The following is a 288358-nucleotide window of genomic DNA, read 5'->3' on the forward strand; positions in this document are numbered from 1 at the left end:
TAAAATACTCATTAACACCTTTCATTTGATACCCATATCGTGCAAACGCGTTCTAGAGTCACCCCTGGTCCACCTTTATGGCGATATCTCGAAAAGGCGACCACCTATAAAACAACCACCACTCCCTTTTAAAACCCTCATTAATACCTTTAATTTGATACCCATATCATACAAACATATTCTAGAGTCACCCTTGGTCCACCTTTATGGCGATATTTCGAAACGGCGTCCACCTATAGAACTAAGGCCCACTCCCTTTTAAAATACTCATTAACACCTTTCGTTTGATGCCCATATTGTACAAACAAATTCTAGGTCACCCCTGGTCCACCTTTGTGGCGATATCTCGAAACGGCGTCCACCTATGGAACTAGGGATTACTCCCTTTTAAAATACTCATTAGCACCTTTCATTTGATACCCATATCGTACAAACGCATTCTAGAGTCAACCCTGATCCACCTTTATTGCTATATCCCTAAATGGCGTCCACCTATAGAACTATGGCCCACTCCCTCATAAAATACTCTTTAATGCCTTTCATTTGATACACATTCCAGGGTTTCCCTCGGTTCATTTTCCTACATGGTTATTTTCCCTTATGTTGTCACCATAGCTCTCAACTGAGCATGTAATGTTCGGTTACACCCGAACTTAACCTTCCTTACTTGTTTGTTATATAGCAGTGCCTAAATGAAGAAAAAAATGTTGTTTCTAAGTATTACTCACCTGCACTTCCAAAACTCGTTCACACATTCTCTTTTTAAGTATAACATGTTTGCATTTGAAATTTTATTTGTTTCAAGAAAATTTCAGTATTTTTCGTACAACTTGTTACTGATATTAATTACATCTAAATATTTTTACATAAACTAGGCTTACAACTAATAAAATTTATTTAATTTGTTCTTATAATTAAAGTTAGATTTTATACTTATTTCTTGTTCACTTTTATAAGACAAATTTATTTATGTTTTTTTTGGTATGTTGTTAGTTTTATATTATATACATATTTTGGGAGTTTTAGCAAATATTTACATATCTACAATGCATACATTTATGTACAGTGACCATATTTGGCAAAAATGTGTATGCCTATTAATAAATACTTTGTGTTAATTTCTAAGTCAACGCTACCATTCTAGAGTACGCGAAATATGCTGCATTTATGCCATTACATTTTAGAATCATTCGCAAGTGTTCTGTTTTTTTTTTTTTTTTTAATCCTGGTTCCGCCGTCCTCATTCTTTGTTCACCAAGCTATTGGCGATAGTTCAAAAAACTGATTAAATAATTTTAGAATATAGTTAAGAGAAATGGGAAATTCAGTTTCAATGTGTTCACTCTGATAAATTAAGCATAAGAGACGAGCGAAGTAAAGACATCTGTGCACAAATTTACCTAGCGGAAGTAACTTGCTTTTGTTCGTTCTTCTCTTTGTCGAACTATAAAAACAGGAAAGAGTGATTCAACTGAGCGCTGATAGACTAGTTTAACAAAAAAAAGTGTGAACCCTTATATGTTTTATGCCAATTCTTTCAATATTGTTAAGTATTAGTTCCAGAAAAAAGGGCCTTTTTCTAAATGATCGACCCTTGGCAATTGTTTTTAAACAATTTTAGTCTAAGGAAAATTTATTTGTCTACACTCAGAAAAAACACTTACCTAAAATGACAAAACATTTCCTAAAAAAATCTTTGTTAAATTGTGGAAAACTTGAATGTAATGAGAATGAATATCTTATTGTTGTTTACAAATCGATTTGAGTGAAAAATTTTTATTCAATTTTTTCCATCACACTCAGAAAAAAACCTATCTCTCTAACAAAGAATAATTTCTTTATTTTGAAAACCATCAAAATCACAAAATATCTTTCGATTGAGTAAAATCTAACTTGAAAAAAGTAATTATGATGTTCATTTTGATACCAGCAATTTATTTCTTACTCTAGGTTTGAAGCCACTGCTCCAACTTATATTCGCAACGTTTTTTTGTACAGATATACAACTTTTTCTATTTACCTACATAACACAAAAATATTAAGCTTTGCTCACATGGAACGTTCTGTTTTGTTATCTACATATAGAGTCTCTAATCCTTAGCTCATGCTCTGTTTTCCAAATTAAGCCTCGATATAGTCCCGTAGTGTAATAATAAAAGGCGACAGATATAAGCTTTTTCTCGCCTTAACATCGCCATATTGAACGCCCTTCATTAAGAATTAAGAATACTGTCACTTTACAAAAGAAATGTTTTATTCAGAGTAAAAACTGTACGCTAAACTATCCAAATTATTATTGTTAAAATTTAAAATACACTGATAATAATTGTTTAAAAATATGGTTTTTTCAGCTATTTTGTACGTCTTGCAGCGATCGGGGAATGGATATATGGAGAGTTTTTATATTTAACTTGTTGCAGGATGGGGTCATATTTCAGGCACCGGGCAATCTTATTAAACCTTATGCATTTAATAAACTGTCGTAGTGAATGCGCATCTCGTTTTTCATCGGGAGGGGAGCAGAAGGATAAGAAATTATTGCTTTCTCGAGGTCATGGCCAGAGAGACAGTGTTTGGTAGTGAAATCTCCAACCACAAATCTGAAATCAAACAAATTTTGACATAGGCACTCCGATAAATATTGCTTGCTACGTCCATCGCATCTCTTAAATGGCAATGGTTTCAGCATTTGCCATCACGAAGACATTTATCCGCTTGTCAGAGTTACCATTTCCGTTTTTTGGCCTTATATTTCAGGTACACCACCTCTAATAATAGGCTTTAAAACTCACGACGTGACGACCGTGGTTTATTTAGTTTCGTTTAAATGTATTTTGTGTGAGGGGCCTAAAGCGCAGTGCAGGGAATAGCGTTACACTTTTGTATGATGAGTCGCCTGACCTACGACAGCCCACCGCACGAATTTCATTGTCGATGATAATTCTTTCCCTCTTTCATAAATATTCCAAACTCGTGTAATTTTTGGCCGGCATAACATTATCCGACTACAGAAAAATTACTTAGGATAAAAACCTAAGATGTGCTAAAAGAAGAGCACTATACGTATATGCTCGGTAAAACAACGCTGGGAAATCGTAGCAGCTGACTTGATATTTTCATTTGTGCTTACAGGTGACCGATGGTTTTGTTATCCGCAAAAGGAGTCTGGTATCTAATAAATTTCTGCGGTTGGCTTAATTCAGGCACGAAAGCAGAAAATTTGTTTTTTTTTTCTGTCAAAATAGGGATCTAAACAAAGTATCGTCATACCCTTTTGCGGACTTTGAGCGTATAAACGAAACGTGGATATTTAGATGGGTGAGTCACCAGTAGATCTTCCCAAAGACGAAGCAATTCCGATTTACAGGACAGCGGCATTGATTCCGTAAAATAAACAGCCCAATACCATTCTAAGTACCACATAAAACTACATCTGACTGCTAGGTTCATGTCATAATAAAAAATTTTGAATCAATTCCGATAACGAACATTGAAGATGACACAACGCCGGAACCGGTTTGTCTTCAAACCAAATTTGACAATAGATAACGGAAACTTGTTCAAATATACATTGGAATCAAGACAAGGCTTAGGTCCAATAAACGAATGGTGCCATAGGATGGTAGATATACATAAATATACTCATTCCACCTACAGAGAAAGTTTACATAGTACTTAGACTAGGTGACCTGATAGTTCGATGAGTCTTAGTATATGAGATTTACTTCTGAATAAATGCCGATTTCTCATTCACGATACATCACGGATACAACAAATTCATGTCGTTATTTTTCTCATAAAATTGCACTTAAATCATGTAACTGGCCCTGCTTTCTATATTTTATCACGTTGAAAAAGTATGCAAATAAACACTATTTTACTTAGGGACCTTTTTTGTGCCTCAATTCCAGTGTACTTCCAAAATACAACCTGGAAAAAAGGGTATTTAATTTGACAGCTGTCAAGGCATCATCTTTCTCCTATTTAAATGTTATGATAAATACAAAGAAATCAAATTGAGGAAAAAATTAAAAGATGTGTACAAAAAAGTGCAAGAAAAATTAAAACATGGGTTAGTTAGCAATAATATTGTAATTCTAAAGAAAAATTTTCTGATCTGTTGCTATCACACAAAAGACGAATAAATTAAGTTCGCGAACAAAGCGGTGAATTTTGTAGTTGTTTATGTGCATGATTTTATTGTGAGTTATCTTTTATTCATAAGTTTCGCTCTAAAATGGAATGAATAGAATTTAGCATATTTCGTCACTTAACTGCAGGCTGAGTGATGAATGGTGGCGTGAATTGCGAACACGTCATTTCTGGAGCGTTCTTACTTAATTTTTTTTGCATTTCATATAATCTAGTATTGTACATTGCCGGCAGGGCTTCAAATATAAATGTCAATTTTATGTAGTAGTATGTGTTTACATGGATAACACTTGAGCTTAAATCAGCACAAAAAACTACGTCAAATGAAAGCCACAGTTCCGTAACAAAAAAAAAAAAAAAATACATACAAATATCTTGTATATTATTTCTAATTGTTATTTTTATATGCAGGTCCATTTTTCGCTCTTATTTGGAGTCCAAATTTATAAATAAAGTTTTGATTGTAATGATGGATATTCCTGCTACATATTAGCAAGCTTTGGGCATTATTGGTCGTAGTGCTTTTGTTTAGCTATATTTAATTAATATAATTTGTTACAAATAAACGATTGTGAGCACACAAAGAAATCTATTTTTACTATGGCACTATTGTGAATATTTGATTAGAACTAACACTGCTTTACCGGCAGTTGCTAACATTCGCCAGATGGCAGCGCAAGCGCATGTAAGTTTTTATTGATAGATGATTGATTGATAGAACAACTGATTTCTGTTGATATTTGATATGACACTTTTATATTTGTTGCGCAAGATGCGCACGGGTCCGGCTAGTAAAACTTAATTCTAAATATTTAGATCTAGTTTTTTTCAGGCCTTGATCACAGGATTTTCGGCGTGGTAAGCGTAGCTCGCTGCCATCACATAACGTAGGCTGACTAGCGCTGGTGTGTTAATTTACAATTATTAATGTCACCCTTAAAATTCCATTGGAAACTAGTTGCTTCTTTGCAATCGAGCTAGAAAAAAATCTTCAACTCAGTAATCATTTTATCTACAGGGAACCATACAGATGGTGGAAGGAGACCAGCTAATTGGTATGTTTTGGCTGCTTTGACATTTTTACTTCTGGCGCAGTACCTTTTGGATACAAATCCAAAGAATTTCAAAAGAATTCGTGTGTTTGTCTGCATGTATGTCACCCTGCCGTCACGCTGTTACTTTGTTTTGTTTTTTTTTTTCGTTTATCTACACATTCGTATGTACATTTCATTTGCTCGTTCACAATAGGGCTCTTTTTTCTTCGATTGTTCCTTAAGCGATTTCATCTCAAACCGGGTAGCCAACCCAATGATCTTATGGTTCTGTTGGGCGATCTACTGAAGAGATCCCTTGATTGCTATTCATTCAGCTCCGAATTGACACTAAACTGTCGCCGATTTTTTTTTTTTCGTTTATCTACACATTCGTATGTACATTTCATTCGCTCGTTCACAATAGGGCTCTTTTTTCTTCGATTGTTCCTTAAGCGATTTCATCTCAAACCGGGTAGCCGGGGTCCCCAATACCAACACCCCCCCCCCCCCCCCCCCCCCCCCACGAAGAACCGCGCCTGATGTCAATGAGACAGTATAACCCAAAGCAGATGCCTTATATAAAATGTAACGAAAAGTATAAAATGGTTGGCTTAAGATTTCAATATTTTTCATTCCATTTGAAATGTCTTGATCATAAAAATTTCAAAATGAAAACAACTTCATTAAGTCAATTGAAACTATAGGCATTTGAAATCAATTGAATCTATGGCCATTTGAAATGGTTAGAAAGCCAAATTCCAAATAGCCACAATGTCAACGATACTAAAATGATTCCCATTCTGTTTTTCAACGTACATCAAAGTCGAGTGATATTTGCTCAAGTGGCCATAAGGGCAATTATTTTGTTTTGCATCTCCACGTACTAAAATGTTAACAACTGCTTACATTTTTATACTCAGCTGAGCAGAGCTCACAGAGCATATTAATTTTGTTCGCATAATGGTACCCCGTAACGGCATAAACTAATCGAGATAGATATAGACTTCTATATATCAAAATGATCTGGATCATTTAGACATGTCCGTCCGTCCGTCTGTCCGTAAACACGATAACTCAATTAAATTTTGAGAAATCCTAATGAAATTTGGTATGAAAGTCCCTGCGCACTCATCTCAGATCGCTATTTAAAATGAACGAAATCGGACTATAACCACGCCCAATTTTCGGTATCGGAAATTTCGAACAACAGAAAAAGTGCGATATTTAATTACCAAAGACGGATAAAGCGATGAAAGTTGGTAGGTGGGTTGATATTATGACGCAGAATGGAAAATAAGTAAAATTTTGGACAATGGTTGTGGCACCGCCCACTTTTAAAAGAAGGAAATTTAACCCGTCAATTCCCAGTGTCACCTGTAGGTGACAGATTTTTAAAAAATGTTTTCGACTAGCTGGCAATTCGGTTTGTGATCCTAATATCATTGAAATGTAGAAGGTGTTTTGTAGTTTCTAACAAAAATTTATGTCAACACTAGCTATGCATTATCTGTCAAAACCTTTAACTTGTTTCGCGCGAACTTGGAGTTTTCTTGCTTTTTGTGATTTGTTACGATATAAGTTGATATAAAAATACCCAAACCATAAGTATTGATTTGTTTCTAATTGCATGTGATAAATAAATTAATAAGGTATATTATACATGCATTATGGTATAAAAATAATGCATACTATGTTTATTACATAGCTCAAAATATGTGGTGTCACCTGGGGGTGACACTGGGCATTGTATGACCATTTTTATTGTTTATTGTACTTGTGAAAGTGAGATTTAAGTGCTTGTTTTCGTCTCGTAGATTGACCTTGGATGAAATTATCGAAGAGTTGAATGCCGAAGAAGACCCAGATGATATTATTATATTTCCCCTGATGATGTCAATTTGACAGATGAAGACAGTGGTGATGAAAACGATGCTGATATTCTCCATCTTCCTAGTAGCATACTTCGGTCTCAAGTAGAAATATAAAATATAAATCGTGTATCTGGAAAAAACTACCAGGAGGAAGAGGGAGAAGAAGACGACTTTCCGGCACCGAAAAAGAAGAAAAAAGAAATCAGGGTAAAAAACTGGCAGACCACCACTTCTTTTACTTCGTACGGCAAAGGAGACTGTCAAGAAGAATTTTTTATAAACTTTCAGCAAAATGCGACTGCTGTTGAGTGTTTCGAATTGCTGTATAGTGATGAAGTCATAAAACTCATTACAGATATGAGCAATATGTATGATTTACAGAGAAATCACACTCCCAATGTAAAATCCGAAGACGTAAGAGTATACATTGCAATATTGCTACTTACCGGATGCGACCAAAATATTTGAGAATGTTCTGGGAAGTGAGTAGTGACACCAACAATACGCTGGTATCTGCAAGCATGCAGCGAAATAGATTTTTCGAGATTCAGCAATATCTTCATCTTTGTAACAGTACGTCTTTACCGTCCAACAATAAATATGCGAAAGTTCGCGAGTATTTCACGGAAATTTCTGTAGGAATTTTGAAAAAGCGGGTACATCACATATTTTCATTGATGAAACTATAGTACGAGTGACGTAAAGTCTGCCGGTGAAGCCGAAGAACACAAAGAAATAGACTGTTCCCAGCGACGATGCGGACATTGTCATTAGCTATACAGCGGTGGCTATACAGCGGTGGCTAAATGGTTAGCGCAGCATGCCTAAAGCGTACTGATGATGAAGGCTTAGCACCCTTCGAAATGGATCTATCTGCGCAGCTATGGCAGGTTGTCTGAAAAATTTTCTACTTACTATTCCAAAAACAAAATACAATTTTTCAAATTTAGAAAAATTAAAAAATAACAATAATTATCATTAGACAAAAATTATTGTTCTGGCCTTGAGCTCGATTCGAACCTTGAATGATTTATCAATAGGCCGATAAAAACAAAAACAATTGTTAAAAAAGAACAATGTTTTCCTTCAATAGATATAAAAGAAATATATGTTCAAATATATTACACAATTCCCAGTGTCACCTGTAGGTGACCTCCCCTTTAAAAAAGGGGAGGTTAGCTATACAAATTTTATGTTTTTCTTTTGAGGTATACTATCTATAACTATTTCATTCAGTTATATAAATTGTTTTATTTTTCGCAAACATAGCTATGGGAATTGACGGGTTAAAAGTTTTGCAAGCTGTAATTTGGCAGCTGACTATGTAGGGTTCGGTTACACCCGAACGTAGCCTTCCTTACTTGTTTTTTGAATTTTGAAAATTTTTTGTTTGTTTTTTATCCAAAAATACGTCGAAATCCAAAAAACAAATTAAAAAATCCGACCTAACATGCATGCATGTGAGGAGAGCCCATCCAGCTTTACCTTTATTTTAGAAAAGTATCATCTCATATTTGAGTGCGGATATTTTTACATCCTCTCGGCCCTTAGCATTAGACGAAGAAAGAAACACGATACTTGGTGAACCTCGTTTGGTTTGGAATTATTTCGGTGCTGAGGTGGTTGTTGTATTAATGATAAAGACACTGCCCGAAGGTTTTGGGAAGTGTTATCGATGTTGATGGTCCTTTGCCGGATATAGATCCGGTACGTTCCGGTAACAAAGCACCATTAACGTACTAGCCCCATCATTTCGGGAACGATTAATATGATCACATTAAACCTTCTGGCCACACCCCCCCTCCCCCTCCCCACCCCCTAGTTGCAAGAGTAACTTGGTGTCGCCAGAGCCTCGCCTTCTAAATATGTGTATGATACATTCATATTTGTAACAGGATTCCCAGGTGAAGTTGACCATTGGGTTGCAGAAGCTTGGAAGCTAAAAAGCTTTGTACTGCATTTATCAACCCTTTGAATCCCCTTCGGTGCTGATAGTGTTGCTTAGCGTCATTCAGCAAAGCCTATATAAAGCCTTTTATAGGGATCCTCAAATTTAATGACCATATCCACCGTATTATCGAACTCCAGATCCGCAACTCCAAGCAATGCTGATATGCCCTGAATAACAGAAGTGTTTATAAAAAAATGTGTTTATTTGTACATATATATATCAATATTTTATATCTCTTATTACTTTTTTTAGTATCTATATAACAATATAACATAATCATATCAACTTTCAATTTACTTGTCATTAAAATTTTTTTACACAAGAAAATTTACACGTTTTGCTATTCAGTTCAAGTAGTAATAATTTTATGATAAATATGAAAAAAAGTAAAGAAAAGATAAATTGACTTAATCTACAACAATTTATACTAATCAATGACGACGGCTGAGTAATTTCTCTGTTATACACTAAGTTCATGATGCTGATGATTTTGGTGGTGCTGCTGCTACTGCTTTTTTAACTGCTGCAGCATCTTTCCATCATATCGTATTTATTTAATATGCCAAAGCTAATTGTCATCTACCATTAGTGTGAAAGTTATATGTCCACCGCCACCAGTAGTTGTTGTTGCTATAGTCATGACACGCCAACAAGCGAGAACCTCGCTCGGGTGGATTAATATTAAATTGGCAATATTGACATAGAAATGCTATTAGAAGTGGCAGCATAGCTGCAATGGCGGGAAACGTAAGCAGGATTAATGTGGGTGTGATATGTAGCAATATCGAATTTCGTGTAGCTAGTGGAATTGATGACGCCGCCGTTGATGTGGCTGCTGATGAAGTGCTTGCATCTTTAAGTTGATTATCTGTAATAATAAACCAACAATTAAAATTGTATTTAAAATGAAACTGCAATGAGATGAGAGTTCCTATGCATGTGTGTTTAAATGGAAATTGAAAAGAAAATTTTAAGACTACTTCATGTGAGGTATTGTAATTGGGAGACCCAAATTTTTGCTTTAATTTTTTATTAGAGAAAGCATTTAAAGATTAACCAGAAGTAGTTCGGTTTATCACAGATAACAACCTATATCCAATAACAAAAAAATAATTAAAAAAAATTTAATTTAAAAGGTTTTATTGAAAACAATATTTACATTAAGTAATAATAATACTAAAAGATAATTAGGTACGTCCGAGGTATAAGTTATCACACTCCTCACCAATCTATGGCGTTGATCACACAAATAAATAAAAGCGTTGGGTGCGAGAAATTTCTAAAAACGTGGTTAAGTTTCAGTTGGTCTTACTTATACATATAAGAAAATATGATTTTTAAAGATATGAGCGGTTGACTATCAATAGAAATTTGATGCAACCCAAGCTTTTATTTATTTGTCTGATCAACGCCCTAGATTGATGAGGAGTGTGATGACCAGTACCTAGGACCTTTCTTTTATATAATTATTATTGTATCACTAGCGGCCAGGTACGTGCTTCGCTACGTATAAAGTGAAATATTAAATAAAACTCATTTATTACAAAAAAAAAGATATTTTATTATTTGCTAGCTATTTTAAAACTTAATCCAAACATTTGGATAAACAATATTTTTGTTTTTCCATTTTGAGCATGAATAAACAAACGGCTGGGGGTACCGACTCTGGAAGGCAACATAAAGTTAAATAAATAAATGTAAGGCGCGATAACCTCCGAAGAGATCTAAGGCCGAGCTTCTCTTCCAATTTGCGTCGTGCTCCTCTTGATTTTCCCTACAAATTGGCCGGACGGGACCTACATGTTTTATGCCGACTCCGAACGGCATCTGCAAGGCAGATGAGTTTTCACTGAGAGCTTTTCATGGCAGAAATACACCCGGAGCGCTTGCCAAACACTGCCGAGGGGCGACCCCGCTTAGAAAAATTTTCTTCTAATTGAAAAACCTTATTTCTAAAATTTTGATGTTGCTTTGCCCGGGAGTTGAACCCAGGGCATACGGTGTGATAGGCGGAGCACGCTACCATCACACCACGGTGGCCGCCAACATAAAGTTGGCCATATTAAAAACATGATTCCTCCAAATTCACACCACAAGCGTTAAGTGTTTGCTCTTGGGCTTTGTTGATGGACATCGCAAATGATATATCAGGATATTGTAATCATTTGAATTCAAATGGCATATCAGTTGGAATCAAAGGGATACGCGGTATTAAACAAACTTCTCCTTTTGATTTACCAGTTAAGATCGTAGCTTCAATCAAATTTGGCAATAAATTTTTCACTGCCAATCTAGTGCCATTACACAGTTTTGGGTGGATTAATATTTTGCAATAATATAATCAAAGAACCCACTTTCAGATTCAAACAATGCGGTGGCATACCAACCGGTTCTAATGAATTTAAAAATTCAATTGGATAATTCATTGCTTCATCTTGATTCATAGCACTGTCAATTGGTTTATATGTCGTGACTATACCTGGGAGTTTTGCTTGAATTTGAAAATCAATGGCATTGATATGAATGCTCTTCGGTGCTAAAATGACGCATTCTCTCAAACAGTCATGATTTCTGTAATTCTGAAAAATATTTGGAATAACACATTCAATCAATTCATCTATGGATTTCGTAATTCTACAAAGATTGTTTGGTACTGTGATCAATCCATTGGTTCTGTCGATTTGTATTTTGCCATCACCAATTTCTTACAATTGTTTTGAAAACTCATGGGCAGCTGGATCATTTTGTAGGTGAATGCGCATATTAATGCTCAGTGTCAATTTTTGTACATATCTCCAAAGAACTGATGACTTCAAACAGGCATTTGTTTCATCAGCAGGAGTTGATCGAGGAATTACAGGCAATGTTTGTCGAAAATCCCCTGACAGTAATATCAAAGCACCACCAAAAAGCTGTTGATTGCCATGTAAATCTTGCACTGTTCGATTAAATGCTTCTAGTAATTTTTTCGCCATTGTACACTCATCCCATAAAATAATTGAAGTTAATCGCAGAACTTTTGCCATAGCAGAATTTCTTGAAATATTGCAAGTTGGAGTTTCAATCACCTGTACATTCAATGGCAATTTTAATGCAGAGTTTGCTGTCCGACCACCTTCTAATAATATAGCAGCAATTTCCGAAGATGCAAGTGCCAATGCAATTTTCTGTTCCGGTCGAACAGTCGCTAAAATCAGTGATATAACGAACGTTTTGCCTGTACTACCAGGTGCATCCAAGAAATATAATCCACCTGCATTATTGGAAATGGCTTGCATTATTGTGTCATATACAAGTTTTTGCTAAATATTCATTATGGTTATATTCGATTGTACAAATAAACGAAAATCATTAGAATTGAATTCCGGCTCACGTTGCAATTAACGATCAAAGAGATCATGCATCTCACGATTTTGTGCGCTCATACCCAATTATACTAATATTTTCTTTGCAATCCTTAGACACATATCTTCAATTATTATTAAAGCCTCGTTGTACATTTCCAAAGTAATCAACAAATCATGATTTCTTGCATGATGACGCATACGAATTAAATTATCTTCTGCAATATAATGTTTATATTTGTTCCATTGGATTTATTGGCATACATGTTGATAATATAATGGCAAATAGCATTCGTATTTGTTGATGATGAGCCGAAATAGATGCATCATGGAGTGTTGAATCCCAATGTTCATCATCCTCCAACAATTTCAAAAGCTGGCATGCTTCACGGTATGTTTGACACGAATGACCGTTGACTGTACTCAATTCTTGAAATGATTTTGGGACATTCACGTTAACTAATAACAATCTCAAATAAAAACACTCAACATTGTTTGGATGATAGGTATTGTTTTCAATAAAACCGTTTAACTTAAAAATTTTTTTTTAGTTATTTTATTTCATAGTTCGCTTTCTATTCATGTATGTATTATGTGTTCCCAATGTGAGCGAAATCGGACCACAAATATGATTTTTGTGAATATCTGGATCCTTGCGCGACTTAGCGGCGATTTTTTTTTCATATGTTGCTTTTTATTCTTTGTATTATGTGCTCCAACCATGAGCCAAATCGGACTACAAATACAACAATTTCTGTGAATATATCGATGCTTGCGCCACCTAGCGTCAATTTTTTCATATGTCGCTTTCTATTCTTATGTGTATTATGTGTTCCAAACACGAGCCAAATCGGACCACAAATACGATTTTTGTGAATATCTCGATCCTTGCTACACCTAGCGGCAATTTTTCCCATAGGTCGATTTCTGTTCATGTATTTATTATGTGTTCCAAATATGAGCCAAATCGGACCACAAATACGATTTTTGTGAATATCTCGATCCATGCGCCACTTAGCGGCGATTTTTTTTCACAGGTCGCTTTCTATTCTTGTGTGTATTATGTGTTCAAAATATGAGGGAAATCGGACCACGAATACGATTTTGTGAATATCTCGATCCTTGCGCCACCTACCGGCGATTTTTTTCATAGGTTGCTTTCTATTCTTGTATGTATTATGTGTTTCAAATATGAGCGAAATCGGACCACAAATACGATTTTTGTGAATATCTAGATCCTTGCGCCACCTAGCGGCGATTTTTGCGTAGGTAGATTTCTGTTCATGTATGTATTATGTGTTCACAATATGAGCGAAATCTCGAAGCGAATATCTCAATCCTTGCGCCACCTAGCGGCATTTTTTTTCTTATTATTGCATTGTCATCTGGTTCTGAACTATATTCCAAGTTTCTAGCATATCCCGAGGCAGTTCTTAGCGCGATATTTTGACAAGCCTGCAGTTTTATCTATAGTGTTTCTATGGGAAAGATTCTAATAGCTTCTGTTACATTCTGGTTCTCTGTAACTATGAAGTCCTCTTCCCATTATTTTTGACATTATAACAGAGCTTATGCGTGCTTGTAAACTTATACTGTCCGAAATTTTTGGGTGCATGCTCAGATGTGTTTGTCTTCTTAAGCTTTTGAATGCTCTCACTAAATTTAGGAAGCCAATTCGGGAGGATTGCTTGTATATGATCTTTCAACAGAACCAGAGAACTCATGGAAAGCCTTTCAATTAAGTATATTATTCCTAAGCAGGTTTTGGCTCTGGTATTTTTGTTTTGAAATCTCTCAAAAACCTTCGGTATACTTATGGCTTTCTTAAAACGCTTTGAATAGGAAAACTACTTTAGTTTTTCTCCATGTGCGTGATACGAGCGCTCTATACCCTTGCATCACCAGGCGCCACCAAGACGAGGTAATTTGTTTGGTGAAACCGATCCTTCTTTTTAAAGATAATGGTCGAGTAAGCTTTGATATACGACATTGTTGAAACGAGCTTGGCAGTAAGAATTAATGCGCTTATCTTTAATGATGAGATCGGTTGGGAATTTTGTATTCCCTTCAGATTTAAATCCTTTTCTGAGTTCTTATTGGGCCAGGAAAAAAACAAGTTCGACCCATAACATTGCAAACGGTAATAAATTTTTCTGAAATTGATTAAGATTGGGTAACACTAACCGTGCTGCAAAACTACTAGTGATTTAAGATATTAGCTTGTGAGAGTCCTGCTTCTATTCAGGTGAAAGTAACATTTTTAATGCTTTCGGTTTTTTTATTTAGTGCTTTTATATTGCATAAGCAAATTTTAGAAATCAGTTTTTATATGAGCTTATTTAACGCCTGTTCACAAAGCTTTCCAAGTTGAAACTTGACCACAGTCGCTTAAGTATGGTAGACAGTCCAATGTATATAATACATAACAACGTAATAAATTTCTTTACCTTCTAACCCCTTATCCCGCAGCCGTGATTTTTCCACAACCGTTTCACGTGATTCAAGTACAGGTATTTTTTGATGTTTTTCATTCTCTACACTTTCTTCATTGCTTTGCCAATAAACCGATGATATTTTGGCGACACACTGGAAAAGGAATAGAAAATATCGAAAGGATAAGTAATCAATCGTTGTAATAAAAGAGGATATTGGAAAAGTACTACAATTGAATTAAGTCTGCTCAAACCAAGAGGATAAATATAATAAGAGCCACCAATCTGCTACGAGTGGCGAGTAACTCGCTGGAAATCAAAAAATTGATGCCGAAAGCTTTCTAAGAGGGCCACTTTTGTATTGTCTCGCATTTATCCATGCGGTGTAAACACCTTGTACAACTGTGATTTTTAGAAAGAGAATTAAATAGTTAATTAAATACAGTCGGAAAAATAAACACAAATATCCCACGGCCATGTATAGAAGACATTTTATGCAAATCTCGCCCAAAAAAAAAACACCGACTACTTCTTAGAAAATATCGAGCAAATGGCTGCGAGTAACGAGTGACGTCTCTTATCATAATTTATCCACTTTGGCTCAATCACGCACAAATATAAGCACACAACATTCATTTTTATACTCAGTTGAGCAGAGCTCACAGAGTAGATACATTAACTTAGATTGGATAACGGTTGGTTGTAAAGGTATAAAGACATCGAGATAGATATAGACTTCCATATATCAAAATCATCAGTATCGAAAAAAAATTTTATTGAGCCATGTCCGTCCGTCCGTCAGTCCGTCCGCCTGTTAACACGATAACTTGAGTAAATTTTGAGGTATTTTGATTAAATTTGGTATGTAGGTTCCTGGGCACTCATCTCAGATCGCTATTTAAAATTAACGACATCGGACTATACCCACGCCCACTTTTCGATATCGAAAGTTCCGAAAAACTGAAAAAGTGCGATAATTTATTACCAAAGACGGATAAAGCGACGAACATTGCAGGTGAGTTGAATTTATAACGCAGAATAGAAAATTAGTAAAACTGTGGACAATGGGTGTGGCACCGCCTACTTTTAAAAGAAGTTAATTTAAAAGTTTTGCAAGCTGTAATTTGGCAGTCATTGAAGATATCATGACGAAATTTGGCAGGAACGTTACTCCTATTACATACGTATGCTTAATAAAAATAGAAAAATCGGAGAGCGACCACGCCTACTTAAAAAAAAATGTTTTAAAGTAAAATTTTAACAAAAAATTTAATATCTTTACAGTATATAAGTATATTATGTCAACATTCAACTCCAGTAATGATATGGTGCAACCAAATACAAGAATAAAGGAAAATTTCAAAAAGAGCGTGGCTCCGCCCTTTTTCATTTAATTTGTCTAGGGTACTTTTAATGCCATAATTCGAACAAAAATTTACCAATCCTTGTGAAGGGGCTTAGATTCTAGGACGAAAACTTTTTTATGTGAAAAAGGGCGAAATCGGTTGAAGACACGCCGTTAAAACGATAACTTGAGCAACAACCGATATATCTTTACTAAACTCAGTTCACGTACTTATGCGAACTCACTTTGTATTGGTATAAAAAATGGCCGAAATCCGGCTATGACCACGCCCACTTTTCCGATATCGAAAATTACGAAAAATGAAAAAAATGCCATAATTCTATACCAAATACGAAAAAAGGGATGAAACATGGTAAGGTAATTGGATTGTTTTATTGATTGACGCAAAATATAACTTTAGAAAAAAACTTGGTAAAATGGGTGTGACACCTACCATATTAAGTAGAAGAAAATGAAAAAGTTCTGCAGGGCGAAATCAAAAGCACTTGAAATCTTGGCAGGAACACTGTTGGTGGTATTACATATATAAATAAAGTAGCGGTACCTGACAGATGATGTTCTGGGTCAACCAGGTCCACATTTTGATCGATATCTCGAAAACGCCTTCACATATACAACTACCACCACTCCCTTTTAAAACCCTCATTAATACCTTTAATTTGATACCCATATCGTACAAACGCATTCTAGAGTCATCCCTGGTCCACCTTTATAACGATATCTCGAAAAGGCGTCCATCTATAAAACTAAGGCCCACTCCCTTTTTAATTACTCATTAACGCCTTTCGTTTGATACCCATATTGTACAAACAAATTCTAGAGTCACCCTGGTCCACCTTTATGGCGATGTCTCGAAAAGGCGTCCACCTATAGATCTAAGGCCCACGCCCTTTTAAAATACTCATTAACACCTTTCATTTGATACCCATATCGTACAAACAAATTCTAAAGTCACCCCTGGTCCACGTTAATGGCGATATCCCGAAAAGGCGTCCACCCATAGAACTAAGGCCCACTCCCATTTAAAACACTTATTAACACCTTTCATTTGATACCCATATTGTACAAACGAATTCTAGATTCATCCTGGTCCACTTTTATAACGATATTCCGAAAAGGCGTCCACCTATAGAACTAAGGCCCACTCCCTTTTAAAATACTCATTAACACCTTTCATCTGATACCCATATCGTACAAACAAATTCTACAGTCACCCCTGGTCCACCTTTATGGCGATATCTCGAGAAGGCGTCCACCTATAGAACCAAGTCCCACTCCCTTTTTAATTACTCATTAACATCTTTCGTTTGATACCCATATTGTACAAACGCATTCTGGAGTCACCCCTGGTCCACCTTTATGGCGATATCTCGAAAAGGCGTCCGCCCATAGAACTAAGCCCACGCCCTTTTAAAATACTCATTAGCACCTTTCATTTGATATCCATATCGTACAAGCAAATTCTAAAGTCACCCCTGGTCCACCTTTATGGCGATATCTCGAGAAGGCGTCCACCTATAGAACCAAGTCCCACTCCCTTTTTAATTACTCATTAACATCTTTCGTTTGATACCCATATTGTACAAACGCATTCTAGAGTCACCCCTGGTCCACCTTTATGGCGATATCTCGAAAAGGCTTCCGCCTATAGAACTAAGCCCGCGCCCTTTTAAAATACTCATTAGCACCTTTCATTTGATATCCATATCGTACAAGCAAATTCTAAAGTCACCCCTGGTCCACGTTTATGGCGATATCCCGAAAAGGCGTCCACCCATAGAACTAAGGCCCACTCAAATTTAAAACACTTATTAACACCTTTCGTTTGATACCCATATTGTACAAACGAGTTCTAGAGTCAACCCTGGTCCACTTTTATAACGATATTCCGAAAAGGCGTCCACCTATAGAACTAAGGCCCACTCCCCTTTTAATTACTCATTAACACCTTTCGTTTGATACCCATATCGTACATACAAATTCTACAGTCACCCCTGGTCCACCTTTATGGCGATATCTCGAGAAGGCGTCCACCTATAGAACCAAGTCCCACTCCCTTTTTAATTACTCATTAGCACCTTTCGTTTGATACCCATATCATACAAACAAATTCTACAGTCACCCCTGGTCCACCTTTATGGCGATATCTCGAGAAGGCGTCCACCTATAGAACCAAGTCCCACTCCCTTTTTAATTACTCATTAACATCTTTCGTTTGATACCCATATTGTACAAACGCATTCTAGAGTCACCCCTGGTCCACCTTTATGGCGATATCTCGAAAAGGCTTCCGCCTATAGAACTAAGCCCGCGCCCTTTTAAAATACTCATTAGCACCTTTCATTTGATATCCATATCGTACAAGCAAATTCTAAAGTCACCCCTGGTCCACGTTTATGGCGATATCCCGAAAAGGCGTCCACCCATAGAACTAAGGCCCACTCAAATTTAAAACACTTATTAACACCTTTCGTTTGATACCCATATTGTACAAACGAGTTCTAGAGTCAACCCTGGTCCACTTTTATAACGATATTCCGAAAAGGCGTCCACCTATAGAACTAAGGCCCACTCCCCTTTTAATTACTCATTAACACCTTTCGTTTGATACCCATATCGTACATACAAATTCTACAGTCACCCCTGGTCCACCTTTATGGCGATATCTCGAGAAGGCGTCCACCTATAGAACCAAGTCCCACTCCCTTTTTAATTACTCATTAGCACCTTTCGTTTGATACCCATATTGTACAAACAAATTCTACAGTCACCCCTGGTCCACCTTTATGGCGATATCTCGAGAAGGCGTCCACCTATAGAACCAAGTCCCACTCCCTTTTTAATTACTCATTAACATCTTTCGTTTGATACCCATATTGTACAAACGCATTCTAGAGTCACCCCTGGTCCACCTTTATGGCGATATCTCGAAAAGGCTTCCGCCTATAGAACTAAGCCCGCGCCCTTTTAAAATACTCATTAGCACCTTTCATTTGATATCCATATCGTACAAGCAAATTCTAAAGTCACCCCTGGTCCACGTTTATGGCGATATCCCGAAAAGGCGTCCACCCATAGAACTAAGGCCCACTCAAATTTAAAACACTTATTAACACCTTTCGTTTGATACCCATATTGTACAAACGAGTTCTAGAGTCAACCCTGGTCCACTTTTATAACGATATTCCGAAAAGGCGTCCACCTATAGAACTAAGGCCCACTCCCCTTTTAATTACTCATTAACACCTTTCGTTTGATACCCATATCGTACATACAAATTCTACAGTCACCCCTGGTCCACCTTTATGGCGATATCTCGAGAAGGCGTCCACCTATAGAACCAAGTCCCACTCCCTTTTTAATTACTCATTAGCACCTTTCGTTTGATACCCATATTGTACAAACAAATTCTACAGTCACCCCTGGTCCACCTTTATGGCGATATCTCGAGAAGGCGTCCACCTATAGAACCAAGTCCCACTCCCTTTTTAATTACTCATTAGCACCTTTCGTTTGATACCCATATTGTACAAACGCATTCTAGAGTCACCCCTGGTCCACCTTTATGGCGATATCTCGAAAAGGCGTCCGCCTATAGAACTAAGCCCGCGCCCTTTTAAAATACTCATTAGCACCTTTCATTTGATATCCATATCGTACAAGCAAATTCTAAAGTCACCCCTGGTCCACGTTTATTGCGATATCCCGAAAAGGCGTCCACCCATAGAACTAAGGCCCACTCAAATTTAAAACACTTATTAACACCTTTCGTTTGATACCCATATTGTACAAACGAGTTCTAGAGTCAACCCTGGTCCACTTTTATAACGATATTCCGAAAAGGCGTCCACCTATAGAACTAAGGCCCACTCCCTTTTAAAATACTCATTAACACCTTTCATTTGATACCCATATCGTACAAACAAATTCTACAGTCACCCCTGGTCCACCTTTATGGCGATATCTCGAGAAGGCGTCCACCTATAGAACCAAGTCCCACTCCCTTTTTAATTACTCATTAGCACCTTTCGTTTGATACCCATATTGTACAAACAAATTCTAGAGTCACCCTGCTCCACCTTTATGGCGATGTCTCAAAAAGGCGTCCACCTATAGATCTAAGGCCCACGCCCTTTTAAAATACTCATTAACACCTTTCATTTGAACCCATATAGTACAAACAAATTCTAAAGTCACCCCTGGTCCACGTTTATGGCGATATCCCGAAAAGGCGTCCACCTATAGAACTATGGCCCACTCCCTCATAAAATACTCTTTAATAGCTTTCATTTGATACACATGTCATACAAACACATTCCAGGGTTTCCCTCGGTTCATTTTCCTACATGGTGATTTTCCTTTATTTTGTCTCCATCGCTCTCAGCTGAATATGTAATGTTCGGTTAAACCCGAACTTAGCCTTCCTTATTTGTTTTGCTTACGCTTTACAATAGTGTCTACGAAAGTAATAGTAATCTTATGTTAGGTATATAAGAGTTTAAATGTAGACCCTTTGTGAGTCTAAGTTTGGTCTTCGTGGTGCACGTAAGTTGTGTCCACAGACAAAATGTTTTCCTGAACCAACAGCCGCTGGAACTCTACATATGCCTTACAGCTACTTCCTTTGCCATCAGAATCAGGAAGTATAGTTGCTGGAACGAGAAGGAGTATACCTGCAGAGATATCCGATATTGATTCGATAACAGATTATTTTTCGCCTTCATTGTGCTTTGAGAAGAACTTTAAGATAAAAATATCCTAGAAAACGGATTTTTCAGCCGCAATATATTTAAAGAAGATGTCAATACACTATTCACTGACGCATTCCAAAGGAACTATGGTACTAGTGCAGGGGTCTCTTTTGAAAAGCTATAGGTATCACTCTCAAACCGTCTTCCAAATTGAGATAGTATCTTTGCAGCATAAATACTATGAATAGAGACTAACTGTTAGTTCCTGGTGTAGAGCCCTGTAAACGTGTTACATGGAAACTAACACGAATAAAATGTGACATTCTTACCTATTTCAAGAAAACCGCTGTTCAAAATTGGAACTCTATTGACTCATTGAGGATTACCAAAAGAAAAACGTTTTTACTAAAATTGACTAAGAAGAAAATATTTATAATGGCAGGGCACTCCCCATTTGGCCACCCGCAAGAAAAATGGGAATTTCCATCAATGCCATGTGCAGGAGGTGCAGTCAACCAGGACCTTTGGAGATTTTAACAAAGTTGTGCTTAATACGATTCATATGAAAATTTTACAGTCCAAGCAACAAAAAAATATATTGTTTAGTATGGGCAATGATACGAACAATATAGAAACGTTTTCCCGACGTTTTGTCCCGCCGTTGGCAGTTAGCGACACCATTTCTATTTCCCTGCTCACGGTGTGTGGGAATCCAGCGTGTAAGAGTAAAAAAATTGTTAACGTAAGCGGAGCATTTGCATGTAGTACGCTATATGATGAAATGTAGATTGAACTTAAGTTAAGGCGTAGTGTAAGGTGTTGGTATGCTGTATGGGAGAACACAGAATGTAAGCATAAGTGTTGTCATTTCGCCTAACGTTCTCATGGACCGGCCAGCTCAACCTAACTTATCCTCTAACATCTTCTTTACTGCGCGTTCTCTACCTGTCCCCTTATTTTCGGGCTTTCTACAACTACATATTTCAATTTCGTTTTCGGAAAATATTCCAACCAGAAATATTTCTCTATTTGTTACTTAATAAGAACCATTAAATATATGGTGCTATAATAAGATAATCACACAAATTTGTTAGCACGGTCTGCTGTCGAACCGCAGTACACTATTTACATTTACGCATCTAATATTGCCACTAAAAAAAGAAACTAAAATAAATTTCTTCATTTAAACAGCTACCGAGTTACAGAAATACTCATGAGCTCCGGCAGCTTACACGATAGCTTTGCTGGTAGGCGCCGAACAATATAAACTCAAATGTGTACATACATATTCACCGTCACCATTCACGAATTTCCGTCTATGTACTGTACACATTTCGTTGTCCCACATTTATTACTTTAGCAAACAAGTGGAAAAGTAATAAAATAAAATCTTGTACAAATATTACTGGCTGCACACAAGTATCTACTAAATACGAACGGGAAAAATTATGTATGTGCGTATGCAGCTTGTACATGGTGTGCCTACCAGCAAGCCCACTGAATGAAGAAAATGTTGCGTATACGTCATGGCGTCCCGTTTATACAAATAGAACTACGAGGGCATTACCAACAGTTCGCTCACTTGGTGAAGAATTGAGCTGAGTGAGAGTTTTCCTACTCACATGAGTTGCGCTACTCACATTTAGGTAAATATCTGAAAGACCTATGCGAATTCCCTTGACAAACCGAAACCAAATAAATATTAAATGTCATATTTCAATATTTTGGTATATATATATTTTTCGTATCAAGGGAATCGCGTGGCCAGGTGAAGAACAGCATATTTAGTGGGACTTCCACCAACACCTGATAGAGGACATAGATCCAATTAACATAAAGCATATCACCATTAAAAAAATCTGGGCCATTAAGTCTGGTCAGCTGTAAGCGTATTATATCTCACATTACTTTTGCTTGGAGTCATATCCGCTTATGTCAGCATTAGAGCATGAGGGAACCGGAGACAAAGTCACACCATCGAATATACAGCCCTTAAGCCAGATACTTCATTAACCAAGATTTCGCCCATACATCTGCATTTTGTGTGTACAAGTGTGCAATTTATTTGCATTTGTTTAAATTACGAAAGATCGCGGGTTCGAATCGAGCTCAAGGCCTTAACAATAATTTATTTGATAAGTAAATAATTATTTTATCTTATTAGAAGAAGGGCGTTGATCTAATTCTCCAATTCAATTTTCACAACGAATCTGCAACAGATGTCGCAGCGCTGTGAGAATCAATTGACAAGAAACAGGATAGAAGTAGAAATTTGAAGACAAAAAAACAACCCCTGTGATAGCTGAATGGTTATAGCAGCGACGCCTAAACGTTGCTGATGAAGGAATATAGCAGTTTCCAAAATGGATTTATACAACGAGATTTGACAGTTGCATGGCTCAACTATATGGTTGGCTCATCTCCACATAGCTTTGCTCAAATTTTCAAAATCTGCGTGTTGGTGTTAGGCGAAAGGAATGGAATGAAAACATAAAACTTAGCAGTTTTTGTGTGTTGTTAGAAAATGTTGTCAATGTGTTGGTTTCATTTCATTTTCCTTTTGACAATCCCTTCTCCAGTGAAATGAAAAAAATAAAATCAGCTTATGAGATGAGTCAACCATATAGTTGAGCCATGAGCAGTTTTTTAAATTTTTTCTTTTTCCTAATCTAATTTAAATTTTTTTTTTTTCATTTAAGAAAAAATTTATCATAATGATAATAAGATAAAATAATTTTTGTTAAGACCTTGAGATCTAGTCGAACGTACGATTTTACAAATCAGTAGCCCGATATAACAAAAAAATTTAAATTGATTTTTGTTTTCATATTTCAATTTAGATTGAAGGATAGGTGGATGCAATCGAGGTTCCCCAAGTAGCTAAATAAAAGCCATTTTGATGCCTTAAAACTCGTTTGAACCTACATGTTATCTATGTACTACAACCAGCCCAAGCTTTTTATATACTTGGAATCCTTTGTTCTGGTAATCTAACCATATTTTCCAAAAAGCGGCTTCCAAAGTATCCTAAGCGTATTCTAGCTAGAGCTGGGCATATACATAGAAAATTATCAACACTCTCTTTCGCAGTTACGTCTTTACAACTTTTCCAATGTCATTATGAGGAGTACCCATCTTTTCCGCATGCATGCCTTAAGCCGAACGACAGGTGCACATCGCTACCCAATATTCTACTTATCCTCCTTTCTTTGTAGTCTGGCTTTGTAACTCCTGAAATTTCACACACCATAGTGCTATTCGACTTTTTCTGAGCTCTGTTCACTTAAAAATACCGAATTTCCCTCTTGGCTATCTCCAGGGGTATGCCTGCTTTGACGCTAGGCAACCTTCTCCTCCTTTCGCTGAGCCGCTATTTGTCAGGTCATCAGCAGAATCATTTTCTATTTCAAGGAACTCAAATAATCCATATGTCCAGAGTGTTGGTTAATGCAGCTTTAAGTTTGTATGCCCCTACTTGCTTTTAGCAAGAGTATGGTGCAGCTAGAGCCTTTTGCTAGAAAAGATAGATAGTTTGTCAGTTATGTTCCAGACATCGAGTGGTTTGCAAGCCCGAAAAATCGTGAGGACTTCTGCTTAAAATACCTAACAGTAAGACAGCAGTTTGAACGACGTGAAAATCACTTGGATATGAGAATACACCACACCTGAGTCTATTTTGGATCCATAGGCGTGGCTTAGTATGCCGCCATGTCCCTCTTGCAATCATTCTTACTTTGATTTATTGTGCAAAGCCGCTAGCAATCTGCAATTTGCGCGGAAATTTATATATTTTGAAATTAAAAGTTCCCGGCGAAATTAAATTAAAGATAATGCTATGCGTTTTCTGAGTATCCATCTAGTACCCAAATTCCCTGAGTCAGTTTAATCTGTGCCAACGTATATAATATGTGTATGTCTATCGAAAGCAGGTTTAATACGGTGTCTTGAGCAGCCATGGGGCAGGTGCACCAGGCTTCGGTGGCACCAACGCACTGAGTTTGAAATATAAAAACCAAAACTTTTTGACAAAATATCAATGACAATTTTTCGATCCATAATCAAATTATTTTCGATAACAAACCGATACCTTATCAAAAACTTGTAACTCTTGATAGCATATCGATGGTAAATCGACATTTCTTCAATAACACACCTATAACTACTTTCCCCTTTTCTTCTTTTCTTTTCTTTGCTTTCCATTAATTCTTCCTTTCCTTTCCTGCTCTTTCTTATCCTTTCCTCTCATTTCTTTCCCTTTCCTTTTCTTTCATTTCCTTTCCATTCTTTCCTTTCCTTTCCTTTAATTTTCTTTCCTTTTCTTTCCTTTCCTTTCCTTTCCTTTTCTTTCCTTTGCTTTCCTTTCTTTTCCAATCCTTTCCTTTCCTGTCCTTTCCTTTCCTTTCCTTTCCATTCTTTCATTTCCTTTCCTTTTCCTTTCGTTTGATTTCCTTTTCATTCCTTTCCTTTCTTTTCCTTTACCTTCCTTTCTTTTCCTTTCCTTTCCTTTCTTTACTTTCCTTTCCTTTCCTTTCCTTTTCTTTCATCTCCTTACCCTTCTTCTTCTCCCTTCCTCGCTTTGCTATCTTACTTTGTAATGTCAACTGTATCCCGCAGATAGTGACTTCGATACAATACCCCATACTACGCCTACGCTTACATTATACATATGTATATCCCCCATATAGCATACCATATATACCACACGCTTACACTTACATTCAGGAATCCCCCATACCATGAGCAAAAATGTTTACAAATCCATGAGTATGTTGAATTAATTATTTAACCGAACATGGCCTAGTCCCCCTCGTGTATACCCAAAACCCATCCGCAGATAGCTAAAAATTGGTGTGCTCACCACGCACTTTAATGTTATACAGATTCCTGTTAACAGAATTGCTACCAAGCGTGTGGACAACCGCAATACAAATACAACAAACTATACAAACAAGCCTATCGCAACCCACATTGACACATACATACATATTCACACACAAGCACATACATACATATGTACGTAACACTTTGGTCACATTCCTTGTCTACAAATAAACGAGTGCAAGTGTTTTATTACGTGATTTCAGCAGATACCATCCACGCCTGATATGGTTGGCGTTAAATTGTTTTGTTTTTTTTTTTTCTTTTATTACGTCTTTAAGTTAAAAGCACGCGTGCCGTTGCATACTTGTATGGTGATATTTATTTTTAATGTTTTTCTTTCACACTCAGCGTTGTTAGACTTTAGTGTTACTTTTTTATTTTCTGAACAAAGGTTTTATTTTGTAAATTTTTATTTATTTCCTTTATTTGTAAATTTTTTGTACATATTCTAAAATTGAGTACTTTGGTATTTTTATAATAGCTAATATAGAGTCTACATGTCACTAAGAAGTGAATATTGCTTCACTGCCTTACGACAGGCCACCTTTTTACTATTACTATTTTTATATTAAGTCCCTTTCATGTTTGTCCCCTCATTTCCATACGAATTTTTGGCCCGCGGAAAACTCTTTTTCGGTAACTTCCCGTTGAGCTAGACACTTGATACTTAGAACATAGTTCAGATCTGGGGGACATTACAATGCAAGTGAAAAAAAAAAATCCGCTAGGTGGGGCACGGATCGAGATATACAGAAAATTAATTATAAAATGGAATGCAATCGACTTTTAACTAACTTCTCGGTAATCCAGAGACTTAAAACTTAGCACATAGTTAGCGAGTCGATGGCAATAAAACTCGTGGAAAACAAAATGGTGCCAGGTGGCAGATGAATCGAGATAAACGAAAATCCCTGAAAAAATGCAGGGAATCTTGCGATCGATTTTTAAGTAACTGCCCGGTGAGCTAGAGATTTGAAGCTTAGGCCGTGAGTCAGAACCTGGTGACAATGCAACATTTGATCAAAAAAATTTTGCTAGGTGGAGCATGGATCGAGACATTAGGAAAATTAATTTTGATTTGGGAATTTTTCAATCCATTTTTAACTACCTTCCCGGTGACCTAGAGACTTGAAACTTGGCGCACAGTTCGAGGCTTGGTGACAATATAATTTATAGAAAACAAAGTTCCGCTAGGTGGCGTGTTAATTGAGATAACTACAAATCCTTGAAAAACGAGGGGAATCTTGCAATCGATTTTGAGTAACTTTCCGGTGAGCTGGAGATATTAAACTTGAGCCGTAAGTCAGAACCCGCTGACAATGAAATATTTTATCAAAAAAATTCCACCAGGTGGCGCATGGATCGAGATATTAGGAAAATTTATTTTAATTTGGGAATTTTTTAATCCATTTTTAACTAACTTCCCGGTTACCTAGAGACTCGGTGACAATACCATTTATAGAAAACAAAGTTCCGCCAGGTGGCGTGCTAATTGAGAAAATAAAAATCCCTGAAAAGCAAGGGGAATCTAGCGAACGATTTTTGAGTAACTTGCCGGTGAGCTAGAGACTTGAAACTTGGGCCGTGCGTCAGCACCCGGTGACAATTTAACATTTGATAAAAAATCGCTAGGTGGCACTCGGATCGAGATAGTAAGAAAACAAATTTTAAGATAAGAAGACAAATTTAGACTTGAATCTTGACACATAGTTCGAGGCTTGGTGACAATACAATATACAGAAAACAAAATTCCGCTAGGTGGCGCGCTAAGTGAGATAACTACAAATCCTTTAAAAACTGGGGGAATTTTGCGATCGATTTTCGAGTAACTTCTCGATGAGGTAGAGACATAAAATTCGGCCAGGTGATAAATTGATTGAGATATTAGGAAAATTAATTTGGGAATCTTTCAACCCATTTTTAACTAACTTCCCGGTTACCTAGAGACTTGTAACTTAGCACATAGTTCGAGACCCAGTCACAATATAATTTATAGAAAACAAAGTTCCGCTAGGTGGCGTGCTAATTGAGATAACTACAAATCCCTGAAAAACGAGGGGAATCTTGCGGTCTATTTTTGAGTAACTTGCCGGTGAGCTAGAGACTTGAAACTAGGGCCGCGGGTCAGAACCCGGTGACAATACAACATTTGATCAAAACAAATTCGCTAGGTGGCACGCGGATCGAGACAGTAAAAAAACAAATTTAATTTGGGAATATTTCAGTCCATTTTTAACTAACTTTCCGGTTACCTAGAGACTTGAAACTTGGCACTTTGTTAGAGGCCTGGTGACAATATAACTTATAGAAAACAAATTTCCGCTAGGTGGCGCTTTAGTCAAGAAAACTGCAAATCTTTTAAAAACGGGGGGAATCTTGCAATCGATTTTCGAGTAACTTCCCGATGAACTAGAGACATGAAACTTGGGCCGTAAATCAGAACCCGGCGACAATGCAATATTTTATCAAAAAAATTCCGCTAGGTGGGGCATGGAACGAGGTATTGAGAAAACTAGTTTTAAATCGGGAATCGTGCAATCGATTTTGAATGCAATCGAGACTTGAAACCTGAAATAAAGTTTAAAACTCGGTGAAATTGCATTGTTTGATCAAAAAATTTGAGCTACTTAACACACAAGTCGAACTATCTAGAAGATTAGGCCATACCTTCATGGCTAGCCTCATGAGTGTGGCATGCGTTATAGAATTCCACCTAGTTGAAGACCCAACTCAATGCACGTCCTTGCATACTTTTAGGCGTACGCGACTTTCACCACGATTCTTTTAGACTTTAAGGCGTATGCGAATTTCACCAAGATTTTCAGCTGTGAAAATTAAGTAGATGACAAACGAGGTGGAATCTCTTGTTGTGATGCATATTCACCACCAATGAAAATTCACCACATCATCAATGGTGCTGAACCAAAGACTCTCTAAATATACGATGGTACATTGTAGAGTTCTAAAGCTTTGTGGAAATTGTGGGCCGGCTGTACGAGGAATTCACCATACCTTTTGCTATGCTGTCCGCCTCAACATAGCTGACTTTTTAAGGCTGTATAACTCTGTAATTTATTTTGCCTTTGGAAAAATTACCTATTTGAAAATAAGCTGGCTGAAAAATATTGGCATAACAGCTTAAGTTAAATCAACAAATGAAAATCTCAGCCAAGCAATTTGTAAAAAAAAGCTAAGTTGTCTATTTGTTACTTTCTCGATATAGGGTGTGTTCGAGCTGCAGCCGTGTTACTTTTTATGACAGCGGATAACGTTCTTCAGCAACATTTGAGCAGATGTGGCAATTTCGCGCGTTCGTTGAACGAAGCTAAGCAGCACTTTAGCAATACTACTGTTATTGTTTGGCTGCTCAAACACACCCATATTAATTATGCATTAAATTTAAAATATAAAACTCAGAAATTACTCTGCTTGTTATGTCCGCAACATTTATTTAGTTCAAAGACACAGCCAATAATAGCCAAAGCCATAATAATTTACAAGGGTCATCTATTCTTTCTCTGATTCAAAATCTGAACTACCAGCGCTACCGTCATGATCTCATTGTCATCATTGTCAGTAGTACCAAACTCGTGCCTGACACACAAAAATCGTTTTATTCAATAGCGCAAGTGAAATGTACTACGCACTCAATACTAAGTAGCGTACAAAATTCGCTTGGAGTCATTGCGTCAATGAGCTATCATTGAGCTGACACCGCATTGGCGCTGGCGCCATGCATTTTACACCACTAAAATTGCGCGAATGCCCAGGCTCATGACTTTTTTAATCCAGATGGTGAAAACGAAGCAGGAGCAAAACGTATGGTGTATTCCTGGTGCAGCCGTCCCACTCTGTGGAGAATGAACGACTCTACAATGCTCCCTCTTATTAATTTACTCTCTTTGGCTGAACCAAAGAGCGTAGATTAATAAGAGGGAGCATTGTAGAGTCGTTCATTCTCCACAAAGTGGAACGGCTACACCAGGAATACACCATACGTTTTGCCCCTGTTTCGTTTTAACCATCGGGATTAAAAAAGTCATGAGCCTGGGTATTCGCGCAATTTTAGTGATGTAAATTGCATGGCGCCAGCGCCAATGCGGTGCCAGCTCAATGGTAACTCATTGACGCAATTACTCCAAGCGAATTTTTGACGCTACTTAGTAGTGAGTGCGTAGTACATTTCACTTGCGCTCTAGAGTGAAACGACTTTTGTGTGTCAGGCACGAGTTTGGTGTTATTGGCGCTACTGGCAATGATGACACTGAGCTGATGACGGTAGCGCTGGAAGTTCAGATTTTGAATCAGAGAAAGAATTGATGACCCGTGTAATTATTATGGCTTTGGTTATTATTGGTTGTGTATTTGAACCAAATAAATGTTGCGGACATAACAACCGGAGCCATTTTTGAGTTGTATATTTTATATTTAATGCACAATTAATATGGGTGTGTTTGAGCAGCCAAATAATAACAGTAGTATTGCCAAAGTGCTGCTTAGTTGATGGAATGTAGCTAATTTCCTAGTGATGATCAATAGATTGTCAACATTTCGTTCAACGAACGCGCGAAATTGCCACATCTGCACAAATTTTCCATTGTTGATTTAACTTAAGCTGTTATGCCAATATTTTTCAGCCAGCTTATTTCAAATAGGTCATTTTTCCAAAAGCAAAATAAATTACAGCAAAGATTACAGAGTTAAACAGTTTTAAGAAATCAGCTATGTTGAGGCGGACAGCATAGCAAAAAGTATGGTGAATTCCTCGCGCAGCCGTTCCACAAAGTTTTACAAGTCTACAATGTACCATCTTATAATTTTTAAAATCTTTGGCTGAACTTACTTCCTCAACAATTGTGATAATATTCACCAACAACGATTGCGATGGCTTTGCAATTATGAGAATAGTTCACCACATTCATCCTCTTTGTCCAACTCACCCGCTCCTACAATTTTAAGAAAATCGAACATGACACATTCTGTCCTATGCCAAATATACTTTTTCGGAAAGGGGAGACAACCCCAAACCCTTTTTCTGTGATCCAATCGAGCTGAATTTTTGCAGGCAGACTGGTGGAAATGTTTGTTTCGCGCCAAATTTTTTAAAGAATAGATTTTTATCACTTCTCAGATTTTCCGGATTTTTTTTTTTTTTTATTTTTTTTTTCACTTTTTTCGGCATAACTTGAAGGGACTCCAAATTTTTAAACTACTAAAGCGTTCAAAAAAAAAATTGTTTCATATATTTGTAGTTTATCAATAGTAACTTTCTAACACTAAACTGTTTATGACTTTTACAACACTTACAACTGGTATGACAGATGAAACATTGAATTGTAAAATCAATATTGCATCATCTAAATTCGTCTAATTAATTTTTTGATACAACACACTCTATGCCGTTTGTGTGTTTGTTCCGATCAGCTGACAGTTACGCTACTAGGAGACGTATACTTTGACAATTGGTTTAAGTTCTGTTGTGGCGAAAACGTATTTCTATCATGAGAAAAAATGCAGTGCCCGACTCAAAATAACTTTAGGCTTATTCGCACCAGGTAAAAAATTTTGAAAAGCGCTTTAAAAGAGAAGACATTACGCATATGCTTGGCGAATATTGTTGGTCTATTTGTCGCGATACTGACACAAATGCTTACAAACGCAAAATAAAAGGCCTAAGTTTCTTTAAAAGCATTGAAATTTTTAATGTAACAATTTTTAATTTTAATATAATAAAACTAATAAAAAAAATTCGGTTTTTTAAAGAGCTAAAACCGTTATAAAAAAACCGATAACCATTTAAAAGAAAAACAAGTAAGGAAGGTTAAGTTCGGGTGTAACCGAACATTACATACTCAGTTGAGAGCTAAGGTGACAACATAAGGGAAAATAACCATGTAGGAAAATGAACCGAGGGAAACCCTGGAATGTGTTTGTATGACATGTGTATCAAATGAAAGGCATTAAAGAGTATTTTATGAGGGAGTGGGCCATAGTTCTATAGGTGGACGCCATTTAGGGATATAGCCGTAAAGGTGGATCAGGGTTTACTCTAGAATGCGTTTGTACGATATGGGTATCAAATGAAAGGTGTTAATGAAAAGGGAGTAATCCTTAGTTCGATAGGTGGACGCCGTTTCGAGATATCGCCATAAAGGTAGCCCAGGGGTGACCCTAGAATTTGTTTGCACAATATGGGCATCAAACGAAAGGTGTTAATGAGTATTTTAAAAGGGAGTGAGCCTTAGTTCTATAGGTGGACGCCGTTTCGAGATATCGCCATAAAGGTGGGCCAGGGGTGACTCTAGAATTCGTTTGTGCAATATGGGTATCAAACGAAAGGAGTTAATGAGTATTTTAAGAGGGAGTGGGCCTTAGTTCTATAGGTGGACGCATTTTCGAGGTATCGCAATAAAGGTGGACCAGGGGTGACTCTAGACTTGTTTGTACGATATGGGTATCAAATGAAAGGTGTTAATGAGTATTTTTAAAAGGGAGTGGGCCTTCGTTTTATAGGTGTTCGCCTTTTCGAGATATCGCCTTAAAGGTGGACCAGGGGTGACTTTAGAATTTGTTTGTATGATATGGATATCAAATGAAAGGTGTTAATGAGTATTTTAAGAGGGAGTGGGCCTTTCTGGACCAGGGGTGACTCTAGACTTTGTTTGTACGATATGGGTATCAAATGAAAGGTGTTAATGAGTATTTTTAAAAGGGAGTGGGCCTTCGTTCTATAGGTGTTCGCCTTTTCGAAATATCGCCATAAAGGTGGACCAGGGGTGACTCTAGAATGAGTTTGTACGATATGATTATCAAATTAAAGGTATTAATGAGAGTTTTAAAAGGGAGTGGTGGTAGTTGTATATGTGAAGGCGTTTTGCAGATATCGACCAAAATGTGGACCAGGGTGACCCAGAACATCATCTGTTGGATACCGCTAATTTATTTATATATGTAATACCTGCCAAGATTTTAAGGGTTTTTTATTTCGCCCTGCAGAACTTTTTCATTTTCTTCTACTTAATATGGTAGGTGTCACAACCATTTTATAGAGTTTTTTCTAAAGTTATATTTCGCGTCAATAAAACAATCCTTACCTTACCATGTTTCATCCCTTTTTTTCGTATTTGGTATAGAATTATGGCATTTTTTTCATTTTTCGCAATTTTCGATATCGAAAAAGTTGGCGTGGTCATAGTCGGATTTCGTTCATTTTTGATACCAAGATAAAGTGAGTTCAGATAAGTACGTGAACTAAGCTCAGTAAAGATATGTCGAATTTTGCTCAAGTTATCGTGTTAACGGCCATGCGGAAGGACAGACGGAAGACTATGTATAAAAACTGGGCGTGGCATCAACCGATTTCGCCCATTTTCACAGAAAACAGTTAACGCCATAAAATCTATGCCCCTACCAAATTTCAAAAGGATTGGTTAATTTTTGTTCGACTTATGGCGTTAAAAGTATCCTAGACAAATTAAATGAAAAAGGGTGGAGCCACGCCCATTTTTAAATTTTATTTTATTTTTGTATTTTGTTGCACCATATCATTACTGGAGTTGAATCTTGATATAATTTACTTATATACTGTAAATATATTAAATTTTTTGTTAAAATTTCACTTTAAAAAAAATTTTTTTTTAAAAGTGGGCGTGGTCCTTCTCCGATTTTGCAATTTTTTTTTAAGCGTACATATAGTAATAAGAGTAACGTTCCTGCTAAATTTCATCATGATATCTTCAACGACTGCCAAATTACAGCTTGCAAAATTTTTAAATTACCTTCTTTTAAAAGTGGGCGGTGCCACGCCCATTGTCCAAAATTTTACTAATTTTCTATTTTGCGTCATAAGTTCAATTCATCTACCGCTTCGCTTTCGTCGCTTTATCGGTCTTTTGTAATGAATTATCGCACTTTTTCGGTTTTTCGAAATTTTCGATATCGAAAAAGTGGGCGTGGTTATAGTCCGATATCGTTCATTTTAAATAGCGGTCTGAGATGAGTGCTCAGGAACCTACATACCAAATTTCATCAAGATACCTCAAAATTTACTCAAGTTATCGTGTTAACGGACGGATATCAAGATTCAAATTTTTTTTCGATCCTGATTATTTTGATATATGGAAGTCTATATCTATCTCGATTCCTTTATATATGTAGAACCAACCGTTATCCAATCAAACTTAATATACTCTGTGAACTCTGCTCAACTGAGTATAAAAAAAATCAGGACAATCTGAGAATTGAAAAAAATATATTTTTTTTTTATATTTGACGTGCGTTAATGGGACAGAACTAAAGCTCGTTTTTGTAACGCAGTGTAAAAACTCACCGATTTAGATGTAGCACACATACATATTTCTACAGTCAACTAAGCTGAATATAGATATAGATGTAGTACGTCCGAGCAACGCCAAAGAGCGGGTCGATATTTTGGACAAATAAATAAAGATAAGAATTCTCACTTAGGAATTACTTAAATTACTAAAAGCGCCGACACATAAGCACTCTTTCATATTGATGCGTTTAACACAAGCTAATGCATTCCAATAATATCGCCGCAATCAACCAAGATGTTGCGTTTGTAAATATGAAGGAACTTCAGACTTGGCAATTGAAGTTTATTACGCCTTGCCCATTCACATACAAAATTTCGCGAAGCACTGTTGTAAACATTCTCCCTATACAACAAAAATACTTGTTAACATATTTTGTGTCGTAATCGATTGTTAAATTGCAGTTTTTAATTGCGAAAAATATTAGAAAATTTACCAGCCAGTGGGAAAAATAATTTCACTTGCAAAGTGTGCCAACACCCTTAGCCAAAACAACTGTAAAATTCTTCTTCTTATACTTTGCTTGGAATACAATTTGGGAGATGGCTTCTTTTCAATATCAGATGGCGCCAGTGTCGCTCATTCTACCGTTCTGCATAAAAATACGTGCAATCTACTCGCAATGCATAAGCTTGTGTTAAACTCATCTATATGAAAAACTGCTTATGTGTCGGAGCTATAATCAAAGTTGCAGTTGCCGTTTTGTAGGCAGTACTAAAAAATTTTAAATAAAAATATGATAAAAAAATTTTTAGGACTATCTTTATATAAATGGTCCAAAAAATAGAAGGCAATTTTCCCTTTAATACAGACATAGTCTTGTTGAATTTTTACTAAAAAACTTCAACAATAGCTCTTGTAAAAGAATTTTGGGATTCAAATTATAAAGGTAGAGCGCGTGCTTAAATTTTAAATAATCAATTAGTTAATCCCAAGTACATGGATTGCCTTAAATTGAAAGATTGCGCTCCGCCTTTATAGTTTGAGATCCCAAAATTCTTTTACAAGAGCTATTGTTAAAGTTTTTTAGTAAAAATTCAAAAAGACTTTGCCTGTATTAAAGGAAAAATTGCTTACTATTTTTGGTCCATTTATATAAAGGTAGTCCTTAACATTTTTTTATCATCTTTTTATTTGAAATTTTTGCAACTCTCTTACATTAACAAAATATTCCTTAAGGGAATAAAAGCCATGCATTTGTGCGGGCTTAACTCTTGTGAAATATTGTTTAATAATTTATAGCGTGGTGGGATGAAAATTTGCTTAGATGTGATTTCTATACAAAGATAACAGTAATGGATACAAGGTCTGTTGCATGGGATTTTATGCACGATTGTTTAATACTTTGTACCCTAATTTCAAATGTAATTTTTTTTTAGCAGCTCTTGTTTCCGAAATATGTAAAAATTATAATTATTTTTTTTTAATAAATAAAATTCATAATCATCAATAACAGTGAGTTTAATTTTTATCTACGAGATTTTCTTTTATGAGTTGATTCAGGGGCACTACTCTTTTTTTTTTTTTTTAGCATCCAACATATTTTGCTAATTGTATACATAGAATACATCTAACAAATTTGTGGTTTTTAAAAAGTAATTCATAATCAATGCTCTCAGTAGTGCATCTATTTTTAAGAATTCATCAGTGTTGAAAATCTGTGATTGACTTTCTTTTCAGGCGCGTGAAATTAGTTGGTCTTGCTGACAGGGCACTACTCTAGATGTTCCGTCAGTAATCAGCAAACATATGCGCGTTCCAGTGTACTTGATATCGCTCTTCCAAAGTGCGAAATTCCTAGTGAAAATGCTTACCCTGCTCTTCACTGAGATCGCTAACATATTCAGGAAGACCGTCAAGATGGCTAAGGAGATAGTATATTTTGATACTCGTGTACACACCCAGGTGTTGCAAGTGTAGTATCAGTTGGTCTATATGATCAGAGAAGTTAGGACTTGGCAGCTTCTGCACTCAGGTCCTAAAGCATGTTATTCTTAAGCGTGACCAAAGTAAGATAGAGAGAATAGCTACCAAACCTGTGATGTACGTTTTCTTCCTAATCCGCCATTAAAGACTGATGGAACTAAAGTATTTGTGTGGAGAATGGATGATTGTGATCAAAGTAAAAAAAAAACATTAAAGAGTGATGATTGGTCTGTATATAAGTGGAAGGAACTTCGAGAGAAATTTTCGGCATAGCACCATTTATTACAAAGGCGGGTCAACGAAAGCAAAAAAAGCAAAAATGATGCTTTATTTTAAACGCACTGATCAATATTGAACAACCCGTTTTCTAAGGCCTTTGGTGTATCAAGCTGATGAAAAGCAGCTATTCTTTTCGAGGAAACATAGGACCTCTGCTTTCGGGACTTTCTCAGTTAGCAGAGCACCAATAGTATTTTCGGGTTATAATATTCAGCTAATATGTTTTACAGCAAAGGTGGGTTGGTACTAGATAGTGTTGGATAGTGTACTGAGTTTAAGCGATGATAGTTAAGTCGATTATGATCTATGGGGTGCTGATCAGGTAGAACTGCGCTGGATATGGCGAGCTTCACCAAAATGTTATTTTCAGCACAGTCGCTGAATCCGATGCTTTAAGAATCACACCAACCAACTAATCACACATAGAATTAATGTCGAGTTAAACATAGTCCCGAGAGTATTTGAAAAAGAGGACTGCAGCTCTGTCGTTGGTCCTGCTTCGGATTAGCTGCCCGCTGTTAAAACCTCACCTTAGTCTTTCCCAGGAGAGATGACTGGGGGTTGTTAGCTGTTTCACAGGTTGAATCCGATCTAGTCATAATTTGTTCACCTACGTTAGAAGACAGACAAGCAGCAATATTACTACATGTTACTGTAGGAATAACGAAACAAACGAAAGTAAATAATGTTTATATGCCATGAGTCGAACGTGCTACCGAAGATTTACGAACCACGTCTAAAAGAGCTAATTTGGAAGCCAGTCTCGACAAATTATCAGTACTGGTCTTTACAACATTCATTACCTTCATATGCCTGCTGCAAGGAAACTCATCCTAGCAAAACTTAGTTTTTTAGGATCCAGACCAATGCAGTCATCCACTAGTTAGAGGTAATTGCGTTAGACTGAAATACTTTTGAGACTGCCAAGCTGCCTAATATTAGTAGGATCATCTTGAGGGATAAGCCCCTTCGTAGACACTCTCTACCGATATCTTCTTATTCTCATTTGTGTAGTAAAAATATCCAACTTACGGTTTATATTGCACTGCTATTTAAAAAATTACTGCATTTATCTACTGACTAAAGTAGATAATTTAAAATTTTTTGTTTACCTTCTAGTCGAAATATATGTAAGAACTTAAATACTGCGTGCAAAAAGTTAAATAACAAGAAAAATTTATTCACACACACACAACAAACTAAAACACAATAACCATTTAAGCAATGTGCAATTTACACTCACCTTTAGCTTCATGTCACCGTGTTTGAAATATCTTTTACGTACACGAAATTCCAATCCTAAACGCGCTACCTCTAAGCCCTCATGTCCGACAATAATCGGATCGTATGGTCGTAGGAATGTACGATTCGCATGTACACCATTAATTAACCAACTAAGATGACACACAGGCTTGGACGGCGCCGACGTGCAATTTACGCGCACAATGTCGTCGATTTGATAACGTGGTTGACCACCAGTTATTTGCGGTCCATGTTTTGGTGTAACTGTGAAGAGAAGAGATCAGAGCATAGATTTTAGTTCAATGGAAATGGCATTAATTGAAATGCAGAAACGCATGCAAAATTAGTAACGGGTACCAGTTGGGATTTATGATGTAGCAGAGAATATATGAATGCTTGAAAATCAGCTGCAGTTCTTTTGTAAATTAGCACGTATGTATGTACTAAAGAGCTGAAGTCCTTTGTAAATTAGAACGTATGTACTAGGGATGAAGACTTTCGGTATTTATTACCTACCGGTATTTGCGGGATCTGAATTTATAGAAATAGTATAGATTTCCAGCAGTAGAAATAGGCTTTTTGACCATTGTTTGCAAAGTTAAATAAAACTCCACTATTTCGGCTCGAAGTTTCGCTAAGCACCTTAGCTTCTTCAGGAGCGAGTCTGAATTTATTTAGTAATTTTTATCACAAACAACAACAATGTACATAAAAGAAAGTTGTTGAAAGAAATTTCGGTTAAAATTAAGCAAAAGGATTATTTTAGTAAAAGACTTACATATATAAATGTATATATCCCCGGATTATATCGAAGGCTTCACAAATTACACAATTTCACTATAAAATAACTAAGTTATGCATATGAATTATAAATATAACAAGTAAGGAAGTCTAAGGTGAAACCGAACTTTACATACCCAGCTGTACACTTGAAATGCTGTCGTTGTTTGTTAATAATGTTACAACGCTGCGCATACATATACATACATATTGTTCTATTCTGAACTAATTTTCGTTTAAAAGAAGCAAAAAGGATATAGAGGCTAACACCAATGACCTTGAGCGAGTAATAATGCAGTTTTCCTTCAGATATGGGGATTTCCCTATTGTTTATTTTAAAATAAATATATAACAGAACAATAAACATAAACACACAAGTGTCATTGTACTTTAAAGCGTTATTACAATAAAAATTCAGGGTAATTAACGAAATTTTACAACTTTTACTAGAAATAGCTTATTACCTGCATCTACGTACTTTTACAAAATCTTTTATATAAATTTAACCGATTTAATCCATTTTTACTTATAATATTTCCTGTTAAACACCAAATTTTTCGTCGAGTTATGGCTCCAGAAACGTTGGGAAATGCATTGTAAGTAAGGGGCAGTGCCACCCAAATTTTCCAAGATTTGTTTTTTTCCATTTCTTGTTATAATGGCACAAAATACGATCGGTACAAAACTATTTTTCGCTAAGATTTAACTTATTTTTTTCGTCTAGGACCCTTTTAAAAATCTTTTGTATAAAAGTGGGCGTGGTCTTTAACCGATCTCAAGAAATATTTCTTCCTCTAGGGAAAATTTGTGTACCCAATTTTATTACGATCCGTTAATTTTTCTTCGAGTTATTGCTCCCGAAATATAGAGAATTGCTTAGTCGTAAAAGGGAGAGTGCCACACTTATTTTAAAAAATTTGAAGTTTTTCCTACTTATTGTTATAAATCCACTTGGCAAATGAAATACCATTGATATAAAGCTCTTTTTTGCAAAGGTATGGCTTATTTTATTCGTCCATGACCCTTTTAAAAATATTTTATATAAAGGTGGACGTGGTCCTTTACCGATTTTGTTAATTTTTCTTCAAAGTATTCCTTATAGTAAAGGCAAACCCTCTGTTCAATTTTGTTATGATAGGTGTAACGATTTTTGATTTATGATTAATAATATTTTTAAAATGTATTTTATCACAAGTGGGCGGTGCCACGCCCATTTTAAAAAATGTTTCCAAATTTTTATCCAGAGTCTCAATATCAGTCCACTCTTCAAATTTCAACATTCTAGGTGTATTATTTACTAAAAATCAGGTTTTTTGTGTTTTCCAAAATATTATATATATAAAAAGTGGGCGCGTCATCCGATTTCGCTCATTTTCAATACCAATCTGGTTCCAGCTAAGCTCGTGTTACAAATTTTGTGAAGATATCTTAATATTTGCTCAAGTTATCGTGTTAACGGGCAGACGGAGAGTCGGACGAACGGACGGACTGATGACTTTGTTATATGGAAGTCTATATCTATCTCGATTCCTTTATACCTGGACAACCAACCTTTATCCAATCAAAGTTATAATACCCTTTGTACAAGTACAGCTGAGTGTAATAAAAATTATAGTAATTGGATACTATCGAACTCTAGAACATTTAGGCGAAGCTTTTGTTTTCTAAGTTTTATCCAATTAGTCATACGGGGATATTTTTTTTCTAAAGACTTATGGAGACCTATGTTTTCTATTCCGATTTCAAATGATAACTGCTTAAGGAGTGTTATTATAATACGGAAAGCTTTTAGTTGCAGAACACACTTAGAAGGTATGCCAGATCACTTTCGACAGGCGACACTGCTGAAAGAACTTTTTTGTAATGTTGATGTTAATTCTTCCATTGGCTGAACTAAGGACCTTCGGTATGATGGGCCGGCATCCTACGTATATACCACGTCCACCCTGTTGCAAAAATACTAATATATAATCAATTTAACCAATAAATCTTACAATTTGCATCAGAAATTATTAAAGTTTTACCGATAGGCATTACAAATAGCGACAAGAAATACGTATGTGAACCACAATATTAAACAATATTGTCTGGAAAATAACAATTTAGTATGTATAGTAGGGGCTCATATATCATAATGACTACATAGTATAAATAAATAATTAAAAAAAAGTTTGAATAATTATTTTCTATCTTTTAGTATTATTACTACTTAATGTAAGTATTGCTTTCAATAAAACCGTTTAACTTAAAAAATTTTTTTAATTTATTTTATTTCATAGGTCGCTTTCTATTCATGTATGTATATGTGTTCCAAATATGAGCGAAATTGGACCACAAATACGATTTTTGTGAATATCTCGATCGTTGCGCCACCTATCGGCGTTTATTTTCTTATTATTGCATTGTCATCGGGTTCTGAAATACCTTCCAAATTTCAAGCTTGTAGCTTATCGGGAAGTTACTTAAGTTTAAATTACAAAATTCGCGCTGGCAGTGGAGCCTGTCAAGTCAACCAAAATAAAACCGTTTAAAAAGGTAGCTTTTTCTGTCCCTATGTCCCTTTGAATGCTTAAACATTTAAAACTACGCAACGGATTTTAGTTCGGTTTTTTTAGTAGATAGAGTGATTGAAGAGGAGAGTTTACGTGCATAATTACATCCATTAAACAGTGGCGAAATACAGTTATTTTTGAAGTTTCTAATGTGATGTATATATATAAAAGAAAGTTGTGTTAGTTACACTATTTATAACTCCAGAACGGAAAAAGCGATTTGCCTGAAAATTGGTGAAGTGGTAGCTTAGGATCAGGAGACGGATATAGGGTACCTTTTATCCCGTTTGGCTAGGGTCTTTAGATCGAAACGTGGACCTGGTTAATCCTTGGATATGTTTGTACAGTACAGGTATCAAATGGAAGTTGTTTATGAGTACTTTGATACGGGATATTTTTCGTATCCCTGGGTGACTAGGGTATCGAGATATAGGCCAAAACGTGGATGCGAGTACCCCTAGAATCTGTTTATAGAATATGGATAACAGATGAAAGCTGTTGATGAGTGCTTTAGGAGGGGGTAATTTTCATACCCCTGGCTGAAGAAGGTCTCGAGATATAAGCCAAAACGTGGGCACGTGTACGCCTAGACGATGTTTATAGAACATGGATATCAAATTAAAGCTGTTGATGAGCGCTTTAGTACAGGGTAGCTTTTATACCTATTTGTGACGAGGGTCTCGAGATATAGGCCAAAACGTGGACGGGTACCCCCAGAATGTGTTTATACAATATGGATAACAAATGAGAGCTGTTGATGAGTGTTTTAGTACAGAGTAGCTTTAATACCAATTGGTGACTAGGGTTTCGAGATATAGGCCAAACCATGGACCCAGATACCCCTAGAATGTGTGTGTAATTTGGGTATCATATGAAAGCTGTTATTGAGAGCTTTAAAGTAATTTTCATTGTGATATTTAATTTAGTCGCATCGGGCTGGCAAAACTGATAAATATGCATGCGAAGCCGAAATAAAGACATGAGCTAATAATACCCACATACCTATTTACATACGTCCTATTCGATTTGCCTGAAATTTGGTATATAAAATTTCCTATATTATATTTACGATCCTTTTCTCCGGGAGTTAGACCAGAGACGGGCGGGGACTGGGATTAGGACTAGGACTGGGGCTGAGACTGGGAGTGGGACTGGAACAAAATACGTGCCACCCTCTGGGACTGGCAATGAGGGATGAAGAAGAATGAGAAGAACTTGATAGAACAGAAAAAGTTGGGAGAAAGAGACTGAGAAAGAGATAGAGTTGGACGAAGATAGAGACAGATGAATTGAAAAAGACGGAGGGAGGAGTGAATAAAAGGATTAAGAAAAAGTAAAGAGGGGTGGAGGGCAGAGTTAGACGGAAAAAGCTTATTAAAATGTATGCAGATAGACCAAATTTAGGGCAAAACAACGTCGGCCGGGTCTGCTAGTATGTATATAAACCAAAATTTTGTCTATAAACCTAAGAATAATCAATAAAATTTATAAATATTGAAAACTACATCTGAGATTATAAACCTTTAAGTCGATATACCTAGAAAAGGTGGGCTGGTCATTTCGTGACCTTCACAACACGTGTGTAAGTTTTTCTTAACGTAACAGAAGGGTTAAGTAAATATCAGATCCCATCAGACCTAGATTTTTATACTTAACGTGTACGTGTATACAAGGGCATTTAATTTTGATTAGTTATTGGTAGTGCGTAATGACATAAAGGAATCAGGATAGATGTACTTCCACATATCAAAATTATCAGCATCGAAAAAAATTTAGATTTGCCATGTCCTTCCTTTCGTTTACATGATAACTTGAGTAAAATTTGAGATATATTAACGAAATTTTGTATACTGGCTTATATGATCGTAGAATAGAGCTGCATGAAACATGGGAGAATTCGTACTATAGCCACGCCCACCTGTTCGATATCAGAATTTAAAAAAAATGGAAAAATGATTTTATTGTTCAAATTTGATAATTATATTAAGCGCAGGCCTGACGTTTCCGCTGCTCCATAACCACCTAGATTCAATGTTAGGATAATTAGAATGATCTGAACAGCTTCGCTTGGCGTTTTTGTTAGAGCACCACTTATGCTGATCATTCTAGATATGTGGACTTTACCCAGCAAGTTTATATTTGACACCTAGTTCATGGGTGGCCACCATACGTTTATCCCATTAATTAGTATGAGTCGGATAACCGGGATATGAATCCAGCTGCATATATTGGGGGCGAGTCCACATTTTTTGCTCTTTCCCACATATATAATGAAATATACGCTCTGTTTTGTTGCTGAATCAAGGTGTCCTTGCAGTTCAGCATTTTGTCTGCTAGGTTAAGGTATGCGTCGCTTAGTTCTGGTGAGTTTAACGGTGATATTTTGTATTTGGTGTGAAGAACAAGCTGTACTTTATCGCAATCGACGCTAAGCTGTCTTCAGGAGGTGCATATGAGGACTTTTTATTTAGGATTTGTACAATAAAAGGCTTTCGAAACCCTTAGCAAAACTTTTCTACGGACTTTATTATTTCTCCTATTCTGCAGAGTTATGCTTTTTTTTCTCTTAAAGAGAGTGTATTTGGAAAAGAATTATTACATTTTTGTTAACGATCTTAGGATTAACATTCAATAATCCCTTGATTTTTATAACTTAAAAGAGAGTGTGATTTCGGGATCCTGGCGTCAATCTCTAGTATGTACATACGAGTAAAGATGAACATAAGTAAGAATGGCTGTATATGAAAAGATTTGGGTTGCTATATTTGTAAACTCGTTTACTACTATTCATACTTACATATATATGTAAGTTAAGTAATTCAAACAGTTACCTAGCTTATATACTAGAGACCGCAAAGTTGCAGTGGGTAAGTTTAGAGTCGATTAGCCTTACAGAGTTTTTTTTTTTTTTCATCTCCTCATGTAATATTAGCATTTCAGAATACGAAAGCTTATTCTGCGGTTAAACATCTGCTATGAAAATTCCTTACACGATATGTCCTTCACGCTTGAAAATGTTTAAATTTACAGCAACGAAAAACTCCGGGTCCTCGAAGTGACGTGCGCCCAAAATATTATTAACAAGTAAGGAAGTCTAAGTTCGGCCGAAATCGAACATTACATACCCATCTGTACACTTGAAATGCTGTTTTTGTTTTGTGCGCTTAATAGTGTTACAAGGCTGCGCAATAATACATATACATATGGTACTATTCTGAACAAATTTTCGTTTAAAATATGCAAAAAGAATACAGAGGCAAATACCAATGACCTTGAGTGAGTAATAATGCAGTTTTTCTTCAGTTATGGGGTTTTTACTACTGTTTACAAGTAAGTATATACAAAAAAAGTATAAGAAGGGCAGGGCTATTAACGAAATTTTCCAACTTTTACTAGAAATAGCTTATTCCTGCATCTACGCACTTTTACAAAATCTCTTATATAAAAGAAGGCGATTTAACGAATTTAGTATATTTTTATTGAAAATATTTCCTGTTAAGAGGCATACATGTGCACTAGGGCGGATCGATTTAAAAATCGCTCATTGCTCTGTGAAAATCGTATTCTAGGTATCAAAATAAGAAACTTTGCCGAAGGAACCATACCTCTAAAACGAATTCTGATGCCCCCCCCTTTGGGTCGAACTTTTGTGTAGGGGCAATTTCAATTCTACCTGCTGTGTCTTGTGGTGGCTTAAAAAAAATAACAGAAGCAATTTTACGATCTGCAATTGTGTCGCAGTGATACCTTCATTTTTTAAAACGGTTGAATAAAAAACCCACCAACTATGTTTACGACATGCAAATGCATCACAGTGATGCCTTGGTTTTAAAAGGGGTTTGTAAAAACGCTAATTTCTAATACGTTTTTTTAATTTCTTTCCTATTACTAAGTTAACTTCATTTTTTCGTTTACATATGTTCTGACTAAAAAAATTTCTAAAGAGAAAAATACATACATAGTTGATAACTAGCAAATGATGATGACACGCCGCGAGTGTCGAAACAATTGTTTTGCCAAATAAAGCAAACATATATATATATATATATAAACGACTATAAGGAGTTTCAATTTTAATTCTTTATTGTGTGAGTCGTTTACCGCTCTATATTAATTATTTAAATACATAGGCATTTCAAAGTGGGATTTTTCAAAATTTGCCCCTTCGACCCAAAGGAGGGACATCAGAATTCGTTTTCTTACTTACGTTTCTGACGTTCCTGCGTCGTTTTTGACGCATATGTAGTTATTCAAACTTTTAACATATAAAATGAATTTAAGTACGCAATAACTTTTGCAAAATTGTGATTTTTTTATTTATTTTACAAAAAGTAGTCATTTTTATTTTAAAGAATTATTAGGCAAGCTTATTTTCGATACATTTAATGCATATGTTCCTATTATGAACGGTCTTGCATGCCCCTTTTTTACAGAAGCGGCAAATGGTAGTGTGCATATTATTTTTGGAAGCTTCATTTTTTTCCCAGCACATCAAGCACCTTTGTCTGCCTTTTATTTGTTGTGGAACACTTTTTGCTCCAGTAGCTTGTTTAGATGTAATATGTTTAGATGAGGAAGAAATTTCAACTAAATTTGCTGCTGAACTGGTTCTCGGCTTTACAGTTCTATTTTCCATATATGGTGTGGCTAGCAATAATCCTAGTTCCTTTAGAAAATTCCTTCGCATAGTTGTTTTCTGGGTACACTGCCAATCAGGATTAATTTCATTGAAAATTATGAATGCGTTCAAAGCAGATATGTCTATTATATTGGCAAACACAGCCATGGGCCATCGATTAGTTTTCCTCTTGCAACTATAGCATGAAAGCATTTTATCAACTGTATCGACTCCTCCTGTTTTAAAAGAAAAACAAACTTGAGTCATCGAAAAAAAAACATATAAATAAGTTTACCATACACGGACCTTTTGTTTTATTATAGTAGTTTATAATAGATGATAGCCTTTTAGTCCCGTCTTGGACTTCGATAGAGTTGTGCAAAGTACTTTGTAAAATTGTACATTTATTTTTCCTTCCAATGTAAGAAACAAGTGCAGTATTATTTGTGAATGCGAATGTTGACTTGAACAATGGTAGGTTTTTGCATTTTAGGAGAATTGGAGGGATTGATGTCTTATTTTTTCTCATAGTTCCCACCATTGTAATACCTCTTGCTAATAATTCCTGGCCGAGGCCATATGAGGAAAAAAAATTATCCATTGTCACGTTGTGACCTTTCAACCCAGAAAACATATCCAAAACAGCTCGTTGACCCTAATTTTTTTCGCATGTGCTCACACCGGCTGGTTTACCCAAATATGGCTGTATTTTTCTTACGTAGCAACTTTCAGAGCAGACACACAACCAAAACTTGATTCCATATTTTTCTGGTTTGGAAGGCATATATTGCCGAAACTTGCACCGGCCTCTTAAACCTAGTAGCTGCTCATCAACAGTTACACATTCGCGTAGGTTGTAATAGTCTGCTAATAGATCTGACCATTTTTTAAATACCTCTCTGATGGGAGCAAACTTATCTGCAGACGTTTGCTGTCTGCGACTCATAGCATCACCAAAACGAAGTACTTGCGTTACATATTGGAATGTATTTTTTGACATTATAGCTCTAAAAATCGGCCGACCATACTGTGCATCGAATAAATCTACCAATTTTTTCATTTTTAGATCTACAAATTGATTTGTAAATTTTGTTTATAACATTATTCAATAAAAAATTGTTAATGCCTATACACGCCAGCTAAAATCAAAATGCCAGTATACGCTTGAAGTAAAGAAGAATCAATTTGAATGCAGTCTTCACCATGGTTAGCTCTAGCAAATGCATTTGTATGCTTTAGAATAATATTTTCCAGATGTGGTGATAAAAAAAAGGAGAAACGAATCTTTTATATTGCTAACACGAGCTTTAGCATATCGAGTAACTCCAGGTAACAGATTGATAATACTCTTACTTCTGAGTCTACCATTGTGCTGCTGAAAAGGTTCTGCCTGCCATATTGTTCCATCTTTCGAAATGTACAATGGATCACCGTTTGAAGCAGTACCAATACCATCTAGTAGATCGATTATTATTATTATTATCTTCTTCGCATTCACTACCATCCAAGAAAGTTTCACTTTCACTACCTCCTGACACATCAAGCATATAATCATCACTTATATCGGAGAGGCTGCAGCTATATTCATCACTTTGATTTATAAGAGCTCCTATTTCCTCACTCGACAAATATTTCGGTTGACACATATTATTTATTTCGTGAGTTTCTTTTATTTTATATAAAATTTCACAACCTAATCACAAACACCTTCTTCACTTGCAAAAATGACATTTGAAACTAGCTTTCCCGCCAAAAAACATATGTTTCCCCATATGCGTCGAAAACGACGCATGAGGGTTACCAACGTAACTTTTTGAATAAATCCCAAGAAAAACTTTTTTTTGTATCCAAAACCAATTTGAAATATTAAAGAACTGTTATTTACAAAGTCAAGAAAAATAATTAATTTTGAGCCAATTTCTTTCACAAAAATGCAAAAAATATAGATAGGTTTGCCGATTTTTGATTTATGATTAATAAAATTTGTAAAATTGATTTTATCACAAGTGGGCGGTGCCACGCCTATTTAAAAATTTTTTTCAAATTTTTATGAAGAGTGTCAATATCAGTCTACGCATCAAATTTCAACATTCTAGGTGTATTATTTACTAAATAATCAGGTTTTTTATGTTTTCCAAAATGTTATATATATAAAAAGTGGGCGTGATTATCATCCGATTTTGCTCATTTTCAATACCAATCTATTCTGGGTCCAGATAAGCTCGTGTACCAAATTTGGTGAAGATATCACAATATTTACTCAATTTACTGTGTTAACGGACAGACGGACAGACGTACGGACGGAAGGACATAGCTCAATCAAATTTTTTTTTCGATACTGATGATTTTGATATATCTATCTCGATTCCTTTATACCTGTATAACCAACCGTTATCCAATCAAAGTTATAATACCCTGCGTACAAGTACAGCTGGGAATAAAAACAAAGGATTTGGTTTCAAGTTTAATTAATGTTATATGCTGACTAAATATCCACTTTTATATGTAACAAGATTATGTCTTTGTTTAAAGAGTCATCTTTTATTTCTTCTGGTCCATTTATATAAAGGAAAAAATAAACAATTTTGTGTTTTCTCTTTATTGCCTCTTACCCCTCCCTCCCATTTTCTTTATCATCCATCACTTATTCCCAGTCCCAGTCCCAGTCCCAACGTGTGGGTGAGGGAAGTCCCAGTCCCAGTCTAAGTCACAATCCCAGTCTAAGTCCCAGTCCCAGCCCAGTCCCAGTTCCATTCTAATTCCCATTCGATTGCTCTTTCTTAGAAAAAAAACAAAAAAATAAAATTTTTGTCTGCAAAAAAGAATTAAGGTATTGACCGCCCTTACCATTTTAGGGCGTCCAAAACAGACAACATCCGATCCTAAGGTCTACTCAATACGCTCACAAAATTTTATAAGAATCGGTCGAGCCGTTTCGAAGGAGTTCAACCACAAACAGTGCGACACGAGAATTTTATATGTGTGATATAGAGTAAAGATGGGTTTGATGGTGAATGAGGACAAAACGAAGTACCTGCTGTCATCGGCCAAAGAGTCAGCGCATATGCGCCTTGGCAACAACGCTCCTGTTGGCAGCCATAATTTCGACATAGTAAAAGACTTCGTTTATTTGGGAACCAGCATCAACACTAGCAACAACATCACCACTGAAATCCAGCGAAGAATCAATCTTGCCAATAAATGCTACTTTGGACTAGCTAGGCAATTGAAAAGTAAAGTCCTCTCTCGGCGAACGAAAATCATACTCTATAAGTCACTTATCGTATCCGTCCTGCTATATGGGCAGAAGCGTGAACCATGACATCAGCAGATGAAGCGGCTTTGGGAGTGTTGGAGAGAAAAGTTCTTCGAAATATTTATGGACCTCCACGCGTTGGCGCTGGCGAGTACCGAAGAAGATTTAATGATGAGATGTACGAGCTATACGCAGACATCAATATAGTCCAGCGAATTAAGACGCAGCGGCTGCGCTGGCTAGGCCATGTTATGCGAATGAAAGATGATGCTCCGGCCAAGAAAGTGTTTCTATCGGAACCCGCCTATGGAAGCAGAGGTAGAGCGCGGCGCCCACTCCGTTGGAAGGACCAGGTGGAAAACCATTTAAACTCCCTTGATGTGTCCAAATAGCGCCGGTTGGCGGAGCGAAGGAGCGACTGGCGCGCCTTGTTGGACGGCCACAACCGTTTAGGCGGTTAAACGCCAATTAAGTAAGTAAGTAAGATATAGAGTTTAACGGTTTTAAAGACTTTAACAAAAATTTATTAATCTTTTTTTTTCTACATTTAAACATCTAAATACGCTCTTGTGTGTTTTAATACTGTCCTAATATCTATTGTAAGTACACTTTAATTTTTATGCCATAAAATTTGATAGCCAAACAGGGCAAACAAAAGACAGGGCAAACAAAGTTATAAAAGGTACAAGGAAGCGACAATTACTAACATAACGGAACACATGCCATAAAACATAATGTCACGTAATGTTGTAGCAAGTCAAATTTCAGAAGCATAAAATGTCCAATGAAATTTATGAACTGTAAAATTTACATGTACACGTAATAAAATTAGGTAACTAACAGTCATCCACACTAACACAACGATAAAACAAAACACAAAAAAAACAATGAACAAATTAACTGCCGATGTGAATAATAAATGATAATTATGAATGAACAAACAATGTGAGTAAACAAGAAATATGTTTAACAATTGCAGGGAGTAGAGGGAAATCGCATAAGAGGTTGGAGAGAAGAAACAATAAACAATTTACGTTGAACTGAGTGGTCCGTGAGGATCTCACAAATACTGATGAATTCATAACGTTACCAGAAGCTTGCTGACCGACAAAACTGGAAAACGCTTTTAGAAAGCAGGACCTATGTATTTTATAAAATAACTCCATTCTCTTGGCAAATACAAGAAGTTTCCTAGCACCTATTCTACTTGCTGCTTTCAGATCTGATATCTTTGCTTGAATCTTAGTCTGGTGGGCGTATGGTTCGAGCAAAAAACATGCTCGATCGTTCCCTCCTCCAATTCGCCATTTCCTAAATTCGCTATTACTGATAAGGCCCTACTTAAAAGATTATGTTTCCAGAGTGAAGTTTTTAGTCAGAATACCCATTATGAGCGTACAATCCCTCTTTTAATGATAGGAGTAACTTTGTTACGAGGTAGGTTGTTCACCCGAACTCGATTATGTTTTACTAGCCCCCAGACATTGAGTCTCATTATAATTGTTAACACATTATTCACCACCGCCAAGCCTACAGGTGAAATGTGCAGAATGGCATACAGTGCAGCGGTCAGCGTTGTTTAACAAAGAGCCAGATTCAAGGAGCGCAGCTATGGATTATCCCATTATATCTGTGTCACAGATTGGAGAATAATATATAAATCTTACCCTCGGAGGATATGTGGATAGACAGGTGTGTTTTCTGACTGTAGATATATGCGTATCTCATTCCGTTATCCAATCTGCTTTGGAAAGCAGAAGATTAACTACAGCTACTGGCGAGTACAACCAAGTTCAGGGAGAAGTGACATCTGAAGTCGTATGTGGGAAGGTCGCGGCTCTACACAATTTTATAGTAGCAGAAGTTGCTGTTGAGTCATATTGCAAGCATACTTCTGAGTTGACCATGGAATTAAGATCGACATGCAAAGAAGGATTTTTTGATTAAAGAACAAGGACGTGCGCACTAGCTATGATAAGGAGATCAGCAGTAGATGAGTGCTGCTGGAGGAAAGTTGACAACTACCATAAAAGGCGAAGACAGAAGAACGGGAAAAAAATCACATCCAGGTGTATCTGTGGGAAAAATACTGGCATTAGCAAACCCATTAGGACGCATCCGACGGAAGAAAAGGACTTCCCAAAAAGAAGGCAAGTTTGGACTCAAGCCAGGACGCACTAGTATTGTGAAACATCATATCGAAACTTAAGATACAAAGCCATTCCGTCAAGTCCTTCAAAGTATTTCATTGCTAGAACAACAGAGTATGAGACAACGCACCAGGATAGAGAAAATGAGAGAAAGTTACGACAACGACATGAACTCGGAAGGTTTGTTGGAGGGAGATTTGGTGCTGTTATAATACACTCACCGGTCTTTCATCAATATTTCGGGGGCAAGTCTTATACAAAGTTGTAAAGTGGATCAGCGGTTTCACCTCCCGCATACGAAAAATTGCAAAACCCTGAAAAGGAATATAGATGGTTCATTTGAAAAAGCAGCAGTCGCAAGTAAATTAATGCTGCACAACCGCAACAGCAATATAAGCAGATAAGACCATAAGAAGTTACGCACACATATTCACAGCACCAAAGGAGCGCGGACATTACTTTCTACGCACAGTAACAAAGAGCGCAGACAACATGACTCACACATACACACAGCAAAAAAAGTTCGTATGAAATTTCATAAACTCCAGGTATTGCTAAAGCCAATATGCGAAATAGAAACGACAAAAAGTATGCAACTATTCGAGAAGGACCTTCGCGAAAAGTCTAGATCCTAAGAATATTAAAGCAAAGCAATTAAGGAAAGTCAATCACTTTGATTTAAGCTTTTTATAAATAAAATATGAGAATACATTTTACAGCTCTACTACCACAGTAGTGCTGTAAATAAAGATTGGACAGTTCAGTGGAGCAAGGCGAGATAACATCCAAAGAGATTGGAGGCTGAGCTCCACTTCCAATTTGCGTCGTGATCCTTTAAATTTTTCTTACACATTGGAGGGATTCGGCCTATCTGTTTTACGCCGGCTCTGAACGGCTTCTGCAAGGCAAATAAATTTTCAATGAGCAGCTTTTCATTTCAAAAATACACTCGGAGTTTCTAAATTTTTGATGTAGCTTTGCCGGAAATCGAACACAGGATCTTCGGTTTGGTAGAAGGAGCACGCTAGCCGCATACCACCGCGGCCGCCATTGAAATATTTATCGAGAATATTTGAAATTCGCAGCAATATGTTTTTCAAAGCCATTTATTTTATTTTGTTTACTAGCTAAAAACATTTTATATTTTCAATAACTTTTCATGCATAAAACATTTTCTAGCCAGTTTTATTTTATTTTCTCTGACCTCCATTTTATATACATACGTATGTACCTTATGAAATATTTGTATAAAATTTTTTTTCCGCGTATTTTTCAATGCATGTATATATATATTTTTTTATATTTCCAGAAGCAATTTACGCTATCAATTATTTGGGTGAATTTGCTGTGCGTAATGTAACTTTTATTACAGATTTTATTTTCCAAAATGGAAGGGCATTTTTGTTCGTATATAGCAAGATATAAATAAAAAGGATCTATTTATAGAATTAATTAGTTGTTAAAATTAAATATGTAGATAAACATGAAATGAAATCTCTGCGGATAACCAAGCTTCTGTTGAACTTATTACAGACATTTTTTTTTATATTTTTGTAATGAAATCTGGGAAATTCCGCTAGTTATACACCTTATACTAACGTTCGAATCTATGAGTTGTCGAATAAATAATTCCAATATTCAGTAGACTACTTTGGGAGTAGAACAATTATATTTGATATGATTAGTCATTCCTTAGCTTGCGCTGTTTTTAAACTCTCTGTTGCTTCGTTCGCATATTTCTCCTAAGGTCTAGACTTTTCACGAAGATGGAACAGTTTTATCGCATACTTGGTTATTTTGCTATATGCGTGTGTATGTGTGAGTAAAGGCTTCAGCTCTTAGTTGATGACTACATATGTGTATGTGAGATAATTGCTTTGCATTAATGTGTACATGTACATAAGAGTGGCTACTTGCTGTTTTTGTTGTTGTGATTATTTACTAACAGAATATTGATGCTAATATTCGTCACACTTTTTGTAATGTTCATGGAATATGGAAAAATTAAACGGAACATTTTTTTATCCACAATTTATTTCGGTAATGTTTTTGACGTGAAATGCACATTGATACTCCCAAATTTGAATATTAGGACAGATTGTTTTTAATGAGCAAATAAATCGGGGAAGAGTTCAATATCCTTCAATGAACATTGTAGTAGAAAAGCACTTTAAGTAGTACATTAGTAGTGTAACTCATTTTGTAAATTACAAAAGGTTTTGGAGAAACTGTTAATTTTTTGTTGAAGAACGCGACACTTCAGAGTTTTATTCAAAAAAAGATCTATCAGAGATTTTGTTTCAAAACAACCTATCTAAGATCAATACATTTGACTTATGATAAGGCGTTTATGAAAAAATTCTGAGATGTGGCGTTCTGCAACCAAATTATGAGATAGAACGCTTTTGAAACAAATACTGAGCTAATTTTTGAAAAATATATTGAGATTAAGCGAAACTTGCCCATCTCCTTAGAACTTTTAATTCAGGCTTTGACTTTGAAAAAGGAATTCAGCTTACGTCCTGTCTTACTATGCATGCATTGCATTTACCTATATATATTCTGAATTTTCGAAAAGCTCATTCCGTCTAAGTATTCATGTAGTATTTCCGGAAAAACCTTTCATTTAGAAAGTTCGAAACACAATTCTTTGATAATACTTCATGCAATCCGAACATACCAAATATATATAAATAATATTTTAATAAGAGAAATATTATTGATAAAAACTCCAATACAGACTGAAGTTCCAAACACGCTCAATGAATACAACATCTCGTCAAAACATCTCTGGTATTAACTAAATGCAAGATGGCTGCAATTGTCAAATATTTTGTCAACGAGCGAAATTTCAGCGTTTGAATAATGGGAATCCACCAAGTCTAGTCGTTGTAGGTGTTATGTGTTAATTAAATTAAATATTTGGAATCATGGAAACTAAAATCTGCTCCTGCATTAATGAGCCTTGAGTCAGATCAGCAAGCGTTGGGCGGAGACCACCTCATGTAGGTTAGCAAGATCCTTCGGGCCGAAAGTGAATGACAGGTGGTTTGCCGAAATAATTGGGTTCACTAATGCTTATCTATGAATGGTCATTGGGGCTTTGACAAGGCACTGTCTAATGGGAATCCATGCGGCATGTCTCAATTCACTGGAAGCGCCATCCTGCAGCAGATGTATGGAAGATAATGAAGTGGAGTCATCGAGTCACTTTTTGATTGATTGCCTAGCTTTTACCAGAACAGGGCGAAAGTATTTCGGTCACGATTCACTTTGATCTACAGAGGATTTATCCAAGGTTACAATAGGTCTTAGTAAAAACTTTATCGTTGCAACACAAGGATTCTCTAAGTAGCTATAGCTATGTAACCGTTATTTTATATGCTATCACAAGGATTCTTCTTGCGGTCCAAGCCCAATACCAGGGCAGCTACCACCAAACTTTACACCAATCGCCCTACCTACCGCAAAATAATACCGTATACGACTACCCACTTTCCTTTTGCTCTGAAGTTTTCCAGCATTTCCTAGACTACCTGAATGATAAAAGAGGCTACATCGTGTCTCCATGAGTGATAAGCCCAATAGTCCCACAGCCACACTCGGAGCCTTCAGACGTTGACTCCTAATTACTCTTATGGATAGACTTAATACATGCAAATATAGAGCCCTTGTGTCTTAACTGAACTCCGTATTGAGGTGCTGTCAATGCCGCGGAATCCAGCTGGGATGCTTTCTAGGCAATTTCGAGATTAGTTGGTTATACCAACCACCTCGGTGAACGACCCTTTCAAATGAATTTCTTTGCAGATAAGTCCTTTAACCTGCATCCACGTGGTAGCAATAACCATTTGCTTTTAGATTGCTGATGTATCCCGAACAGATAGCTTGATTTAATAATTGTAAAAAAATGTTGTTTAAAAAGATTACATTTTTAAGGCAATAATGGTCCTTCTTACGAATATTTTTAAATACGACACATAACTCAATATAGTAGTAGTTTAGTATTCAAGCGTCATATTTAGAAAAATACTACAAGAGACAATAAGAGAAGAAGCGAATTGCCTACAGTTTTTACATCACTAACATTTCTCTTGTACCAAATATCTTTTTTTTTTTTTTTTTTTTTTTTTTTTTGCGGGGAGGCTGAAAAATGCCTAATGCACCATAATTGCTGCCGTCGCAGCAACCGTGTGTCCGTAGACTAAAAAACAGCCCCGTTCTGGAACCGTCGCCCACCCCGGCACCACTTTCGCATTACTTCAGGGTGGCGTTCCATATTTCTCATTTTTTAAGAGCCTACTGTTGTCCCTGCGTCCAGGTTCCCGCTATTTGCTCTGAGTGTCCATTTAATCACCACTGCTTCGCATGCGCATTTCTCTGCGCTCCCTCTCAGCATCCATCAGGCGTGTCATTACTATAAATGCCTTTTTGCTCACTGCAGTCCAGCATTCTTTCCTGCTGCACATATGTGAAACTAAATTTCTCGTGGTAGGTTCCTCCCCAAAGACTCCATGCAAGGTGAGTCTTTCTTCGTGGAAACGGAGGCAGTAGAACATAACGTGTTCTTCGTTTTCTAACTCTGTGGTACACATTGGGCAATGAGGATCTTCCTCTATCCTACGCTTCCATAAATACTCTTTGAAACCGCCATGTCCACTCATTTTTTGCGTGAGATGGTAGTTCAGTTCGCCGTGCTTCCGCTCATTCCATTGAGCTACGTTCCAAACTAGTGTGAAAGTCCAACGCCCTTTACTCGAGGCCTCCCACCGTTCTTGCCACTTAGCTATTGTTTGTGTCCTTGCTCTTTTCTTGTCTTCTTCAGATGGTCGCTCGATATTAGTGTTATACAGATCGGCCATTTCGCTTGCCAGTAAGTCCACTGGGATTTTCCGGGTTAGAACCAGGATCGCGTCGTCGGACACCGTCCGATAAGCACTTGCTATTCTTAAAGAAGCAAGTCGGTACGCTGCTAATATATATTTTTGATGGGTCTGTTTAGATCCATACCACACTGGTGCTGCGTATAGTATTATTGAGCTGGTTACTGTGGACAATAGCTGACGTATAGCTTCGCTCGGACCACCAATGTTAGGCATTATTCGCATAAGTGATCCATTAACTTTGGTAATTTTCTCCCCCACCGCTCTGAAGTGCTCTTTGAAAGTTAACTTAGAGTCAATGTGCACTCCTAAGTATTTTAAGGAATCCTTTGAGGTGATTTGATGATCCCCGACAGTTAAGACTAACTCGTTCGCCGACCGTTTGGAGCTTACTAATACCACTTCCGTCTTTTGGCTAGCCAACTCCAGTCCTGTATTGGTCAGCCATTCCTTTATTCTTGCTACGGTGTCATTACTTAATGCTTGAAGCAGGTCCAGTTTCTTGGCCACTACTACCACTGCAATATCATCAGCATATCCCACAATTTGCGTGTTTTCTGGTAGATCAATCTTTAGCACCCCGTCATACATTACATTCCAAAGCGTTGGACCGAGAACAGATCCCTGTGGGACGCCTCCTGTTATTTTGTACTCTTTTGCTCCTTGATCCGTGTCAAAAAGAAGTACTCTGTCTTTAAGATAGCTACCTATAATTCTGCCATTATCTGCATCCAGTTCGCAGTGTTAAAAGCATTCTTGATGTCCAACATAATCAGTGCACAGAACTTCCTTTTATTTTGGCCTCCAGAGATAGCTTCTCTAGCTATATTGACGACTGTTTGTATTGCATCTACGGTGGATCTTGATTTGCGAAATCCATATTGACTATTCGATAAGCCACCTGGTCTTTCTAGAGTCAGCTGTAGGCGCTCACTAATTATACGCTCGAAAATCTTCCCTAGGGAATCCAGCATACAAAGTGGCCTATATGAGGATGGTTGGCCCGGCTGTTTACCACGTTTCAGCAATAGGACAAGTCTTTGTCGTTTCCACGGGCGAGGGAACACGCCTTCTTGCATACAGGCATTAAAAAGATCAGTAAATAATGTAGCCCTAGTTGTAATCGCGGCTTTAAGGGCTATGTTTGGTACTTCGTCGGGTCCTGGGGATTTGTTATCAGCAACTCTTTTTGCAGCGTCCAGCACCTCTTGCTCTGTAATTTGCGGAATTTCCGTACTTTCTAGATCTTCGCTTGGATAAGTCCAGCGATCTTGCGCCGGGAAAAGTGTTTCAACAATAATATTCATCAGTATCGGGCACGTAGGTTGCTGTGATATCGGTCCTTTAACTTTGGCCATCACAGTTCTGTAGGCTGATCCCCAAGGATCTAGGTCGACATTATCCAGCAGTTCCCTAAAGCATAACTTCTTGCTCTTTTTTATGGCATTTTTAAGTGCCTTTCTTTGTGCGACATAGGTGCTGTGTAGCTCTGCATATCGTGGTGATGAGCGTGCCCTCTGCGCTGTTCTTCGTGCTTTGTGGCATTTTCTACGCTCTTCCGCAATTTCGTCATTCCACCAATATACCGGAGTGCGCTGTGCTTTTCCGCGACTTCTGGGCATGGCAGCATCACATGCCATACATAGCAACTTAGTGATTTGAACCGACTGGTCTTCCGCATGCGATTCTCGTACTATGGCGTCCTTCCAGATAATGTCAAATATTTGTGGGTCGAAAAGGTGCTGTTTCCATTTCCTACTTTGTCGATGTCTTGCTGCTACCGTTCGTGGAGTTTCGAGCAGCTCTACGCTAATAGCTTTATGGTCGCTGTGTGTGTAGACGTTGCTTATGGACCATTTTGCTCGTCTTGCTATTTCGCTGCTAGCGAAGGTGAGATCTATAATGGATCGTCTGGTACCTGTATCGAAGGTATATATCCCTGGTTCATTTAGGAGTTCTAGCCTCAAAGAAGTAAGACTTTCGAGGAGAACTCTCCCTCTTTCGTTGGTTCGTCTACTTCCCCACACAGATGACCATGCATTGAAGTCTCTACACACTAAAAGCGGGTGTTTACCTCGTGCTTCAATGGTGATCCCGTATATCATGTCTTCGAACTCGGCGATGCTCATGCTCGGAGGGGCATAGCAACTGAAGACGTATATACCGTTGATTTTTGCCCACGTGAATCCTGCTACCGTTGGCGTCATAATTTCCTGTGGGAGAAATTTCCCTGGTGCCCAAATTGAGGCTTTCCCTGCTGAATCTGAGAGCCAACCCTGCTCCTGGCGATTTTTGTATTGTTCAGAGAGTACCACTATGTCATATCCTCCTTCATAGACTGTTTGGGATAATAGTAATAATAATTTAAAACTGCCTGCTGAATGTTGTCCCCCACATAGCGCGCATTTCGGTGCATTTTCGCAACTTGCAGCCTTATGACCTTCCTGGCCGCATTTCCTGCATAGGCTAGACCTATCTACAGTCTCCTTACATTTCTGAGCTATATGCCCGTAGCCCCAGCACCTATAACAGCGTTTTTCTTGCTTGAGCTCTCTAATTCGGCAGGAAACCCATCCTACCCGGATTCTTTGCGTATTAAGAACCGCCTTGGCATCATCCGCTGTAAGGCTTATAAGTGCCGACTTCGTGCCACTGTACCCTGTGCGTATGCTTTTTATGGCAGCCACATCTGGAAGTTTGATGTTGCATTGCTGGTGGAGGGCGTTGCAAATCTCCTCGGGCGTAGTAATCTCATCGAGATCTCTGCACTGTAGCGTGACCATTTGGGACTTTGTTATAACTTTAGCTGAGTCCTTTAGTACCGCTTCAATTTCTGCTTGGTACGCGCTTGTTTTCCCATCTTGCGATTTTTTCAGCTCTAGTAACAGCTCTCCTTTCGCCGTTCTTCTAATCGTTTTGACGTCATCACCCAGGGATTTTAATTCGTCGCATCTTCTCACTTTACGCAATATATCGGCGTACGTCGCATCCCCCGCCTTGGAAATGATGATTGCATCCGGCCTAGCCTTAAGTGATTTTTTCTTGCTCTTCTTTTTGGCTAACTGCCACTCTCCCGTCTTTTGGGCTGCAGTTTCCTCTTTCCGCTCCGTCTTCTCTTGCGTTTCTTGCCGTCGTTTGTGTCCACCCACGTGCCCTGGTAAGACATCTTTTAGAGTAGTAGTGGGCTTTACCACGTTGTTCTCCTTGGTCGAGTACGAATTATTCCTCGGTCGCTTTCCTGGGGGTGATGGACTTCTATCCTTGGCGCATTCGCTTGCACGCAATTTATGTTCTAAATTCTTTACCTCTAGGGCCGACTCGATGTACAGCACTTTTATTACGGAGGCCAAGCGCTTGATTTCCGCGTGTATATTATTACGCCCTATGAAGAACTGCATCAAGTCCTCAATCGCCTTGCCTAGCTTGGTCATCTTTTTCTCTCCAGGGGGATTTTGCTGATTTAACGCAGCTGACGCCTGCTTAATTAGCTCACTTAATAATGGTGTGCCCGTTTGAGCCTTGCTGTCGGAGTTCTTTTTGCAAAGCTTCGGTGTAGCACCCGGCGACAACGCTCCTTGCTTGCTTTCGGCCTCCGCTCCTTTGGGTTTCGTTACCACTTGCGACGAAATGTTAAGGCCCCCAGCCGATGGGCCACGCCCTTCTGGAGAGCGATCTAGCTTCCTTCCTACAAATGGATTGAACGCCATTTCATTCTCCTGTGTTTGGTTTTTTATTTTAGTATTGTTGTTGCTCATCATTTATTTAATTGGGTCCCCACTTGAGGCCGCTATCTTGGTCCGAGTGTGCAGTTACCTATATAGATCCCGTGGTTGTCTATGCGAAGGCAGGGAGGCCACGTGAAAGTTGACGCAGTCCCTCATGAAGACTGCGTTCAGAGCCAGATCAGTATTAATCGGGAGGATCTCAACCGAACCTGCACCACCAACTTAATGATGACGGACTTACCAATATCTATAAATCATTTTAGACAGAAGGTTGTCATAAAACCTCAACGTGGAGGAGAGTGAAGAATACGTCGATAGCCCTTTATGTATGTAGAAGGGATGTACGTGGGGTATATCTCCTTCTCTATATCATTAGATATTAATAGCGATTGTTAAGATAATCCTATCCTATAAAGTCCTTTTTTGGTGGACGCCCACTAAAAAATAACGTACTTGAGGAAATTTGATAGGGGTATGTAGGCTATCAATTCTTAGTATATCGGGAGCCCTGAAAATAATTCCGATGGCTTCACTGTACGCCATTCTGCATATTCCATCTGTTGACTTGATGGCGATGAACATACATAACAACTGCAACATCGTGTATACGTGTATATACCGATGGTAACAAAGTAATGTAATTAGTATGGTCTGTGGTGTACTGTGCTGATCAATAAATAAACCGAGTCTTTAAGCTGTCAGATTACTATCCGTGAACTGAACAATATTGAATACATTACTAAAACGACAGGCGAAGCACGAGGCAACGGCCAAATTGAACGCCTCCATCGATCGATCTTGTCTATTATTTCAAAGTTGGTGATCCACCTAAATGTTACAAAATGTTTGGTAGTGTACAGAAAGCAATAAACTCCCACGTAAGTACCAGTATGAAACGAACACCATTTGAGTTGTTGTTCGGCACTAAGATGAAAAATGAATTTAGTGCCGATACATTTGATGAAGACCGACAGATGATGCGTAACGATGCAAAGCGTCAAATTGAAGCAGCAGGCGGAAAATATAAAGCAAACTACGATAAAAAGCGAAAGAACGAACACACGTAGAAACTTAATGACCTCGTAGCAATAAAGAGGACACAATTTGTGGCAGGGTGAAAACTGGCAAGCGAGTAATTAGGGCCATACAAAGTAATAAAGGTTAAGCGCAATGGGCGCTACGATGTGCAGAAAGCTGCAAACGTTGAAGGGCCTACAAAAACGTCGACAGCAGTTGACTTTATGAAGTTGTGGTGTAATACTGAAGGTGAGGAAGAACTTTCTTCTGGGTCAGAAGAAATGTCGGATGGCCGAATGTAAAGTGAGCACCACACATAAGTAAAAGCGTTAGGCATTGGATGTCGTATGAGCCGAAGAATATTGTGTGAATGCTATCATGAGAAGACACAGATGGAAGCGGCAATCAGTAGTTATCAGGAGTCGTTGAAGTGCAGTTGTCGAAGCGAATTTGCTACAAATACGTTGAAACCGTCGGTCCTATACTATTCCTCGAGATTGAATTTACTTACTTAATTGGCGCTTAACCGTCTAAACGGTTATGGCCGTCCAACAAGGCGCGCCAGTCGCTCCTTCGCTCCGCCAACCAGCGCCAATTGGTCACACCAAGGGAGTTTAAATCGTTTTCCACCTGGTCCTTCCAACGGAGTGGGAGCCGCCCTCTGCCTCTGCTTCCATAGGCGGGTTCCGATAGAAACACTTTCTTGGCCGGAGCATCATCTTTCATTCGCATAACATGGCCTAGCCAGCGCAGCCGCTGCGTTTTAATTCGCTGGACTATGTTGATGTCTGCGTATAGCTCGTACAGCTCATCATTAAATCTTCTTCGGTTCTCGCCATCGCCTACGCGTAGGGGTCCATAAATCTTTCGAAGCACTTTTCTCTCGAACACTCCCAAAGCCGCTTCATCTGCTGTTGTCATGGTCCATGCTTCTGCCCCATATAGCAGGACGGGTACGATAAGCGACTTGTAGAGTACGATTTTCGTTCGCCGAGAGAGGACTTTACTTTTCAATTGCCTAGCTAGTCCAAAGTAGCATTTATTGGCAAGATTGATTCTTCGCTGGATTTCAGTGCTGATGTTGTTGCTAGTGTTGATTGACGTATTCACATACCTAAAACTCTAACTCTTTCATTTTCATTAAAAAACATAGACACATTGTTATTATTAATATTTAATTTGTAATCATTAATTAGTGACAAATAAACACTAATCTTTTTACATTAAATCAGTAGAAATACTGGAAAAAATACATTGACAGCTAAGCAGAAATTAAGGCTATAATCTTTGATTGTACTACATCTGAAAGACACTGCCTTTTGGGGTCACAAGCTTTTTAATGAAGCCTTTTCAGCGAAATCAGATGTAGAAATTGCGGGTTAGAGGAGGAAATTATCGAGCACGTTTTATGCCCGTGCCCTGCTCTTGCAAGGCTAAGACTCCAGTTATTAGGAGTGCACAGCTGTAAGATCTAGAAGCAGTTAGTAGCGCAGGTCCTAAACAATTGCTTTGGCTTGAAAAGCGACAATTGGACGGAGATATTTTCCAACATAAATTTTTTATGCTTAAACTATCAATTTTAGAAGATTCTTATTAAAAGTATTATAAGCCTACTCAAAATGATTTCATAATTGCTCATTTTCATTTTGTTTTTTGAACTTTTTTTGATAATTTAACACGCCATTCTAATTCCACGATTAAGGAGTGGAGCCAAGCTATTCAATTGGAAGGTATCGCACCGGAGATAAATGTTCAGGTTAGTAGCGCAACTCTTTCAAGGGATTTCGAGTGCAATTTTTAGCTTTTTCAGTCCATTTTCAAACCTCTCCCACCCGTTGGAACTCACTTTTTTTTTCTCTGATCCCCTCATTTTTACCGGAAGGGGTAACGTTGTCATAGAAAATCGTATTTCTGATGATTGGGCTAGTGTCTGAATGTTGTTTTTTCCACAACGTACCTGATCCATATCCAGGCCCATCCATTCTGCCTAGAGACGAACTTACTAAATTGCTCTCAAGTAATAGTTCCCGGACTCGATCTTTCGGTATGGTACGGGCACAACTTTTGCCTATCAAGGCTGCTGGTCAAAGACTAATACATTTTGTTTAAGCAAATTACAAACCCGCACATGGGAGGCCAGCATCACATGGGGTTAACAGTTATAAAACCTCTCCTAAAGCACAAAAACGTTCTTTACATTTGTTTTGCAATAATTTGAAAGATAGTTTTGCAATTTCATCTACAATTTTTAAAGCATCAGTGATTGAAATATTTCTTTCAATCACGTCCTTTTTTTTGCCTAACATGCGTAAATTTGTTTTTATTACAATGTCCAACAAAGCTTTCGATATGAATATTAAAAATGAATTTTTAAAATAAATAATGAAATATTGTATACGAGTAAGTGCATAAGTGCACATTCTTTTAAGAAAAACAAAAACAAAACAATCAAACAAGTTATTTTACAATATAATAAATTTGCCCATTTTATAGTAAACCAACATTATTTGTGTAAGTTTTTGTTTTTGCCTCTTTGTGTTCTTGTTTTTTTTTTTTTTTTTGCTGACATTTGGGTTCAACCGTATTGTGTACACGCCCAGTGGGTCTCGTTCTGCTTTCAATTCATTACATATTTATACTCAGTTGAGCAGAGCTCACAGAGTATATTAAGTTTGATTGCATAATGGTTGGTTGTACAGATATAAAGGAATCGAGATAGATATAGACTTCCATATATCAAAATCATCAGGATCGAAAAGAAATTTGATTTAGCCATGTCCGTCCGTCCGTCCGTCCTTTAACACGATAACTTTAGTAAATTTTGAGGTATCTTGATGAAATTTGGTATGTAGGTTCCTGAGGTCTCATCACAGATCGCTATTTAAAATTAACGATATCGGACTATAACCACGCCCACTTTTTCGATATCGAAAATTTCGAAAAACCGAAAAAGTGCAATAATTCATTACTAAAGACAGATAAAGCGATGAAATTTGGTAGGTGAGTTGAACTTATGACGCAGAATCGAAAATTAGTAAAATTTTGGACAATGGACGTGGCACCGCCCACTTTTAAAAGAAGGTAATTTAAAATTTTTCAAGCTGAAATTTGGCAGTCGTTGAAGATATCATGATGAAATTTGGCAGGAACGTTACTCCTATTACTATATATACACTTACTAAAAATTAGCAAAATCGGAGAAGGAACACGCCCACTTTAAAAAAAAAATTTTTTAAAGTATATAAGTAAATTATGTCAACATTCAACTCCAGTAATGATATGGTGCAACAAAATACAAAAATAAAAGAAAATTTCAAAATGGGCGTGGCTCCGCCCTTTTTCATTTGTCTAGGATACTTTTAATGCCATAAGTCGAACAAAAATTTACCAATCCTTTTGAAATTTGGTAGGGGCAAAGATTTTATAACGTTAACTGCTTTCTGTGAAAATGGGCGAAATCGGTTGAAGCCACGCCCAGTTTTTATACACGGTCTTCCGTCTGTCCTTCCGCATGGCTGTTAACATGATAACTACAGCAAAAATCGACATATCTTTACTGAGCTTAGTTCACGTACTTATCTGAGCGCACTATATCTTGGTGTAAAAAATGAACGAGATCCGACTATGACCACGCCCACTTTTTCGATATCGAAAATTCCGAAAAATGAAAAAAATGCCATAATTCTATACCAAATACGAAAAAAGGGATGAAACATGGTAATTGGATTGGTTTATTGACACGAAATATAACTTCGGAAAAAACTTTGTAAAATGGTTGTGGCACCTACCGTATTAAGTAGAAGAAAATGAAAATGTTCTTGAAATCTTTGCAGGTATTACATATGTAAATAAATTAGCGTTATCCAACAGATGATGTTCTGGGTCACCCTGGTCCACATTTTGGTCGATATCTGGAAAACGCCTTCACATATACAACTACCACCACTCCCTTTTAAAACTCTCATTAATACCTTTAATTTGATACCAATATCGTACAAACAAATTCTAGGGTCACCTGGTCCACCCTTATGGCGATATCTCGAAACGGCGTCCACCTATGGAACTAAGGATCACTCCCTTTTAAAATACTCATTAACACCTTTCATTTGATACCCATATTGTACAAACAAATTCTAGAGTCAACCCTGATCCACCTTTATGGCGATATCCCTAAATGGCGTCCACCTATAGAACTATGGCCCACTCCCTCATAAAATACTCTTTAATGTCTTTCATTTGATACACATGTCATACAAACGCATTCCACGGTTTCCCTCGGTTCATTTTCCTACATGGTTATTTTCCCTTATGTTGTCACCATAGCTCTCAACTGAGTATGTAATTTCGGGTACTCCCGAACTTAACCTTCCTTACTTGTTTTCGTTTGCTTTGTTTATTTTAAAACAAACCCATTGCATTGAGTTTCATATGTCACATTGGCATATGGATATCCATGCGGACAACTACATACATATGCATAGATATATCTAGTGAAAGAGGGATTAATGTGTCCATTACTTACGATTAGGCGTGGTCGGATGGTCGAGTTTAAATCAAACACGTTTAGTTAGAGTTTAAATGGACATTAATTCACTTTCTTTAATTGTTGTATTGAATATTTGTTTTTAAAAAGTAATAAAGGATATTTAAGGATATTTAATTAGATTGATAATTTCAATTACATTTCGTTAAAACGTTAACACGATGACGACTCAGCAACAACTGCTTCGTGCCTTTTTGTAATTTCATCATACAGGGTGATTCACGTGCCTGTTCTCCCATCGTTACAAGGTGATTCATATGTTAACTTTGGTTGATCAGCCTCTACTCAGGTATGACTTATATTATTATCATTTACACTAGTTTGTAGTTATACTATATATGCATGTGTGTAACCACTTAATTTCAAATTTGCATGCATTTATATACATATGTGTGTGTATTTGTGAGTAAAAGTAAAAAACTTCAATGATTTTCATTATGAGCTAAATGGCAACCATCCAGGTCAGACAATACTATCCGTACTTTATGCGAAATGCTGCGGCAATGCACTGTGCTGTGTAGACATTTGACAAGCAGTATACGTACATAAGTATGTATATACAAATGTATGTAGGTACTACGTTTATACTAAGTGGAAAGAGTGAAACGATGTAATGGTTTAAGGCTTGATAAAAGCCTTTTATGTGGGCCGGTACGAGTTTCAGCAGCAATGCATTGTGTCTTTGCTTCTACTATTGTTACAGTTGTTCTTGTATTGGCGGCCACCGTGGTGTGATGGTAGCGTGCCCCGCCTATCACACCGTATGCCCTGGGTTCAACTCCCGGGCAAAGCAACATCAAAATTTTAGAAATAAGATTTTTCAATTAGAAGAAAATTTTTCTAAGCGGGGTCGCCCCTCGGCAGTGTCTGGCAAGCGCTCCGATTGTATTTCTGCCATGAAAAGCTCTCAGTGAAAACTCATCTGCCTTGCAGATGCCGTTCGGAGTCGGCATAAAACATGTAGGTCCCGTCCGGCCAATTTGTAGGGAAAAATCAAGAGGAGCACGACGCAAATTGGAAGAGAAGCTCGGCCTTAGATCTCTTCGGAGGTTATCGCGCCTTACATTTATTTATTTTTTATTTTCTTGTATGTACGAACGCTCATGTCTACAAATTTAGATACATATATATAAGTGTATATTAGGGTAGTCCTAACTTTGAACTTGGTGTGGTAGACAAGGTTGGGTTGAACTGGATGGTCAAAAGGGGCCTCACAAGGGCGGACATCAGAGCAATTTACATGCCTAATACTTATGAGAATAATCGTCGAAACTATACAAGTTTACTGGACCTATCAAAGCGAGGACGTCGTTGGTTTGGAAACTCAACGAAATACAGAACACGAAGTATTGAATGCAACACACAAAGTTGCAGATAATAAGTCCACAGGGCCGGATGGAAGGCATCGTCCCAAGTTTATGAAAACGTCAAAATCTGGTCCTTTGCTGAAACCCGATAAGATGCCTGATCAGCCATCCTCGTTTCTCGGGCGTAGTACACGTTAGTGTCTGCAGCCCAGGTGACATATCAAATAGTCAGTTTGGGTTTCGAAAATATAGATCCACGATAAAGCAATACAAATAGTTGTAGCTAGAAAGCCATGACTGGAAATAAAATTAAAGGACGCTCTGTAGCTAGCAATAAGACAAAAGAAGTGATTTTTGTGAACACAAAGTGGACTGAGGACGAGTTAGTGCTTACCATAGGAGATTATCAAATAAATTAAATGCCTTACTTGAAATATTTAGGAGTAAACATTGACTTGAAACTACCCTTTACGAAGCACTTCATGGAGGTGGAATAGACACCCTTTTAAGCAATGAGAACATTGCCTCATATTGGCGGCCCAGGTGAAGCTACCCATCAGCTTTTGTCCAACGTAACTATTGCAGTAAAATTACCCACTTAAAAGATATACTATCGGCATACCGAATTTCTGCTAAACTATTATCTAGAGCTTAGAGGACGGTATACGACGATGTAATCCGTTTTTTTTTTCTTTTTGCCTCGACAGAGTCCCATTTGATCTGCTGTTAAGAGAATTGGCCGATCTGTATGAAATTGGAATGGGGCAACCATCTGAAGGTGCAAAAAAATCGCAAGGTCATGAAAAATAGCTAGGTGGCAAGAAAATTTGGAAGAATTGGGGAATGGGATAAGTTGAAGCATCGGGACTCAATTGAAAAACGAAGAAGACGTAATGTTATATTTCTCTCGTTTTCTCGGCGAAAGGCACTCTTTCACAGAGGTTTTGGAGGAGCCGTCCTTAAGAAACTTAGTTCCCTTAATGTGACCACACATAGATTGCTGGACTATTGTGAGTAAAATGGCCTTTCTAGCATAAATGCATGCTGAAAGGGATCGCAAAGAAATGCGCATGCGAAGAACTTCTTTAATGACTTTTTGTTGAAAAATATTTTAGTTCAGTGAACGAATTTAGTTGAATATTTTTTCAACAAAACTATTTTAGCTATTTCTTTACATAACTTTTGGTTTGGTACGCTGTTTTGCAAAAGCCGTAGTTGCGGTTACGAAAGAGACTAATCTTAATCTCGTTTTTCAGTTTAAATCAAACTTATTTATATATATAGCTTACCAACAACAATCATATCTTCATGCCCTGAAACTGTTTGAAATGATGGTGCTTCTCCCGAGACCTCGCAGCGATAACGGCCTGTGGATTGTAAAGTTACGCGACGCAGCACTACAACATTATCCGTTGAGTTCGGTAGCTGTTAATAAAAAAAAAAAATAAAATAAAAACTGGGTTAGCTTAAAGAATAGTTGCATATTAAGAAAGTATATATGTACATCGGGTATGAGAACTTCTTATTTGTCTATCTATACCGTGTGTGTATAGATGAAAGCGATTTTAGAAACTGTGCCTGTATTAGTGTAATATATATTCGTAGTGGCTTAAAGAAATAAAGAAATTGAAATGGAGCTGTCAAGTGAAGAAGTTATTTGGTATAGAGTTTCCATATATAAAGACATTGGGGTTAGAGAGGTAGTGGAAGTAGTAGAGTGAGTAGGAATGAAACTGGGAGTAGAGTAGCAATAAGTTTGGGAGTAAGAAAGGGTATGGAAGTGCTAGTAGGAATGATAGTGGGAATAGAAGTAGAAGTGAAGTAATAGTGGGAGTGGGAATGGTAGTGGGAGTGGTAGTGGGAGTGGTAGTTGAAGTGATAGTGTGTGTGGGACTGGAAGTGACGGTGGAAATGTGAGTGGCAATGGGTTCAGGAGTGGGGGGGAAGATAGATGGAATAAGGGATGGACAACTATTGATAAAGGAATGGAAAATAAAGTAGAAGGGAATGGGAAAGAGAGTGAAGAGGGGAACTTAGGCCCACTTTTAGAATGTACGCAAACCAATTCTCGGGCAGAAAAAAGTCTGCCGGGTATTCTAGTTTTATATAAATCTGAGAAAATTCCAATAGCGACCACGCCCTCTTGGTTTAAAAAAAGTTGTTTAGAATTTCACAATCTGGGAAATATATTAACGTCAGGTATGGACTAATCGAATCCTGGCAAGCCCTTCTCAACATACAGGTCCGCTAGTGTGTAAATCAGAAAACAGAACTTACCAAAGATGAGGAAAACATTATAATAAAACAAGTAAGGGTATCTAAGTTCGGGTCCAACCGAACATTATATACTCAGTTTTAAATTAAATTATACAGTTCATTTCAGTTAAATTACTTTTATAATCCTACTGAAGCATATTCTGAACACAAACTAATCCTAAAAAAGTAGGGGGGTCTAATGTCGGGTGTAAGCGAAGTTGCATTTACGCTAATGTTTTTATACTCAGTTGAGCAGAGCTCACAGAGTATATTAAGTTTGATTGGATAACGGTTGGTTGTACATATATAAAGGAATCGAGATAGATATAGACTTCCATATATCAAAATAATCAGGATCGAAAAAAAATTTGATTGAGCCATGTCCGTCCGTCCGTCCGTCCGTCCGTCCGTCCGTTAACACGATAACTTGAGTAAATTTTGAGCTATCTTGATGAAATTTGGTATGTAGATTCCTGGGCACTCATCTCAGATCGCTATTTAAAATGAACGATATCGGACTATAACAACGCCCACTTTTTCGATATCGAAAATTTCGAAAAACCGAAAAAATGCGATAATTCATTGCCAAAGGCAATTAAAGCGATGAAACTTGGCAGATGGGTTGACGTTATGACGCAGAATAGAAAATTAGTAAGATTTTGGACAATGGGCGTGGCACCGCCCACTTTTACAAGAAGGTAATTTAAAAGTTTTGCAAGCTGTAATTTGGCAGCCGTTGAAGATATCATGATGAAATTTGGCAGGAACGCTGCTACTATTACTATATATGTGCTAAATAAAAATTTGCAAAATTGGATGAAGAACACGCCCACTTTTTAAAAAAAAAAATTTTTTAATTCAAATTTTAACAAAAAATTTAATATCTTTACTGTATATAAGTAAATTAAGTCAAAATTCAACTCCTGTAATGATATGATGCAACAAAATACAAAAATAAAAGAAAATTTCAAAATGGGCGTGGCTCCGCCCATTTTCATTTAGTTTGTCTAGAATAAATTTAATGCCATAAGTCGAACAAAAATTTACCAATCCTTCTCAAATTTGGTAGGTACATAGATTCTATGACGGTAACTGTTCTCTGTGAAAATGGCCGAAATCGGTGGAAGCCACGCCCAGTTTTTATACACAGTCCACCGTCTGTCCTTCCGCTCGGCTGTTAACACAATAACTTGAGCAAAAACCGATATATCTTTACTAAACTTAGCCCACCTACTTATCTGAACTCACTTTATCTCGGTATAAAAAATAGCCGAAATCCGACCATAACCACGCCCACTTTATCGATATCGAAAATTACGAAAAATGAAAAAAATGCCATAATTCTATACCAAATACGAAAAAAGGGATGAAACATGGTAACTGGATTGGTTTATTGACGCAAAATATAACTTTGGAAAAAATTTTGTAAAACGGGTGTGACACCTACCATATTAAGTAGAAGAAAATGAAAAAGTTCTACAAGGCAAAATCAACAGCCCTTGGAATCTTGGCAGGAATACTGTTAGTGGTATTGCATATATAAGTTAACACAACAAACGTTGCAATAACAAAATTATTGCATCACAGCAATATCAAGTGACAATGCGAACATTTAACCTGATTGTTTCCCATGGGCAAACGACACCACACGCGCTACCAAAATATGATGACGCTGCTACAACAAACCCGGCAAATATTCCCAGCACATGCAAGTGCAACGTGACCTGACAAACATACAAATATAGAATTAGCCGTAAAGTAGAATTAAGAATAATTGTAAAGTTAGTTCTAATTTGAAAGTGAACAAATAAAGTCGGACTTCGTGTCCACAAAAAATATATTTGTTTAAGGATTTAATGTAGCAAAATCCTAACTGGCGCCCGAGCGGTAATAATCGGGTGAAAACGCGCACTAAAATCGTTGTGGCAAAGACACCTCAAGCAGCTGCAAGCCACCGTGAGTTTGATCGGAAATCAGTTAAAGTACTTAATCGGCCGATAAAAAACAAGCGCCAACCCGGAACGATCGCGCCAACCCGATAAAGGACCAAGTGCAGGAAAAGAGGCCCCCCAGTAGCGAAAGCAAAAAGGAAATACACAGCTATTAGCCGCCTGCCCAGGAGATGAGGATGTTCCTGATTATAGCGTAAGGAAATTAGAATTTTAAGAAAACCTGTGAATCAAGTGAAAATTTTTAAAGAAAAGTGAAAATAAGAAAATTTATTTAAAGAAAATTGAATAGTATAAAATATCTAAAACAAGTAAATTTATTAGAAAAGCCACGAATTAAGTGGACAATTTTTTTAAGAAAAGTGAATATAAGAAAAGAAAATTTATTTAAAGAAATTTAATAGTATAAAAATATTTAAAACAAGTAATTTTATTGGAAAATCCACGAACTAAGTGGAAAATTTTTTAGAGAAAAGTGAATATAAGAAAAGGAAATTTGTTTAAAGAAAATTTAATAGCATAAAAATAGTTAAAACAAGTAATTTTGTAGGAAAATCTATGAATTAAGCGGAAACCTTTTTAAAGAAAAGTGAAAGTAAGAAAAGAAAATTAATTTAAAGGAAATTTAATAGGAAACAATTTTTAAGTGAGATAATTTTTAAAGAAAAGTGAATTTAGAAAAGAAACAAATTTTGAGAAAATTTAATAGTATAAGAACATTCAAAATAGGGAAAGAAACCTAACGGTAGGACATAGGATAGGATTTAACAATCAAATTCTAAACTACAATACTAGGTTGTGCAAAAAAAAAGAACAAAAAAAAATCTGCAGTTCACCACCCACAATATAAAATTTAGGAAAAGCTAGGAAATAAACTATAGCAACAAATAGCCATTAAAAGAAGTATAAACGCTCATAAAATGATCCGACCAAGTGTGCTGAACCCCCAAGCTAATCAAGCTCCCCAACCCGCCCAACCCTTACCTCAAACATCAAGTAGCCAAAGCAACTCCACTACCGAATTAGAAGCCCTAATTACTTCAGTTGTCACCAGAATACTTAGGAACGAAGGACGACAACAATTCCAAGCCCTACTCAACCCCAACGCCGACTTAACCAACGCTACTGACGAAACTATTAGACCAGAGCTCCAAGGACAACTCTCAGATCTTGACAAAGTCCCGGACATAGTACGCAGTATCCGAGATTTCAACGGAAACCCAGGCGAATACAGCTCCTGGAAGAAAAGTGTCGATAGGGTCTTAAAAATTTACGATTCACTAAGAGGAACCCCTAAATATTTTGGCATTCTATCCGGTATTAGAAATAAAATTGTCGGCAGTGCAGACATTGCTTTAGAATCATATAGTACGCCCCTTGACTGGAAAGCAATTTCCAGATGTTTATCACTACACTATGCGGATAAGAGAGATATTACCACTCTCGAATGCCCACTCACATCCTTGGTGCAAGGAAAATGTACGATTCAAGAATTCTATCAAAACGTATACACTCACCTGTCCTTAATACTAAACAAATTAACAAGTCTGGAAATAAGCCAGGAGTCACTCTCGCTCCTTACACAGACTTATAGGCATAAAGCCCTTGACACATTTATTAGAGGCTTAAAAGGCGATCTTCCCCGACTCCTAGGGATGAAAGAGCCCGAGGATCTCCCACAAGCCCTACACTTATGTCTCAAACTCGAAAACCAAGTTGCCCGTAGCAGCTATTCCTTTACACAACAAAGCACGACTCGAAAAGCCAATCCCATTTTCACACCTTTACTGCCACCAAGGAACCCGCAGTACAAACCTCAACCATTCTATCCGCAACTCGCGTATATCCCAGGACCGCACATGCAACCTCGACACCAACAGTTGCCCCAATATTACCAACAAGTCACCCAACCAAACCATCAAACTCAACAACCTTGGCAAAACTATCGCCAAACCCAACCACCGAGACCAACGGCACCGAAGCCGCAACCTCGTCCAGAGCCTATGGACATCGATCGCTCCACCCAGTCGAGAGCACTAAACTACATGAATAGGCCAAACTTCAATAAACCAGCCGAAAAAAGGACGTCAAACCTTTCGCAACAAATTCCATTTAAACAGCAACGGAATTTTCACATAGACACATCCACACAAGACGAACAATATTACCAGGAAGACCAGCACTATCACCAAAACTGGACACCAACCGAAGAGGAATACGAGCGATACGTAGCCAATGCAGAGCACGAAGATTTACTGCAAGAACACCCTGACGATAACCAAGCAGATTATATTGATGTTAATTTTTTAGGATGAAGAGTTCCTCGTTACCCTACGTTGAATTTAGAACGAGGAACGGGAAAATCCTTAAAATGTTAATTGACACCGGTTCAAGTAAAAACTATATACAACCTCAATTTGTTTCGAAGCCCATCCCCAACGAGAAACCCTTTTTCGCAAATTCAATAGCGGGTCAAATTAAGATCACCCACCACACAATAATAAATCTTTTCGGAAAAGATAATGCAAATTTAAAATTTTTTATTTTGCCAGAATTAAAATCCTTTGATGGGATCATCGGCAACGATAGTCTCAAAGATCTCCATGCAACCATTAACGTTCGTGATGATATAATCAAGTTCGGTAATGGTAAAGAAGTTAAAATTAAACAAATGCTTTCCCCTGCCGTAAACAAAATCGAAGTTAGGACCGAACATATGACACCCTCTCAAAAATTTTATATGCAACAACTTGTAAAAAAATATGATCAATTATTTACTGAGCCAAACGAAAAGCTAACCTACACAACTACCGTAGTAGGCGAAATAAGGACATCTTCCGACACGCCCGTATACACTAGGTATTACCCATATCCTGTTGGAATGAGAGAATTTGTCACCAATGAAATTCAAAGCTTACTTAATGATGGCATAATAAGGCCATCGCGTTCCCCATACAACTCACCTGTATGGGTAGTCCCAAAAAAACTAGATGCCTCTGGGAAAAAAAAGTACAGACTCGTAATCGACTACAGGAAATTGAACAAGGTAACTGTGGCCGATAGGTATCCAATTCCCGAGATTAACGAAATAATTGCGCAACTAGGAAATAATAAATACTTTTCCGTACTGGACTTAAAAAGCGGATTCCATCAGATACCTTTAAAGGAATCTGACATCGAAAAAACAGCCTTTTCTGTCAACAATGGCAAGTATGAGTTTACACGACTCCCTTTTGGGCTGAAAAACGCGCCATCCATATTTCAAAGGGCCTTAGATGACATTCTAAGGAATTACATAGGTAAAACCTGTTATGTCTATATCGACGACATTATAGTTTTCGGCGACAATGAAGAAAGCCACCTCCGAAATATCGAACAAATATTTCGCACTCTACAAGAAGCGAATATGAAGGTACAATTAGATAAATGTGAATTCTTTCGAAAAGAAGTAGAATTCTTAGGATTCATTATCTCACCTGACGGCATCAGAACCAACCCTTCAAAGGTCGAAGCAATTCAAAAATTCCCATGTCCAAAAACTTTGAAAGATTTAAGATCTTTCCTTGGACTATCCGGATACTACCGCCGCTTTATCAGGGATTACGCTAAGTTAGCGAAACCCCTGACCACGCTTTTAAGAGGGGAGGAGGGACGCATTTCGAAGAATGCATCCAGTAAAAAACAAATAACTCTCGACAGCACAGCATTAGACGCCTTCAACAAATTAAAATATTCACTTGTGTCAAAGGAAGTAGTTTTAGCATATCCTGACTTTACTCAGGACTTTCATCTCACCACCGACGCCTCCAACTACGCGATCGGCGCCGTTCTCGAACAATCAGGCAAACCAATAGCCTACATATCCCGTTCGTTAACAAAAGCCGAAGAAGCATACGCTGCAAACGAAAAAGAGATGCTAGCGATAATTTGGGCAGTCAATAGTTTCAGAAATTATTTATACGGTTCACCTAAAGTGGTAATCTTCACGGACCACCAACCCTTGACTTTCGCTTTAAGCAACAAAAACTACAATGGCAAGATGAAGAGGTGGAAGTGCATACTGGAAGAGTATAACTATGAACTACAATATAAACCAGGAAGAACCAATGTAGTTGCCGATGCACTCTCTAGGCCTCCTAGAACAGAAAACAATAGCCTTTCAACTGCCACTTGTCACAGCAGCGATAGTTCCTCACACGACCTAATACCCAGTTTGGAAACACCCATTAACGTATTCAAAAACCAAATCCTCTTAAAATCAGGCCCGATATCAACATATCAATTCAAAATAGTTTTCCCGACTTATCATAGACACATTGTAGAGGAACCAGACTACGATACTACCCGACTCATTAATATCCTTAAAAGATATTTGAATCCATCCGTTATAAACTGTATAAAAGCAGAAGAATCAGTAATGGGGAAACTCCAAGAAATCTACCCCATCCATTTTAGATCTTACAAAATAAGGTTCACCCAAAAACAAGTACAGGACATCATAAGTGAACAGGAGCAAGAGGAAATGATCATAAAGACTCATCGAAGAGCACACCGAAACCATTGTGAAAACAAAACCCAAATTTTAGAAAACTACTTTTTCCCAGCCATGTCCAGGAAAATAAAAAATACAATTAAGAACTGTTTGGTATGCAGCGAGAATAAATACGATCGCCATCCCAATAACCCCGAATTGAAAAAGACGCCATTACCACAGTACGCAGGACACATCATTCACATCGATATATACGCAACAGAAAAGAACCTAGTACTAACGGCAATCGATAAATTCTCGAAATATGTTCAGACGAAAATTATAAAATCCAGAGCAATAGAACACGTGAAAGAGCCCTTGCGTGAACGTTTATTCCAATTTGGCGTCCCAGAACTCATAGCCATAGACAATGAGACAAGCCTCAATTCCGCATCCATTAACTTTATGCTCGAGGACACCCTCGGCATCCGAATATACAAAACTCCTCCATATAAAAGTTCGGTTAATGGACAAATAGAACGCTTTCATTCCACCCTTACAGAATTAATACGTTGCCTAAAAGCTGAACGAAATGTCTCATCATTCCCCGAACTTTTGGACAGAGCAGTTTACGAGTACAACTATACAGTACATTCCACAACAGGACGAAGACCAATTGAAGTATTTTTCGGACGAAACGTTAGTACAGACCCAAGCCAATTTGAACAAGCTAGGAGAGAAATTACAGAAAAACTCAGGGAAAAACAGAATAAGGACCTTACCCAACACAACAAAAAACGCACACCCACAAAAACATACATGCCAGGAGATATTGTATTCGTAAAAATTGACAAACGACTAGGATCCAAGATATCCCCAAAATACAGAAAAGAAATAGTAAAAGAAGATAAAAGCACGACAATTATAACTGAATCAGGAAGGACGGTACATAAAAGTAATATTAAAAGTTAATAATTCCTACATTTACAGACTTCATCTCCTCCTACCGATTAACGGAGACGTAGAAATCTTGGACTACACGCACTCCTATTTAGTGACCATCAATAATGGACTCGCCAAAATTCAGGACGGTACCTTTAGACTTATTCACGTAATTGACCTTAATAAGTACGAAGCACTTTTGACGGACATTCACACTCACCTAACAGAGCGACTACCTAAGGACAGTTTTCTTTATCCAATCCTTAAACATGAAACAAACCAAACCCTCGAAATCCTTGAATCCCTTAAACCAATAAAGAAACTACGTAAAGAAAGAGCTATTAATATTCTAGGCACTGCGTGGAAATATCTGGCTGGATTACCGGACCACGATGACCTAGAAATCATTAACAACAACCTGATGAACCTAAATGAAAATAACAATAAACAAACGATAATAAACGAACTTTTTAGTAAAAGGTTAAGCAATATTACCATAATGACAAATTCAATTTTAAATGCAATAAGTAAGGATAATAGTATAATCGATGAAATTGTAGTAGATTTGCAAAGTAAAATAAGGTTAATAAAAGATGAATTAATAAATATAAAATACGCCATACAATGGGCTAAAGGAAATATCCTTAATACTGTAATACTTAACAAACAGGAAGTAAAAGTAGCATTAGAAAAATTAAAGGCAGAAGAAATGCCATTTAACAACGCAGAAGAAGCGTTAGAATTTTCAAAAATAAATGTTTTATGTAAAGAAATGATAATTATCTATATGGTAAAAATTCCACTTACAAGTAATGAAACTTTTAGGAAAATAATATTAAGGCCAGTAAACAAACAAAATAATATTGCAATAAATATTCAATACGATGAAATTTTGAAATGTAAAAACATTACATACGGCATTCGTAAGCCATGCGAAATATACAATGAAATATCAATATGTAATAGAAATAATTTAGTAGACTTAAGTGAAGATCAATGTATACCTAGATTAATAAATAGTTTGAATTCGAGTTGCTCTACGATGTCAGGTCAGCACATATCTGGGGTAGAAGAAGTACAACCAGGCATTATCCTGCTAAACAACTTCAATGGTCAGATAGAAGTTAACGAGGCACCACAAGAACTTAATGGGACACACCTTATCCAATTTTATAATTCAACAGTAAAAATAAATAATCAGTTATACAGAAATATTGCATCCCAACCATTTGAAGCCATACCATCAGTCCTGCAGCTAACCCCAGCTGAAAAAGGTCATATGGACATTTTATCATTAGAAGTTCTGCAAGAGCTACACATCAACAACACAAAGCGAATTGATTTTTTGAGAAAGACAACATTTTCTATTGGGACACTGACAATCGTAACCATCATAGCGCTGGTGGGTATATTAATTATCACCCGTACACGTAAATCAATTAGTATTGAATACATTGGAAAAAGCCAAGCAGCTCAAGCCGAAATTCCTACAGGGGTTTTACCCAGCCAGACGAATAAAATCCCGACCTACATCAAGTTCAATGATCTTCCCTTCTTCTAATGACCGAGGACGTTCATTCTTGAGTGGGGGATAGTTAACACAACAAACGTTGCAATAACAAAATTATTGCATCACAGCAATATCAAGTGACAATGCGAACATTTAACCTGATTGTTTCCCATGGGCAAACGACACCACACGCGCTACCAAAATATGATGACGCTGCTACAACAAACCCGGCAAATATTCCCAGCACATGCAAGTGCAACGTGACCTGACAAACATACAAATATAGAATTAGCCGTAAAGTAGAATTAAGAATAATTGTAAAGTTAGTTCTAATTTGAAAGTGAACAAATAAAGTCGGACTTCGTGTCCACAAAAAATATATTTTTTTAAGGATTTAATGTAGCAAAATCCTAACTTATAAATAAATTAGCAGTACCCGACAGATGATTTTCTGGATCACCTGGTCCACATTTTGGTCGATATCGCGAGAACACCTTCACATATACATCTAAGGGCCACTCGCTTTTAAAACCCTCATTAATACCTTTAATTTGATATCCATATCGTACAAACACATTCTAGAGTCACCCCTGGCCCACCCTAATGGCGATATCTCGAAAAGGCGTCCACCTATAGACCTAATGCCCACTCCCTCTTAAAATGCTCAGTAACACCTTTCGTTTGATACCCATATCGTACAAACATTCTAGAGTCACCTCTGGCCCACCCTAATGGCGATATCTCGAAAAGGCGTCCACCTATAGACCTAATGTCCACTCCCTCTTAAAATGCTCAGTAACACCTTTCGTTTGATACCCATATCGTACAAACATTCTAGAGTCACCCCTGGCCCACCCTATTGGCGATGTCTCGAAAAGGCCACCTATAGACCTAATGCCCACTCCCTCTTAAAATGCTCAGTAACACATTTCGTTTGATACCCATATCGTACAAACATTCTAGAGTCCCCCTGGCCCACCCTAATGGCGATATCTCGAAAAGGCGTCCACCTATAGACCTAATGCCCACTCCCTCTTAAAATGCTCAGTCACGCCTTTCGTTTGATACCCATATCGTACAAACATTCTAGAGTCACCCTTGGTCCACCTTTATGGCGATATCTCGAAAAGGCGTCCACCTATAGACCTAATGCCCACTTCCTCTTAAAATGCTCAGTAACACCTTTCGTTTGATACCCATATCGTACAAACATTCTAGAGTCACCCTTGGTCCACCTTTATGGCGATATCTCGAAAAGGCGTCCACATATAGAACTAAGGATTACTCCCTTTTAAAATACTCATTACCACCTTTCATTTGATACCCATATCGTACAAACACATTCTAGAGTCACCCCTGGCCCACCCTAATGGCGATATCTCGAAAAGGCGTCCACCTATAGACCTAATGCCCACTCCCTCTTAAAATGCTCAGTAACACCTTTCGTTTGATACCCATATCGCACAAACATTATAGAGTCACCCTTGGTCCACCTTTATGGCGATATATCGAAAAGGCGTCCACCTATAGAACTAAGGATTACTCCCTTTTAAGATATTCATTACCATCTTTCATTTGATACCCATATCATACAAACACATTCTAGAGTCACCCCTGGCCCACCCTAATGGCGACATTTCGAAAAGGCGTCCACCTATAGACCTATTGCCCACTCCCTCTTAAAATGCTCAGTAACACTTTTCGTTTTATACCCATATCGTACAAACATTCTAGAGTCACCCCTGGCCCACCCTAATGGCAATATCTCGAAAAGGCGTCCACCTATAGACCTAATGCCCACTCCCTCTTAAAATGCTCAGTAACACCTTTCATTTGATTCCCATATCGTACAAACACATTCTAGAGACACCCCTGGTCCACCTTTATGGCGATATCTCGAAACGGCGGCCACCTATGGACTAAGGATCACTCCTTTTCAAAATACTCATTAACAGCTTTCCTTTGATACCCATATCGTACAAACATATTCTAGAGTCACCCCTGGTCCACCTTTATGGCGATTTCTCGAAAAGGCGTTCACCTATAGAACTAAAGCCCATTCCCTTTTAAAATACTCATTACCACCTTTCATTTGATACCCATATCCTACAAACACATTCTAGAGTCACCCCTGGTCCACCTTAATGGCGATATCTCGAAAGGGCGTCCACTGATAGACCTAAGGCCCATTCCCTCTTAAAATGCTCAGTAACACCTTTCATTTGATACCCATATCGTACAAACAAATTCTAGAGTCAGCCCTGGTCCACCTTTATGGCGATATTCCTAAATGGCGTCCATCCATAGAACTATGGCCTACTCTCTCTTAAAATACTCTTTAATACCTTCCATTTGATACACATGTCATACAACCACATTCCAAGGTTACCCTAGGTTCATTTTCCTACATGGTGATTTTCCTTATTTTGTCTCCATAGCTCTCAACTGAGTATGTAATGTTCGGTTACACCCGAACTTAGCCTTCCTTACTTGTTTTACATAATCTGTTTGCAGATCTGGATTTTAATGAAACATGTCTTAAACTTGAGGCTTTCGATATGTTTTAATATTACGAACTTTGGTGACATAACGGTAGATCTTAATGTCATAAATGTATCGAGATAAATATAGAATTCCATATATCATAAAGCTCAGGATGAAAAAGGGAGTTGATTTAGCCATGTCCATTCGTCCGTTTGCCTTTTATCACGATTAATTAAGTAAATATTGATATCTCTTTTTGAAAAAAGTCCTGATTTTTTAGTAATAATACACCTACAACGTGGTAATTTAATCTAAGCCATTTTTACTAGAAATATTACTTTTTATAGGCCTAACATGTGTATCGAATATTGTTAATAGGGATTTATTTTCTTTAGACTCGAGAAATGTTGTGTAATGCTTGATCCGGGTCCGGCAACGCCAATTAAAAAAAAAATAATTTCTATCAATTTCCTCTTACAATAAAATATCGTATGTGCCATATAATTGATATACAACTATTTTTCGTTAAGATATAACTTATTATTCTAGTCTACCACCCTATTAAACATCTTTTATGTAAAAGTGGCCGTGGTCGTTAACCGATCCCATCCATTTTTGCTAGACATATTTCTTGTTACAAGAAAAATATGTGTACCATATCTATGGCTCCCAAAACATAGAAAATTGCTTAGCCATTTTGATTAACATTTAATATCTTAACATTTATTCAGTATTTAAAATTAGCACAATAAGATATTGAAATCTTGTTTAGCACAACAATCAATTAGTATTCACAGTCGGTTTCGACATGCGTACAAATATATGAACTTAAACTAAAGCAGTAGGAATGGAGTTTCAGAGACGCGCAGCGTTGACAAAGAACAGTCTGGTGGAATTAACATAATTAAATAAAGGAATAGTTAAATTAAATGAACGAGTGGATTTACTAAACAAAAGTTTGTTATATAAATACTTCGGCGTTTGTTGTTGAATTAGACGGAAAAGAAAAATGCAAATTCTTGTAATCTGATTAATTAGAATTTTTTCCATTTCTTGTTCAATTCCACTTGTGAACTATTGATACAATTAATATAAAGCTATTTTTTGCAAAGATATATCTTTTTTTATTCGTCACCTGCCCTTGTAAAAGTCTTTTATATAAAAGTGAATCGTTGCCAATAGTAAAAATAACTTGTGCCCAGTTTTGTTATGATAGGTCTAACCAGTTTTGTTTTATGATTAATAATAATATTTGTTAAATTGATTTTTTTACAAGTGGGCGGTGCCACGCCCATTTTGAAATTATTTTTAAAATTTTTATGAAAAGTCCCAATATCAGCCCACGCATCAAATGTTATCATTTAAGATTTATTATTTATTAAACATTCAGTTTTTTTGTGTTTTCCATAATGTTAGGTATATAAAAATTGGGCGTGGTTAACATCCGATATCGCCCATTTTGAATAGCGATGGGAGAACTCATATATTAAATTTCAATAAGATATCTTAATATTTACTCAAGTTATCGTGTGCACAGACAGACGGACGGATGTACCGACGTGGCTAAATCAATTCCTTTTTTCATCCTGAGCATTTTGATATGTTGAATTCCATATTTATTTCAATTCGTTTATGCCGTTACGATCAACCATTAAATTACCAAAGTTAATATACTCTGTGTGCCAAGCACGCTGAGTATAAAAATCAATAACTGTAATAACAAATTATTGTTATCGGCCTTGAGCTACAAGTCGAACCCGGGTAACATTTTCTAAAAAAGTTTTCTTTAAATTGCGGATATTTTTAATTTAATGAGTAAGAATTTTTATTTTTTGTGTAAAACTTTGCATTAATTTTATGGAAAACTATTCTTTAATTTTTTCATCAAAAGCGTTTGATGAATATTTCTCACAATATTTACATGTAAAATTGCGCACCTCGATAAGAAGTCCAATTTGAAATAAAAGTCGCAATCAAAATACATATTAATAATATTGATATAAATATTGAACAGCGGAAGCTTGCTAATAACACATTGCTAGAAATCCAATGTATAAGTAATCAAGTTCTCTTGAACGCGCCTGAAAATATTCCACACAATTAATATAAACAACATGTAGTAAACATATGTACCTAGTTTTGGGCACGTACTTGGGGACAAATAACAAAGCGTGCAGCGGGGCATTAATATTGCTGAGTGGATAGAGGTATTTTCCTTTACACCTGTAGCAAACTAAGAAGTGAAATTCGGAAATATGTTCTAGTTACCATTGACATGTACAAAAAATTGTGTAAACCTAATAAAATAAAATAAAAGTTTACACCCACTGAAATATTTTTCCAAATAAAAAACTTGATTATTTCATTAAGCTCACAATTTTCTAAGGTTATCATATACATATGACCTTGATTGCGATTCTCAAAGCAATGCGTTGTCTATCATATATGTAGTTTTGGATAATTCATATAACACGAAAATCTGATGGAGATAAAACTACTTCGGAACATTGCTTAATTTGCTGTCAGTAATTTGTGTCAGTTTGCTTAAATATACATTGAGTTTCCTTTATGGCTATCGTTTTTAAGAATGAAGAAAGTTATTTTGATTTGCAAAAGAAGCAAATTTTTTTTAGACATGTAAATATATAATGTATTTCCCAAAAGTATAACTAGACATTTACTAAATATGTGGAAGTCTATAAATTTAGATCCTTCTATCTCAGTAGCGCGTTAACATCCCAAAACAAGTGCTAAAAATACATTCTCTAATAAAACAAAATTTGAAAAAAAAGCAATAAACTTAGAGAGCTGCAGGAAAAAGTTTTTTTTTTTTTTTGTTTTTATAACCTATTTTTTTGAAAATCCGTATTCACACCCACTTAGCTGATTCAGACACTTGTGCCACGTGACAGCTTGCGTAAAGAATTTCAGAGTTTTTTCTGCTCTTGCAAAACGTAGTATTTGTTGTTTTTGTTGCTATTGCCGGTGACTGTCAGCAACACTTTTTCTTTTACTACCCACTTTTATGTGTGTATGGCCTTTAGCGTTGCTTTAAACTACAAACTTGATACAACAAGTTAAACTTTTCGTTATTTGTATTAGTCAACTTTTAGTAGGACGCCATACCCACACATAGTACTGGGTTAGGTGATTGATTTTTGTATGGCTCTAGTTAGTTATTTCTTAGATTTTGCGTAGGGGTTTTACCTCACATTTCTATAAAAATATGCAAAATAAATAAAAATTTTAAATTTTAAACTCTTTTTCAGATTGAGTATTTGCAAAAAACCTTAGGCGCAGGCTACATATAATTGGTGATGGGTAAAACATGATTACCAACTCACTGATTGCCTTCTGCTTCAGTTTATAACTGTCTTTGAGCTTTATTTATAGAAGTAGGAAATCGGAGGTATTTAAATGGAAAGCTATATCTGTCGGAAAAAGCTTTGTGATGATAAGTATTGTACCACTACATAAGCACGGAAAATCCAAATTAGGAAGCATAATTGCTATGGGCTTTATTTTAACGATGAATCGATGAGCAGGAGTTCCTCCACGGCTCCAAGGACTTCAGAACATCAATCAATAATGCATAGCTTTGGATTCCTTCACGACAGTGTCAATAGATTGATAACATCCTCATTTTTCAGTGCCGAAATTTCCTTGTCTCGAAGCCATTTTTAATTTGTATAGTAAGATTTAGTATTTAAAAACACATTAACTTAAAAGGTTCAAATGATGTCATAAGTCGTAAAAATTTTAAGTAAAACAAATCAAATCTGGTGGTAAAAGGAAGGAATTTTGCCATTTAACGATTTCAAGAAATTATTTAGCAAAAGCTTCTGCTGAAACGAATTCACTCAAATGCGCTATTATATTAGTAACAAGTAAGGAAGGTTAAGTTCGGGTGTAACCGAACATTACATACTCAGTTGAGAGCTATGGTGACAACATAAGGGAATATAACCATGTAGGAAAATGAACCGAGGGAAACCCTGGAATGTGTTTGTATGACATGTGTATCAAATGAAAGGCATTAAAGAGTATTTTATGAGGGAGTGGGCCATAGTTCTATAGGTGGACGCCATTTAGGGATATAGTCATAAAGGTGGATCAGGGTTGACCCTAGAAATTGTTTGTACAATATGGGTATCAAAAGAAAGGTGTTAATGAGTATTTTAAAAGGGAGTAATCCTTAGTTCCATAGGTGGACGCCGTTTCGAGATATCGCCATAAAGGTGGAGCAGGGATGACCCTAGAATTTGTTTGTACAATATGGGCATCAAAAGCAAGGTGTTAATGAGTTTTCTAAAAGGGAGTAATCCTTAGTTCCATATGTGGACGCCGTTTTGAGATATCGCAATAAAGGTGGGCCAGGGGTGACTCTAGACTTTGTTTGTACGATATGGGTATCAAATGAAAGGTGTTAATGAGTATTTTTAAAAGGGAGTGGGCCTTCGTTTTATAGGTGTTCGCCTTTTCGAGATATCGCCATAAAGGTGGACCAGGGGTGACTTTAGAATACGTTTGTACGATATGGGTATCAAATGAAAGGTGTTAATGAGCACTTTAAAAGGGAGTAATCCTTAGTTCCATAGGTGGACGCCTTTTCGAGGTATCGCAATAAAGGTGGGCCAGGGGTGACTCTAGACTTTGTTTGTACGATATGGGTATCAAATGAAAGGTGCTAATGATTATTTTAAAAGGGCGTGGGGCTTAGTTCTATAGGTGGACCCCTTTTCGAGATATGGTCATAAAGGTGGACCAGGGGTGACTCTAGAATGCGTTTGTACGATATGGGTATCAAATGAAAAGTGTTAATGAGCATTTTAAAAGGGAGTAATCCTTAGTTCCATAGGTGGACGCCGTTTAGAGATATCGCCATAAAGGTGGACCAGGGGTGACCCTAGAATTTGTTTGCACAATATGGGCATCAAACGAAAGGAGGTAATGAGTATTTTAAGAGGGAGTGGGCTTTTCTGGACCAGGGGTGACTCTAGACTTTGCTTGTACGATATGGGTATCAAATGAAAGGTGCTAATGATTATTTTAAAAGGGCGTGGGGCTTAGTTCTATAGGTGGACCCCTTTTCGAGATATGGCCATAAAGGTGGACCAGGGGTGACTCTAGAATGCGTTTGTACGATATGGGTATCAAATGAAAGGTGTTAATGAGCATTTTAAAAGGGAGTAATCCTTAGTTCCATAGGTGGACGCCGTTTTGAGATATCGCCATAAAGGTGGACCAGGGGTGAACCTAGAATTTGTTTGCACAATATGGGCATAAAACGAAAGGTGTTAATGAGTATTTTAAAAGGGAGTGGGCCTTAGTTCTATAGGTGGACGCCGTTTCGAGATATCGTCATAAAGGTGGGCCAAGGGTGACTCTAGAATTCGTTTGTGCAATATGGGTATCAAACGAAAGGAGTTAATGAGTATTTTAAGAGAGAGTGGGCCTTAGTTCTATAGGTCGACGCATTTTCGAGGTATCGCAATAAAGGTGGGCCAGGGGTGACTCTAGACTTTGGTTGTACGATATGGGTATCAAATGAAAGGTGTTAATGAGTATTTCTAAAAGGGAGTGGGCCTTCGTTTTATAGGTGTTCGCCTTTTCGAGATATCGCCATAAAGGTGGACCACGGGTGACTTTAGACTTTGTTTGTGTGATATGGGTATCAAATGAAAGGTGCTAATGATTATTTTAAAAGGGCGTGGGGCTTAGTTCTATAGGTGGACCCCTTTTCGAGATATGGCCATAAAGGTGGACCAGGGGTGACTCTAGAATTTGTTTGTGCAATACGGGTATCAAACGAAAGGAGTTAATGAGTATTTTAAGAGGGAGTGGGCCTTAGTTCTATAGGTGGACGCCTTTTCGAGATATCACCATAAATATGGACCAGGTGTGACTCTATAATGCGTTTGTACGATATGGGTATCAAATGAAAGGTGTTAATGAGTATTTTAAAAGGGAGTAATCATTAGTTCCATAGGTGGACGCCGCTTCGAGATATCGCCATAAAGTTGGGCCAGGGGTGACTCTAGAATTCGTTTGTGCAATATGGGTATCAAACGAAAGGAGGTAATGAGTATTTTAAGAGGGAGTGGGCCTTTCTGGACCAGGGGTGACTCTAGACTTTGTTTGTACGATATGGGTATCAAATGAAAGGTGTTAATGAATATTTTTAAAAGGGAGTGGGCCTTCGTTCTATAGGTGTTCGCCTTTTCGAAATATCGCCATAAAGGTGGACCAGGGGTGACTCTAGAATGAGTTTGTACGATATGGGTACCAAATTAAAGGTATTAATGAGAGTTTTAAAAGGGAGTGGTGGTAGTTGTATATGTAAAGGCGTTTTCCAGATATCGACCAAAATGTGGACCAGGGTGACACAGAACATCATCTGTTGGATACCGCTAATTTATTTATATATGTAATACCTGCCAAGATTTTAAGGGTTTTTTATTTCGCCCTGCAGAACTTTTTCATTTTCTTCTACTTAATATGGTAGGTGCCAATAAAACAGTCCAATTACCTTACCATATTTCATCCCTTTTTTCGTATTTGGTATAGAATTATGGCATTTTTTTCATTTTTCGTAATTTTCGATATAGAAAAAGTGGGCGTGGTCATAGTCGGATTTCGTTCATTTTTCATACCAAGATAAAGTGAGTTCAGATAAGTACGTGAATTGAGTTTAGTAAAGATATATCGAATTTTGCTCAAGTTATCGTGTTAACGGCCATGCGGAAGGACAGACGGACGACTGTGTATAAAAACTGGGCGTGACATCAACCGATTTCGCCCATTTCCACAGAAAACAGTTAACGCCATAAAATCTATGCCCCTACCAAATTTCAAAAGCATTGGTTAATTTTTGTTCGACTTATGGCGTTAGAAGTAACCTAGACAAATTAAATGAAAAAGGGCGGAGCCACGCCCATTTTTAAATTTTCTTTTATTTTTGTATTTTGTTACACCATATCATTACTGGAGTTGAATCTTGACATAATTTACTTATATACTGTAAAGATATTAAATTTTTTGTTAAAATTTTACTTTAAAAAAAAATTTTTTTTAAAAGTGGGCGTGGTCCTTCTCCGATTTTGCTAATTTTTATTAAGCGTACATATAGTAATAAGAGTAACGTTCCTGCCAAATTTCATCATGATATCTTCAACGACTGCCAAATTACAGCTTGCAAAATTTTAAATTACCTTCTTTTAAAAGTGGGCGGTGCCACGCCCATTGTCCAAAATTTTACTAATTTTCTATTTTGCGTCATAAGTTCAACTCATCTACCAAGTTTCGTCGCTTTATCGGTCTTTTGTAATGAATTATCGCACTTTTTCGGTTTTTCGAAATTTTCGATATCGAAAAAGTGGGCGTGGTTATAGTCCGATATCGTTCATTTTAAATAGCGATCTGAGATGAGTGCTCAGGAACCTACATACCAAATTTCATCAAGATACCTCAAAATTTACTCAAGTTATCGTGTTAACGGACGGACGGACGGACGGACGGACATGGCTCAATCAAATTTTTTTTCGATCCTGATTATTTTGATATATGGAAGTCTATATCTATCTCGATTCCTTTATATATGTACAACCAACCGTTATCCAATCAAACTTAATATACTCTGTGAGCTCTGCTCAACTGAGTATAAAAAGAGTTAATTTTTGTACGTAATGCCTTAGATACGACGATTTCAAACACGCGTTCACTTCACATGCGTGTGTTCTTTTCGAAATAACTGGCAGAATTTGTCAGTAAGGGGAAAGTACCAGCAATGGGAATCATTACCCCTCAAGTTTTAAGTGTGCCGTCCAAAGCATTCAGCTACGGTTTATGGGCCATGATGCACTCATCCTACACGATAATCTTACATGTTTTTATAGCCTATCTTTGGCCTGAGCTTTTCCTTATATTGCACATCGGTGGAAGGTATATTGTCAAAGACAGTGGCAATTTAAATGCAAAGTGAGCTGTACCTCCACCACACAAAAGGTATACGCGATTCTTTAGGAAACAACTGCCACAGCGATGTCTCTCTTTGCTCTTTTTATACCTCTCATGAACATGAAATGGTATATTAACTTTGGTCCGATGTTTGTAACGTTGAGAAATATAGAAGATAGACTCACCATTAAGTATACCGAATTGATCAGGGCGACGTACTGAGTTGATATAGCCATGTCCGTCTGTCCGTCCGTCAGTCCTTCTGTTTGAACGCAAACTAGTCCCTCAAATTTTGAGATATCTCAATGAAATATGGCAGAAGGATGTACTTTTGTATTATATTAGATATTTGTCGGATCCGGTAGGATCGTACTACTATAACATATATCTCCCATACAACCGATTGTTCAGATAAGACGATTTTGGTCATTCCTGCCGCAATTTAGAAAGTATTAACGTGAAACTCGGTGGTATATATAACAAAATATTATAGAAGATATCCTGAAAAAATCACTTTGATCGGAGCTATATATAGTTATATCCCAATCAACCGATCGTTCAGATAGAAATATTTTTGCCATTTCTCCCTTAATTTAGAAAGTATAAACTTGAAAATCGGTGATATATATTTTAATATATCATAGACGATTTTCTGAAATAATCACTTTGATCGGAGCTATATATAGTATATATCCCATACAACCGATCGTTCAGATAGAAAGATCTTTGGCAATTCCTCCCTTAATTTCTAATATAAAAACGTTAAACTTGGTGATATTTATTCTAATATATCATAGAAGATTTCCTGTAAAAATTATTGCGATCGGAGCTATATATAATATATATCCTATACAACCGATCGTTCAGATAAGGAGGTTTTTTGCCATTTTTTTATATTTATCTTAAAATCGTTTAGGTATCTACATCTGTTCACTATATATTTCTTATCTTATACAGCGCATCATTTGGAGATTATAAATGCGATAAGATTATTGTTCAGCCCCATTCGTGAAAGGTATGAAGTCTTCGACATAGCCGAAGGCAGTCCCGTCCTTACTTGTTTAAGCGAACCCCAAATTAATCCGAATCATTTTTCCGGTTCCTCCAGGCGCATTCAAAAATACCAACCATAAAAATGATAAACGTCAAAAAGGAATAACAGCCAAACCCATCTCTGCAGTCAAACTTTAGGTGTTAAATCCTAAGTTAGTACGGCAGCCATAGTTCTGAAAAGTCTCATTTGTAGAGAAGGTGTCACGCCTTCTCTTTCCCAATTCCACATTTTAGTGGTGCGGATAGGACTTATCGTCATATAGCTCCTTACTAATTTACGTTATTCTACCATTTGTAGTGGTGGTGCCACGCCCTCTTCTTCCTCGCCTAAATTTTCTCAGTTGTGTTAGCGTTTGAGGTCATATCACTCTTTGCTGAGTTTCAATTCTCTAGCACGAATACCTACTTTTACAGATATGGCGGATCAAAAAATCCATTTTATAGGGGTGCCACGCCCCTTTTATGTATCGAATCGAATCTAGAATCCTTTACCAATAAGTCGATAAAACAAAAACAATTACAAAACTATTTATAACTATGACCATCCTTGAAAGTTTCCTAGTTTGAAATTTGGTTGTTATCGGCCGATCCGTTGAGGACGCAAATCGATCTATATTTACGTACATACATACTGAATTTATTATATGCAGATTAATTTATGTATGTTAATCCTAGCATAAAAGGCTATAATCGATATGCCTTCTGTGCCTCAACTTAGTTTTTAAGAGTGAATCGTTATTCACCGACCACTGACAACAATTCCCTTCACTTTTTTTTGGCCTTTCGTCAGAGGTATTCGAAAGATACATTTTTTTATTCGGCCCTTTGTTGCAGGTTGATCTCCGCACACGAACTAATACTAAAAACCTGAACCAAGAAAAGTCCCTGAAACTGTACCAACCGTATGCACATTGTGGTTGCGCCCAGGTGTGCTCTTTTGTTTGAAAGTGTCCTACATGGCTGTATATAGCTACTATAATTCGAACCATTTTTCAAATGTAAATAGAAAATGAGAAGCTTGCTACAATTAAATAATAGCCCTTGCAAGTATTTATTGAAGTGAGTTTCGTTGGTTAATTGATTTTGCTTGTTAGGTTGAACAAGCCGGTTCGGGAGGACCTCACATAGACATAGACTGAATTGTTCTCCCTCAGAATTCAAACTTAAGAAATCAAAATTCAGAAGTCATATTTAAGAAATATTTATTAGATTTTGCATTTGTTCCAGAGGAAATGGTGATTGATGCGTTCGGATTGGCATCCGAAATGGATAGCGAACAAGAGGAATATAATTCCGAAATACAAAACCTATTGAGTTATAACATATATTTTATTGACATTTCCTGAAACACAGGAATTATTGGTTAAGTAAAATATCACCAAATTGGGTGAAGCCCGAACAAATAATTCCCTCGACAGGTGGCACAGCGCCACTCGAAGTGCGTATGGGACACACCCTAACATATTTAATTTCATAAATAAATTAAAAAACGAGCAGGCAATAAAAGAAACAAAACTGCGAAATATAGATTTCGGATATCGTTTGATTTAATATTGCAAATTCGTTTGAAAAGGATAAAGACGAATACAGGTTTTATTAATTACATGCTCGCTATTTCTAACAATACAAAATTCTGGATTGTATTAATTTTTCTTTATACATAATACCTTCCAAATAAATACATGTTTCTGAGTTTTAATAAAAATTAAAAGTTGTTTCTGCTGTCTGAATATTTTCTGAAATTTGACTTAATCAATTTGACCTATGAAACTGTCCTTCCGAATTTCGACTTCTGAATTTTGACCACTGAATTTTGTCTTTCTGAAAAAAGGGTTCTGACTATTATTTTACGACGAAATCTACTATTAGAAGTTTACTCGACGATCAAATAGAAAAAAACAATCAAAAACCGGGCCCAGTGTAAAAATTACTTCCTCCTCTTGGCAAATAACAGAACCTTTCTAGGACCAATGCAACTTGCTCCAACTTTTAGTTTAGCGCATTTTTATCCTAGCGATATTAGGATATGAGTAGAAAGCGTGCTCGATTGCTTTCTCCTCCCAACTACACTTCATACATCTGCTTCTGTTGACGAGGTCTAATTTAAAAGCATGCAACGCCAAAAGGCAATGTCTAGTCAGAGTATCTATTATGAACCTACAGTGTTCCCTCTTTAATGAAAATAGTATATTTGTTAGGCTAAGGGTGTAAGCTGGGTTGCTTCATGTGCAACTCTCTTTGCTTGGTTGATCCTGTGGAACTCTCACCATTTCTCAGTATTTCTTTAAGCAAGTGACTTCGATACTTTATTGCGACTCTGTCCTTTGATAATGATCGCGGTTACAAGGGAATTGAGTGGAAGTGGAATTGGGGTAAAGAAATATTCGTCAAAACTAATTGATTAACAGAACGGGAGTCTGCTGTAACAGATCAGTGATTCCTTTATGTCTTGAACGTTCTCCCCGAATTTAATATATTGTAACGAATTTACTTGCAAATCCTCTTATTTGCCCCTTTTGCTAGGTTCGTATCGCTAACTGTTGAATAAATAACTCCAATATTGAATAATGCAAAAATGGCCTTTATTAAAATGCTTCACAATAACACTCAATAATAATAGCTTAATAACCAAACTGATAGCTCAAATGAAACTCCACTATTCAAAATAATACTGCTATTGCTCGCTAGATATCGTGTTAATCAAACTGCTTGACAACTCAAATCAAACTGAATTACATTTTACTCGCTTGTGCCGCTTTTATAGTTTACGCTGCATACATCTAGGCTCTTCTATTTCCAGAACTTACCAACTATTTCGAGTGTTTATAGTTCTCATATAGTTTCTACTTGTTTACAATTTTCTACTTTTCAGCGTCTCTCAGATGTATGTGAGTTTGTAGTTTACAGTCTCTCGCACACACATAGGCGTATAAGTAAATGCATCTGTGTGTGACATCTCTCGGCTGCCTTATATATGTGTATACATGATTTGATTATTGACGTGAACATCGCTTAGCATCGCCTTAGGGATGGTATAGCTTAGGGATGCTAATATCCGTGACACTGCCCTCCACCTAAGTCTGATCGTCCCGATCAGACAAATCTCTCGATCTAAACGCTGCTAGCATCGCCAAATGTACCACTCTTCTACTCCGCGGTTTCTCAATGCTTTGTATGCGGTAGATGGTATCACTGATCTTCTTCACAACCTTGTACGGGCCTTCCCAACTGCACCGAAATTTGGATGGAACACCTTTCCGCCGGTGAGGGTTGTATAACAGTACCAAATCTCCATTCCGGAAACCTTCCGAATTATTTTCCCTGTCGTACCTGTGTTCCATCTTACTACTCATTATTCTGGATCGTTCCCTCGCAATCTGTTTCTTGGCCAATGAAGAATTACTTCGCAGAGCTTGCGCTGGACGGATTTCCTTTGCATAATCAGTATCGTTCCGACGCTTCACAACAGTAGTGTGCCTTGGCTTGAAACCACCATTGCATTCTTTCTTGGTTTTAGTACGTCCGTTAGGGCTTTTCAATGCCAGTGTTTCTCTCGCAGGTACTTTTGATTTTGATTTATTTGGCCCATTCGATCTATCAACTTTTACCTTTGAATTTCGTGGCCTTCGTTGAGTATTCTCCACCAGTACCCGATTACTGCTGAACCCTTTTTCCAAACTAAAGTTAAGTGGCACATCTTGGTTCTCATAACGCATCACCCTTCTCTGCATATCGATCTTGATGTCATGGTCAACCAAGAAATCCACTCCCAATATAACTTCATCAACAATCTCCGCCACAACAAATTTGTGTAGGACCATGACCTTCCCAATCAATACTTCACATATCACTTCTCCCTGAACTTGGTTATACTCGCCAGTGACCGTACGCAACTTTGCTCCAGGTAACGGTTTTACTCTCCTGTTGACCAAGTCAGATCGGATCAAGGAATGAGATGCGCCCGTATCTACAGTCAGTATTCGTTCTTTGCCATCCACATTCCCTCTGACGGTAAGACTGCTCGATTTTCTACCAATTTGCGACACAGATATCACAGGGCATTCAATAGCTGGATCTAGCTCTCTACCTCTTACTCGCTCTTGCTCATCTCCTCCAGCTTTGCGTTTACGGCCACCCACATTGTTAGAACTATTAAGACCAAGATCGCAATGACGTGCTATGTGACCGGACTTCCCGCATTTGAAGCATTTGATAACTTTTTCACTTCGCTTTTGCGATCCTTTCAGTGCCTCCAATATTGCGTCTACCCACTCTGGCCTTTCTACTTCCACACGGCGTGCTTTGAAAACTGGCTTACACAGAAGCGACGCCGTTTCCTGAATCAGAGCTTGTGACACCGTTTCTGCGAATGTTGGCTTTGGGTTCGCGTATGTGGCTCGCTTCGTTTCCACGTCTCGTATGCCATTTATAAAACTCTGGATTTTTACCCTCTCGGTGTATTCCACGGGTGCGTCCGCATTTGCGAGATGAGCCAAGCTTTCAACATCTGAAGCAAACTCTTGCAATGTCTCATTTGCTTTTTGGTAGCGGTTTTGCAACTCAATTTGGAATATCTGTTTTCTATGTTCGCTTCCATAACGTCGTTCTACAGCAGCCATCAATGCTTCATAATTGTTCCGCTCTCCTTCGGGAATCGTCTGTAGAATTTCCGCTGCTGGCCCCTTCAATGCCACGAACAGTGCAGCAACTTTATCTTCCGCATTCCAGTTGTTCACTGCTGCGGTCTTCTCAAACTGTAGCTTAAAGACCTGGAAAGGAACAGAACCGTCAAAGGATGGTGTTTTTACCTTTGAATTACTCGCTGAAACTGCTGGACGATTTAATTGTAACTGCTCCATACGACCCTTCAAATCATCGACTTCTGCCTGAAATTGACCGATTTTTGCATCCTGCGCTTCCAGCTTTGATGTTACCCTTGCTTCCTGTGCTTCTAACTGTGAAGACATTTGTGCCACCTGCAATGATAAGCGCTCCTCTTGTTCTTCCATCTTTGATGTTATGCGTGTCTCCTGCGATTCCAGTTGGGATGCCATATATGTCTTCTGTTCTTCCAATTGCGTTTCCATCTTGGATGTAATCTGTGTAGACATTTCTGACATTCGCGTTTCTTGTGCTTCAATCTTCGATGTTATTCGTGTCTCTTGGGATTCCATCTGTGATGACATATACGTTTTCTGTTCTTCTAGTTGAGATGACATATACGTTTTCTGTTCTTCTAGTTGAGATGCCAGTTGAGATGTTATATCTGTCTTTTGCGATTCCAGTTGAGAAGCCACTGTCGATGTTTGAGCAGATATTGCAGCCAAAATCATGTTCAAATCTGTGCTGGTAACCGTCTGCGATGTTTCGTTTTTCTCTTCAATTTTTGTTGTCTCCTCCCCATCAAGGTGAAAGACATACTCTTCCACATCAGTTCCTTCTGCTTCCATTGCCTCTCGTAGCCGTGCCTGAAGTTCAAGTTTAACGCCGCTTGTATTCAATCCACGGGTCTCCAACTCCTTCTTTAGTTGCTGGATCTTCAATTCACCGAACTTTGCCATGTCCTTGTTGTCCTTTGGAATTTATTCAACAATTCCTCTTCTGACACCAATTGTAACGAATTTACTTGCAAATCCTCTTATTTGCCCCTTTTGCTAGGTTCGTATCGCTAACTGTTGAATAAATAACTTCAATATTGAATAATGCAAAAATGGCCTTTATTAAAATGCTTCACAATAACACTCAAACTGTGCAACGAATAGCTTAATAACCAAACTGATAGCTCAAATGAAACTCCACTATTCAAAATAATACTGCTATTGCTCGCTAGATATCGTGTTAATCAAACTGCTTGACAACTCAAATCAAACTGAATTACATTTTACTCGCTTGTGCCGCTTTTATAGTTTACGCTGCATACATCTAGGCTCTTCTATTTCCAGAACTTACCAACTATTTCGAGTGTTTATAGTTCTCATATAGTTTCTACTTGTTTACAATTTTCTACTTTTCAGCGTCTCTCAGATGTATGTGAGTTTGTAGTTTACAGTCTCTCGCACACATATAGGCGTATAAGTAAAGGCATCTGTGTGTGACATCTCTCGGCTGCCTTATATATGTGTATACATGATTTGATTATTGACGTGAACATCGCTTAGCATCGCCTTAGTGATGGTATAGCTTAGGGATGCTAATATCCGTGACAATATGTTAAAGGGGTTCTTTGATAAAGACAAAACAAGGCTGTAAGAACTAATTGTACTCGCTCTATACAACTATTAACTAGTTTTTTTAGATTTATTTGAAAAATCTAAAATACGATTTAGTTTTAATGAAATACACCTGAACTTTTCTGAAATTAAGTTGCGGTTGTCTTAAATACTGTTGGAATATCTGAAATACATTTGTAGTTTCCTGAAATACGTTTACATTTTTCTGATGTTCTTTCCAGGTTATCGTAACTGTATACTGTGAATTTTTTTAAAAAACTGTTTCTATCCTCTGAAAGTAATTTGATGTTCTCCGAAACAGCCTCGAAATTTTCTGAAATAAAGTTGAGTTTTTCTGAAATACAATTCGTATATCTGAAATATATTTGTGGTTTCCTGAAATATAATTACACTTTTCTTTTACTTGAGGATATTTTAACTGAATACACTTTTCCGATTTGATCTCAGAAAATGAAAATCATATTGGATATATTCAAGTGTGTTGTGAAGGCAGCAATCAAGGAGCAAATTACTATAATTGCTGATTTCCATTAGAACGTAATACCCCATTCCGGGCAAAATATAAAGAATTTATTTTAAAATTGTTGGAACTGCCCCCCTGTTAAACCCCTTGGCTAGGGTTGGATTCTTTTCCAATTCTTCAACAAGCTCCGTGATTGGTTGTTGTTGGTTAATTTTACCATTTTCTGAAATTTAATTAAAAATGAATAAATAACGTGTATTTACTAGAATAAATAAATCTTATTTTACCAATTTTTAATAGCCGAATTTCGTATTGCAGAGCTTGTCGTCACAAAAAACTATGTTGACAAATTTTGCGTCACGTCATTTCAACATAACTTCAATATTGTTTTAGCCCATACCAAAAAAGCATCAACACCTATCAATAGCTATCGACTTCGACAACGCCGATACCAATTCATGAGCATCGACACTAATTTTCTTACTATTGACAACCACAATAGGGGTGATTGATATATAAATGTTAAAAATTTTCCGAAAATCACATCTCGCGAAATCTAGAAATTTTAAGTTCAGATGATCAGATCGGAGAACACGAGTCAAAAAATCATATCAGAATCGACTAAGTCATTTAATATAATTCGAAAGGACTCTAGGAGCGACTTTCGTACAATCCTGTGCAAGTTCAAGTTATTTAAGAGAAGGTGATCTAACATATACATATCCTGGTTATGGAATATCGATGAGGAACTCCGGGACTATAATGACACTCTCCGAAGGTTTTGGGGAGTGGTTTCGTCCTGGTCTACACAAAGTGAGTCAGAGCAAGAATCAGTTTCGGTGTGGTAGTGAATATATTTTAGTCTAAGTCACACATACTTTAGCTGACTCGTTAAAATAAAAGTGAGTTTGACAAGGCAGAAATGACTCTGGCAGACTCGTGAAAATCAAAATGGTATCTTGAGGTGCACCTTATAGTATCGATTTTTAGAAAAATAATTTCAGAATTTTCAAAAGTCCTAAATAGAAGTCCCAGAGATAACACACTCTCGACAAGAATTTACCCAGACAACTCTCTAAGATAACACTCAATCCAGAAAAATTTTCTAGAATACTGTCATACTTCGTTTTCAACATGTCGTCCCATCAATTTTGATGCCACAGCATTTGGAAGAATGGGAAATAATAAAAATGGAAATAAATGAACATACATTTTAGCTGGGTTTTGAGCATGCTTTGCTTAATCGACCTCGAGTCAGTTATGTGACGTAATGGAAACGCATTTGCAGTTTTGATGTTAGACATTTTGACATAATGAAATTCAAGTATATTGATCAAAATTTAAGACATTTTGTGCGATATTCTCATATGTGGGGATAATATTGCGGCTCGTAATGAAGATGAGACCGTTTAAAATTACACCTTTTTCAACTGTATATCGGATAAATGTATTTCGGAAAAATCAATTGTATTTCAGAAAAGCTCAAATGAATATCAGAAATGTGTAGATGTGATTCAGAAAACCACAAATGTATATCAGATGCATAAATTGTGTTTCAGAAAAAATCAAATCTTTGTCCAAAAATTCAGCTGTATTTGAGATATTTTAAATATATTTCAAAAAATTTCAAATGTACTACAGAAAAGCCGAAATTGTTTTCCGAAGATGTAAAAAGTATTTAAGAAATACTCAAATGTAGTTCAAAAAAGCTCAAATGTATTTCACGAAGTCTCAGACATTTCATCAAAAGTTACACTTTATTTTAACTAAAAAGCTAACCATGTTAAAAGGATGACAAGAGCAGCGAATTGAAGAAAATTTTAAAAAATTCTATTACATTCCGACTGACATGTCAAGTTATCCCGAAATATCTAAGAAAAGTGGTTGAGTGCTGTATAGCGCAAGCACAATCAGGTGTACCAGGTCATGTTTTTTCTTCTCCGAATAACCTCTTCTACACATACCATAAACGTCTTTAATAACTCATGGTTCATTCATGTAACGAAGTGTTATATACTTCTTTACGAATGATTTTTTTATTTACCATGAATACTAAAATGGATTGCGCATTAAGGAGTACTGTTTCAGTCCTGAAAGAGTTGATGATCTGTTATAACAGACTTCCTATAACTCACCATGACACGGCGGGCGCTTTGTCGCAGTAAATCTTTCAAAACGTTGCCTAACGTCGCCACATACATTAAAAGTTCTTGTACCATTTCCACAGCCTTCTCTTTTTTGAAATAGCCACGACGCATTTCCATCGAACCAACACTCACTTGTTGTGCTTATAACACGTATATCGATGCAAGGGTTTCAGGCTACCAGTATCCCCTTACAAAGTAATTGGTCAGCCGATTGCATGCTCCTAGTTCCCGATATGGTCGCCTAGCCTAAAGATTAATCACTGGAAGAAGCTACAGGCCTGCTAAAATACCGCCCTCAGTACCGCCACGGGTTGTCTTCTTATGTCCCCAGAATACCATCTACATAGTTAGGCGAGAATACACCCCATTAGGGGGAGAAATGAAATGCTAACCAAACAGTTCCTGTTGAATACCCAGAAACCTGGGCATCTCAGCAGACATCTGACTGATGAGACAACACTGCCGAGAGGCTTAAGAAGTCATCGCCGCAAGCATGGTGAGGAAATACGGCACCTGAGAACACAGCCGTATGAAGCCAAAAACACAAGCACCAAAAAACACAGGAACCAACGCCTCTAACCCCGTTCTCTTTATGGTCCAACCCTGTTGAAACAGTACGATTCCTTAGACCCCCGTTAGAGGATATTGATGACAATTTGTGATCGGTCGCACCTATTGGATGGGGCAAAGCACTGCTACAACAACAACAACAACAACAACTAGCATCCCCTTAAATTTTAATAAAAATTATTCAATTTTTCACAGCACGACTCAAAAACAAAAATAAATTTTTGCTTGAATTTACTAAAATTAGAGCTTTCTACACGAATATTTCTTGTCCAAAATACATTTTTGTTTTCTAAAAAATATGAGATTTGCGAAAATTGATTTCAGCTTTTCTGAAATATGTATATTTGGCTTTTTCTGAAATACTTTTTCCATCTTCTGATACGCATTTATATATTCTATGCTTTTGGAAATAAGTTTGTAAAATCTGAAACACCGTTCGCTTTTTCTGAAATACATTTGACGTTTTCTGAAATAAAATTTAGGTTTCGTGAAAAACATTTGGAATATCTGAAATAAATTAGCTTTTTCTGAAACGCATTTGCGCTATTCTGATATATATTTGACATTTTCTGAAATACGATTTAGTTTTTCTGAAAAACAGTTGGAAAATGCGTAGCACAAAGAAAACAAGTAAGGAAGGCTAAGTTCGGGTGTAACCGAACATTATATACTCAGCCGAGAGCCAAAATATGGGAAAATCACCATGTAGGAAAATGAACCTACGGTAACCCTGGAATGCGTTTGTATGACATGGGTATCAAATGGAAGGTATTAAAGAGTATTTTAAGAGGGAGTAGGCCATAGTTCTATGGGTGGACGCCATTTAGGGATATCGCCATAAAGGTGGACCAGGGCTGACTCTAGAATTTGTTTGTACGATATGGGTTTCAAATGAAAAGTGCTAATGAGTATTTTAAAAGAGAGTGGGCTTTAGTTCTATTGCTGGACGCCTTTTCGATTTATCGCCATAAAGGTGGACCCGGGGTGACTCTAGAATGCGTTTGTACAATATGGGTATCAAAAGAAAGGTGTTAATGAGTATTTTAAAAGGGAATGGTGGTAGTTGTATATGTGAAGGCGTTTTCGAGATGTCGATCAAAATGTGGACCAGGGTGATCCAGAACATCATCTGTCGGGTACCGCTAATTTATTTATATATGTAATACCACGAACAGTATTCCTGCCAAGATTTCAAGGGCTTTTGATTTCGCCCTGCAGAACTTTTTCATTTTCTTCTACTTAATATGGTAGGTGACACACCCATTTTGCAAAGTTTTTTTCTAAAGTTATATTTTGCATCAATAAACCAATCCAATTACCATGTTTCATCCCTTTTTTCTTATTTGGTATAGAACTATGGCATTTTTTTATTTTTCGTATCTTTCGATATCGATAAAGTGGTCCGACTATGACGGATTTCGGCCATTCTTTTATAGCAATACAAAATGAGTTCAGATAATTACGTGAACTAAGTTTAGTAAAGATATATTGATTTTTGCTCAAGTATCGTTACCGATTTCGCCCTTTTTCACAGAAAACAGTTAACGTCCTATAATCTAATCCCCTACCAAATTTCACAAGGACTGGTAAATTTTTGTTCGACTTATGACATTAAAAGTGTCCTAGACAAATTAAATGAAAAAGATATTAAATTTTTTGTTAAAATTTGACTTAAAAAAATTTTTTTTTTAAGTGGGTGTGATCGTTCTCCGATTTTGCAAATTTTTTTAAGCCTACATATAGTAATAAGAGTAACTTTCCTGCCAAATTTCATCATGATCTCTTCAACGACTGCCAAATTACAGCTTGCAAAACTTTTAGATTATCTTCTTTTAAAAGTGGGCGGTGCCACGCCCGTTTTCCAAAATTTTACTAATTTTCTATTCTGCGTCATAATTTCAACTCACCTGCCAAGTTTCATCGCTTTATTCGTCTTTGGTAATGAATTATCGCACTTTTTCGATTTTTCGAAATTTTCGATATCGAAAAAGTGGGCGTGGTTATAGTCCGATATCGATCATTTTAAATAGCGGTCTGAGATGAGTACCCAGGAACCTACGTACCAAATTTCATCAAGATTCCTCAAAATTTACTCAAGTTATCGTGTTAACGGACAGACGGACGGTCATGGTTTCAATCAAATTTTTTTCGATACTGATGATTTTGATATATGGAAGTCTATATCTATCTCGATTCCTTTATACCTGTACAGCCAACCGTTATCCGATCAAAGTTAATATACTCTGTGAGCTCTGCTCAACTGAGTATAAAAATGGGGATTCAAAATGTGGTGCAGAGCTGAATCAGCTACAGGATATCTGTTTGAATTTGATTTATATACGGGTTTGGGTGAATCAGTATTTTCTGATAATTTTTTCAATTCGCCTCTTTTGCAATATAAACTAAGAATTAATAATACTAAAGCGTGTGGAACTCTAAGAATAAACAGGAAACGCTCCAAAATCATTGCTGTTGGACAAATATATGTCCTGGAGGGAAATCCATTGGGAAAGTTTTAAGGGCATATCGTTTGTCAAATGGAGGAACACAAAATCCGTTCATATATCGTCCAATTACATTTCATCCATCGCAGCAGGCTCCTTAAAGAGGCGAAAGGCTGGGTCGGCCGAAAAACTAAATATTACGTACCCAGAGATGATAATTAAATTTAATAAATATATGGGTGGCGCTGACCTAATGGACCAGCGAAAAGTCTGCGATGAATTTGATGGCAAAGCAAAGATAAAATATTATTTACGCCATTTTTTCGATATAATGGATATTGCTAAGAACAACTCATATTTGGTGTATAAAAAGTTACATGAGAAGAAACTTGTAGAGGGACCGATTTTAAGCAGAAATTCTCATTGAGTTCCATAGGGAAATATTTTTCCCATGAAATTACAAAAAAACCGTGTAATTAATATAAAAGTCGAATTGTTTTTTATGTATTTTGCTTTCAAATCAACTAAATAGAACTGTCGTACAACAAAATTTACTTCTAGGTTTCTTACGGTCCTGAAAGGTTTAATAATTTCCCAAGCTTTTGGAGTCGTAGTTGACCAAACTGACTGCAAGGGTGGCGTTTTCCTTAGACCTGTGAGACGTTGGAAACAGGAAGAGCACAGCTTGTTGACAAGATTTGGTGTGGAGAAGTCGGTTGCGCTAAGCCTGTTTTAGCACTAGAAAGCGAGTATACTGACACGTGATTGGAATGTGTTTTGTGTATCTCTAAATACCAAAAATAAATTGATCCCAGAGTTTGGAAGAATGACTTGTAACGGTTTATAAAAGTACTTATACGTTCTTTAGAAAAGAATTCCTAAGGACAGACACCATAGCCCGATAGAAGCAGCGGAAGTAAAACGGAATATTGAGAACCTGAAACAATCAGCAAAAAAACTGATGTCCTATGGGTAGTAACATATGTCAACGAGTGAGCCACATTTGGCTCTTGAAAAGGCTTCTTACGATGTCGTTCCGAAACAGGAGCCATGGCTTTCATCTGGAGGAAAACTTTTCGCATCCAGCACACATGGCTTTTTAAAAGTTACGAAAAAACGTTTGCCGCCTGTTAGGTTAATATTTTTCTCTTTTGAGAATTTATAAGTCTGTGCTTCAATGAAAAGTCGCCTAGAAATCATGAAATCGCCTCACTAGTTTGATTCTTCATTCTTCGATTTCTGTACCACAATTTTTGTAACAGGTATTAAATTTTTATTGGCTTTTGGATCAAGTTAAATATTTCAACATAACACATATAAATTCTTTCTTGTGGGAGTCCGGCGAAACTTGCAGATTCAACAGGGATGAACCAGCGAGAAAGGGTGTTAGGGTCGTTGGTTCCACATTGCAATTGGAAAGATGGTTGGTGTCATCGGGGGACACGTTAAAAGCAGGATATACATAACGCATGTCGGGGTTGATTCTGGATAGGTTACAGTTTAGCCTATTACATAGTTCAGATTTTGGTTGAGCTAGAGTGACGCACGTCCACTTGCGGGAATTGTTTTTCCCTACTGCGAGTTCAGGGTATTTGACTTTGAGAACAGGGTTCAGCATGCGATTCCTGGCATAGAGGTCTAAAAACTTATTGTGGCTTTCACTGAGGACCCCATGTTTGCTCTTTTTCTACATAGGGCTGAAATATCAGGTGCCGTATTTTTTCATATTTGTATCTGGGTATTTAACAAAAATTGTTTGTTAGGAATTTCATATCTCTCTTTTATGGCAAATATTCTCGCCTCACTGTGTAAATTTTGTTTTAGGGTCAAAAGAAGACAGCCCGTAGCAGTTTTGAGCGCGGAGTATTAACAGGCCTATAGTTTTTTTCCAATGTGTATCCCTTAGGCTTGGAAACCATTGCTTTGTTAGATGTAATGCGCGTTTCCTTATTCCAAGTGCTGCCGGAAACATATTTGGGATTTTGTTGCGACTCAAAATTTGAAGGACAATTGCGGATGCATGCTCGCAGGTCCTGATCGACCCCATTTAATGCGTTGTGAGAGGTGTAAAGTATTTGTAATTTATTTAATGTATTTCTCAAAAACTGATGGCTGGTTTAAAGATCTATGCGAACCCCAACGAAACTGTTTGTCATCTGTGATGCCTTGTTATTGACTCTGAATCACATTTTATATTTTAAATATCTGGCTTACCGCGAAGTAATGTGTGCACTCGCTCTGTACGGAGTTTCTAAAGACTTCTAATATAGCGATCCCTGCCCTACCTAGAAGAATTTTTTGCACGTAACATTGCATTTTGAAAGGGTTGCTCCAAGTTATGTTTCAATTTTTTAGTATTTTGGTTGTCGGAAAGTTTTAAACCTTAAAGTTGCTTAAAACTCGACTGCAAAATTTTCCGTATTCGGATGATTATATATCACGTTTCCGCAACCTAGCGAGGGTTGGAAGACTTACTCCTAACCATTGGAAATTATAAAAAAAATTCAAAGTCCTACTTGAAATATTTAAGAGTAAACATTGATCTCAAACTAACTTTTAAGAAGCACTTCAGGGGCGGTTGGAGAGAATGTTTCTTAAGTAAGTGGAGCTCTAATGCGAATAGTGCCAACATCAGCGACCCAGGCGAACCTACCCATAAGCTATGGTCTAACGTAACCAGCACTATAATATAATATGCTGCAACAGTGTGACACAGGTCTAAAATAACTTACAAAAAATATACTAGCAGTTAAGCATAGGATAGAAAACGGTTCTTTCTGTCCACACTCTGCCACCAAATTGGAAAATGCAGAACACGTTATGTTTCATTGTCCTCGCTTCGGAACCTTCTATAAGGAATTTAGTTCCCCTGAAGTCGTAATGCCCGTAATGATGTAGGAGGGCAAACAAATTGTTTAGCAATGGTTTACAAGGTAGTTTTTCCATTTATGATGTCAGGGTTTAAGAGGTACTACTATCCTCACAGATTATGCTACACTTTTTGGATGCTACATGTTTAGCAGCAATGCAAATATTTACGCCTCATGCTTTATTAAATTAAAAAAAAAAAAAATTCCCCTTGATAAAAATGAAATTTAAAATTTTACAAACTCAAAATAAATACTCATATTTGTCCATAGTAATTGAAAGTTTCTCGCATTGGCAATATAAAAGTGAGTGTTTCATGCCTTGTGCAGAGTCGTTCATGAAAGTGAAAATCGGGTCGAAAAAAACTCTATTATCCAATAAAAGTAAATACGTACATAAAACTCTAAAAGAGTAATAAAAAACACAGTCGCATACTTACATCAACATCAACACCAGGCAATGGAAACACTTGTCCTGGCGGCATATCCCGCGGTACGTAACGATAAAATTCAAAACCGTCTTTATACCATTTCACAGAGTACAATGATTCACCATCCAAATCGTATTTACAGCCCAATACAGCATCCTCATGCCGCATGATATGTTTAGGTATTCGAACTTCCGTCATGGACAAACTAAGGCTTGTATCTGTAAAAGCAAAACAAACAAAAAAATACAAAAAGGAATGTAGTATGTATTTTAGTAGTTAACCAGCAAAAACAAGTAAAGGTGTCTAAGTTTGGGTGTAACCGAACATTATATACTCAGCGTGAGCTTCAATTGTACATTTCATTTCCGATAAATTACTTTTCTACATAAAACGTGGCTCCGCCCGTTTAAAAAAAATGCCTCCCCATTTCCTCTTACAATAAAACTTGATAAGTGAAATATCATTGATTCAAAACTATTTTTTTCTAAGTTAAAGCTTATCTTAGTCTACGACCCTTTTAAACTTGTCTTGTATCTAAGTTGCCGTGGTTTTTAACCGATCCCGTCAATTTTTACCAGAAATATTTTCTGCTATAAGGAAAATTTGTGTACAAAATTTCATTACGATATGTTAATTTTTCTTCGAGTTATGGCTCCCGAAATATAGAAAATTGCTTAGTCATAAAAGGGCGGTGCCACACCCATTTTTAAAAATTTTAGTGTTTTCCAAAACTTAATATAGAAGGTAGAATTCTATTGATACAAAGCTCTTTTTCGCTAAGATATAGCTTATTATTTTCGTCTACGACCCTATTAAAAATCTTTTAAATAAAAGTGGGCGTGGGTTTTAACCGATCTCGTCCATTTTCTAGAAATATTTCCTGCTATAGGGAAAATTTATGTATCCAATTTTATTACGATCCGTTAATTATACTCAGTTGAGCAGAGCTCACAGAGTATATTAAGTTTGATTGGATAACGGTTGGTTGTACATATATAAAGGAATCGAGATAGATATAGACTTCCATATATCAAAATAATCAGGATCCAAAAAAAATTTGATTGAGCCATGTCCGTCCGTCCGTCCGTCCGTCCGTTAACACGATAACTTGAGTAAATTTTGAGGTATCTTGATGAAATTTGGTACGTAGGTTCCTGAGCACTCATCTCAGATCGCTATTTAAAATGAACGATATCGGACTATAACCACGCCCACTTTTTCGACATCGAAAATTTCGAAAAACCGAAAAAATGCGATAATTCATTGCCAAAGGCGGCTAAAGCGATGAAACTTGGTAGATGGGTTGACGTAATGACGCAGAATAGAAAATTAGTAAGAGTTTGGACAATGGGCGTAGCACCGCCCACTTTTACAAGAAGGTAATTTAAAAGTTTTGCAAGCTGTAATTTGGCAGTCGTTGAAGATATCATGATGAAATTTGGCAGGAACGTTACTACTGTTACTATATATGTGGCAAATAAAAATTAGCAAAATTGGATGAAGAACACGCTCACTTTTTAAAAAAAAATTTTTTTAAATTCAAATTTTAACAAAAAATTTAATATCTTTACTGTATATAAGTAAATTAAGTCAAAATTCAACTCAAGTAATGATATGATGCAACAAAATACAAAAATAAAAGAAAATTTCAAAATGGGCGTGGCTCCGCCCATTTTCATTTAGTGTGTCTAGAATACTTTTAATGCCATAAGTCGAACAAAAATTTACCAATCCTTTTGAAATTTGGTAGGAGCATAGATTCTATGACGCTAACTGTTCTCTGTGAAAATGGGCGAAATCGGTGGAAGCCACGCCCAGTTTTTATACACAGTCCACCGTCTGTCCTTCCGCTCGGCCGTTAACACAATAACTTGAGCAAAAACCGATATATCTTTACTAAACTTAGCCCACGTACTTATCTGAACTCACTTTATCTTGGTATAAAAAATGGCCGAAATCCGACCATAACCACGCCCACTTTATCGATATCGAAAATTACGAAAAATTAAAAAAATGCCATAATTCTATACCAAATACGAAAAAAGGGATGAAACATGGTAACTGGATTGGTTTATTGACGCAAAATATAACTTTGGAAAAAACTTTGTAAAATGGGTGTGACACCTACGATATTAAGTAGAAGAAAATGAAAAAGTTCTACAAGGCGAAATCAACAGCCCTTGGAATCTTGGCAGGAATACTGTTAGTGTTATTGAATATATAAATAAATTAGCAGTACCCGACAGATGATTTTCTGGATCACCTGATCCACATTTGGTCGATATCGCGAGAACGCCTTCACATATACATCTAAGGGCCACTCGCTTTTAAAACCCTCATTAATTTGACATCCATATCGTACAAACACATTCTAGAGTCAACCCTGGCCCACCCTAATGGCGATATCTCGAAAAGGCGTGCACCTATAGACCTAATGCCCACTCCCTCTTAAAATGCTCAGTAACACCTTTCGTTTGATACCCATATCGTAAAAACATTCTAGAGTCACCCCTGGCCCACCCTAATGGCGATATCTCGAAAAGGCGTCCACCTATAGACCTAATGTCCACTCCCTCTTAAAATGCTCAGTAACACCTTTCCTTTGATACCCATATCGTACAAACATTCTAGAGTCACCCCTGGCCCACCCTAATGGCGATATCTCGAAAAGGCGTCCACCTAAAGACCTAATGCCCACTCCCTCCTAAAATGCTCAGTAACACCTTTCGTTTGATACCCATATCGTACAAACATTCTAGAGTCACCCTTGGTCAACCTTTATGGCGATATCTCGAAAAGGCGTCCACCTATAGAACTGAGGATTACTCCCTTTTAAAATACTCATTACCACCTTCCATTTGATACCCATATCGTACAAACACATTCTAGAGTCACCCTGGCCCACCATAATGGCGATATCTCGAAAAGGCGCCCACCTATAGACCTAATGCCCACTTTCTCTTAAAATGCTCAGTAACACCTTTCGTTTGATACCCATATCGTACAAACATTCTAGAGACACCCCTGGCCCACCCTAATGGCGATATCTCGAAAAGGCGTCCACCTATAGACCTAGTGCCCACTCCCTCTTAAAATGCTCAGTAACACCTTTCGTTTGATACCCATATCGTACAAACATTCTGGAGTCACCCTTGGTCCACCTTTATGGCGATATCTCGAAAAGGCGTCGACCTATAGAAATAAGGATTACTCCCTTTTAAAATACTCATTACCACCTTTCATTTGATACCCATATCGTACAAACACATTCCAGAGTCACCCCTGGCCCACCCTAATGGCGATATCTCGAAAAGGCGTCCACCTATGGACCTAATGCCCACTCCCTCTTAAAATGCTCAGTAACACCTTTCGTTTGATACCCATATCGTACAAACACATTCTAGAGTCACCCCTGGCCCACCCTAACGGCGAGATTTCGAAAAGGCGTCCACCTATAGACCTAATGCCCACTCCGTCTTAAAACGCTCAGTAACACCTTTCATTTGATTCCCATATCGTACAACTAGAGACACCCCTGGTCTACCTTTATAGCGATATCTCGAAACGGCGTCCACCTAGGGAACTAAGGATCACTCCTTTTCAAAATACTCATTATCACCTTTCAATTGATACCCATATCGTACAAACACATTCTAGAGTCAGCCCTGGTCCACCTTTATGGCGATATCCCTAAATGGCGTCCATCCATAGAACTATGGCTTACTCTCTCTTAAAATACTCTTTAATACCTTCCATTTGATACACATGTCATACAACCACAGTCCAGGGTTACCCTAGGTTCATTTTCCTACATGGTGATTTTCCTTATTTTGTCTCCATAGCTCTCAACTGAGTATGTAATGTTCGGTTACACCCGAACTTAGCCTTCCTTACTTGTTTTTCTTCGAGTTATGGCTTCCGAAATATAGAAAATTGCTTAGTCATAAAAGGGCGGTGCCACGCCCATTTTTTTAAATTTGTAGTCTTTCAAATTTTTATGGAGAGCCTCAATTTCAGTCCACATGTCAAATTTTAAAATTCTAGGTGTATGATTTACTAAATAATCAGGTTTTTTGTGTTTTCCAAAATGTTATATATATATAAAAAGTGGGCGTCGTTATCATCCGATTTCGCTCATTTTCAATACCAATCTATTCTGGGTCCAGATAAGTTCGTGCACCAAATTTGGTGAAGATATCTCAATATTTACTAAAGTTATCGTGATAATGTACGGACGGACGGACATGGCTAAATCAAATTTTTTTTCGATACTGAGGATTTTGATATATGGAAGTCTATATCTATCTCGATTCCTTTATACCTGTACAACCAACCGTTATCCAATCAAAGTTAATATACTCTGTGTGCAAAGCACGCTGAGTATAAAACGTACGTAAGTAAAATTCAAATATGAAATGGAAATTGACAAAAAAATTCGAGATATAAAATCGACAAAACTATAACTATAGACCAAGCTTTTGCAATAACAAATATGAAGAAGCTGTGTGTGTAACAAGTACTATTATAACACGAACACATACAGGGTCGAATTTACTTTAGGTTCGGTGGCACCGTGACATATGACCAAACTAATTGGTGCTCACACAGGTACTTTTACATCAAATACAGAAACTGTGTGTTTATACATAGCTACCACTACATACTGCCCCACACTTACACCGATCAGCAAGCGCTACACAAATAGCGATTAGCAATCAATTGAGAGTGCAGAAGTGCGCAAACTTCTCAAACTGTTCATAACGACTCAGGCTTTATTAGAAACAGCTTGCATTTCATAGATCATAGAAGGCGCGACCTACGGTGCAGGAAGTCTCTACTGCAAAAATTGTTTACGAATATACGTAATTCTCTTGTTTTGCATAGGTCCGCCACTTCTGCTCAGTAAGTGACATCTGTGTTGGTGTGTCTAGAGATCGGGTGTGAAGGACACAGGTACGTCCACCGCCACCGTATCTACGTGGCCAGGCTATTATACATATAAAGCACAGCTTCAACTCTCCGGACGCCGATTTCATCAACCAAAGGTTGTTTGGACATCGATAATCCGATTCGTCATCTGCGCATCACCGATGCGACATCCACAGGTCCGTCACCTGTGACTCGCCGGGTATGGATTCCACCAACCACCGATTGCTTGTGAATCGATCAACAGATTTGTCAGCGCCGCCAACTGCCTGTCCAATCATCGTAACCTCTCTCCACTGATCTGTAAGGCACTAGTCCGCTACAAATTAAATGGGGAGTCGCTCGTCGCCCTACCTCAACTTCGATCTGGATACTGTGATAGGTTAAACTCTTACTTATCCATAATTAACCGCGACATACCCAATGTATGTTCAGCTTGTGATTTATCCCCACATGTTATCTCTCCGGTTCAACCCTGTTGAAACTCCAAGTTTCCTTGGACTCACTTAAACTCTCTGATAGATTGTGGCGTCTGGCCAGATGAAAAGTTTCGTGAATAACTTTACTGCTACCCACCCGATCATCAAAAGGTTTACCGACTTTTTAAGTTTAGAGGCGGTCTTTATAATAATTGGGAAATCAAATTTTTTTCTTTTTATTTTATTTAATTTTTTTGTACCAAAGTTGATTATGACACATTTTAGCGTTGTCGTCTGGCTAGACGAATATATTTTCGAGCCTAACAGACCTCATGGTTCGTATTCATTTCAAAATTTATCAATAAAAATTCAAAATTATTTCTGGGTTATCACAGTGTGCGACGATTGTTCTTCAAAATTTAAATAAAAATTCAAATATTTGTTGATAAATTTCAAAGCGTCAAATTTTGTCTGGCCAGAGGACAACGCCAATATACAACATAAAAAATTGAAACAACACCTTTTAGTAATTTAAATTAGTTGTATTTTTAACAATACAATTGTTTCGACACGCACGTGGTGTCATTATCAGTTGCAAGTTTTCAGCTAACCATTGTATTGTTATAAATAAAACTAATTAAACGACTAATAGGTGTTGTTTCAATTTTATATGTTGTATCGCATAAGTCGTTTAGTACTCTAAGATTAAAATTATTTAACTCGGCTAAGATGTCTTGAATTTATTCACCGGTAATCGGAGGATTAAAGAAAATTTATGACAATAAGTGAGTGATCATAACTATTGGATGGAACGAAGCAACGCTATAACGACACCTGCAACAACATTAGTCGGCTGCAAATCCCGTCAACGTCATTCGATACACCTTTATCGAATTACTCCAGAAACCGGAAGGTTTCCGGCAACCAATTCTTCGTTGACCGGTTCCGACGCCTATCCACCGTTTTCACCAGCAGCTGAGCAATGTTTTTCGATTCTTAACCTGTCAGCCCTTCCATTAAGTAGCGTTTGGTTACAGCTCCCCTACCCCACATAGTGTGTGTGTAGGTCTGAAACAAATACCACCAAGAAAGTTACGTATATTCAATAAGAAAGGAAGTAGGTAGGTGCTTTCTCGCCTCTTGATCAGCCTTCGACGAATACCCCCTTACAAGTTTCATAATACCGTATACATTTAACTGCGCTCACTTTTCGTGCCCCGCTTCGTTTTATATCTTTATGTTCAGCTTCAGCCGTACTTTTATTGTTTTGCTACGTTTTTGTCCGAAATATCGCGTTGAAGCTAATGAAGAAAAGTTCGCAAAAAAGAGAGAAGTATCTACGCCTCTCTTTCATGTTTTTAAAATTTGGGTGTTTTTTAAATTTTTTTTAACTGAGTGTGGTCTTTAATAAATTATGCCCTAAGTACTTTTTCGGTTCATAATGTTGCAACGCCCACCACAGTCTCGCTCGATCTATACTGATAAACCTATCCCTAGAAATCTTGTTGTATCCAGGAAGAAGTTATTATGCATTCCTTACATTGGAAAATTCAACATGGACTTTGAAGGATGGATCTCTTCTTTTCAAATGCATAATTCTACCGCTTATTCCGAAAAACTTTTAGAAAGAGTTATTCAGCTCAGATGAGGTGAAATTTCGAGCTTAGACCACGGTTACATGTACGGATTATTGCGTTCATTCTTCAAACCATTTCTTAAATCTTTCCAATCTTTACAATTTATCAGTTTATCAGATGTATGTTACAGACACTGGCAGACCAGCTCTGATACGAAGACCTAACATCCACTTGGATCACTGTCACATTGCAGCCAAATATGTTGCAATCATAACAGACTGCCAATGAAAATAATAAATCCAAACGGAATGCAGGAGCAGTGGGAAATTTTTACTATATGCCAAATCTTGAAACGGAAACCGTGAAAAAAGAACTGACACACATCACTTTGTCGTCGGTTTTAAAACCGCCTTCGACGATGTTTCAGGCAGAAAAAAAAAACAAGCTTCAGAGATTCAGCACTCTGCAACAGTAATCTGTAAGATCGTGCAATTACCAGGGTACGCTGACAACATTGACACTTTCGATCTGAACACCTTTGCCTTAACTGAGACAGAAGCGGAAAAGGTAGGTTTTGTGGTAAATGAGGACAAAACGAGGTATCTTCTGTCATCAAACAAAGAGTCAGCGTCCACGTATTGCGGCGAGTTAAAACAGAGCGGCCATCTTATACTTCATTACCACTAAAACAGCTTCACTAAGTTAACAGAAGGCTGAAAGTACTTGCAAGTCAAATTTTGATAGTCGTCGTAAAAAACTTCCCAAGCTCCTAAAATTCCAAATACGACCCTGTATAAATATATTTACTAACATAGGACTATGAATGGAAATGTTGAATTGGCACAAACCAATCGTACGGACTATAAAAAAGCACTGAGTTTAAAAAAAATAAAAATAAAAAAGTTAAATCAAACTGCATAAAACACTCATAATGGATTACTAGTCCAATAAAAGTCACCCGATGTTTCACGTTTTATCGACTTTATTTCTTTGTTGTCCAAATTTATAGCGCTTCGATATTAAAGAATTTGTATCTCAACTAAATGCATTTATTGCCTCTTTATACGATTATAAAGAATTTTTCTTTTTACGACTTTTAAAGGTACATAAGCCGACGCAATGCTAAGGAGTAATTGATGAAATTTAACGGAAAGGCCGTAACACACAAATTTTATTATTTTATTAAACATGACCCGTCTCGTACATAATGTTTAAAGGTTATACTTAGCGAAGTTATAAAAGGGAGAAGTTCTTTTAAGGGGTTTATATCTGAGAATTATATAATAGAAACAAAATAAAATAATTATTAAATAAAATTAAATTAAGTAAATCAGACAAAATTAAATAATATAAATTTGGATAAAAAAATGAATAAAATAAAATAAAGTAATATAAAATAAAAATAGGTTGGAAATAAAATACCACCCGCAGACCAAAACTGAACTCGCAATAAGAAGAATTATCTTTCGTGCTTGGCGAATCATAGCCATACCTCTGTGTGGTTTAACCACCCCCCAGAGTGAGCAACGATTCCTAGTATAGTACTGGAAGCCTCGGACGAGTGCCGTAATGATCAGGGACGGCGCGGGACATCGCACCCTGATCAACCGATCGATGAACAAGGAAAGAACTAGGACAACTCTCAGACAGTAACGAGTGTTTTGTCGGTTGAACCAACAACCACCGAAGCTATATCCCCAACGCAACGCAGATGGACAGTCGAAATGAATCAGTTTATCATGCGGAGTTACTACAAGATAACCAGGAACGAAAGGAACACCAGAGGATATAGACCTCGCCTTTTCGAAACTTTCTGTCAAGCTTATCCCAACATTACAATTAGCATACAGCGTATAGGCGACCAGCGCAGTGCAATCATAAGAAACAAATACATACCACTGCGAAGATTGCAAGAACTAAGAACTGGAAGAGGAAAGTTAGTCAGCTCATGGTAATGGTACAAATATTAATCCAGATGTTGCCGTAATAGCTCCAATAAGCAACGATATACCAGATGTAGATGTAGAAAGTAGCACTCCTGAACACGAAAACAGAGTCCCCCATAACAGCGATACATATGAAGAAGAAACATGTATGAAGCTGACATTGGAGTTCCAAACAACAACACAAGAATACGGCGGCACATATCCGCTAATAAGGCCCATCATCATGAAACAAAGCTCAACAAAAGCAATGGCAATAGCTGTCAATGATCATGTTTCGTATTTTGAGATGCTACAAACGGCAGTGTATGCAGCAGCCCATTGCAATAACCCGAGTATTAGGTGGTAAAATTGGGCCTTAGAATGCTTTTGAGGCAACAAAAGTTAAAGGCAAACCAGCCTGGAAGCAGCGCCTTACTAACCAAATTGAAAATCTACGAGCACAACTCGGTCGAATCATAGCTAGCAACAGAAGCTTAAAAATTGTGAAGTGGTTTGAAGAAATTAAAGAAACTTATAGAATGCATTCAAGACACGACCTACCTAATGAAACGGCAGAGAACCTGTGCGATACAATACGGCAAAAATTAGCTGTAAAAATAAACACACTACGCAGATATACTTTATCCGAGAAACGGAAGGAGGCCAATTTAACTTTCCAAAGAAATGAAAAATATTTTTATAAGCGACTTCGAAATAGCACAGAAATGGATGGAGATGACACACCAGAAACATCCCAGGTAGAAAGATTCGGGAAGTCAATCTGGGCTGAAAGTGTGAGGCATAATGAAAACGCTCCATGGATTGGGAAAGATTACCAAAAGGCGAACAAATTTGAAGTTATGGAAAACGTAACCGTAAGTGAGAGGAATATAAGTGAAGCAATCAAAAATACCCATAACTGGATGGCCACAGGCCCCGATAACATCCATAAGGATGATACTAAGGACCCTGCGAAATATCGACCAATAACATGCTTGTGTACGCTTTACAAGTTGTTAACTGATGCATTGCTAATAAGATCTACCACCATTTAAAGACGCAAAATATCCTTGATTTTGAACAGAGAGGTTGTGTAAAAAATTCCCAAGGATGCAAAGAGCAGCTTCTCATAGACTACATTGTAATGGAACAAGCATACCACAAACAAAGAAATATATATACGGCATATATCGACTACAAGAAAGCCTATGACAGTGTACCCCACTCATGGTTAACTGAGGTGCTAAAATTGTATAAACTAGCCCCAAACATAATAACTACTCTTGAACATCTTTCGAATACATGGGAGATAACACTTAATCTAAAAACAAAAAATGGACTCCAAAGTATTTCCACGATACCCATTTGAAGAGGCATACTACAAGGAGATAGCTTAAGTCATCTTTGGTTCTGCCTCGCGCTTAATCTACTATCGACCTTGATTAATGATACCAAAAATGGATTTAACATAAAAGGAAGAGAAGGTGCATCGTATAAGGTCTCACACCTCCTCTATATGGAAGATATTAAGTTATACGCAGGGTCCGAGCGGCACATGAATGAGCTCCTTCAAATAACCGAAGATTTCTCACGAGATATTTGTATAACATTTGGGCTAGATAAATTTAAAAGACTGAGTGTTCAGCAAGGAAATGTAGCAATGCATAATTTTCCCTTAGCGAATAATGAAAAAATAGATGCATTAGAAGCAGATGAGTCCTATAAATACCTAGGTTATATGCAGGTCAGAAGAATACATCATAATGTCATGATACAGAACATCACTGACCGCTTCCTAGATAGAACAAAATTACTCTTTAAATCCGGTCTTAATGGCAGCAATTTATTTAAAGCAATAAACACGTTTGCGATACTAGTGCTAACGTATATTTTCGGAGTATTAAAATGGTCTGACACGCAGGTGGAAGTTGTTAAAAGAGCGACTCGAACACTGCCCCCCAAATACGGAGCACATCACCCGAAATCTGCAGTGGAGAGAATAAACTTGTCTAGAAGTCTAGGAGGGCGTGGCCTGATAGATATCCAACATCTCTGTAAAAAACAGATCGCAAACTTACGCCAGTATTTCTTAGGGCAGAACACAGCAACACACCAAGCTGCATGCGGAGCTGATAAAAACTATACGCCTTTAAACTTGTTTAATCTCGACATACAGAATGAAGAAAGAGATTCTATTCATACAGCACGACTCACTGATGAATGGAAAATGAAAACTCTCCATGGCAGGCACCCCCATTCATTAAGCCAACCAGGGATCGATCCCGTTGCTTCAAACCTATGGCTGAAGAATTCAGGAATTTGTATGGAAACTGAGGACCTCATGATAGGAATACAGGGGCAATTCATCGCCACAAAAAATTACTTAAAGTACATTGTATGCGCTGAAATAGACAGTGAGAAATGCAGGAAGTGCCAACAGCAGTCGGAAACAATACAGCACATAACAGCAGCTTGCGTTATGCTCGCAGCAACAGACTATTTAGCACGACATAACAACGTAGAGAAAATCGTTCACCAGCGCTTGGCAATCAGTACGAATCTGTTTACAGAAGAGGTCCCGTATTATAAATATACTCCCTCGGCAATGCTAGAGTAAAGTAGCGAATATAAACTATACTGGGGCCCCACTATACTTACAGATAAAAGTGTACCCCATAACAGGCCGGATATAGCCCATTGTTCGTTCGTTTTTAGACAATGACATGTAATTTACAGATTATTATGAATTGACCTATGTATATTAAGTATAAATAGCTTTATATGTATTGTTGTATACAACCGATGTATAATGTATAGCCCGAAGTGGAGCTCAAGGAAGAAATAAAGTAAAATAGAATAAAATAAAATAAAATAAAATAAAATAAAATAAAATAAAATAAAATAAAATAAAAAAAAATAAAAAAATAAAGTAAAATAAAATAAAGTAAAATAAAATAAGATATAATAAAATAAAATAACATAAAATAAAATAAAATAAAATAAAATAAAATAAAATAAAACAAAATAAAATAATATAAAATAAAATTGAGTAAAAAAAATATATATAAAAAAATATAATAAAATGTAATAAAATTAAATCAAATAAAACTAAATTAAATCAAATAAAATAAAATTTATTTAATCGATGAGAAATATCCTAGTTAACGAAAAGTTTTGCACTTACCATTGAAAACTTATCGTTATCTTATCAAAATCGATTTGTTGTAGATTCTTATTGTTTGTGTACACAAACAAAATAATATGCCGGTTCGACCTCACGGCAACTCGAAAAAAATGAAAAGAGCGAAACAAAGAAATGAAACAAAGGAATTACTAAAATATGATATAAAAAATGGTTAGGTTTATTGAAGAAAAGGAAACCGCATATATGAAGATATATGCGGGTGAAAAATCGAATTTAAAATGACAAATATAAATCTCAATAGATGTAAAGAATTAATAAAGTTAAATATTACCGAAAAGGTGTATATGTTACCTTAGCTTCGAAATGCTGCTGTGGAACGCTGTCTCAACTGCTGTCGTAAGTAGAATGCTATATCTCTGCAGTTGAGCGCAGCGTTAACGAACCCTAACTTCGAAAGAGAACCACCGGTAGATTTCCAATCACAGTGCAGCTTTGTGGCGAACAGCTGCGAATGAAGAAACACCAGTGGTTCCCAACTATTGAAGGCGTTTGGCTTCAACACTTATCGACGTGTTTACGAAAATTTATCGATAAAATATCGAACAGCCATCGATATATTATAACAACGATATCAATTTGGTTTAACACACTTGTAGAATTCTTATGGGAGTTTCACCAATTTGTTATAACGATGTAATTGAGCAAAATAAATTTAAACATATAATGTAATATAATAAAATAGAACAAAATGGTATAAAATAATATAAATTAATATAAAATTAAAAATAAAATAAAATAAAATAAAATGTAATAAAATCAAATTAAATTAAATCAGTTAAAATAAATTTATTTAATCGATGATATCCTAGTTATCGAAAAATGTTGCACTTATTATTGAAAAATTATCGTTATGTTATCAAAATATCGATTTGTTATAGGATCGATACATATTTCTTATCGGGATGTTTGCAAAAAGTAATCGATTACTTATCGAAAAGTTATAGATATATTATAAAAAGGATATACGTTTTCTTTGACAAACTTGTAGAACTCTTATGGGAGTTTCACCAATTTTTTATAGCCGTGTAATGCCAGACTATCGATTTGTTAACGACAACTCTACGACTCCTTGTGACGCAATTACCTTTAAAGTACAAAAGAAAAAAGAAACCAAAAAGAAGCCAATAATTTGGCAAATAACAACCCGGTTATAAACCGATAAGTTGGAGATAAATGTTCGTTGTCAATAACAAGCCGAATATAAAACCATATGGGTTGTTACCAACAAGAAGTAGATGAAGCTCTTACCTCGTCTTTGCATGTTTCGCTCATAGACATTTTACTCTTATAATTATTGAAATTTAAATTTAAAATTATGAAATGATCCATGAGCCGGATGGGTGCGCTGAGAGTCTTCCCCGTTCACCTTGGGACCCCTTTGATACCTACCATCGTAAGTTGGCCTTGGTCTTACTTACCTAGGTGAAGTATGCAGTAAGTGATGGCGTTTTTCATTACATACTTGGCAGCGTATAAAGTGACTAAGAATTTAGCTCATCAATAACTTCTAGTTATTATGGCGAATGAAAAATGCACATCAGATTGTCAATACTACGAGTACTGAGTATATTTGGTTGTTCGCTGTTGGAGTTGGCATACCATGTGCGGGTGGTTGTTCGCTGTGCAAGGCCATCGTCGGGTCGGTATATATTTAATGTTAGGGTATGTGCATATTTAATATTAGGGTATGTGCATATTTAATGTTAGGGTTTGTGAGTAGGTTATTTTGAAATGGCATTTTTGCTAAATTATACCGTTCAAAAGCTCCAAAATGCCCCAAAATGTCGAACATATTTTCAAATTGTCCTCAAGTTGTTTAAAAAGCAAGTTACCCGAAAAAGATGCCGAATTTTATATCCCGATTGGCTGAAAGGATAAGTGAAATCGGTGATCCCAAATCATTTAGTAGGCTCCAGTGGCATAAATTCTCCTTTGAAATGATTATCAGCTCACACTTAAGTTGCATATATCTCCAACACGTATGCGAAGGGTTTGAAAAATAACTTCATTTGATGAACCATAAAATAGCATCTTAATTTTGATCTTCACACTTCACCATTCAACACCCAAGTCTTCTGGTTTGACATTTCCTAAAGTTGGCTGCCCTATCCCCAACTAGTTCCTTGGAGTGAATCACATTGGATATAGCCTATCAACCATGTTTAAATATAACTTACACGTCACGGCTCCTGTTACAAATGTGAATACGTAGGCACTCAAACTGGTGAAGAAAAAGCTTGCTCAAGACAATCGAACAAATGGCCGGGTGTTCTGCTACCCTAATGTAGGGGATAGAGGAGCTAGTCTGAAAACTCAAGGCGGTCATCCATAATGAGCTCTTAAATCATAAGGCCTGAAACGAAGACTATTGAAGTACATTTATCTAACAAAAACGTCTGCAAATTTTGGTCTACATTTTAAAACGTTTATCCACCGTCCTTGTAAGTTTAAATTATATAGATGCGCCAAGGAGTATACGATTTTCACCCATGAGTTACGCTATGATATCCACTCAGACTGCTTATGATGTCGAGGGTGGCATCCTTGGCAGAATAGTTACTTCCTAATGTTTCAAGGTGTTTTTTTGGTGTAGTTCGGAAGCATAGCGCGACAAAAACATCCGCCAGAAAGTCGTCGGATCTACACCTAGAGCTTCTAGGAAAATGAAGTCGACGAAGGTATGAGTTCGAAATCACAGTCCTATAGCTTCTGTGCTAGCATATGGTATAAGGGCCAGGATGCGTGGTAGCAACTGTTGCTCGGGATTGCTACTGTTCGCACGTCGGGAATTGTAGCTCTTAAAAACAGCCGAAAAAGCTGAAGGCGGCCTTTGGCGCGATCAACAATAAGCCAGCATTAACGCTAATCGTTAAAACTGTGCCACGAGAGTCATAACTATTAGTAGGTAATTGATAGCGACCGTAAGTTGACTTTGTGCGGGACCAGCATGTAGCCACAACTGATTTAAAGAAATCGTCCCGACGACGGGTATTAGAGTTAGTCCAGAACATCTCCTTCAGTGAAACTACGCTACAACAGTGTTACCATGTTAAGTATTTCTTCCTCTCTCCGCTAGGAGCTAATCTCGAAATTTTCTGAACGATTCGCGAGATTTCGAGGCTAAAACCGCGGATCTTTCCGAAATGGCGAAACGTCGATTTCCTTAGATACATATAAACAAAACCTTTCCAAATATAATTTTTTTAAATTTTCAATTTACAAGCCTTCCAGATACTCATCCGCAAGTTAAGATCGTCAAACATACCACTGACGTCATCAGTATATTTCCATATTCATTAGTTGTGGAGAATGTGATACTCTGAAGTCCAGCCATTTAATTCAGAGGTTTACGCCGATCACTTTGTTGGTGCGCCGGACGGACCGACGTCGCTCGCTGAAACGGTTGTAATGAATCGTGTACACCAGTGGGTAGTGAGGTTTTCTTGAGCACGAGGAAAAATATTTAAAAATTTAAATATGTCAAAATCAGTTCTAATTTGCTTTATGAACGTTCGTAGCTAGCAATTGGTACTGAGATAGTCAAGAGTATTTGAAGTGTCACTCGCAAGTTTGGAAAAGCATCTTCTCCATACGAGATTATAAAAGTAAGTAATTCTAACGGAGTTTTAGGTTCAATTTATTTTCTACTGCGAAGTAATATTTTGCAGTTACATATTTCGATAAAAAGTTCTGTTCCATCGAAATCTGTATTATAAAATTCACCAAAGCTCTTACAATTTCTTTCTAAGTTATCCTTGTTTAACAAACTTCCAACGTCTAAGAGAAATCCAAATTTCAAAGTAAGATCATTTTGTCATGTAAATCTTGTACGTATTTCTTGTTGGAGACGATAGAGAACACTTTTCATAACGCACATTTCACAATCTGCGGAAAGACCAACATCTCTAGCCCATTCTCCGGGAATTTTGCTGTGCCTTCTTACACGTTTTACTATATCAATATCCCGTTTCCTACAAACATACTTCGCTTTTTCTATTGCTTCTTCGCAGAAAGTGTCTCGAATTTCGGATTGTTCAGTCGCTAATGATTTAAGATCATTATACGCTTCTCTAAAATTCATCCTCGGATGTTGTAATCTGAGCTTAACACGATCAATCCCTCTTAAGATTTCATACCAGAAATGAACTAATATAATGAAACTAAAATTTGGTATATTTTGCAACAGACCTGCAGCTTCGCTTCTGGTGTGACTTGTGGGATTAGTGTCCTCTGTTGATTGTTCTAAGTGTTCTACTACATTCTCTAGCCCATCGACGAAAACGCTAACCGCTTGTATTCTTGCGCTCCATAGTTTTTCAGATTCACGTTTGACAGTTTTTGATAAAGCATTTTTTATTAACTCCCATCGTAACGTTGAACGTGGGAAAAAAAGATACATATAATACAATGTTTATATTTTTTAGAAACGAAAAACTTTTCAGTTCAGCGTTACAACAACTTTTCTTTAAAGCCCAAATTAAGTAGAAGAGTTTCGCATTAAAAGAAAAAAGCAACAATAATAAAGTTATTCAACTGTGTGCAGTGACCTCAATTTTTAGAATGACAAGAGTGCAATAAGTACTTAAGAAACCTTGGAATGAAATGAGCAAAGAAAAAATGCAAGCAAAAAAAGTTAAAATGCGAAAGGAGCAATGACAGCAAAAACAAGAACAACAGTAACAAGTAAGGAAGGTTAAGTTCGGGTGTAACCGAACATTACATACTCAGTTAAGAGCTATGGTGACAACATAAGGGAAAATAGCCGTGTAGGAAAATTAACCGGGGGTAATCCTGGAATGTGTTTGTATGACATGTGTATCAAATGAAAGGGGTTAATGAACATTTTAAAAAGGGAGTGGGCCTTAGTTCTATAGGTGGACGCCTTTTCGAGATATCGCCATTAACGTGGACCAGGGGTGACTCTAGAATGTGCTTGTAGGATATGGCTATCAAATTAAAGGTATTAATGAGGCTTTTAAAAGGGAATGGTGGTAGTTGTATATGTGAAGGCGTTTTCCAGATATCGACCAAAATGTGGACCAGGGTGACCCAGAACATCATCTGTTGGATACCGCTAATTTATTTATATATATAATACCACGAGCAGTATTCCTGCCAAGATTTCAAGGGTTTTTTTATTTCGCCCTGCAGAACTTTTTCATTTCATTTATTTTTTATAAGGTAGGTGTCACATCCATTTTACAGAGTTTTTTCTAAAGTTAAATTTTGCGTCAATAAACTAATCCAAATACCATGTTTCATCCCTTTTTTCGTATTTGATATAGAATTGTAGCATTTTTTTCGTTTTTGGTAATTTTCGATATCGGTAAGTGGGCGTAGTCATAGTCGGATTTCGGCCATTTTTTATACCAAAATAAAGTGAGTTCAGATAAGTACGTGTACTAAGAATAGTAAAGATATATTGATTTTTGGTCAAGTTATCGTGTTAACGGCCTAGCGGAAGGACAGACGGACGACTGTAATGTATTATCACAGTTTTTCAGGTTTTCGAAATTTTCGTTATTGTTCATTTTAATTAGCGATCTGAGATGAGTACTCAGGAACCTACATACCAAATTTTATCAATATACCTCAAAATTTACTCAAGTTATCGTGTTAACGGACAGTCGGACGGACGGACGGACATGGCTCAATCAATTTTTTTCGATCCTGATGATTTTGATATATGGAAGTCTATATCTATCTCGATTCCTTTATACCTGTACAACCAACCGTTATCCAATCAAAGTTAATATACTCTGTGAGCTCTGCTCAACTTGGTATAAAATTTATATTCAAGTATTTCGTGCTGAGCCTGAACAACCCACCAAGGAATTTTGAGGAGAAAAACGAAAGTTGCACTCTATGTTTGTACACACCTACATAATACATAGGCACACATCCATAGCGCTAACAACTAGTTATGAAAAATACCAATAAAAATAGCAACAAATCTGAAAGGATAATTTACTAAAGACACTCAACGAAAAGACGAACTTAAAACCACTAACAAAGACATCGCAAGGCAATGACAGTGCAATGTCACAACTGAACAACTTAGAAAAACAACAATAACAGATGAAATATGCAGCAAAAAATTGTATTGAACAAAAAACCAAAAATATAAAAAACATAATAACAACAAAAGGTGGAATTACACGAAGGGAACAGTTTAACGCATTTGAGTTGTTTGCATCGAAATTTTCTTATAAAATGAACTAAATTCAACAATGTACAACGAAATGGATAAAAGCAACAACACCAACAACAATAAGCGCAAATGACAATACCACCACAGACAACCCTATCGTCACAAACAAACTTCGAACAAATTCAAGCAATAAACAAACATACAGACAACGGAGACGATAACAAAGTTTGACTTGGCTTTCCTTAGAGCCCGGAATTTTGTGCGCTTTTGAAAGAAATTGCATTGTAAGTGAAACGACTGAGAAACATTCGCGTGAATGCACCGCCAAAGGGGTTTTCGGCTTGCATTTTAGGTATTTTAGTGATCACACAAAGTTATAACAGTTGAATAACACAGAGGCTTATATAATTGAAACCTTAAGCTTTCAAGCGTTCATTGTGCACCGATGATTGTTTTGTTATACTCAGTTGAGCAGAGCTCACAGAGTATATTAAGTTTGATTGGATAACGGTTGGTTGTACATATATAAAGGAATCGAGATAGATATAGACTTCCATATATCAAAATAATCAGGATCGAAAAAAAATTTGATTGAGCCATGTCCGTCCGTCCGTCCGTCCGTCCGTCCGTTAAAACGATAACTTGAGTAAATTTTGAGGATTCTTGATGAAATTTGGTACGTAGGTTCCTGAGCACTCATCTCAGATCGCTATTTAAAATGAACGATATCGGACTATAACCACGCCCACTTTTTCGATATCGAAAATTTCGAAAAACCGAAAAAGTGCGATAATTCATCATTCACAAAAGACAGATAAAGCGACGAAACTTGGTAGATGAGTTGATCTTATGACGCAGAATAGAAAATTAGTAAAATTTTGGACAATGGGCGTGGCACCGCCCACTTTTAAAAGGAGGTAATTAAAATTTTTGCAAGCTGTAATTTGGCAGTCGTTGAAGATATCATGATGAAATTTGGCAGGAACGTTACTCCCATTACTATATGTACGCTTAACAAAAATTTGCAAAATCGGAGAAGGACCACGCCCACTTTTAAAAAAAAAATTTTTTAAAGTAAAATTTTAACAAAAAATTTTATATCTTTACAGTATATAAGTAAATTATGTCAACATTGAACTCCAGTAATGATATGGTGCAACAAAATACAAAAATAAAAGAAAATTTCAAAATGGGCGTGGCTCCGCCCTTTTTCATTTAATTTGTCTAGGATACTTTTAACGCCATAAGTCGAGCAAAAATTAACCAATCCTTTTGAAATTTGGTAGGGGCATAGATTTTATGACGTTAACTCTTTTCTGTGAAAATGGGCGAAATCGGTTGATGCCACGCCCATTTTTATACACAGTCGTCCGTCTGTCCTTCCGCATGGCCGTTAACACGATAACTTGAGCAAAAATCGACATATCTTAAATGAACTTAGTTTACGTGCTTACTTGAACTCACTTTATCTTGGTATGAAAAATGAACGAAATCCGACTATGACCGCGCCCAATTTTTCCATATCGAAAAATGAAAAAATGTCATATTTCTATACCAAAGACGAAAAAAGGGATGAAACATGGTAAGGTAATTGGATTGTTTTATTGGCGCGAAATATAACTTTAGAAAAAACTTTATAAAATGGTTGTGACACCTACCATATTAAGTAGAAGAAAATGAAAAAGATCTGCAGAGCGAAATAAAAAACCCTTAAAATCGTTGCAGGTATTACATATATAAATAAATTAGCGGTATCCAACTGATGATGTTCTGGGTCACCCTGGTCCTCATTTTGGTCTATATCTGGAAAACGCCTTCACATATACAACTTCCACCACTCCCTTTTAAAAGTCTCATCAATACCTTTAATTTGATACCCATATCGTACAAACGCATTCTAGAGTCAACCCTGATCCACCTTTATGGCTATATCCCTAAATGGCGTCCACCTATAGAACTATGGCCCACTCCCTCTTAAATACTCTTTAGTGCCTTTCATTTGATACACATGTCATACAAACACATTCCAGGGTTTCCCTCGGTTCATTTTCCTTCATGGTTATTTTCCCTTATGTTGTCACCATAGCTCTCAAATGAGTATGTAATGTTCGGTTACACCCGAACTTAACCTTCCTTACTTATTTTGTATTTACTTAGTTATTTAGACACAAATACCAGTAAGGAACTTTTGTGAATATATCCTTGGAAAATATTCAGCAAAGTCAAAATCTTTTAAAGTGTTTGTCTTGCAAGCACAACATTATTTCTAGGCCTTATTGATTTTCTGCACAAAACAAAAAAGTAGATAGCATTTGTTGAGGCAGAAAATGATGAAACATTGAATTAATTTAAAGACTTTAAAACCGGGATCGGCGAAAGCATCTTATGGAAGCGTGACCACACCTACTTTGAAATACAAAAATAGAAAAATATGAGAACGGAGCTAGTAAAAATTACACTGTAAGAAAACCTAAAATTCATAAAATACGATTTTTTAAATATCTCGATCGTTGCGCCACCTAGCGGCGATTTTTTTCATAGGTCACTTTCTATTCATGTATGTATTACGTATTCCAAACATGAGCCAAATCGGACTACAAATACGTTTTTTTGAATATTTCTATCCTTTTGCCACCTAGCGGCGATTTTTTTTTTTTCATAGGTGGCTTTCTACTTATATATGTATTACTTACTACAAATACGATTTTTTGAAATATTTCGATCCATGCGCCACCTATCGGGGTTTTTTCTTATTATTGCATTGTCATCGAGTTCTGAACTATATTCCAAGTTTCAAGCTTGCGGCTTATCGGGAAGTTACTTAAATTTCGATTACAAAATTCTGTTCGCTACACAGAGTCAAGCTAAATAAAACCGTTTTAAAAAACACGGCTATTATTTATTATATTCTATTAGATAAATGACTGAAATCTTAAATTATCTTCTTACTTCAATCTTTTCACTAATATTTATATTCCTAATTCAATATTTAAGTTCAAGTGGGATGAAATAAATTTTTGTCAGTGCATGTCTATTCTTCATTTTTTCTAAAAAAAAATTGTCTAAAAAAAGTTTTCTAAAAAAATAGCGACAACCAATTAGTGAGCAGAAAAGGCGCTGGCACGTAAACAAACCCAGTCGGACTTGACAGCTTTAAAAATTAACGTATCGCATTGTTTTCTTGAATGCATTCAAAAATGCGTTCAATTAAAATTTAATTTAATTTGAAATGTAATTTTTAAATAAATCAAACAAAGCTTCATTGTTTTTGTACACGTGAACCAAAAATATACCCAAAAAGTAAGGAAGGCTAAGTTCGGGTGTAACCGTACATTACATACTCAGCTGAGAGCTTTGGAGACAAAATAAGATAAAATCACCATGCAGGAAAATGAACCTAGGGTAACTCTGGAATGTGTTTGTATGACATGGGTATCAAAAGGAAGGTATTAAAGAGTATTTTAAAAGGGAGTGGGCCATAGTTCTATAGGCAGACGCCATTTCGGGATATAGCGCATAAAGGTGGACCAGGGGTGATTCTAGAATGTTTTTGTAGGATATGGGTATCAAATTAAAGGTATTAATGAGGGTTTAAGAAGGGAGCGGCCTTTGCTTGTATATGTGCAGGCGTTTTCGAGATATCGACCAAAATGTGGACCAGGGTGACCCAGAACATCAACTGTCGGGTACCGCTAATTTTTCTATATATGTAATACCACGGACAGTATTCCTGCCAAGATTCCAAGGGCTTTTGATTTCGCCCTGCAGAACTTTGTCATTTTCTTCTACTTAATATGGTAGGTGTCACACCCATTCTAAAAAGTTTTTTCTAAACTTATATTTTGCGTCAATAAACCAAACAAGTTACCATGTTTCATCCCTTTTTTCGTATTTGGTATAGAATTATGGCATTTTTTTTTCATTTTTCGTAATTTTCGATATCGAAAAAGTGGGCGTAGTCATAGTCGAATTTCGACTATTTTTTATACCACGATAAAGTGAGTTCAGGTAAGTACGTGAACTAAGTTTAGTAAAGATATGTCGATTTTTGCTCAAGTTATCGTGTTAAAGACCGAGCGGAAGGACAGACGGTCGACTGTGTATAAAAACTGGGCGTAGCTTCTAACGATTTCTTCCATTTTCACCGAAAACAGTTATTGTTACAGAATCTATTCGCCTACTAAATTTTACAAGGATTGGTAGATTTTTGCTCGACTTATGGCATCAAAATTATTCTAGACAAATTAAATGAAAAAGGACGGAGCCACGCCCATTTTAAATTTTCTCTTATTTTTGTATTTTGTTGCACCATATCATTACTGGAGTTGAATGTTGACATAATTTATTTATATACTGTAAAGATATTAAATTTTTTGTTAAAATTTGCCTTAAAATTTTTTTTTTAAAGTAGGCGTGTTGTCCATCTGATTTTGCCAATTTTTATTTAGCACACATATAGTAATAGGAGTAACGTTCCTGCCAAATTTCATCATGATACCTTCAACGACTGCCAAATTCCAGCTTGCAAAACTTTTAAATTACCTTCTTTTAAATGTGGGCGGTGTCACGCCCGTTGTTCAAAATTTGACTAATTTTCTATTTTGCGTCATAAGGCCAACCGACCTACCGAGTTTCATCCGTCTATGGTAATGTATTATCACAGTTTTTCAGTTTTTCGAAATTTTCGATATCGAAAAAGTGGGCGTGGTTATAGTTCGACATCGTCTATTTTAAATAGCGATCTGAGACGAGTGTCAGGGAACCTACATACCAAATTTTATCAAGATACCTCAAAATTTACTCAAGTTATCGTGTTAACGGACAGACGGACGGACGCACGGACATGGCTCAATAAAATTTTTTTTTCGATACTGATGATTTTGATATATGGAAGTCTATATCTATCTCCATTCCGTTATACCTGTACAAACAACCGTTATCCAATCAAAGTTAAAATACTCTGTGTGCAAAGCACGCTGAGTATAAAAATATCACTTCAAAAGTAATTTTACACGAAATTATAGCAGTTTAGTTCCTAATGGGTACAGCAGAATACATTCGGTTTATGGCGAGTGGCTAGAATGGATGCGCGGGAGGATGTGTGTTGCGCTTGCATAAGAGGTGCACTTGCCTGAGCGTTTTACAAAAACAATTGCGTGAAAGCGCTTATGGGGTGGCGATCACTGCTTTAAAATGCTAATGCAAGAGAAGGAGAGACGATTTAATACAAAATTTTGTATTGACATTTAATACAATCTAGGTTGCCGATGAGTAAGTGGGAAACGAAAATTGAGGGGGTATGAATAAAAACGTAAGAATAAAAAAGTAAGAACGAGACTATTGACTACATGATATATGTACATTAGAGCGGGTCAAATTGTATGGGAAAAAAAATTCAGGTCCACATCCAGTTTCTGAATCCGTGGGTCATACTGAGTAATATTGTCCATTTTAATTTTATATCCTAATCCGAATAGCGTCTCTCAGAAATAAAATACATGAAAATAAATGTCAAATTCGGATTCGGATTGGGATATACAATTTTCTAACAAAATTAGGGATGCCCGAAATTCATTTCAGAAACTGGATGTGCACCTGAAGTTTTTTCCCCATAGAATTTGACCCGCCCTAATGTACATACATAGCTACGGCGATGAACCTCTTACGTCAGCAGTCGGTTGTATGGGATATATGCCATATATGCGACATATCTCTAAGATTTTTTCATACAACAACATATGCTATAGCGTAATCATTTGATGAATTATGAAGACGCTAGCTAATAAAATGGGGCATAAATTAAGAAAAGCTTCTTATGTGAACAATCGGCTTGTGAGGGATATATACTCTTTTTTGACCAACATCTACGTTTTTATCAACAATATAGTAACGAATTTTGGGAATTACTGATAATTATACACCTCGCTGAACTGTCGAATAAATTACTCTAATATTCATTATTGAAAAATGATCTTTATTAAACTACTTTGGGAGTAATACTTCACAATTATACTTCACTTTACAAATAATACCGTGTTTAAATCAAACTGACTAGTTGTTCTCAGTTCGCTGTTTTTTTCGCTGCGGATATAGTAAAAAGTACGCTGTAAAAACTTCGAAAATTCATAAAATACGATTTTTTTAATATCTCGATCCATGCGCAACCTAGCGACGATTTTTTCATAGGTCGCTTTATATTTAAGCATGTATTACGTGTTCCAAATATGAACCAAATGGGAATACAAATACGATTTTTATACCCAGTTGAGCAGAGCTCACAGAGTATATTAAGTTTGATTGGATAACGGTTGGTTGTACAGGTATAAAGGAATCGAGATAGATATAGACTTCAACATATCAAAATAATCAGGATCGAAAAAAAATTTGATTGAGCCATGTCCGTCCGTCCGTCCGTCCGTTAACACGATAACTTGAGAAAATTTTGAGGTAAATTGATGAAATTTGGTATGTAGGTTCCTGAGTGAGAGGTTGTTATTATTTTTATTTAACTTTGTATTTTAGTTACTTTGAATTTTGTAACTGTTCCCGATCGTTATCCCTTACCTCACCTTCAGGATATTAATATGAACCTTCATAATAAAAATATATTTTCAAAATTAGATTTAGTTAGGGCATATCATCAAATTCCTATGGCTGAAGAAGATATTTACAGAACTGCTATTACAACTCCTTTCGGTATGTTTGAATTCATGAGAATGCCTTTCGGACTTAGAAATTCTGCACAAAGCTTTCAAAGTTTTATAAACGAGGTAGTAGGTGGCTTAGATTTTGTATATGCTTACGTCGACGACTTACTTATTTAAAGTAAAGACGAAGAACAACATTTAAAAGATTTACGAATTCTTTTTCAACGCCTTACAGAGTACGGTTTAAACATTAAACCAAGTAAATGTACTTTTGGTGTAACAAATATAGATTTTTTAGGACATAACATTTCTGGAACATGTATTCGACCTTCCGATGAAAAGGTATCAGCTATTCGCAATTTCGAACATCCAAAATCAGTTAAGCAGGTACAGAAATTTATTGGAGTGGTAAATTATTATCACAGATACATTCCAAAACTAGCAGAATTTACAAACAAAATTTATGATCTAATTAACAAAGCGCTTGAATGCATTAAAGATAAATTTGCATCTACGATATTGTTAAATCATTTTAACAAAGATGCTAAATTATCTTTAACAGTAGATGCATCTAACACAGCGATTGGGGGCGTTATACAACAAAATTACAATAATAAAATTGAGCCCATTGCATTCTTTTCTAAAAAACTTTCTCCAACTGAAATTAAGTATAGTGCTTTTGATAGGGAATTATTGGCGATTTATTTAAATATAAAACATTTTAGATATCTTTTGGAAGGACGACAATTTACAGTTTATACGGACCATAAACCTTTGACTACTGCTTTAAATTCAAAAACAGAACGAAGTCCTAGACAAACGAGACACTTGGAATTTATAGCACAATTTACTGATGACATATAATACATTAAAGGAGAATACAATGTTGTAGCAGATACGCTATCTAGAGCTTTTGAGGTTAATGCAATATATAATACAGAACTAAATTTTAATATTTTACAAACTGAACAACAAAAAGATGATGACTTAAATCAACTTGTATCTGATTCTCAATATCTAAATTTAAAGTTAATTAATATTCCCAATTTAAATTTTAATATTTGGTGTGAAATTTCAGGAGAAATTCCTAGGCCATTTATACCGAGTAATTTGCGAAAGACAGTATTTGATATTTTACATGGAATAGCACATCCGGGTACCAAAGCTACACGTCGGCTCATAGTTAAAAAATATTATTGGCCTAATATGAATAAGGATATTAATATTTGGTCAAAAGAGTGTCTTAATTGTCAAAAGTCTAAAGTTTATCGTCATACAAAATCCCCTGTTGTCAAAATTCAAATTCCCAAGAATAGATTTGAACACATCCATTTAGATATAGTTGGACCATTACCTATTTCAAAAGGACATCGCTATATTTTAACGATTATCGAAAGATTTACCCGTTGGCCTGAGGCATATGCATTAAAAGATATTTCAGCAACTACAATTGCAAATACGTTTTTTAGAGAATATATTTCTCGGTTTGGAGTTCCGTTAACGATAACAACTGATCAAGGTAGCAAATTTACATCGAAATTGTTTTCAGAGTTAACTAAATTACTTGGTAGTCACCAAATTACAACATCCGCATATCACCCTCAAGGAAATGGTATGGTTGAAAGGTTTCATAGACAATTAAAGGCTACTATAATAGCTAGAGAGGACACAAATAATTGGTATGACGAGTTACCTGTCATATTAATTGGTTTGTGATCTATTTACAAAGAAGATATTTCGGCTACACCAGCGGGAATGGTTTTCGGTCAGAATTTACGTTTTTCAGGGCAACTTGTTATGCCATCAGCTAAAAATTTCTCATCAACTGAAGTTTTAAGTAATTTACGTGAACATTTTCGAAATGTTAGATCAAATTTAAGTATCATAAAGATGCTGATACTGGAATTTATGTTCCAAAATATCTTCAAACTTGTAAATTTGCATTTGTTCGTGTCATTAATAAACATTCATTACAACAACCATATGAAGGACCTTACAAAATTGTTGAAAAAGACCAAAAATGTTTTAAACTTGAAATAGATAATAATATTAAAACTATTCCTATTGATAGATTAAAACCTGCAATTGAAACAACGGACACAAACAACACCAAAAATTTACATAAAAATAGAGTTACATTCAATTTGTTTAATGATAAATTTTCTTGAAGGGGGAGTAATGTAGGGTTGTTATTATTTTTATTTAACTTTGTATTTTAGTTACTTTGAATTTTGTAATTTTCAAATGTATTATCAATATTTTAAGTTTCAATATTGATTTTTGAATTTTCCAAAAATTTTGATTTTTGTGAAAAATAAAAAATAGACGCATACATTTAGGCCTTTTTAAAAAATATAATTTAAAGTTTTGTTAAAAAATAATAGGTTGTTTCAATAACTACACTGAGCAATCATCTCAGATCGCTATTTAAAATGAACGAAATCGGACCATAACCACGCCCACTTTTTCGATATCGAAAATTTCGAAAAACCGAAAAAGTGAGATAATTCATTACCAAAGAAAGCTAAAACGATGAAACTTGGTAGATGTGTTGACCTTATGACACAGAATAGAAACCGAGTAAAATTTTGGACAATGGGTGCGGCACCGCCCACTTTTAAAGGTTATTTAAAAGTTTTGCAAGCTGAAATTTGGCAGTCGTTGAAGATATCATGATGAAATTTGGCGGGAACGTTACTCCTATTACTGTATGTATGCTTAATAAAAATTAGCAAAATCGGAGAAGGACCACGCCCACTTTTAAAAAAAACTTTTTTTAAAGTAAAATTTTAACAAAAATTTAATATCTTTACAGTATATAAGTAAATTATGTCAACATTCAACTCCAGTAATGATATGGTGCAACAAAATACAAAAATAAAAGAAAATTTCAGAATGGGCGTGGCTCCGCCCTTTTTCATTTAATTTGTCTAGGATACTTTTAATGTCATAAGTCGAACAAAAATTTACCAATCCTTTTGAAATTTGGTAGGGGCATAGATATTATGACGTTAACTGTTTTCTGTGAAAATGGGCGAAATCGGTTGAAGCCACGCCCAGTTTTTATACACAGTCGTCCGTCTGTCCTTCCTCATGGCGGTTAACATGATAACTTGAGCAAAAATCGACATATCTTTACTGAACTTAGTTCACGTTCTTATCTGAACTCACTTTATTTTGGTATAAAAATTGAACGAAATCCGACTATGACCACGGCCACTTTTTTGATATCGAAAATTACGAAAAATGAAAAAAATGCCATATTTCTATTCCAAATACGAAAAGAGGGATGAAACAAGGTAATTGGATTGGTTTATTGACGCGAAATATAACTCTAGAAAAAACTTTGTAAAATGGTTGTGACACCTACCATATTAAGTAGAAGAAAATGAAAAAGTTCTGCAGGGCGAAACAAAGAACCCTTGAAATCTTGGCAGGTATTACATATATAAATAAATAAGCGGTATCCAACAGATGATGTTCTGGGTCACCCTGGTCCACATTTTGGTCGATATCTGGAAAACGCCTTCACATATACAACTACCACCACTCCCTTTTAAAGCTCTCATTAATACCTTTAATTTGATACCAATATCGTAAAAACACATTCTAGAGTCACCCCTGGTCCACCTTTATGGCGATATCTCGAAAAGGCGTCCACCTATAGAACTAAGCCCCGCGCCCTTTTAAAATACTCATTAACACCTTTCACCTTACCCATATCGTACAAACATATCCTAGAGTCACCCCTGGTCCACCTTTATGGCGATATCTCGAAAAGGCGAACACCTATAAAACGAGTGCCCACTCCCTTTTAAAAATACTCATTAACACCTTTCATTTGATACCCATATCGTACAAACAAATTCTAGAGTCAACCCTGATCCACCTTTATGGCGATATCCCTAAATGGCGTCCACCTATAGAACTATGGCCCACTCCCACATAAAATACTCTTTAATGCCTTTCATTTGATACACATCTCATACAAACACATTCCAGGGTTTCCCTCGGGTCATTTTCCTACATGGTTATTTTCCCTTATGTTGTCACCATAGCTCTCAACTGAGTATGTAATGTTCGGGTACACCCGAACTTAACCTTCCTTACTTGTTTGAAATATTTCGATCCATGTGCCACCTTTCTGAGTTTTTTTCTTATTATTGCATTGTCATCGAATTCTGAACTATATTCCAAGCTTCAAGCTTGTAGCTTATCGGGAAGTTACTTAAATTTGTATTTCAAAACTCTGTTCGCTACACAGAGTCAAGCTAAATAAAACCGTTTTAAAAAACACGGCTATTGTTTATTATATTCTATTAGATAAATGAGTGATAATCTTAAATTATCTTCTTTCTTCAAACTTTTCACTAATATGTATATTCGATATTCAATTTTAAGTTCAAGTAAGACGAAATAAATTTTTGTCAGTGTATGTCTATTCTTCATTTTGTTTTCTAAGAAAATAGCGACAACCAATCAGAGAGCAGAAATGGCGCTGGCACGTACACAAACCCAGTCGGACTTGGTAGCTTTCAAAATTAGCGTATCGCATTGTTTCCTTGAATGCATTTAAAAATACTTCTACATGCGTTTAATTAAAAATTAATTTAATTATTAAATAAATCAAACAAAGCTTCGTTGTTTTCGTACAGGTATACCCAAAAATATTACTTCAAAAGTAATTTTACGACTGGATAAAACTATATCTAGAGTTCTGCTCCGCTGTTCAGCCTTTGCTAAGACGAGTTGTTAATATCTCGATCGGAACGTATTCAACTCTGCGGAAGAAATATTAATGTATGTTTTATGTCTTATGCTGCATCACCATGTAGCGATTCGCGGCATTCGTTTTAATGGGCGGACGTGCTTTATATCTTAAATAATCGATTTCATTTCTATTACTCATGTTTTTATATCTCGGCGTCTCATGAAAGTCTAACACCTTTTCGTTCTTCATGTGGAACCTAGCACATGTGGTGATTCGCGTGCAAGACGACCACTGCTCGTTGTTCGTGAACGTTCTTGCCTTTCACGCAAACAACTGTCGATAACAATTACCACTGCTATCTTCGCTCTCGCTGCTGTATTATTATACTACAGCGTTTGCCCTTTAGCCTTAAGTTTCATGGTTTATGCGATTTAAAAAAAAAAACATTGCATGTGAATAAATTTTAACCGCGATCTTGTGGCAAATTTAAATTACGGAAATCATAAAACAAAATTCCATGTATTACATATGTTCGTAAGCAGTTCTTTAAATCAACAGCAGTGAAGTCGTTTTTTTTTTTCAAATTATTTTATAAGATTTATATATTTTATATATATTTATATTTTGTGACATCAGATAAGTACGCACGTCCTTTCATATAGAAATCTGTTCATCTACATAAGTGTGAACCCTCCCCTATCGCGCACTTCATAACGCAAGCAGTTGTCTTTTCATTAATGCGTGACTACGATTCAAGCTGTAATCTGGAAGACATATCTCTTGATCAGACACATGAAAATATGAATGGTTGACGGGAAAAATGTTGCAAACGGAAATTTTTGCTTGCTACACAGGACAACAAATTGTTGACCCCTAGAAATGAGACTACCGTTTGGGATATTGAAAAAACGCGGTGTCAGAATTTAAAAACTTGTTATGGTTTTCGAGATATTTGTAGGGGGAAGTACTAGAAATACGTTTTTCTGCGCATCAATAAGCTGTTAAATCGCAAAGACTTCCTTTGATAACAAAACTAAATAAAAGAGGTAAGGAAGGCTAAGTCCGGGTGTAACCGAACATTACATACTCAGCTGAAAGTTTTGGAGACAAAATAAGGGAAAATCACCATTTAGCAAAATGAACCTATGGAATGTGTTTGTATGACATCTGTATCAAATGAAAGGTGTTAATGATTATTTAAAACGTAGTTGGCCTTAGTTCTATAGGTGGACGCCTTTTCGAGATATCGCAATAAGGGTGGACCAGTGGTGACTCTAGAATGTGTTTGTACGATATGGGTATCAAATTAAAAGTATTAATGAGGGTTTTAAATGGGAGTAGCCGTTAGTTGTATGTGTGAAGGTGTTTTCGAGATATCGACCAAAATGTGGACCAGGGTGACCCAGAACATCTTCTGTTGGGTACCGCTAATTTATTTATATATGCCATACCACGAACATTATTCCTGCTAAGATTTCAAGGGCTTTTGATTTCGCCTTGCAGAAATTTTTCATTTTCTTCTACTTAATATGGTAGGTGACACACCCATTTTACAAAGTTTTTTCTAAAGTTAAATTTTGCGTCAATAAACCAATCCAATTACGATGTTTCATCTGTTTTTTCATACTTGGTACAGAATTATGGCATTTTTTTAATTTTTCGTGTTTTTCGATATCGGAAAAGTGGGCGTGGTCATAGTCGGATTTCGGCCATTTCTTATACCAATACAAAGTGACTTCTGATAAGTACGTGAACTAAGTTTAGTTGAGATATATCGTTTTTTGCGCAAGTTATCGTGTTAACGGCCGAGCGGAAGGACAGACGCTCACAGAAAACAGCTATCGTCATAGAATCTATGTCCCTACCATATTTCACAAGGATTGGTAAATTTTTGTTCGACTTATGGCATTAAAAGTATTCTAGACAAATTAAATGAAAAAGGACGGAGCCACACCCATTTTGAAATTTTCTTTTATCTTTGTATTTGGTTGCACCATATCATTACTGGAGTTGAATCTTGACATAATTTAATTTTATACTGTAAATATATTAAATTTTTTGTTAAAATTTGGCCTTAAAAATTTTTTTTTTAAAAGTGAACACGCCCACTTCATCCGATTTCGCTAATTTTTATTTAGCACACATATAGTAATAGGAGTAACGTGCCTACCAAATTTCATTATGATATCTTCAACGACTGCCAAATTACAGCTTGCAAAACTTTTAAATTACGTTCTTTTAAAAGTAGGCGGTGCCACGCCCACTGTCCAAAATTTTTCTAATTTTCTATTTTGCGTAATAAGGCCAACGCACCTACCAGGTTTCATCGCTTTATCCGTCTTTGGTAAAGAATTATCGCACTTTTTCGGTTTTTCGATATCGAAAAAGTGGTCGTGGTTGTAGACCGATTTCGTTCATTTTAAACAGCGATCTGATATGAACACCTAGTAACCTACATACCAAATTTCATCAAGATACCTCAAAATTTACTCAAGTTGTCGTGTTTACAGACGGACGGACAGACCGACGGACGGACGGACATGGCTAAATGAATTTCTTTTTTCACCCAGATCATTTTGATATATAGAAGTCTATATCTATCTCGATTAGTTTATGCCGTTACACATTATCGTCATGCGAACAAAGTTTATATACTCTGTGAGCTCTGCTGCATGCACATATTGGCTGCAAACTTCATGACCGAAATTATAGCGTTAGCCCAGCAACAAGCCTTAAGGCCTCGGAGCGGCTTGAGTGCAGGCTTAACGATCATAGCAGTATGGCGTTTTCTAATATAGGGCGAACGGACTACATGTTCCTGCAACTGAGCTTCGAGTGATATCTGGAAACCATAATAGAGCCCGAGTGTTGGTGCAAGTGTGCGGAAATGGCTGAACATTCTAAAAACGTGTATTCCGATGGTTAAAATTTACCGGAAAGAATCGGTTCTGCTGTTTACTGTCTTGATCCAGAAATCTACAGGCTGCCTTATCACTGCGATGCCTTTTAGGTTGAATATTAGGAAATGAAAAAAGTAGCAGAAGTTCTGGAGGAAGAGTGCTTAAGCTGCAGTTGCGTCAACAAGTACGTATACTGACAGTCAGATGGCAATCAAGGCAACAATCTCACACAGTATATAATCAAAAAGTGTAATGAAATGCACAGGAAAAATGGAGATATTACGCTCAATACGGATCATACATCTTTACTGGGTTCCCGGTCGTTAAGCGAAAGAAAGTAACAAAAAGGAGAAACCAAAAGGAGATCGGAGTTCAAAATGCGCTAGGGAAAAGGTGTGACCAGAAGCTCGGGCTGTAGCATTTCTAATATCATATACAAAGCCCATGACGTTAGTCTCACAAAGTTGTTTATAAGGATACTTTTGGCTAACGATGGGCATGTTAACTGGGCATTGTCTTCTGCCATCATACGCTAATAAGTAAGTCCATGTAACTAACAGCAGATGCAGGAAATGTGGGCTGCAGAAAGAAACAGTTGAGCACGTTAAGTGTTCATGTTCTGCGCTTGAAAAGATCAAGGCGCCAGCTACAAGAAGCTGCAGAGTTGCAATATCTTGAGGCAGCTATTAAGCTGGTTTCTAGAAAACTTCTAGTATTTGCCAAGAAGATGAAGTTCTTTTATAACGTTAGCCCTGGTACCTAATTCGGATTTTTCCGGACACATTCAGTATATGTGAGGTCTTTATTGAGCGACCAATTCGACCTTAAATGTTTCATGAAAATTTTAGAAAAATAAATACAAAGCCAACTTTGCTATATTTCCCTATAGCGCATTTGACTTCTCTACAAAATTTTGATTGACCTTACAACGTTTTTCGCGCCAGCCATTCATATGTATGTGTTAAAACAAACAAACATTTATATAAAATAAAAATATCTATGTTGACATATGTATGTTAATATAAACACTCCCCTGAACCTGTTCAGTTTACAAAATTCCATGGGGAGCTTAGAAATCTATGATTGCTCATCGTTCAGACAGAAAAACGGTGGATGGGGGTGTGCGATAAGCAACACATATAAAATAATACAAATATGAGGAATGCTTTGCATATTTGCTTGCTATTCGATATTTAAGGGACGCCACCGCAATCATGCATAAAAGATTACAGAGCTTAAATTATTTCGATAAAATAAAATTCTCCCCTACCCAAAAGATGCCATCAGCGCACTGGATTCTATATATGTATGTATGTATACAGGCACATGTACATATATCTTCAAGTTACCAAGGAAACTCGGTATGGCCTTTGTACCGTTGTATGTCTCTTTCATTTCTTATCTTTTTATTTTTTGTACAAATTTTTTTCTCATTTTCCTTTCTCTTATTCATCTATTTAGATATTTGAAAAGTGGGATGCAAATTCTTTCAATGGGCGGACATACAAAATTGGTCGCATATTTTCCCGTTCATAAATATCTCACTTTTACCCATGCTTTCCTCTTAAATAAATATGCCCTGATATATTTATGTAAATAAGAATTTATTTCTGCTAAAACATTCCGTTCTAAGTGACCTAATAAAAAGTGTTGAAAAATACTTGAATTTTATTTTATTTTATTTATTGTCTGGAAATGGGCATTCCTGTAATCTATGCAAATTGATCCATAAAAGTTTATTTTAGTAACGCATATTCGGCCTAGCGAAAATATGAGTGGCATTGTAAATGTGCAAAGCATATTTTATTAAGAGAGGTCAAAGTGCAAAAAGAGTCTTAAGGATGAAATGGGAAATATCAGTAACAATGCTTACTTAATTAAAACTAAACCGTTAAACGGTTATGATAACGGTAACGCGCCAGTCGCTTCTTTCTTGGGTTAACTGCCACCAATTGATCAGACAAAGGTAATTAAAATCGTTTCCCACTTAAGTCTACCAATGTAAAGTGGGCCACCCTCTTCCTCTGCTTCCATGGGCGGTTTTCGACATACATATTTCTAGCCGAAGGATCTTCTTCCATTACAATAACATGGCTTAGGCAGCGAAGCCGGTGTTCTTTAATTCATCTTTGAATCTTCTTCGGTACTCGCCAACACGTAGAGGTCCGTAAATCTTTCGTAGAACTTTTCTCTCGAACAACTCCAGAGCCGCTTCATCTGAATTTGTCAAGGTCCATGCTTCTGCACCATACTTTGCCAGTGCCAGTATCAAATTAAAACAATCGCACGATAGGAGGTCACCTTGTCTAGAGCCTCGTTTAGTTTCGAGCGGCTCGGAGAAGTCCTTCTAAACTCCGACTGAGCTGTTGATGTAATTTTGCACAGCCTAAACGTTTTGCGGCGAAACCAAAATCGGACATATAGAGCATATAGACAGCTCCCTTTGGTGCCATCGAAGGCGGATTTAAAATCGATGAAAAGGTCATGTGTGTCAATCCTTTTTTGCGGGTTTTTTTCCATGATTTGGGACATATTCAAAATGGCGTCGGTGGTAGATTCAACAGAGCCCGTATGGTGTTATACGATCACGTATCGAAAACAAATTTCACTCAGACGATAAGTATGAATCTATCAACCTTTTTGTAAAAATGATAATACATTACGGCACCAATAAGTACTTTTAGCCACTTTTTCACGTACTCATGTTACCTTATTCCCAACCTCAGTGCTATTGCGGCTTAAAAAATTTAATTTGATTACGGATCATCTAACACTATTAAGGCGCAGGTATGAAGCTACACTGAAAAGGTCTAATCGCGATTCACGGTGGGCTTAAATTTTTTCCACAACGTGCTTAGCATGCGATATTAAGAAGGCAGATCCCGCATAGTTTGCAGGATTCCCCTTCTTGAAAGGGACAAAGTACACTTTGATTTAAATCGTCAAGCATGCAATCGCTCCGCCATATTTTGCAAAGAAGCTGATGAATGCGCCTTACTTACTCCCCGGCACAGTATTTCAATATCTCCGCAGGCAATCCATCAATGTCCAGTGACCTTGATTTTTTTATTAAATCTGGTTTTTGCTATTCTAACTTCATTAAATCGGGTGAGGACACTAATGCAAAGAAGCATTGCAAAAACTTCGCTCAGGCCGGACCATACATCTGTACTGAGTTATCAGTCATAATGGGAAAGAAGGAAAAGAAAAGACCGATGAGTTGGCAAGGAAGTGTGCCATCACTGAATCGATGGAGGACGTGGCAACCTATTTTGGAGAAATCAAAAGGATAACGGAGTTGTATATGATCTATCAAGCTGTGAGGGCAGGGTCAGAAGTTCGCAGCTGCAAAGTTTTTAAGATCATGTGCAAATTCTACAATATAAGACTTTCATAGTGTCTGAAATCTCTGAAGAGAGAAGACTTAAGACTCACGATGGGCATACTAACTGGACATTGTCTTCTGGCGTCACATGTATATAAGTAAGGCCTCATCAGTAACAGCAGATGTAGGAAATGCGAGATACAGAAAGAAGTGGTTGGTTCTGCGTTTGTGTCCTGCGTTCACCAGATCAAGGCTCAGGCTTTTAGGGGCGGCAGAGTTGTCAGATCTCAAGACAGCAATTAAGCTAGGCCCTAGAAAACTTTCAGTATTTGCCAAGAGAACGGAGTGATTGGGTTTCCGTTTGTTCGTCGCACAAATTATAGTAACACTGTGGACACATTCAGTTTATGTGAGGTGTTTATAGACCGGCCAGTTCAAACTTACCTATCTCGTCTGATGGAAGCTGGAATGCCCATCTATAATACGGAACTATTTTACTATAGACAAGAGCTTAAAAAATACCATTTATCTTGCTTTGCTCGCCTACTGGTTTGCTTTGCTGATCTCGTTCATCCAATATAGGGCGGTGATTGAAATTTAATAATAAACCTTCTATTAGTTTGGAATTACCCTTACCTTCCCCACAAACAGAGTTATAAATAACAAGTAACGAAGTCAAAGTTCAGGTTAGACTGAACATTATATACCCAGCTGTACACTGGAAATGCTGCTGTTGTTTGTCTTGTATTTTTAAGAGTGTTACAAGGCTGCGCAATAATACATATACATATGGTTCTATTATGAACTAATTTTTCTTCGAGTTATGGCTCCCGAAACATAGAAAATTGCTTAGTCATAAAAGGGGCTGTGCCATGCCCATTTTTTAAAATTTGAAGTTTTTCCTATTTGTTTTTATAAATACACTTGGGAAATGAAATACGATTGATATAAAGCTCTTTTTTGCAAAGATGTAGCTTATTTTATTCGTCCACGACCCTTTTAAAAATTTTTATATAAAAGTGGGCGTGGTCCTTAGCCGATTTCGTTAATTTTTCTTGAAAGTAACGATTTTTGATTTATGATTAATAAAATTTATAAAATTGATTTTATAAAAAGCGCGCGCCCATTTTTTTTTCATTTCATTTCATTTATTTATTGACAGTATTAATACAATAAGATCTTGTATGATCTTTTATAGTGCAACAATGGTTACATATTAATGGGTATAATTTTTAAAATTTAAAACCTGAAAATGTATATATTATTGTATGTATAATTTTGACAAGTAAGGAAGGTTAAGTTCTGGTGTAACCGAACATTACATACTCAGTTGAGAGATATGATGACAACATAAAGGAAAATAACCATGTAGGAAAATGAACCGAGGGTAACCCTGGAATGTGTTTTTATGACATATATATCAAATGAAAGGTATTAAAAAGTATTTTATCAGGGAGTGGGCCATAGTTCTATAGGTGGACGCCATTAAGGGATATCGCCATAAGGGTGGAACCGGGCTGACTCTAGAATTTGTTTGTGGAATATGGTTGTCAAATGAAAGATGTTAATGAGAATTTTTTAAAAGGGAGTGGGCCTTAGTTCTATAGGTAGACGCCTTTACGAGATATCGCTATAAAGGTAGACCAGGGGTGACCCTAGAATTTGTTTGTCTGATATGGGTATCAAATTAAAGGTATTAATGAGGGTTATAAAAAGGGAGTGGTGGTTGTTGTATAGGTGGTCGCATTTTCGAAATATCGCCATAAAGGTGGACTAGGGGTGACCCTAGAATTTGTTTGTACGATATGGGTATCAAACTAAAGGTGTTAATGAGTGTTTTAAAAGAGATTGGGCCTTAGTTCTATAGGTGGGCGCCTTTTCGAGATATCGCCATAAAGGTGGACCAGGGGTGACTCTAGAATGAGTTTGTACAATATGGGTATCAAAGTAAAGGTGCTAATGGGTATCATCTTACAAGGGCTTGGGGCTTAGTTCTATAGGTGGACACCTTTTCGAGATATCGCCATAAAGGTGGACCAGGGGTGACTCTAGAATGCGTTTGTACAATATGGGTATCAAATTAAAGGTGTTAATGAGTATTTTAAAAGAGAGTGGGCCTTAGTTCTGTAGGTGGGCGCCTTTTCGAGATATCGCGATAAAGGTGGACCACGGTTGACTCTAGACTTTGTTTGTACTATATGGGTATCAAATGAAAGGTGTTATTGAGTATTTTTAAAAGGGAGTGGGCCTTAGTTCTATAGGTGGTCGCCTTTTCGAGATATCGCCATAAAGGTGGACCAGGGGTGACTCTAGAATATGTTTGTACGATATGGGTATCAAACTAAAGGTGTTAATGAGTGTTTTAAAAGAGATTGGGCCTTAGTTCTATAGGTGGGCGCCTTTTCGAGATATCGCCATAAAGGTGGACCAGGGGTGACTCTAGAATGAGTTTGTACAATATGGGTATCAAAGTAAAGGTGCTAATGGGTATCTTACAAGGGCTTGGGGCTTAGTTCTATAGGTGGACACCTTTTCGAGATATCGCCATAAAGGTGGACCAGGGGTGACTCTAGAATGCGTTTGTACAATATGGGTATCAAACTAAAGGTGTTAATGAGTATTTTAAAAGAGAGTGGGCCTTAGTTCTATAGGTGTACGCCTTTTCGAGATATCGCCATATAGGTGGACCAGGGGTGACTCTAGAATTTGTTTGTACGATATGGGTATCAAATGAAAGGTGTTAATGAGTATTTTAAAAGGGCGTGGGTCTTAGTTCTATAGGTGGACACCTTTTCGAGATATCGCCATAAAGGTGGACCAGGGGTGACTCTAGAATGCGTTTGTACAATATGGGTATCAAAGTAAAGGTGCTAATGGGTATCTTACAAGGGCTTGGGGCTTAGTTCTATAGGTGGACACCTTTTCGAGATATCGCCATAAAGGTGGACCAGGGGTGACTCTAGAATGCGTTTGTACAATATGGGTATCAAACTAAAGGTGTTAATGAGTATTTTAAAAGAGAGTGGGCCTTAGTTCTATAGGTGTACGCCTTTTCGAGATATCGCCATATAGGTGGACCAGGGGTGACTCTAGAATTTGTTTGTACGATATGGGTATCAAATGAAAGGTGTTAATGAGTATTTTAAAAGGGCGTGGGTCTTAGTTCTATAGGTGGACACCTTTTCGAGATATCGCCATAAAGGTGGACCAGGGGTGACTCTAGAATGCGTTTGTACAATATGGGTATCAAAGTAAAGGTGCTAATGGGTATCTTACCAGGGCTTGGGGCTTAGTTCTATAGGTGGACACCTTTTCGAGATATCGCCATAAAGGTGGACCAGGGGTGACTCTAGAATGCGTTTGTACAATATGGGTATCAAACTAAAGGTGTTAATGAGTATTTTAAAAGAGAGTGGGCCTTAGTTCTATAGGTGTACGCCTTTTCGAGATATCGCCATATAGGTGGACCAGGGATGACTCTAGAATTTGTTTGTACGATATGGGTATCAAATGAAAGGTGTTAATGAGTATTTTAAAAGGGCGTGGGGCTTAGTTCTATAGGTGGACACCTTTTCGAGATATCGCCATAAAGGTGGACCAGGGGTGACTCTAGAATGCGTTTGTATAATATGGGTATCAAACTAAAGGTGTTAATAAGTATTTTAAAAGAGAGTGGGCCTTAGTTCTATAGGTGTACGCCTTTTCGAGATATCGCCATATAGGTGGACCAGGGGTGACTCTAGAATTTGTTTGTACGATATGGGTATCAAATGAAAGGTGTTAATGAGTATTTTAAAAGGGCGTGGGTCTTAGTTCTATAGGTGGACACCTTTTCGAGATATCGCCATAAAGGTGGACCAGGGGTGACTCTAGAATGCGTTTGTACAATATGGGTATCAAACTAAAGGTGCTAATGGGTATCTTAAAAGGGCGTGGGGCCTAGTTCTATAGGTGGGCATCTTTTCGAGATATCGCCATAAAGGTGGACCAGGGGTGACTCTAGAATGCGTTTGTACAATATGGGTATCAAGCTAAAGGTGTTAATGAGTATTTTAAAAGAGAGTGGGCCTTAGTTCTATAGGTGTACGCCTTTTCGAGATATCGCCATATAGGTGGACCAGGGGTGACTCTAGAATTTGTTTGTACGATATGGGTATCAAATGAAAGGTGTTAATGAGTATTTTAAAAGGGCGTGGGTCTTAGTTCTATAGGTGGACACCTTTTCGAGATATCGCCATAAAGGTGGACCAGGGGTGACTCTAGAATGCGTTTGTACAATATGGGTATCAAACTAAAGGTGCTAATGGGTATCTTAAAAGGGCGTGGGGCTTAGTTCTATAGGTGGACACCTTTTCGAGATATCGCCATAAAGGTGGACCAGGGGTGACTCTACAATGCGTTTGTACAATATGGGTATCAAACTAAAGGTGTTAATGAGTATTTTAAAAGAGAGTGGGCCTTATTTCTCTAGGTGTACGCCTTTTCGAGATATCGCCATATAGGTGGACCAGGGGTGACTCTAGAATTTGTTTGTACGATATGGGTATCAAATGAAAGGTGTTAATGAGTATTTTAAAAGGGCGTGGGTCTTAGTTCTATAGGTGGACACCTTTTCGAGATATCGCCATAAAGGTGGACCAGGGGTGACTCTAGAATGCGTTTGTACAATATGGATATCAAACTAAAGGTGCTAATGGGTATCTTAAAAGGGCGTGGGGCTTAATTCTATAGGTGGACACCTTTTCGAGATATCGCCATAAAGGTGGACCAGGGGTGACTCTAGAATGCGTTTGTACAATATGGGTGTCAAACTAAAGGTGTTAATGAGTATTTTAAAAGAGAGTGGGCCTTAGTTCTATAGGTGTACGCCTTTTCGAGATATCGCCATATAGGTGGACCAGGGGTGACTCTAGAATTTGTTTGTACGATATGGGTATCAAATTAAAGGTATTAATGAGGGGTTTAAAATGGAGTGGTGGTAGTTGTATATGTGAAGGCGTTTCCCAGATATCGACCAAAATGTGGACCAGGGTAACCCAGAACATCATCTGTTGGATACCGCTAATTTATTTATATATTTAATACCACGAACAGTATTCCTGCCAAGATTTCAAGTGCTTTTGATTTAGGCCTGCAGAACTTTTGCATTTTGTTCTACTTAATATGGTAGGTGTCACACCAATTTTACAACGTTTTTTTCTAAAGTTATATTTTGCGTCAATAAACCAATCCATGTTTCATCCCTTTTTTCGTCTTTGGTATAGAATTATGGCATTTTTTTCATTTTTCGTAATTTTCGATATCGATAAAGTGGGCGTGGTCATACTCGGATTTCGGCCTTTTTTTTTATACCAATACAAAAGGAGTTCAGATAAATACGTGAACTGAGTTTAATAAAGATATATCGGTTTTTGCTCAAGTTATCGTGTTAACGGCCGAGCGGAAGGACAGACGGTCGACTGTGTATAAAAACTGGGCGTGGATTCAACCGATTTCACCCTTTTTCACAGAAATAAGTTACCGTCCTAGAATCTAAGCCCCTACCAAATTTCACAAGGATTGGTAAATTTTTGTTCGACTTATGGCATTGAAAGTATCCTAGACATATTAAATGAAAAAGGGCGTGAAATTCTCTTTTATTTTTGTATTTTGTTGCACCATATCATTACTGGAGTTGAATGTTGACATAATTTACTTATATACTGTAAAGATATTAAATTTTTTGTTAAAATTTGACTTTAGAATGTTTTTTTTTTTTGAAGTGGGCGTGGTCGTTCTCCGATTTTGCTAATTTTTATTAAGCGTACATATAGTAATAGGAGTAACGTTCCTGCCAAATTTCATCACGATATCTTCAACGACTACCAAATTACAGCTTGCAAAATTATAAATTACCTTTGTTTAAAAGAGGGCGGCGCCACGCCCGTTGTCCAAAGTTTTACTAATTTTCTATTCTGCGTCATAAGTTCAACTCACCTACCAAGTTTGATCGCTTTATCCGTCTTTGGTAATGAATTATCGCCCTTTTTCGGTTTTTCGAAATTTTCGAGATCGAAAAAGTGGGCGTGGTTATAGTCCGATATCGTTCATTTTAAATAGTTATCTGAGATGAGTGCTCAGGAACCTACATACCGAATTTCATCAAGATACCTCAAAATTTACTCAAGTTATCTTGTTAACGGACGGACGGACGGACATGGCTCAATCAAATTTTTTTTCGATCCTGATGATTTTGTTATATGGAAGTCTATATATATCTCGATTCCTTTGTACCTGTACAACCAACCGTTATCCAATCAAAGTTAATATACTCTGTTAGCTCTGTTCAACTGAGTATAAAAAATATGTAAGCATTAAAGAATAAAGTAATAACAGTGGTAAAATATAAGTTTAACAGAATTGTGACAAACACATTTAAGAGCAATGATTGACTAGACTATAAGTAGCTAACCTCAGATTTTTGTACATACCTTACCAAAGAAAGAAAATATAACATTCTTAAGGTTGCTTCTACTTAAGCTATTGCGAACCGAATTGGGGACGGAGTTCCAAATGCGGATAGCATTGACAAAGAATAGTCTTGCAGAGTTTAGATAATTGTAGCTGGGCACGATCAAATGATTTATGCGAGCAGATCTAGAGAATGTTAGCTTGTTATATAAATAAGTAGGCATGTTATCAGCAATCACACGACACAGAAATATACAGTTTCTTGCCTTAAGATACTCAGACATTTCACAACCCAAGAGATCGTTCGCCACGCAGATATATGATCATACTTACCAATCCCGAAGACATACCCCGTGACATGATTAAAGGCGACATCAATCTTATGTGCCGATTTTGAATCTAATTTGCTTAGATATACATTCCGAATAGCAAATAAATGGTAGTGTTAGTTGTATAGCAAACCGCTTCCTTATTCCAAGTAGGGTGAAGGGGGCAGACATTCGTAGATTAGGTAGATTGTAGTAAACTTTACTGATAACAGCGTTAATATAATCATTACAAGACAGACTAGAGTTAATAACAACCCCCAGATTCTTTATTTTAGACACGTACCTAAGGCACTTATTATAGATGTATAAAGCTGGTAGATTTGAAGAGTTAATTTGCCTTTTAGATATAGGTAACACATACGATTTTTCACTATTAAGGGAAGATAATTGGTTTGCGCCTAAGACAAAATAGCTGACAAATCACTATTAAACTTGGCACAAAGTTCAGAAACTTGCGCATGTGTTACAAATATATAAAGTTGTATATCATCTGCATAAGCATGTATTTGAGCATACATAGAGGTGGTAAATAAGTCATTAATAAATAGGCTAAATAATAACGGTCCAAGTTTAGAACCTTGGAGGTCACCATTAGATAACATCTTAAGACTAGAGACTTGCGATTCCACCTTCACTCGTTGCGCTCTACCACCCAAGTAACTGCTCATTAGACCTAAAGCGGAGTCTCCAAAATCGAAACACGAATTTAGCTTCATGCATAACAACGTATGGTTGACAGAATCAAACGCTTTGGAAAAGTCGAGCACACATAACATTGTTATCTTGTTACTGTCATAGGGGGCCTTAATGTCATCCAAGATTTTGATTATGGCAGTTGAATAGCTATGCTTTGCTCTAAATCCAGACTGCAATGGTGAAAGTAGATTGAACTTATAAATATAAGCATGAATCTGTTCTGATAACAAGCTCTCAAAGGTCTTCAACAACGCAGGACGGATGCTTATGGGGCGAAAATCACTTACACAGCTGGCGGACTTATATTTAGCTACAGGAAGGACAGATGCAGTGGTTGATAATATGGATCAGGGCTGGCAGTATCTGTGGAAGAACAATTTTTATAAATTTTACAGGAATACCATCTTCACCAATAGCATTTGAGCGTATCTTATAAATGCATCTCACCACATCATGCTCCGACACAGCACAAAATTCAAATATCTGAGAAAAAGTCACAGGACAATGTATCGGGTGGGTGATTGGGTCATTGGAAGAGGTAGCACAATTAACGAATAGTGCATTCAGCTCTTCAGCGTATAGCGAGCAATCAGGGTTGTCTTTAACAAGTACACGAAGGCTTTTCAAGTTACGCCACAACACATTAGGAAGTTCACAATTTAACATTTTTCGAAAATATGCCTGCTTTTCATGTATTATAGTTGCAGTAGCTACATTCCGTATATGCGTATATGAACACCAGTTTATATCAGTGCGATTCCATTGCCATACTGTATAGGCTTTGTTACGTTTACGGATTATATCACGAGTAGTTTTGTTGAACCATGGGCAAGATCGAGATTTTCTTTGAACTGTGCTCATCAAAACATGAAAATTATAAAAAGACAACAATATATTATTTAAAAAGTTTAGCTTATCATTTACCGATCCAGCAATGAGTCCAGTCAACACAAGACATCTCAGTACTCAAGTTGTTAAAATTGATCGAGCGATAGTCAGGAAAGCTTAAAGGAACCGAAACTAAATTATCATGATCCAAAGTAATGTAAGAGGAACAGAAAATTAAATCATTGTCAAACACAAACGAAATTTGGTCGAACTTTAAGACAGAAGACAAATCATACACAATGAAATAATCTAGTAGACTAGGACAACAGTTATTCCCATATCTAGTCGGTACAGAGGAATTTACTAAAGAATGACCAACACTAAACATGTCATTCAAAAGGCGGGAGCTATACATATCACGGGATAACATATTTACATTAAAATCACCACATACTATTATTTCATCATAATCGACAGCTACTACAGACAACGTATTAAAGAAATTATTTACACTAAAACATCTATTGGGATTGTACACACATGACAAGAGGACTTTAGACAGGGGATTGGACACCCTAACCAACAAGTACTCAGTTGTACCTCCGCCTGCATGGGATACCATGCTCGATTTTAACATACTCGATTTTAGATATTTTTTGCAGTAAATGGCTACCCCAACACCCTTTTTATTCATTCGATCATTTCGATACATTGTATACCCTTCTATCTCAAAGTGCGCATCGTTTATCTCACGCCTGAGCCAAGTCTCCGAAACACATATAACATCCACCGAAGATTGCTCAAATGTTCTCCTAACCTGATCCATTTTCTCAATATTTAGGCTTCTAGCATTAAAGTATACGACATTAAAACCGTTTTGCCGACTGCAGAAAATATTCATAAGTACAAGACTTTTATCGCCAATTCTATTTGCGTCATCACCCACCATCATTAGGATAGCACAAGTGAAAAGCAACTTTAAAAGAACAAGAAAGTAAAAAAAAAAAAACAAGAAAGAGCAATAACTGAGTTTAACTACAATTACAAAGATTAATTCACTACAACTAGGACAAATACTTAAGACTAAACTAGCGAAATTGGTGTAAGTCGTCTACGCAGCTTATGGCAGTTGGGGGGCTGTTCGCAGCGCTGTCGCTCCTCATATACACTGCACCTCTAATTGTAAATGCTGAATTCAACTTCCTATTTCATCGCAATTCGGCGGCTTCTTGCAGCGGAAGTATATTCTCTTTAGAGAGGCTTTCATAAATATGAAAAAACCCTCACAACAAGGTGATTTAGGGGAATAGCCGACTTTGTTCGTTTCCGATGCTCACGAAAACCTCGCAAGGTTCGGTTACGATCGAGAGGCGAGTAAAATTTTATAATAATAGCACTATTAAATACACGTTTTAAGTCTTCACCTTCAAAATACGGGATGCCGAACGAAACCGCGTCAGCGGAGATATCCGGCGCATCACTCTGTTCCATGCACCAGCTAACATATTTTTCATGCATGCCATGTCCTCTTCAAATTTTATTGTATTGACTTCCACAACAGAGATTCGAGCGGACGATTCAGCAATCGTAGTATTAAGTGCTGATACTTCTTCCTCCGTTCGCTCCGAAAGCTTATTTTCCACCTCTGTCAACCTATCCACACTTTCAATTAAAGGCCGCAATTGTTCAGTATGATGTTGAACTGTCACTTCAAGTTCGGTCAGCTTGGCAAAGACCGTCTCAAGAGTGATACCTACATCAAGCTTAACCACCTTAGCAGTTGGAGAAACAGTGCTCAGTTTACGCTTGGGTGCAAAAGAGGTGGGAGCAGCAAAAGACATCGCAATATATAAGAACTTTATGAAGTCTTACTTAGAGTACTTTCAGATTCAATAATGAACGTCTGGTCACCTTTAAATAAACTGATGGACAGATGTCTTCACACACAGTTGACCGCTTGGCAAGTGCCAGACGAGTTAGTAATGGTGCAAAGTGTATTTACTTGTTCTTGCACTAGTTGTTGTTGCATGCAATTCGATTTTTAAATGCACTAGTTATTGTTATTGCACTGCAATTTAATTTTAATTTTAGATTCATAACCATATATTTAGCAATTCTCACAATTGTTTGACACTTTAAGTCAATTAACTAAATTTTGAAATAGACGAGCAAGGAAACTTTCGACTTGCTTAGCCAGAGTTGCCAGATGTTTTTTCAATTTAAATTTTCAAAATTCAAACTTTTATCAATAGTCTCAATATCAGTCCACACGTCAAATTTCAACATTCTAGGTGTATTATTTACTAAATGATAACGTTTTTTGTGTTTTCCAAAATGTTATATCATTAGCTTAATGTGGAAATGTGCTAAGTCACTTTTTATGAATTTTACAGGAGACGAAAAAAAATTAATAATTTTTGAAATAAGCTTTTTTTCATAACTGTGAATGAGGATACTTTAGTTGCAATACTTTTTAGTGTAGAAGCTTTGAAAAAGATAAATAAAAATCATATATGCTAACCCAGCAGCTATTTTATGACTTAGCACAATTTCCTCCTTTTTTCTCCTGACTTAGCACTTTTTACGCAATATTTTTCCCCACCACTCCTCCCCTTTAATGATTGAAATATAACACTAAAACTATATATTTCACAAAAAATACTATTTATTTGTCAAACTATTTCTAACGGTTCTGATCTGGACTCTTTTGTTGGATGGTGCGCAGAAAATAATTTATTTTTAAATTCAATCAAATGCTGGATTGTGTCTTATTCCAAAAAGACAACTGCCACATACTTTATCTACAAACTAAATACTAAATCTCTTAATCGTTGTCAAGAGTGTAAAGACTTGAGTGTAATTTTTATCTCCAAACTCTCTTTTTCTAGTACCATTGACTTCATTGTTTCGTAGTAGACGTAACACCAGTGACTTTAAGGACCCTATGACGTTGAAGGCACTTTATATATCCTTGGTCAGAAGTCGTGATGAAAATTCCTCAATAATATGGAATCCTTTCTATCAATCTAACTCCTATAAAATGGAGAAAGTTCAAAAAATGTTTACAAAAATTGCTTTACGTATGCTTCACTGGCCAGACGGTCTCCCATCATATACCAGCAGGCACAAATTGCTTGGTCTTCAGGCTTTGCATTACAGAAGAACTTTTATCTCACTCATGCTTGCCTATAATGTAATAAACTTTAGCACGAATTGCTCTAATTTATCTAATTTGCTCATTCCATATATTCCACTGCGTGATCTTCGGCATAATAAATTATTTATCGAAATAAATCATAAAACGAATTATGCTGTGAATGAAACTATAACTAGGAATATACATCTAGCAAATCGATTCTGTAGTGTTATTAATTTTAATAACAGCTTATATAAGTTTAAGCTTGAATTGCTTTCTATTTTTAACTAGCCTGTAAGAAAGCATGTAGTTATCGACATGTAAGAATTGAAGTAGATTATGGTCAGCGCAAAGCATTTATCAAACACCAAGGGCATGCCTGAATTGGGTGAATCCAATTTCAAGGGGTTGTGTTTGCAACCCTCTCAAGGGGTTGCCAGCGCAATATATAGCTTCTCCAACCCAATTGTCAACCTCACCTACCCATGGCGAAGCCTGTTTCATTAACAGCCGAGGCCCTGGCGACCCAAGTTCCTTATGGAACTAGGAGGTGGGGAGGGCTGGATGGCCTAGAAGGTTTAATGTGGTCATATAAATCGTGCCAGAGATGACCGGGCTAGTACCATAATAGTACTTTGTTACCGGAACGTAACGGATATAGATCCGTCAAAGGACCATCAACATCGGTAACACTTGTAAAGATATTTGAATCCGGGGCAGCTACAGTCTGGTTTTTATTTCAAACCCTCAAAATCTCATTTACAATTTAACAAAAGAATATTAGATATTAAAAGCATTTCATTAAATAGCAGAACAAGTGTAATTATGTGAAAGTATTTCACATTTCCTCCCTTCTTCCGGAAACAAAAGCTTTTAATTGCGATAAATGGCCAGTCCGAAATTTCGACTCAGTTTCCTTCTTCAATTTCACAATTACAGGTGAAACAAACCCAGTTACTATAAATGGGCCACCATACTTAGGTGCAAGCTTGGCGGCAAAATTGTCTACTGCATTCGAAATATGATGTTGCCGAAGTAATACTTGGTCTCCAATTTTTTGTTTCCATTCACGATGTCGAAAGTTATATGATTTGGCTTGCGTTTCTACTGCTTGTTCCAAATTTCTACATACAAACAATTTGGAAATCTCTTTAAGTTGAGTTACTTTTTCATTAATTGTTTCCATATATAAGACGGAAATAGCTGTACATTTTGGTCATAAATAGAGGGTGGTGGCAGTCGTGGCTCTATACCTTGAACAATAAACGCAGAACTATATCCTGTGGAGTTTGAAACCGCAGTATTGATGGCCAACATAAATTCGGGAAGAAGTTCATCCCAAGTCTTATGTACACCCTGAGTAAATTCTGCAATCATTGTTTTGATTGTTCCATTATCCCTCTCTGTTGGATTTTCTTGGGGCATATACGGAGCTGTATACCGTTAACGAACACCTAGTTCCACTAGTGAATTGATACCATTATCGGATAAAAAAGTTTTTGGAACTCCAAATCGTGAAACTATACGTTCTCGAAATGCCTTACACAAGTTGCTTGTGGTTGGAGAACGCAAAGGAACCAATTCTACCCATTTCGAAAATTTGTCAAAAAATGCCAAAAGCGTCGAAATACCATATTTAGATCGGGGTAAGGGACCGATAAAGTCAGCACATAATTTTCATTTTCATTTTATTTTTTAGTCTATGATTTCATAATCTTACAGACTAGATGTACATTCATTCAACTTAAATGCTAATAAATTTATTTTATACATAATACGAGTAAAGCTTAGCGCTAAAGGACGCTCTCGGGAGTGCGAAGTCAAGCTCAAGGCTAAAAAAGATCCTGTTATATTCACTGAGGGCCCTAGAGATTGGATCAAAATTGTGATAGTTAGCTCCGATAACTTTCACGTGGAACGGATATTGGGCACGAAGGGTTCTGCTCGGGACGTTGAAGCCAATTTGCGCTAGCAGTTCCGGGCAGGCAACCCAACCACATATAAGATCATACACAAACAGCAGAGATTGAATATAACGTCTGGCCGCAAGAGACTTCATGTTTATGAGGGCACAGCGGGCGCGGTAAGAAGGTATTGGTTCTAAAAAATTAAGCGGTTGGAGTGCGAATCGAGTGAAACTTTTCTGTACTCTTTCCAGTCTTTGAGAATGAGAGGAATAAATTGGGTTCCAAATTATGGAAGCATATTCCAGCTTTGAGAGAACTACAGAATTATATAAAATTTTTTTGGTGTATGGATCTTTGAAAGCTCGCCCATATCGCCGCAGGAAAGCCAAATTGGAATAGGCTTTAGGAAGAATGGAGCTAATATGATTCGCGAAGGTAAAACCAGAGTCAAACATTACTCCAAGATCAACGAATTCCCTGACGCTAGAGAGATTATCATCAGCAATTGAATACGCGGTATTAATCGTATTGAGGTTTCTCGAAAGCGTCATAAAGAAACATTTCTTTATATTAAGGCGTAGATTATTTATAATGCTCCAATTAGCTAATCTATTTAGATCATCTTGTAAAAGACACACATCTGACATGCTCGAAATTGTTCTAAAAACTTTTAGATCATCTGCGTAGAGCAGGTATTTTGAACTCCTAAAACAGGTTCCTATATCATTTATAAAAAAAAGAAATAAAATACTTCCCATGGTTCTTTAGGTATTACCGAATGCACCATTCCCGCAGCATACCTGGCCAATAATATCGATTCTTGAGCCGAATAGTTGTTTTCCTTATTCCCAAGTGACCTGCTGTATGATTGTCGTGATTTTCCTTTAGAACTCGAATCCGATAAGGTTTATCAACGCAAAATGTCCATGGAATGCAATCGTCATCATCTGTCCGAGTAGAGAAACATCGATAAAGTTTTCCATCTTCGATACAAAATCCCAAATTGGCTTGCCCATTTTCACGAACTTCTTTAATTTTTTGCTTCAACCAACTACACTGTGACGTCCGCTCGCCGACGCTAACCGCGCCGCGACAGTAATAAACCGCACCGCAGCAACGCGACCGTCCCAACGCTACCGATACGCCGACGCAAGGCGCGACGGAATAACGCAGAAGGAAGAGACGCCGACGCAAGGCGCGGCAGAGCATCGCCTCAGTAATACAAGTGGACGCCGATGTAAGGCACGACAGAGCACCGTAGCAGAGAGACGCCGCCATAAGGCGAGACGTCTAACGGAATGCGGCCGGACGAATCAGACCCGCCACCACAGTCGAGGATACCGCAAGATAATCTAAGTGAATTTGCAAATGAAGTATAAAAACAAGTTTTCTTTTATATTATAGTATTTAAGCAATCGACCAATAAAGTGAAGTATTATATTAAATCGATTTGCAAGGTGCCCCTTAATTACAAAGTTATTGTAAACGAACCCCGGACACAGCGAGTATACCCCAGCAATTATTAAAGGAGCAACGGGGCCACGGAAATGCTTCATTACAATTGGCGCCGAGCAGGGACCTTGTAAATCGCATAACGTCAGAAGGAAAATTCCTTACTAAAGATATAAACCACAAGATGGCCGACCAGGTCGACACCACTTGGTTAAACAACATCGCGAAGGAACAGCTGGTGTCCATCGCACAGGAACTGGGTATTGAGCACATAGGCACAACGCAGGAGATCCACAAACGCATCGGGGCATTGGCTGCCAAGGCACTAAACGACTTGGAAATATATAATAAATTCCTCTCAGTGGAGGCAAGATACCAGGATGCCGGTAAAGCAAATGAGGGAGGAGGTGAGCCGAAGACACCAATCCCTCCGGCCGCAGACGGAACCACGACCGGGGGTCAACCACGGCAGAACCCACTGGAATTTCCTCCACGGAATACGCAACCCGCGCAACCGTACTCACCATCAGGAATAACAACACCAGCCAGCAATTATACACCTTAGGTAACTCAAGCACCGACCGTTGTGTTCGCACCCATCATCGACCAAGTGCGGAAGTGGTCAGTAAAGTACGACGGTGGATGGGACCCGTTAGGGTTCATCGAACAGCTATAGGAGTTGGCCGAAGTGTACGCGCTTAACGTGGATCTCCTATAAAATCCATGCCCGAGCTACTAGGGGGCACCGCGCTACAATGATATCGCAATAACAATGCGCACTGGGAAAGGTGGACAAGCTTCAAACAGGATTTTTATGTCTCTTCCTGCCACTCAGGTATTTCGAGCGTTTCGAGAATGACATATGCCATCGAAGGCAGCGTAACAGGGAGAAGTACAAGGATTACGTGCTAGCGATACAGAGCTTGATGAGATACACAGGGTACACCAGCGAACAGCGGCTGGAACGAATCTTCCGTAATAGCCACACCGATTACCTACTTTATATCTGTCAGAGGGATTTCTCCAATCTCACAGAACTCTTAACCCTTGCCGAGGAATACGAAAGCATACACGATTGCTATCGAAGACCATCAGACGGACATCGCCGCGAAGTTACGCGACACGTCGTGGGTGACAGGACTTTGGTTCCACCACCGCAACCTGCAACTCCACCACCGCCACAACCACCGAACATACCGCACCACTCGCCTCAAGGCAATCAGAGATTCGACTCCGACAACGTATACAGGAGGTGCGGTGAACAAGGACACTACGCCAATAAATGCCGAAACCCACGAAAATTTTTTTGCGGGGAGTGTGGCCGCAGTGATATATGCACAATCGAATTCTGCCATCGACGACAGGGAAACGACAGAGGGCTTCACGAAGAACAAGGCGCGGCGATCCCAAGGAACACAGTGCCGAATCGGCAGTAGCAATGTGCCAAGAGCATGGCTGCCTTTACGCCGTAGCCAGGCTCGGCGCTGAATCAGCCGAGGCGGTCGTCGATACAGGGCATCGAGAAGTTTCGTTTCGAGCAGCCTTGCAGAACATGTGGCAAACTCGGGGAGCGGAGAAATGGTGAGAGTGGCCATCAAAATAACGATGGCAAACGGGACTAGCACCACAATCTTCAACACCATAAGGATTGAGGTACGCTTCGGAGAAGCGTCACACCACACAGTTTTACACGTCATGCCCGGAGCAATCAACGACATCATACTGGGCCTAGATACGCTAGGGAGCATGGGAACGATCATATCCTGCGGAGGAGGTCACCTCGCGCTATTCAGTCCAGTCACGTAGCACACATTTCCACCAGCCGAGCCGACACAGATCACGGAATAGGTAACGCCACCAGGCGAGGACAACAAAGACAAATTTTCTTCTAATTGAAAAACCTTATTTCTAAAATTTTGATGTTGCTTTGCCCGGGGTGCAAACCCAGGGCATACGGTGTGGTAGGCGGAGCACGCTACTATCACACCACGGTTTTTATTATTACAAGAAAGTTCTAAACATGCTTTTGTCACACTTATTGCGTTGGTGGGTCAATTTGACCCACCTAGTGCTTTAGTTTACTTTTGCCATACCTCATTGCATATTTCGATGAAAAATTAATGAATATTATTTATAAGACAATTTTTACCAACATCATGGTGAAATTATATTATATCACCATGTCCAGCCATATTTCTATCGATTATCGATAGCTTCATAAGTATTAAGAAAACTGGGAATCTCTGTTTTAGGCACATATGAAAAGAACAATTTCCACATCGCTCAGTTACAATTTTGTTTTCATACAGAGAGAAGCTTCTATATTTTTTATAAAAAATAATTGTAGGAAGATTTTACATAATGTCTGAAAGAAAGAAGGTAAGTCACATTCTTGACGTTTAGATGGTTAAGCGCCAATAAAGTAAGTAAGTAAGTAAGTCACATTCTTTTCATTTGTTACTATAATTTATTTTTATGAAAATTCACTTTTCATGAAAAGATACTAAGTACTGAAGAAATACACCAAATTATAAATGCTGATGAGGAGGACTGTTTTGACGACAGTGATGATGATGATGAAGATTTTGTACCCATACCAGAAGAAGAAGCTGAGGATTCAAACATTTCTTCCAGCGACAGCGAAGAAGATATTGTGCTTGAAGATTGTAATGCGACAGAAGAAGTCAACCTAGGAACTAATTTATCGAAGGATAAAAGTGTTCTCTGGCATGATCAACCACCTTCAATTTCAAAAGGAAGAATCCCTGGCAATCAGATTTTATCTCATTCGCCTGGGCAATCGGAACGTGCTATTTCTATGGTTACAGACATCAAATATTTTGACACGATTATTGAAATGAGCAATTCCAAAGGATTGGAACTTTTTGGAGACAATTGGTGACTCATAGATTTGACAGAATTGGAAGCATACCTAGGATTAAAAATATTGGCTGGAGTGTTCAAATAACACGGTGAAAACCTACTTCATTTGTGGGATGAAAACAATGGCAGACCAATTTTCCGGGCAACAATCAGTCTGGAAAGATTCATGAACATATCACGGTATCTTCGTTTCGATTCGACTCAAGATAGGGAGGAGACAACGCGATAAGCTAGCTCCATTAAGAAATGTTTGGGATCAATGGAATCGCCAGCTAAAAACATTTTATGATCTACACGAAAATGTAACAATCGATGAGCAGTAAGTGCCTTTTCGTGGTCGTTGCGCCTTCAGACAATACATTCCGTCAAAACCCGCGAAATACGGCTTAAAAATATGGGCTCTATGTGATGCAACTAGCAAGTGTGCCTGGAACATGGAAGTTTATTTAGGACGAACAAGAAATACAGAACCAGAAAGGAACCAAGGTAATGCCTATCATGAAAAGGTTTTGTGATATACACATATAAATTATACCATCTTACCTTTCCTTTCTTTAGGCGAACGTGTTGATCTTTCTCTATCAGAAGCTCTTCCCAAGGGTCACACTATTACATGCGATACTTTCTTACCACGTACAATCTCGCAATGAATTTACTTCGCCGAAAGATTACTTTGGTGGGAACTGTGAGAAAGAACAAAGCTTTTCTGCCGAAAAAATTATCGGCGTTAAAAAAAAATAACGTTTTTCATAGTCAATTTCTATTCACGGAAAATTTTACTATTATGTCGTACGTCCCCAAAAAAATATAATTTTGTGGTTGCATTGAGTTCGTTCCACCATTCAGCACTTATAAGTGATGAAAATAAAAAAATAAAACTAAAGCTGGTGTGGATGCTCTTGATCAGCTAGTAGCTAATTATACGTGCAAACGTCAGACCAAATGTTGGCCACTTGCATTGTTTTCAAATATGATAGATATATCGGCATACAATGCATATGTTATTTGGACAGAATTAAACCCATCTTGGATCTCTACAAAGCTTTATAAACGCAGACTTTTTCTAGAAGAATTTGCAAAGCAAATGATCGAGCCATATATCGTCCGTAGAGAGAGAATGTAACATGGAATTTCCGCGAAGAATATTCTCAAAAATATGCAAGAAAAATATAAATCCACGGAAGCGGCCTTGCCTTCGCGTGTTGCTCCCACGCATGAATCTGCTAAAAAACGTCAACGTTTTTCTTCTGCTATCACACAAAAAATTCAAATAAATATTAAACGGTATGCACCACGTACCAAAAATTTGTTTGCAAGGAACATAGCAGCATGAAGTTTTATTAAAAAAATTGTAGTAGCGGTGAGCTTTCATGAGTGGGTCAAATTGACCCAAAACATCAAACGTGTAATTTTTTCCTAACAAAGCAGAAGGGTTAAATATCACCTAGATAAAAAACTCCAATGAAAATTTGTGCGAATGTCGGGTCGAGAGGGTTAAATAAGAAGCGCTCTAAAAATTTATGAAGGGATTCTATTAAAATATACATATAAAAACACACAAAATGTATACCTACTCGTGTTTAAAAGCCTGTAAAAAGTCCAGCGCACTGCGTGGGTTGGTGCCATAGGGGCCGGACGCACTTGCCCCACAGCTGCCTTAGACCCCATTTTGTACCTGCTTCCGATCGACTTGCATATACTTTGTACATCGTCACAAACCGCACTGAGACTCAGAGAGTCTGGGTGTTGGAAGGATACCCAGCAAGGGCATAGTAGTATCCTAAAGAAACTTCCTGATGGTACATGTAGTACCGAGACAGATTACTACCCTCGCAAACTGAAGTTTGAGTACGGTTGTAATACCGCCATTCCAAGCAGGAACGAGTTGAAGAGAAACCCGGGCATAAGGGTCGACGACATCCAAATCTACACTGATGGCTCCAAGATGGAATCGTGTGTGGGGGCCGGAATGTTCTCTGAGTCCCTAGATTTGTCTGCATCATTCAGACTCCCATCGCACTGCAGCGTGTTTCAAGCAGAAATTCTCGCGATTTGGCAGATGAACGAGGAAATAACCAGTGTCGAAGTAGGCATACCCTTAGCAGTAGCCAAGGGGAATATCCAAAGCTTCTACTTGAAGAAAGCACAAACAAATTGGAATAACATCACCACCTGTGCGATATCAAAATCCATTTGGCCAAACTATGATGGAAAGAGGACGAGAAGTCTTCTGAATAAATCCAGAGCTAACACATGCAAACTGATAGCAGTCTGCACCGGACATTGGGCAGTAGGTACACATGCGGAAAAGATGGGCATTCCATACACGAGTACTGCCGAAGCTGCAAAGATCCAAATGCCAGGGAGACAGTAGAATACTTTATGTGTAAATGCCCGGCTCTAGCTAGAGCCCGGCTAAGGTTCCTTGGAACCCCGTTTATAGAAGACCTCAGAGGGTTATCTGTGATAGCAATCTCGAATATTCTTAATTTTATAACAACTCAGGCTGGTTGTAATACATTGACCGTAACATTCCGTAGGTTTTTAGATGATTTACATGTCATCAAAACGGCTTTAAATAGCTACTTGGGCGACCAGGGTCGCAGCCATTTCCCCTACCTACGTATTTAGAGTGAAAGTAAAGTAACCGTTTAAATTTCTCTCTCAATTGATTTTGCCTAACCAATAATTTTATTGTTTTCGGCTTATGCTGCAAAAAAGAAAAATTATTGATTTCTTCTTATGCATACTTCGATTTAATTTAAGATCTTGTTTGCAAGAATGAATAAAGCGAGCACGTCTCAGGCAATCACCAGGTTGTTTCTTGCAATTTTATTCTTTGCTATATATATTGTGAATTTTTTTCTATCTCATCTACAATCGCTACAAATAATAATGTTGTAGCTTCCGTCATTGATTGCTGATAGAACACGTTCACTTCAATCTAATGGATGCATACATGCAATTGTGCGTGTTCTGAGTAGCAAAAAACATAACTGTAATGGGGAACATGACAGTGGTACTACAAAAACAACACCACTGTATACCAAATTATGATGGGCATGTTGTGCTCAACATGCGGGCACCCCCAGTAAACAATTTGAACCGAATATAATGCCTTTTTCATATTACCAAAAGGCGTATGATAGCAGGTCTTAATTCTATGAGGAATATAAAGTTCTGCGTAGTTGGCACCTACATTTGCAAATAATTCAAAAAGCTATACCTCGTTCATTTGTATATCGGCAAAATCCGCTTGCCTTAGGAGATAATGAAGTGACCATTGATAATAATATAGCCAAATTAGGGATATCGTACTATGAATTGATTGACTTTTTTAAAAGGCGTAACAACATACAGGCGGAAATAAGGCGCTTGGCCTCCGTTATTAAGGCATCATATATCAAATCGGCTTTGGAGGTGAGAGAGTTAAAGTATAAAATAATTGTCAATGATAGGTGTAAGGATGGAAGACCGTCACCCACAGGAAAGAAACCTAGGAAGAACTCGACAAATGCAAACAACGTAGTCAAGCCCACTACCTCATAGAAGGACGTTACGCCAGGGCGCGAGGGAAGTCTCAAGTGTCGGCCGCCTGCGTAGAAAAAGACGGGAAGAAAGGAAACCACAAACGAGAGAGCACTTTGTAGTAAAGCCCAAAAATGGGATTAAGAAAAAAAAATGATTAAGGGCAGGCCTGACTCAATCATTATTTCCAAGGCTGGAGATGCTACATATGCTGACATACTAAGAAATGTGAGAAGTTGCGACGAATTAAAAACCCTTGGGGTGACGTTAAAACTATTAGAAAAACCGCAAAAGGAGATTTGTTACTCCAGCTAAAAAGATCACAGGGAAAACAACCGCGTACCAAGCAGAGATTGGGGTCTTAAGAAATTAGCCAAGGCCATAGCAAAGTCTCAAACGCTTACCCTAAAGCTCAGAGACATCGTTGAGATAACCACGGCCGATGAGATTTGTGATGCGCTTCCTAAGCAATGCAGCATTGAACGGCCTGATACAAAGGCTAAACAAAGTATACGCACATGGTACAGCGGTACAAAATCGGCTCTTATAACTCTTACAGCAGATGATACCAAAGTTTTTCTACAGTCATAAAGAATTCGAGTCGGTTGTGTATCTCGCCGAATAACAGAAGTGAAGGAAGAAAGACGTTATAATAGGTGCTCGGGCTATGGACATACAGCTCAGAAGTGTAACGAGAATATATATGGGTCAAATCTTTGCAAAAAATACGGTCAGAAGGCCATAAGGCCGCGAATTGCTCAAACCTATCGAAATTTGCGGTATGCTGGGAATAACATCCGGCTGCTAGTTTTAGTGCCCCAAAACGGGGAGATGCAATCACATTGCCTAATGAGATTTTTATAACTCAATCTAAACCACTACCAAGGAGCTCAAGACCTCTTATCCTAAACAATGTTTGAATACAGAAATACCCAGGAAAGTTGGCACTCGGACTCAGCTGAAAAAGCCACAGGAAAACTTCTTCCACAGGAAAAGATGGCGCCGACAGTGGCTGAATTCCGTGTACAAAAAACAAATGAATATACATAAATATTTATTTGGTATGCACCTCGGAGCACGGAATGCGATATACGACGGTGTGCTACAGATCGGCCTTCCAGGAGGCACGAAAATTGTCGGCTATGTGGATGAAACTGCCGTAGTAGCAGTGGCCAAGAAACTGGATCTGATCCAAGCAATATGCAATTAACCCGCATGAATAAAGGAATGATTGACGAACATGGGGCTGGAAATGGCCAGAAATAAGACAGAAGTGTTTCTGGTGACCTAAAATCGGACCGTAGATGAGTTAGTCCTAACCATACGAGGTTATGAAATAAAGTCAAAGCCTTACTTGAAATATTAAGGAGAAAACATTGACTCAAAACTAACTCTTATGGAGCACTTCAGGGCGGTGAGAGAGAAAGTCTCTAGAGTTAGTGGAGCCCTAACGCAAATAATGCCCAACATCGGCGGCCCAGGCGAAACTACCCGTCGGCTATTATCCAACGAAGCCTGCTCGATAATATTGTATGCAGCACCGGTATGGCGCGGATCTAAAAAGATTCATCAAAAAGAGATAATAGCAGCTTACCGCATTACTGCTATACTAAAAGCATATGTTTATCGGACGGTGTCCGACGACGCCATCCTTGTTTTGTCTCGAAAAGTCCCAGTAGATCTACTGTCAAGTAAAATGGCCGATCTGTATGGCACTGGAATCGGCCGAACATCTGAAGATGACACGATAAGAGCAAGGCCACGAACATTAGTTAAGTGTCAAGAAAGTTGGAAAGAATGGAGGAATGGGCGCACGACCTTCATGCTAGTTCGGAATATACTAGAATGGTACGAGCGGAAGTACGGCGAACTGAACTACCACCTCACGTAGATATTGAGTAGGCGCGGCGGGTTCTAGGAGTATCTGCATAAGCGTAGTAGAGAGGAGTATCCTTTCTGTCCACACTTTCCCACCGAATAGGAAAACGCAAAATCCGTAATGTTTCATTAACCTCAATTTCACGGCGAATGACTCTCTGCACACAGAGTTTTTGGAGAGGAGCCTTCCATTAGGAATCTAGCTCGCCGAATGTGCACACAAATAGATTGTTTGATTCCTGTGAGCAAAATGGTGATGACGCGATTGATGCATGTCGAAAGGGAGCGCAGAGAAATCCGAATACGAAGCAGTGGCGACTAAATCGCCTGATTCTAAGGCTTATGAATTATTATTATATTTTAAAATTATTTGAGTATAGATTGGTAATCCCTCATCTGAAACTCATTTTCAGATTCTACGTTCAAGTAACGAGACAAGTGACATTACAATCCCTTTTTTTAAAAGTTTTTTAATGGGGGTAAATTCTCAGAAGGGATTCGGTCAGCCCGTAAATTCATTTACCAGTTGCTATTTCCATGTCGTTTGGATTCGGCATAAAACACTTTACTCCTGCCAGTATGAGGAAAAGTTAAAAAAGCAGTATACCAAAAATCGGAAATAGATTGCCTCAGACAACGAGAAATATAAAATTTACGTCTTTAATTGACTTTTTGAAACAACGTTATTAAAGGGCGTATGATGTGCTGAATTTAACATATTCTAGGGCTAATCTATCAGGTGTGAAACTAGTATTCCTTATTGCTTACAAGCTTAAGCCAGTTTTCGCTGGGCATATTTGCACACATACACACATACATATTTTCGGCTTGATTTACACGCTTCTTTGCTTATAGCTCCGACACATAAGCAGTTTTTCATATATATGAGTTTAACACAAGCTTATGCATTATGAGTAGATTGCACGTATTTTTATGGAGAATGGTAGAATGAGTGACACTGGTGTCATCTGATATTGAAAAGTAGCCAGCTCCCCAATTTTGTTCCAAGCAAATCATAAGAAGAAGAATTTGACATTTGCTTTGGCTAAGGGTGTTGGCACACTATGCAAGTGAAATTATTTCTCCTGCTTTTTGGTAAATTTTCTAACATTTTTCTGAATTAAAAACTGCAATATAACAATCGAATACGACACAAAATATGTTAGCAAGTATTTTTGTTGTATAGGGAGAATGTTTACAACAGTGCTTCGCGATATTTTGTATGTGAATGGGCAAGGCGTAATAAACTTCAATTGCCAAGCCTGAAGTTCCTTCATGATTACAAACGCAACATCTTGGTTGATTGTGGCGATGTTATTGGAATGCATAAGCTTGTGTTAAACGCATCTATATGAAAAATGTTATTGTACCGCGGCCTTTACCCACGGCGACACAATAATAGCTAGTAAATCGCCAAATACACGACACGAACATTTCCGCGAACATTCCCGTTATGTCATGTTTCTGCGACCATTTCTGTCGTGTATGGTGGTGTTTGCCAGTTCGCGCAAATGTTCGCCAAAAATCAAAATATTTTAATTTTTGGCGAACATTTGCGCGAACTGTCCGTGCGTGTATGACGAAATAGCTCATAATAGTAGTAATTTCTGAACGGAACAGACGTGCGCGTAAAAGTAAAATGGACAATAAAAAATTTCTGAGTGAATTTATTGAAATGTATAAATCTTTGCCATCATTGTGGCAAGTAAAAAGCAAAGATTATTGTAATAGAATTAAAAAGAATAATGATTAATTGCCACAGCGAGCAATATTGCTGCAGCATAATTGTTGTCCGTATTCATCGCTGTCTGAAAGAGAACTAATGTTCGGCCAAAAGTTCGTATGGTGTATGGCCAAAGCTGCGAACAAGATTGCGGAATGTTCGAGGAAATGTTCGTGTCGTGTATTTGGCGCTTTATACAAGTTGAATATGCTAGCATCACATCACCGTTGATGGCTTAAGGGCCAACATCCGGCATTCACCAACATTCAACGACACGTTTTCAAAACCAACTCGGCTATAGACCAATCAGTTACATACATATCTACTTACTACATGCTACATGTATATTATGGAGTTTAAACTTATTTGCTTCTTGTCATACAAGTTTCATGCCTTGCTCTGTTGTTTTCCCACTCACAAACTTTGTTATTATGTAGCTACTGCTCTTGGATACACACACAACTCTTGTATAGTTTTACTTTCTCTTCTGACTTTGTGAACGTGTAAAACAGCCTCTTGTATAAACGCCATGTCGTCTACTCGCTTGAGTATTTTATGTGATATTGTATTGAGCCTGCCAGGTAATTGAATAGCTTTAACGAATGGATTGATTTCAGCGACGTGCAATTGCATCGTTACTACAACTATTGTTATACTCAGTTGAGCAGAGCTCACAGAGTATATTAACTTTGATTGCATAACGGTTGGTTGTACAGGTATAAAGGAATCGAGATAGATATAGACTTCCATATATCAAAATCATCAGTATCGAAAAAAAATCCGATTGAGCCATGTCCGTCCGTCCGTCCGTCCGTCTGCCGTTAACACGATAACTTGAGTAAATTTTGAGGTATCTTGATGAAATTTGGTGTGTAGGTTCCTGGGGACTCATCTCAGATCGCTATTTAAAATGAACGATATCGGACAATAACCTCGCCCACTTTTTCGATATCGAAAATTTCGAAAAATCGAAAAAGTGCGATAATTCATTACCAAATACGCATTAAGCGATGAAACTTGGTAGGTGAGTTGAGCTTATGACGCAGAATAGAAAACTAGTAAAATTTTGGACAATGGGCGTGGCACCGCCCACTTTTAAATGAAGGTAATTTAGAAGTTTTGCAAGCTGTAATTTGGTAGTTGTTGAAGATATCATGATGAAGTTTGGCAGGAACGTTACTCTTATTACTTTATGTCTGCTTAATAAAAATTAGCAAAATCGGAGAACGACCACGCCCACTTTTTAAAAAAAAAATTTTTTAAATTCAAATTTTAAAAGAAAAGTTAATATCTGTACAGCATATAAGCAAATTATGCCAAATTCAACTCCAGTAATGATATGGTGCAACAAAATACAAAAGTAAAAGAAAATTTCAAAATGGGCGTGGCTCCGCCCTTTTTCATTTAATTTGTCTAGGATGCTTTTAATGCCATAAGTCGAACAAAAATTAACCAATCATTGTGAAATTTGGTAGAGGCTTAGCTCCTAGGACGATAACTATTTTCTGTGAAAAAGGGCGAAATCGGTTGAAGCCACGCCCAGTTTTTATACACAGTCGACCGTCTGTCCTTCCGCTCGGCCATTAACACGATAACTTGAGCAAAAATCGATATATATTTACTAAACTCAGTTCATGTACTTATCTGAACTAACTTTGTATTGGTGTAAAAAATGGCCGAAATCCGACTATGACCACGCCCACTTTTTCGATATCGAAAATTACGAAAAATGAAAAAAATGCCATAATTATATACCAAATACGAAAAAAGGAATGAAACATGGTAATTGTATTGGTCTATTGACGCAAATTATAACTTTAGAAAAAACTTGGTAAAATCGGTGTGACACCTACCATATTAAGTAGAATAAAATGAAAAAGTTTTGCAGGGCGAAATCAAAAGCCCTTGGAATCTTGGAAGGAATACTGTACGTGGTATTGCATATATAAATAAATTAGCGGTACCCGACAGATGACGTTCTGGATCACACTGGTCCACATTTTGGTAGATATCTCGAAAACGCCTTCACATATACAACTAAGGGCCACTCCTTTTTAAAATACTCATTAACACCTTTCATTTGATACCCATATCGTACAAACGAATTCTAGAGTCACCCCTGGTCCACCTTTATGGCGATATCTCGAAAAGGCGTCCACATATAGAACTAAGGCCCACTCCTTTTTAAAATACTCATTAACACCTTTCATTTGATACCCATATCGTACGAAAAAATTCTAGAGTCACCCCTGGCCCACCTTTATGGCGATATTTCGAAAAGGCGTCCACCTATAGAACTAAGTCTACGCCCTTTTAAAACACTCATTAACACCTTTCATTTGATACCCATATGGTACAAACAAATTCTAGAGTCACCCCTGGTCCACGTTTATGGCGATATCTCGAAAAGGCGTCCACACATAGAACTAAGGCCCACTCCTTTTTAAAATACTCACTAACACCTTTCATTTGATACCCATATCGCACAAACAAATTCTAGAGTCGCCCCTGGTCCACCTTTATGGCGATATTTCGAAAAGGCGTCCACCTATAGAACTAAGGCCCACTCCCTTTTAAAATACTCATTAACACCTTTCATTTGGTACCCATATAGTACAAACAAATTCTAGAGTCACCCCTGGTCCACCTTTATGGCGTTATTTCGAAAACGCGTGCACCTATAGAACTAAGGCCCACTCCTTTTTAAAATACTCATTAACACCTTTCATTTGATACCCATATCGTACAAATAAATTCTAGAGTCGCCCCTGGTCCACCTTTATGGCGATATTTCGAAAAGGCGTCCACCTATAGAACTAAGGCCCACGTCCTTTTAAGATACTCATTAACACCTCTCATTTGATACCCATATCGTACAAACAAATTCCAGAGTCGTCCCTGGTCCACTTTTATGGAGATATTTCGAAAAGGCGTCCACCTATAGAACTAAGGTTCACGTCCTTTTAAGATACTCATTAACACCTTTCATTTGATACCCATATCGTACAAACAAATTCTAGAGTCACCCCTGGTCCACGTTTATGGCGATATCTCGAAAAGGCATCCACCTATAGAACTAAGGCCTACGCCCTTTTAAAATACTCATTAACACCTTTCATTTGGTACCCATATAGTACAAACAAATTCTAGAGTCACCCCTGGTCCACCTTTATGGCGTTATTTCGAAAACGCGTGCACCTATAGAACTAAGGCCCACTCCTTTTTAAAATACTCATTAACACCTTTCATTTGATACCCATATCGTACAAATAAATTCTAGAGTCGCCCCTGGTCCACCTTTATGGCGATATTTCGAAAAGGCGTCCACCTATAGAACTAAGGCCCACGTCCTTTTAAGATACTCATTAACACCTCTCATTTGATACCCATATCGTACAAACAAATTCCAGAGTCGTCCCTGGTCCACTTTTATGGAGATATTTCGAAAAGGCGTCCACCTATAGAACTAAGGTTCACGTCCTTTTAAGATACTCATTAACACCTTTCATTTGATACCCATATCGTACAAACAAATTCTAGAGTAACCCCTGGTCCACGTTTATGGCGATATCTCCAAAAGACATCCACCTATAGAACTAAGACCCACGCCCTTTTAAAATACTCATTAACACCTTTCATTTGATACCCATATTGTACAAACGCATTCTATAGTCACCCCTGGTCCACTTTTGTAACGATATTCCGAAAAGGCGTCCACCTACAGAACTAAGGCCCACTCCCTTTTAAAACACTTATTAGCACCTTTCGTTTGATACCCATATCGTACAAGCAAATTCTAGAGTCACCCCTGGTCCATCTTTATGGCGATATCTCGAAACGGCGTCCATCTATAGAACTAAGCCCCATTCCCTTTTAAAATAGTCATTACCACCTTTCATTTGATACCCATATCATACAAAATAAATTCTAGAGTCACCCTTGGTCCACCTTTATGGCGATATCTCGAAAAGGCGTCCACCAATAGAACTTAGGCCCACTCCCTTTTAAAATTATCATTAAAACATTTCATTTGATACCCATATCGTACAAACAAATTCTAGAGTCAGGCCTGGTCCACCTTTATGGCGATTTCCCTAAATGGCGTCCATCTATAGAACTATGGCCCTCTTCCTCTTAAAATAGTCTTTAATACCTTCCATTTGATACACATGTCATACAAACACATTACAGGGTTACCCTAGGTTCTTTTTACAACATGGTGATTTTCCCTTACTTTGTATCCACAGCTCTCAACTGAGTATGTGATCTTCGGTTACACCCGAACTTAGCCTTCCTTACTTGTTTTGTATATATTTTTGTATACATACATATGTACAAGTGAGTATCTTATTTGGCAATGTTCAATATACCCCCGTCCTCAGCTTTCTTTTCCTACTCTTATATCACGTGCATTGAATCACTTCATTTTAATTTTTGCGTTGTTGTTTCTCATCCAATAGATGCGATCACTAGCAACTTGTCATCAATATCGTCCAACGGGAGTCCAAGAGAACTTACAGAGTTATCAGGCTGAACCAACGAGACATAGTTGTTAGAGACGTTGGTTACACAATTGAAAAGACGATTGGTATCACATTGTCAATTCTGGATAAGTATTAGTTTAATTTATTACAGCATCCAGATCGTAGTTGTAAAATTGTTGCGCTTTCCTGAACTGCGAGTTTCAGGCATTTGGCATTCAGTATAGGTCTGTGCCGACTCATCACGAATAAGACTGAGGGTCTGTTTATGCTGGTCAAGTTCAAAGGGTCTGATCTTTATGTGTCGTATTTCTTCTTAGCGCTTACGAAAATGACTTCTTGGGAGGCGGGGCCTCTTCAATTAGATTTCGGTTGGGTAGTCCAAATTTCGGGTTTTCAACAGAAGCTGTTTGTTTGACGTTTTATTTCTGTCATTTATGGGGAATATTTGGCAAATATCGTAAAGGTTTTAAAAAATTTCAAATAAGACGCAACGTTGTAAAAACCTTTTTAGAGGCAGTAAGAACATGGTGTCTTTTTCCAAGAACTCAAAAATAAGTTCACAAAAGAAGATTGCTTAAACTGTTTAATTAAGCTTGTTTTGATACCCAGTCACAGGCTTTCACATTTAAAATAGAAGTAAGATAAGTTAAGATATAACCTATTGTCGCCTGACCTTTTCAAGCAGCAGAATGGAGTACTGTGTCCCAACTGTTTCGATTGATATTCATAGCCTAATTGAGACAGAAAAGATACTACACAGAGGTAACCTGACAAGACCACACTCTGGTATAAAAAGGTTAATATGTCTTTGAGAAAGCATATTGTTAACCTTTACGTCTTATAAAATTTAGTCGCTAAATGTCGATTTAATGATATAACTCCGCGCAGAAAGCCCCGATTCGAAAATATTTTTTTTAGATTCTAGGACTTATCTAAGTGAGATAGGTAATTTTGATAAAATCTAAAGGAATTTCAAAAATGGGCGTGAGAAATGGGCAGAATGTGGTAAAAATCAAAAAGTTAAAGTTTACATACATGGCTATGTATAAACCAACAACGAATCACCCGTTTGAAATAATCCTTACTCGCAAATAAAGTTTAAGATATTTATTTCTGTTTTTAAAGTAAAATAGTTCAGTCAGCCTATTTATTAAAAAGCGACTTAATATAAAGTTATTAAAAAAAATCAAAGAAAAAACCGCAAAACTAAATAATGCCATTTTTTGATTTTTCGCTGTTTTTATCTAGGTGTTCTCTCTCTAGGCTCAGCCGATTTTGCTGAAAGAGATAGCTGCATGTTGGAATGTTCATATTAAATTCTTTACGGGATCTGCACAAGAGATGGATCAACTTAAGGATATCATATTAAGAATGCGACTGCAAGCAATTGCAGCTCCTTGTCCAGATTATGACCCACTTAGGTCACAAATTTTCTGGGTGGGACCTAAGGACCTTTTCGAAAGCAATTGCGATGCAATTTTTTGTAAGTCTCCCACATTAATGTCTGCTTAGTTTTTTTAAGAATCAGATTGATAAAACGTTTGAAAGAGGAAATGAGAAAAACTTGAAACTAGGGAAGAAGGGAGAGACTGAGAAGGAATTAGACAAAGATAAAAGATAGATTGAGCAAAGGAGGGAGAAAGGAAGGCAGCTAGTGAGATGAAGGTAGAGAAAGAGATATAGGGAGGGAAATGGAGAGAGGGATCTAAATGAAAGGAAGAGGAAAAGAGAGAGGGGATAGAAAAAAAGGGGAGTAGGAGCTAAAAATTACTGAAAAATTGTGAAGATATAGACCAAAGTCTGGCTTATGTAGACATTCCTCATAAATCAAGGGCGTTGATCAGACAATTAAATAAAAGCGTTGGGTGCGTCAAATTTCTAAAAATGTGAGGCGTAGCAAAACCTCATTAAGGTGGTCTTACTTATGCCTATCAATAGCAATTTGACGCGTCCAACGCTTTTATTTAATTATCTGATCAACGCCCTAGATTGGTGAGGAGTGTGATGACTAGTACCTAGTACCTACCTACTTATTTTCTATCTTGTAGTATTGTTATTACTGAATGTAAGTATTGTTTTCAATAAAAACGTTTAACTTAAAATTTGTTTTAAATTATTTTATTTTCCAAATACGAGCCAAATCGGACCCCAAAATTTTTTGAATATCTCGATCATTTCGCCACCTGGCGATGATTTTTTCATGTGTCGACTTTTATTCATAGATGTAATATCTTTTCCAAATATGGGCCATATCGGACCCCAAATACGATTTGTTTGACTATCTCGATACTTGTGCCACCTGGCGGCGATTTGTTCTTTCATGTGTCGCTTTCTATTCATGTATGTAATATGTGTTCCTAATATGAGTCGTATTGGACCCCAAATACTATTTTTTTGACTATCTCGATCCTTGCGCCACCTGGCGGCGATTTTTTTTCATATGTCGCTTTCTATTCATGTATGTATTATGTGCCAAATCGGACCACAAATAAAATTTTTTGAAATATTTTTATCCATGCGCCACCTATCGGATTTTTTCTTCCTTATTATTGCATTGTCATCGGGTTCTGAATTATACTCCAAGTATCAAGCTTGTATCTTATCGGGAAGTTACTTAAATTTCAATTACAAAATTCGTAGCGCTCGCTACACAGATTCAAGCTAAATAAAACCGTTTAAAAAGGTTAGGCCTCGCCAGTAACAACAGGAGTAAGAAGTGCGAGATGCAGCAAAAAACTGTTTAGCACGTTCTCTTCGTATTTTTGCGCTCTCCACGTCAAAGCTCCAGTTATTAGGGGCGGCAGAGTTGCCAGATCTCGAGGCATCAATTAAGCTAGGTCCCAGAAAACTTCTGTTATTTGCCAAGAGTTATTCAATATCATAAGTATTGGTACCTGACTGCGGTTCTTCCTTTTGGACGTCAAACAAATTTTGGTAACACATGGACACATTCAGTCTATGTGAGTTTTTATTGACCGGTCAGTTCAACCTTGCCTAACCTAGCAAAAAAATTTCCCTAAAATGGGAAAAATAACTGTTAAAATAAGGAAATATGGTACATTTTAAGACTATATTCTCGATATAAAAAATTTAAGAAAAACTTTCCCTAATACAATGAAAAATTGTATAAGAAAACTAGAAATTCTTGCTTATTCAATTGAAATTTTCTTCAGTTTTTTACTCATTTTAGGTAATTTAATTTTCTGAGTGCATAATTCAATATAAATCAAAAATAATACTGATCACTAATAGCTTTTCTTGTCTTTTTGGTGAATTTGTACTTCAAAGAATTTGAACTTGAAAAATAAAATAAGCTTTTCAAGGAATATCTTTAATCTTCTTGATTTAAGTAGATTCTTACAAATCAATATTTGTATCCAAATAAAAACAAGAAAAACGTATTTATTACAATTACTTGTATTTGCCTCATCCCTAATAACTCAAAAGTTAACATTTAATGAAGTAACCTTACTTTATAAGCTACGGGAGTGTAACTTTGGAAAATTTTCTATAAAAATATACCATTAAAAGTTTTAAACTGGGCGCACCAAAAATAAGTAAGTATGTTTGTAAATTTGTCTTATATAATCCAATTTTATTTTGTTTAAACATTAACCGAAGGCAAAGTCAAGAAGTTTATAATGGTCACACAATATTTTAAGGAATAAAAGGGACAATGCAAAGAGTAGCCATGAAACAGTAAGCTAGATATTACAATTAACGAAATGTACACACTTGAAGGCATAAAGCACAAGAGCAGGAGAAGAAAAGGTCAACAAGGAAACATAACAATGAAATAAACTTCCATTAAAGCAGCTGAACTTTTTTATAAATTTCTCAAATAAAAAATTCACTTATAAATATGCGATTATCAGTTAAAACCGTGTAAGTCGAAATAAGTTGTTTTGTTAAATTAGTATTTTTTTCCATTTGAGTAAAAAAAAAAAACAAATCGATTTTAAAATTTAAAATTTTTGCATTTTTTTGTTTTATGTGAACTTTTGATTGCATATTTCGTACAATCAATTTAAAAACTTGACAATGGTTAACGTTTTCTACAACACCATTTCACCTTGCCTTATTTGACTGGCGATTACTGAAATAAGTAGGTAAGCATGAGCGTGTGAAGTAAGGAGGATTGTGTCAGGAGGATCACTGTCACAGCTTGGGGTAACAAAATACTTCTTTAACATATAGTTAGCTGAGTTCAAATCAAAGCCGCGTTGTTGATGATGTAGGAAAGCACGGAATTCGAAGCACCATTTGGTTTTTGTTGCCATAGCAATTTAGACACTCCCCGAAGGATTTCGGGAGTGTTATCGATGTTGATGGTCTTTTGCCGGATATACATTCGGCACGATATTTTGATTGCGGAGTATTGTGGTCGGGATGGATATGATTCTGAGCAGCGCTTGATTGTTTGATTGTACTTGAGTAATGAATATACAGCAGAAGTCCATTTAGGATTTGTGTACCAGTATTCTATTCTCCCGCTCTTTGTTTTTGGTTTTAAAGATTTTTGCGTTTAGTACTTTTTACGATGCTGTCAGAAAAAAAGGGACATAAGGCTATAAAACCACAATCACGGCTATGTTACCTTGAAGGTGAGAAAGGACGTCTTTCCAAGCAACTTGCCCGAACTAGTTTTTTTAATTTTTTGAAAGTAGTAAGTAAAAATGCCTTTTCATTAAGCAGAATGAGCCAGATATAAAAAATTAATGCGAAGCTTATTGAAATCATGACAAAGACAAGACAAAGGTTCATGCAGATCAAAATTAGACCTACAAGCGAATAAGGAAAATATTTGTAAATTTCTCGAAGACCTAAAAGGACGCTGAGCATTATCTCATCAAGCAAAAATGAGCTGTTTATCATTCCTCTTGTAACTTTTACCTCAGATAAGACACCAAACAGCTCCACAATATTATATTATGTGGACAAGCTCATAAGTTTTATACGTCTGCAATAGGGAGGGTGGTTTCGTTCTGAATCCCGTGGTAAGTCTTTCAAATGCAAAAAAATTGTTTTTACACCGAATCTTTTTTATCGCAATGAACTTGAGAGCAAAAGTTCCATGCGACTGAGGCATATTACAGGATAGGTCTAACCAATGAGGCAAAAAGCATTCTGGTAATATACGGATCAATGAAGTCCTGATATCAACCTTGAGAAGGGCCAAACCCCTTTTACCCCTGCACATGCAACGTTAAATAATACCCATATTCGACGAGTTTCGCAGAAAACTTTTCAAGGAGGAAATCACAAAATAACCTTCTTATCTGAACAACAGCTATATATGAGTTTTATGATACAGTGATGCGAACTCATAAGTTTCGATATATGGTTAATAATAAAACATCTTAGCAATAGCCTTTTCAATATTTTCCAAGAGTCTTTGGATAGGCGAATATAGTATGTTCTACGATTTTCGCACCCTCGTGCCAGCCCTCCGGCTCTGTTGTGGCCCGAAGATCTCTGCTACGGCCATACGGCCGACAGCACTCTCACAGCTGCTAACGCGATATATTTGACCATTAGTTCTGCAGGCAGGCTGTGGAGAATGACATGCGATGCTGCTATCGGGGTCGAACCCCCGGTATGCCAATCGTTGATAATCTGTAAAGCCTTCTTGTTTTTTGGTAAACTTACTCTTTTTTGTAGTTTTTCACAAAACAAATAACCCATACTAAATTATGGGCTTTATAATTACCGTAAATACTCAATTATAACTCTCTTTTCCACAGTAGTTTTCACGACAACTTACTATCTAATATAATTCGTAGATATTTTGTGCTGTATTTTATTCGAACGATTATACACCCAAGCCTAGGCTTTGATCAATAAAGGACCTTCAATTTCCTAGTAAATAATACAAAATAAATTTCTTCTATTTTCTCGACTATCCCGACTACAGATTTCCGGGCATGTACATCTTGAAACTCCTGATCCATCACAGAGCTAACTGTTTGTAGACATCTGCCGTTTACGATGACTAAAACGACTGTTGAGCTTCCTAAATAATTGGTTGGTCACTATATGGTGAATGCAGCAGACTTTATTTCCACTATCAAGGTATTGTCGGTGGACTTTGTCCACATTTCTGCGCCTGTGATAATTTTGTCTGTGGCAAAATGTTACACCTCACATCTATATACATCAACTCCTGCCCCACTAATTACCATAGCCAAGCTACACCTCGGCTTGTACACACAATTTAAGTGAGTAATGCACGCCCACTTGAAATGCGCATAATGAAGTTGACAGTATGCCGTACGCTTCATCAAAAACCAGGCATAAATTTGAGTAGGCGGAGTATTGCTTAAGTGGCAGGGCGTTTGCCAAGAGTACACACAGCATAATTTTCCTAATTAAAATTTGGTGCTATGCGGTTGATGCTTTATTTGAAGTGTGTGTGTGTGTGTGCGGCAACCGCTTAAGCTTGTTACATTACCATTGTTGTTATGACGAGAGAAGGCAACCGCAGTGGTTCTCCTTAGTGATGATATTCGTTGAAGATAGTGGCGTTGATGGCATTGTGCGGATTCATATTCATATTCCCTTAGTACTTTGGTTAAACATAAATAGTGGCCGCTTTGACCAAGTTAATTGTTTGCTTTTTTTTTATGTAAATCTGTTTATTGTTTATCAACTTCTAGGCTATTTGAAGGGATGGGCTTTTGTAGACATTTTCTTTGGAATTTACTAGAACGACAGGTAAAGTTGTAAATTTGTATATTTTAGCAATAATTAACCCCAAGCAAGTTATGCGGTGAATTTAAACTTATAATTAAACAAATATGAATGGTGATTTTTGGGTGTAAGCAAATATTTTATACCCAGGTGTAGGTACCAAAACCAGGCGACGATCGCGTCAACATTCGTACAAAATTTTGTTTTAGAGTGGTCTTAACCGGATATAATATTTAAGAAATTTGCATAGCCAGCCGATTACTTATAGTTCCGCCATTCCCTCTCAGGTAATTCCATCTTCAGTGAGTTATTTTAGATAAGATTGAAGTGGCTAGACGAGGGCATGCATAAGCCCAAAGGCATTAGGCGCGTTGTAATACAACGAAGACACCATTATCTTTCCTCTTCAAACTATTTTGAGGTACAGATAAAGGCTTCTAAGTCCACCGTATCATAATTCACGATCTGGCGCAGATCATTCAGAAAGTGAGCTCCCTGGAAGCGCTGCCTTTCGCCGGGCACTGTCATCTGCCAGTGAACCACCGTTCCTTCCTCCTCGTCCTTTTTACGACAACTGCAGCATTGACAGTAAGGTGCTCCCCATTTTCCTGCATGCCTACCCTAAAGACAGTGCCCAGTTAGTAATACTTGAAGTGTGGAAATTTTATGCCTACTTATTGGGCAAACGAGGCGGAATCTTCAATGATGCCATTTTGGCCAGGTTTCCTTAGTTTGACGATTGATGTGTACTTTTAGCAAGCTAGACTTCTTGGTCGTAACCTGCTTATGAAAGTAGATCTTCACATTTTAACGTATTCGCTAACTTCACTTATAGCGTGTTAAAATCAAACTGATTGACTAACTCTTAAGTTGCCCTACTTTTATACTCTCAGTTGCCTCGTTCGCCTATTCCTCCTATGGTCAAGACCTTCCTCAAAGAGCCTTTCTGTATAGTAGCTCATTCATTTCTCGTTTCTGTATCTCTTAGTTGCTTATTTATTTCTCGTTTCTGTATCTCTTAGTTGCTTATTTATTTCTCGTTTCTGATATAATCTTGATTTTGGTTATATACATGAATATCTGTACTTTATGTAAGGTAATAGGTGGAGGTCCTAGCCAAAATGAAACACTTACATCATAAGTAGTTCCGAGAAAATTAGCAAAATTTATTTTACCATTGATACCTACAAAAAAAAATGTTTTTTGTGAGACATGAAGGTTTGAAGTAAATTTTTTCAAAATATGTAAATATTGCGTTTTATTGTGGACCTCCACATATGTATGTGCTAATATGCGCATCTCAGATAATGTATCTTTTATGATACATGTGTGTATATTGGGTTGGGTCGATTTGTATGGACGAAAGTTAACTTGTATCGCGCCATCGATTTTTCGATAGGATTTGGCCTCAGGAAAAAAAGTTGCACTACGAGTATGCATTACCCAAAAAAATTATTTTCGAGTCTGCGAAAAAAAAGTTGATTTTTCGACCAAAATTGTTCTAAATCTTAATAAAAGAATTTTTTTTTTTTTTCAAAAATCTGCGTTTAACAATTTTGCATTTGCCAGCTGACACGAAAGAAATACATAAAAAATGATTTGGAGTAGGCTAGAAAATTATTTTTTTGGGTATGCGTAGTGGAATTTTTTTTTCCTCAGCCCAAATCCTATCAAAAATTCGATGGCGCGATATCGGTTAATAAATCGACCCAGTTTAGTGTATATGCCTGAGTAGTATACGCTCTTTATTGCTGGGTACATGTATGTGTGGCTGTTTTCTATTTCATATGCTTGTCCAGCATTTATTATTACCGGCATAGTGACATATCGAAGCTGCTAATATTCGGCACAGTATTATATAGATAATGAAGACATTACCACATCCGAACCTTTCGAAATTCCGACAAGACAAAATTTGGGCACGAATTTTCCACAAAAACACTAATCAAATAGAAAAGTGATTTATAACAAGTAAGGACGGGACTGTTTTCGGCTATGCCGAAGACTTTATACCTTTCATGAATCGGGCTGAACAATAATCTTATCACTTTCGTAATCTCCGAACAATCGGATGTATAAGATAAGAAATATCTAGTGAACAGATCTACATACCTATACGATTTTTAAGATAAATATAAAATAAAAAATAGGTAGATACTCTGTGTGAGGATGGAAAGTTTCAGGTTTTTTGTGGTCTGCGTGTAAAAACTATGACTACGAATCACGTATTTCAACAATATATAACGTAAACGTAACTATTTGATGAAATGTTATGAATTTTGAAGCTTCTAGCCGTAAAAAAGGGGCAAAAAATACAGTTTATATGGGGTATATAATATACATGTACCACCGATCTCTATGATTTTTTCAGACAACAATATATGCTATATACGTAAGCATTTGGTGAAATTTGAAGCTTCTAGCTGTTAAAATGGGGCCGAAATCGGAAAAATATATATATATATACTATATATATATACTATATATACCATCATATATATATTATATATATCACCGATCTCTATGATTTTTTGACACAATAATATATACTATATACGTAAGCAATCGGTGAAATTTGAAGCTTATAACTGTTAAAATGGGGTAGAAATTGCGAAAAGTTTCTTATCTGAACAATCGGTTGTATGAGATATATACTATATATACAACCGATCTGTATGATTTTCTCAGACAACAATACATGCCATATACGTAAGCGTTCGGTGAAATTTTAAGCTTATAGCTGTTAAAATGGGGCTAAAATTGCGAATATATATATATATATACTATATATACCACCATATATATACTATATATACCACCGATCTGTATGATTTTTTCAGACAACAATGTATGCTATATACGTAAGCATTCGTTGAAATTTGATGCCTCTAGCTCTTAAAATAGGGCAGTAATTACGAAAAGTTTCTTATCTGAACAATCTGTTGTGGGGGATATATACTATATATACCACCGATCTCATCAATTTTTTCAGGCAACAATACGTGCAATATACGAAAGCATATGGTGAAGTTTGAAGCTTCAATCTGTTAAATTGAGTAAGATATTACAAAAATCCTCTTTTTCTGAAAAATCGGTTGTATGGAGGATATATGCTATAGTGGTCCGATCCGGCCGGTTCCGACAAATGTATGATCGGACACCCAAATACACCCGCTCACCAAATTTTATCAAGATATCTCAAAAATTGAGGGACTAGTTTGCATACAAACAGACACACGGACAGGCGGACAGACGGACATGGCTAAATCAACTCAGCTCTTCAACCTGATTATTTCGGTATACTTAATGGTGGGTCTATCTATTTTCCTTTAAGGACTTACAATTTTGGGTTTCGTGACGAAATTAATATACCATTTCATTTTCATGAAAGGTATAAAAACTGCTTCAATTTCTCCCTTGGCATTATTACGCCAAATTTTTCTGGATAGTGTCTGGGTGGAATTGAGGGTCATCTGGACTTTTCTGTGCTGGAATAATGTATTCCCTGGACTTTTTATTGTCTGTAAATAATTACGACCGGATTTGGTTATGTTTAATTTTTTTTAGTCTGGATTATTTAGTGTCTAGATTTCTGAAAACTTTCGGTGAAAAATGGTGTGCTATTTCAAAAGTCTGCATTATGAGATGCACATAAATTATGTTATATAAAAAGGGCAATCCGTTAAATATTTCACTTACTAAAACAATGTGTCAGATGCATATTTTTCCTTATAATCATCAGTAAACTTTCTGCATTGGGGTATTAATTTAAGTATAATTTCAAAAAGAGCAGCATTAAACAAAAGCAAACAAAAGGCAAGGCCTGCTGAGTACATTTACCTTAATTTTTCATTCCCCTACCATGAATTGAGTTGAAATAATATGCTATTTGACTGCAAAGCTTTGAATTAAGGTTACCTAGCGTTGAGCTTAAAGTTCCAAGACTTTTTAAAAAATATTGTACAATATAAATCTCGTTAAAGCACATTATTTACTTTCTCCAATAGCTACTTAAAGTTATTTTAAACTTTTGTTTTATAATTTTTCATTAAGTAGATATTATCTACTTAAGATTTTCTATTTGTAACAAAGATTTCTTAGTTGCAAAAAATATACTAAAGCAGAATTAATATCTATCTAAATTGAAAAAGTTCAACAGTATAAATTTAATTGAATCGATAAGCCTTGATTTCTCTCCTTGGATACTTCAATACATAAATATATGTTTATTCAACTCACAATCGTTGCGTGGATTCCAGCTACTAAGAAATTATATAAATAGTAATATACTTATTTATTTTGTGAATAACCAAATCGGTTGTGTCTTTCAGAATTTAGTAAGATCTAAAAATCGTATCGCAATTGGCCTATAATTTTGTTTTAATTTGAACTTGTGTAAACGGAATTATGTAAACAATTAAAGAATTTTTGGATACATTAATAAAACTTTTTTTCATAAAAATAAATTCAATTTAAATTATATTATATCCCATCTTCATAGTTTTTAATACCTTAAGCATTTCTTAATAATTGAATGCGTATTTGTATTGCATTTGTAAACAAAACAACTTCATGTAAATCAATTACTCCACCTCATATAATCACAATCCTTCCAAATACCTTTCTCCTTGAACACACATATATTAGCCTTTTAAACATACATACGCACACATAGTATATACTTGCGAAAACAACTATGTGTGAAACTAATTCCAAATTACGATAGAAACCTCACCGCTATTATTTTAGTAGCTTTTCTGTGGTGTATATATGTACCTTAAGGTGGTCCCTATAATTATAACTAAAAATTTTTTCCAGGCTAACACTTCAAACGATAATACCAAAGACGAAAAATACTAATATAAATAATAGTCCTGATTTAAGAGAGTTAAGTGGTTTAGCACAGGGGTAAAAATTAAGATTTTTCTGTATCATAGTAGGCTATACTATATATAAATTTTGAGGCTGCTTTGAACTGGCTAGGAGGAGGCGCACGGCGTCTCGAGTTCATATATGCTAAGTATTTTAACGCAGAATTTTACTATATTAGTAGCTATTTTTGTTTCCTTAGGCTCCGAAAATGTTCGGTTCGAGTTCAGCTGAAAAATTCACACATTTTATGAAATATCTCTGCAACTTTTTTTTTTATTAAGGTAGCCTATCCTAGTCACAATAAAACTCAAAACCCCTTCTTAAACTAACCGAGGCTTAGCAGTAAAGTTTGTGATGAAAATATTCGAATTATTCGAAAGCTCTTATATTCGATTAGTTAAAATCCAAAAATCGTAAATCGTCGATTATTCGAACAATTTCTTGTTTTCGATTATTCAAATATACATAGGTAAACATTGAGCGCAAAAACTCAATTAGGGAGTTCACAATATTTACTATATATCGTATTTCGTTAATCATGCTATTGTTGGTTGTTGGTTGCTATGCTGCCCGGCTATGGAGCCGAGCCCGAGTAGTGCTCTAGGCGCCATTTTGATACACTTTCTCCTAGAACCAATTAAATTTTTAGCTGATGTACCTTGCGTATTGTTTTACTCGAACCACTTTGTTAAAACAATATACCTACTGATGTCCTTGATGCGGCAGTTTGCGCACTGGCAGAGAAAGTGAGTAAGCGTTTCCTCGGCACCCTCCTGTCTACAGCTCCTACACCTCACATTGTAGGGGATACCCATTCTACCCGCGTGTGGGCCAAACGCCCTGTAATAGTGGCCGTGATTCTGTATATTTCCTTCCTAGACCTATTTAGTAGATCATCAGTTCTTTTCTGGTTGTACTCTGGCCAGATTAGTTTGGTGATTCTACAGGTGTCCGTAGAGTACGGATTGCTATTTTCCTAAGATAGGTGAGAATGTATCTTTTAATTGATGTCAGTGGTCGATGCACCATGCCTGCTTTCGTGATTTCTAATGATGCACCTGCCTTTGCATTTCATATGCTTTTTCGTTGCCGTCAATGTTCCTGTGGCCGAATACCCAGCTGATTGTGATAGCTGCCTGGTTAGCTGCTTCACGTAGCACCTTCTTACAGTTATCTACGGCTTTAGAGGATGTCTACGGTCATTCTAGCGCTTTGAGCGCTGCTTGACTGTCGGAGTATATGACTACCTCACAGTCTATCCGGTTCTGTAGCAGGAAGATGAAGGCCGTCTATATTCTTTGCAGCTCTGCTTGGAAGATACTAGCTGTTTTTGGAAGACGGATAGGGATTGCAACTTTTAGTTGGTTGGAGAAGACACCAGCGCCGACGCCGCAGTCCATTTTGGATCCGTCAGTGTAGAGTGATGTGACCCCCTCCCTGCTAACTCTGTAGGATGACCAATCCGTTCTAGAAGGTACCTGCACCTTGTAATTCCTCTCGAAGATCAGTGTTTTTGGAAGGTAATCTGTTATCGAGTCTACATCGGCGAGCCTTATTAGGATGTCACTGTGGCCATATCGGTTTTCTTTCCAGCATCTAGAGTCACTTAGTGTGATGGCTGTGCTGATCGCTGTATATCTGATGTGGACAGCCAGTGGCAGCAGGTTAAGTATAACATTTAGTGCGTCCGTCGGGCATGATCTAAGTGCACCTGTTACCCCTGCGCATGCTGCCTTTTGTATTTTGTCTAGTTTTTTAGTGTTGTATTGCTTGTCCAGGGCAGGTCAGCATGCTATGGCTCCGTACGAGAGAATGGGCCTGATGACCGCTGTGTAGAGCCACATCATAAGTTTTGGCTTTAGTCCCCAGTTACTGCTGACTATTCTCTTGCACTAGTAGTATGCGATATACGCCATCTCTACTCTTTTTTCGATATTGGTTTTCCAATTTAACTTGTTGTCTATTACGACGCCTAGGTACTTGGCTCTAGTTGAGAGCGAGAGTTCCGTTCCATTTAGTGAGGGCAGTCGAAATGTTGGTGTTTTCGTTCTGTTACTGAACAGCATCGGTTCTGTTTTACTTGGGTTGATGTTGAGGCCGCATGATGCTAGATATTGTATTAGCACAGAAAATTGTTGTTTTTGTTACACATGTACAAATATTTCTATTTCAATACAACGTTGAAAGGTTTGTCTAGTGTGCAATTTGTGTATGCTATATGTGTATCCAATACATTCAGCCTCCTATTGCTTTAACTTAGGAATTCCTAAATGGACACCTCGGTGATTGTTTAGCAATAGCTGTATATTCCGTCTGAAACTTTCATCGATATGTTCCTGCTCATCTTCATCTCAATTAACACGTAAAAAAAGCACAAAGAACTATTGGATTACTTCCTTGTTCCACAATGATGATGTCAGTTGCGTGTTTTTGACAAATCGCAAGTTTTATTTTACTTTTTTCGTTTCTCCTATGCATTTTTATGTTTATATTTGTATTTTATATTTTTTTGTCTTCTGCTAAACAGCTGATTAATTGGGCGAATAACACACACAATAATATATCAAATAGCACAGGATGCTTATACGTTCGACTATTCTACTGTGCTATTTTAATAGCAGAAGTTAGACATAGTATCAATAATACACTTTGTGAACTCTCTAAATATTTTTTTCATTTTAAACCAATGTTTTTATTTGCTACTCCAGAGCAACAAAAATATGCTCTGTTGCTGCTCCGGCTCTGAGTAGGGCATTACCTTCCGTGGTTTTAAGGATATTTCGTGGTCATTTCGGGATGGTTGTATGGACTGTTTCGGGATCATTTGGGGTCCACATTAGGTTAGTTTGCGGTACTCTTAGTGGGTCATCTCAAGATAATTTTATGGCTTTCTGAGATCATTTTTTGGCTATTTAGTGGTCTTCCGGGTTAACTTAGAAATCAATTTGTGCCAATTTTCTTATGATCTTGGGGCCTTTCTCGGGTTTATTACGGCGTCATTAAGGTATTACTTTGTGATTGTTTCATGATGGTTTTGGAGACTATTTAGATCATTTAGGGACTTATTTGAGGGGCCTTTCTGGGTCCTTTCGAGATCAAATTGTAGTAGATTCATCAAGATCTTGGTGACTATTTCGGAGTTCTCCCAAGGTCAGTTAGGATTCACTTCGGGGAAGTTTCTTAATGGTTTTGAACATCATTTTATAGTCATGTTGAAATTATTTTGGATCTATTTCGGAATCATAAGAGACTCCAAATTGCATTTCTTCCCAATTGTAGCACTTAAGGCTTCTTTGATCACAAGATATATGAGGTTGCAATTATGTTATTCACATAAATATTGATTTTTTCCGAAAATTGTATATACTTATTTATGTTTTTCCCGCAATCAGGAAATTCGGAATATTTTACTTGGGTACACCATTTTCGGGACATACCATTCCAAGATTTCAATATCTACTAATCGATCAAAATAAAGATTCAATAAATAAGATGCATATATGTACATAATTTTTTTTTAATAAACACTCCATACAAAATCGTGGTTTGATTTTGGAAGTCGGGTAATCGTTGAGCTGCGGTTGTTCGATTAACCTAAATAACCAAACTATTCGAATAGTGAAATTCAGTTGATAAAATACAAAAATCTAAAGTCAAATAATTGAATACTTGGGAGAACTGGGGAATGCCACATCGTTTTATCCATGCCATGTACAATAATCTCATCGGACAGATATTAATTTATGGAGTTCTTCTTTGGTGGAAGGCACAATATAAAAAAGCAATCATTAAAGGGCTGAAACGGTGGAAAGGCAAGCATACCCGTGTATGTCTATCGCAATGATCAGTCCACCTCAGGAAAAGTTAAACGTAGTCCACACTTGATGCTTCGTGCAGGGTTTGGCCACGAAGAGAGTCCAACATGTGCAAACCAACCGAATAAGGGACCAACGATATAATATTACATAACGAGGGAGCAACAAGCGGAATCACAATTGACCTTATGTCCAACAGCGACCACATCATGGCAGTTTTTTGCTTCCTGGGGCAGAAGATAAGATATCCTTCAGGGAAGAAATGGAAGGAAGGCTTAGAGAGTGGTAGAGTCATTACAACAATATTTACAGATGGCTCGAAAATGGAAAAGGGAATTGAACCTGCAATTTACTCAAAGAATTTACCTTTCAATTCAGTACCGGCTACCTGCCCTTACAGATATTTGTCGATAGCCAGGTCGCATTGTAGACATTTAAAATGCGTTTAATTCGGATATCGTGCCGACATTGCTGGCATACATATGAATCAGCAATGTCTCCCTTTACTGTGTTCCAGGGCACAGCAATCTTGAAGGGAATAAATTTAAAGATGAGATATCCCGGAAGGGTTCCGGAATGGAAATAAGCGAAGCGAACAGTACCACTAACGCAGCGTTATCTCCTGAAAAAAATCGTGGTATTTGACACTAGGGCAACGGAATTACTGTGGACTAACCTGGATGATTGCGTGGTCGCAATGTAATTATGGCCATGTTTTGATAGGAAAAAAACTAACTTCCTTCTTCAGCTAAACGATACTTCAGTAAGAATACTTACGGGTATCATCACAGGTCATTGCGCTATGGCACCGATGCTCCGACAGAACAACAAGCTTCCTCTGCAGAAGCAGAAGCTGGGATAAGGAGGAAGAGAAGTTAATTCATCACTTTACCTGCTTATGTCCAGGACTGCAAACAATTCGACTGAAAATTACTGAGTTTAAAAATTGGACTTCTACGCATAGAATTTTAGAACTAATCATCAATACTAACTCCATTTTATGTAATTCAAAACTTTGTACAATGTTGAAAGTCTCCAGGGTAAGCATATTTTTTTGCATACCAATTTTGGTATATAATTTCTATGAATTGTGGTGAGTTTGGTTTTGTAGAAATTAGTTCGAAAGCTTCTCGAACACAAATCGGATAATTCTCAGCAACCTTAATACATACTTATCAAACATTATTATTTATATTAGCTAAATATATTTACCTTGACGTTCCTTACGACACAAACTTACTTTACTTTATTCGTATATTTTATTTGCTATAAAGTGATTCAATATTTAGACAGGGTATCACCTAAAATAGTCATAATATGAGTGTCTATTTTTTCTGGCTTGTGAAAAAAATCCTTACCAGGTAAAAGTTATTCAATCAAACGCAGTGCGCCTATTTTGTTATTAACTTGGTAAATAAGTTCAAAGAATACATTTGGCTTTTAATCCATTAGTTGTGTTTTTCCTCCATTATTGATTAAAATCAATCACTTGTCAAAATTCAATTAGAGTTATAGCTCGAGCCGTTTAATTGAAATTTACCGCAAAATATTGAAAAATGTTAGGCAAATCGTCTTCACCTTTAAGTACTGAGTTGGTGGCAAATTTTACCCCTCGTAGTTTGTTTTCTCTCTTACTATCTTCAGTTGAGCGCTATCAATTTGATTCTCTTGGTGCCTTCTTTTTATCCTATCCGCTATTATTCAGTTGTGTTTGGACAGTCGTGGGTATTGTTTAAGCGGACATATACCAGGGCTGGTGTCAAAATTACCATTCGTCTGGGGTTACGTATTACATAATTTTATATATAAAATAACATAATTTTTGTTTGTTTTCCTTTTTGTGATTCTAATGTCATAAATTTTGCTGTGAAAAGTGTCTTTATGTGTTTTTGATTTTTTTTGCAATTTTTTTAAAGTTATGTTTGTGCTTTTTTTTTAGTTTTAAGAAAAGTGGCTATGAAACCAAGTCCTTGTTTTGTTAAACTAAAAGTTCGATTTCTTAAAATTTATTATTTTATTCATTTAAAAATGTGTTTTATTATTCCAATTAAAAACAAATACTTAATTAAAAAAAAATTTTTCGTTGACAAAAATTATTTATAGATTATAAAGGGGTAAAATTTACCCTCACCACAAAAACTACGTCCAAATATTTCACCTCAGTAGTTAAAGGTTAAGGACAGAGCGGAAAAAATATACATTTATTTGGGCTTTTCACGCGAAGTGTCATCACACAAAAAACTTGACTTCTCCGAAATCCACCAAAGTTGGTCAAAATGTTGTCGTTATAGGTTTCATTACCTGTGCAAAAGGAGTGACCGAAATATGAGCGGACTGCGATGATACAGGGTGTCGAAAATTAGCTTTTTTCCATGCAATCTTTTTCAATAAATATTTAGACCACTGAACGCACAAAAAAAAAAAAGATTTAGATGATTCTTATAGAAATTTTTCTGTACTTAAAAAAAAAAAATTATCAAAAAATAAAAATAAAATAAAAAAATTTTAAGCACTTCCTTTATATAAATGGACAAAAATCAGCGAAAAATATCTCCTTATAAAAGGACATATTCTTAACCTTTGTTTTTAAATTTTGACATAGAAATTGCAAAAATATTTATGAGAAGTAAAAATATAAAAGTGGAGCGCACATTACTTGGATTGGAAAGTTGGTAGGAAAGGGGATATGATTAAATTTTTACTTCTCATATATATATGCAATTTCTATGTCAAAAATTAAAAATCAAAGTTTAGCAAGAATATGTCTTTATATAAGGAGACAATTTTCGCTGATTTATGTCGATTTATATAAAGGAAGCGCTTAAAAAATTTTTGTTTTATTTTTTCTTTTCTCCTTTTCTTACATTTTCTCGATGTCTTACCCTATCTGTTAAGTTTTACGCTTGTAGCTCAGTAAGAACTTACATAAAAATCAATCCCAAAATTTCCTCCGTTCCGTTCGATTTTTCTAAATATTGTGCGCCCCCTAGCGAAACTTTCTGTATTGTGTCATCGACCTCTGAATAAAGCTCTAAATTTTCGATATGTGCGCCACCTAACGGAATTTTTTCTCCTTTTATTCCTTTGTCATGGTGTCTTAACCTGTGTCTGAGGATTCATATTTATAGCTCAATGAAAAGTTATTTTAAAAGCGATCTCAAAACACCAAATTTCCTCATTCTTATCTAAATATTTCGATCCGTGCGCCAACTAACACAACTTTTGTCTCCTTTTCTAAAATTTTCTCCGCGTCTTATCCTACCTGTGAAGTTTTATAGTTATAACTCAATGAGAACTTACATAAAAATCAATCTCAAAATTTCCTCCATTTCGTACGATTTTTCTAAATATCTCATCTCGTGCGGCCCCCTAGCGAATCTTTTGTATCGCGTCATCGGCTGTCATCGACCTCTGAATTAAGTTTAAAATTTCAAGTCTCTAGCTCATCGAGAAGTTACTTAAAAGCTGGTTTGAAAATTTCCAAATTCTTATCTAATTATTTCGACCCGTGCGCCACCTAACGGATTTTTATACCTTTAGTGAACATGAAATGGTATATTAACTTTGGTCCGATGTTTGTAGCTTTGAGAAATATAGAAGATAGACTCACCATTAAGTATACCGAATTGATCAGGGCAACGAACTGAGTTGATATAGCCATGTCCGTCTGTCTGTCCGTCTTTCTGTTTGAACGCAAACTACTCCCTTAAATTTTGAGATATCTCAATGAAATTTGGCACAAGGATGTATTTTTGTATTATATTTGACATTTGTCGGATCCGGTAGGTTCGAACCACTATAACATATATCTCCCATACAACCGATCATTCAGATAGAAAGATTTTTGGCCATTTCTCCCTTAATTTAGAAAGTATTAACGTGAAACTCGATGATATATATTTTGATATATCATAGAAGATTTTCTGAAAAAAAATCACTTTGATCGGAGCTATATATAGTATATATCTCATACAACCGATCTTTCAGATAGAAAGATTTTTGGCAATTTCTCCCTTAATTTCCAATATAAAAACGTTAAACTTATATTTATTCTAATATATCATAGAAGATTTCAAGAAAAATCATTTCGATCGGAGATATATATATAATATATCCCATACAACCGATCTTTCAGATAAGGTTTCTTGCCATTTTTATACTCAGTTGAGCAGAGCTCACAGAGTATATTAAGTTTGATTGGATAACGGTTGGTTGTACATATATAAAGGAATCGAGATAGATATAGACTTCCATATATCAAAATAATCAGGATCGAAAAAAAATTTGATTGAGTCATGTCCGTCCGTCCGTCCGTCCGCCCGTTAACACGATAACTTGAGTAAATTTTGAGCTATCTTGATGAAATTTGGTATGTAGGTTCCTGAGCACTCATCTCAGATCGCTATTTAAAATGAACGATATCGGACTATAACCACGCCCACTTTTTTGATATCGAAAATTTCGAAAAGCCGAAAAAGTGCGATAATTCATTACAAAAGACAGCTAAAGCGACGAAGCTTGGTATATGAGTTGAACTTATGACGCAGAATAGAAAATTAGTAAAATTTTGGACAATGGGCGTGGCACCGCCCACTTTTAAAAGAAGGTAATTTAAAATTTTGTAAGCTGTAATTTGGCATTCGTTGAAGATATCATGATGAAATTTGACAAGAACGTTACTCCTATTACTATATGTACGCTTAATAAAAATTTGCAAAATCGTAGAAGGACCACGCCCACTTTTAAAAATAATTTTTTTTTAAAGTAAAATTTTAACAAAAAATTTAATATCTTTACAGTATATAAGTAAATTATGTCATAATTCAACTCCAGTAATGAAGTAGTGCAACAAAATACAAAAATAAAAGAAAATTTCAAAATGGGCGTGGCTTCGCCCTTTTTCATTTAATTTGTCTAGGATACTTTTAACGCCATAAGTCGAACAAAAATTAACCAATCCTTTTGAAATTTGGTAGGGGCATAGATTTTATGACGTTAACTGTTTTCTATGAAAATAGGCGAAATCTGTTGATGCCACGCCCAGTTTTTATACACAGTCGTCCGTCTGTCCTTCCGCATGGCCGTTAACATGATAACTTGAGCAAAAATCGACATATCTTTAATGAACTTAGTTCACGTGCTTACTTGAACTCACTTTATCTTGGTATGAAAAATGAACGAAATCCGACTATGACCACGCCCACTTTTTCGATATCGAAAATTACGAAAAATGAAAAAAATGCCATAATTCTATACCAAATACGAAAAAAAGGGATGAAACATGGTAAGGTAATTGGATTGTTTTATTGAAGCGAAATATAACTTTAGAAAAAACTTTATAAAATGGTTGTGACACCTACCATATTAAGTAGAAGAAAATGAAAAAGTTCTACAGGGCGAAATAAAAAACCCTTAAAATCTTGGCAGGTATTACATATATAAATAAATTAGCGGTATCCAACAGATGATGTTCTGGGTCACCCTGGTCCACATTTTGGTCGATATCTGGAAAACGCCTTCACACCACTCCCTTTTAAAACTCTCATTAATACCTTTAATTTGATACCCATATCGTACAAACTCTTTCTAGAGTCACCCCTGGTCCACCTTTATGGCGATATCTCGAAAAGGAGTCCACCTATAGAACTAAGCCCCACGCCCTTTTAAAATACTCATTAACACTTTTCATTTGATACCCATATCGTACAAACATATTCTAAAGTCACCCCTGGTCCACCTTTATGGCGATATCTAGAAAAGGCGAACACCTATAGAACGAAGGCCCACTCCCTTTTAAGAATATTCATTAGCACCTTTCATTTGATACCCATATCGTACAAACACATTCTAGAGTCACCACTGGTCCACCTTTATGGCGATATTTCGAAACGGCATCCACCTATAGAACTAGGGCCCACTCCCTTTTAAAATACTCATTAGCACCATTCGTTTGATGCCCATATTGTACAAACGCATTCCAGGGTTTCCCTCGGTTCATTTTCCTACATGGTTATTTTCCCTTATGTTGTCACCATAGCTCTCAACTGAGTATGTAATGTTCGGTTACACCCGAACTTAACCTTCCTTACTTGTTTATATTAATCTTAAGATCCTTTAGGTACATCTGTTCACTATATATTTCTTATCTTATACAGTGTATTATGTAGAGATTACGAATGGGATAAGATTATTTTTCAGCCCCACTCATGAAAAGTATGAAGTCTTCGGCACAGCCGAAGACAGTCCCGTCCTTACTTGTTTTTCCTTATGTTGCATTGTCACGGTGTTCTAACCTATGTGTAAAGTTTCACGTTTGTAGCTCAATGAGAAGTTACTTAAAAATCGATTGCAAAATGTGTATGAAAAGCGGACAAACTTTCAACCACCCTAATATAAAGGAAGTAAAAATGGAACTCATTTTTATACCCAGCTGTGCTTGTACACAGGGTATTATAACTTTGATTCGATAACGGTTGCTTGTACAGCTATAAAGGAATCGAGATAGATTTAGACCTCCATATATCAAAATCATCAGTATCGAAAAAAAATTTGATTGAGCCTTGTCCGTCCGTCCGTCCATCTGCCCATCCGTCCGTCAGTCCGTCTGCCCATTAACACGATAACTTGAGTAAATATTGAGGTATATTCACCAAATTTGGTACACGAGCTTATCTGGACCCAGAATAGGTTGTTATTGAAAATGAGCGAAATTGGACGATAACCCGCCCCCTTTTTATATATATAACATACTGGCAAACACAAAAAATCTGATTATTTAGTAAATAATGCACCTAGAATGTTGAAATTTGACGAGTCGACTGATATTGAGACTCTTGATAAAAATTTGAAACAATTTTTTAAAATGGGCGTGGCACTGCCCTTTAAACCTATCCTAACAAAATTCGGGAGCCATAACTAGAAGAGAAATTAGTTCAGCATTTGTGTATAGCTGGGTATGTAATGTTCGATTTCACCCGAACTTAGACTTCCTTACTTGGTTTACGTTAACTCTGAGCTAAAAAAATAATTTCCTCTTCTGCAAGTGAGCTTTAGTCAAGTATCTCTACGCATTTAGTAATCACTTACATGCAAACCTTAATTCAAGTCAAGTCTATGGTAAGTAACGAGTAACAGAACAATTTCAATCGCGGGTTTAGACCAGCGTGCAGAATATCCAGGGTTGGATATATAAATATAGATTTAAGTAAGTCAGATTCAAACTGATATTTATTTCACCCAAGCAGTGGATTTCCGAACTGGAAAATCAAACTGAGTTACCTTACTTTGTTTATTTGTTTTAGTTTTAAACATTATTTTCTAAAATGAGAAATTTTTAATTGAAAAATGTGGAATGAAAAACAGAACTCTCTAAATAATAATAAGCATTAATGAATTTAAAAATCCAATCCTGAACTGAAAACATAAATATTTTTACCGCGGAACTTGGTTTGTACTAAAAAATAAATTTTGTGGAGATGGTATGAGTAAGGTGTCAGCTCACACGAAGACAACTGCATTTTGTTTGAAGACTTTTGCTATAATATATTAATCAGTAAAGAAAGAAAGAAAGTATTTTTATCAGATGCCGCCTACGGAAACAGAGGAAGAAGGCAGCACCATCGCGCTGGAAGGACCAGGTGGACAAAAATTTCAATTCAATTAATCCTCACAGAATCGACTGGCGCGCCTTGTTGGAAGACCATAACCGTTTAAATGGTTTAGTGACAATTAAGTAAGTAATTCGGTCCACCAAACAAGGACTTCATAGTATAGGATGGACTTTACAACGTCTGTTGGTATACAATGAACGAGAGAGTGCGATATATCACATGTGAACCCTAGCATTCTTTTACATAAATAAAGTGCTGTCGAGGCATTCTTCGCTCTCTCATCCACTTCAAATTGCTCTCTAGATTTATTACTAGATACCTAGATCAACTCGGGACCATATAGTTTGTTGTAAATCTTTTCCTGTTGGCTCTCAAACCGACATAAGATGCTGAGGTATAAATATCGCTAAGCGCTCGATCGAAGAGCTAATTGTTGGAAGGCACTTCAAGTTTATGACAACTGCAACTTTGTATGCGTGCGCCGCAAGTTTTTCCTACATCGAAATGCCTGAACAGTTGATTGGTGAAGAGCGTTTACAGAAGGGGTAATAATACTCCGCCCTGTGGCATGCCCCTATCTTTCGATTTTATAGCCTCATACAGCCCCTACTGCGAATTTATCTTCCTGCAATTAAGCAAGCAGCGAACAGTCTGGTTTGGGCTGAATCTACTTTAATGAAGTTAAGACCCTCTATAATCGCTTGACAAGAGACACTGTTCAAAACTCCGGCAATATCTTAAAATACTTCCAATATGTAGTACTTGTTTTCCAAGGCTCCCTGAATGTTTTTTAGCCACCCTATGCAGTGCCGTGTCTACCGCTTTTCCTTTGGTGTACATTGTCATGTTTTGGAGAAGAGTTTTTCTGGCGCACTATCAAATATTTTCAACAGTAATGATATTAAGCTTATTGGTTTGCAGTCTTTGGGATACATGTGACTGATCTTCTCCGCCTTTGATAAAAAAATTACAGAAACAGATATGCAATAGTTGGGTACATGATTCAGTCTTATGCAACTATCGAACATTATTCTAAGTCATTCCACGATCGCTCTACTCGATGTTTGTAACATGGTCGGGAATATACCATCTGCACCCAGTGATTTAGAATTAGAAAAAGTCTTCACAGTGAATTTGATATTGATATCAGTCACTAAACACGGCTTTACCCGCTCCGTGATCGAAGTTTAACTCATGTCTACTGGCTTATTTGCATCATTTTCGAATGTGATGTGTGCGTCGAGAAGCGATACGAGGGACTCTTCATTTCTACGTGTACTTTCCCTGTTATCTCTCTTTATTAGTACCCGGACTGTACCTGCTGTAGCTAGAAATGTTTCTTAAGTATTTTGTTGCTGCTTTGTATGGAACTTGAGCCCAGGACCTTCGGAGTCCTGCGCGTTTATGCTACTACTTAATATATAAAAAAAAAATGTAAGGTGCGATAACCTCCGAAGAGATCTAAGACGGAGCTTCTATTCTAATTTGCGTCGTGCTGCTCTTGATTTTCCCTACAAATTGACCGGACGGGACCTACATGTTTTATGCCGACTCCGAACGGCATCTGCAAGGCAGATGAGTTTTCACTGAGAGCTTTGCATGGCAGAAATACACACAGAGCGCTTGCCAAACACTGCCGAGGGGCGACCCCGCTTTAAAAAATTGTCTTCTAATTGAAAAACCTTATTTCTAAAATTTTGATGTTGCTTTGCCCGTGGAGTGAACCCGGAGCATACGGTGTGGTAGGCGAAGCACGCTACCATCACACCACGGCGGCCGCCCATCATACCACGCGGCGGCTACTAATATATATATTGAGCCAAACTTTTTCAAAAAAATATTTATTTCAAAACATGAAAATATTATACAACGTTAAAAGAAACACAATCTTTTAAAGTCATACAAATTTTATTCGAAAAATTAACATAAATAAAGTCATAACCAATACGACTTTATGCTTTAACGTATAAAGGATTGGTTTCCGGTCCTGATATTCTGAGACTTCGAACAGGCTAAACACTTGTTAAAATTTTTCTAGCGCAGAGTATAATCCAATAAGACAAAAACGTTTCCAAATCTGAAGTTAATATATTTCTGTTACTTACCGAAAATCGTAAAACAGGAACATAGAAATATCCATTTAAGCATTACAGCCGCCCCCGCTCTCATTGACATAGTGTTACTACGGCCAACAAAAAGATTGGCAATACTAAAAGCCTTTATCTCTGCCATGAGTTTTATCAAAATGAACATTCACTAATTTTTTGATTTTTGTTTCAAAGCAAAGCTTAGAATTTATTGAATACAGCATCCGTTTTCACTTCAAAAGGCATTTTATTATACTGGGACTATTCATATGCGATGCGCTGGAATACTTCACTTTGAGGTTTCTATAACCATCTCTTTTCTTTATGAATTTCTTTTTAATTTCGACCGAAAGTCACATCAAAACAAATATATAGACATGTTTGCTGAATAGATATGCATATAGCAGATATGTAGCCAGTATTTATTTCTGATGTATGGCAACGCTAAATTTTTTAATTTTTCTTCGACGCAGTACTTTCGTTTCCGCTTTGTGGCCTGAACACATTCAGTTTTTATTGAATTTTATGTTTGAGTTTTGATACTTTTTGTGTGTTTGATGCTGGAAATTTACGTGCCCTATGTACTGCATTTATATACATGCATATATATTCAATTCATTTGATGCAAATCACTCAGTTTCAACAGCAAACATTTACAAACACACACACGTTGTGTTCAGCTACGGCTTATTACAAATTTTTGTAATTTCTTCTTTACATTTTGTTTTTATTTAATCATAGCTTAGCAAATTTATCATATTCTACCGCTTTTATTTATGTTAGCAACGATCTGATATGCTTTTATACGGTCATTAATCTCTTTAAAGTAACGCGCTTAATCTGAAAATAGAAGGCGTTTTTTTAGATAATTAAAATTATTAAAAATACAAATATATACAAATATATATACATAGAATGAAAATAATATATTATAATTATTCGAAAAACAAGAAAGTGAATTTTTATCAGTCGAAACCAAATATTGAAAAGACGCTTAGCTGCCTAAGCGATGAAATCCTATTCGTAACCAGTCACGCCGTCTGTCCCTAATTCGCGACAACTGACGCCAATTAGGAGACCCAAGGCAACATTGTGGCTCTTAATTTTTTTTTGCTGCAATACTTTTGTGTTCGCTTTGTGGCGTGAATATATTCCTTCCTTTGCTTCCAACCTGCGGTGTCAACTAAAATCCGATGTCAGGATTCCAAACCTCGTACACATATTAGAAGCTTCGCGAGCCATACGCCACCTAGTGAAGTGTTTCTCCTTTTGCTGTAGTGGGCGCTTTCAGCGAACACGACTTTTGATCAATCATTGTGTGATTACTTTCTGAACGTGTCGTTAAATATTTTTGATCCACTCAACGGTTGGGATTTTACGCCAAATTACTGAGCATACAATTTTTTTGGCTACACTTGCTCAACGTGTTCATTTAGCAAATTTCCTATCACTCAAATGACGGAAACATGTTTGCAACCTATCAACAAAAATTGTGTTCGCTCAAAGCGCCCATTGTCAAGCTGGCCTGGACCATGTGTAAAGTGCCAATCGATTGCCAGATTGCATATTGTCTAAATGGATTTTTTGTACATATTGCGGCGAATGTTGACATCACACTAGGCTAATTAATAATCACACAACAACAAAAACATGGAGCAGCCACTTTATGTACAAGTACACATTAAAGCTAGCCACACTTATGTACAAGGCAACGAAGAGATACCTCACACACACAGATGTAGTCATCAGCCGAAATTTTTACTCACACATGCACACGCATATATGTATGTAGCTCAATTACCAAGCAGGAGATACAGCAGTTCTAGAAGCGAAACGTCTAGACCTTAGTAGAAATATGCGGACGCGACAACAGCAGCGCAAGCTGAGGAATGATTATTCAGTTTTGATTAACACGCGCTATTGTGAAGTACGTGATATTGGAGTATAATTGTACTACTCCTAAAGTAATCTAAATAAAGACCAGTTTGCAATACTGAATATTGGAGTGATTTATTGAACAGTTTAGCGATTAGAACGTTAGCAGAAGGTTTGAAATAAGCGGAATTTACCAAAATTCGTTACAATAATCTTTTTATATCTCGATACTTTCTCATCAAGAACAATTTATCATTCTGTACTTTACAAAGTTTAAAAAGCCCTAGATTATGTCGAAAGTTTCAGATACGTAGGTGGCTGATAAGTTATTTAAAAATCTGTCCTAGGATTTAAAAATTTCATATAAATTTCTGAAATATCTGAAACCTTACGCCATCTAGCTGACATGTTTTCTACTTGTTTACATTGTCACAGTGAACTGAACTATATGTAAGATTTAAAGTTTCTATATCACTGATTGCAAGATTTCACAATCTCTGAATGGATTTTTTAAATATCTCTTAATATCTCGATCCGCGTGTGGTGGATTTTTTATACTCAGCGCACAAAGGGTATTAACTTTGGTAACATAGCGGTTGACCATAACGGCTTAACGAATCGGTATAAATATAGCCATCCACATATCAAAATGTTCAGGATGAAAAAAGGAATCGATTTAGCCATGACCGTCGATTCGCCTATCTGCGATCACGATTACTTGAGCAGATATTTAGATATCTTACTGAATTTTGGTATATTGAAAATGGGCGTAGCACCGCCTACATGCGGTAAAATCAATTTTACAAATATTAATAATCATAAATCAAAACCCGTTCAACCTATCATAATAAAATTTGGCAAAGACGTCGCCTTTACTATAAAAAATGCTGCGAAAAAATCGGTTAAGAACCACACCAACTTTTATATAAAGGATTTTTAAAAGTGCCATAGACGACCTAAATGAGTTATTGTGGTTTGTTGATTTTCCGACAGGGTGGATAAATGATGTATATTTCCAAACCAAATTTGATAAGGGATGACGGGAAATCGTTTGAATTAAATAAGCTTTATTTTTGGAAAAAAAAGAGATTTATATCAACAGTATTTGTTTTCCCAAGTGAAATTACATTGTAGATATATCAGGAAATGGGAAAAATTTGAATTTTTGAAAATGAGTGTGACACCGCCTCTTTTTTGACTAAGCTCAGGGCTGCTCAACCCCTATATACTTGAAGCACTTTTGTTTTTGTCTTGCCCTGAATCATAGGCACATATTCAAATTCACACTTTGAATATAAAAAAAACTTTTCATAGCACTCCCATAAGCCCTCCTATATAACTCGAATCATATGAAAATGCTTGAATTTCTTATGAAAGTGCCATGAAAAAGCACTCCCGTCTGAAGCTCAGGCACTTGTATATGATAAAAAAATTTACGCTAACAATTTCACAACTAAAAATTATTCAAAAACATAATAACACTTAAAAAAATTTGTCATCAAAATTGATTCATAAATAAAATCAAAATAGATAAATGACCGCGGAGCTGAAATATATGGGGCATATGACCAAAGAATGTAAGCAAAAATGTACCAAAACAAGAAGATATATGATATTAGTTAATTACCCTCAAAGGAAGTCAGTAACTAGTGATACAAAATTCTGGTTCAGAACTAGACCTAGAGTGCCAAATAAGTATTAGTTCGTTCAGCTAAAAAACCGACTAAGATTGTTATATTGCAGTTTTTTATTGTGAAAAATGTTAGAAAATTTACCAACCAGTGTGAAAAAAATTCCACTTGCAAAGTGTGCCAACACCCTTAGCCAACGTTTGACCTGCAATATTCCATACATGTATATTCTTCCATAACTTTCAGTTAACTTTGAAAAACACTCAAATTTTTTCTTGAGTTGCTTTCTGTTGAAAGTTTTAATATTTTCATGGCGTCATATAAGGTTAGTTATTGACACAATTTCGTATTGTAATGGTACAATAAACAAGTGATTAGTAAACAAATTGAGAATTCCTAAGGAAATTATATTAATGTACCTAAAGTCTTTTTTTATATATTTGGAGCACTAATATTGTATTAAGTGCGGTAATTATTTCAAAAAAGGTAAGTGAGTAATCCAAAGGAGCCCTGCAATTATAAATTATTTGAGCCACTACCCAAATTATACGCTCACCAAATAATTTCACTTTTATCCCTTTGAATAAATTACAGTTTATTATCCCAATTAAATGCCACGCTATGACAGTGGGAAAGACTTGCTTACAAAAATTTATTATACATAATTCATAAAATAATTTGAGAATTTTGCCGCTCTCACTAAATGCCACCTCATAAAAGTAAAAGAAATAGTGAAATTAAGTAAATTTTTTTCGAAACATTATAAGCCACAAAACTTCTTCGTTCTGTACGAAACTTAAAAAAAAATAATATTGCAGTATCTACATACATAAAAACATATACAGTTACATACAATTTTACCTTCATCGACATAAGTGCAGCAGTGTGAGTGTCGGCAACACTCGTAGATATAACAAATTATATATTTTATATTACTCTAGGCTAAGAAAATTACGATTGAGCCTAAAATGCCTCGTAGCACAATTTTATTTTGGTATGCAAAGCCAAAGCCGAAGTGAAAAAAATCGATGCAAATGAAATTCGAGGAAAACCATAAATAATCCCGTACAGCTGGGAGGAAGGAAGAATGGCTGAAAGTTTTCTATCACAGCAAAAAAAACCAGATTGAAATATAATGGCTAAAGAAGAACAGCTGAAATGAGCCAGTGGATGAGAAAAAGCAAATGCATGTGCATGAACTCGATTAAATTGAGTAGCAAATCTCGTCACAAAAAAAAATAATTTTTTTCCCAATATTTACGTTAAGCGGAATTTTTCTTATAAAAATGGAATGAAACCGAAACTGACACCGTTATTTTGATCATTTTAAATCATTCAATACCATGCTACATCAGTGATCACTTCTTATATATCAAACTGCAGATGGTCTACGTACTAAAGAAGTCACATGCGGAGCAGCACAGGGATACATTCTTGGTGTTGACTTGTGGCACGCCAGTTACGGCGAAGTTTTTAATCTTAAAATGCCTGATGATCATTGTTAATGTTTTTGTTGTTTTTTCGTTAAAAACACTCCCCGCAGGTTTAGGGGATTGTTATCGATGTTGATGGTCCTTTGCCTGATATAGATCCGGTACGTTCCGGTAACAAGCACAATAAAGGTAAAAGCCCGATCATCTTGAGAACGTTTTAATATGACCACACTGAATCTTCTTGACCATCTCGCCTATTGTTTTTGTTATTGTAGCAGTAGTTCGCCTCATCTAATAGGTGCGACCAATCACAAATTGTCACCAATGTCCTCTAAAGGTAGTCCAAGGAAATTTGCTGTCTCAACATGGGCGGACCGTGTTAAAGACGTTGGTTCCACTTTAAAATTGCAGACAAGGTTGGTGTCATGTGGGGACACATTGCAAGCAGGACATACATTTTGTATGTCGGGGTTAATTCTGGATAGGTAAGAGTATAATCTGTTACAGTACCAAGATTGAAATTGAGCTAGAATGACGAGCATTTCCCTAGAGAGAGTGCGTCCTCCTCTGATAGTTCTGGGTATTTTTCTTTGAGCACCAGATTCGCCGGGCAATTACTGGCATAGAGCTCCGACGCCTGTTTGTGGATATCACTGAGCATCTGCTTGTGCTTTTTTGCTTCATACGGCTGTGTTCTCAAGTACCGTATTTACACATAAGGCTTAAGGATATGATCTCTTAAGCCCCTGGGCGATGCAGCCTCATCAATCAGATGTCTGTTGAGATGCCAAGGTTTCTGCGTATTCAACAGAAACTGTTTGTTTAGAATTTCGTTTCTCTCCTTAATGGGGAGTACTCACGCCTCAATGTGTAGGTGGTGTTCTGGGGACATAACAAGAAAACCCGTAGCGGTATTTTGAGAGGCCTGTATTTTCTTCCTGTAAGTAACTTTCAGGCTTGGCGACCATATCGGGGACGTGTAGCATGCAATCGGCCGGTCATTTGCTTTGTGAGTAGTGATGAGCGTTTGAGGATTTTATTACGGCTCTGGATTTTCGGTACAATTTCGGTTGCATGCTCTTCAAAATGTAGATCCTGATCGAACATCACACCCAAGATTTTAGGATGTAAGGCAGTCGCTAGCGTGGTTCCACTAACGTGGATGTTCAGTAAGGTCGCCATTTGGCGCTTCCGTGTTGTAAATAAGGTCGCCGATGATTTGGTCGGTGACAATATCTGGGTTCGCGAGGCGAAGAAACTGTAGAGATTAGGGAGATATCTGTTTATTTTGTTACAAAAGTCATCGATCTGGGGGCCCGGACCTGTGGCCATTATTGTGCAGTCATCGGCGTAGGAAACGATAATGACGCCTTCTGGTGATGAAGCTAGCTTTGATATGTAGAAATTGAACAGAAGTGGGGATAGGACAACACCCTGTGCACCCCTTGGTTAACTATTCCTGGTTTGGATGTTCCGGTCCTGAATTGCACCGATGCTTGCCGACCAGACATATTATTTTCGGTCCACCTCTTGAGACTTTAGGGGAAGCGGAGACCCTTCGAAGTCTTGCAGTAACGTGCCGTGGTAATGCTATGTAATTTTCATGCTGATGATGGCAAATTGCAAATTTGCATTAAAATAGGGAAGCAGAATGGCTACAAGTGTCTTGGCTACTGGCGATAGGAGATATATCGGGCGATAAGAATCTCATATGTTAGCTGGTTTCCCAGGCTTTAATAGCGGAACCACCCAGATCATTTTTCATTTTTCGGGAATGACGAAGGTGGATAGATAATTAAATCCCATCTCGCCTCCCAACCCATAGTTCCATAAAAAACGGCGGGTTTCCAGAGATTCGCCTGCTAAAGAAACAGGATTCGCCACGGGGCGGTGAGGTTGACAATTGGATACGAGAAGCTTTAAGTTGCGCTTGCAAGCCCTGGAAAGGATTATGCTACACAACCCCTTGAATTATTGGGGTACTGAAATCATCTTTTACGAGAGGCATACCTGCCACGAATATATTCTAAATACTGGCGGCGATGACTCATTATTAGTTGGATACGCAGACAACATTGCTGCAGTCATTACAGCCCAATACATAGAAGAACCACGGACAAAGCCTAGTCTAGTCATAAAACGCACAAAGGAGTTTCTAGACTACCGTGGACTCCAGCTGGCAGCAAAAAGAGCGGAAAAGATAATTCCAATAGAAAAACATGTACCGCTAGTAGCTAGTTATAAGTTAACATAAGACAACTGTCTAGGAGTAAGGTTAGACTCCCGTCTTACATATTGCGCGGAAATTCAACATGCCTCTAAGAAGGTATCTAATCATGTATCGTTGCTAATCAGGCTATTGGCAATCATCATAGGACCAACAGAAAGCTGAAAAAACTGCTGATAAACATCACCCTATCCACGTTACTGTTCGACTATTAAGCTTTTAACAGCTGCGCAGCGAACGCAAGCTCTAAGTGTAGCCTTTGCTCATCGCCCTGTATCAGGACAAGCCGCACCATTGATTAGGGGAACAACCCCCATTGGCTCAATAGCGCTGGAAAGCAGAAGGGATAATTCTTTACTTTAGTTCACAACTACGAAAACTCGTCCAAAAATATCCCCGATGTTACGACCTCCTGAAAACTGAATAAAAATTTGGAATTTTTTGTATCCCTTAATTTTCTCCAATAGTGCATTATCAATGAAAATTAAGTCTAAAGCCCTCCTATCTGCGGGTCAGCCATTTAAAAGTTTAAATGACTTTAGCACTAAATAGACTAAGAATTGACAGTTCAGAAGTTTATAAAAATATTGGGACCTGCTGTATAGAAAAAACTTTTTTATTTGACTTTTTTCCCAGTTTATTACAAATGTAGACTGTCAGTTACGTCTACGTTAAAGTGGATGTGGTCATCAAATTGATTTCGTTGACTTTCACTCAAAGGGTATCCAACAGCAAGGACTACATTTTTATACTCAGTTGAGCAGAGCTCATAGAGTATATTAACTTTGATTGGATAACGGTTGGTTGTACAGGTATAAAGGAATCGAGATAGATATAGACTTCCATATATCAAAATCATCAGTATCGAAAAAAAATTTGATTGAGCCATGCCCGTCCGTCCGTCCGTCCGTCTGTCCGTTAACACGATAACTTGAGTAAATTTTGAGGTATCTTGATGAAATTTGGTATGTAGATTCCTGGGCACTCATCTCAGATCGCTATTTAAAATGAACGATATCGGGTTATAACCACGCCCACTTTTCCGATATCGAAAATAACGAAAAATTAAAAAAAATGCCATAATTCTCTACCAAGTACGAAAAAAGAGATGAAACATGGTAATTGGATTGTTTTATTGACGCGAAATATAACTTTAGAAAAAACTATATAAAATGGTTGTGACACCTACCGTATTAAGTAGAAGAAGAAGAAAAAGTTCTGCAGAGCGGAATAAAAAACCCTTAAAATCTTGGCAGGTATTACATATATAAATAAATTAGCGGTATCCAACAGATTAATACCTTTAATTTGATACCCATAACGTACAAACTCATTCTAGAGTCACCCTTGGTCCACCTTTATGGCGATATCTCGAAAAGGCGTCCACCTATAGAATTAACCCTCACGCCCTTTTAAAATACTCATTAACACCTTTCATTTGATACAAACATATTCTAAAGTCACCCCTGGTCCACCTTTATGGCGATATCTCGAAAAGGCGAACACCTATAGAACGAAGGCCCACTCCCTTTTAAAAATACTCATTAACACCATTCATTTGATACCCATATCGTACAAACAAAGTCTAGAGTCAACCCTGGTCCACCGTTATTGCGATACCTCGAAAAGGCGTTCACCTATAGAACTAAGGCCCACTCCCTTTTAAAATACTCATTAACTCCTTTCGTTTGATACCCATATTGCACAAACGAATTCTAGAGTCACCCCTTGGCCACCTTTATGGTGTTATCTCGAAACGGCGTCCACCTATAGAACTAAGGATTACTCCGTTTTAAAATACTCATTAACACCTTTCTTTTGATACCCATATCGTACAAACACATTCTAGAGTCACCCCTGGTCCACCTTCATGGCGATATCTCGAAACGGCGGCCACCTACGGAACTAAGGATTACTCCCTTTTAAAATACTCATTAACACCTTTCTTTTGATACCCATATTGTACAAACAAATTCTAGGGTCACCTCTGCTCCACATTTATGGCGATATCTCGAAAAGGCGACCACCTATACAACAATCACCACTCCCTTTTAAAACCCTCATTAATACCTTTAATTTGATACCCATATCGTACAAACACATTCTAGAGTCACCCCTGGTCCACCTTTATGGGGATATCCCTAAATGGCGTCCACCTATAGAACTATGGCCCACTTCCTCATAAAATACTCTTTAATGCCTTTCATTTGATACGCATGTCATACAAACACATTCAAGGGTTTCCCTCGGTTCATTTTCCTACATGGTTATTTTCCCTTATGTTGTCACCATAGCTCTCAACTGAGTATGTAATGTTCGGTTACACCCGAACTTAACCTTCCTTACTTGTTTCTATTTTCTCTTCTCTCAATTTCTTCTCATTTTTCTGCATCCCTTATTGCCTGTCCCAAAAGGTGGTATGTATTTTATTCCAGTCCCAGTCCCAGTCCCATTCCGAGTCTCACTCCCAGTCCTAGTCCTAATCCCAGTCCCAGTCCATCTCTGGATAATATATTACTCTGTACTAAAGCACTCATCAACAGCTTTCATTTGATATCGTTTTGGCCTATATCTCGAGACCTTAGTCACCTAGGGGTATGAAAATCACCCTCTACTAAAGCACTCATCAACAGCTTTCATTTGATATCCATATTCTATAAACACACTCTAGGGGTACCCGAGTCCACGTTTTGGCCTATATCTCGAGACCCTAGTCACCCAGTCAACTATCCTATGATTCAAGTTAGATCAAACTACACACGGGATGCAAAACAAATTCAAAATCGGTTCAGTAGTTTAGGAGTCCATTGGCCTCGATTATGTGACACGTGTTTTTTATATATTAAGATTGTTTTTCAGGTACAACGCTTTTAACCGGCCTTCTGAAATATAACTTTATTAATAACTTTATTAACGACTGAGATACGGCCTTATTAACAAAATGTCTCAGATACGTCTTTGTTAACAAAACTTTTAAGCTACAATCTTTCTATTACTTAGGTTATGTCGATATGCTCTGATTGTTGTTGTATTGGCAATCGTGAGAGTGGTGTCTTGCCGCACGTACCGGTACAAGCATTTTCTGGTACTAGCCCGATCATAGCAGGAGCGATTTGTTTGACCTCATGAGCTGTAATGACAATTCATCTTGCTTATACTATTTTTACGAAAGGTGTTTTGAGCTAAGACCTCCGTCGAAAGCGAAGGAATAAGAGATTCCATAAATCAAATACTTTCTTCTTTAAATATTGAAATATGTATTTCCTAACTACAGAGAAAAAAAAGTAGGAATGTATAGTAGATTGGGTCGATTTATTAACCGATATCGCGCCATCGATTTTTCGATAGGATTTGTGCTCAGGAAAAAAAGGTTCCACTACGCACACCCAAAAAAATAATTTTCGAGCCTGCGAAATTTAATTTTTTTTACTTTATTCGACTTTGATTTTTGGTTTTTCTTGACCTACTAAACAAATTTTCATTTGATTGTAAAATTTTCATGTATGCTCTGTGCGACCCAAAAATGTCCGCTAAAAACGATGTCCAATTTAATTTTTTTTTTTTTTTCAAAAAACTGTTATCGCCAACGTTTTGGCGGACAATTTTGGGTCGGACATATGAATATTTTTTTAGTAGGTCATGAAAAAAACCTTAAAAATCAAAGTCGAAAAAAGTCAAAAAATGAAATTTCGCAGGCTCGAAAGTTATTTTTTTGGGTGTACGTATTGGAACTTTTTTCCTGAGCCCAAATCCTATCCAAAAATCGATTGCGCGATATCGGTTAACTTTCGTCCATACAAATATACCCACCCTAATGGACAGGTCACTAGCACCACGGCCCTCTTTTATATTCCTGATTGTATTTTTTTTTTGTTGTAGCGATAAGGACACTCCCCGAAAGTTTTTTGTGGTGTTATCAATGATCCTTCGCCGGATATAGATCCGGTACGGTCCGGTAACAAGCACCATTGATGTATACGACCGACCATCTTGGAAAAGATTTCATATAACTTACAAATATAGCTAAAAAGGTTTTTTTGTTTTCTTCATCATATTTTCGATTTTCACTTTTGCACTGTAGCATATACTAAAAACCTAGTAACTGATTCACTCATATAATTATCTATAATATCTTATCCTAATTAGAAGATGGTAACTAACTTAAGAATTTAAATTACAAGAAATTATCTCAGACATAATGTTAATAAGTTCATATCCCTACGAAATAATTATAAAAGCCTCATGATCGAAGGCCGGTTAAAAAAACTGAGACCTAAATAACAAATTTGTCGACAAAAAAGGTAGGATTTTATCCTCAGTTCAAAATTCGCTGAGGACTTAACCCTTCACGACGCCGTGTTGTAGTTCTGCAAAATAATTTTTAATCACACAAACTTCCTCTTTATAATTTCAACGGCAGTAAATTTTGTGCGTTTTGCATTTAAAAAATGTCTTCTTTGAGATTACGGGCTGCAGATTTACGGCTTGAAAAATTATCTTCTCTCTTCTTTCAAATTTTGCCCAAAGCCCATTTTCTACAGTTTTAATAAATTTAAATTTTCCGTTATAGAAACATCAACTCCGTTAGTTTCATCTTTTAACCAACCTTTGTTAACGCACTGTTTTATATTCCATTTTTCAAAATTTTTAAAATTGAAACAGTAGGCGTATTTATTGTATATCAGACTTCTACCATTTTCAATACAAACATATTTTCAGTTCAGAGAAGATCGTGCAAAAAAATGGTGAACATAACTAAATTTTTGGTCAAGTTATCGTCTTAACAGATGGAAGGACAGAGTGTGAAGGCTTGGTATAAAAAAAATGGGCGTCGTTTCCAACCAATTTCGCCTTTATTTACAAGAAACAGTTTTTGTCAAGAAAAAAAACCTTTTAACATTAGCTTGAACTGTTCAATTTTCGGCTGACTTATGTATGACATTAGAAGTATTAGGGATATTATATTAAAAGGGTTTGAGTCCCGTTCGTTTTCCAAAGATTTTAAATTGTTCCCACGTTTTAAGTCTCATTATATTCCGAAATGTTTGATATGTGTGCATGATTGGTTCGATTTCGCCAATTTTCAATACCAGTCTATTCTGGATTCAGATAAGCCTGTATTCGGACGGACGGACGGACATGGATCGGTCAAAATCTTTTTCTGTGCTGATAATTTTGATGTATAGATGTTTTTAGCAAGCTCTAAGTTTATGCCAATGCTTACCAGCGTTATTTAATACCATTGTGTAAAAGTAAACGTTGAGTATAAACAAAATATGCCTATGGCAATATGAGTCTGCCTCGCTAATTAAAATACATGTACAAAACATCTATATAATGGTGAACAGCGAAGCCATTGCCAATAAATGTAGTGCTATACAAATCCAATGTAAAGTTCTCTCTCGACGAACAAAAATCACGCTTTATAAGTATTGATGTCTGACTGGGAATCATGTTGTAGAGAAAAGTTCTCCGGAAGATTAATGGTATGTCCGACGATGAATATCGATGGAGGTATTACTACGAGCTGTATGAGCTTTACGCAGATATGACGAGGGTGCAGCGAATAAAAATTCAAAGGCTTCGCTGTCTAGGTTATGCTATATAAATGGACGAAGACGCTCCGTCTAGGAAACTATTTCAATCGACACCGCCGTTTGGAAACAAAGGAAGAGGGAGACCTACACTGAGTTGGGGTAGGCAGGTGGAGGAAGACTTGACCTCCTTTGATGCTCCGAATTGGCGTCCGTTATCGCGAAACAGGGAGAGCTTGTTAGAAAACAAGTAAAGGTGTCTAAGTTCGGGTGTAACCGAATATTATATACTCAGCGTGAACTTCAATTGTACATTTCATTTCAGATAAATTACTTTTCTACATAACACGTGGCACCGCCCATTTAAAAAAAATGTCTTCCCATTTCCTCTTACAATAAAACTTGATAAGTGAAATATCATTGATTCAAAACAATTTTTTGCTAAGTTATAGTTTATGGTTCTAGTCTACGACCCTTTTAAACCTGTTTTATATCTAAGTTACCGTGGTCTTTAACCAATCCCGTCCATTTCTACTAGAAATATTTTCTGCTAAAAGGAAAATATGTGTACACAATTTCATTACGATATGTTCATTTTTATTCGAGTTATGGCTTCCGAAGCATAGAAAATTGCTTAGACGTAAAAGGGGCTGTGCCACGTCCATTTTTTAAATTTGTAGTTTTTCATATTTATTGTTATAAAGCCACCTGGGAAATGAAATACCATTGATATAAAGCTCTTTTTTGCAAAGATATAGCTTATTTTATTCGTGCACGACCTTTTAAAAACCTTTTATATAGAAATGGGCGTGGTGCTTAACCGATTCCGTTAATTTTTCTTTTCCTTATAATAAAGGCAAACTCGCTGCCAAATTTTGTTAAGATAGGTTTAGCGATATTTGATTTATGATTAATATTTGTAAAATTTATTTTATCACAAGTGGGCGGTGCCACGACGTTTTAAAAAAAAATTTCAAATTTTTATTAAGAGTCTCAATATCAGTCCACACGTCAAATTTCAACATTCTATGTGTACTATTTACTAAATAATCAGGTTTTTGTGTTTTCCAAAATGTTTTATATATAAAAAGTGGGCGCGGTTATCACCCGATTTCGCTAATTTTCAATACCAATCTATTCTGGGTCCAGTTAAGCTCGTGTACTAAATTTGGTGAACATATGTATCTCAATATTTACTCAAGTTATCGTGTTAACGGACAGACGGACGGACATGGCTCAATAATTTGTTTTTTTTTTTGACACTGATGATTTTGATATATGGAAGACTATATAAATATCTCGATTCCTTTATACCTGTACAACCAACCGTTATCCAATCAAAGTTAATATACTCTGTGTGCAAAGCACGCTGAGTATAAAAAGAGATTCTGATGTGAAAAAAGAGAATTCAAAACTGTGAGCACTCCACCTAGATATACATAAATGAGTATGAGCGACCTCATTGTGCGCTGTGGCGATTAGACTCGTAAACTAAAATTTATTTTTATATTTTATATGTTATAGAGGAGGGAACGATCGAGCATGTTCTGTGCTCGTTCCCTGCGCTTGCCAGGCTAAGACTCCAGCTATTAGGAGTGATACAGCTGTCAGATCTAGAAGCAGCAAGTGATTTAAGACCTAGAAAGCTTCTGGTGTTTTCCAAGAGGACGGAGTTATTTTATAACATAGGTCCTGGTTTTTGATAGGTATTTTCATATTGGTCGCTAAAATTAACTTCTGGAAACACTACAGATTCACTCAGTCTATGTGAGGTCCTCATGGACCAGCCAATTCAAACTAACCTAACCTATATATTATAGTTTAGCGTTTTATATCGATTAAACCAAAATAAATTTACACTTCTTCTTTAAAAAAAAATGTTTCTGTTACTTTCATTTATATTGTCCTTCGAGATAGGATTACAATATTAAATCACATCCCCAAAATATGACCTTATTAAAAAATGCTTGATATACGAAAATCCTTCTTGATAAAACTTCAAAGTTTCGACCTTGTTTTAGAATAGGGTAATATAATAACACATATTATAATATCATAAAGTAGAGCTCAGTTTAATACTAACTTTCGCCGTTTGCATACAATTCTAATGCTTATCTTAGTTAAGGTGATCAAATAGGCAGGGTTAAACACTAAACAGATTTAATTTTAACTTAAGCTTGCTACAAAAACCGAACCCTAAAGTAATGCAGCAAATTTTACGTCTTCAAAAATTCAGCTATTTATTATGTACATATTAAATTAGGTAGCCATCAAGTTCACAGCCCGCCCATTTTACTACAAATTTAATTATACTTACTTAAAATTTGAGTTATGCACTACAAATCCTTTCATTTGTTAGTGCGGCACACCATATCAACAAACAAAAGGCATACAGCATGAGCAATCATTCTGTGACCATATTCGCTTATTATCAGTACCATAAAAGCGCTCAAAACTACGAATTAAAAGTAGTACGACACGCAAGCGTTAACAACTAAGTATGCACACACACACTCACACACCGACCGACCGACCGAAAGAGTGAGTGTAAACAATGCACATTCGAAGGTAACGATTTATAAATATACCGCATAGTTCAATAACCGCAAACACAAATGTTACGACAGTTATTTGGTCAGTTAGTCAATTTTTTGGCAAGTTTGTTGATTTAACTAGCCGTTATTGTTGTTGTTCGCTTTAAGCGGCTAACGCTGCTTCAAACTACTGCAGTCATCAACGACAAAACAGTGTGCCATCCAGAGTGATGACGTCCTTATAAAAACCACTAGCACTTCAAGCAAATATTCTCACAAACGGCACTAGTAGTACATCCGCTAAGGACGGATAAGCCATGGCAGCAGCAGCAGCCATTTTAGCAGAGCAAATAACAAATTATTTACTGTCAAGCAGTTGATATTATGAATGTTATTTTTATATTTTCTTTTTCACTATTTTCATTCATAACGTAGTATATCGTAAAATATATAGGGACTTGTGCGGACTGATGGGGAAAGTGGTTAAATATTGGGACAGGTGCAGTTGGGTGAATATACACTTTAATAATCCGCAATGAAATTGTTGTAATATGCCTGGCATGGACAACACATTACGATTTCCCTCGTCTTTTTAACTTGCTACATACATAAATAAATTCTTATTCAGGACGAAGAAGGAATACTAATGCAGCCATACAAATACCACACGCGCATATGAGTTTTAATGTATTAGAGAAAAAATGCAATTCACTAAAAGTTTTAGGTATTTTCTGTACGTTTAGCTTTTTTATTTTTCTTTGAGCGATTTATAGTTTTACATCACATTCATCATCACCATCGAGAGTGGGTTGTAATAAAAGGATTAATTTAAACCCATTGGATATACATCGCCCCGTCTTCGCGCATCCGAATGTAATCGCTACACTTCTGTCCGCTTTCACCGTAAATAATCGTTTTCATTACCAATACAAAATCAAACACGCGCAAAACCCGTTATACGCACCGCACATATTGTTAACCTCACAAGACTAACAGTTGGAAGCAACTAAAAAGCTTTACTCTCGTTTGTTTTAGTTTCACTTGCAGCCTTTGCATGAAAGGCATCACACCACGAAATAACCCGAACGAATCGTACAAAGTTAAACGCTTAAATGACTTCGTTTTTACAGGACAATGTACGACATTATTAAAAGCGAGAGCATTTCGTGTTTCGTATTGACTGTGCAAGGCGTTGTATTATATACTTCGCCTTTGCGTTTTTGTAATAGCTTTTGAACTCTAACTTGAAATGGGAGTCGCTGCACCCTTTGTTTGGAAACTGTTTGCCTTTAAAATGCTGTGAACCAGAAGCAGCTGCACTCAGTAATGTTTTCAGTTCATGTGAACCGTAAATGTGGTATAAGAGCGAATACGTAATAAGTAAAGGAGCTCAATAATGAGAGAGTGTGCAAAGTTAGATTGCTATGTTTGGCTAGCGCGAGCAACAACAGTCTCATGTTATTAACATCCTTATTATATGTAAACATAACATATATACGCAATTTATATTGGGAAATTTTGAAACAATTTAGTTACACTCATGCTGCTATAAATATACATAAATTTGGTTAAGACTTGCAACTAAACCATGTCTATGTTGTGAGGCCCGTGTCAGTTTTTACAACGTAGAATTATACTTCGTGCAGACAAAAGCAGCACAAAAGGTTCCTGCTAATTTGTTTACACAGTTAAGGTTGACTAAACTGGTCCGTGAGAATCTCACACATGTGAATGAGTTTATAGTGTGACCAGAAGTTTGCTCAAGGACGGAACTGAAAAATCCTGTCAGAAACCAGGACCTATGTTATAAAATAGCTTTGTCGCCTTTGTAAAAACTAGAAGCTTTCTAAGACCAATGATACTTGCTGCTTCTAGATCTCCTAAGAGCTGGAGTCTTAGTCTTGCAAGCGAAGGGCACGCACACAAAATGTGTTCCATTGTTTTCTCCTCCAACCCGCATTTCCTACATCTGTTATCACTGTCAAGACCTTACTTACAGGCATGTGACTCTAGATTTTAGTTTTAATCAGAGGCGGCGTAAGGCGTGGGCGGTGTGGGCCACCGCCCACGGCCTCGCGGTGATAAGGGCCTCGCGGCCCACAACGAACTTATAATTGAAAAAGTATGAAAAATACCTAAGAACACGACACAAGGCTGTTCTTATAATAAGCTAGCTGACTCCTTAGGCGTTTTTCTGCGTAATTGTACCTTTAAAACTTTTAACTAAAAAAAGGATCTCTGGTAATTTTTTAAAGAAACCGATCTTAATTTTGCTTAGTCCGAAGAAGATGATTTTATGGCAATTATCGAAAAGAAACTTGAGATGTGTGGACTTTTTCTGCTTTTCGCTTTATAGAATGTCAAATCTCCCACCATCTTTGTATAAAACTTTAGAATTTAAATTAATGTCATTATTTGAGAATTGTTAATATTGTGTCCGTTGTTGCACTGAACGCCTCACTTAAAATAAATTTTTAACTTAAAGATATTCCAATCTTCGGCGCCACAAATTTATGTTTATGAAATAATCAATATTTCTGTTAAAATCAATTATTTCGAAATCTCATCCCTTACGTTTCTGACAATTCGTTTATATTTAGTCCGGCAACATTAGTTGGCGTTAAGCTGCTGTAGCGGGGAGTCCCCTTTAGGAGAAAGAGTATTGCTCGGGACTTCCCCTTATTAAAAAAGCATTGTGTATCAAAACAAGTGCATATGATATGTTACCTGTCAAATTTGACGCATAGCCATTTCCAATGAAAGTACAAATCGCGTTTAGACGGAGTCTTGCTCGTTCTTTAAATAAATAATAGCGTCACATATTTCTAAAACTATAACAAGTGTTTAAAAAGTTGAGATAGGTAAGAAACTGTTGTGTGATTGAAAATTGAGGTTATTATTTTTTTATATCTTTTATTTGTTGCGCTAGAATCCGCCTAATTTTACGGGTACAATATTGGCACTTTCTTCATAATTTATCAATCATGTCAGGCTTAATTACCAAGAGAGATAGAGATAAAGGGAGAAAATGGGAATCTGGTTCAGCAAAAAGAAAAAGAAGAGCGGAAAGAGCTGTATCAAACCATGTTTTAAGTTCAGGTATGATGAAGTTTCTCAGTCGAGCTGAATCTAGTAGTACTGAGTCAATTGAATCGCTTGCTTCCACTTCTCAACAACATGTGTCTGTATCTGACAATTCGGAAATTACTCCAGATGCACTGAATATTGATACCGAACGACGGGAATCGGAAAAAGAAATAGATTGCCAATCAAAATCTTATGCTGAAATTTCTATGTTGCCCTTAAGTAGTGCAAGTACCAATCAAGAGAGCACGATTGAAATAAGTTTGCCATCTGCTAGTAGAGCCAGTGATGTAGTGGAGCAATCATTTGCCAGTTTTGATGCGGGATTGTGGATGTTTCCCATGACGGATGCTAAGCGTCATGATATAGTTCAAAGCGGTCCCACACAGCAGTTAAATCATCCTGATGAACATTATCCTCAAGATGATGATCATAGACACTTTTCCAATTTTCATTTCTCAAGAAAACTAAATAATGGTGAAACTCAGCATCGGCGGTGGTTGGTATATTCAAGCTCTAAAAATAAAGTTTTCTGTTTTCCATGCAGACTTTTTAGCAATTCACAAACTCAAATGGTACAGGAAGGGTGTTGTGATTGGAAACACTTGGGTGATGTTTTGCGCAGGCATGAAAATACTAAAGAACATATGTTATATATGTTCCAATGGATAACATTAGAGAAGGGAATAAAGCACGAAAAAACATTAGACCAAGAAAACGAAAGACGAATTCTTGAATCTCAAAAACATTGGTACAACTTGTTTGAGAGATTAATTGATATCATAAACTTCTTAGCCTCTCATAATTTGGCATTTAGAGGTCACATAGAATCTCTCAAAACTGACGAAAACACTAAGAATTCTGGTAACTTTATAGACTTATTTAAATTGATAGCTAAATATGATCCTACGTTACAAGAACACTTAAACCGCATTAATAATAAACAACTTACACACCACTATCTAAGCCATGATATTCAAAATGAATTGATTACATTAGTGTCAAACACAGTTACCTGTGAAGTGATTGGTATGATAAAAGAGGCAAAATATTATTCTATTTTACTCGACTGCACTAGAGATTCTAGTAGAGTTGAACAGATGTCGGTTATTTTAAGATATTGTAATACATTAACTGGAACCATAGAAGAAAACTTTATCGGATTTCTTGCTGTCACCGAAACGACTGGAGAATATTTGGCTAATGCAATACTGGGAGAGCTAGAAAAAATGGCTTAGATATTCAAAACTGTCGTGGCCAAAGATACGACAATGCTGCTAATATGGTAGGCATAAATAGTGGAGTTAAAACTCGAATTCTAAATATAAATCCCAGGGCATTTTTCACACCTTGCGGTTGTCATAGCTGGAATCTGTTGTTGGTAGACGCAGCCAATTCTTCGTTGGCAGCAAAAACATTTTTTGGTTTTCTTCAGAAGATTTTTTTGCTTTTTTCAAGTTCCAGCAAACGCTGGAAAATAATCAAAGATAAATTAAAGCTTACGATGAAGCCTTTATCAGACACAAGGTGGGAAAGCAGAATCCAAGCGGTGAAGGCTGTATTATTGCAATTTGATGATGTTGTTGAATGTATAGAATACTTAAAATGCCAAAAGGAACAATCGGACACACTCAGTGATTGCGATTCCATTTTGAACGAAATGTTCAGTTTGGAATTTATCGTATCATTACATATCTGGTATGAGTTATTAACTCGTGTCAATACCATTAGCAAATTATGGCAATCTGTACAAGTCCATTTAAGCATTACTCTTGAACATTTGCGTACATTTTGTGACTGGATAAAAGAATATCGACAAACTGGATTCGAAAAATGCTTGTCTGACGCTCGTCATTTTATTGAGAAAAGCAGTTACGATTTGCCCAAAGATTTTAAAAATAAAAGAGTAGCCAAAAAGAAAAGGATATTTGATTATGAAGGCAGCGACCAACCTATAAAGTCTGCAGAAAGCCGGTATGAAACCCATTTTTTTAATACCATGGTTGATTCTGTGATCAGTAGCATGGAATCGAGATTTATGTCTTTAAGTCAACATTTTGAAGGTTTTGGTTTTCTATATGACTTAAACCAGTTAAAACGAATTCCAAAGGAGCAACTACTGAAAAACTGTCAGGATTTATACATTGTTCTGCAAGTAGGTGAGAGCAGTGACTTCCAGCCTTATGAGTTGTATGAGGAGTTACAAAATATGATTCCAAATTTACCCAACTCTATTAAAGACGTGAAACATCTGCTACAATATATTATAGAGAACAATTTGAAAGAAATTTACCCAAATGTTTACATTGTCATTAGGATATTGTTAACAATACCTGTAAGTACTGCTTCCGCTGAAAGGAGCTTTTCAAAATTGAAACTAATTAAAAATTATTTAAGAAATACTATGGGTCAAGAAAGACTCTCGGCTTTGGCAGTTTTATCTATTGAAGCAGATATAGCATCTAAGATAAGTTACAAACCTATCATTGAGGAGTTCAGTAAGACCAAAAGTAGACAATTTTTGTTTCTTTAATTTTTTCATCATACAAATTTTTTAAAATTTTTTTTTAATTTTTTTATTGTTTCAAAAAGTTATATGTATGTAAAAATGTATGTTTGTTTCTGAACGAATAAAAACCGTCTCATTTCAAGTGATTTTTTATTTTGAATTCCCTTTTTGTTGCACCATGAAAGGGCCTCGCAAAATGTACCTCGCCCACATAAATTTTTTGTCTTGCGCCGCCACTGGTTTTAATGATAAGAATAAATTTGTCTTCGACACTTTACAGCTCGCACTTTATCCCATGTCTTTGCTGCTTAGTTGATAATTTCCAGCTATTGGTATTTTCTAATCTCGTCCATTCTTATTGATACGTCTAAGTTACAAGATTCTAGTGATGTACCTCGTTTAGCTAGCTAATCCGCTTATTCATTTCTTCCCATTCCCTTATGCCCAGAGATCCAATAAAGACATAAATTTCTCTAAATACATATATTTTCCAGGGATTGCCTACATTTTAGCACATCTTTAGATGTGGTCTGCGCAGAAGACTACTGACCCAACTCCTTTCATTACTATGGAACCATCAGTATACACGCGTATCGCGCCCCTGCGCCAACCTTTAATCTCTATTGTGACTCTAGTATACATAAGAAGCGATAACCTCCAAAGAGACTTAAGGCCGAGCTTGTGTTCCAATTTACGTCGTGCTCCTTTTAGTTTTTCCTCCAAATTGGCGGGACGGAACCTACATGTTTTAGGCCGACTCCGAACGGCATCTGCAATGCAGATGAGTTTTTACTGAGAAGCTTTTCATGGTAGAAATACATTCGGAGTGCTTGCTTAATCCCTGCCGAGCGGCGGTCCACTCAGAAAACTTTTTCTAATTGAAAAAAAAACTCTCTCTAAGGTCTTGATGTACTTTACCTCGGTGTGGTATGTGGAATACGCTACCACCACACTATGGCATCCGACGGCTCTAAGAGACTCATCATATCGCAGGTAGGAAACCAAGTAGTCTGTTCGTCCAATATTTGATGACGCTATACTACTATGGCCGTATGGTCTGAGCTCAAGCTGCCCGAGACATTGTCTCTCGTTGCAAGTATGCAGCCGATTCATTAGGTCAGGATTGGATGTACTTCAATGTACTAAAGACCCTCTAAGATCGCCTTATTATAGAGATTGTTGAAACCAAGGAGATATCGAAGAAGACTCCTAAGGAGTTATTCCTGTATTGCAAGGCTTTCTCTATGTTTATAACCGCTCCATGCAAAGTCGTATCCGCCGCTTTTCCTTTGGTGACTGCTTGGTTTTAAATAGAAATTGTGTTCATCTAATGGGTAGGAAAACATTACGAGCAGCTCTACAAGAGTTGGATGCATGATTCAGTCTTATCTACCCATCGAATATTGTTTTCGACCTTTCCACGATCGCTCTTCTCGAAAGTTTTTGGCATTGCAGGAAATATCTCATATGGGCTGAAAACTATTTGTTCAGTATTTCATTGCTTCCTTTTATGGGGATATTTCTCGCCTTACTGTAAAGATGATATTATTGAGACGTAAGAAGGCAACCATCGTGGTGTGATGGTAGCGTGCTCCGCCTACCACACCGTATGCCCTGGGTTCAAAACCGGGCAAAGCAACATCAAAATTTTAGAAATAAGATTTTTCAATTAGAAGAAAATTTTTCTAAGAGGAGTCGCCCCTCGGCAGTGTTTGGCAAGCGCTCCGGGTGTATTTCTGCCATGAAAAGCTCTCAGTGAAAACTCATCTGCCTTGCAGATGCCGGTCGGAGTCGGCATAAAACATGTAGGTCCCGTCCGTCCAATTTGTAGGGAAAATCCAGAGGAGCACGACGCAAATTGGAAGAGAAGCTCGGCCTTAGATCTCTTCGGAATTTATCGCGCCTTACATTTATTTTTAAGTGTCAATTAAGTAAGTAAGTAAGTAAGAAGGCAAAAACCAGTGTGTTTCTATTAGACTAGATGACCATATTGGGAACGCGTAGGATACAAACGGCAGGCAAATAGCTTGAGAAGTGGCTATGAGCCTTTCTTTGTATTTGAATCAAGTGCTGTCACCTAGGATTTTGAGGACTTGGTTACAGATCTGAACTTTTGGTATAATTGCCCTTCATGCTCTCCAAAATATAGGTCCTGCTCGAACGCCACACCCAGTATTTTTTTTTTTTTGGGGTAACATAGGTTGGTACCTATCCCCATTTAATAATTCTGTATGTGTTTGTAAATAGTAAGATACGAATGAATAACATGTACTTTCTCTCAACGGTTTTTGTTGATCTGTTAGATAGATAGATAGATAGATGTTGCGAGGTTAAGCATTGCGACCTGTTGGTCTATTGTGCCCTCAATTCTCTTTACAACACTTCATCCAAGCCGAGTTCCCTGAGAAAATCCAGAATGGTTCCCGGCTTCAGAGAGTGTATGTGACTATTTCCTAGTTTGGATGATCCTAGGATTCTAAGTCTTCGTCTCGCGACTGCCTCACATTCCTTCAGGATGTGTTCTGCAGACTCATCTTCGACATCACAGAAGCGACAGAGGCTACTAGCTGATATGCCCAATTTATGCATGTGGCTCTTTAGCCTACAGTGACCTGTGAGTATACCTGTTACAATCCTAAGGCTACTTTTTGGGAGGTTAATCATAGCCTTATATCGCTTCGAGTTGTACCCTCTTATTAGTGCCTTTGCCTGCCGAAGTCCTGGACTCTCGCACCAGTGTTGTTCTCTGAGGCACGCCTCCTTTTGTATAAAGTCCTCCCTTATTGTATGTGACCCTATTGGCACCATAGGCTCGGGTCCTATTGGCTTTCCGGCCGCTGCCAACTTGGCAAGCTCGTCGGCTCGCTCGTTACCAACCACTCCTCTGTGTCCAGGTACCCATGCCAGACGGATGGTGTTGTTGACTCCTAGATTGTTTAACCTCTCCACGCACTCAAGGACTGTTGATGATTTGATCTCAACCGAAGCTAATGCCTTGAGTGCAGCTTGACTGTCGCTGAGTATAACGATTTTCTCGTTGGTATATCCCCGCTGTAAATTTATCTCTGCACACCGGCTTATGGCAACAACTTCGGCCTGGAAGATGCTCGGATATTTTCCAAGTGGTAGGGATATTTTGGTTCGGGGCCCGAAGATCCCCGCTCCTATGCCCTCCGGTGTCCTCGAGCCATCGGTGTACCATATTATAGCGTGTTCCTGGTGAAGCGCTTCAATCCTGGAGGTGTCCCACGTACATTTGTTCCCTAGCTCTATTTTGAAGCGCTTCTCAAACTTAATTATCTTCCTCGTATCATCTCTGGGAAGTTGGATAAGTGGAATCTGCTCCTGCAGCTTCGCCATGCTCCGTGACTGTATCACTTTGCCTCTTCCACATCCCTCTTTAGCTATATTTACTAAAGTACTCCTGGCTGCCTGCTCAATTATTATATGTAGAGGCGTTAGCTCAAGCAGCACTTCTATTGCTGCCGTCGGGCATGTTCGCATGGCTCCCGTAATGCAGACACACGCTAAGCGTTGAAGCTTCGTGAGCGATTTTTGTACGGTCACCATGGTTGTTCTTGATGCCCACGCAACTGCTCCGTACACTATGATAGGTCTCACTATCATAGTGTACATCCATCTTAGGATCTTTGGGCTGCATCCCCAGGATCTTCCTGCAATACGTCTGCACACCATTATTGCTCTTGTAGCCTTTGATATGATGTTGTCGACGTGTTTCTTCTATAAGAGATTAGAGTCAAACGTGACTCCCAAGTATTTCACCTCAGACGTGTACTCCATCTGTACTCCATCCATTGTGATTTGCCTAATCCCTTCCAGTTTCCTTTTCCTGGTAAAGGGCACAATGGATGTCTTGTTAGGGTTGATGCTTAGCCCTACCTCAGTACACCATTCTTTCGTTAACCTCAATGCCCTTTGCATTATGTCGCAAAGGGTGCTCTCACATTTGCCCCTTACAATGAAAACAATATCATCCGCGTACCCCTGACATCGGATTCCGTTGTCTGAGAGCCTCTGTAGAAGTTCATCTACTACCAGGCTCCACAGCAGGGGTGACAGGACGCCCCCTTGTGGACATCCTTTCGTTGTTTTAATCTCTACTGTACCGTCCCCACTTGAGGTTTCGGCAATCCTCGTGCGAAATAAGGCGTTTATCCACATACGGATTGGACGCTGTATCTCTCTTCTCTCGAGTACCCGATTCACACTTTCGTGTGTCGTGTTGTCGAAAGCCCCCTCTATGTCCAAAAATGCGCATAGAGTTATCTCCCCGCACTCGAGCGCACTTTGGATTTCTGTGGACAGCTGATACAGTGCAGTTTCTGTCGACCTGCCTGTTCTGTATGCATGCTGATCTTTACGTAGTGGCACTCTAACGAGAGCCTTTGATCTAATCTCATGGTCTACAATCTTCTCCATTGCTTTGAGAGCAAAGGATGTCAGGCTTATAGGCCTAAAGGACTTAGGACTGGAGTAGTCCTTTTTAGCCACCTTAGGTATAAAGACCACTTTTGCTCTTCTCCACACCGTCGGGATGTATGCCAGTGCGAGGCTATCCCTCATAATCCTGACCAGGTGTGGAATCAATTCCTCGCCCTGCTGCAGAAAGGCTAGATATATACCATCCACTCCCGGAGACTTGTAGCTCTGGAAAGACTTTACTGCCCACTTAACTGTGCCATCGTTGAAGAGTTCTTTAGCGAGGTTCCAATCTGTGGGTGTTGGTCTCCCTTCTCGAGCCTCCTCCGTTGAGGTATCCGAGGATGCGTCCGGGAAATGAGCTGCAAGCAGGGCACGTGCTCTTTCTTCCTCAGTCCTTGAGTAGGTTCCATCAGGGAGCTTAATTGATAGTCGTGTCTCCCTTTGGTCCTTGGCTAGGGCTTTGTGGAGCCTTGCCGCCTCTGGAACCTCCGAAATACCCTCACAAAATTTCCTGAAGCTCTTTCTTTTAGCTTTTCTAATCTCTTTGTTATATGCTGTTAGATTCACTGTGTATTGCTCCCAGTTTCCCGTGCGCCTCGCTTGGTTAAAGAGTTTGCGCACGGTTTTCCTCATTTCCGAGAGTTTCCTCGACCACCAGGGGGTTTTATTTCCTGGGCCTTTGGATTCTCGACAGCTAGAGTTAAACGCTTCAATAATGACACGGTTGAAGTTATTAACTCTTGTCTCCAATTCCATATAACTTGTTCCTCTGTTCCTACTATCTATGATAGGAAGATTTCCCTGTATTATGTTCCTGAACATGTCCCAGTTTGTGTTCCTGGGGTTTCGCCTTGGTGGTCCTTCTATGGGCATAGCCCCGATGACGAACTGGATAATAAGATGGTCCGACATTGAGGGTTCAGAGGAAACCCCCCATCCAGAGACCAGCTCATCAGCCAGATCGTTACCCAGGGTTATGTCCAGGAATTCTTCTCTAGACCTAGTGATGAAGGTTGGTAAATTCCCAACGTTGTATATGCTTAGGTCATTACTAATAATAAATTCAAGAACGGACTCACTGCTCGAATTGGTGTCTGTACTCTTCCATACCTCGTGGTGCGCATTCGCGTCGCATCTCATGATCAACGGTATTTTTGCCCATCTGCAGTATTCCGTCAGTTTCTTCACACCCTCTGGAGGAACCTCGTAGTTGTCTCCCGCAAAGTAGGCCGCTGCGAAGACGATGTCTGTTGACTCTCCTTATATTACCATCGTCGCCTGAACTGCTACGAGGTCTTGACTCATAAAGTCTGTAATGCAAAAATAGTTAATGGAGTTGTTAAGCACTACACACGCTCTTGGTCTTTCTTGAGAAAGATCCCAAATTACCTTATTATTTCTCTCTTTTAAGCCTCTCACCTGACCTTTGTACACCCAAGGTTCTTGGATGAGTGCTATGCCCAGATCTTCCGAGGCAAACCTGCGTGCTATTACTGCCGAAGCAGCTTTAGCATGATGCAGGTTGATCTGGGAAACCTTTGTGTATGGGCCGGTCAGTGCTGAAGCCTTACCGGCGCTACCTCATCGGACAGCCGCGGGTTTTCCTCTCTTCTGTCCTCCAAACCTAGGTTTTCTAAGTTTAGACCTTCCAGGAGCTCCTCTGTTGATGGAGCTTGCGTATGCTCTTTACCGGTGATTAACCCGGTTGTTGACCCTGTGGCTGACGAGACACTGGTTGGGCACTGGTTGGATGTTGCTGCCCTGGATGTTGTTGCTACCTCCTCGCTTTGCTCCTCAGTGCTCTGGACTTGTCCTGGAACGTGGGGTTGTTCCACACTGGCTGGGGCTTTTAGCTTCCAAGGTCTGACCGGGACGAAGCTGAACCGGTAGTTCACCTTGAAGCTAGCTTCCTTTATTTTAATGAACGATGCCTCGTCAATTGCCATGTTTACCCGCAAGTCCCCCTCCTCAGCAATGCTGCTGATTTTACGCAACATCCCAACATTTAAGAAGGTGTTCTGTGCCTTCAGCAGTTTAAGTGCGAATTCTTTGTCGCTACTTCTGGGGAGATACATAGTGACGGTTTGCGTCGGCGGTATATTATCCCCTTTCCTCGTAATAAGTGCAGGGCCCTCCCAACTATGCAGACTTGGTGTGACTCTGGTCAGCCATTCGGCTGTTTCCTCATCCTTGCAGTCTACAAGGAGTAATCCTGGCCTAAAGTACACGCCGCAGAAAGCCAGAGATTGCTTTCCCCATCCCTTCGATACCTCGATCATTATCGTGTCTTGCAGCCGCGTCAGCTCTTCCTGGCTCAAGGCCTCCGCCGTGTATTGCTTTGGAAGCACCGCCATCCGTATGCCCTTTAAGGCATCCGAGTAGCCCTACATTTTTGGCCTCCCCTGCGCAGTTGATGTACCAGGTTCTGGCAGCGGCGCATTCGCTCTTCTTGAGGTAGACGGTGTGGGGTAAGCTCTCTGTCCCCTGGTCTGCGTTGCATCCTCCCGTCGTGCCTGACCTCTTCTTCGGTTGTCAGCGGGAGCGTTTTGCTTCTCATTACGGTTTTTTTGTTGATTCCCGCGGTTATGTGACCCGCGGTGATGCGATGCGTGCTCGCCTCTTGCCGTTTCCCTCTCACCCCGCCTTGATTTCCAGGCGGATGGGCTCTTCTTGCTCGGCCTCATGTGTTGCAGTGCCTTCTCGCGTGCACTGTCCGGGGTCCTTCCCTGTTTCAGGTATCGAAGGTACCACATCTTTCCTGCGCCACTTAGCCCGATTCTTCTTGGGTCGTCGAAGCCACCTGGCTCCCCCAGTTCGGGCCAGCTCGCATCATGGCGATGCTCTGTGCCAGAGTCCTCGTACGACGATGACCTTGCTCTGGCATTCGCACTTTCCTTTGGCGATCGTCTTCCGCGGTCTAAACTCGACCTCTTCCTTCCTCCGTCACGTTCGGCTTTGTCGTCCCTTGACTTGGACCGTCTTCTTTCCCCTGGGTACTGGCGATCATGCACTTCACCCAGGTGTCTCTTAGCTGCTGACTCCCTGCTGCTATGGCAATGTCTCTCCCTTGAGGGTGAGCGTTTGCGGTTTCGACTTTCCCGCTTCTTTTGCGTCTCCTCTCGGGGTCTCCTTTGCCGGGTTTCGCAAAGGCTGTTGCTGGCTGCGATTTTTGCCTCTGCCCGGCTTGGCCCACTGGTGGTGACTAACCCACCATGCTGTGGTTTGACGCTGCTCTCCACTTTCGTGGTGCTCTGCCCACTGTGCTGCTGATTTCTGCTGGCTGTGTTAGTCTTCACGGTGGTGATTAACCTACTGTGATGTTTGCATTCGCTACTCGTCTTGGTGGTGCTCTGCCCACTCTGGTGCTGGTTCTTGCCTGCCGTGTCTTTTTTGACCTTCTTGACCGTCTCGCTTCCGGACGTTTGGTCATCGTCGTCCCTGGCATGCTCCTCAAAAAGGGCAAGTTCTTCTGCAGTCAGGTTTAGGTGGCTTAGGGAGTAGGTTCTCTCGCCATGCTTTTCCCTTCGGCGTTTGTTGTTACCGCCACTCTTTGCTGTCAACTTGCTATCCCTCCCTTCAATTTTTTTTGTTGATTTTTGTTCTTATTGTTGTTGGTTTTATTTGTGTTTGTATTCATCATCTTGTTCGTACGATCACATGCCTGCCGTGGCAAGCGTAGTGATCTATTCGGTATAAAAGGGGAACTCGGTTCGTCCACCGCAGCAGAGGCCCTTGACGCGGTAAGGCCATAGTTACTCCCCAAGGTGGCCCGGTGTCAGGGAGGCGCCGTTATAATACAGCCGGTGTTGTAAACCTCCTGGCTGCAAACCAGTCCAATGGGCACGGTGTCGCATAACACCCTGAATTAGGAGGTGACAGTTCCTAGTTACCGCTCGCATGCGCGACGAATCAGTCGGATGTGAGTAGCGAGGCTGCTCCCATCCGGCCGACTCGCGACAACTTGTGATCGGCGTAAGCCCCTGCACCACTACAAGGTGCCTGTCCTCGCAGGGGTTGTTGATCTGTTACCTTTCCCTTTAATAGGCGCCGAACAACACTAACCGTATGAAGAACGTCCACTTTGGGGAAGCACCGATCTTTAAAAAAAAAAATTTAAATTGCTAGGTCATAAAAGGGAGCGCCCATTTTCAAAATTTTTACTTTTTCCTTTTTTTTGTTATAATTCAGCTTGAAACATCATTTATATTAAGCGCTCCAATGTTGTCTCCAAGTTTCTCATGGCACTCGGAAGTGGGGGTCGGGTTAATTGTGCTTCTTACCGGAATGTGCTGGATCTATATACGGTAAAGGACAATCAACATTGATAACACTCTCCAAAATCAACCTTTATTTGGGTAACTGGTGTAATTAATGCAAAAATGTGCATTAGGGCGTGTAGCGTAGCAAATAATACGGATTTGGGATGAACATGAATTGCAATATTCAAGTTTATTTCTGTGTAAAAAAGGTTATAAAGTAACATTCAATTTGACAATAAATTAGACACATTACTTACCCCAGTATCTTTCTCCGTCCGTTCGCTACGCGTGGTAATTTTCCAATGACGGAATTTTGTGCTGTAGATCAATTTATACCGCTAAAAGTAAAGGAATATGCGAATGACGAACAAACAAGAAACAGCTGGGGTGAGCAAAGCACAACTAAACAGATATGTATTTGTGGTGAAGTATACGTTTGGCAACTTAGATTGCCAGCTAGTTTACATTTCAAATAATTCAATCTATTACATCCCCGCCCCCGTGACCACGCTGGATTCACCGCCATATCGAGCTTTGCCAGCTTTGATGCAGGACGCTGAACCAAACCAACAGGTGTCAGCACGTCTGCCCACCGAACTTGACCATCCTTGCGAGGGTATATTCTTTAGATCCTGCCAGGACGCCACCCTTTCCTAGGCTAGTTGGGGTCACAAATTAATACCAAGTCCCCTTCTATAGCGGGTCTGTAGGCGAACAACACTTTGACCGCCTAGTCAGTGTTGGCAAGTGTTCCTCTACCCACCTCTTCCAGAATCGATCTCGCATCTGCCTGCCGATATGCCACTGCTTACATAGGGAACAGCAGTTCTCCGGCAGCCCCATGCACCTTGGGGTTTGCGCTGTGTTGGCGCTACCCAGCAAAAAATGGTTGGGGGTTAAAGGCTCCTCTTGTTGTGGGTCAACGGGTAAATGCGTTAGTGGCCGAGAGTTCACTATATTCTCAGCTCCAATCAACAAACTCTGAAACGCGTGCTCCTTTGGATGTATCTCTTTCATTGTATGACGTAGTACCTTCTTCATGCATTGCACCATGCGTTCCCAAGCACCCCCCGCCAATGGATTTTCAGGACAGTTAAATACCCACTCAACGCTTTTACTCGACATCTCACTCTGTAATTCGTAGCAAAAAAAAACACATCTTTTAAGCGCTTTAACTCGCCATCCACACCGAAGAAATTTTTCCCATTATCCGATCGTATCCGTTTTGGAACCCCTCTTCTATTCATAAAGTTGCGCAAATCAAGGATACGTGCGTCCGTTGAAAGGTCATGTGCAACATCAAGGTGGATAGCCCTCATCGTCAGGCATGTGAACAAGGCCACCCATCTCTTCTCTGTGCGCCTCCCAACTGTGACTCTTACAGGCCTAAAATAGTCCAAGCCGGTGTACGTGATCGGTCTCACATATGGAGTAACTCAATCCTTCGGAAGTTGTCCCATCTGCGATGACTTCGGCTTCGCGCTCTTAATTTTGCATCTGTTACACCCTGCTATGACTCCACGAAGGTCTTTTCTTAGATTCGGGATCCAAAACCTTTGTCGTATTATACAAATTGTTGCCTCGGAGTTCAAGTGCTTCATATGACTATGCTCATGGGAGACGATAAGCTTTGTTACGGGGTGGTTTGACGGTAGGATTATTATATATTTTGCGTCGTATGCCAACCAGCTGGCATCATTCAAGCGAACACTGACCCGCAGGACTCCATGAACATCTACGAAAGGTGAAAGAGCGTAGAGTGAACTGTTAGCTGGCACGGCCACGCCATTCTTCAGTCGAGTTATCTCGTCGGCAAAAACTTCGTTCTGCACCTGGCGGCACAATAAATGCTCTACTGATTCAAGTTCTGAAGCAGCCAACCCGTAATGCAATGTACTGCTGGCTTGTCGGGTGGTTGAATTGCAATTATTAATGAAGCATAGGACCTAGGCAACGGCTCTTTTCAGTTTTGTATACGCTGAAAACCTTTCAAATCAGTACAAATTTGTTTAATAGCTAAAAGTGTGAATTTAGGGCGCAGTTCTTCATGATCCTCTGTAGCTGTATCATTGGAAGTATCCGTAGGCCACTGACTCTCACGCCGATGTAAAAACGCTGGACCTGTATACCATCGAGAGGACGGACCCACATTTACGTCGTTGTGAACTCGAGTGGCCTCGTCGGCAACGTTTTCCTTTGTGGGTACCCATTTCCAATCCGACGGCTTTGACACACTCAGAATTTCGGCGATCCGATGGGCTACGAAAGGTTTATAGCGGCAATGCTCACTGGCTATCCACTTGAGGACCGTCCTTGAGTCGCTCAAAAATACAATTTTGTTTACTCGCGCTCCTCCACTATCGTCCACATCATGCGCGATCCCAGTAATGCCCCCTGCAACCCAAGTCTTGGGATGGAGAGCGGCTTCAGATGTGCACTTCTAGTTTTGGCAAATACTATTGAAACGACCACATCACCCGATGAGGTCTCCGATCTCCAATATGCTACAGCCGTAAAGGCATCCTCACTAGCGTCAACAAATATATGTAGTTGCAAGGACTCTGGCTTTCCTTTGTAGAAGTAGTGACGTGGAATGTGGCAATCTGATACATTCAACATTTGTCTACGAAATTGGAATCAAATGTTGCTAACTTCCGGTGTAACTAGCTCGTCCCGCCCTATATCTCGCTTCCAGATCTCACGCATCATAAGCTTAGCTGTTATAGGTAAGTGGCTCAAGAGTCCCAATGGATCGAAAATGGACATTATTACACTCAACAGCAATCGTTTCGTTGGCGTAATATCACCACTGATTACAGATGCACAATATCCAATCCATTAAATTCAGCCGGTACGTAAATGTATCGCTTTGTGGTAAACACGCCATCCCCAGAACCTCCTACGATGTGTTGGATTCGTTTGACTTAATTGACAATGCTGTAGTTTCACCGTCGAATTCAGCAACAACTTCACGGGCGTTATACCTAAATTTCCGAAACTGAAATCACAACCCGAGGAAGATGGAAACGAAGACGAAGAATATTATGTATTATAATAAATTATATGAAATATACTCTGTTAGTTTTAAGAACAATGAAATGTGATTATTCTTACATTACACAAATGAACTAAACATAAACTCTGTTAGATATAAGTGGAATGCTTCTTTATATTTTTGAGAAAAAAAGAAAAAAAAATTAATAAAGTGCTTCGCCCACATGCACACCGGCATAATACCTAGGCCATGCCTCGATATCCATCTTTCCTCACCGCAGCTTTCCGTCAACCGAAGTGGGAGGGGGAATGTAACGTAGCGTTACAATAACGTAACCACCTGTATTTCATTACTCACTTAAACCTGAACCTCCCTGTACTTATTTTTCTACAGTATAGCCAACAACCACTTGTACTTATTCTTTTATAGCATAGTCAACAAACACTGATAGCAAACCAATGAAAATCACAATAAGTGTGTGTTGACTTCTCAACCAGTATGCGGCACCACCCATATAAACATCGAATTTGCATTTTTGCAATTCAGTCCTCGCAGGTGAGCCAGCGGGTGTGTTTGTCTTTTTAAAGAAAAAACAACCACTTCGGCTAGCTAGCTGAGTGAAAGGGGTGCTGTCATGGCGCGGGTCACCCTCCACCAGGGCTGGACGACGCGAGTGGTGTCTTCGGACCAGTGTTGCCAGGTTAGCCTTTTCGAGGCTAGATTTAGCCTTTTTTTGCATTTAGCCTCGAAATTTTGGGTTTAGCTTCTTGACTTTTTTCTAGCCTTTTTTACTCCGAATGTATTTTTAATAATTTCTAAAATAAAATAATTTCAATAGTTCCTGTGAACACCTAACACCTAATAATATGAGTTCTCTACAAAAGATTAATTCTTTTTCTGCTAAAAATTCGTTGAAAGTTACAAAGCCAGATGTATTTTCTTACTTTGAAAAAGAGAAGTATAGTTATTCTTCAAGTCAAATAGCATTAATAGAGCTGCAGTGGCGAAAACTTATAACAATACAATGGAAAAATATACACTGCACCATGAAATTTTGGTCGGAAGTCCGAGAACATAAAAATGCATTAAACGAACCTCCTTTTTTAGAACTTGTCGAAATCATATTAAGTTTTTTAGTATTACCACTCAGTAACGCGGAGGTTGAAAGAATTTTTAGTGGCATGCAAATTCTGAAAACTAAATTAAGGAACAAACTAAAAATTAAAATGCTTAATGCGCTGCTTAATATTAGATGCTCGTAAAACGCTTATCTAAATGTTGTAAGGATTTTGAAATTACCGATGATCTCATATGATAAATAGCCAAACTTTATACGCAGACTTAAGCTCTTCTGATTCTTCAGACGGGGAATATTTTATATAAATAATTAGTTTGTAATATTTTTTTTATCTATATACACTAGGGCGGGTCGATTTAAAAATCGCTCAGTGCTCTGTGAAAATCGTATTCTAGGGATCAAAATAAGAAACTTTGCCGAAGGAACCATACCTCTAAAACGAATTCTGATGTCCCCCCCCCCCCTTTGGATCTAACTTTTGGGTAGGGGAAATTTCAATTCTACCTGCTGTGTTTTGTGGTGGCTTAAAAAAAAACAACACAAGCAATTTTACGATCTGTAATTGTGTCACAGTGATACCTTCATTTTTTAAAACGGTTGAATAAAAAACCCATTCAACTATGTTTACGATATGCAAATGCATCACAGTGATGCCTTGGTTTTAAAAGGGGGTTGTAAAAACGCTAATTTCTAATAATTTTTTTCTATTACTAAGTTAAATTCATTTTTTCATTTACATATGTTCTGACTAAATAAATTTCTAAAGAGAAAAATAAACTCCAAAAAGAAAAACCATAGGCATTTCAAAGTGGGATTTTTCAAAATTTGCCCCTACGACCCAAGAATTCGTTTTAGAGGTATGGTTCCTTCGGCAAAGTTTCTTATTTTGATCCGTAGAATATGATTTTCACAGAGCAATGGGCGATTTTTTTGCCTCCCCACAAATCGACCCGGGCTAATATACACATATGCAATCATTTAAAGTAATTCCATGTGCTAGTCAAGGAAAATATGCCTGATATGAAAGAAGAAGTTATGTTTAAGTTATGTTTATAAGTTTTTATTTATAAATGTGTAAACTAAAATATAACAAGTAAGGAAGGTTAAGTTCGGGTGTAACCGAACATTACATACTCAGTTGAGAGCTATGGTGGCAACATAAGGGAAAATAACCATGTAGGAAAATGAACCGAGGGAAACCCTGGAATGTGTTTGTATGACATGTGTATCAAACGAAAGGCATTAAAGAGTATTTTATGAGGGAGTGGGCCATAGTTTTATAGGTGGACGCCATTTAGGGATATAGCCATAAAGGTGGATCAGGGTTGAATCTAGAATGCGTTTGTACGATATGGGTATCAAACGAATGGTGTTAATGAGTATCTTAAAAGGGAGTGGGCCTTAGTTCTATATGTGGATGCCGTTTCGAAATATCGCCACAAAGGTGGACCAGGGGTGACCCTAGAATTTGTTTGTACAATATGGGCATCAAACGAATGGTGTTAATGAGTATCTTAAAAGGGAGTGGGCCTTAGTTCTATATGTGGATGCCGTTTCGAGATATCGCCATAAAGGTGGACCAGGGGTGACTCTAGAATGGGTTTGTACGATATGGGTATCAAATGAAAGGTGTAAATGAGTATTTTAAAAGGGAGTAATCCTTAGTTCCATAGGTGGACGCCGTTTCGAGATATCGCCATAAAGGTGGACCAGGGGTGACCCTAGAATTTGTTTGTACAATATGGGCATCAAACGAATGGTGTTAATGAGTATCTTAAAAGGGAGTGGGCCTTAGTTCTATATGTGGATGCCGTTTCGAGATATCGCCATAAAGGTGGACCAGGGGTGACTCTAGAATGGGTTTGTACGATATGGGTATCAAATGAAAGGTGTAAATGAGTATTTTAAAAGGGAGTAATCCTTAGTTCCATAGGTGGACGCCGTTTCGAGATATCGCCATAAAGGTGGACCAGGGGTGACCCTAGAATTTGTTTGTACAATATGGGTATCAAAAGAAAGGTGTTAATGAGTATTTGAAAAGGGAGTAATCCTTAGTTCCATAGGTGGATGCCATTTCGAGATATCGCCATAAAGGTGGACCCGGGGTGACCCTAGAATTTGTTTGTACAATATGGGCATCAAACGAATGGTGTTAATGAGTATCTTAAAAGGGAGTGGGCCTTAGTTCTATATGTGGATGCCGTTTCGAGATATCGCCATAAAGGTGGACCAGGGGTGACTCTAGAATGGGTTTGTACGATATGGGTATCAAATGAAAGGTGTAAATGAGTATTTTAAAAGGGAGTAATCCTTAGTTCCATAGGTGGACGCCGTTTCGAGATATCGCCATAAAGGTGGACCAGGGGTGACCCTAGAATTTGTTTGTACAATATGGGTATCAAAAGAAAGGTGTTAATGAGTATTTGAAAAGGGAGTAATCCTTAGTTCCATAGGTGGATGCCATTTCGAGATATCGCCATAAAGGTGGACCCGGGGTGACCCTAGAATTTGTTTGTACAATACGGGCATCAAACGAAAGGTGTTAATGAGTATTTTAAAAGGGAGTGGGCCTTAGTTCTATAGGTGGACGCCGTTTCGAAATATCGCCATAAAGGTAGACCAGGGGTGACTCTAGAATGTGTTTGTACGATATGGGTATCAAATTAATGGTATTAATGAGGGTTTTAAAAGGGAGTGGTGGTTGCTGTATAGGTGGTCGCATTTTCGAGATATCACCATAAAGGTGGACTTGGGGTGACCCTAGAATTTGTTTGTACAATATGGATATCAAAAGAAAGGTGTTAATGAGTATTTTAAAAGGAAGTAATCCTTAGTTCCATAGGTGGACGCCGTTTCGAGATATCGCCATAACGGTGGAGCCGGGGTGACCCTAGAATGCTTTTGTGCAATATGGGTATCAAATGAAAGGTGTTAATGAGTATTTTTAAAAGGCAATGGGCCTTCGTTCTATAGGTGTTCGCCTTTTCCAGATATCACCATAAAGGTGGACCAGGGGTGACTTTAGAATATGTTTGTACGATATGGGTATCAAATGAAAGGTGTTAATGAGTATTTTAAAAGGGCGTGGGGCTTAGTTCTATAGGTGGACGCCTTTTCGAGATATCGCCACAAAGGTGGACCAGGGGTGACTCTAGAATGAGTTTGTACGATATGGGTATCAAATTAAAGGTATTAATGAGAGTTTTAAAAGGGAGTGGTGGTAGTTGTATATGTGAAGGAGTTTTCCAGATATCGACCAAAATGTGGACCAGGGTGACCCAGAACATCATCTGTTGGATACCGCTAATTTATTTATATATGTAGTACCTGCCAAGATTTTAAGGGTTTTTTATTTCGCCCTGCAGAACTTTTTCATTTTCTTCTACTTAATATGGTAGGTGTCACAACCATTTTATAAAGTTTTTTCTAAAGTTATATTTCGCGTCAATAAAACAATCCAATTACCTTACCATGTTTCATCCCTTTTTTCGTATTTGGTATAGAATTATGGCATTTTTTGAATTTTTCGTAATTTTCGATATCGAAAAAGTGGGCGTGGTCATAGTCGGATTTCGTTAATTTTTCATACCAAGATAAAGTGAGTTCAAGTAAGCACGTGAACTAAGTTCATTAAAGATATGTCGATTTTTGCTCAAGTTATCGTGTTAACGGTCATGCAGAAGGACAGACGGACGACTGTGTATAAAAACTGGGCGTGGCATCAACCGATTTCGCCCATTTTCACAGAGTTAACGTCATAAAATATATGCCCCTACCAAATTTCAAAAGGATTGGTTAATTTTTGTTCGACTTATGGCGTTAAAAGTATCCTAGAGAAATTAAATGAAAAAGGGCGGAGCCACGCCCATTTTGAAATTTTCTTTTATTTTTGTATTTTGTTGCACCATATCATTACTGGTGTTGAATGTTGACATAATTTACTTATATACTGTAAAGATATTAAATTTTTTGTTAAAATTTTACTTTAAAAAAAATTTTTTTTTAAAAGTGGGCGTGGTCCTTCTCCGATTTTGCTAATTTTTATTAAGCGTACATACGGTAATAGCAGAAACATTCCTTCCAAATTTCATCATGATATATTAAACGACTGCCAACTTACAGCTTGCAAAAGTTTTAAATTACCTTCTTTTAAAAGTGGGCGGTGCCACGCCCATTGTCCAAAATTTTACTAACTTTCTATTCTGCGTCATAAGATCAACTCACCTACCAAGTTTCGTCGCTTTATCTCTCTTTTGTAATGAATTATCGCACTTTATCGGTTTTTCGAAATTTTCGATATCGAAAAAGTGGGCGTGGTTATAGTCCGATATCGTTCATTTTAAATAGCGATCTGAGATGAACGCTCAGGAACCTGCATTCCAAATTTCATCAAGATGCCTCAAAATTTACTCAAGTTATCGTGTTAACGGACGGACGGACGGACGGACGGGCATGGCTCAATCAAATTTGTTTTCGATCCTGATTATTTTGATATATGGAAGTCTATATTTATCTCGATTCCTTTATATATGTACAACCAACCGTTATCCAATCAAACTTAATATACCCTGTGAGCTCTGCTCAACTGAGTATAAAAAAAAAATTTTATGAATTAACCAAAAAAATTTCTGGCCGTTTTTTAGCTTCTTTTTATACTCAGTTGAGCAGAGCTCACAGAGTATATTAACTTTGATTGGATAACGGTTGGTTGTACAGGTATAAAGGAATCGAGATAGATATAGACTTCCATATATCAAAATCATCAGTATCGAAAAAAAATTTGATTGAGCCATGTCCGTCCGTCCGTCTGTCCGTTAACACGATAACTTGAGTAAATTTTGAGGTATCTTAATGAAATTTGGTATGTGGATTTCTGGGCACTCAACTCAGATCGCTATTTAAAATGAACGATATCGGCCTATAACCACGCCCACTTTTTCGATATCGAAAATTTCGAAAAACCGAAAAAATGCGATAATTCATTGCCAAAGGCGGCTAAAGCGATGAAACTTGGTAGATGGGTTGATGTTATGACGCAGAATAGAAAATTAGTAAGATTTTGGACAATGGGCGTGGCACCGCCCACTTTTACAAGAAGGTAATTTAAAAGTTTTGCAAGCTGTAATTTGGCAGTAGTTGAAGGTATCATGATGAAATTTGGCAGGAGCGTTACTACTATTACTATATATGTGCTAAATAAAAATTAGCAAAATTGGATGAAGAACACGCCCACTTTTTAAAAAAATTTTTTTTTTAATTCAAATTTTAACAAAAAATTTAATATCTTTACTGTATATAAGTAAATTAAGTCAAAATTCAACTCCAGTAATGATATGATGCAACAAAATACAAAAATAAAAGAAAATTTCAAAATGGGAGTGGCTCCGCCGGTAACTGTTCTCTGTGAAAATGGGCGAAATCGGTATAAGCCACGCCCAGTTTTTATACACAGTCCACCGTCTGTCCTTCCGGTTGGCCGTTAACACAATAACTTGAGCAAAAACCGATATATCTTTACTAAACTTAGCCCACGTACTTATCTGAACTCACTTTATCTTGGTATAAAAAATGGCCGAAATCCGACCATAACCACGCCCACTTTATCGATATCGAAAATTACGAAAAATGAAAAAAATGCAATAATTCTATACCAAATACGAAAAAAGGGATGAAACATGGTAACTGGACTGGTTTATTGACGCAAAATATGACTTTGCAAAAAAATTTGTAAAATGGGTGTGACACCTACCATATTAAGTAGAAGAAAATGAAAAACAGCCCTTGGAATCTTGTCAGGAATACTGTTAGTGGTATTGCATATATAAATAAATTAGCAGTACCCGACAGATGATTTTCTGGATAACCTGGTCCACATTTTGGTCGATATCGCAAGAACGCCTTCACATATAAATCTAAAGGCCACTCGCTTTTAAAACCTTCATTAATGCCTTTAATTTGATATCCGTATCGTACAAACACATTCTAGAGTCACCCCTGGCCCACCCTAATGGCGATATCTCGAAAAGGCGTGCACCTATAGACCTAATGCCCACTCCCTCTTAAAATGCTCAGTAACACTTTTCGTGTGATACCCATATCGTACAAACGTTCTAGAGTCACCCCTGGCCCGCCCTAATGGCGATATCTCGAAAAGGCGTCCTCCTATAGACCTAATGTCCACTCCCTCTTAAAATGCTCAGTAACACCTTTCGTTTGATACCCATATCGTACAAACATTCTAGAGTCACCCCTGGCCCACCCTAATGGCGATATCTCGAAAAGGTGTCCACCTATAGACCTAATGCCCACTCCCTCTTAAAATGCTCAGTAACACCTTTCGTTTGATACCCATATCGTACAAACATTCTAGAGTCACCCTTGGTCCACCTTTATTACGATATCTCGAAAAGGCGTCCACCTATGGAACTAAGGATTACTCCCTTTTAAAATACTCATTACCACCTTTTATTTGATACCCATATCGTACAAACACATTCTAGAGTCACCCTGGCCCACCCTAATGGCGATATCTCGAAAAGGCGTCCACATATAGACCTAATGCCCACTCCCTCTTAAAATGCTCAGTAACACCTTTCGTTTAATACCCATATCGTACAAACATTCTAGAGTCACCCTTGGTCCACCTTTATGGCGATATCTCGAAAAGGCGTCCACCTATGGAACTAAGGATTACTCCCTTTTAAAATACTCATTAACACCTTTCATTTGATACCCATATCGTACAAACACATTCTAGAGTCACCCCTGGCCCACCCTAATGGCGATATCTCGAAAAGGCGTCCACCTATAGACCTAATGCCCACTCCCTCTTAAAATTCTCAGTAACACCTTTCGTTTGATACCCATATCGGACAAACATTCTAGAGTCACCCCTGGCCCACCCTAATGGCGATATCTCGAAAAGGCGTCCACCTATAGACCTAATGCCCAGTCACTCTTAAAATGCCCAGTAACACCTTTCGTTTGATACCCATATCGTACAAACACATTCTAGAGTCACCCCTGGCCCACCCTAATGACGATATCTCGAAAAGGCGTCCACCTATAGACCTCATGCCCACTCCCTCTTAAAATGCTCAGTAACACCTTTCGTTTTATACCCATATCGTACAAAGATTCTAGAGTCACCCTTGGTCCACCTTTATGGCGATATCTCGAAAAGGCGTCCACCTATAGAACTAAGGATTACTCCCTTTTAAAATACTCATTACCATCTTTCATTTGATACCCATATCATACAAACACATTCTAGAGTCACCCCTGGCCCACACTAATGGCGACATTTCGAAAAGGCATCCACCTATAGACCTAATGCCCACTCCCTCTTAAAATGCTCAGTAACACCTTTCGTTTGATACCCATATCGTGCAAAAGTTCTAGAGTCACCCCTGGCCCACCCTAATGGCGATATCTCGAAAAGGCGTCCACCTATAGACCTAATGCCCACTCCCTCTTAAAATGCTCAGTAACACCTTTCATTTGATTCCCATATCGTACAAACACGTTCTAGAGACACCCCTGGACCACCTTTATGGCGATATCTCGAAACGGCGTCCAGCTATGGAACTAAGGATCACTCCTTTTCAAAATACTCATTACCACCTTTCATTTGATACCCATATCGTACAAACACATTCTATAGTCACCCCTGGACCACCTTAATGCCGATATCTCGAAAAGGCGTCCACCGATAGACCTAATGCCCACTCCCTCTTAAAATGCTCAGTAAAACCTTTCATTTGATTCCCATATCGTACAAACACATTCTAGAGACACCCCTGGTCCACCTTAATGGCGATATCTCGAAACGGCGTCCACCTATGGAACCAAGGATCACTCCTTTTCAAAATACTCATTAACAGCTTTCATTTGATACCCATATCGTACAAACATATTCTAGAGTCACCCCTGGTCCACCTTTATGGCGATTTCTCGAAAAGGCGTTCACCTATAGAACTAAAGCCCATTCCCTCTTAAAATGCTCAGTAGCACCTTTCATTTGATACCCATATCGTACAAACAAATTCTAGAGTCAGCCCTGGTACACCTTTATGGCGATATCCCTAAATGGCGTCCATCCATAGAACTTTGGCCTACTCTCTCTTAAAATACCCTTTAATACCTTCCATTTGATACATATGTCATACAACCACATTCCTAGGTTCAGTTTCCTACATGGTGATCTTCCTTATTTTATCTCCATAGCTCTCAACTGAGTATGTAATGTTCGGTTACTCCCGAACTTAGCCTTCCTTACTTCTTTTTTCTAAATTTAGCTTTTTCTAACCTTTTTTTTTTGCCAATCTAGCTTCTTGTTTTTTCATCACCTGGCAACACTGCTTCGGACTACTTTTGCCTCCGTCGCCCACCTTGGTGCTTGAGCGGCCCGCTGCCTCAATGACCAAATACCCCCTTCCCCCCCCTCAGCTCGGGCTGCGTGGCAGGGGCGCCGTCATGGCGCGGGTCACCCTCCACCAGGGCTGGACGACGCGAGTGGTGTCTTCGGACTACTTTTCCCTCCGTCGCCCACCTTGGTGCTTGAGCGGCCCGCTGCCTCAATGACCAAATACCCCTTTCCCCCCTCAGCTCGGGGTGCGTGGCAGGGGCGCCGTCATGGCGCGGGTCACCCTCCACCAGGGCTGGATGACGCGAGTAGTGTCTTCGGACTATTTTTCCCTCCGTCGCCTACCTTGGTGCTTGAGCGGCCCGCCACCTCAATGACCCAAAGCACCCCTCATCTCTGGTTTAACAGGCTGGCCGGAGCGGTGGGACCACTCCCACTAGTTAGCTAGGGAGAAGAGGGTGCGGCCGTGGCGCGAGTCACCCCTTGCTGCCCCAGGACGACGAGAGTGGTGTCTTCGGGCTACTTTTCCCTCCGTCGCCCTGGTCCGGTATAGAATGACTCGCTGCCCGAACGACCGCATGAACACTCTCCATAGCTCTGGTTTCAGCCGTGAGCCGATGCGTGCGCACAGGGGCTACCGCTGTGCCGTTAAGGTACACTTCACCTCCGCCCACGTGTCGACCCAAGGTGCCCCGGCTGGTACAACTCCGCCCCCCTGACGCACCTTCTACTAGTGTGCAAGTAGGGAGGCGGGGTGTCCAGCGGTGAAACCAGCACTAACGAGTCCTCGCAGTCTCTTCCCCAGGTGACCGACCGGCCTACTATCGATTCTGCCGAAGACTGCCGATTAATCCAATCCCGCCGATACCGTCAGCCGACCCCGCCCGGAACGAGCCGCCGCTGTCCAGGTAAACCCCATCGCCAGCCTACTTCCCCTCTCACCACGGCCCTGGTACGCGCTCCGTAGCCCACCACCGCTGTCATCGCATCGTCGCTCCTCAAGTGCCGCCGCTGCTTCCATCCCGCCGGTGCTACGCCGACCGTTGGCCGTCCGCCATACTACCGCCGTGCCCATCTCGCATTGCTGGTGCCGCCGCTTCTACACCAACCACTGGCTGTTCGCCGTCCTATCTCCATTCAGCCGCCGCTGCTACGACGACCGTTGGCCGTTCGCCATCCTACCGCCGTTAAGCCGCTGCATACGTCACGCCGCTGCTACGACGACCGTTTTCCGTCTGCCATCCTACCGCCTATAAGCCGCTGCGTCCGTCCCGCCGCTGCTATGACGACCGTTGGCCGTTTGCCATCCTACCACCGTTAAGCCGCTGCATCCGTCACGCCGCTGCTACGACGACCGTTGTCCCTCTGCCATCCTACCGCCGTTAAGCCGCTGTTTCTATCCCGCCGCTGCTTCCGTACCGCCGTACCAGTCCGTCCGTTCAACCGCCCTATCGAACCTCCTCTACTCCAACGACCGTTAGCCGCCGCTCCGCCCCTCGCCATCTTGCGTCGGAATGCTGCTGCCCGCCTAATATCTTCAGCAGTGTGTGCGTGTGTTCGTAACACATAAATATTGTGTATTTATTCAGTAGGGGTTTGTGGGACTTTTACTCGACTCTGGATTGACTGAGCGTTACCCCAGCCTTAGACAAAACCCACCTCATACGATCTTGTGTACGTCCACTATGACCGGGGTGGTGATACCCGGACCAAAACTGACACGGGCATTATTATAATAAGTGGAAAGTTCGCTTACCTGGTAAATCGGGTTAGGACTTGGTTCAAAAATATTATCATTCATATGTCATGTACTTGTTGTTGTTGGCATGGCTAAGGGTTATATGGCGGCGCGCTTGTGGGAGCATTAGGTGGCGGCATTGATGATATGGCAGTGGATGACGGCGTTCTGGATGGCATTCTGTTGGAAACACTTAACATATTTGACTGGACACATTATGGCACTACAAAGGGTGTACTGGTAAGTGGAGTACACGACACATGTGATGACGTGTTACATAACGCGACATTTAAGGGTACACTGTGAATGACAATCGAAGTTCCGGCGGCTGGTGAACACGACTGATTCAACGATATATTACTTGGCACATCTAGAGGAGCGCTATGTAGGGGCGCGTTTGGCAATATACTTTGAGTACCTACTAGATTGTGTCACATTTGATTGTGCTGTCGGTCAATTTACTTTAGACATGACATTTAACTTAGACGATACAGTCTCAACTTTAGTAGTGGCGGCACTCTTCATTTCGTTGCCTTCTGGCTGAAGGCGCGAACTTCGGCGTACCGGTGACCTCTGCACATACATACACAGGCAATTTATGTATTGTCCAATAGTGTGGGAAGTAAAGATGTAGCGTAGCAAATAATTCGTATTTGGGATGATCATGAATTGCAATATTCAAGCTTCTATATTCAAGTTTATTTATGTGTAAAAAATGTTGGCAATAAATTAGACACATTACTTACCCCAGTATCTTTCTCCGTCCGTTCGCTACGCGTGGTAATTTTCCAATGACGGAATTTTGTAGATCAATTTATACCGCTAAAAGTAACGGAATATGCGAATGACGAAACAAAGGAGAAAGAGCTGGGGTGAGCAAAGGACAACTAATAGCTCCGACCCATAAGCAGTTTTTCATATAGATGAGTTTAACGCAAGCTTATGCATTGTGAGTAGATCTGATATTGAAAAGTAGCCATCTCCCAAATTATGTTCCAAGCAAACCATAAGAAGAAGAATTTGACATTTGCTTTGGCTAAGGGTGTTGGCACACTTTGCAAGTGAAATTATTTTTTCCACTGGTTGGTAAATTTTCTAACATTTTTCGCAATAAAAAACTGCAATATAACAACCGATTACGACACAAAATATGTTAGCAAGTTTTTTTGTTTGTATACGGAGAATGTTAATAACAGTGCTTCGCGAAATTTTGTATGTGAATGGGCAAGGCGTAATAAACATTAATTGCCAAGTCTGAAGTTCCTTCATATTTACAAACGCAACATCTTGGTAGATTGTGACGATGTTTTTGGAGTTCATTAGCTTGTGTTAAACGCATCTATATGAAAAATGTCATTGTGTCACGGCTTTAAGAGAGATGCATTTGTGGTGAATTATACATTTGGTAACTTAAGAATGCCAGCTAGTCTACATTTCAAGTAATTCAATCAATTACAGGGCGTTATTTATAAGAAACCATTGGGAATTTACATAGTTTTAACCACATTTAGCATTAGTCCATTACCACCATTCTCCACTTTGTCGAATCCATTGCCATAGCCTTGGAGGCCGCCCTGGTGTTGTGGTAAAGTGCTCCGCCTACCAGACCAAAGTTTCTGGGTTAAAGCAGTATCGAAAAGCTTCTTAGAGAAAATTTATCTTGCAGATGCCGTTCATTGTCGGCATAAAACATGTACGTAGGTCTCGTCCCGTGAATTTGTAAGAAAAGGAGCACGACGCAAGAGGAACTCGGCCTAACATCCCTTCGGAGGCTATCGCGCCTTACGTTTATTTACTTATATTATTAAAAAATATTAGAGATCTATAAATGAAAATCTTGAAATTTTCGTAAAATTTTCTGGAATGCCTGAATTTTTTCGAAAACGTTTTTAAGATTTTAAGATTTATTTGTGTAGTTTCAGTTACAAATTTCGTGAAAGCTTTTGCTGCAATTATCGAAAAAAATAAAACAAAATAAAATTTACGAAAGTTGATAAAACTAATTCAATTTAATCGTCAAAATGTGCAGAAAGGGCTAAGTTTTTCGGACGTTGCTATCAATCAAAAAGGCAGCTAACAAGTAAGAAAGTCTTAAGCCGAAGGTTACATACCCAGCCGTGCAATTGAAAAGCTGTTGTTGTTTGCTTTGTGTAGTGTTATAAGGCTGCGCAATAAACACATAAGTTCTTCTTCACTCGGTCTATATAATCTTCTAAATTTGGATGGTGCCCCGCACATATTCCAAACTCTTTTGGAATTTATTATTTGCGTCATAAAACCAATCCACCTACCAAATTTCATTAGCTTAGCGGTATTCGATTTTTAATTATCTCATTTTTTCTAAATTTCCGTTATCGAAAAGTGGGCGTGGTTCTATGTAGTCCGATTTCGTTTATTTTCAATACCAATTTATTCTGGGTCCAGATTAGCCCGTATATCGAAGTTGGTGAAGATATCTCAATATTTTCTCTAATTATCGTGTTAACGGACGGCCATGCGGACGTACGGATATGGCTTAATAATTTTTTTTTCGATACTGATGCTTTTGATATATGGAAGTCTATATCTATCCCAATTCCTTTATACCTGTACAACGAAACGTTATCTAATCAAAGTTATAATACCCTGTGTACAAGTACAGCTTGGTATAAAAACGGCCTTTTGAAAATCATGTTACGGTTGTTGGTTTAACAAAAATCCCTTCACTTCTTGTCAACCAGCTGCAGCAGTGTTTATGCTAGGAAATAAATTTACTCAAACTTTATCGAAAGTTAAAACTTATAAATCAATTATGATATACTACAAATAGCAATCACTTAATGTGTTATGTAAGTTTATATAACTGCTGCATGAGAATTTTACAACAATCACTTTCCGCTTGTAGTTTTTCACAAAATCCTTTCATACCATCTAATTTAAGTGACAAAAACACCACAATCAAGCGACACCATCATTAGCAGTTAAATTGTTTTACACATACATACAGACAAATTTATATAATGAAAATCTTACAGGTCGTTATCGAATTTCATCGACTCAGTTCACTTGTTCGAATTGTCAACCCTTCTTACTTTCCCCCTCATTCTACGTGCATACAATTGTATTTGTTTAAGCACATTATTCATTCTTTCTTACACATGCAGAAGTTTAACTAAATTTTGTAACAATTTGCAAAGAAGAACACTTTAACTGATTTAACAGTATATGTATAGTTAGGTAAGGTTTAGCGGTATTGAATGTAATGGAAATCGACACTGAAAAAAAAAATGTATGAGTTTAAGTAGACAAATCTGAATTAGACATTTACATGTGAACTTTCACAACATTAATTGAAATTTAAATACGAGATATTTTCTGATTAAACTCAAGGGAGTTTCTGGATCAAATCAGAAGTTGTTGTTGTTGTTGTTTTTGTAGCAAGAAGAACACGTTCCGAAGGTTTTGGGGTGTGTTATCGATGTTAGTTGGTCCGCTAACGCATACAGATCCGGTACGCTACGAAACCACCAATAAGGCAATAGCTCGCCCATCTTGGGAACGATTTAATATGACCCCATTGAACCTTCTAAACCATTCCATGAGGATCTCGGAGTCGCTGCTGTGTATGATACACATATATTTGTAACAGGATTATGATCGCGTACATGGGTTAGACAAATGGTTTGCGGAAGCTATGAATTGCGCTTAACAACGCCTTGAAGCCTATCATATCAGAAGTAGTTGGGGCCTGTTTCCTGAACTATTTCGGTACCATTTAATGTATAATTTAAATTATTGCAAGACTATTTTGGTATAATTTCCGAATTTTTGGGGGCTTTTCACGACTACTAAGGTGTTTTATTTGTGAAAATAGCTGGTTTATTTCTTGACCATTTCAGGACTAAATGAATTCGGAATTATTCCAGAATCCATTCGCATTCTTTTTGTACTTCCATGTATATTTGTTTCAAGTTTTTTCGCCAAGTTTTTAGGCAACATACACGTGCTCGTTATGGAATAAGAAAGCAAACGTGTGAAGCAGCCACATTTATGGCACAAAATTACCGACGACAAGATACCCAAGTTAACATCGGGCTTGAAGATCGATGATAGTCTCAGTTTTCACTAACCAGCCCTTCTTATTTGATTCTTATCGAATTTGGTTTTTTACACCCAGCTCTACTTGTACACAGGGTATTATAACTTTGATCGGATAACGGTTGGTTGTACAGGTAAAAAGGAATCGAGATAGGATTCAAGGCTCGAAACGAGCTCAAGGCCAGAACAATAATTTTTTGTTTTGTTTATTGTCCTGGCCTTGAGCTCGTTTCGAACCTTGAATCCTTTATCAATAGGACGATAAAACAAAAACAATTGGGAATCGAGATAGATATAGATTTCCATATATCAAAATCATCAGTATCGAAAAAAATTTGATTGAACCTTGTCCGTCCATCCATCCATTAACAAAAAATTTAATATCTTTACAGTACAAAAGTAAATTATATCAACATTCGACTCCAGTAATGATATGGTGCAACAAAATAGTCGACCGTCTGTCCTTCCGCTTGGCCGTTAACATGATAACATGCGCAAAATACGATATATCCTAACTAAACTTAGTTCACGTACTTATCTGAAGTCACTTTATCTTGGTATAAAATATGGTCGAAATCCGACTATGACCACGCCCACTTTACCGATATCGAAAATTACAAAAAATGAAAAAAATGCCATAATTCTGTACCAAATATGAAAAAAGATATGAAACATGGTAATTGGTTTATTGACGCAAAATATAACTTTAAAAAAACTTTGTAAAATGGATGTGACACCTACCATATTAAGTAGAAGAAAATGAAAAAGTTCTGCAGGGCGAAATCAAAAGCCCTTGGAATCTTGACAGGAATACTGTATGACATATATAAATAAATTAGCGGTACCCGACAGAAGATGTTCTGGATAACCCTGGTCCACATTTTGGTCGGTATCTCGAAAACGCCTTTACATATACAACGAAGGGTTACTCCCTTTTAAAACCCTCATTAATACTTTTAATTTGATACCCATATCGTAAAAACAAATTCCAGAGTCACCACTGGTCCACCCTTATTGCGATATCTCGAAAAGGCGTCCACCTATAGAACTAAGGCCCACTAAGTTTTAAATAATCATTAACACCTTTCATTTGATACACATGTCATACAAACATATTCCAGGGTTACCCTAGGTTCATTTTGCTAAATGGTGATTTTCCCTTATTTTGTCTCCAAAGCTCTCAGCTGAGTATGTAATATTCGGTTATACCCGAACTTAGCCTTCCTTACTTGTTTTGTTTTGTTTTGGCTCCCTTATTCGTATAATTTAAGCTGCTGCGAACTTCTTTCAAAATTTGGGTGGGATGGCAATAATTGGTATGAAATGACAATTGAATTGGAATTGAGCATTCACTCAAAACAACGTTAACAGTGCAAATTAGTTTTAAGAAAAGCAAGGTACCTGTACATTTTTAAAATATAATAATGCCTAGAGGAGGACCAAGAAGAGTTCGCAAAGGGCTTACTTCTTTAAGTGGTAGAAGAGAACAGGTAAATGCAAAGGGATGCAGGTGTCGGTTTTGTCACACTGAAAAAAAAACAAGCTCCAAGTTTTTGCTCCATTTACGCTGAGTATTTTTTATTTATTTATTTTTTTTATTTTTAATGTGGAAAGATCTTCGCTGACTGTACGTTGTTTATGAGCATGATTTTGACACTGTAAGTAAGATACATACATATGTCGATTATCGAAATCGGCTTCGGTTTAAATTTTTAATTTCGAGTCCGATTTCGATGTTGATTTTGATTTTGTATTTGATTTTGAGTTTAGTTTTATTTTCGATTCCGACTTCGAAACCGTAACCAAAATGGTATCAGAAACAGAAGACGGAACCAAAAGTAAAATGCACTGCAAGTAAAATCCGAACCGAAAATTAAACCCTAACCAAAACCGAAGGTGGGACCGAAACCGGAAACAAAATCAGAATCGAAATTTAAATTAAAAATTGTAACCGAAATCGTACTGAAGCAAAGCCAAAACATTGACCGAACGAATTAAATCCCGACGAAATCCATATCCGAAGAGTCCATATTCGAACCGCAACATTAGCTTTCTCGATGTAGATACAGGTTTTAATTTCATCAATTTTTATGACTTCTGAACACTGAACTTTTATTTTACCGTCCTGTACAGAAATCATCCTCTATCTATATCAAAAAATCGTTTTGAGTGAAAAGTATATACATAGATATAAATAAAATATTTCTTATAAAATTAAATCATCATCTGCTTTTACCTATCAAGGTGGAGATATAATTTTTTGCTAAAAAACACACCCGATTATCAGGGGCTACATACTAGTTTAAATTATTACAAGACTATTTTGGTATAATTTCCGAATTGTTGCGGACTTTTCGGGATTATTAATGTTCTTTATTTGTGAAAATAGCGGGTTTATTTCTTCACCACTTCAAGACTAATTCTGAATGAACTCGGAACTGTGCCAGAATCCATTCGGATTCTTTTTGTAGGTCATTGTATTTTTTTTTTAAGTTTTTTTGCCAAGCTTCAGGCAACCTACATGTACTCGTTATGGAATAAGAAAGTAAACGTGTGAAGCAGCCACATTTATGGTATAAAATTACAGATAACAAGATAGTCAAGTAAACGTCGGGATTGAAGATCGATGATAGTCTCAGTTGTCACTCACCAGCCCTGCTTGTTTGATTTTTATCAAATTTGTTTTTTTTTTTGTTGCGATTGTAAAATTTGGAATCTGCAATCAATATGTAATCAAGTATTGCAAAAAATCTATCGATTTCTTTGAAATTGTAAAATTTACTATATAGAATAAATTTTCAATCAACTATTGCAAACAAATCTGATTGCTTTTTTTGAGATTCTGATATTTACAATCTACAATCAACTTAACTATAAGCACTTTGTTCGCAATCAACTTGATTGCAACGAGTAAAGATACGCATTCAAATATTATGATTGCAATCATCAAATACACAATCCTGTTGGATTCTGATATATTATCTGCACTACGGTTAGTTGGTACGTATGTACATGCATACTTACATTTCAGAAATTAATACTTCGAGGAGTGATTTTCCACAAAAAAAGGTGAGATATGACAACTTCTTCTTCACAAATACAAAGGCTATTCGGACTTAGCAAAAGCAAAGCTTGTGATAAAAGCCATAGAGTTTTTTGCTGAAAGTAAAGGAAAAGAATGGAAAGGAAAGGAAAGGAAAGGAAGATTTATACGGGGATCGAAGAGTTATCGATTTTTCTAGGACGATCTATCGGTGTCTTATCAAAATTTTACTACTATTACTATTGAAAATGTTTGGCTTATTATTGAAAAGTTATCGATCTGTTGCAGAAAAGTTACCAATTTGTTTTTGGCGTGTTATCAATTTGTTATCTAAAAGTTGTATATTTAATATCGATTTCTAATCTAAAAAATATCAATTTTTTATGGAATTTATCGATATTTTATTAAAATGTTATCTGAGTGTTTCCAGTTTGTAATTGGTGTAATTTCAATTTGTTATCGAAAACTTATCGATTTCTCATCAAAAAGTCATAGATAAGTTAGAAAAATCATTTCGATTTGCTATCGAAAATTTTAATATTGGTTGTCGGAGTGTTATCAAACAAATACATCTTTTTATTTAACATATGCCGATAAAACTAAAATATGAATTAGTCGATAACAAGACGATGACAAACCAATAAGAAAGCGATGACTTCACTATAAGAAAAGGATAACTCGAAGGTAATCTCGTTTTTGGTTAAAAGGTGATAATAAAACAGTTAATTGTCGGTAGTGTTTGCAAACGATAACAGGCCAACGAAGGCTTTCCAAAAAGCCCGAAATTTTTTTGTTACTTCTGTTTGGACTTTACTTCAACCCAGCTCATGTTAATAAGTTTCTTTAGAAGTACATCTTTAGGGTTACACATCGAACTTCTCGAGATCTTGATACTCACGCCTTCAGTCTTTTAGTAGTAATTAAAATGTGTAGTATTTTTACTTATGATACGAGTATCGCTTTAAGCAATTTTGACAGAAAATTTTTCGATTTCTTCAAAAAAAATTTGACAGCCGCTCATGAGCTAAACATCGCTGGCACGATCGCTCGACTTAAGTGACATGCACTGAAGAAGTCTGAATAAAGACTACGTTCAGAATTGCGCGGGGATTAAGAAATTTATGTACACATTTATTCTGTCACACATATTGACTAGCAACACCAATCTATATTAGGTCAAGTTTAGGCTATTACCAATTTCACGCAAATCAATACAATCTTCCATACAAAATAAAAATTCCTAATTATCTAATTGTTGCTTTATTTAATACCTAATGGAATTAAAAATTAATAAGTTTTACTTGGTGGGTCGGATTTTATTGTCAAGCAAACGAGAATCAAATATAATATAATAAGAATTTTTTGTAAAAGCGACTTATGCATGACTCAATTACCAGTTGTTTGTTCTCCAATAATGGCATACTTTTGACACTTCGAAATTTAAGAATTAGGATGGGTTGCTTTCACGAGGTACAGAAAACGGGGAGTAATACAATCCCCTTCAGCGAAAATTATAGTACAAACAAAATTTAGTAGTCTATTAGAAGTGTTACTAATTTTGTAAATGCCAACATGTTTTGGGGAAATTATTCAGCAGGCAAGGCCCTGACGACCCCCCTTATGGAACTAGTGGGTAATGGCCATTATGGCCTAGACGGTTCAATGCGTTCATATTAAATCGTTCCTGAGACGGTCGGGAGACAAAATAATGCTGCTTGTTACTGGAACGTACCGGATGTATATCCGACGAAAGACCATGAACATCGATAACACTCCGCAAAACCTTCGGGGAGTGTCCCTATTGCTACAACACCAACATCTCAAAACTTCTTTCAAAAACTCCCTATCTTAGCATAAATTTAATATATTTTGACATAAGATAGGGGGGGGGGGGGGAGTCTGAGATAAGGCGTTCTTCAACCTAATTTTGAAATACAGGGCGCTTTTGACGCAAATTTTGTTTATTTTGAAACTTTGAAAAGGTTTTTTCCGTTTAATTACTTATTTAATCGTTACTTTGTAATACTCAGAACACGTTCGATTGATACTAGGTCACGAGGCCTGAATGTTCCGAATAAGTCTATAAATAATAAATTAAATTAAATAGAAACGAATGTACCAAACATACGGAATTAATAAGTTAACACAATTAATGAGTAAAACATTTCGTTATAGAAATTCTAAAATTTCATTTAAATGGATCGATTTTCCAGTCCAGTTTTTGATGTTCAACCATGAATTTAATTTTTGCCTCCTATTTCTACTACTAATATTTTTCTTACATTTGCGAAGAAATAACACAGTTAATGGATGTCAATTCGATTTGGAGCAAGGTGGCTGCAATTTCATAAATTTAGTGAGCCGAGCAAACCCCTTATGATTGAACCACTAACTATTTAATGAAGCAGTGGCCCTGTGCGTAAAGGAAAAATATACTCTTTCATCTTTGCGTTAAGCTGGCTCGAGGTCAGGTGTAATAGAGACACAAGAAGTTCTTGTAATTTACTACTTAATTAAAAAATATAGCGATTTGATTAAATTTCTGTGTGAAATCGGTATGTGAGAGCACAAAACAATATTTTTATTTAAACACATTTTTTATAAATACATATTGAAGAAAAGGTTTCTTTTGCCACCTGCTTCGAAAGTTATTAATGTCCACTTTAGTTCTTAAAAAATACTGTCACAATTAATTTTTTAGCGTGTATTTTTGTGATTATATTTTTACTTTTTGTTCACTTTAGTTACTCAATTTTCTTTTGTTTCAAGTGGGATTGTTGTACAAGAATTTCAAAAGAACGAAGTTCCCTTTTGTCTACTATGGCACTTTTGTCTTCTTATTCACTTCGCTTTATTCTGTCTCTCACTCATTTGTTTACACGTATGTATGTGTGTGTTTGTCTTCTACGACATATATGTGATCATTGAAATTTGCAGAATTTACAGGAAAATAAAATAATGTTAGCACATCTGTGTTCGTGAAGTGGAAAGACGGTTCTAAAAGTTTTTATTTCTTTTTTGGTTGCTCGTTTGCTAATTGCAGCTACTCTCGAACCTTTTGAAGCGCTATTATATGAAAGAAAATTAGCATTCGCGTAAGCTAGATACTCAAAAACTTAATCGCAATATATGCAAATATGTTTGCGAAGTTTGCAAATTATTGTAATATACTTTACTTTGTTTTGAAAAATTCCACATGATAAACAAATAAGAAAAATACTTATTGTAATTTGGTGAAAGTTAATTTAATAGAAATATTGGCGATCGCCGAGGTACATATCGTCGCCCGCTTGCCAGAAGCACGAATGTGCCAAAATGAAAATGTTGGGAAATCGAGTTTCAAAAAGCATTGCTCCCTCAAAATTAGAAGAATTAGTTTCTAATGTAAAAATGTATCTATATATTATATTCACACTATGCTCTTTCACATGAGATAATTGCTCTGCTCGCATCCCTTCTATTTTCCGAGATTTAGCAGATTCATTTTTCTGGCACAACAAAAATTTTAAAAACTGATCTAATTTTTTGTTAGCACAGCTATACAAAAATTTTTCTTTACATTTAGATGCGCTGAATCCAAATACGCTATAAGAATTGGCCCATGTGGTCATGGTATGGCCTTAACCTCAAAACATTTAAAAAAATTACTGCAGATTGATTTTTAAATAATGTTACGGCCAAGCTAAGACCTGCTAGGCCAATTCTGTTGGCGGATTGGGATTCGGAGCATCACAATACTTGGGAGCGTGCCGAGGAAACGGTTATTCACTTCCTCTGCGAGTGCCCAGCCCTCTCGAATTTTCGGTCCCGAACTCTAGGCAATTATGTGTTGCCGGACTTAAGGGCGGTGTCAAACTGCCGCATCAAGCACATCCATCAGTAGGTATATTGTTTTAATAAAGTGGTTTGAGTAAAACAATATGCAGGGTACATCAGCCTAAAAATATAATTGGTTACAGAAGAAAGTGCATCAAAATGGCGCCTAGAGCGCTACTTGGGCCCGGCTCCATAGCCAGGCAGCACAGCAGCAAATCAACCAACTTGGAAAATCATCCGCCGCTGTGACTTATCGAAAGTATGTATATAAACGAAACAAAAAATAAAAATTAAACACATTCAATTCAATTTCAGTTATTACAAATTTCGAACTAGTTCTTATTTTCATTAAAATCAGAATCTTCTGAAATGTTGGGTTCGGGTAAAGCGTTGCCCTCTGGATTTTTATAATAAGAACGATATTCTTGGTATAACCAGTTTTTCATACATTTTGTCTTTTAGTTTTGATTCGGCAAGAGGGAACGGCTTCGAATAAACCGCTTTACCTTCAAATAAACAACGACCTTTTCTCGGATATTCTGCTATTAACCGTCCTGTTCATGAATAATTTTTCTTCTTAGTTCGCACGGCTGAGTACACGGGTACCACAAGTACATATGTGGGAACTACTAGTGGTACCTGGGTATCCCAGCTATGATAACTAGTAATAAAAAACTAATTTAAGTAATAAAAACTGATTTATTAAAAAATCATCTTTATGAAAGTATATTTGAAAAAATTTTCTCTCCTTTTTGTAGAAAACTTATTCCCATACGATGCCACCAAATTTGAAGCCCATTTCTATTTGTAGATTATTTAAAAATGGCTTTTGAATATGCAAAAGGTACCCGGGTACCCATCTGTGCACAGGACGGTTAAAAATTCTTCATCTGTATAATTTTTTTGAGGAAAACATTATACAGCTCATCTTTTGTGTATTTCAACTAACATATATATCGCATTGGTAGTTTTATAGCTCCCTGTGTAAAATAATTATAAATAAAAAATGTGTCATACAATTGTATGCGAACCTCGAAAATTTTTTGGGAGTTACGGCTACTCTAATAATTTGTGCCCAAACCTTCAGGCACGTATACCGGAACATTCGAACTTACGAATGTGTGCTGTTCTTACTTTTTTTCAAACATTGTTGAGCCACATCAACGAATGTGTCATACAAACATACAAACATACCTTGTTGCCAGCCAGAAACACGAATGTGCTACATAATGTGCTACATTCATTTTTCTGGCCCAATTTTGTGTGATTGAATTATACATTCGTGAAAGTGGCACTGCAAATTATTGGGGTTTCCATGTGCGTAGAAAGCTCTAGATTTAATATAACGAGGCCTATAACACAAAATCGGAAAAATTGCACATTCATGCTTCTGGTTAGTGGGAGACGATATATTAGGTAGTGCGTTTGTCCACGGCCAGGTAACATCAGAAGCTCAAATAATTTGCTTTGTTATAAAAATGTACATGCGGTTCTCAAGCACCACATATAATTGGAAACAGATTCCAAGCGGAATGTAAAAGCTCCTGATAATGGACACCTCAAGTTTCTTGCACTTTCTGACTAGAGTCAAAAGATTCGCGGGAGAGTTTCCAGGTATGTTGTTATGTTCTAGTGCCTCTTTGAATATACTTTGTAATCAAGTAAGTTTCTAATTCGCTAAAGAATTCCTTGATAGCATCCTGGCTACTACATCTTTCATAATGACTTACTTTGCCTGAAAGACGCTGCAGTAATCTCTTTGAAATCTTTTGTTATTTTTACTGAAGTATCGTTATCTTGGAGGTATTCAAGCTATTTTTTTCTACCGTAGTTACTTGACATGAGTGAAAAAGCCCTAGTTCAAAGACGTTCATTATTAACTCTATCTGTAATTTTCTGAATTGACTGAACACTACCCATATTTTCATAAAACTTTTTTTTATCCCTAAAGGGGGCCATAGACCCTGATGCTTACTGATAGCCTACCAACACGAGATGGTTGGTAGTCCAATCTACTTGCGTTGCAGTTTCGGGAGTAGTTCGCTGAGTGCAGACAAGAGTAAATCTATGGACTCTCATGGCAGTCAGTCGAATCATATTACAACTTGCCTAATAGTTCTATAGGGAGAAAGTTGAACATTACTTTCATAGCTTTTTGGGGCGCTGAAGAAAATGCCCTTCAAATAAGCGTTCCGGCGGGACACTATATTGTTACTACGAAGAATAAGATGGAACCTACGATAGCGATGCATAAGCAGTGCCTCAAGGGAACCCATTGTTGTTTCTTTATAGTCACAGAGTGGAACGCTCACTGCGGCAATTATTTCTCCCATTATAGCGAGCTGGTGATAACCTGATGCAGAGCGAGACTTGTTGTACCAACAGCGCTGAAGTCTGGGCTATATGTATTTTCATTAGTTAGTCAAAAGCTGCGCCTGTTTCAGAACCACTCAAGATTGAACCAGCTAAGAACTCATTAAAAATGTCTGCAAAGTGAGGTAAGTGTCATTTATTAGGATGCTGCAATGCTCGAAGTGTTAGTTGAGGGCACTTCAAGAGGACAGAATTAGAACTACTACCATGTCGTAAAGCGCTAGTTCGGAGATAATGCGATTCGAAATGCAGACACATTTTTCTAAGGGGCCGTTCCAAATAGGTAGGCCTAAGGTCTTTCCGTGTTCGCCCAACCGTAGACTCTCAAAAATACTGCCCTCATGCCTACAGCAAAATTTTCCATCTTAAAGCTGCTCACGATATAGCCAGCTGATGGTTAGATTACCATGTTACGCGGTTTTGGACCTCCAAACGCAGAACTAAACTAAACTAAACTAAAATAAAATATACTCGGAGCATATGCTGGTAAACCACGCGTACCGCTTTTATAACTCATGCAGTGTCCTCTATTTAAGGTCTATGACATAGAGAGAGAAGGCAATAATAGTATGGTCCCAGAAACCATTTTAACGAGCTTCGCTGGTGTCTATAAGACATCTTATTGTATCCTTTTGCTGGATCCCTGGGCATAGCGATATTGATGGGGATAAATTTCCAATTGAGATGGCCAGAAAAGGTCCCGAAACTTACATTAGCGGGGCAGAGAGCTCCGTTCGACCACCGCTGGATTATCTCCTGAGGGAAATCGAAGAATATGAGATAATGGCAGCAAACTTGCTGTGGACCAACCGGATTGATTGCGTTGTTTCAGAGTTCTTATGACCATGTTTGGATAGAAAAGGAAATAACTTTTTTCTCAAGCTAAACAAGTCTGCACCGAAACTACTTACTTACTTAATTGGCGCTTAACCGTCTAAACGGTTATGGCCGTCCAACAAGGCGCGCCAGTCGCTCCTTCGCTTCGCCAACTGGCGCCAATTGGTCACACCAAGGGACTTTAAATCGTTTTCCACCTGGTCCTTCCAACGGAGTGGGGGCCGCCTTCTACCTCTGCTTCCATAGGCGGGTTCCGTTAGAAACACTTTCTTGGCGGGAGCATCATCTTTCATTCGCATAATATGGCCTAGCCAGCGCAGCCGCTGCGTTTTAATTAGCTGGACTATGTTGATGTCTGCGTATAGCTCGTACAGCTCGTCATAAAATCTTCTTCGGTACTCGCCATCGCCAACGCGTAGAGGTCCATAAATCTTTCGAAGAACTTTTCTCTCGAACACTCCCAAAGCCGCTTCATCTGCTTGTGTCATGTTCCATGCTTCTGCCCCATATAGCAGGACGGGTACGATATGTGACTTGTAGATTATGATTTTCGTTCGCCGAGAGAGGACTTTACTTTTCAATTGCCTACCTAGTCCAAAGTAGCATTTATTGACAAGATTGAGATTGAGTGAGATTACTTACGGATTTTGTCGGTGATCTTGCCGCTATTGCAACAATGCTTCGACGGTGGCGCTTAACAACAAGGTATCTCTGCAGAAGCTGTCAGCGTAAGGAGAAAAATGATTCGATTCATCACTATCTCTGCCGATGACAAGGACTGCAAACAAGACGAGTAAAATTTATGGGTAGATATTGGGAAGATGTGTCTTTCACTCCTACTTAAGTTCATAAAAGAAAGCAAGTAGCTTGGAGAGCACCACTAGGAATTACTCTGGTTGGCATTAAATGAGGGTTGTTCTCACAATGGATAAAATTGTCTCCTAGTGTAAATATCCTCATCTGTATTTACTGGGCCTATTAAACCGAAAGCAAAGAATTTAACTTAAAAACTCACTTCTGAATTTGCAGCAAATAACTCGAAAATATTGTGAAGATAATAATTATGTATAAATAGTGTAGAATTTTCAACACAAAAAAATCTTTCCAACTCTTAGATAAATCATTTAATATGAAGAAAATGTGTGTGGGGGCGAATATTGAGTCATTCGCTGTTTTATGATGCTGATAATGCTCAACTTTAATTTATGCTACTTTATATGATTCTTGAAAGGTATCGCAAATATAGCAACACATGAACCGCAATTTAAATAAGACATAACTACCAAAAATGAAATAGCAGAAGTTATAGGTATATATATATGTGACCTGGAATCATGAAACGACCCTATTGTGCGAAAATACTGTTGTTCACTTTTTTAGTAATTCTTATAGGAAATTTAACGTTCTTTCCAATGAAACAAAGATAATTTTTCTATCTTTCTTAGTTTTTTCACGAAACGCATTTAAACAAAATCGGACTACAAATACGATTTTTTGAAATATTTCGATCCATGCGCCACCTATCGGAAATTTTTTTCCTTATTATTGCATTGTCATCGGGTTCTGAACTATATTCCAAGTTTCAAGCTTGTAGCTTATCGGGAAGTTACTTAAATTTTAATTACAAAATACGTTCACAATGGCTGGCCGCTACACAGAGTCAAGCTAAACAAAAACTTTAAACGCGTTTTTCTCGAAAACTTGTTTTCGCACAATAGGGTCGTTGCATGATTCCAGGTCACATATATATACTGCTCGTATACATACATACATACATACATATTGCAGCGGGATAATGTTCCACAATAAACCCCCTTAACTAAAACCGCAAACCAAGAAAATTTAGGAATTGCCATTGTTGGTGAAAAATTGCGGTAGTGTGCTGTGTAGTTAAATACACAGTCAGCGAGGTGGAAACTTTCTTGCTAAAAATAAATGAGATGGTACATTCACGCACTGAGTCGAGGAGTGCGCGAATATAAGCAGAGTATGTGGACTCTTCATAAATATGTACTTACAGCAGTGAACAGGAAAATAGCAGAGGCAATTGTTATCAAATTTCGTAAATCAAACTCGTGCTATTTTAGTTTTCGGTTTATAACAATTGAGATTCAATTATTATTTTTTTTTAAGAGAAAGTGATTATTTAAAGAAAGGTTTATGAATCTCACAATGAATGTTTTCAAAAATTTTACGAAAATTTCCTTAATTTTTTATGTTTTTTTTGAGTATGAAGTTTTGTAGCCCAATCAACTAAGTTGCAAACACGATCAGAATTAGGTCTCTTGAAATTTTAATGGTTGTTTCAGATTTCCTTCCAAACAAAAAAATGAAGTTATGCGCTCTTCCTGTTGAAGGATATATAAGACACCCTTAAAAGAACTTCAGCCTTTACTTTTCACACAACGTTAAGCGAAATAACATAGCGTGCGATTAGAAGACCGCAAAAGACGGAACTGATACTCTTAAGCAACAGAACCAAAATATCTCAATTTCGCCTACATTAACTAAATGGAACGGAGCTATCTTACAACTAGGCTTAAGTACCTTGGAGTCGAAATGGACAAAAAGCTTAAGTGGAAATTCAATATTCACAGAAAAGTAGATAATAGCAAGGAGAAACTCGTAGGATCCAGTTACGATGTGCAGTCATAGGCCCATCCTACCGCATGGAGTGATGGTGTGCAGATCAGCTATTTTTGTTGTTGTTGTTGTAGCGATAAGGACACTCCCCGAAGACCTTGGGGAGTGTTAGCGATGTCGATGGTCCTTTGTCGGACGCAGAACCGCGACGTTCTGGTGACAAGCACCATAAAAGTACTAGCCTGACCATTTCGGGAACGATTTGGTATGCCCACATGAAACCTTCAAGGCCTTACAGTTTGGGGTCGTCAGAGACTTTGTTGTTAATAAAACAGGATTCGCCACGCGTAGATGATGTTGACAATTTGGTTTGAGAAGCTATATATTGAGCTGGAAACCCCTTGAGAGGGTTGCGATATACAACCCCTTGAATCAATTTGGTATTTTAGTCGCCTCTTACGAGAGGCATACCTACCGCGGGTATATTTTAAGCCCTTCTAACCCGCTGGTGCGCTGCTGACCAGATATGGGTCAGCAGTACAACACTAAAAAAGTATAACGAGCGGAGTTTGCAGGGGTAAATTAGGTCGTACCCAACAGACAAGTTAAATGTTATCCTTATCCAGCTGCCATTAGAACTCCACATACACCTTACAGCTACTAACTCTGCCATCAGACTCGGGGAGTCTAAATGCTGCAACGAGGAGCAGTATGACCAGATGGCTATCCTATGAAGGCTACCTGATGTAGATTCAACAAAAGACTTCCCTAACGGATCCAAAATAAACGCACTCTCAATTCATATTTCAAATTTAGCTAGGATCTGTTGGAAAACATGTGCATATTCTCAGACAGCCAAGCAGGCGTTGGACTCACCACTTACGTCCTCTAAGGCCGTAGGATTTAGAGGATTGATAAGCGCAATACAAAGCTTTATAGCTTCATAGCTTCCGTAAACCAATTGTCAACCTCACCTACGTGATTGGAATTCTGTTAGAAATATGAATGTATCATACACATGTTTAACAGGCGATGCTCTTGCCACTCTTTATCGTTAATACAACAGTAACAACAAGCTGTAGAAAACTCAGCGACCTTTACCCTCACATAGGTACCAGGTCACATAAAAAAGCAATGAAAAAGCGAATGAACGAGAAAAGGACGGTGTGTCGTTACACATCACGGAGGCAGTCACAGTACGTCGACCGCTTACATCAATATCAAAAAAAACCGCATTCCAAATAGGACTCATTTAATACAAATTTTAAAATTTTTTGGATTGTAATATCAGCCGCACTGATAAGGTCCAATGAGTTTGTTGACTTGAGTCTGCATAATGAGCCGAAAAGAATTTAGTTTATCAAGCAAAAAATTTAGCTCTGAACTTGAAATGTTAAATGTTGTGCGGAAGTCAATGGGAATTCAATATCTGTAACGACAAATTTTGCTCAGTGGCGTTCGGTTAGAGATATTTCAAATCTCAACCATACTAAAGGAGGAATCTTGATATCAATTTCTAGGAGATATTCTATTGGGTAACAAATTTGAAACTTCTATAATGTTGTTATTGTTACAGCAGTGCTTCGCCCCATCCAAAAGATGCGACCACTCACAAATTGTTGTCAATACCTTCCAACACGAGTGCGAGGAAACTTGCTGTTTCAATGGGTCGTTCTTGTCCACGATAAGGTTGTTAGAAGCGTAGATTCCACACGTTAAAAGTAGGATAAGCATTGGGTATGTCGAGGTTCATTCTGGATGGATTACATTATACAGATTCTCATATTAAAGGTATTTGTCCTTGGGAACAATATTCATGGGGCTATCTCTGGAATACTAGTCCGACGTCTTTTTGTGGATGTGTCTGACGTGCTTTTTATTCTCCATTTCCTCATACGGCTTAATTTTTATTGGCTGGATCTATTCATATTGTTATGTAGATCAGCTCTTAAGTTCCTGGGCAGAGGGTATTCTTCAATCGGATGTATGTTGGGGTTGGCAGGGTTCTGGTTATTCCCTGAAACTTTTTGTGCCTTTGAATTCTCTCTATATAGAGAGTACTCTTGCCTCACTGTGTAGATGATATTCTGGAGACAGAAAAAACATTCCGTGGCGGTTCTAAGTGCGGTATTTGACAGGCCTGCTGTTTCTTCCAGTGTGTTTTTTTAGGTTCGACGGTAATATTGGGGACGCGTAGCATATAAGCGGCTGGCCGGGATTGGTCGCGCCGTGTTTAAATTAACGTAAAGTCATCGGCGTGGGACACAATGGTGACCTCTTCTTGAGGAGAAGGAAGGTTTTCTATGAAAAAGTTAGACAACAGTGGCGATGGGACACCACCTCGTGGCACCCATTGTTTAATTCTTCTGGGTTTTGGTGTTACGTTCCTGAACTACACCGCTGCTTGCCGATTACGCATATAATTTGTAGTAAACCTTTTCTAGACTGGGAGGAAAGATGAAGCTTTTATATATGAGTGTTTATTTAATTAATGAAATAAGTTAATTGTTACATTTTAAACTTAATGCGTCAAAGTATATCAATTGAAAGATAAAAAAGTAATAAAGAAGAAGATAAAGAATGTTCTGGCAACACAGTTGCCAGATGTCTATATAAATAATTTATTGTCGTGGCGCTGCCATTTCGTTTCATACATAACATTTTTCCCTCCTCTGCAAGGGCTAAGGTGAGTATCCGACAGGTGCCCTTCTCTGTCTGGTTGATCGCCGTGGAATTTGAGGTATCCTACTTGTTTCGGGTGTTGTATGCGGTGTCGATGTAGGATTTTGCCCTATTGTACTATTGGCCGAAGCAAAGCCTTCAAAATCTTCCGATCCCCACGATTCGTTTTGCGTCGTTTCAGTAACCACCGGTTTCGTTATTGCTTCAGTGCTATCTACTTCAGCTGATGCCTCGGTTTCATTAGTGTTGTCTTCGGTTGATAGCCTCGCCTTTAATAATCAACTTCCCGAGCTGTTTTATCAGGTCCGACCGGGGCTTTGCGTATTTGGTCCACATGCCGTTTCCCATTGAAGAGTATTTCATAGTGCATATCACCTAGACGTGCGTTTATGGTTCCCCTGAGCCACTTACAAATTCGTGGATTTCCAGACAAAAAGTAAACATTTTGATTTGGTTCAAACTCTCTAACAGTTTTTTGGACTTTACGTATTGCTTCTCTTCTACCTTCTTTGAAATTTCCTCTGGTCGAATCAGATTCAACCTTGTGCGCAACTGTCGCCCCATAAATAGTAGTGCTGGTGATGACCCTGTGGTTGCATGCGGTGCGTTTTTGTATTGCCTCAAAAATTCATTCAAATTTGTCTTTAATGAACTACTCGTAGTACCCATCGCTTTCAATGCTTTCTTGACTGTGTGTACGCTACGCTCTGCTTGTCCGTTAGTTGCTGGGTGATACGGCACTGAATATTTGTGATATTTAACACCAACTGCCGTCAGAAAATTGTTAAATTCTGCAGAAGTGAAATTTGTTCCATTATCAGAAACGACAGTTAACGGCACGCCGTAAGCCGCAAACACTTCGTCCAAAAACGCAATTGTCGCCGTTGCTGTTATAGATTTAGTAACTCTCACTTCTAACCACTTACTGTATACGTCCGAGATTACCAGCAACATCGCTCCCTCGAAAGGTCCCGCATAGTCGATATGAATACGTTCCCATGGTCCCTTGGGGTATTCCCAATGATGATCCTCACTTTTTGCCGGTTTGTTTGCTTGTCTTGCATATGCATCACATTGGTTCGCAATATTCTTGATATCATTGTCTATAGCCGGCCAGTATATGAATGAGCGAGCAATCCCTTTCATCTTAACAACTCTTAAATGCCCCGTGTGTAAATTGTCAAGCAGTTTTTTCGATATTTTGGTCAATTATATCTAAGTGACAAAATATTGTAGCGTTTTTCATTTTATTAAACAAATCTTCTGCTTTTGGAATCGGGTGTTCGTCGATGATTGTTTTGGATTGACAGTGGGCTTATAATTACCGGTAATGCGAATACCCCCATTCTTTTTTGCTACTACGTGTGTTGTTGAGGCCCATTCTGAATGCTCCACTCTCTTGTAAAAACCTTACTGAATTTTACGATCTATTTCCTGGGCATACTCCTCTCTCAGCGCCATCGGTACATCGCGCGCTCGCGCGAAAACTGGTGTTGCTCCAGCTTTGAGCTTTACTTTTGCAGGTGGCCCACTCAACTTCCCAGCTGTCGCACAGAAGATGTCCTCATAACGTGTAATGAGATGTTGCAGTCGCGTTTGTTGGTTTATTGATAGTTTTGGTGCTGTTGAATTTATAGTATTGATTCGGTTAGACGATGAAAACAGATCAGTGAAGTTTATTTCTCATGCGAATTGCGATATCCATTCAAGGCCGCAAAGTGTATCACAATCTCCTTGAACGACATACAAATTAAGTAGTCGTGAAGTTTTCCCCATTGTCGCAGTTACTACGACCCGTCCAATGCAGTTCACCTTGTAGCCCTTATAGCTTGTAAATCGTCGATCTGTCTTTAACAACCTAAAATTTGGTTTAATCGAACGCAACGTTTTGCAATTTATTACTGCACATGGTGCACCCGTAACTAATTCCATCTGAATTTGTTTCCCATCTATATATATAGGAACCATTTTTCTATCTACTGCATTGCATGCATTAACACTGTTTAGTTTTTGAACTGATTCACATTCATCCTCTGAAATCTGATCTAATTTGGTCTTACACACTTTGGCGATGTGGCCCACTCTTCCACATGCAAAGCATTTGGAATTGTTAAATTTGCAGTCTTTTCTAAGGTGCTGCCCCCCACATCCGTAACAATTGGACCCTTTCTCTTTTGCCCTCTGCATCGGTTCTTCGCGACTCGGGTTTTTCGAATTTGTATTTCTTTTTGTTTTAACTGGTGCGTATCCCAGCTTATACGCTGGCTCGCTTGTTTGTATCACTTCTGTGCACTTTAGGTCTGTTGGGCCTTTTGTGTTAATTCGATTGTATGCGCAATTTCGTATGCTTCAGCAAATTTTTTGGTTTCTATGCAATAACTTCATTACAAATAAGTCGTAATTCTACGCCACACAACGATTGCTCTAGTAGCATTCTATCTAAGAATTCTCCATACTCACAGTGTACAGCCGCTTCTCTTAACCGAAGTGCGAACTTGCAAATCGGCTCTCCTTTTTCTTGTTTGTTTTGCCGGAACTTGATACTTTCTGCATACTTATTCCTACAGCCATCAAAATGGCGAATCAAGATATTTTTTATTTCGCTGTAGTTGAGCGAGTCTGATGTTTTTGGGCTAACAAGAATTTTTAGCGCTCTATTAAGCTCTGCCCCCATGTGTACACGTACGAACTTGTGCTGTTCCGCTTCTGGAACCTGGCTCAACTGTAATGCTCAATATACACGTGTGAAATAATCCTGTACTGAGGATTTATCTTCCGATTTGTATTCCGTAATACTAAACGGCGGTGGTTTTGGGTGACAACGAACGATTTACATTTGTATTTTCAGCAGCATTCTGCGCAGCCTCCTCCACAGCTCCCCGGATTGCTCCTGCTAGCGCATCCAACACTGTTTTTAAATCCTCCGGTGTAAGACTCATTTTTAAATACACTTCTGACACCACTTTTATATATGAGTATTTATTTAATTAATGAAATAAGTTAATTGTTACATTTTAAAGTTAATGCGTCAAAGTATATCAATTGAAAGATAAAAAAGTAATAAAGAAGAAGATAAAGAATGTTCTGGTAACACAGTTGCCAGATGTCTATATAAATAATTTATTGTCGTGGCGCTGCCATCTCGTTTCATATATAACAGAACCCATTCAAAGTCTTGCAGTAACGTGCTGTGATTGACTGTTTCTTGAAACACTAACCATGGACCAGAACCGAGAAGAAAAAGAAAGAAATTCTTCTAGTTTGCGCACTGGACCTCTTTGTAGTATATTAGAAAAAGGTTACTCACCCCCATCGTTTTCATCGTCCCTCTCCATAAGTACTCTTATTGATCCACAAGCCTTTTGAACTCCTCAGGAGGGCCTTCACATTATGGGCCATGTATTAGAATTCTACGATTGGGAATGGTTCTTTTTACTCTCTATTGCGAATAGAGCTAGGTCTTCCCTGCTGAAGTTAGATAGCATGTATAGCAAGGTATTTTCCTTTCATGACTGCAGCTCTAAACCTGCTTTCCGTCTTTGCGTTATAAAGACTGAATCCGCACGCGCTTAGAAAAGAATAAAATTGAAAAAAACCTTTTACTTACATCCTTTATATAAATAAAAAAAAATAAAAAAATGGGTTCGTGAACAGAGTTATAATGTCTATGCATTTTGATAAGGACGTTTCAATAAGTCATTTTTGTCTTAAATAAATAGATAAATAAAAAGATAATTTATTATATGTTTCAAATCATATTTACGATGAAATTTCTAATTTAGATGGACTTTGGATTGGGAAAGGTGAGATCAGGCAAATATGGCGTGCATTGGTATTTTGCACGTTTCCAATCCGATACATTTTTGTTAATTGCGAGTACCCTCAGTGAGTGTCGGGTGGCGGCACATTCGTTCAACCAGATTACTTCCTAGTGGTCCTCAAAATACCATTTGCTTATTCTGATGAACCTAAGTACGAGTGAAATTTCTACTTTCCCAACCTCTGCCACGTTGTCGAAAAAACGTGTGACCAGAAATCTGAGTCGTCTTGAAGTAGGGTACAGTACTGGACATCGGTAGATAGTCGACTCCTCTTTCTCCTCATCCTGACAGCTTCTGCAGAGGAAGCTTGTTGGTATGCGCCACCGGCGCAGCATTGGTGCAATAGCACAATGACCTGTAACGCACCTATAACTATTCTCACTGCGGATTTGTTCGGCTTGAGAAGGAAGCTATTTCTATCCAAAGGTGGCTAGAATGATGTTGAAGCCTCAAAATCATCCCGGTTGGTCATCACAAAGTACATTGTCTTAGTCTTATATTCCTTGATTTTTCTTGTAAGATAACCCAGTAGTCGTCGTACGGAGCTCGCCGCCTCGATTATGTCCACTTCGGAACTTTTTCTGGCCATACCATCTGCAAATTCAACCTCTTCAATATCACTGTGCACTGGGATATAGAAAATGAAGATACCGTAATAATTTATCCACCTTTGTTACATTAGTGTGTAATGGTTTAAAGGCGGCCTGGCTGTCGCCAATGATCGTTACATTGATGACTTGGACCTAGTGTATGTAATTGTTTGCATAAGTTCGGGATTAGTTACAATGTGAATTAGTACTTCTTCTAAACGGTTTGATGTTTCGCTACAGGGAAAAGATACAGCGAGCAACTTGCTAATCTACAGTTTATACAAATCGATGTGAGTACTTATATAACAATTTATTTTCCAATATAATAATTACTTAGCAAACATAATAAATAAATAGCAATAGCATTTTTATACTCAGCTGAGCAGAGCTCACAGAGAATATTAACTTTGTTCGCATAACGGCAATCCGTAACTAATCGACATAGATATAAAGTTCTGTATATCAAAATGATCTGGGCGAAAAAAGAAATTGATTTAGCCATATCCGTCCGTCCGTCAGTCCACCCATAAACACGATAACTGGAGTAAGTTTTGAGGTATCTTGATGAAATTCGGTATGTAGGTTCCTGGACACTCATCTTAGATCGCTATTTAAAATGAACGAAATCGGACTATAACCACGCCCACTTTTTCGATATCGAAAATTTCGAGAAATACAAAAAGTGCGATAATTCATTACCAAAGACGGATAAAGCGATGAAACTTGGTAGGTGGTTTGATCTTATGATATAGAATAGAAAATTAGTAAAGCTTTGGACAACGGGCGTGGCACTGCCCACTTTTGAAAGAAGGTAATTTGAAAGTTTTGCAAGCCGTAATTTGACAGTCGTTGACGATAACATGATGAAATTTGGCAGGAACGTTACTACTATTACTATATATGTGCTAAATACAAATTAGCTAAATCGGATGAAGAATACGCCCACTTTAATAAAAAAATTTAAAAGTCAAATTTTAACAAAAAATTTATTACCTTTACAGTATATGAGTAAATTATGTCAACATTCAACTCCAGTAATTATATGGTGCAACAAAATACAAAAATTAAAGAAAATTTCAAAATGGGCGTGGCTCCGCCCTTTTTCATTTAATTTATCTAGAATACTTTTAATGCCATAAGTCGAACAAAAATTAACCAATCAATGTGAAATTTGGTAAGAGCATTGCCTCTGTGATGATAACTGTTTTCTGTGAAAATGGGTGAAATCGGTTGAAGCCACGCCCAGTTTTTATACATAGTCGACCGTCTGTCCTTCCGCTCGGCCGTTAACACGGTAACTTGAACCAAAATCGATATATTTTTACTTAGCTTAGTCCACCTACTTATCTGAACTCATTTTATCTTGGTACAAAAAATGGCCGAAATCCGACTATGATCATGCCCACTTTTCCGATACGAAAATTGCGAAAAATTAAAAAAATGCCATAATTCTATATCAAATATGAAAAAAGAGATGAAACATGGTAATTGGATTGGTTTATTGACGCAAAATATAACTTCAGAAAAAACTGTGTAAACTGGGTGTGACACCTCCCATATTAAGTAGAATAAAATGAAAAAGTTCTGCAGGGCGAAATCAAAAGCACTTGGAATCTTGGCAGGAATACTCTTCGTGGTATTACATATATAAATAAATTAGCGGTACCCGATATCTCGATATCTCGAAAACGCCTTCACATGTACAACTAAGGATCACTCCCTTTTAAAACCCTCATTAATACCTTTAAATGGATACCCATATCGTACAAACACATTCTAGAGTCACCCCTGGTCCACCTTTATGGCGATATCTCGAGAAGGCGTCCAGCTATAGAACTAAGGCCCACTCCCTTTAAAAATACTCATTAACACCTTTCATTTGATACCCATATCCTACAAACAAATTCTAGAGTTACCCCTGGTCCACTTTTATGGCGATATCGCGAAAAGGCGTCGACCTATAGAACTAAGGCCCACTACCTTTTAAAATACTCACTAACGCCTTTCATTTGATTCCCATATCGTAAAAGCACATTCTAGAGTCACCCCTGTTCCACCTTTATGGTGATATCCCGAAATAGAGTTCACCTATAGAACTATGGCTCACTCCATTTTAAAATACTCATTAATACCTTTGATTTTATACCAATGTCATACAAACACATTCCAGAGTTACCCTAGGTTCATTTTCCTACATGGAGATTTTCCCTTATTTTGTCTCAAAAGCTCCCAGCTGAGTATGTAATGTTCGGTTACACCCAAACTTAGCCTTCCTTAGTTGTTTATTTTAATGTTTTGGAAATGGTATCTACATAGAGTTCAAATTTTTGAAATAATGAAATAAACATTTTATTAGCGCAATAATCCTATTTTGTTTCAATAATATACTAGAAAAATCGTGCAGTGAATGAATTGTTGTTATAATATTGGTGTGTATGTGTGTAAATCAATGAAAATATTTACGTGTATATGAAAACAGTTGAACCAACATTAATATATTTACAACAGTCAAAATATATATAATGTAATTAAATTGAATTCAATGATGTGGAAATGGAATCAGATATGTACAATTATTGTTACGCGAACGCAGTTACTTACATACTTAGGTTAATGGAAACAGTTCGTGATGTTTCCGTCAAAATATTGAAAAATTTGGGAGCATTACATTTTTTTATATTTAAACATTTGGATTGCTTTAACATTTCCGAAGAGGCAGATGACAAATAAATCACGTCATTCTTGTTCTCGTATAATTGATAGAAAAATGAGGCGGAGTGTGGAATGTTTGAATGGTCATTGAGAGATCATCCGACCATGCTTAGATCAGCTTCGACATCCCCTTAAAGAAGCTAGAGAAGGAAGGAACCTTTATAAACTCTAGCTTAACGAACTGAACCAAATCCCGGGAATATGTAAAAACAAAAGTGGTAGAACCTAAAGAGGTTGCCAATGTGGATGTTATAAGAGAGACCAATAACTTTCTATCAAAGACGCTTTGGAATGCATTTAACAGAGCTTGCCCGCTAAGTAAATTCAGAGGGAAAGCAAAGCTAAACTAGTATCATGAAAACATTTTTGTGTGAAATTCGAGAGCTCCAGCAAGTCCTAGCGAAAGGAAATTTAGTGCAGTGACTAACAAAGAAATGGAACAGGGAAGTAGTGAATAGTCCTTTGATGCGCTTTTCGACACACATTTTCCATCGGTGTATGAGTCTAAAGTAATGAAAGAAGTAAGGTCTGTGGTAAACTGTGCTGATCCGGAAATAAAGCAATCCTACAAGCTGAGAAACCACTTGAGTTTTTTTAAGCGGAAGTGATAGCAGCAGCACAGACAAGCAGCAATGGCACAACACCTAAAAGTATGCCAGAGTGCAAACGATCCCCGAAGTTAATCTGAATAGGAAGAAATTGACATCTATATTGAATGCTTGGTCATATGGCAATAGATGGAAGTGAAAACGCGAATGAGCTTGCTAGACATAGTGTATGCCTCGAATCTTGTGCCGTAGACGTCGCAATCAAATTAGGAAAGATTAACTAAACCAAAAGCTGTGCATGATCGACCAAGCAGAAAAGGCTGCCTTACAACCTTAGACTAGTGAAATATTTTCATCAATGATACGTGTGACTCACTCCACATAATAAAAAGATATCTACTGACGACCTTAAATATGCAATGATTTGAGTGGGTGGCTTGAAATCACGTTTTTGCAACCTCCCACTCTTATAACCAGCTCCAATAAATTCGAGCCGGTAGCTTGGACGGCCTTTCCAACCTCCCACACATAGCAGCCCTACTTAGTCTGTGTTAAATATACATCAGCTGCTTGAAATCAGATCCATTCCGACAGCACTAGTAATTAATTCGCGTTGCTCGGCATCATAGTCCATTCCGACAACTGATTTAATAACACATATATATATACATATTTTATAATATAAATTTTGGTCACTTTGTATGCTTCTGTAATTTATATGTAGTCCGTAATTATATTTAGTCTGATTAATTGTTAAATTTGTAGACAAATAAATAAATAAATAAATTGAAAAAAGGACTATATACTCAAGACGGGAATACTGACTAAACTCTGGATTCTGGCGTCAAATGCTTAAATAACTATTTCGTCGCACTGCTCTGCCTTATGTTAACCACTTATTAAAGGCGAAACGACAGTAAAATAGGCACAAGATGGGTATCAATGAAAGGACCATTGACCCTTGAATATACTTCACTTCACACACACAGCACTACATAGATGTTTACGTAAACATTTATAATAAAAAATAGCAACAACAATTTAACTATAAATTAATTTAGTTGCAACAGTTTACAACGCCCACGTCGGTCGTTAAGCTTTTGGTACTTAAAAAACTTTACTAAAGAAGAAAAATGGCTATGAACTATGCTAACGCTATATGCCGTAAACAATATATTGTTTTATATACACACACAAGCACACACATACAATACCTATAAGAGATTTTAATAAAGTAAGCACACGGTAACACTTTTTCTATTCTACAGAAATATTGTTGTGCAGTAATTCGCGTGAAAACAACTTCTTTTAAACTCTCCCAGCATTATCATCCTTGCTGTCTGTTTGTATAATTTGTACTTTTTGATTACTCACGAGTGGACTGTATAAATTCAAAACTACGCTGTTTCAATGTTGGTTGAATACTGAAGTTCAAACTGATATTTTATTTCTTCTTTCTTACATTCTAAGAATACATTTATATCTGTTGGCGTCTATTTGATGCAAACTTGTATTGATGAATATTATAACATAGCCACACTGAATTCATTATTCAAATTAAATAGTTAATTCATGTATACTTCATTAATTTCATATTAAATTATATGCATATACTATAAACAATGATGGATGCAAACACTGCCAATGTAATTATAGTAAATATAGTAAATGTTGCACCATTCAACGAGGCCATTTTGCACGTATCCACAAATACCACCTGGTACAACTTCTCGGTGTGAACACAAATCAATATACATACATATATTTTGCAACGTTACACCAAACTTATGATGGGTAAATTGTTTGTGTAAACATTTTCTTAAGTATAACGTCGTTATTTCTCGCGGTGTTGAACCCCATTATGGAACATATTAAACAGTTCGGCTGCCAACTTTTTTGTACTATTTTTTGTTGTGTTAGCAGTTGTAAGCGTAAGGTAAGTGTAAGAGTAAGCGTAGTCGCAACACTGTAGCGTAATGTGGGAACAATGTACGTGGTGTAGTTTATATGGGAGAAATCAGACAACAAATATGTTAATGAAAATTAACGAAGGCAGAAAAAACACATAATGGTATATAAGGGAGAAAGAGAAGCAACTGTAAAGAAGATAAAACATAATAAGAGAAAGAAGAAAGAGAACCGTGTGATTAAAGTTATCGCCACAATTACGAAGATAAACAAGGCGAGAAAAGGCAAGGAAAGCAAGTTATAGGTTTGTTATCGTATAGATATCAACACTTTATAGCAACGTCGATTATTTATAGATATGCTATCAAAAAGTGATCGACTTCTTATCGAAAAGTTGTTGATTTTATATCGGCTCTTTATCGATTTTTGATTGAAAAGTTGTCGATCTGTGTTCGAAAGTTTTTCGATTTTTAATCAAATACTTATCAACCTATTATCGAAAAATTATCGATTATTTATGAAAAAATTATCGATATTTTATCAAATAGCTATGGATTTGTTATCGAAAAGTCATAGATTTACCGAAAAAATTGTATTTTAACCCTCCGATAGATGTGGCGTCTGGCCAGACAAGTCTTTATTTTCGTGAATAACTTCACTGCTACCCACCCGATCATGAAAAGCTTTAGCAATTTTTAAGTTTAGAGGCGGTCTTTATAATAATTCGGAAATCGATATTTTTTTCTTTATTTTATCTTTTTTTGTACCAAAGTTGATTATGTCACATTTAAGCGTTGTGTTCTGGTCAGACGAACATATTTTTAAGCCTATAAGACCTCATAGTTCGTATGTATTAATTTCAAAATTTATCAATAAAAATTCAAACTTATTTCTAGGTTATCACAGTCTGCGCAAGTTTTCTGGAAAATCTTATATATAAATAGACAAAATGTGTTGATAGGAAATTTTGAGCTGCACTGTCATCCATAAATTAAAAAAATGTGAAAAATCATTTTAATATAAAAAATTTAACATAAAAGTCACACCACTACACATGCACTTCTTCATACTATAGACACGCTGTGTGTTTACTTGCTTTTTGTGTACTATGCTAAATCGTGAGCATGGCCTAGGAGTTGCTTTGTACACAATAAAGATTAAACAAAAATACCAAGCTGATTATGCATCAAGTCTATTTCTTTTCTTTCCTTTGCTTTCCTTTCTTTTCCATTCTATTCTTTTATTTTCCTTTCCTTTGTTTTCTCTTCTTTGCTTTCCTTTCCTTTCCTTTGATTTCATTTCATTTCCTTTCCTTTCATTTCCTTTCCTTTCCTTTCCTTTACTTTCCTTTCCTTTCCGTACCTTTTCCTTATTTTCCTTTCCTTTCGTTTCTTTTAATTTTCTTTTTATTTCCTTTCTTTTACTTTCATTTAACTTCCATTCATATTCCTTCCTTTCCTTTCCTTCCTTTCGTTTCTTTTCCTTTCTTTACTTCCTTTCTTTTCCTTTCCCACAGAACGTGCTCGATCGTTTCCCTCTCCACCCCGCACTTCCTACATCTGCTATCAAAAGTTTGTTTTAACAACCAAACTGAAAAACCCCTATCAAAAACCAGGACCTATGTTATAAAATAACTCCGTCCTCTTGGAAAACACTAGAAGCTTCCTAGGATTTAAGCCACTTGCTGCTTCTAGATTTGACAGCTGTATCACTCCTAATAGCTGGAGTCTTAGCCTGGCAAGTGCAGGGCAAGAGCACAGAACGTGCTCGATCGTTACTTCCTCCAGCCCGCACTTCCTACATCTGCTATCACTGACCAAGCCTAATTTAAAGGTATGCTACGCCAGATAGCAGTGTCCAGTAAGAATACCCGTCATGAGTCTACAGTCCTCTCTTTTTAATGATAGTAGCAACTTTGTTAGTCTAAGGTTGTAAGACCTGCACATAATCTTCGACACTTTACAGCCCCGCGCTTGAGCCCGCACCTTTCCTGCTTGGTCGATCATGTGCACCTCTCGCATTCGCCTAATATCGCCTAGTCCAATTGGGACGTCTACGGAGCAAGCTTAAAGGGATGCGCCCTTTTTAGCTAGTTAATCCGCTTTTTCATTCCCATCTATTCCCATATGCTCTGGGAACCAATATAGATGTATGCTTCTCCTTGTCTCGATTCTCTCTAGGGACTGCTTACACTCTAACAGGCACTTAGATGCTGTGCTATTCGAGATTATTGTCTTAATTGCTGCTTGACTGTCAATTTAAAAGTTAACACGATTGCAGCTTGGGCTATTTCCTCCCACTACTCTGGAACCATCTGTGTACACATATATCCCCTCGTCAGCCATTTGAGCACCCTTGCGCCAACCGTCCACCTCTATTGCGCCCCCGAAGCGCAGATAGGGAATCAGGTAGTCTGTTCGTCTTGTGACTGATGACGCTATGCTACTATGGCCGTATGGTCGGCGCTCATGCTGCTCCGAGGCACCGAGCCTGGTTGCAGTTTTTAACGCTATGTTCTTTGATACTAGGTCTACAAGTGGAATGTGCAGAATGGCATAAACTGCAGCTATCACGGTTGTTTTCAGGGCTTCCGTAATGCATTAATAATATGCATACCCCTCTAATTTTTTGAGGTAGGTTGCTTTTTGTGTGGCTTTCCACCAAACAAGAACTCCATAGTATAGGATAGGGCTTACAATCGCTGTAAAACCCCAATGAGAAAGAGAGGGCGATAAGCCCCACGTACACCCCAGTATTCTTTTACATGCATAAAGTACCGTTGAAGACTTCTTCACCCTCTCCTCCACGTTGAGCTTCCATGACAACTTACTGTCTAGGGTGATTCCTAGATACTTTATGCAAGGTTTCTCCTGTAGGGTCACCCCTCCTAACTTAGGCCTGATCCAATTTGGGACCTTGTATCTCTTTGTAAACAAGACCATATCCGTCTTATCCGCATTGACTTTCCACCCGACATTTGATGCCCAGGTGTGAATATCCCGAAGCGCCCGATCCATTAAAGAGCTAATGGTTGGAAGGCACTTTCCACTTATGACAATTGTAACGTCATCCGAGGAAGCCGTAAGTTTTACGGGTCCCTGATCAAATCGCCTGAGAAGTTGGTTGATGACCAGCATCCACAACAGAGGTGATAACACCCCTCCCTGCGGCGTTCCCCTGTCCACTGATTTCGTGGCCTCGTATAATCCCCATTGTGATGTAATCTTCCTGCAATTTAACATGCAGCCAATCCATCTGATTAAGGCTGGATGTACTGGGAGTGTTCGCCAGAAAATTGTGTCGAAAGATTTACGAAATTCTTCGCATTGGCGACGGTTAGTACCAAAAAAGATTTAATGATGAGTTGTACCAATTGGCGTCAGTTAGCCCAACGAATAGGCAACTGACCAAATTTGTTGGACGGTCGAAATCATTTAAACGGTTAAGCGATTACTTGCTTAGTTGATTCAACAAATTTGCAATAAACTAATAATAATAATTAATTCGCCATAAATAACGCAAACAGTTTTAGTTGGCCATAATTTGTTCCGCAATTTATCGATTATATCTTGGAAATAGTCATCGTTACGGTTTTTTCATTTTAAAGTAGCTATTTACTCCAACTGCCCAGCAAAGAACTTGCAAATCTATTAGACTACTATTTTTTATTTATATTTATTTATTTTCATTAAAAACTAAAATGTACGGTCTATTCTATATATCCCAATAATTGATAATACTATTTGACGGAATATAACTCAGAAAAAGACTTTTATATTCTTCCTACATGTTGGGTAGAATATAGTATCTTTGTAACCTCTGCTGGTTCGAACACGCTTTATATTCACAACTGATACCGACAGCGTACTTTACGTCATATATACCATCGAAAGGACTTAACTTTTTTTATAATTTCTCAACACATACAAACTTCATCAATGAAAAACTAACTACAAAACTTAAATGTGTTCATATTTTAATTAAATTTATGTTAAAATTTTAAACTGTAATAAAATATTTTAATTGATTTCACTACATTACCAAAATTGAGTTACCAAAACTATTTATTGGCGCAATTCATTGCACACTCAGTTTTCAATACTCACTTGCAAAGCGCTTAGTGCCATAAATAAATTGCACTCTAATTTGTGCCCACACAAAATCAATCGAAACGAGCAAGTTTTTGTGGTCATCATACCTACATAACTATTCAATGTTCAATGTTTTTTTGTGTACGGCTGTGGCTAGCATTAAATGAACAATTTCGATTTATATTACGTATACGACATGGTGCCCCATAGAAATGCTCAAATGCAGTTGACGTAGGCATTTATGTGATGAGTTATTTAAATGTATGTGTACAATTGCATAACTATTGATGAATATAAATGTAGGTACGTGTGTAGGTTTTATGGTATCAATATACCCACCCTGCAATAGCAAACATGAACTGAATTTGGGATTCGAATGAATTTAGTAGTTGGTCGTATATGCCTGTTACCCTGTGTTTCTGTTTCCGTGTTTTATTTAATTTCTCCATATAATTTAGTGACATGCAATTGCATATTTTAGCTGCGTAGCTTTAAACATCTGCCAATGTAGCACCTTTTAGGAAAACTCATGTTACAGTAATGTGATAGCGGATAGAAAGCGTGTAGCTGAGAAATTTTATGACAACAAATATTAATAAATAATATTTGAAAAGCTCCAATAAAAGTATTATTAAAATTGTTACTTGGCTCAATATAAATAATATTAATCAATGTTTAAGCTTATGAAATCTTATAAATGCACTAGCAGACCTGGTAGACGTTGTTCTGCCGTAATTTGGCATATCTGCATTTTTTAATAAGCTTTTTCCGTCTAACTCTGCCCTCCCCCACCCCTCTTCACTTTTTCCTGATCCTTTTATTCACTCCTCCTTCCGTCTTTTTCGCTTCATCTATCTCCATATTCATCTCATTCTATTTCTTTCTCAGTATCCTTCTACTTCTCTCTTTTCCCTTCTCTCACCTTCTTCTCATTCTTCTTCATCCCTTATTGCCTGTCCCAGAGGGTGGTATATATCTTGTTCCAGTCCCAGTCCCACCCCGAGTCTCAGTCCCGGTCCTAGTTCTAATCCCAGTCCCAGTCCATCTCTGGTTAACTTCCCAGAAAAAAGGATCGTAAATACTAATATAGGCAAATTTATATACCAAATTTTCAAATTTTGAATTTTTTCTAAAAAAAAATCATAACTCAAGAATGGCTAAACCGATGTGGGATTTCAAAATCAACTAACCATCATCGCTCCTTCCTGTACCTTTGCTAAAAATTTCATGGCAATCTTTCTATCCGTTCTCGAGTTATGGAGTGACAATCAAAATGTACACATCTTTTTATATATATAGAAGATTAAAATCACACTAAAATAAAAAAAACAAAAAAATAAATTCAAATAGCTTAAACTATCGTTAGATTAAGTTAAATTAGGTTGCACTAGCCGGTCTACAAAATTTTTATGATTGTAGCAGCATAAGTGTGCCAAGAAAAAATTTAAATGCAGGTACATTCGATTATTAAATACAAAAACAAAATCATTTAAATAACAATATATCGGTTCTCTAATATTTGTAAATGCCCCTATGGGCTAGCAATCTAGGAGTATTATATTAGATTAGATTAGATTTATTCGTTTTCTTTCAGATGAAAAAATATTTTACATGTTTACATATATAAAATTGCCACTTAAATTAATACATTGAAATTGAAAGAAAAGTAAGGCATTCTGTAAAGTTATCTAAAACTTTAGTTTTGAATGCCATATTACATGTCTGAGACCCAATTTCCAGATATTGCGTGCGCTCTAATACTAAGGTTGGGGCCGTGTGTAGAAGGCCACGAAAGTGGGGAAAGCTTCTGACCGCCATTCACCTGGGAATGGCCAGAGCGATTCTTTTGCATGCGGTTCAAGCAGCTCACTACTGCCGGTCGCTTGCGGCCAAGTATCCTCTGGGTAGCCGCTAAACACCCGTTTAGCGGTGACCTAATGTGAGAAGGCGACAACCTGGCTAGGCCACTCTGACATAATCGGTTTAAGAGCTAGCCGGGGGAGATTTCATCGGCAGCGTCTGTACACCTCTAGGTGCGGCTGCAAGCGGGCGTCTGTCTTGGAGCAAGCGGCTCGCTATATAAACGTGTCAAGTAATATTTTCACCCCCGCTGAGCGGGTGGTGCGCTGGGCTTGGGACCCGCCACGTAAAACCATACTCCAATGAAATATAACAACAAGCCTCGGATAAATACACTCTCTATTGATGACGACCATGGCAAACGTTTGAAGGACAATGAATTGAGGGCATGCACCTGGAACGTCCGCTCCCTGAATGGGATTGGTGCAGATGCCCGGCTGTTTGATGTCCTCGTCAAAGCAAAATCTGACATCACCGCCATCCAAGAAATGTGTTGGACGAAGCAAGGAATAAAGAAGATCAAAAATTGTGACATATATTGGAGTGGCCATGCGAATAAGCGCAGTTTCGGCGTCGGATTCGTGGTGGGAGAGAGACTTTGTCGCCAAGTGCTGGCGTTCACGCCTGTGGACGAGCGCCTTGCCGCTATTCGAATAAAAGCAAAATTTTTTAATATATCATTCATCTGCGCCCATGCGCCGACAGAGGAGAAAGACGACGAGGTGAAAGACACTTTTTATGAACAATTAGAACGCACATACGAGCGCTGCTCCCGTCATGATATAAAATCGTGCTTGGCGACTTTAACGCCAGGGTGTGCAAAGAAGGTGTTTTTGGCCCTACAGTCGGAAAGTTCAGCCTACACAATGAAACTTCTCCTAACGGACTGAGACTGATTGACTTTGCCGGTGCTCGAAACATGGTCATATCAAGCACGAGGTTCATGCATAAAAAGATACATCAAGCTACATGGCTGTCTCCTGATCGAAATACTCGCAATCAGATCGATCAAGTTGTGATAGACGGACGGCATGCCTCCAGTGTTTTAGATGTGCGAACAATCCGAGGACCTAGCATCGATTCGGACCATTATCTCGTTGCAGCCAAAATACGCACCCGCCTCAACGCGGCTAAAAACAAGGAACAAAAAACACAAGGAAAGCTAGACGTCGAAAAGCTTCAATCACAACAGACTGCCAATGATTTCGCAACTCGACTCTCATACCTGCTCTCTGAGGGCACAACTCATCCTGAAGGAATACAGGAGCAGTGGGAGCATATCTCCAAAGCACTTCATACTGCCGCCGAGGAAAAAATTGGTTACCGGCGGCCACGAAAAAACAACTGGTATGATGAAGAATGCCGCGTTGCAACCGAAACAAAAGACGCTGCCTACGGGGCTACGTTAAAAGCGAGCGCGACAAGAGGAGTGTGTGAACGCTATTGTGAGTTGAAAAGGGAAGCGAGACGCCTTTTCAGGAAGAAAAAAGCAGAAGCAGAAAGGCGTGAGTGAGAGTAGCTTGAGCTGCTAGCCACCAGGAATAACGCCCGAAAATTCTACCAAAAAATACGGCGACAGACGGAAGGTTTTAAGACCGGGGCAAACTCCTGTAGGAATGAAAACGGTGACCTTGTAACTGATGTCCAGAGAGTGCTTAGATTATGGAGGGAACACTTCTCTGCTCTCCTAAATGGAGGCAGCAATTCACCGCGCAGAGATGAAGAACCCGATCCCGCAATCGATGATGATGGAATATATGTCCCCCCGCCCGATTATGACGATGTTAGAATAGCAATAACCAGATTGAAAAACAACAAGGCCGTGGGCGCTGATGGATTGCCTGCGGAGCTATTCGAGTTCGGCGGCGAGGGGTTGGTAAGGCGTATGCAGCAGCTTCTTAGCAAAATATGGGCGGACGAAAGCATGCCCGACGGTTGGAATCTAAGCGTTCTTTGCCCAGTCCACAAGAAGGGGGATACTGCAAAATCCACCAACTATCGTGGAATCAGCCTTCTTAATATCGCTTATAAGGTCCTTTCAAGCGTATTGTGCGAAAGATTGAAGCCCACCGTGAACCGGCTGATTGGACCTTATCAGTGAGGCTTCAGACCTGGTAAATCTACCATCGACCAGAATTTCACAATGCGCCAAATCTTGGAAAAAAACCCGTGAAAAGAGAATCGACACACATCACCTCTTCGTCGACTTTAAAGCCGCCTTCGACAGCACGAAAAGGAGCTGCCTATATGCCGCTATGTCTGAATTTGGTTTCCCCGCAAAACTTATACGGCTGTGCAAAATGACGTTGAGCAACACCATCAGCTCAGTCAGAATTGGGAAGGACCTCTCCGAGCCGTTCGAAACTAAACGAGGTTGCAGACAGGGTGACCCCTATCGTGCGATTTCTTTAATTTGATGCTGGAGAAAATTATACTAGCTGCAGAACTTAACCGCACTGGAACAATATACTATAAAAGCGTGCAATTACTGGCATATGCTGATGACATTGATATCATCGGCCTAAACACCCGCGCTGTTAGTTCTGCTTACTCCAAGCTGGAAAAAGAAGCGGTAAAGATGGGTTTGATGGTGAGTGAGGACAAAACGAAGTACCTGCTGTCATCGAGCAAAGATTCAGCGCATATGCGCCTTGGCAACCACGCTACTGTTGGCAGCCATAATTTCGAAATAGTAAAAGACTTCGTTTATTTGGGAACCAGCATCAACACTAGCAACAACATCAGCACTGAAATCCAGCCAAAAATCAATCTTGCCAATAAATGCGACTTTGGACTAGGTAGGCAATTGAAAAGTAAAGCCCTCTCTCGGCGAACGAAAATCATACTCTACAAGTCACTTATCGTACCCGTCCTGCTATATGGGGCAGAAGCATGGACCATGACAACAGCAGATGAAGCGGCTTTGGGAGTGTTCGAGAGAAAAGTTCTTCGAAAGATTTATGGACCTCTACGCGTTGGCGATGGCGAGTACCGAAGAAGATTTAGTGATGAGCTGTACGAGCTATACGCAGACATCAGCATAGTCCAGCGAATTAAAACGCAGCGGCTGCGCTGGCTAGGCCATGTTATGCGAATGAAATATGATGCTCCGGTCAAGAAAGTGTTTCTATCGGAACCCGCCTATGGAAGCAGAGGTAGAGGCCGGCCCCCACTCCGTTGGAAGGACCAGGTGGAAAACGATTTAAACTCCCTTGGTGTGACCAATTGGCGCCGGTTGGCGGAGCGAAGGAGCGACTGGCGCGCCTTGTTGGACGGCCATAACCGTTTAGACGGTTAAGCGCCAATTAAGTAAGTAAGTAATACTAAATTGCCTAAATTGCTGCTTGGCTGTTAGGTTTTTTCTTGCGGTGTTTCTACTGCTTTGGTATCGGCTACTACTTCCGCCCGAAAAACACCACAGTAATCTGGCAGCTTCTAGGACCTTATTTTTCGGATCAGCGTAGAATACTACATATCCTACTCCTGACATTACTTTTTAATCATCGGTGTACATGTGTTTCGCTTTGTCGGCCATCTTGGCATCTTTGGGAAAGCCAAACACCTCTATTGTGACTCTTGTGGGCCCTTTGTGGATCTAGGTAGTTTTTTTGTCAAAAGGAGCACGACGCAAATTGTAAGAGAAGCTCGGCCTAAAATCTCTGCGGAGGTTATCGCGCCTAACATTTATTTATTTATTTACCCCCTCACAAAAAAGGGGATTTTTGCCACTTTTTTATTATTTATTTTCGAGTTTCCAAGATCTCAATATCTGGTAGGAGACTTAATTAAAAAAATTCAACAAATAACACATATGCGGTACATACATGGCGTATTCCTAATTTATTTTTTAAAAATTTGTGTTTTGAAAGTCAAATAATGATTGCTAAACTAATCACATAATACGAATATTTTTAAGACCCCTACTAAATGGATGTATAATTTTCTATATCGTTCGAGTGCAATCATTTTCGATTCGGGTTAGAAACCTACAATATGTTCCACGACTGCTAATCCTGAATAAGTCATTGAAGGTGATACCGAACAGTTTCTTGACATACTAACTTTTATGATATCTACAAATGTTCGCAATGAAAAAAAAAATCGAATTAAGCCGCATTAGAGCGAAACTAACACAGGAAGTTTTACAAAAACAAGCCAATTACACGAAAACATATATGAAATATCTCAAAATATGGATACCGGCCCCTACACATAACCTTAAGAAAAATTACACCGATGATGGGCAACGCCAAACCCGTTTTCCTCCAAACATAATTTGATAAAGAATGACGGAAAATCGTTTCATTATATATCAAATAACATATGCCATTATCTTGGTATACAGGAGAGTTACCTACAAGTGAATCTTATATATTCATTTAAATATAAATGCTCAACCAAAAAATATTTATGTAAAAATTGTTTAAATTTCGAGGTTTAAATAACATACTTTGTATTTACGGTACTGAAATTGCAAGACACTTTTCATAGTAGAAAGACACAAAGAGTGCCAAATCACTACATAGTGACAAGTCCGTTTAAAAAATTTGTTTCAATGTGTTTTGGTGCTCTTTTTCCGGGCATTGAATTCAGGATCTTTGGTGTGTTAGCCGAGTACGCTACCACCACACCATGATGACATTATGTGAATATTTTTACGGTTCATTTTTGTTTACCTGTGAGACATGTTTTCGAATTTCACTTCTTGATCAGCTAGCTTTTCGGGAGCTGAGTTTTGAACTGAAATTCACTCAGCCATATGAATGCGTCGCAGCGGAAGTAGTCACTATCTTTTCCTACGCCGATGACTGCACAATAATGGCCACAGGCCCAGGCCCAAAGATAGCTCAGCTTTGTAACCTAATATACAAATATCTCCATGATCTCTCCCGGTTATTTGCATCGCGAAACCTGACATTGTCCCCGATCAAATCATTGGCGACCTTATTTACAACATGGACGCGCCAAATGTCGACCACATTGAACATGCACGTCGATGGCAACACGCTACCGACTGCCTTATACCCTAAAATCCTGGTTGTGACGTTCGATCAGGATCTTCATTTTGGAGAGCATGAAGCCACAATTGCACCGCAAATCCAGAGCCGTAATAAAATCGTCCAATCTATTGCCGGGAATACCTAGGGTAAAGATAAAAAATTCCTCATTACGACTTACAAAGCAATTGGCCGGACGATTGCACGCTTCTCGTCCCCGATATGGTCTCCAAGCCTAAAGGTTACTCACAAGAAGAAAATACAGGCCGGCCAAAATACTGCCCTCAGAACTGTTTATTACATCTCCTAAACACCATCTACATAATAAGGCGAGAGTACTTCTCATTAGGGAGGAAAAATATGTTAACCAAACAGTTTCTGTTGAATACCCAGAAACATGGGCATCCCAACAAACATCTGATTTATGAGGCTACACCGTCCAGGGGCTTAAGGGGTTATCAACGTAAGCATTATGAGGATATACGGCACCTGAGAACACAGCCGTATGATGCAAAAAAGCGCAAACAGGTCCACAGGCAGACATCGGTTCTCTATGCAAGGAATTGCCCGCCGAATCCAGTACATAAAGTAAAATACCCAGAACTAGAAGAGGAGGAACGCACTTCTAATTTTGCTAATAATGATGCAGGTCCCTCGTCTGACTTCTCGTCTGAAATTTATTCATCCCTAAGTTTTGGTTCAATGTCAATTGCATCTGAAGATATCTTCAGTGGCATCTCGAAACTGAGCAACTCTACTAAAGCTGACATTGATGGTCTCTCGGCTGCCTTGCTAAAAGGATGCACTTCCCTAGTTGTCCCGTTAGAGATCATGTTCAATTTATCACTTAGCTTTGGTGAGTTTATTGATGCTTGGAAATTCGCCTCGATAACTCCTATTTATAAATCTGGCAGTAAGACTGATGTCTGAAATTACAGGCCAATTTCAAAGCTTTCCACCGTTTCTAAGCTATTTGAGTGCGTTGTCAAGGAAAAGATTTATTTTTCAGTGAAGCACTTGATCTGTCCGAGACAGCATGGGTTTGTTTCTGGTCGCTCTACCGTTTCCAATCTTGTGGAGTTCAGTGAATATTGTATCTCTGCCTTTTCATCTGGTCTTCAGGTCGACTGTATTTATACCGACTTTTCCAAAGCTTTTGATAAGGTATCGCATGATGTTCTAATTCACAAGCTGTACTACCTTGGCTTTCATTCAACCTTTTTGCAGTGGCTAAAATCATATCTAAGTAATAGATGGTGTGCCGTCTCTATTGATGGGGTATCATCAGATCCCTTTTTGGCGACATCGGGCGTCCCGCAGGGTAGTATTTTGGGACCATTGCTTTTTATCTTATTCATCAATGACATTACCTCATGCTTCTCTTACGCTAGATTTCTGTTGTACCCCGATGATCTCAAAGTTTACTCTGTTGTAAATTCCGCAAACGATATGATTAATCTTCAAGCTGATATTGATAAACTTTACTCATGGTGCATTCGATCTCATCTTTCATTAAATATAAATAAATGCTTCCACGTAACCTACTCAAAATCTCGTTAAAATCTCAACAGTTCGTTTAGTATCGCTAACAGTACGTTGCAGACTGTTGAAAAAATCAAAGACCTTGGGGTTGTATTTGATACAAAATTTATGTTCGTGAACCATATTGATCATTCGGCGTAATAGTTCGGAGTTTTCGGACCCGTATACTTTAAAAGTACTCTACTCCTCATTCGTGCGTTCTCATCTTGAGTATGTTACCATCATTTGGAGACCTTTCCAACAATTCTCAATCAACAGGCTTGAGCGAGTTCAAAAAGTTTTTCTTAAGTATGCTTTACGGTCATTAAGGTTTACATACCCTCTTCCTCCATATACTGCTCGTTTACTTCTTTTGAATCTTAAATCCCTGGAAGCCAGGAGATCTATTCTCTCCTTGACTTTCTTGTTTGGCATTATCCACGGAGATGTAGACTGCGCTGACCTTCTTGTGGAAATTAATTTTAATGTTCCAAGGAGGGATCTTCGTAATGTTTGCCCGTTTTATGGTATCAATATTAGAACCAATTATGGAAGGAATGCGCCAATTTCACGTGCCCTGAACGAATTCAATAAGATTTCATCTTCTATTGAGCTTGATTTTTCTATGTGTAGGGACGCTTTTATAAATATTTTAAAGTCAGCTATTTAATTGTTTTTAAATTGTTTGTTATAAGAACTTATTATTTTTTGTAAACTATATATTTACATGTATATTTTGTTATCTTTGTGTTAATATTTTTTGTATCTACCATTATTGGCAGTCTGTAAGACCTGTATCTTCATAGATTGAATAAATAAATAAATAAATAAATAAATAAATATATAAAATTAAATACATTAAACATTATACATTAGATTATCTAACAATAAACATGAAACTGACAAATCATTTATCACTTATTTTGCTACTTACATTTATATTAACATTAATAATTATTTGATTCAAGTACAAATACAATTTGTTTCACAACATTATTCACACATTAAATGACGTTTGTTTATTTTTTTAACATTCTGTTGCATATCTGTACAACAACTGAGTAGACGCTGCTTATATTGTCAAAATCTTCTTTGAAGTTCATCGCGTTTTGTAATTGTTGTTGAATGCCTATACTTTCCAGCGTCAGCCTCGTTTTCTCTCTCCGTTCAATATCTAAAATTTTAACATTTGAGAAATCCGCTAAGTGATTGCTCTTTGTTAGATGTTGTGCTAGCCCGGTCGACGTTTTTTTGTTTTCTGCATCTTTCTTATGTTCATTAATTCTTATACCTAGTTGCCGTTTTGTTGTACCGATGTAACATTTGTTACATTTTTCATTTTCGTTACCATTGCAAGTTATTTCGTAAACAACATCGGTTTGTTGTTCTTTCTTAATTGGGTCTTCTGTTCTAGTGAAAATTGTTTTGAGCGTGTTGTTAGGTTTATGTGCGTAATTAATGTTTTTGTTATTTATTGTTTTATGTAATATTTCATTATCTGTAAGGCCCGGGATGTAAGTTACGCCGATATATTTCTTGTTCGTATTATCTTGTTGTTTGTTATTATCTTTCTGGTGAACTCTGTTTACAGAATTTTGGATTAGTCTATCCGTAAGAGAATTTGGATAGCTATTGTTATATAGAATTTCCTTTATCTTTTTAATGTTATCCGTCCAGAAATCTTCATTGCTAAGTATTATTACTTTTCTTATTAAATTCGTTGTTGTGTTGATTTCTTGTTTCCATGGATGGTTTGAGTGGTAATTTATTAATCGTCCCGAGGCAACGGATTTTGCGTACCAATTTATTAGTAGATTTTTATTTTTTCTACTTACTTCTACATCTAGGAAGGCTAATTTATTGTGTTTTTCCATTTCAATCGTGAATTTTTTACTCGTGAGTTGAGAATTTAATGTGTTTAATATTTCTTCCGCGTCTTTAGATTTAATTATTGCGAATAAATCATCTACATACTTGTTGATGTATTTGATGTATATGTCCTTTTTCTTTAATTCAGCTATGCTGTCGTCAAGGATTTTGTCTAGTACTACATCTGCTATAGTCCGTGATAGTGGATTTCCCATTGGCATCCCGTAGGTTTTTTGATACAATTTTGAATTGTACATGAAATAATTGTTTTCTCGCAGGCAAAATTCTAGTACGGTTTGGAATTGTTTCTTTGAAATATTTCTATGTCTTTCCAACTGCGTCCATTTTTTCATTATCGTCTGTATTGCTATGTGTGTGGGAATGTTTTTAAAAAGTGAAATTACGTCAAATGATATAAGTATTTCGTCCTCATCAATACTAATATTTTTCAATCTTTCTTTTAATTGGAACGCATTTTTTTACATTATAATCATCAGATATTACGTTTTTCAGTATGGCACCGGTATGTTTAGCTAACCTATAGCAAGGTACTTTCGTAGATGATGATATCGGCCTCAGTGGCATGTTGTCCTTGTGGATTTTCGGTAGACCGTATAATCTGGGCGCGACAGCCGCAGTACATGATAATTGAAATTTTTCTCTTGCATTAATTTTATTTAGTTTGTATAGCTCGTTAACGATGGTATTGTTTTTCCTCATTAGTTGTTGCGTTGGATCCTTCCTAATTATTTTGTAGACTTTCCTGCCGCTTGGTAAGTCTGCCATTTTTTTCCTCGTACTCGGTTTTATTTACTAATACCGTTTTGTTACCTTTATCCGCCTGTGTTAATATTATTTTGTCCTTGTGTTGACGTAAAAACTTCTTTGTGGCTTCGAAAGTTCTCATAATTAGCTTATCTTTGGGGTTCTGGTTGATTCGTCTTTGGTAGCTAGTGATTTTTTCAGCTATACTGTTTCTTATTGCGTCCTTACTTTTTTCGTCTTCGATCTCATGTAAACCTTGTTCCAGTTGCGCGATAAAATGTATTGGAGAAAAATTATCTTTTGTGACCGTTAGTGCAAACTTTGTGCCAAGCGAGAGTAATAAGCAGCTTTCTTGAGGTACGTCGATATTCGTTTTGTTTATGAACCAGACCTCGTTGAATCGTATGCCAAGTTTATCGATTTTTTTTATTATTTGTGTTTGGATCTTCTTTTGGTGTGTTTTTTCCGTGGCGTTGATGAAGTAGTTTGTGAAATGTTTTTGTTTTTCCACAATATTATCATAGTCGTGTTGAATTAATTTATGTTTTAGTGTATTATTTACGTATTTTAATTCTTCTTCAATTATTTTAATGTTTATGTTTGTTTCCTTAATTTCTAAGTTTAATATTTAAAGTTTCGTTCAACAGATCTTGGTTAGTAACACTGAATTTTTTGTACGTGTGTTATTGATATACATATCTTACTTAAGATATTTAATAATTCCTTATTTTTATGGACTATAAAGGTTACCTTATGCCTTATGATATAAGTACAGAAAAGAAGCTACAAACTAGTACTCCTTTTAGATTAATAGTGAAATAAGTTTACAATTAGGATCATGCATTATAAATGCACAGTTGTATAGAAAGACATGGACATATTACAACTATGTTTAAAATCATATGATTGTATTACTTAGGTTGTTCTAGATCATATACCTCCCTTTAGCCTGCTGTAGCAGAAGTTTGCTCGTTTTGTTTCCGCTGTGGCATAAACACATTTGTGTTGAGACTAGACAAATACAAATACAAGCATCATTTGCATTTTTATATGTGTTTCCTCATTTCTAAATTTACGTATAATACATTCTTAAGTTAAACATATGCCAAGCGGATACCCTTGACCTCAAACACGAAATGGTGCAGTGTGAACTGCAAATTATTTTGCTCTTTTCCAGCAATTACACGAAACAGTGGAAAGGTTGGTGCAACTACACAAAAAATATACTTAAGTACGCATGTAAGCGAGCGGCTGTCTTAGTTCGTTTCGAAAATTTTTAAATATTATTTTAAAAACTCTTTAGCCCAGCCGTGCATTTTTTGTAGATACCAATGACAAAGGTAATTCAAAGCCTCCAGCTTACGGATTTGTGGTGGGAGAAAGACCACGCAGCCGAATACTTGCGACCGTTACTGTGAAAGAAGATCTATGATGAAAATAGGGGAGTGTGGTCATGTACTTACTGCACTCAGCATATATAAAAGTTATATTTATGGACTTTCAGGTGACTTTTTAATGACAAGAACCCAATCGACTTTGTTCATGCTATTATAAGGAATATTAGTAAAAAATATCCTCCAATGGTTCTTGATCGCGTGATCGAAAAAAAACCGAGTATGCCACTATTAAAGCACGAAAATCAGCTAATAAAATAATATCATTCCGACCGATGTTTGCCTAAACGAAACATCAATGTAGATTGCTGGCTGACCTAAAGGGAAGGATACAAAATTTTAGTAACCATGTTCACGATAATTGGGCTTGCATTGAAGGCGTTGTTTAGCATGAACATAACAAGGGATTGACAGTGCAGTTTATAGCTTCTTCAACCTAGTTGTTAAACTCACCTAACCGTGACTAATTCTGTTTATTTTTTAGACGAGGGTGTTGTATGACCTTAAGGGTCCATAGCGGTCATATGTGACCATAGGATCTAATTATGGCAGTCAGTAATCATTCGCACAGCAGGGAATAAATTCTAGATTTTAAAGATTAACATTGAATGCTAACCTTGCTCCTGGATTGACAAATGTCCAAAACCCCAGCAGACAACTGCGTGATGCATCTGTCTCACCGAAGAAAATAAACAAACATTTCCAATTAAGTAAGCCTTCAAACAGTATATGGCAATTGACGCAATCAATGCTGGAAACTAGGGTAACATAAGCTAACATGGATTTGACGTATATTAAACGTAGGCTTGAAAGGTCCCACATAGCCTTCTACTGGGATCTTAAGCCCAAATTCCTGACATAGTTATTTATGACGCCGTCACACCTTTATTAATATATGGGGCTATAGTATATTGGTAACCCATTAATAAAGCATACGAAATTTAAAATATGACTAGAATACAGCAAACAACTTCAAGAAGGTAACAGAAGCTTTGGATTTATGTCCCAATGGTTCAATAACTGTGATCATTAATCCGTTACCCCGTGGTACTCACTTATGTGAAACTGCAACTTGTTGCGGCTTTAAGACTCAGTGAAACTATTTGTTGGTTACATTGGTATCTTAAGAATTCTTGCAGGTATGTCTAGGTCAATTCAAGACTGGAGTAGGAATATATACCTTGAAAGAAAAAGACTGGTAAAATCAACCGAAATACGGGTCAGTTCAACCGAAATTTCTATCAATTTTTATCCATCACAACAAGATGTTGAATCAACTGCGCACAAACCGTTGATTCGTAATTGACAGTTGTAGTAGTCAAATAAAACAAGTAAGGAAGGTTAAGTTCGGGTGTAACCGAACATTACATACTCAGTTGAGAGCTATGGTGGCAACATAAGGGAAAATAACCATGTAGGAAAATGAACCGAGGGTAACCCTGGGCTGTGTTTGTATGACATGTGTAACAAATCAAAGGTATTAAAGAGTATTTTAAGAGGGAGTGGGCCATAGTTCTATAGGTGGCCGCCATTGAAGGATATCACCATAAAGGTGGATCAGGATTGACTCTAGAATTTGTTTGTACGATATGGGTATTAAATGAAAGGTGTTAATGAGTATTTTAAAAGGGAGTGATCCTTATTTCCATAGGTGGACGCCGTTTGGAGATATCGAAATAAAGGTGGACCAGGGGTGACTCTAGAATGCGTTTATACAATATGGGTATCAAACGAAAGGTATTAATGAGTATTTCAAAAGGGTGTGGGGTTTAGTTCTACAGGTTGACGCCTTTTCAAGATAGCGCTATAAAGGTGGACCAGGGGTGACTCTAGAATGTGTTTGTACGATATGGGTATAAAATTAAAGGTATTAATGAAGGTTTGAAAAGGGAGTGGTGGTAGTTGTATAGGTGGTCGCCTATTCGAGATATCGCCATAAAGGTGGACCAGGGGTGACTCTAGAATGCGTTTGTACAATATGGGTATCCAACGAAAGGTGCTAATGAGTATTTTAAAAGGGCGTGGGGCTTAGTTCTATAGGTGGACGCTTTTTCGAGATATCGCCATAAAGGTGGACCAGGGGTGACTCTAGAATGTGTTTGTACGATATGGGTATCAAATTAAAGGTATTAATGAGTATTTTAAAAGGGAGTGGACCTTAGTCCTATAGGTGGTCGCCTTTTCAAAATATCGCCATAAAGGTGGACCAGGGGTGACTCTAGAATATGTTTGTACGATATGGGTATCAAATGAAAGGTATTAATGAGTATTTTGAAAGGTGGTGGAGCTTAGTTCTATAGGTGGACGCCTTTTCGAGATATCGGAATAAAGGTGGACCAGGGGTGACTCTAGAATGCGTTTGTACGATATGGGTATCAAATTAAAGGTATTAATGAGGCTTTTAAAAGGGAGTGGTGGTAGTGGTATATGTGAAGGCGTTTTCCAGATATTGACCAAAATGTGGACCAGGGTGACCCAGAACCTCATCTGTTGGATACCGCTAATTTATTTATATATATAATACCACGAATAGCATTCCTGCCAAGATTTCGAGGGTTTTTTATTTCGCCCTGCAGAACTTTTTCATTTCATTCTACTTAATATGGTAAGTGTCACACCCATTTTACAAAGTTTTTTTCTAAAGTTATATTTTGCGTCAATTAACTAATCCAAATACCATATTTCATCCCTTTTTTCGTATTTGATATAGAATTATGGCACTTTTTCGCTTTTCGTAAAGTGGGCGTGGTCATAGTACGATTTCGGCCATTTTGTATGCCAATACAAAGTGAGTTCAGATAAGTACGTGAACTGAGTTTAGTAAAGATATACCGATTTTTGCTCAAGTTATCGTGTTAACGGCCCAGCGGAAGGACAGACGGTCGACTGTGTATAAAAACTGGGCGTGGCTTCAACTGATTTCGCCCTTTTTCACAGCAATAAGTTATCGTCCCAGAATCTAAGCCCCTATCAAATTTCACAAGGATTGGTAAATTTTTTTGTTCGACTTATGGCATTAGACAACTTAAATGAAACAACTAAGGAAGGTAAAGTTCGGGTGTAACCGAACATTACATACTTAGTTGAGAGCTATGGTGACAACATAAGGGAAAATAACCATGTAGGAAAATGAACCGAGGGAAATCCTGGAATGTGTATCAAATGAAAGGCATTAAAGAGTATTTTATGTAGCTCTATAGGTGGACACCATTTAGGGATATAGCCATAAAGGTGGATCAGGGTTGACTCTAGAATGCGTTTGTACAATACGGGCATCAAACGAATGGTGTTAATGAGTATTTTAAAAGGGAGTGGGCCTTAGTTCTATAGGTGGATGCCGTTTGGAAATATCGCCATAAAGGTGGACCAGGGGTGACTCTAGAATGTGTTTGTACGATATGGGTATCAAATTAAAGGTATTAAATTGTGTTTTAAAAGGGAGTGGGCCTTAGTTGTATGGGTAGCCCCTTTTCGGGATATCGCCATAAACGTGGACCAGGGGTGACTCTAGAATGCGTTTGTACAATATGGGTATCAAATGAAAGGTGTTAATGAGTATTTTAAAAGGGCGTGGGCCTTAGTTCTATAGTTGGACGCCTTTTCGAGATATCGCCATAAAGGTGGACCAGGGGTGATTCTAGAATTTGTTTGTACGATATGGGTATCAAATGAAAGGTGGTAATGAGTATTTTAAAAGGGCGTGGGCCTTGGTTCTATAGGTGGACGCCTTTTCAAGATATCGCCATAAAGGTGGACCAGGGTTGACTCTAGAATTTGTTTGTACGATATGGGTATCAAAAGAAAGGTGTTAATGAGTATTTTAAAAGGGAGTGGGCCTTAGTTCTATAGGTGGACACCGTTTCGAAATATCGCCATAAAGGTGGACCAGGGGTGACTCTAGAATATGTTTGTACGATATGAGTATCAAATTAAAGGTATTAATGAGGGTTTTAAAAGGGAGTGGTGGTTGTTGTATAGGTGGTCGCACTTTCGAGATATCGCCATAAAGGTGGACCAGGGGTGACCCTAGAATTTATTTGTACAATATGGGTATCAAAAGAAAGGTGTTAATGAGTATTTTAAAAGGGAGTAATCCTTAGTTCCATAGGTGGACGCCGTTTCGAGATATCGCCATAAAGGTGGGCCAGGGGTGACTCTAGAATTTGTTTGTACAATATGGGTATCAAAAGAAAGGTGTTAATGAGTATTTTAAAAGGGAGTAATCCTTAGTTCCATAGGTGGACGCCGTTTCGAGATATCGCCATAAAGGTGGACCAGGGGTGACCCTAGAATTCGTTTGTACAATATGGGCATCAAACGAAAGGTGTTAGTGAGTATTTTAAAAGGGACTGGGCCTTAGTTCTATAGGTGGACGCCGTTTCGAAATATCGCCATAAAGGTGGACCAGGGGTGACTCTAGAATATGTTTGTACGATATGAGTATCAAATTAAAGGTATTAATGAGTATTTTAAAAGGGAGTAACCCTTAGTTCCATAGGTGGACGCCGTTTTGAGATATCGCCATAAAGGTGGGCCAGGGGTGAGTCTAGAATTGGTTTGTGCAATATGGGTATCAAACGAAAGGAGTTAATGAGTATTTTAAAAGGGAGTGGGCCTTAGTTCTATAGGTGGACGCCTTTTCGAGGTATCGCAATAAAGGTGGACCAGGGGTGACTCTAGACTTTGTTTGTACGATATGGGTATCAAATGAAAGGTGTTAATGAGTCATTTTAAAAGGGAGTAATCCTTAGTTCCATAGGTGGACGCCCTTTCGAGATATCGCCATAAAGATGGGCCAAACGTGACTCTAGAATTTGTTTGTACAATATGGGAATCAAAAGAAAGGCGTTAATGAGTATTTTAAAAGGGATTAATCCTTAGTTCCATAGGTGGACGCCGTTTCGAG

General features: G+C 37.6%; 1 protein-coding gene across 1 annotated transcript; it reads right to left on the minus strand.

Moving 5' to 3' along the window:
* Positions 1-9564: 9564 nt before the first annotated feature.
* LOC137235753 (uncharacterized) lies at positions 9565-194476 on the minus strand. The gene is made up of 6 exons (XM_067758609.1): positions 194279-194476; positions 104116-104324; positions 67623-67758; positions 37504-37766; positions 14800-14938; positions 9565-9876 (listed from the first exon to the last, which is right to left on the minus strand). The coding sequence occupies exons 1-6, from the start codon at positions 194424-194426 to the stop codon at positions 9584-9586; spliced, it is 1188 nt and encodes a 395-aa protein (XP_067614710.1). The 5' UTR covers positions 194427-194476; the 3' UTR covers positions 9565-9583.
* Between the last annotated feature and the right edge of the window lie 93882 nt (positions 194477-288358).

Source organism: Eurosta solidaginis, unplaced genomic scaffold (genome assembly GCF_040869045.1).
Source record: "Eurosta solidaginis isolate ZX-2024a unplaced genomic scaffold, ASM4086904v1 ctg00000221.1, whole genome shotgun sequence".
In the NCBI taxonomy this organism is placed as follows: domain Eukaryota; kingdom Metazoa; phylum Arthropoda; class Insecta; order Diptera; family Tephritidae; genus Eurosta; species Eurosta solidaginis.

Excerpts from the sequence above, each read along its gene's own strand:
- LOC137235753 (XM_067758609.1), bottom strand. The coding sequence starts at position 194,426 with ATGTTCATTTTGATAAAACTCATGGCAGAGATAAAGGCTTTTAGTATT. Across the intron at positions 67,759-104,115 it reads TGCCTGGTGTTGATGTTGAT|CTACCGAACTCAACGGATAA; the intron begins GTAAGTATGCGA and ends TTTTATTAACAG. Across the intron at positions 37,767-67,622 it reads TGAAGATATGATTGTTGTTG|TTACACCAAAACATGGACCG; the intron begins GTAAGCTATATA and ends TTCTCTTCACAG.